We start from the raw sequence: 288,358 nt of genomic DNA, 5'->3' as shown, positions 1-288,358 counted from the left end.
CTTGCATCGCATGCCGTGCTTGTTAATGAAGACTAAGTTATAGATCATGTTATCTGTGCTTTAAAATTGCTATTCATGCTCTTCTAGTTTTCCTTCAAAATTTAGGGACTTATGCCTGAGAATACCAACAATGTCATTAAAAAATAATACAGCTTGCAACATCTTTGTGTTATTTACAACTTCGTGACATATCAGAGGGACACGTCTTGACCAATGACAGACATGGAGAGTGAATAAAGGTGACAGGACAGAGCAAGCTGCATGTGGTTTGGGGCTTGGTTGCTGGCAGCATGAATGTCTGATTGCTACTGAGTTATATATCAGACCTGGTATTGCATTAGGTCTGAATTCATTAGTTTCACACAGATGTGCATTGTGCACACACAAGCATTACTTTCCCCTCTGACTCAAAACCAGCACCTTTTATTTCAGGCTTTTTGGAATGAATAGGTGATTGCTCATGGGTAAAGAGTGGAGGTAAACTGAGCAGGATCATTAGCATTCTGTTCTTTGCAGACTTGAGAACAACTTAAAAACTGGGATTTAGCTCATCTAGATATTGCGTGGGACAGTGGTGCTGGGAGGACAAAATAATGCTGCAAAGATATTTGAGGTCTTTGGATTGATCATCACTCTGCAGGTGTATAATACTACTATTGATCCCATCTGAAATTATTTTAATAACTACAAATCTCTATAATATCACTTTGAAGAATAATCATAGGATTTACATGGCAGATACGATGAAAATAATGTCATTTTCTAACTAAACAGAACAAGCAGTACTTATTTTTCTTAAGCTTCTGGTGATGATTTACTCATCAGGAAGATTTTGTGTTATCAATACGTAGCTCACCTAAGCAACCGGTGCCACCATTAAAAAACCCAGTTCCTTCATCCTTGTAAATGATTCAGCTAGAGGTATATTGGACATGATTCAGATTGAATGAGGTCACAGAAAAACTAGAAATTAGAATAGTGCTTCTTGTTCTTAAAAACAAGAATTGCCCATGTGAATGTTAACTATGGTCCCAAGAAATGGGCCAGAAATGAATCTCCAGATTGTCACAGCAGTGCATGGTGTAACTTGGTCCACACCAAATATCCAGAGCCAGAGCCACAGCCCTTCTGAGGTCCTCTTTGTCCTGCTCCAGGAAGGAAAGAGAACTTAAAGCTGATGCCCAAAGGGACTTTTTCTGCAGAAAAATAAAGCAGATAAAGCAGAGTTCCTCAGCAGTGCATAGCTTTCCGTCATCCGCTTGCCCTTTCCTGCAAGGGCAGGGAGTTGTTGGGGGAGAAGCTGGAGCTCAGGTTGAGATCACGTGCAGAGCGCCCAGGGAAGAGAGCCGTCCTGGGGAGAAGACTCTGCTAGTGGATGCACAACAGGGAGAGAGGAAAAGGGCGCTACGTGAGGGAAGGGTTTGTGTCAGCCCCTGCCCAGGTGAGGGTTAGTGCAGGTATAAAGGCAGCCTTGTCTTCCCTTCTGGTCACAGCAACTGGACCAGACCACATTGGTACAGAGTACAGTCGCTTAGGCTTTTCGACAGTCTCCTAACTAATGCTCAGGCCTGTTTGAAGGACATGTTCTGGTCCTCATCAGTAACATGAATTGGGATAAAGAGAAATAAAGAGTTCACAGCCAGGGAAAAAAAAAATCCAGTCTTTTGACTTGTGTGCCTTAAAATCAAATCCACTAAATTTCATACCAACATTTTTTTAGCATGCCAGTGGAGCAGGCACCCAGATTCCAACTGTTTTATGTGGTGCTCATTATATCTGCCTGCTACAGCCTGACTTTATTGCTTTGAAAACATGTAAACCTCTTCTTGCTACATAGGTAAGCAAACCCTGGATGGCATTACCCAGGGTGAAGGGAAGGGAATGGCTTAGTGGCTAACCTTAGCATGAAACCAAAAGCCTGCGGTAGAGAGCAAACAAGCTCCGTGGTCAGGGCCCGTCAGTCAGATTGCTGGTGGACAAGCAACTCTTAAAATGTAATCCCTGTCTCAGAATAACCCTCACTTATACTCTTACGAGTTCATAAACTCCTGCGGCTGGGGAGCTGCGGCGAGGCGCGCAGCCGGCAGCGTTTGCGGTGGCGGCACCCCGGTGGCGCGGCGTGCGCTTCCTGCCACCTAGAGGAGTCCCAGCAGGTTCCCGATGGCTGGAAGATCCCTGCCGCCGGGATTTCTGCTCCGAATCCACCCGTGCCCCTTCTTCCCCGCTAAGGGCACCTCGGCAGCTGGTGCGAAAAATGGCCACTTCTGCCACCGCCAGCCCCAGACTCCCTGCGGACGGGACGCGAACCGCCGAGCAGAAGCTTTCCAGGCACCGAAGAATTTCCAGCCTCCACAGCGGTGCCAGGAAATAGACCCTAATCCCAGGCAATTAAGTTTAAAAGAAATACGCAGCCCATGGGGGGACATTTAAGTGCGGCCGGCAAGGTTTGTGTGGAGATTCATTCATGCTCCTCACCGCCCTGGCCCCCGAGAAGTCTGCAATGCAAAATGAGCTACATAACATCTAAATCTGGACGCCAGGTCAAACGCACCTGCTCTTTTCCTGTGCACCACCAGACTAAATCAGCTGTTCACAACAAGGAAAAAAAACAGGGCCGGTTTCACAAGGCACCTAGACGGATTTCTGGGGAGGAACCCAAGCTCATGGTTCGTGTTCAGCAGCAGTGGTGCAAGAAGCCATATAGAGGAGCTGGGTGGTAGATTTCCCGTTAGTTAATAGGGCCATTAGTTCCAGGGCCTCCACAATGTTTCTCTGACATGCACCCAGATCTACATGCAAATCCACCATGGTGGAAGATGTGTCAGGGCCTCCTCCCTCCTAGCTAGGAGGTGGTGACAAGAAGGATTTAAATCCATCCATCACTGCTTGCAGAAAACAGAGCCTCTGCAGAAAGGGTGTGCTCATCTGCAATTATAATGGCCAGCTGTAATTCATTGCTGCATGTAAATAAAAAACCAGCTGAGTCCTGGCACGTCAAGTGCATGGGTGTTTCAAATGAGATAACCAGGTGGCAGCTGGCACTGATGCTGCAAGACAGTGGGAAGTGGGTGGTGTTTGGCCATGTGGGCTGTGGCAGGACACAACCAGAGACCCGAAACAGACTGAGGGGACTCAGGAAGGCAGTGGGGGTGTGGAGCTAGAGCTATGCAGGCCTGGACACTGGGCATAAGGATTTTGGGAAGCCAGTGGGCTAGCTGGAATGGGGGCTGGGACTGAGACAGGGCCTGGCTGGGACAGGGGTGAGATGTGTGTGAGCAAAGGGGAACAGAAGACAACTAAGGAAAATAGAGCAGAAAACTAACTTGCGTACAGGGTGAGGGAAAGCCCCTCTCGGGAAGCCTCCCTTTCCCAAGCAGCAGGTCCCACTGGCTCCTCCAGCAGACTGAGGAGCTGCAGTGCCTGCTGCTGAACCTCCTCTGCTGGCAAACCTGCCGGGGAAAGGATGAGAGGGAATAAGGACAGTGTGAAGTCAAGGAGAGACCCACAGCTGCAGAGGGTGTGCACACTTGCTTCAGAGCCCAGAGAATAACCCCGTGTCTTCTTGTCCCTCTGTTCCTCTTCTCTCAGCTGGATTTCATCTTCCTCCAGCGTGGGCTCCACATGGGGGAGAACAACCTGACACTGCTATCAGTTACTTCATTAGCAAAATTGGCAGTGGTTTTCAAGCACTTAGAGGCATAGGCCTTTTAACTAGAAGGAGCTTTTCAGCTTCGTAACAGAGCTCCCTGGTCTGTCATTACAGTCTCCCCAAATGGCTCCAAAGGTAAACACCCGATTTCTTAACAGTCAAAGTATATGCTATTTGGAGAAGTTTTGAAGCAGAAGGTGAAGCTAGTTTTGATCTAGTCTTAAGTAACGTACAGGAGCTAATTCACCTAAGACGACGACTCATACCACTGACTAGCAGCAGCTGTTATAGTTAGGTTTGATACCCAGGAAAGGACTCAGAAAGGAGCAATATTTTATAAAGGGGAGACTTTACTAAAAGGTCTAGGTTAATTACAAAGGACTGATAGCTGAAAGCTTAAAACCCCCAAAACTAGATTAGATATGAAAGATGACAACTGAGACTCAGAAAATGTATGCACCACCAAATAAGAAAGGAACCCAGAGAGGCAAGAAACTTATAAATGTAACTAGATAGCAGTGGGGTCCTTTGAGGAAAGGACAAAGTCTTCAGAATTTAGAAATTGACACAGATGAAGTCAATGAACAAGAACATAAATTAGAGTAGGGTCTAGGAGAGAAAAGGATTAAGCTGGATTTTGCATGGCAAATAGCATAAGGCTTAAAAACAAACACTACCAGAACACTTAGGTGTACCTGAATCAGCGAACCTGTGAAAGAAATGGGAGAGGTCTGATGACTAGACAGGCTATAAAGAGTAATTAAGGGAGGTGAAGATATTGATGAGAAGCTATGCGATTTCTTTGCATTAATCTTCAGTGCTAAAGATATTGGCACAGCTCTCAACTAGTAATTACAATGAAATATCTGCAAAGATGGAGGTGTCAGAAGAAAACATGTAGAAGTAAATTTATCATCTGAACAGTTCTACGTGACAAACATCTGAGGTTTATGACAGAGATCAGGAATAAAGTAGTCAAACAGGTAACAAAAATAGCAGTTACTGTCCAAGAGGTTGAAGAGTACATAATGTATCTGTACTTAGGCCATAAATAATCAAGTATCTTAATCCTAGTCATAAACATTTGCATTATATCACTGCTAGCACACTTAGAGATGGTTTTCTTCTTTCTCTGTGCATTTAGAAGTCTGAGTCTGTATTTCTTCTCAGTGCAAGCATAATTCTGGTTTATGAGCGTGACGTGATGACTTTATGGAGGCAGCCCTTCCCAGAGGGGAGAAGGACCCTCCTCAGGCTGAACATTCCTAGAGCCCATCACCCTCTTTGTGACATTGATGGAGGCTCAACTTTTGAGTGTCCTCTTCCTCCTACTGAGAGAAAACAAAGGGTATTCTACCTCAAAATTGGCAGAGAGAAAACTTGTAAAAGTGTGTCTTCTACAGCTTTGGATTCCGTTATTTTTGTATTGAGCTTTTTCTCCCCTCTCACCACTCTTAGTTATTCTCTAAGTCCTAGGGGGTTTATTTATTATTTACTTAGTGTTTTATTTTCAATTTTTTGATCACTTCGTCCCCATTTTCCTCTTTCTGCCTTTTTTGATCTCCCCTGCCAGCCTAGGCAAAACACAATATGACCTAAAGTGTAAGGAGGTCTGTGTTTATTTTCATATGCCAGGGATTATATATTTAAAACCCTGGATATCAGCACAATCATGTATTTCCTGGAATCATATGCTACAGAACAGTTCTAAGATTAATAAAACTCTCAGGCATATAATTGTATCATAACAGATTCAGTTTTCTTTCTGTCTATACAGCAGTATTGCTCTAAATTTTTGTTTCTTTCACGTGTTTTATTTGAGGTTTTAAATCCAAAGTAATTTCTTTTACATCGTGAAAGAAAAAGCTGGAGAATTCTCTTTCCATAGGGCTAAGGAAGTGTTCAAAGGAAATATATTTCAGACCTAATACACAGCAGCCTGGTCCACTGCAACTGAATTCTACTCTCTTTCTGACTCACAGCATTTTTTCTTTCTTCTTTTGCAGACCTATAGTCTGTCTAATATTGACAGATGACAATCTCAGATGTGAAACTCCTCACTTGGTGAGTGAGTCTCACCCAAATCCCCTAGCTCACTTTTTGATGGTATTAAACTGAAGTTCAGTTGGAGCAGGAAATGTTTCCATAACTGAGACATGTCTTTTTTTCCTCTCTGCAAAGTCTGGTATAGTCATGAATAGGTAATTGATAAAACGTCCCACTCTTGCTGTCCTTCCCTGGACTCATGAAGTGCTCCAGCACGAACATCACCCAGGCAGCGGTCCGTGGCATCATGCTCGCCCTTCCTTGCCCTCTGCTGCACGACCCTCCCCAGGACAATGTTCCAAGCCAGGTTCTCAGACTTGTGATCTCCAAATCTGACCCCGATTCCTGGTTTGCTTTCTTCTCAACTAAACTATTATGTGTCTATCTAGTCTTGCAGTCTCCCCGCTCTCTCCGTCTCTCAAGTTGCCCGTGAAGCTGCATGCATAGCTTAATACTGCTGTCAGTATGGCTCATTCAAAACAAATCCTCCTGGCCCAGCGTTCCTAAGTGGTTTGGAGCCGATTTCCATTTATGCTACTGCTCAGCGCAAGCCAGAAGCAACGTGCTTTTGTGCAAACGGTAATGCAGTTGCACCGATACGAGCTGTGCTAATGTGCTTATCTGCGTGGGCCTCGAGCATCCTGTGGGAGGCTCTCAGCTGGGCAGCAGCCAGCAATGGCAGCGGCAGCGGACATCGGATGTAGGCAGGGGGGCAGCAGTGGCAGCCGGCTGAAGTGCTTCCCCCTCTGCCTTCACTTTGAGGGCGACCAGCTAGGGGGGCCTGGGCACGATTTAATCCTTCCAGCGCATACCAGCGCTTGCTCTCTGTTTCCCCGCAGCTGTGTTTCTGAGGAGAGATCCTTCTCTGGTAGCCTGCATGGAAACCCGTGACTTGGTTCTGTGGGCCTTAGGGGGATTTGTCATCACACCCACATAAAATCCCAAAATGTCAGAGGAACAAAAGGACACAAACAGCAAGAGCGTTCTCATGCCTCCGTTCCAAGCATGCAGTTCCCATTCACAGCTCTGGATCTGAAAGCTCCCTGGCAAACGTCCTTTTCACATTTTACACCCACTGATTATGGGTGTGGGCGTGTGTGTGTGTGTGTTACTGCTAATACCCAGCGAGAGCCCATTTTTGTTGGATGAGAGAAGTCTGCTGAACTGATATTTTGGAAGCCATCATGTGATGTTAGCCAAACGCTAACATTATTTTTCTTCACCCACATACTGCTGGGAGCCAGAAAATGAGGCAGCTGCCTGCTGCCGCTGTAACCTCGCCAGGCTGGCACTGCAGCGCTCGCAGCCTGCCATCAGCTCCGACCAGCTCACAGGTAGCAACAAGCACGCGTAATTCACATTTATGTCTCAAGAACAAATTGAGCCCCGCAGTTTTGAAGCCTTCAGCAAAATTCCCTTGCAGCCCTTGGTTTATTTGCTGAATTAGAAATATACTTGAAGAAAGAGCACCAACTTAGCATAAAAACTGTAAGAAACACCAAGGCCTTTATGTGTATTTCAGGGTAAAAGGTTTTCATCAAAATTGAAATATCACCAAATGACTCCAGTGGGATGACCTCGCTCTTTACCAACTGAATTTTTAATGTATTTTGCATTTCTACTTTTAGTTCAGCCAGGTATGTTTTGGATTGTGAGGGTTACATGGGATTTAGTGTCCTTGACACAGTAATGTTTCCAAAGTGAGTGATTTATTTGGAGCATCTAAAGATTCCAGCTATTGTTTTCTCTTCTTCTTACCTAAAAAAAATGTTTGAATAACAAACAAACTAAGCCATTTTCCTCACAATTGCTGATGCATGTCGCTCACCTGGTGTTTGTATTCCTGACGTGATTCTATTGTGTCACTTCTGAGCAGGGTATTTTCAGAAATTAGACAACAGGAAGTAATTTAGTGAGGTTTCTCCCAAGAGCTCAAAGATTGGAACACAGCTTTTTAATGGCTTTAAAAAGAGAATTTCTACATATCAATCATGCTGACATTTCTTTCTAGCAGAGAGTTTTAATAGTCCATAAGGTTCCAATTTGTTGTTAATTTTTTTTTAAATCCTTCTTTAGAAAACAAACTTACTTAATTTGGAAATAGTTGTGGGTAGTACTAAACAACATTTCCAAGAGAACATCTTACCTAGGACAACCAACTGAAACTGTGAATAGAAGAAGAAATTATTTCAGCCTTCAGTTCCTTAGTAGCACAATTTTGGAAAGCAGAAAAGCATAAGCCCCAACTGCTGTCACTAATAAATGGGGTATAAAACAGCTGGACAACATAATTTGGACAGATCTTTCTGCACACTTTTGCAGCCATGGGCCAAGCTCTGAGCAGACACAGTCAACCAGAGCCTCCACTCATATAAATCAGCCTGGTTGCAGTCAAATCACCAGAGCTGTCCCATGACACCCAAGAAGAGATCGGATACCTCATAAACATGTATTTCAAGTGTGAGATTATTGTGTGCTCTGAGTTCTGAAGGACAGGAAGAGACATTTAGGGGGAAAAAAAGAAGTTATTGTAGAACAGAATAAAAACATCTTCCAAATTCTCAATTTTAAGAGTCCTTCCTTCAGGTTGGACTTCCACGTCTCACCTCTGTCCCATGCAACTGCAGTGGAGACGGCTGTGTCGGTGCTTCCTTCCTTAGAAACCTTCTGCGGCCACCTTGCTGCCTCTGTATGATGGATTACGAGAAAGGGAGGAAGGGGCTAGCTGTTCCCTGCAGGACTGTCCTGTAGTTACAGCAACATAACTCCACTGACTTTCAAAGATCTACATCAGCTTTACACAGGCCTAGGGTGGCAGGCAGGGAAGAATTCAGAAAAAAGGTTTATTTTATTTAAATTAAGCCATTTCTGTACCGAGGGACTGCTCCAGGGCAAAGTATCTACAAACGTTATCGAGTCTATCTTCACAACGAGGCACATAGCGTGTGCAGGTTGGGAGCAGGAGGGAAGCCAAGCAGATCCCCAGACGCATTCACACAGATCTGAACCTGAGGACTATGTTTTCTTCCTGCACATTGCAGCCAGGAGCTGAAGGAGCACAGTGGCCTGCCAGATTTGTTCCCAGGGATTTAGAAATAAAGGTGAAACCTAGCAACCATGTTTCTTGCTGTAAGTGCCAAATGCTTTTTCATTGTTTTCCTTTAGCAAAATCAGCTTTTAAGCCATTTTTACGTTTCCATTTAGATATTGATCTATCATAGTCTCAAGCTCTGCAAAGGCTTCTGTTGGCTTGGCTAAGGATTGGATCATGCCTTTAACAATGCATCAGTGAGGAAAAATTTGGGGAAAAAAGAAAGCAGAGGCAGACACAGGAAATCATTTCAAGTTTTGTTGGGTTTTCCCTTGTAGCTTTGAATTTTAAAAAACAAACCTATCTTCAAGAGCAGATAATTTTTCCCTTTTCAAAGCTAGAGTTTGGCACAGGATCAGAGAAGGGAGCACTGGGGGATGGCAATGGCAATGGCAACACTGATGCCAGAGGTCCCATGCACATGGTGCTGCACTTCAGAATCCTTCTCCAGCCGACAGGACACTAAGGGACATTCTTGTATTTCTTGTTTGGGCAACCATTGGTAAAAACAGGATGTTGTGACTGGACAGTGATACACAGAGTCATAGAATCATTTAGGCTGGAAATGACCTTTAGGATCATCAAGTCCAACCATTAACCTAGCACTGCCAAGTTCGCCACTAAACCATGTCCCTAAGCACCACGTCTACACTTCTTTTAAATACCTCCAGGGATGGAGACTCAACCGCTTCCCTGGGCTGCCTGTTCCAGTGCTTGATAACCATTTCAGTGAAGAAATTTTTCCTAATATGCAATCTAAACCTCCCCTGGTGCACCCTGAGGCCATGCATATACATATATACATGAATCACATAGTGAGAAATGAAAACTAGTAATGGTAGAGGGGTGGAAGATGCTATTCACTTACCTGCACTACCCCTACACCACTCGCATGTTTAGTAGGGCACATTCTCCTTTCACAACAAGTCCAACAGAAGTTTGAAGAGGACCTGTTTTCTTTTCCCAGTGCAAGCAAAATATATGACTTCATGTATCCTTTATCCCAGATCTCAGAGAAATAGGATACTCTAGGGCAAGTTAGCTCCTTGATCTTCCCATCCTTTGGACAATGGTGTCACCTCTGGAGCAGTGTCTGTCCGCTAGCTGGAGCACCTCAATATAAACACAGCATGGGCTTTTAGATGGATGTGAATACTGCATCCACCCTTAACAAGGGAAACATGAAAAGCAGTCATATGGGCCTCAGACTCAGAAGCTATAGTTACTCACTGTTTTACAATAATATTTGTATTTACCGGATGAACAGGGGACCTGAGTGTCTGTGTCATTTATTGGTTACTGACCTATTAAATATCTGTTTGCTAGGGTATGTAGCCATTGTGATCTTCACAAAATGGAAGCGCCTTCATTCTAAATGCTGAAAAATAATCACCTTTGTACTATTTATAGTACAAGGAATGCCATAGTTTCTAAATCCACTTAACCACCTAAGTAATATTCTTTAACTTGAGAATCCAATTCATTTTCCACTTTAATAGGTACATGCAGTGAAAATTTGAGACATAGCAGCAGGCATTGCATTTGTAGCTAATTAAGGAAAACTGGATTGAGCCCAGATGTGGATTATGCAAAGTGATTACTGGTGTTCTTTAGAAGCTGATAATTTTGAAAGCATTTCCTTGTGCTTGTTCACTTTTTCCAGTAAACCAAGATAAAAAAGTTTCTGAAAGGAGGAAAATAGGATTTTTCAAAGTAAAACTGTCAATGACAATTATTTCCATCATTTCAAATTGACGTGTATGGTAGTTAACGATTGGGTCACAGCCATTCTTTCAATCAAAACTTGCTGTTTACTCGTAATCCAAAGTAAGCACTGCAAATAGTTTTCAAGCATGGAGTGACATTAAATGTGGAACTCCACAGAATAATTCCCACTGAAAAAAGTGTGTGAAATAGTGATATTTCGTTTTTGTTGGGGAAAAACAGGCAACATAGTAAGCACTAATTGCTAAAGGTAAGATTGTGCTATGTTTAATTCCACCGAGCTGCTGAAGTGGATAAAGCTGTTTGTCAAGTAAGAAGCCAGTCAACCTGAGGAAAGGAGACAGAATCAGGCTTCCTAGAAGCAAGAGAATGCCAGTGCTATGCCGGGACCTTTGATACAGCATCAAGAAATACAATATGATATGTTGCACAAACAAGCAACAAAATACCTTTAAATGTGCTTTTGAAAGAAAATTTATTTTAAGATTTTTTGATAGGTTATCAAATTGCCATCAGAATATTGGGGTGGAATCAGACAAAAAAATTTTAAGCAATTTGGAAAGGTATTTATGCTGATTTTGTGGTGGGCAACTTGCCCGTGTGCTTGATTACACAAAGCTGAGAAGTGGTTTGGCAGTATCCATAGCAGCTTCTGCTTTCTCTCTTTTTCTCTCTCTCTTTTTTTAAGGTCTACTGATCTTATTGTTAAATACTAGCAATTCAGCATAACTGAGCCCTAGAATTGAGTAAGAAACTTTCCAAACAGAAATATTGCCATTCTGCAATGCAATCATTACAAATTAATATGATTTTTTAAAACAATATGCCCCTCCTGGGTTTTTGTAATCACTTGTTGAATTACTCTTCTCTATTTGTTGTAATTATGTTGACAAATGTTGCAGCATAAGTATAAAATAAATTTTGGTGGTGAAACAGAACAGAAGGAATTTTCCATTTCCACTCTGCCATGGTAAACTAAATTGGACTCTCTTACATTTTCTGTTTCTGTTCCTAAAGACATTTAAGATGCTTACTGTCCTATGAGCAAAAGGGAGTTTTCACACTCTGCAACTTTCTCAGGCTACTGTCCCTGGTAGCAGAGCCCAGATGGGCGTTTGCAATTCTCATTCCCACCAGTCACCTCCACCCCATAAAAGCCTCAGGACACCCCTGCAGCACTTTTTATCTATGCCCACATTGTATCTGTGATCACCTGCTAACGGATGGCGTAACCAACCAACCAATGCTTGATTCAACAAGGCTCAGTGCTGGCTCCTGCACTTAGGTCACATGCAATGTTACAGGCTTGGGGAGGAGAGACTGCAGAGCTGCCCAGCAGAAAAGGACCTGGGGGTGTTGGTTGACAGCCGCCTGAACATGAGCCAGCAGTGTGCTCAGGTGGCCAAGAAGGCCAATGGCATCCTGGCTTGTATGAGGAATAGTGTGGCCAGCAGGACTAAGGAAATGATCGTCCCCCTGTACTCGGCACTGGTGAGGCAGCACCTCGAGTACCGTGTTCAGTTTTGGGCCCCTCACTACAAGAAGGACATCAAGGTGCTGGCCCATGTCCAAAGAAGGACAATGAAGTTGGTGAAGGGTCTAGAGAACAAGTCTTAAGAGGAGCAGCTGAGGGAGCTGGGGTTGTTTAGTCTGGAGAAGAGGAGGCTGAGGGGAGACCTTAGCGCTCTCTACAACTACCTGAAAGGAGGTTGTAGAGAGGTGGGGGTAGGTCTCTTCTCCCAAGTAACAAGTGATAGGACGAGAGGAAATGGCCTCAGGCTGCACCAGGGGAGGTTTAGGTTGGATATTAGGAAAAACTTCTTCACCGAAAGGGTGGTCAGGCACTGGAACAGGCTGCCCAGGGAAGTGGTTGAGTCTCCATCCCTGGAGGTATTTAAAAGATGGGTAGACATGGTGCTTGAGGACATGGTTTAGTGGTGGACTTGGCAGTGCTAGGTTAACAGTTGGACTCAATGATCTTAAGGGTCTTTGCCAACCTTAATGATTCTATGATTCTAACCAGACGTGCACCCAGTGGGTGCCCAGCACAGAACCAGCCCTGTGCACTAGGACAGTATGAAGATGAGTGAGACATTGGAGTGGGCCTCCATGAGGTAGTAGATGCTCCTTCACAGCTTGTTGCAGTGGGGACACCGTTGCCCAAGCAGCCTCTGCCTAAAAGAGTTTGCAACCAAGGAAAGAGTTCAGAAGCGGATGCAGACAGACCGTGAGTGCAGAGCAGCAATAACGTGCTAGCAGTCTCAACATCCCCAAAGCTCAACTGCTCTCTGCTTCTTGGAGACACCAGGGAAAAGGATGGTCTTAAAAGAAAACAAGGCTGTTTTGGGGGTGTTTCCCACAAGTTCTTTTTGAACAACAGAACAGCATCATGACAGAAATCACAAAGGCACTTGTTTGTCACTTGGGGAAGTGGTGAAAACCCAATTATCTGGGAGATTTTCAGCTAGTTCTGGACAAGATGAATGTGTGGTCGGACTGGATCTTGGGGAAGCAGGTTGGTGGATGATGATGCCTGCTTCCTTTAGTATTTTTAAGAAGAGGAACAAGAGAAGGGATGAATAATGAAAGTTGCACACTGTGGACATTTGTTAAGATTCAGAGCAGAATTATGCTGCGTTAGAAGATTTGTTAGCAAAAGAGACTTTATCATGTCATCATGTCATCTAAACACAGGCATCTGGGGAAAAAAAAAAAAGGAAAAAAAAAAAGAAAAAAAAAGTAGTGACAGGGTCATAAATAATTATCTGACTGACCTATGCTTAATCAAAGTGAGTGAGGATGGAAGAACTGGAGCTGTAATGAGCTATATTTCATCTGTGAGCATAACTATTGCCCTCACTGTGCTAAACTCACAGAACTGCACATACGAAATACCATTAGAGAAAACAGGGAAACTATACTCAGTATTCATTAGTCTGATATGGAGCTCTTATCTTATACACAGACATATGCTGTTTTTCCATGTACTCAGAAACCATCTGCTCTGTTCTTTGCTTAAATTTTGGTCTCAGAAAAAAACAGCTTTTATTTTCGCAGTTAAATATTCCCAAACATAGCAATATATGTGGGGGAATGTATTGGTATCTATGTGTATGAGATCAGGAAATAAACCTGTCTATAAAGGTAATACTCCATTCTAGACATATTATCAAAACCTTGATTATAAGTTTTCTAGCCTATTTTCACTGCTCGCAGTGACAGAGATTTTAAAAGCAATTAGCAGCAGAGACAGTTAAAGGTAAGGTTGATTTTAAAACCTTTCCGTTTCAGTACTTTACAGTAGTATTTGTAGCTCAACTAAAGATGTTTCTAGGAATACACAAGAAAAAATTCTGCTCTGATATCCATCCTTGCAACACCAGAATTTAGGTCATAATTTTTACTTTGATAGCATCTCTAGAGACTGAGGATGCAGCATCAGCAAGTGACTCTTTCCTATATACAGCTCTTAAAAAAGTGCGTACTTCCTGACAGTAATTTCCAGTGTGTGATTGCAGGACAGTGAAGCAAATATTCTTAACTGGAATTAGCTTTTCCAAAGATTTCTATGTGCATGGCTTCATCACAGGCGCTAAGTATTTCTTCACAGTCTTTCTTTTCCTTAGTCACAGAGATGTCTGTAAGTAAAATAAAGCTGTGTTTTCCCTGTGGCTGCAATGATATCCACATAAATCCTACAAAATGCAATGTAGTGGTGGATACAGTCCTGAAGTATTTGGGGTGTCCTAACCTTTATTCCCAGGCTTGTGCTGGGAGTACAGGAAAAAGCACCTCAAGGTGCCCTTTGAGGCATGTGCTGGAGCTCTCCAGGATCTCCCACACTGGATGTGAGCCATGCGACTTTCACACAATGGTTCTTGATTACAGTCCTCTACATCAGGAGATCCACCAGTGCTGTGCTTGTTTTCACAGCCCCAAAGCCCCAGATGATGCTCTTGCCCCCCTCCCACCATCTGGGCTCCACAGCCCTGCCATCCCCTCCACCCACCGCCCATCCACAGCAAGTCCCCCTTGAAGCATCAGCGGGATCAGGCCCCAAGACGACTTCTCAGACCTTGCCAAATTGCAAATTTTGGATGGTTTCAACTCGAAACCAGGAATCTGACCAGATTTACTTGAAAATGGGCCCAGTTTCGTTCAAACCGTGTTACAAACTTCAACAAACAGAGTCTGGGTTTTGACTTTCTTGTGAAACTTGAAACCACACGTGTTCCACATGGTTTAGGTTTTTGTTGTGAATATCTTCCACAGCTCTATGGGAATAGCCTTTTCTTGTGGGCTTTTAGCATTTCCTATCCCAGCCAGAACCATAAAAAGCAAAGGCTGGAAAATATGAAAACTACAATTATGTGGAAAAAAAGGGAACTTAACTTTTTAAACCTCAGACAACGTTTGTGTTCATTTAGAGCGTGGAGTGAAGTTTTGAATTAATTTGTGTTTTATTTTAACTGTTAGCCTTAATTAGGTGCACTCAGGAGAAATCACTTCCCCTCTAATATAAAATCATGGAGCTCGCGACACATGGAAATTATAAACACTTTGGAGTGACTTGAGAGATGGGTGTTGGCTTTGCAGCAGCAGAAGAGCAAATATTTACAGTACATTAGGCTTCGCTTCACTTCTAAATTATTATCTTCCCCTTTGGAATCATCTATTTTCCAAAGACAGATTGCTACTAATGCTAGTGCCCTCTTCATCCATTTTGTTGCAGGCAATTATTTTTCCTTCATTTCTATATTGAAATTTCTTGCTCTAGCTCTCCACAGAGTCAAATGAAAACTGAGGAAATCCTTAATTTGATGTGTCTTTTGTCCCTGAATCACACTGTGGCCTCTGGTGAATTATTACACTTCTCTGATCTACAGTCTTCTTTTTTTCAAAATAACAATACCAATATTTAACTTCCCAACAGAGGTGTTAATTAATTCATATCCATAAGATGACTTTAAAATAGAAAGTGATACATAATGTTAATTAGTGGTATTATAATTGCTTATTCCAAAAGCCCAAAGAAGCTGTTACTTTGCAGATTACTTAAACTAGTGCTAAAATATTCTTGTCTTTGGTCTCACGGGGCTCAGTTACGGGAAGTTAAATACAATGAAAGCAACACTATGACATAAGGGGGAAGAAATAATTATATATGCTGGTTTTATTCCCCTGATATAACTTCTGCAGTGCATGATGTGCTATTAGGTTTTGGAGTAAAACTACAGCAACCTGGCTTTGCGCTTACAATAGCTAAAACCATCTGCGTACGTGTAAAACCTTTGCTGGCAGGTTTCCATGTGTGGTTCATGCATTCCTTCGCCTGTGCAATTTGAAGCTGTCAAAAACTAATTAAATAATTATGTGGTTGTTACTGCAGCTGTGTGTATTCTTCATTACGTTATAAGGCTGCGGTTTGAGGCACTCTCCTGCTCTAGGTTTCAAAATATTAGTAATGGAAGGTGTGTTGTCGGTGCATGTTCAGCTGCTGCCAGAAAAAGCAGAGAGGGAAGGGAACCGTCTTTAATGTCAGTCTATCGCTGCACTTTATACTGTATATTCCCTGTATACAGCACAGAGGTGAAAATACAAATTGACTTCTCTCAGGCTTCTCGCATTGGGCAGAATTCAGCATGGCCTGTCCCAAGTGCAGGTCAGAGAAAAGTCCCTGCAGTACCTCTGCGGTGGATGCGTATCCGAAGCACCTATGTGGCTTTGTAGAGCCTCTCAGCCTGGGGAGGTGACTTGGAGGGTGACAGCAGAAGGGGAAGAGTGAGGCTGTGGAGAAGACCACCTTCTCTCCTCCCCGGCCAAGAAGGGGACTGCTCTCGGCCCTGCTTTTGACTCACTCCCTGACGCCAAGGAAATCACTCTCTGGGCCCACCTGCCCTATCAGTAAATCATGAATAACACTGTATTACCTCCTCCAAGAACACATCAGGTGGGTTTGTTAATGGTAGTAATTCAGCTTGATTTCAGACTGAGGGTTCTACCCAGATGCAGCACAGTATTACAGTATTCTGTCACTGGCAATGATGCCAAATTACCACATCACCACATGCTAGCATTAGATTTTCAATTGGAGAGCGAGGAGCTGTCACTGCAGTAAAATAATCCCTAGTCATCCCCCCCCACCTTCCTGGTGGAAATTACTCTTGTAAATAGAAAAACATAGCTGTTATTTACATTCACTAAGAGTATATATGGGCACCAGGAGTCAGCCCTATGGACATAACCCTGCCTCATGTCTCCTGACCACAGTGTAAGATAGAGAGAAGGGTAGCAGTCCCAAAGGAGAAGGCATCTGAGATCTCTTTGCTGAGGAAGACATTTCTCAGGATTACTTCATGAGGCCACTGAGGCAGCCTAAACCCAGGTAGTGCTGCTCTTTCCAGACCAAACCAGCCCACATCAAAGATGTTTTTCACTGCTGCAGAAGAGAGGCCTTGGTTGCACACACAGTGTACACTTTAGAGACAGCACAGCTGTTGGAGGAACAGTGAGTTACTGCAGCAGCAAAGCTGCATAATACAGTGTGTCTCTAATTTATTATATTTATGGAGCAACTTTACTTTTAATAAGGTTCTCCTCTGATTTATGGAACTGTCTTATCACATTGGCAGTTGTCTGCTTGGCTAAATGTTAAAAAATACTAATAAAAGGAAAATTCCAGATGCTAATTTTCTTTAATATTTTTCCTGTATGCAGACTATTTTCCTGTATGTATCCTACTCCTAATGTCTTCATATCATTTATGACTATCAGTCTAGATACCATACAGCCTTTCTCAGTGCACTAGGCAGCCACGACAAAGTTGTTTAAAATCATTTGTTAGCTAAAGCAGCCTTTTTTTGTAACAGCCTTTCTCAGACTTTCCCTCAGAAAGCTTATCAGTGAGTTGCAGTAAAATTCCTGAAAACTAAAACTGAAAGAAAATAAGCTACTTTCTGAAAACCCAAGTTGGAAGCTAACGATCCTTCGAGTTCACAGGGGCTCCTGGAAAGCAATGCGTGTCTTTGGGTCCCTCTTGTGGTCTGGCAGCAACGAGCTGCCATCATGAACATGCCCTTGCACGATCCCAAAGACACCAACACACGGGGAGACACGCGTGTTCCCAGGGTCACAGCCAGATCCGGCACAGACAAGGGAAGGGCAAAGATGCTGGTAATCTGCGTGAGAGCTGGTCGAAGTCCATTTCTCATTATTACTACAACTGTTGAAATTCCAGGGAAATACTACGCAGAGCCAAATAGCGCTACTCCATTTTCGTGTTGAAACCGACTTTACTCCACGGTATCACGTAAACATAATGGAACTACTGCAGATTACAATCCAACATGTATAAAGGGTATCAGGACATGGCTGTGTTTCACATAACTTCCAGATATATATCCAAGATTGTATATTCAAGATTTTGATTAGAGGTATACTCAAGATTTCGTATATTCAAAATTTGTATATCATATATTTGTATATTCAAGATTTTGAAGGCACTCTTCTTAAGCATAGCCTTTGGGATTACTACAAAGCAAAGTTTGTTTGGGGCAATATAAACTTGGGTTTGGGGTGAGTCTTGTTAATGATTGAAATATGATAAATAACCTTACCCACTCTCTCTGAGCTCCAGTTTGTTTACAAGCTAACAACCTCAGGAACAACTTCAGACAAGTATGCAGTAGCTTGACATTGCAAATTTGGGGAAGACAAGGGGAAGATGAAGGAGTGAGAAAATATCCTTAAAAATGAGTGGCCAAAGCAACAAGCTCCTTTTGGTACCTGTCTCCATCCAAGCACCAAGAGGTGACACAAGAAAGGCATGCAGCATCAGGTCCTGTGGGCAAGGTGTTTCAGAGGAGCCTAAGCAGTGTTGTCACCTCCCTCCAGCTGCTCCCACTACTTCTGCAGAGCCTCAGCAGGCATGAAAGAATCAAAGAGATATGAAGCAACAGCTGGGCAAAGAGACCAGTGCAACATCTGAAGCCATAAAGAACAGCAACGTCTGAGTTTGGAGAAGTGCATACTAACAAGGGAGGCTCACCCCAGTCAAAAAGGCTGCTTGTTGCAGCCCTGCCTTCACCATCACCCAGCTGCCTGCACCAGCCGCCACCACACTCACCTTTGCTAACTAAAGGGGAGTGTGACAACTTCATGTCCTTCCTACTGCCTGAGTGCCTGTCATCGCAGGGCCTCAGAGATCTCTTACCTCTCCCAGACATAACTCTGTGCAGCTTTGGCTATGTTCCTCAAAAAATTTTCTCCTTCCCCCTCCAACAGCTCCTCAAAACTGCCATGGACTCCTCTGAGCCCTTTTCTCCTACCTCCAACTAATCCCTCCCAACTTTCTTCCCTACCTTCATCCTCCCCAGCACCAGCTCTACCACTACCACAAAACCACACTTTTCTGCCCCCAAAGAGCTATCTTGCTCTCACCCATAGGGAAGCAAAATTCAATTTTGCCTATGCTACAGAGAAGCCTTAAATGACTCTGAGCTTATTTATAATGTTGGCTCACTGTTACTTGTCACAACGGAACTGTTAAAGGCAGAACTGATTTGCTCCAGACTAAGGGCAAATGTACTAGTACATATATCAAACAAACCGGCAGTGTTGTGTGTAACAACTTGCATCTCTGATTTTGGCAACCAAACTGCCTACACACTTTCTTGGAAACTAAAAATAACAATATATATCAATATGTCCAGGCAAAACCTCAATGTTTCTTTCCAAATGATCCTCTAATCCACATATCTAATGACCCAACATTGGAAAGGCAATCTTAAAGCTTTTGGCTTAAGACTGCCCACTTTCCTAGTTTCCCCATTTCAGAAATATTTACATCGTCCTACATTCCTCATATACTCAAGGGGCTTTTTAAACTTGTCTACATACAAATAACTTGATGCATGTGAAAAGATAATACAACATATTTCTAACACTGGATGTTCTGTGAGGTACATTTTGATAGGAATACAAAAAACACAGTAGAATTTGTTTGTCTTTTATGCATAATTGTTGTCCTGCTTCCTTTAGGAGGAAGGCAGACCTTTTCCACACAGAGAGAATGTGTCTCCACTGCTTGGAAAACCACCCCACAATGATGCTAACAATTCCCTAAATGCCAGCACTGCCTAGTTAAAGCTGACCGGAGCTAAACTCACATTTCCTCATGTCAGCTGCCTTCTTAAGAATACATGGGCTTGCAAGGGAAAATCAGTCCAAAAAAGTGACCTTATTCAATTTATTCACTTTATTCCTTTTTGTTACCTCCAAACAGAGCTGTTCTTTGATTTTCTCAGCTGTGTCCTCTTTTCCAGCCTGAAATCTTTTCTGGGGAGATTTTGGGGGCTTTGGATATTTACATTAGTTTTTCAGGCATCCGACAGCCTCTGCAGAGAGGCAGTGCTTATTCCCAATGGACACCCGAAAACCCTCCACATGCCCCTCAGGCACAAACAGGGCACGAGGCATCCGGCCTCCAACACACTTGCAGTGGAAAGCCCATCCTTCCCTGTTTATCCAGAGCGGCCAGAGACAGGAGCTGCAGCTGCAGGGGCACAGAGGACATGCTGAACCGCCGCAGGGGCCGGTGCCACCAAGACAGAGCGCAGGATGAAGCGCAGGTCCTCGCGTGAGCCCGTGGGGACCACTTCCAACACAGCTCTGTTCATCTACACCTGCGCTGTGCTGCTACATGACACACAAGTTACTGTTCAGAGCTGAACAATTTTCTGGGTCTTGTCCTGCTGTGTAACTGTAGATTGTTAGTGCTCCAAAATTGGGTTTTGGAGGAAAAACATGGGAAACTCTCCCAAAAATGAACAATATTACAAAGCCTTATTCCTCTGTAGCTTCTCACTTATAACAACCCATAGTACAAAAGCACAGCCATAACAAGAGTTTACTTTAAAACACAAGCAAATATTTTCAATTTAAATACCTAAAGATAACATGTGGGTCTTACATAGCCAGCCTGATTTTTAGAGATACTAAGCACCTCAACCTATTGCAGGAGGAACTGAATCGGAGGAAGATAAGTACTTCTGACTACATGCAGTGCACAACTTTGAATTTTACAGCCCAGATGCTATAGGCAATCATCTTGAGAAAATCTTGGCGTTGAGAGGATCTTTGGTCCATATTGTTGCCTGAATTGTGGTTATTTTCTATTTTTGAAGTCAATAGAAATACATCAGCTCAAATGAACTGAGTATCTGACCCCTCATATTTACTTATTCACATATGCACACATATGTGTACGTCCATCTGCATGTATGTAGACTGTATTTAATGAAAGTATTTAATTTAATGCTTTTTACAAAGTAATGCTTCTTATAAACAGTAAATTAGGGAAGTCAATACTATCTATATACATTTTACAAGAAATTCTCACAATGAGCAACTTGTCATGTTCCGTGCCTCTAATTTATTATAATGTTCAAAAAATCCGTTAACCTGGGAACTAAAAAACATGTCGGGGTTGTAAAACTATCCACTATAATAAAAGACTTACAACATTTTTAGCTAGCTGAGGAACTGGGAATTAGGTTGATGGAAGGGATTATTGCTTAATATTTTCCGTAACATCAGCAATCTTGTCAAAATCCCCTGGTTGCTCTGAGAGTAGGAGACATCTGTTTTATGGGGTGAGCACATATCCTGGAATGTCTGCCATGAGACGGCGTCGCAATCAGGATTCATTACCCCTTCACACATTAAGCCTGGCTTACACTTCTCAGTGCCATGGAAAAATCACACCTTCTGCTTATGCCAGCAAAAGCCTTGCTGTAGACACAGTCCTACAGATTAGAAAGTCCCCTTGCTAGTATCATTTCGTTCATGTGGGGAGTGACTGCAGGTTGTACCATCACGTGAAGCATTTTGCCATTTACATTGCACCACAGGTTTGCCATGTAAGCTTCTGCTAGGAGGATTTGCCTGCATAGCTGTCTCTCACTTTCTAGCTTTCGGGTTGCAATCGTGGCACAAACTCCAGCTAGAGGCCAGTTCCTAGTGGTGTGCCCCAAGGGCTGATACTGGGGCCACTACTGTTCAACATTGTCATGAATGACCTAGACGCTGGTACAGCAGGCACCCTCACCAACTCTGCGGACAGTACAAAACTGGGAGGAGAGGCTGATACTCCAGAGGGTCCTGGACAGGCTGTAGAAATTGGCCCAGAGGAACCTCATCAAGTTCAACAAACGGAAGTGCAAAGTCATGCCCCTGGGGAGGAACAACCCCAGGCATGAGTACATGCATTTCCATCCTTGAAGATACTCAAAACCCAGCTGGACATGGTCCTAGGTAACTTGCTCCAGGTGACCCTGCTTGAAAGAGGTGGATAGACTAGATGATCTCAAGAGGTCCCGTCCAACCTCAGCCATTCTGTGATTCTGTGACAATGGTATTGACAAACCTTTGGGAACTGGAATGAAGTTTACAGATCCACATCCCTAAACAGACATCTCTTCTAACTCCTTCTATTCCAGCAGAAGCTGTTACCCTTCCCATTTACGAATTTCTTCCTCAGGGCCTTTATTTCTCAGGTTATCAATTTTACACCATGTATAGGCATGTTGTATGTCTGAGGCAACTGAATCCATCCTCAAGAAAAGACCAGATATGGTGGTCATCTAGAGCTTTTTAAGATAATTATGATAGTTATTGAAATAAATATATTTCACTTGCCTCTCTCTACAGCCTCTGTGCTTCAGGACAAAGAAAGTATTCAGGTGAAAGTACGTTAGAATAAGAAAGTCTTTCACAGAATGGGAACCTATTCTAAAATATTCCCTTAGATGTTACTGACACAGAGGATGAATGCTTGGATGTGGCGTTCATCAGGGAGGCACAGGCACTCTGTCTTTAATCTATTGAGCCTGGGGAATGGCAGAAACCCCAGCCTGCAGGCAAAGCACAAGTTGTATGGAAACTGTGGCAGAAGACTCTACTTGCCAGACCAGGCTGAAGCTTGTACTGCCATTTCCCGCTCTCCCCCCCACCCCCCCGTTGTCCTTACCCAGACTAATTAAATTTTTAATCGCATTTTATTATCGCACCTTTTTTTTCACTGTATAAGCATGTCTTTAAACCCCGTTTTCATGGGCAGTGTGAGCTAGAGTTTTTCAGCAATTCTTTTGAATCTGCTGCCATCTAGTGAGCAGAAATCAAGCTGAAATGCATGGGTTTTGCGGCCAGCAGAGGTTTTTTAGCTTCTAAGACACGCAGGATTTTTTTCCAGTTTCCCTCCATGTCAAGGTGCAGCTTATGGTAGGGTTTGCATGCATTTCCTCAGCAGGCTCCCAAATGTAAAGATATAATTAATATAAGGCTTCCTCTGCCTTATACCTTATACTCTCTCTGGCTAATTCTAAATCACTTCATTTTTAGCACCTGGAGATTTTCATTAGAGTGCTCTCCAGTTATAAAACCATATTTGAACATCTCAATCAAAAAGTTGTGAGCATCCAGGATTTTGACTGGATGTACTGGTTTGGCTGGGATAGAGTTACATTTCTTGACAGTAGCTGGTATAGGGCTGTGTTTGGGATTTGTGCTGAAAACAGTGTTGCTAACACAGGCATGATTTAGTTACTGCTGAGCAGTGCTTACACAGAGTCAAGGCCTTTTCTGCTTCTTGCCCCACCGGCGAGTAGGCTGGGGGTGCACAAGAAGTTGGGAAGGGACTCAGCTGGGACAGCTGACCCACACTGGCCAAAGGGATATCCCATACCATATCGTAGAACCATAGAATCATAGAATGCTTTGGGATGGAAGAGACCTTTAAAGGTCATCTAGTCCATTCCTCCTGCAATTGGCAGGAGCATCTACAACCAGATCAGGTTGCTCAAAGCCCTGTCTGACCTGACCTTGAATGTTTTCAGGGATGGGGCATCTACCACCCCTCTGGGCAACCTGTTCCAGGGTTTCACCACCCTCATAGTGAAAATTTTTTCCTTATATCTAGTCTAAATCTACCCTCTTTTAGTTTGAAAACATTACCCCTTGTCCTATCGCACCAGGCCCTGCTAAAAAGTTTGCCCCCATCTCTCTTAAAAGCCCCCTTTAAGTACTGAAAGGCCGCAATAAGGTCTCCCCGCAGCCTTCTCTTCTCTTCTCCAGGCTGAATAACCCCAACTCTCTCAGCCTTTCTTCATAGGAGAGGTGCTCCAGCCCCTTGATCTTCTTTGTGGCCCTCCTCTGGACCGGCTCCAACAGGTCTATGTCCTTCCTGTGCTGAGGACCCCAGAGCTGGACGCAGTACTCCAGGTAGGGTCTCACCAGAGCAGAGCAGAGGGGCAGAATCACCTCCCTCGCCCTGCTGGCCACGCTTCTTTTGATGCAGCCCAGGATACAGTTGGCTTTCTGGGCTGCGAGAGCACATTGCCGGCTCATATCCAGCTTTTCATCTACCAGTACCCCCAAGTCCTTCTCCTCAGGGCTGCTCTCAGCCCCTTCATCCCCCAGCCTGTATTGATACCAGGGATTGCCCCAACCCAGGTGCAGGACCTTGCACTTGTCCTTGTTGAACCCCATGAGGTTCACACAGGCCCATTTCTCCAGCCTGTCCAGGTCCCTCTGGATGGCACCCTGTCCTTCAGGCGTGTCAACTGCACCACTCAGCTTGGTGTCATCTGCAAGCTTGCTGAGGGTGCACTTGATCCCGCTGTCTATGTCATTGATGAAGATATTGAACAGCACTGGCCCCAGTATGGACCCCTGAGGGACACACCTCATCACTGATCTCCATCTGGACATCGAGCCATTGACCACTACCCTCTGGATGCGACCAGCCAGCCAATTAGCTATCCACTGAACAGTCCACCCATCAAATCCATATCCTTCCAATTTAGAGAGGAGGATATTGTGACATATGATGTCATGCTCAGCAATAAAACTAGGGGGAAGGTTATTGGCGGGGGCACTGCTCAGGGACTGGCTGGGCATCAGTCAGTTGGTGGTGAGCAATTGTTTTCATTTGCATCACTTCTCTTTTCTTGGGTTTTATTTTTCTCTCTCTTAGGGTTTTTTCCCCTCTTTTCCTTACATCATCATCATCATCGTTGTCGTCGCCATCGTCATCGTTGTTGTTGTTGATGCTGTTGTTGTTGTTGTTATTATTTGTTTTTAATTGTTGAATTGTTTTTATCTCAACCCAGGAGTTTTCTCACTTTTACCCTTCTAATTCTCTCCACAATCCCACCAGGGGGGAGTGAGTGAGCAGCTGCATGGTGCTTAGTTGATGGTGGGGGTTAAACCATGACAGTGCTTTTTGGCACCCAGCGAGGGGCTGGAAGGGTTTGAGATAAGGACAGATTTTACCAGAACGTATTAGAAGGGATTTATATCTATTAACAGTTGCAGGTCATGATATTGATTCATCTGTTCTTGATATTAGTTTATCTGATCTGTGCCATGCTCATTTTTTTGCTGTACGTGGTGAAGGCTGATGTTGGCTTTTGCAGTTTGCTGTGTTCTGTAGTGCTTAGTGATGTTTTTGTCTGGGAGATTTATTATTAAACCACTGCCCTTGAGCTTAATCTGGTATTTGCGGTCTGTACCAAAGCTATTACTGTACTTCAGGTACCATCTCATGGAGACAATTAACAACTATACTTCTTCCTCTGAGAGGTTTTATGGAGGAAATACAGAATGGCACCTTCATCACCTTCTTCTCTGATGTTTTCTCCCTTTTTACAAAAACTTTTCAGTGTCTTGCACATCCTTGAGTGGTTAAAATACTTCTATTGGTATATCTTAGGAATATTGTTTCAGTTTTTTCTAAGGTTAGCAAGCTATTTAGGAATATGACGCAGGCCTCGTGGCAGTGTTGTCATGGGTGGCAAGGCATGTAGGAGAATATGGGCAGGTATCTAGAAAACTTCTCGCCTCCAATGGTCTAGAACTTCACTCCCGAAAAAGTGCAGGATCCTGATGAAGTTATACAACGTTTGAAAAAAAAAATGCCCTGGCTATACCAAAGAGGCACAACTTACAACACTGTGCTGGGGCCTGGGCAGCACCTACCAAACACTCCTCAATATTATGCAGCACCCTCAAAGAGAAGTGAGGGTCTCTGGATCTGAAAACATACCAACAGACGCTATGGCTAAACCAGTGACTATATCAGTTGCCCCTATAATTGAAAAGAAACAATGGAAGCAGAAGTGAACTCGTTTAGTAAGGGATGAAGAAACTTCTCCTAACAGGGAGCAGGAGAAAGAGTCAGAAGAGGCAGCCTGTTCTACAGCAGAGCAGTCACAAGAACAGGAGGAGGAAGAGACTGAGATCATAAATGAGACAGAAACCATCTGATCCTTATCCGTAAGTGAACTGCAAGATATGCGAAAAGATTTTAGCCATGAACAAGGTGAGCAAATTCTCAGCTGGTTACTCCGATGCTGGGATATTGGGGCCAATACTCAGGAATTGGAGGGTAAGGAAACCCAGCAGCTGGGATCCCTTGCTAAGGATAAGGCCATTGACAAAAGGATTGGAAAAAGGGCAGGAGTCCTCAGTCTTTGGCAGTGACTCCTGTCAAGTATGAAGGACTGGTATGCCTTCAAGGAAGAACTTGCAAACTCCCAAAGCAAATGGACCACCATTGAGGGCGGTATCCAGTATCTGAGGGAATTAGCCATGGTGGAGGTGATTTATAACAACCTGGATGATGACCAGGTATCCAAAGCCCCAGATGAAATCCGGTGCACATGGTCCATGTGGCGAAAGTTTATTCAAAGTGCACTGATGTCATACGCCAACGCCCTGGCGATAATAAGCTGGACAGACACAGAGGCACCAACTACAGATGGATTGGCTAGACAACTCCAAGAATACTCCAAGATAATCTCCAAGATAATCTCACTTCCTCCCTGCAGGCGTCTGCCTTGGCTGTGAAGGAACTGACCTGAAAATTGTCTGAGCAATCCAAGGATAGGCCTTCCTCACCCACACCAACCAATGTCTCAGCTATTAAGAGTCAGCCTTTTTCTGTTCAAGAGAGACGGTACCGGTGGTGCACACCATGTGCAACCCTGTGTTTTTTCCCACGTGACCAGGGGGAGGACATGAGGAAGTGGGATGGTGAACCTAGCTGGAGACTAGAAGCTTGGGTACAGGAACTGCAAGGAAAAAGAACAGCCAAAAGGCATCCAGCCAGGAAAATTACTTCTCCAGTGTCTGTTGAGCAGAGTAGAAGGGCTGATCATACTTTTGACCCTGATGAAGGGACTTCTGTTTTGCAGTTACAAAAATCAAGTAATGAAGACTCTGACCAGGAACAGAGGGCCTTGCCTTCAGCCAAGCGGAGGAAAGGGACAACCAAGTTTACTGGACTGTGTGGGTTTGATGGCCCGGCACCTCAAGCCCACAGGAGTATAAAGCTCTAGTGGACGCAGGTGCACAGTCTACTTTAATATCATCAGATTACAAGGGGGCAGAATCCATCTGTATTTCTGGAGTGATGGGAGGATCCCAAGAACTGTGCTGGAGCCTGAGGTAAGCCTACCTGGGAATAAGTGGCAAAAGCACCCCATCGTGGCTGGTCCAGAGGCTCCATGTATCCTTGGCATAGACTACCTCAGGAGAGGGTACTTCAAGGACTCAAAAGGGTACTGGTGGGCTTTTGATATAGCTGCCTTGAGTACAGAGAAGATTAAACAGCTGTCTAGCTTGCCTGGTCTCTCAGAGGATCCTTGTGTTGTGGGGTTTCTGTGGGTTAAAGAACAGCAGGTACCAATTGTTACTATGTCAGTGCATCAGTGACAATATTGCACCAATCGAGACTCCCTGGTTCCCATCCATAAGCTGATCCAGTGACTGGAGAGTTGAGGAGTGATCAGAAAGACTAATTCACCCTTTAATAGTCCCTTATAGGCAGTGCAAAAATCTACTGGGGAGTGGAGGCTAACAGTGGACTACAGTGGCCTGAACAACGTCACACCGCTGCTGAGTGCGGCCATGCCAGACATGCTAGAACCCCAACATGAACTGGAGTCAAAGGCCGCCAAGTGGTATGCAACCATCGATATCACTAATGTGTTTTTCTCTATCCCTTTAGCAGCAGAGTGCAGGCCATAGTTTGTTTTCACGTCGACGGGTATCCAGTACACTTAGAATCGACTGTCCCAGGGGTAGAAACACATCCCTTACCATTTGTCATGGGTTGATACAGACTGCACTGGAAAAAGGTGAAGCTCCTGAACACCTGCAGTATATTGATGACATCATTGTGTGGGGCAACACAGCAGGGGAAGTGTTTGAGAAGGTGAGAAGAATAATTCAGATTCTCTTGATAGCTGGTTTTGCTATAAAGCAAAGTAAGGTCAAAGGACCTGCACAGGAGATCCAGCTTTTAGGAATAAAATGGCAAGATGGGTGTCATCATATCCCAGTGGATGTGATCAATAAAATAACAGCTATGTCTCCACCAACTAGTAAAAAGGAAACACAAGCTTTCCTAGGTGTCATGGGTTTTTGGAGAATGCATATTTCAGGTTATAGTCTGATTGTAAGCCCTCTATCGAGTGACCCAGAAGAAGAATGACTTTGAATGGGGCCCTGAGCAGCAGCAAGCCTTTGAACAAATTAAACGGGAGATAGTTCACGCAGTAGCACTTGGGCCAGTCCAGGCAGGACAAGATGTGAAAAATGTGGTTTACACCTCAGCGAGGGATAACTGCCCCACCTGGAGCCTCTGGCAGAAAGCACCCGGAGAGACTTGACATCAACCCCTAGGGTTTCGGAGCCGGGCATATAGGGATCTGAAGCCTATTACACTCCAAGTGAAAAAGAAACATTAAGCAGCATGTGAAAGAATTCAAGTCACTCCAGAAGTGGTTGGTACTAAAGCACAGCTCCTTTTGGCACCTCAATTGCCTGTACTGGGCTGGATGTTCAAAAGGAGGGTACCCTCTACACATCATGCAGCTGATGCTACACGGAGTATGTGGGTCACACTGACAACACAATGGGCTCGAATAGGAAACTCTGACTGCCCAGGAATCTTGGAAGCGATCATGGACTGGCCAGAGGGCTGAAACTTTGGAGTGTCGCCAGAGGAGGTAACTTGTGCTGAAGAAGCTCCACTGTGTAATAAATTACCAGAAAATTAGAAGCAATACGCCCTGTTTACAGATGGATCCAGTCATCTTGTGGGAAAACATCGAAGGTGGAAAGCTGCTGTGTGGAGTCCTACACGTCAAGTTGCAGAAACTGCTGAAGGAAAAGGTGAATCAAGTCAGTTCGCAGAAGTGAAAGCCATCCAGCTGGCTTTAGATATTGATGAACGAGAAAAATGGCCAGTACTTTATCTCTGCCTTCGGCTGGGGCTGCACGGCTAGAAGGTGCGTCCCCTGGGTGGTGGATAGGGGATCCCTCTCTGGAGGGTGCACCGGATAAAATTGAAGAAGGTGCCGCGAACCAACGCAGCCTAAGGGAAGGCCACCCTGACAGAAAAACCACTGGCCCTCCAAGTCATGGGGGTTGGGCAGGAGGCCAACTACTTCCTCCTGGAAAAAAAAATAAAAAGTTGCAGAAACGACGAGCATCAGAAATGGCGGGGATGGAGAAAATCGGTAACGAAGTGAGGAGGAGGAGATGGAGCTGGATCGGTCGTGTCCTGAGGGGGAAACCGACGGAAGACTGCACTGTGGCCCTTGACTCCAGAGCACGCAGCCACAGACCGATCGAAGTGGAAGAACGATGTTCGCGCCTTGTGTGCCTCCTGGCACTGAGAGAATTCAGATTCAGACTTTATCTCTGTACTGACTCATGAATGGTGGCAAATGCCCTGTGGGGGTGGCTACAGCAATGGAAGGAGAGCAACCAGCAGTGCAGAGGTAAACCCATCTGGGCTGCTGAATTGTGGCAAGATATTGCTGCTCAGGTGGAGAACCTGGTTGTAAAAGTACGTCACGTATATGCTCACATACCCAAGAGTTGGGCCACTGAAGAACATTGAAACAACCAGCAGGGGGACCAGACTGTTAGAATTGAAGTGGCTCAGGTGGGTCTGGACTGGGAATATAAGGGTGAGCTATTTATAGCTCAATAGGCCCATGACACATCAAGACATCTATGAAGGGATGCAACATACAAATGGGCTCATGACCAAAGGGTGGACTTGACTATTGATGCTGTTGCACAGGTTATCCACGAATGTAAAATGTATGCCATAATCAAACAAGCCATCTGCTAAAGGCTTTTTGGTATAGAGAACGATGGCTGATATATCAATATGGGGAAGCCTGGCTACCACGCTACCACGAACCTGCCGTGGCAACCACAATGGTGGGAGCAACTACTGGATGGTTGGAAACATACCCTGTGACCCACGCCACTGCCCAGAATGCTATCTTGGGCCTTGAAAAGCAAGTTTTATGGTGACATGGCACCCCTGAAAGAATTGAATCAGACAAGAGGACTCATTTTTGAAGCAACCTCATAAACACCTGGGCCAAGGAGCGTGGTATGACTAGGTATATCGTACCGCCTACCATGCACCGGCCTCCAGGAAAGTTGAAAAATGACTGTTAAAAACTACTGAGAGCAATGGGTGGTGAGACATTCAATCATTGAGATACACGTTCATCATAAGCCACTTGGCTAGTTAACACTAGAGAATCTGCCAGTTGACCTGGCCCTGCCCAATCAAAACCCCTATGCACTGTGAAAGGAGATAACGTCCTCCTAGTACATATAAGAAACTGGCTGGGTAAACCAATGTGCGTTACTCCTTCCTCAGGAAAGGGCAAACCTCTTTGTGGGATTGTTTTTGCTCAAGGACCTGAGGGCACTTGGTGGGTAATGCTGAAGGGAAGTCCAATGTGTACCTCAAGGTGATTTAATCCTGGGTGAAAATAATCCATGGTATGAATTGTATGACAGCAGTGTTACATGATGCTGTATGTCACCACTACTGTGGCTGCCATATATCAAAGGTGTTACAGCAGGAATCTCTAGTTGCTAGCCAAGCTAGAGGCAAGACGAGGAATTCAGTGCAATGTTAAAAGTTATGGCCTAGTCCAAAGGGACCAGGGGTGGAAAAATGTAATGGACATACTTTTAAATTGTTGTAACCCATGATTTGAGTTGCATGTTACAAGAAGTACTACAGCAGAAACCTCCTGAACCAATGAAGGACGAACCTCACAAGAAGCAGTGCAAGTGCAGCAGTGACCCGACTTGAGCTGGTTTTGGCGCTCAGTGACTCCGTGCAACGCACCACCTCTCCTGTCCTGAGTGAATACCGTAACAGATGAAGCCCAAAGTCATAGACCAAATGAACTCAATGAACATTTTATAGATATTTACAGACATTTCACAAACGTTTTGCTGGGAAAGGGGTGGTTAATGAGAATGTATTGTGATAGGATGGGACCTGAACACGACATAAATGGTATGGAATAAGGGGTGAAAAATGTACTGGTTTTGTCTGGGATAGAGTTAAGTTTCTTCACAGTAGCTTGTACGGAGCTATGTTTTGGATTTGCACTGAGAAGAGTGTTGATAATGTTGTCCGAAAAGCAGATTCTTTGCCTGGTGTGCAATAGGCTAATAATCACACACTCAGGAGAGACATTGATTATTTATTTCAGGTTTGCACAAGCCTGGGTGCTCGGTGGTTTCCCACAAATCAAGCACACCATCGTACAAAACTACAGTATATTTATCAGGTTACATGATTAGTATAAACCAGCCTAAATTTACACTTATTGGTTGGTGATTAACATTTCATACACTATTGGTTTACTGTATTTAAATTAGCCTCACTTGCTATGTAAATTAGCAAGCATGCTCCTTTCAGGTGGGGGGGCAAGTCTTTCTGGTCCTGAATTGAGTCAGTGGTCGCAATCTCCCCTCAGCACATTTACCTGTCACCCAGTTTCTGCAATTTTATCAAACTTAACGCTTCTATGACCACCGTCCACTCTTTGGTGCCAAGATGTTCCCTTTTATTGTTCTGTTAGCTCTTATTCAAGGCTAGAGATGCTAGTTTTCCACAGTTTGTTACTTATACAAACACATTCTTGTCTTTTAGCTCCCTCCCAAATTCCTTTCCCAAGGCACAAGTGGTTAGTAGTTTTGCTAATTGGAAAATTAGGTTTCTGCAAGACATCAATAACACAGGGATGTTTTAGTTACTGCAGAGCAGTGCTTACACAGAGTCAAGGCCTTTTTTGCTTCTCACACCACCCCACCAGCGACTAGGCTGGCGCGCACAAGAAGCTGGGAGGGTACAGGACACTGGGCCAAGTTCTTTTCAGGTGTAAATGGGTCAGCTCCACTGTCTTCAGAAAAATTTTATAGTAAAATATCTGGCAGACAGGTTTTCTGACCTATCTGCAAGTGCCGCAATCTTGCACTGATGTAGACAAGCAGCAACATTTTCAATACTTCTTAGCAGCTTTTCAAGCTGGAGAGTGTTGCAACAGTGAAATGCTGAGGTGACAAAGACAGCAGATATGGGGTGAGGCTCCAAGAGATGGCTGAGTCACAGTCAAAACAGGCACTCCACCTCTGCTTCCTGCCACTCCATGCCTGGGCAATCCCATCCCCATCAGCACCAGTATGGCAGGTTTCTGATCCCTAATTGGCCCAGTTTATTGCACAAAAGCACAGAAAACCTCAATCTTCTTTTTTCTTGGTGGCCAAGCTTTCCTAAAGAAAAATAGTACCTGTTGCACCACACAAACAAAAAACCGTTTAAAAAATGTACCAAACACTTGTTTGAGCTAAGTAAACGTAGCTAGAGAGAAACTGGAAATGTAATGACTTGCTTAAGCTGGAGCAAAAAGTCTGTGACAGAGTCAAGATTAGTGCTCAAGAAATTCCAGAGATTACATCTCTTCAAAAATAAAATACGATCCTGTGATGACCAATACTGTGATTTGTTCTTTAAGTTCAGTCTTATAATTTATATGTATCTGACTCATCTTACTCGATTTAGTGAGTTCTACTCTTTTAATATTGATTTCTCTCTCTTGTTCTCTTTTATTCCAGGTAAATTTAGCAAGATCTGCTAATTTTCTTTCCCATTTCAGTATATTTGTATTCAGTATGCTGTTTATTTTTTCTTACAAAAGCGGGCTAATTGTCTCTTCATGCTACCTATTTAGAAAAAATCTCAGCTAATCAAAGTTTGGGTCTTCCAAGTATCATGTTTATTTAGGACATATGACCCTTCTAGCACACTTCATCTTGTATTTGTCTGATCATAGAAAATGCTAGTATTTGAGTATACAATTACCCATCTAATTGAAATCTAAACCAGAATCTGTGAGTTTCATAAAAACAACAGCAATTCTAGTTTCACAAAAACGACAGGACCTTGAGATAGTATTGCATGGGTGCACTAGTGAGGAGCTTCCATGGGACCAAACATTGTTTGACTCACCACAGTCGGTATGACATGAAATGCACTGATCCTGCAGCCACTCAAAGAATTTTATGGAAGAAGGAGGCAAGACAGGGCTCAGAAACATTTCTGTGTCTCGCACCCCAGCCACATCTGCTCACAGCAATGGTTTTGGTAAGTTAAGCTATCTTTCCATCCCAGGCCCTCTCCTGAGAGCATCTTGCCAGGAGACTTTTCTTATTTTGAAGGGGTCTATAGGGGAAGGAAAAAGTAGTTTCCAAGTGCTGATACAAAGCACTAGCCTATACAGCTATAATGTCCTGTCTTTGAAAGGTACCGTAAGTAATTCTGGGAAGACTCCACTACTTACCTCCCTTCAAAACCTGCATACTTGTACACATTTTGCAAAGGAAGTCTGGATTGGAACGGGAAGGCGGATTCTCACGAGGACCATCTCATGAGGTGAGTTAAGAGCACCTCTTTTCCATACATATGGATGGAAAAGAGCAGTAGGAAAACACCCTCCTGAACTAGGCGGTAATTAGGTGTTGAAAAGAGGAAGAGACTGAGTGAGTGCAAGCAATATTCACAAAACACGCGGGTCGCTTCAGGCAGCGAGAAGGGTAATTCAGTGATACGGCGGGGTGTCTTCCGCGGGGAAACGCGGCACCTGCCCACTCCCGCACCTGCCCCGGGTTTTCCCACTCCCTGCGATTCGTGCTTCTCTTTCTCCTGAGCCGTCTGCCCTGGGCATTAGCTACTTGGCCGGGGTGGTTAGTTTGACGACACACGCATCATATATATACATATGTATTTATATATATGCGGTCGGGTTTGGTACCCAGCAGCACGACAGCGTCTTCCGTTCCCCAACGGCCGCGCAGACGACGCTACACCCAGGGACCACTCTGCAGTCGCTGCGCGCATTGCGCCGTTCTCGTCGTTGCCCACGCCCGTCCACTTATTTACCGTTGCGGTTGCAGGCAGACGGCCGCAGTGCACGCGGGACACCCCCCTCACTGGGCAGGGTCCCACAGAACGCGGGCTGCCGTCCTGCCCCAGCTGGGGGGGAAGGGCTTTCCACGCCCACGCGTGGGTCCTGCGTCGGCAGGGCCGGCCGTGACATAACGCCTTCGCCGCCGGGAGCCTGCCTGGCGACCCGCCTCGGACGCCGCGGGAGGAGGCAGGCCCGGGCAGGCTGCGCCTCCGGCCCCGGGCCGAAACCGGGCCTCCCGTCACTGCCGCCGGCCCCGCCCCGCCCGGCCCGGCCCGGCCTCGGCCACGCCCCGGCGGGCGGCGGGGGGGCGGGGCCGGGCTGCCGGAAGACCCGCGCGGATCGGCCGCGCGGAGGGACCGGTGCCGTTTCCGCCGCGCCACAATGGCGGGGCGGCGGTAGGAGTCGGGCTGTCGGCGGCCGGTGAGTCCCCTTCCCTCGGCGGGTGGCGGCCGGTTGCCGGGCAGGGCCTTCCCCGGCAGCGGGCGGTGTCCCCCCGGTGCCCTCTCGCCCGCCCCTGCGCCTCCCTCTCCGCTCCCCACCCCTCCCGTGCCTGGGCCGCGGCCCGCCCGCCCCTCTCGCCGGCCCCTCCGCCCGCGGGCTGCCCGGCTGAGGCGGCGGGGCACGGCCGGGCCGGGCCGAGCGGGGTGGGGGGCTGCTGCGCCACAGTCCGCGCCGCTGCCCTGCGCCGGCCGGCCTGGCTGTCCCGCCGCCTCCGCCAGGCCGTTCCCCGGGCCTTCGGCTGTGCGGGGGGTGGAGGGGGAGGCAGGAGGGGGCCGGGGCCTTCGTCGGCCGGCGGGAGGACGGGAAGGAGGGGGCCGGGGGCTGCCGCGTGGGAGCAGGGGAGCCCCGGCACACGTAGCCTGTTTCCTGCGTGGCGGTGACGGAGGCCAGTATCGTAACACCACCGTCTGGGTCCCGTTGGAACCTTGGCCGGCGCTGCCTGCTGCTTCTGGCCCCGCGGGGAGCCGTGCAGGCTGCGTCGCCGGTGACCCTCCGGGGCAGCCCGCCCCCCGCCAGGCCGGCACCTCGCGTCGTGGCCGGGAGCCAGGGGCGAGTGTAAACTTTGACTCCCTGCTCCCTTCCAGCACAGGGAGTGTGTCATCATCCAGCCTGGCGGCTGGGTGTGGGCGTTGCTTCTGGGGATGGCTCTAAAACAAGCTGTTTTTAGGCTACTCTGAAATTCAGATTTGATGGCAGTTTCTCCCTTAAAAGAGAAAGCAAGTTCACTGTCTGTGTTTGAAACTTTTCTTTCAACTCTTAGCTGGAGTAGCTGCATCTCCACAGTCGTATGTACCTGGCTATGACTTCAGGTCTTTAGGACAGGAATCCTACTTGTTTTGTCACTCATATAAGAGCAGAAAGTCTCTTCTACTTAAGAGGAGGACAAACACTAAAAGTCTCAAGCCTATGGAAAGCAGACACTGAGATGTCGAAGGGTGTCCTTGGGGCCTGCAGAACTTACAAAAAACATTTAAGAAAATGAGGTACCCGACTCCCATATTAAAGGCAACAGAAGGGCATTTCCCGCTGTTTAGGTGCTTCTTGTAAATGCCTTCTCTGCATCCTTAAGCACATATGTGTCTTTTGACAGAGAAAACTTTGGTTGTATGTGTCTATATTTAAGTAATACACTATTCAGTGTTGATGTGTCTGCTGCTGCTGCTTACATGTATTTAGCCAGTCTCTTCCAGGTAACTCCGCCTTTCACAGTCCACACGGGTTTGTGCTAACATTGGAGTTAACAGCTCCCTGGAAATGTTTTGCAGTAAGAACATTGATGCGAACAAGTGGCAAGGGGAAGAGCAAATCAGTAGCCCGGATGTGTTAGAGAATACTAAAATCATGTGAAATATGAGTGCTTAATACCCAGTACTGTGAGACCTCAGAATGGTGGTCTAGGTAAAATGTGCAGAGTGCACTGGGCAGTGCAGCATTGTTTCTTAATCACCAGATCAGATTTGCCTGACAGATGGACTGCTACTCAACCTCTACATTTCTGCCTCCTCTGATCACAATTTTCATTCTTAACAAGGTAAACAGTGTCTACTGTGGGGAAAGGGGACTATTCAGGTGATGTAGAATGGCTTTGCGGCCATCCTTGTTATTGCCTCCTATATATTCTACATGCTACAAAGTTTCTTCAGTCATTCTTTCAAAGCTTTCCTGTACTGAGCTGAGACCCTGATGTGGACTTTTAAAAGTAGTTATCTGTCCTAGAGGTGTCTAGACCTTAATGCCCAGAAGAGCCATAGGCTGTCTCTGCATTTTGTGAATCAACCATAGGTGTTAGACATTTTAAGAGGAGAACCCTAGCTGAGTTTTGAATGGCCTTTTGTTTGGTTGGAGGAAATTTTGCTTACCAAGACTTGCTTGCCCTTATGGTATTACAGAGCCAGAGTTTTGATTTTTGAGTTTTCCATAACAAATAATAACCAGTGTCTATTGCTTGATTAATTTTAAAATACGACTTCTAACTTTTTAATTTCTAGGGAGGAATCACTAAATCGAAAGCAATAACCATGGGAGATGCTGCAAAACCTTGCTTTGCCAAAGAAAGTAAGGAACAGGAAATTTTACACCAAGAAGAATTAAAAGGAAGTCCTGTACAGAAAGACTACCGAGTCATGGATGAATATGGAAATGGCCATAGCAATAAAATAGATACCAGCCTCCAAAAGAAAAAGGGAACACCAGGTCATTATGGAAGCAGTCCCAGGCGAGGGCCACGTAGTGCTTTGAGTAGCCCACATTCTCTTAGAAACACAACTTACAGTCAAGGATCAAAGTTAAATGATACCCAAAGAGACCAGATGAAGAAGTGGGTATCTGATGACCACCGTGGTACTTCTGACAGCTGGAGAGAGTACAGATCTGTTGCCTGGATTCCTGTGCATAGCAGGACAAGAAAGGACTCTTTTCATGAGGTTGAAGGTGCTGGAAACAGAAATGTAAGACGACAACTTCAGGAAGACTTCATTAATGAAGACGTGACAGACATGCAGAAAGGAAGCTCTGGTAATCAACATGTTTGGTTTTACATCGCTACCCAGTAAAGTAGCCTTCTGTGTGTGTTACTGAAAAGTAAAATTCCAAGATTCACTGTTAAAGCAAAAAATCATTCTTGTTCTGTCATATACTGCAAACCATTGACTCTACTATACTGCAGCACTTTAAACAAATTGTTACAGTGAATGATACAGAACTTGTTTTAAAAATTGTTTTGTCTTTGTAAGTTAGTTTATAAGTAGTAGGAGTAAGTAGATTGCAACATCTGTGTAGTGTCGCTGTTTGCAGTTTTCCAGGTACAATTTGATTGAATCTGTCAAGGCTGATAAGGGATGTTTCAGTTAAGTTGATACAGGGTAAGATTTTTGGAGCTACTAATGAGGTCTGTAACAACATATCTTAATGAAGGTTGAAAACAATGCCTCGTAGGTATTGTGAGAACTTAATACTAACAACAGTAATATAGCAATGACACAAAAATAATTCTCCATGCATATTGAACTTCTCTATGGGTGATTGGTACTAATAATGAGAGTACAAGCCCTAAGTATTGAAAGGCAGGAAAGAACAGGCCAAGGGAGGTTAAAGTGATCAATATCATAAGATCTTCATTGAATGTGAGTACCAGAAGGAAGTGTAAGTAGATGAAAGCAGAAAGAGGAAGCTTTGAAGAGAATGTAATTAGATAAAATAAGAAAGACTAAGGCACATATGAGGTGCTGCTAACACGGAACAACTGTCTGTTAGGAAGAGATATGTCTTGGTTTAGTTAAGACTGTGGGCCAAAGGCAGTATTCATCTGCTGAGAAGGAAAGCTATTGCTGGTTGATACCAGGAAGTCCAGGAATTAAGTGTCCTTTCCCTTGATGTCAGCTGTCACTAAAAAAATAAACTGTGAGCAGGTGCCCAGTGTCTCTCATTGTTAGAAGTAAGTTGCACACTTAAGCTCAACCTCAGGTGAGAAGAGAGCAGAGTAGAATGCTTTTGCAAGTTTGTTCTCAAATTTTCTGAGTCTAATGAACTGCGTTCTGTGAAACTTCAGGAACTCACTGAAGTAGATTTTTTGGAACCACTGGCAATCATACCTGGAAACTTATTCAGGAGAAGTGAGCTACTGGCATATAGGAAAGGGCAGGCGTCTCTTAAAAGTGGAATTAAAAAAAATGGTACGCAACTTTAATCTTGGGAATCCATTCTGGAACAAATATTGTAACCTACTATAAGTATTTGAAAGGTAATAAAGAGGTGAGTAGCAGTAAACGTCGATTTGTCAAGAAAAAAGTAGTCCTTCTAATTTATTTCATTAAAATAGTGATCAGTCCCCTCTGGACGTGGCAGAAGGTATTACTAGTACTGTAGTACTTTAGACACTCTTAACATGGCAGTTCTGTAAGTAAACTAGAGGAAAATTCTCTAGATGGAATTAATACAAGAGACTTGCAGAACTAATTAGATAACTAGACTTAGAAAATACTTCCCAACGATTTTGTCAAAATGACAGGAAGCATTGAGGAAGCATCCACAGGGATTCTATTCTGTTCAATATTTATTACACTAATCTGATGATGAATGAAGACAGCGTGCTTATTAATTGCGTGCTTTTAAATTTGATTATGCTGTGGAGCTGGTAGGAACTGAATGCGGAAAAGCAGGAAGGTCAATTAAAATAACTTTGCACAATTGGAAAAATGACCTACATATAGGGTGAAATACAAAAGAAATATGTGCAAATGCCATTGTTTAAGTAGGAATGTCAACTGTACAAATAAAGGGGGAAAAGTTATTACAAAGTAGTATTTTTTTCAGAGAAGAATCTGAAATCGTAGTGAACCAGAAGATGATAATGAGTAGTGAGTGTCATGGTGTTGCGAGGCATGAAAACAGACTTGCAGCCTGAAGTGCTCCTTTTTCTGTAAGTCTTTGGTAAACTCAGTTGCAGTACTCTGTCCAGATTTGGCACCCCACTTGAATGAATAAAATGGAAACAGTCCAAAGAAGAGCAAGAAGAATGCCAGGACACAGAAAACGGAAACTACACGAACTGTAAACAATCCCCGATCTTTCTGCAAAAGGAAAGGGTAGGGAGGCATGATAACAGTCTTCAGCTGTCTAGAAAGGTATTAAGAAGCTGATGTAGGAATCTGGTTTGCGTCTTTCCCATAGGTGGGACACAAAGCAATGGGCCTAAAATTGAGCAAGAAAGGTTCAAATGAGGCCTAAAGGGAAAGTTCCTAATGGTAAAGCTAGTGAAGTACTAGAGAGGTTGTCTGGGCAGCTCATGGAGTATGTACCTGAAGGCCTTTAAGAACAGGTTAGGTGAGCATTGCTCAGGATTGACAAAGTTCATTTCATCCTGCTGCGAAGCACAGGCATGGCATAGCTCACCTCTTGAGGTCCCTTCAAAAGCTCTAATGCTATGTCAAGTAGCAAGCAATTACTAAAAATGTTTCTTGTAGCATTTCCTTTTATTTGAAGTCTTCTGTGCAGTTGTCCCTTTCCTTTACCTTTATGCCTTTTTACTGTAGCTCCTAAGGAAGGAGTTTACCAAGTCTGAGGCACTGATTTTTCTGCAAGACCTTTAACTTTAACTTGCCTTTAGTACTTTATGTAGTCATTAACCTATAATTAGATTGTCACTACTGTAACTACAAAATATTAGAAGTATTTATTTACTTCATATTTTTTTTAAGTTACTTAGTGGTTGCAGAAATACGTGGTAAGTAGGTAGTTATCACATGCTTTCCTGCAAATATGTTCATTTAATACACATTTTTCTCCAAGTTCTGTCTACACTGATTAGTAGAAATGTAGTCAAACACTGTGTCGCGTCTTAGGAGTTTGAGCAGGAGAGTCAGCATGGAAAATTGAAGGGATGTGTAAAGTTCAGTGACTCAGACTTCTGTTTCTGCTCCTTGGAGCTTCCTTTGGAGTACTGTCCCTGCAACCGATTAAGCCTTAGTTCTGTTTATTCCAGCATAAACTTGTGCTGCTGCTGAAAAAAATTATATTTGAAAAATTATATTTGAAATTATTCTTGTCCTGTTCCTGTTTACAACACTAGCATGTGCATGCTGCTTAGTGAACTGAATCAAACAACTGGTTGAAAATACACAACCAGGTTGTTTCCCTTTTGCCAATTATTAGAGACAAAAATTTTGGTCACAGGAAAGAAGCTTTGTAAATGTATTTGGTAGAGCAGTTGTAGTTTTGTTTGTTTGTTTTTTAATTATTACAAATTAAAACCTCATGCTATGATAAGGGTTTTGGAGTCTGAGGAAGTTGCATAAGCTTTCTCAGAAGCAGGGAACTTTAGAAATTCCATGCATCTGGACATCCTGTATAGCTGTTCATGTGAAAGGTAAGATGTGATCTGAAGTCATGTGTGAAAATCTGGCCTGTGTTTATGCATTCCTGAGTTGATTTTAACAGGTATTCTTTGGACCAGTAGCAATTCCTGCTTCAAAATGGTAACAAAGTTTGCTTAAAAGGAGAAGTGGTATTTACATTAATTTGTTCCAGAACTTTTGCTGTAAACATAACAAGCTTTCTAAGCGTGTTTATTCTGCCAGTTGTGTAGCTTTGTTAAGCAATGTATGCAAATACTTAGCAAGTTCATTATTTATTGACTTATGTAGCCCATAGGGGTTGTTATTTTTTTTTTTTCACTTGTCTGTTTAATAATGTGAAGGCAATACTGATCCATATGCTGGTTTAATTGAAAGGCAAGTGACATTAACAGGCAATTATTACTGGTGATAATAAATTGCTGTATGTCAGCTAAGCCATGGTGGTGCTATATCATAGTGCTGTTAGCTCTTAGAAATCATTCAGATTGACCTACGCTCACTAATTCTGTGATATTCATAGTGGTCTATGGGTCAGTCCACTTTGTAGCTTGTTCATCTACCTCAGCCTGACCAGGCATCCTGAAATCTTTAGATATATTCTGCCTTTTCATTATAATGACACACAGGTATGTCTCAACGAGGCGGTGAAATCTGTTGCATTTAGGTTTGGGGTTTTTTGCCAGTTTTAACAAAGCTATCTAAATAAGGTTGATCACTTCAATGGGACAAATTAGTGGGTTTTAGTAGTTTGGAACAAAGGTACTATAGGTTATGACATAAATATATACTCTTGCTATTATCAGACTTGCATAGAACAGATTATGATACCATGCAGGGTAGATTATTTGTATCTTCTTTGACTTGCACATAAGTAGAATGGTAATTAAAGAAAAAATAAACAAAATGCTGTGTGGTACTCTGAAGTTATTTGACATATTTGCTTTCATAACTCTTTATAAGAAATGAAGAAGCTTAGGAAACCAAGGAGATCAAGAAGAACTAGAAAAGATGAGTATGATCAAGATGAAGTGGATGGTCCAGTCATAGATGAATCTGTGCTGTCGGCAAAAGAACTTCTAGGGTTGCAACAAGCTGAAGAACGATTGAAGCGAGACTGCATTTATAGACTGAAGAAGGTGCCACTATCTTTACTTGTATGGTCGTCTCCTGTTTTTTTGTCTGTAAATACAATATAGAGGGAACACTTTGAGCAATTTCTCTGACACTAGCTAGAAAGTCTAGTTATAGAATTGATGTAGCGTACAAAATGGGTTGCTGTTAATGAATTGTCAAGAGAAGGCAGGTTATCCTTTGTTTTTTTCTATAATAATCTTGGTTTGGCAGCAATTTAAGCACAAAAACTGGCTGTTGCTTTAATTCATGAATTAACACCAGATCTCTAGATGCTGGGGCAGTGGACCAGAAAGGTTTTATTGTATGTTTGTTCAGTTAATGTATTCTTCCATGGGTGCTGGGTGTTTTCCACTGTAAAAGACAAGCTGTTGGGCTTGATTGACCCAGTACCACCATTCTTCTGGTATTATATTTCATATGCAAACTTTTTGACTGTAAAGATGGAGTTAGGAAAGCTAAAGTGAGTATTTCTGGACTTCAGAGGTACAGTCATTCAACTTAGCAAGGGTATTGAATGAAATGAAGGTAATATCTTTCTATATTTTAGGGGTTTTTACTATCTTTATTTTAGCAACCTCGAAGCTACCCATCAGCAAAATACACCTGCAAATTGTGTGATGTTTTGATTGAGTCGGTGGCTTTTGCTCATAAGCATATTAAAGAGAAAAGACACAAGAAAAGCCTAAAGGTGAGTTAAGGACAAGAAAAAGTATAAAATGCGGATTTATGAAACTGTCCTCACCCTACTAATGACAATGAAACTGCACTGCTAAAATTTTTCCCCATTTATTTTTTACTGTGTTTGAATCTTCTTAAAAACTCTTAGTGATACTGGTAAAAAGAGTAAACTTGGGATCTGGACTTTGCTTCTGCCCTCAACTTTGGAATTTAATTTGTACTTTTTCATGCCTATTGTTAGTATTAAAAGAAGTCCTCATTTAAAGTATCACTCACTAATATTTTGTTACTAGTGATTGAAGTATGACAAAACATCTGTATCAACTGACTCTTCTGTTTTGCTGTTCTATAATTCTTGTAGACTAGTTATATTCATTCTTCTTAGTGTATATTTTGTTGGCGTATTTCAGCAATGAAGAGTTCTGATCAAGTCCAGAGCAATGACGAGTAGCAATAAGCAAATATAGTTGGTATGGCAGAATTAGAATTTATAACCTGTGTGTTAGAGTGAAGACTTCAATTCAGAAATACCATAAATGAAATTAAGAACTTGTGGAGTGTTACAGACTTGTTTATATATAAAGGAAATAGGTTTGTTTTGAATGTAAACGTCAAAGTAACTTCCAGCATAATGTCAATTTTACTTTCTATTTTTTTAATTAAATGTCTTCTGTTCCTTCTACTTTCTCAGCTTGAAGTGGACAAAAATATTTGTCTTCTGCAGGTTTTCTCTTTCTTCCTCTTTAACTCCTACCCTTTCCCACTTCATAGGTGATGAAAGAATTGGTGACTTTTTTTTTTAATGTTCCAAATACATGTGTATATATACCTCTGAACATTACTGAAGCCTCCTGAAATATCTAATTCTTTATACTTGTTGCAGTTTCTCTCTTGATGTTCTTGCTTCCAATTACCTCCATTATCTGGAAAACCCGTGGTGGTGTTACTTGGGATGAGTTGCAGGCATTCTTTCTAGCACATTAAAACAACGGAAGAAAGTCATTACAATGTCAGTCTTACTATCTTTAAAGGAAAAGCAAGAAGAACAGCTGCTGACTGCTCTGCCTCCTCCAACGCCTTCCCAGATACAAGCTATTGGTGTTGCTATTGAAAATGTAGTGCAGGAGTTTGGCTTAAATAATGAAGATCTAGAAGAAAGGCTCCACATTAAAACAGTGATGGAAGACTTACTGCGTCAAAAATTGCCAGGTATTATTTGCAATTTGTTTTAAATTCTAGAAATTCCAACTTCAAAAAAAAAAAAGAAAAAAAAAAAAGAGAGAACAGCTCATAAAGTGAAAGCTTAATTAAAAACCTTGGCTAGCTAAATTGTAAGGCAATATATTTAGTTACTAGTCTGTTGAACAACATGATGTGGCAATACAGTCCTGTAGCAGAATTAAATTACAATGGTGCTTATGAGCCAAACAGACCTGTAGTAAAAAGTGAAGATGAACAGGACGTGAGGGGCATTTGACCTTCATGATAAACCTTTACTAGCAACAGCATGGAAGGCAGGAGTTACTAGCACAGTCCTGTGCTGTTGGAAGACCTTTCTTCATTTCCTGTTGTTATCAAAACTAGATGTAGGTTTAAGATCTACTGACAATGCTGTAAAGTAGCTGCAAACTTAGAATTATAATTCTTTTTGTTGCAGGGTGCTCGTTAAGATTGTATGGCTCCTCCTATAGCAGATTTGGTTTCAAAACTTCAGACATAAACATAGATATCCAGTTTCCTGCCAATGTAAGTAAGACCCTTTTATTGAGTATGTCTAAGTGGTTTTGAATGTTTGCACCTTTATGTAGATTGTAATTTAAATATAACTCACAGTGTGGTAGTAGTACTTTTTTATGAAAATGCATTGGGTAAAACAGCTACCACATAAAAATGGTCTTAAAAAATGTTCCTTGCTTCATACACCAGTAGTGGTCAGGCAATATAATACAGGTTTGTGTTTTATCAAATCTTCCTTCTGAAAAACCGAGAACACTTTAAACATCTGTACTCCTAGCAGTCCTATGAGACAGATCATTTTTTATCTTCACTTACAGCTGTTTTAAATGGCACTTCCATGATCTTGTTTCTGTACTGATATATGCACATCAGAGTTTTTGATTGCTGAGTTATTTTTGAGCCCTGAAACCATCTTACATGATTTATATGTGAAATATAGTCTTGATTTGTCATGCTGTTGTTTCTGTACATCTCTGTGCTTGAACATTGAAAAGAAATTCGGGACTGCAAAAAGCTTTTGATTCTATACTTAAACTTATTCCTGGGGTAGTTGATTTGGCAGCCTCGTAGTTAAAACTTAGGATTTCCTCTAAGAAACAAAGATGGAAATGTTGTAGGGACAAAAATGATCCAAGTTCATAAAGTGTATATAATTTAAAAAAGCTATGATTCCAGTCTTTGATGTGAGGTGGATCCACTATGTCAGAAGGCAATCATATTTAAGCACACTGAAATAGTATTTCTGTTGGTGTTTTTTTCCCACAACTAAGTCTTTGATAGAGGTAAAAATAGCTTTACTTACAATTACTCCAGGATTTTTTTTTCTTCAAAATAAGCAGAGTTTGTGTTTCTTTTAATACAATTTAGTGATAACCAAGGACTAAGAGCATTTTTTTCTCAGTTGCTGTTATTTTGTTTCCTTCTTTCTGCACTCTCTAGAAGAGTAACAGAAGTGGCCTAGGGGCGTTTAGTGTTTTAAAATTTTCGAGTTGTGGGAAATCACCTTTTTGAAAACAGCTTTATTACTTTTATTGACAGATGACTCAACCAGATGTTCTCTTACTTGTGCAAGAAAGTCTTCAGAACAGTGGTAAGAAAAAATTGCTGCCTTCTTAATTCTGTTAAACTATTACTGCTTAGTATTGTTGAATTCCACCTCTGTTGAACAGGTAAACCACATGCTATTCTATTTTTAGAAAGATATGAGACTGAAAAATACTGCAGGAAATAATGCATTGGCAGAACTAACTTTGGTTTGGTATTCAGTTTTATGACTACTGAAGTCCCATTATTTGTGTTGATATGAGAAATTCCTAGTGGGAGGTTTTCTTCTACGTTGTAAGTGAAGATGTCATTAAACTTAAGGTAGACTGTGCTCCCTTTCTTTCCCCAGGCTGCTGTATTAGGTGTGTATAGTACAGAAAGCAGCCTAAGCTCTTCTAACATGTGATCAGAAACTTGGCAACATACTTTCAGATTGTGATATCTTCCTATAATTATGTGCACGTGCCTGTAAGTGCAGTGAGGCCATGTACAAATGACTGCATACAAAAACATGTTTTTTTTCAGGTCATGAATACAACTCTATGCACTAATACAGGCAGGTAAAGTTTAAGATCTTAAAATAACGCAGTTACTCAAACCAATTTGAGCAGGCAAAAAATGAATATATGGGAAAGAAACTCTGTCCTTTTAAATGCAGATTGCAAAAAGGTGCTTTACTACTTTCTTGCCTTGCTTTATGCCCACAGTTGGGAAATCAGACCGTATAGTTCCAAACATGCATATTAAACATGAATATATTTACTGATCTAGATTTTTCTCATTGCCACCACTGTCCCTCATTATAAGTGCCTCTTGTCAAATGACCATTACAGTCTTTGAGAATGGGTTTATTGTTCAACCACACCAGAGGAATGATGACACAGATCCCAGAAGAAGTTAGGATCTCTAATGTGTTTTTAAAGCAGGGAATATTTGCATTAACATCTTGTGCAAAGCATTTTTCTGTGAGTCAGAAGGTACAGGGACTGAGCACTAGGCGTTTGAGGTACTCCAGTGGCAAAAGCAAGATGTTTTTCAAAGAAGTCAGGTTTCCAAATGGCTAGGTAGTATCAAGAAAACCTTGTAATTTCAGAATTTTTGAGTTGGGTATCTAAAATTGTTTCATAGTTTACTCTCTATCTGGTCCAGAGAAACAGTGAGGCATCAAAAGTAAGCCCAGTTTGGATCAATAAACCCCACTTGGAGAAAGGACTGCAGTGGCATCTGTGATTTTTTAGTGTTAAGGTAAAACTGTAGCTGAATTGTATTTGGAAACCTATAAAAAGAATAATAATAAGAAAAAAAATTAATCATAGGAAGAAGACATTACATCATGTCAGTGAGCCTGTTCTATACTTACATAGAGCATTTCTACATTGCCAGGGAAAATAAACTTGTATATTTGCTTTCTCTTTAGTACTGAGATAGTGCTCTGTTTTTTTTCATCTTTCACACTAGCATTGTTCTACAGATGTCATTGGTCTGTCTGTGTGCCTGGATTACTGAAGTCGGTACTTGACCAAAATATACCTGCTTAATTATACCTACTGTGTATATGAATTTTGAAAAGTTCCTTTTTTCTCGAGTGTTTTCTTAACAGTGCTTATCATAGAGTATAGACCATACTCTTCCCATCATATATGAAAAACTTGCTTTAAGAGAGTGACAGAATTAATCTATAAGGTATACTGAGTTATTTGTCTCAAAACTAGTCATTTTATTAAGAAGTTGAAGTTCTAGCTGTACTCGTCTAGTTGCATCCAGTTCAACATATTTTTTGTCAACACCGTGCTTAACATGGCTTCTTCTTTTTCTTTCTCCCCCCCCAGAATCTTTTACGGAAGTTGATGCAGATTTCCATGCTAGAATACCAGTGGTGGTGTGCAGAGAAAAGCAAAGGTCTCGGTTGTCACTTTGTGTGTTCTAATAGTATATAGCAATGTAAATTACATGTACCAACATCTGAAAAATGACGTTTCTGTACTAAATTATTACAGTTCCATGGATCTTGAAACACAAACTAACACTCATGGGCAAGTCATTCCTAGCCTAGAATAAGAGGGTAAGGGTTGTTCTGTCCTCAGCTGTGTATTTCCCAATCCCTTCAACCATTATGGCTTCCAGCATGTACCCTTACCCTTCCATTTGGGATAACTACTTAAGCAGAAACTTTCCTTCCTTATAGGTAATGTAGATACCATATTAAATTATAGATTTTTATAAGGGCAAGATCAGCTTGCTTAGCTTCACTAGTATTTTGAGAACAAGTGAAAGACATTTTATTTTGCCCATTTAATGGATATCACTTAAGATTCATGAAACATTCTATAAACAGCTACTGATATGGGAATATTACCAGTTGTTTGCTGCTACCTTGATCTTTCACTGTTTGAAAATGTTTCTTGTGCTGTGGAAACAGCATAGAAACTGTTTTCTGATGGGTGTGGTATGGGACAATGTTTTTGATTCATGAATGAAATTCGTACTGTAATTTTTTTTAGTTCAGTGAATTAATATCATTAGAAACAGATACTCAAATTTGAATTGTATTTGAAAACACTTTTAGAGAAAATTATAATGTGTATGTTTTCAACCTAACCATAAATCAAATTGGTTTTCCATGCTTCGTTTATTGCAGATACGGTGTCTCTGTGAGGCTTTTAAGTCTTTCCTTACAGCCTTCTGCTACACTGTTTTGTGAGATGTCACCTGACTTATGGCTGTTCTCACAAAACCTCCAAGATCTTTTACTTTGGTTTTTTTTGTTTGTTTGTTTTAGTGGCCTTATTTGTAAAGTGAGTGCAGGGAATGAGAATGCTTGTCTGACAACAAAACTTTTGGCTACACTTGGAAAACTGGAACCTACTGTAGTACCTTTAGTGATTGCCTTCAGGTACTGGGCAAAGGTAAGAGTCATTTGTATTCCCCCATCTGTGAATAAATATTGAATGAACATTGATATTATGCTGGTAAGACTGTAGGTATGGTTTAGAAAACAGTTGTTAAAACTGTCTTTAGAAAAAGAGTTGGCAAAAGGATATTTAATTTTTTTATAAATCGTAAATTTTATAAACGATATAACTATCATTTTTGTGTTATGTTCCACTAAATTTCAAAAGTGGAATTTTAAGCTTCAGCCAGTAGCATGCAGACTGTAAGTATCCTGCTCTGTTACCAAGCAAGTCAGAGGAATGTGTATGAAATGGATTACCAGTTTTCTCGTAAACATAATCCATCATGAAAAAGAATGAAAGAAAAAGCTGCTTGTTTCCATATGTACATGAAAACTTTCTTGTGAATTAAAATAACTTGTTCCAAAACTTGTGTGCCTTCAATTAAAATATGATTAAGAAAAACATTGAAAAACTTTTGGCTTTTACTATATGTATGTAAAATGAGTCATCATTTTTCCAAATGTGCTGCATGCTGTCTGTTTTGCCAGTCTGCATCCTATGGTTCTTACACTGAAAATATTACCGTAATAACATGACTCCAGTAAATATGCAGGCCTTGAGAACAAAGTCTGTCTCACAAGAGGTCAAAGATGTCTGAGTTTCTTCCAGTATTTAATGTGACAGACTTCTGAACAGTAATTAAAAGAATATTTTTCACAGTATCACTTGAAACTTTAATGACTGCACAATTTATTTTTACAGTTGTGCTGTGTTGATCGTCCTGAAGAGGGAGGCTTGTCACCTTATGTGTTCACTTTAATGGTTATTTTCTTTCTACAACAGAGGAAGGAGCCTTTTCTACCTGTCTATTTGGGATCATGGGTATGTGTATTAATACACTGAAGAGTATGAATGAGAGGACCAATCACTTCTGGTGGTGTGTAAGCTGTCAGCTTCTTGCTGTTCTGAGCAAGCCATAAACCAGCCATTTCTGCAGGAATTCAGAAAGAATGTGAATTCAGACAGACTACTCCTAACCTTTGTATACTTGGCTGTAAGGGTGCAATTCACAATCCTAGTCATTGAATTAAGTGCTCTGTTGCCCCTTTTGTGAATAAGGAGAGCTGGGCATTGAATAATGCTCTTCATAACAGCCTAGTTACTCACTTCTTCAGCCTTTGTTCCAGCCTCTTGAGAACTCTGAATTTACATAGCTACATCCCAAAACAATGTCTTGGATTTTGACACCTAGTTCTTCAAAATGTAGACCACAGTTGGGGAGCACACTGGTGTGATATCTGCCCGTGGGATCAGACTAGGGGTTTAGAAGCTGAAATGCGTCTTAATATCAGGAGTTGTATTATGAACACAAATCCAGAATCCAATTCTCCAGGACACCATTCAGGTGTTATATTCATGGTACGCATTTTTGTTCTTGTTTAGTGTGCATGTTCGAGTTTCCACAACCAATTACATGGGCCTTGCAGTTAACACATTCCCAAAGCCTCTCCACTCTTTGCACTGAATGAGAGAAACGTCCTACAGTGTATGGCCATATAATTAAAAAATAAATATTTATGCTTGTGTAATGTGCAAAGACAAGTTTCTATGACATGGATACCCTTCCAAAAGCACTGAACTCTTGAGAGCTTTTTGTAGAGCAGTATAGGGAGAAGAGGGAAGCAGATTGGGGCGTATTCTAGGCCTGGAACAGCTATTTTTAAACTTTGTTCTGTTTTAATTTGACTTACTACCATGGCAGAGGGAAGATTTAAAGTTCACATGATGTTTAGCAGTATGTTTCTTTTTCTGTTTCCTTTAGATTGGAGGATTCTCATTAAACAAATTAAGTAATTTTCATCTGAAAGAAGTCGAGAATGATGCTGTGGTTTGGGAGCATAACCCCACTGATGATTCTGATTTGCCACAAGAAACTTCCCCTAGAAAGGGCAAGGTCTGAACCATTTAATTTACTTCTATAGTAGTCTAGCAGTCATTGCTGTTCTCGAAAAAAGAACCATCTTCTATTTTTGTTTTATGTTGCAAAACCACGAGCTGAACTAAGATTGCATGACTGCTTGATACCATGCTTACCTCTTGGTGCTAAGAAGCTAGCAGGAAACTAGGTGTTATTTCAAACTCTTTAATAAGACCCCAGGGTTTAATCTGTCAGGGGAGAATAGAGTTTATAGAATTAAAGCAATTTTATCTCAGAGTTAGGTTAAGCAGTTGAAAAGTATTTCCTCTTAGCTTTGAACTATTCTTACAAGTTAGTTATTTTGTAACAACTTTGCAAGAAACAGTATCACTATATGATTGCATGTTATGACAGTTGACAATACAGCTTGGGCTTTGCTAAAAAAACAGGCTCTATAATCCAATCTGTCCAATTAGATTAGATGTGATATTTTCTTGCAAACTTATAAATTATGGCATAAACACTTAAGTAATTGTTATTAATCACGGATGCTATTCTTTACCATTGCTGCAGTCTTCCATGTTGAAGTTTTATGATCTGAGTTTATACTATCTCTTCCAATTTTTAACTGCAGTTTTTATTGCAATTGCAGGAGTACAGAAGCAACTATAAATTTTGTAATATTACATTACAAATTAAATGCAAGTATAACAGCTAAACACCTGTGCATTGAATATTATTTAAGATTTTCTTCTGTGATTGACAGGTTCCCTTAGTATTTGGTTCAGGACAGCAGTGTTCAGCACCTGCTGGTCAGCTCTGGGTAGAACTGCTTCGTTTCTATGCCTTGGAGTTCAATATGGCTGACTTGGTTATTAGCATACGACTCAAAGAAACAGTGTCTCGTGAATCAAAGGACTGGCCTAAAAAGCGCATTGCTGTGGAAGGTATATATATCAACACTCCAAAGACTGTTACTTTAATTTTCTAGGGTACTGTCTTGGCTATTGACATTGTGTGTAATAACTTAGAATTTTTCAATATTTGACTGTGATTTCCAATAATACAGTAGAATACATTTTGAAAAAAACTCAATTGAAGTAATATTTCTCTTGGGTATTTTTTCCAATGTTATCAGAAGTAATTAAGTGGACTTAAAAATTGTCTTCAGCACAATTTATAGATCTTATGTCCCTACACAATGTTTTAGAGTAACTAACAGTAGCATATTCAAATTTTGTAAGGATATAAGTGTATTCTTTTTCAAAAAAAAGTTAACTCCTACACTGCTGGCTCACTTCTTCTTTCTACTAGACCCATATTCAGTCAAAAGGAATGTGGCAAGAACTCTGAACAGCCAGCTAGTGTATGAGTATATTCTACACTGCCTGAGAGCAACTTACAAGTATTTTGCCTTGCCTCACAAAAAAAGTGCAAAATTGAGCAAAAAATCCTCTCCAAATGCCAGTGAAGAGAAATCACAAATACTGGACGATAGGAAAGATGCTATAAAGCATGAAAATTCTGAGTTGCAAAACTTGGATGGTAGAACAAACACATCCGTAGTGGAAGATCGCGTAACAGAGACTACAGGTACGCCCCAGGCACATAGAATTGATCCTTCAAAACTGTGTGATGGCTCAGAAAGCGTCACAGAAGAAGAAATGGCTGATGATATAAGTCATTTGGGAATTGCCCACGAAGATTCAGATTGTATAATCGAGGAAGTTATTTCTGGAGATAATGAGGATTTTAAACCAAGTTGTGAAGAGACAGAGAGTGGAAATGAAGAAGAGGAGGAGGAAGAGGAAGAACATGAACAACAAAAAAGGAGATGGAATAATATCTTGACTACTGAGCAGGGAATAGATGAAGACAGTGATAGTGGAGATCTCCCTGTTACAGTGAATGAACACGATATAGACACATGTAGTACTTCAGACTTAGAAGGTTTTCAAAATGCTGCACTTACAGAGAGTGATGAGTTTGGCTTAGAGTGCAGTGGTATAATGGATGACAAGATTGACATTGATGAGGAGAGCACTGAAGGTACTGATGAACTGGATGAATCCCCCCAAAAATTCGTATGTTCAGCACAGAGTCAAATATCCCAAATTATTAACTCGGATGATGAGGAGGAAGAGGAGGAAGAACCAAGTCATCTAAACCAGAGAGAGAGCGGTGTTATCCTAAGAGCTGGAGATGAACTAGATAACAGATACACTGGATCTGGAGACGACGATGCACTGTCAGAGGAAGAAGATGATTTTTCCATCCCCAATAAATATGAGGACAAACATTTTGAAGAAAATGTGGATGGAACTCTGAGGATCAATTTGAGTCAAGAGGATCTCACTGAGAAGGGGAGCCTTTTTGAAGAGAACACAGCAATAGAACAGTGTTTAGAATTTGAACTCTTTTATGAGTTCAGTAAACCAGCTTTTACAAAGGGCAAGGTAAGCAAGCTGTATCAGAACATAAACATATTGCTTATGTTCTATTATCAGTTATATGAAAGTGTTGCTCAAATTCATTAAAGCATTGTAGTTTTTAAAACCAATCTTGCTTTCTGTTCATGCAGTCTCCTACAGTAGTATGTAGCTTGTGCAAACGGGATGGTCATTTAAAGAAGGATTGTCCAGAAGACTTCAAGAAAATTGAGCTTGACCCACTGCCGGCGCTGACACCCAAATTTTCAGTTATTCTAGATCAAGTTTGTGTCCAGTGTTACCGTAAGTGTGTTTTTTTTTTTTTTTTTTCTTTGAATATTGTTGTGTGGTAGTAAAAGATTTGCAAAAAATAGTGAAATAACCACAGGCTAGTGGTGTTATAAAGGCGGCTGGTTTCTTTGCTACACTGCATCCAATTGTCTTACATAGAATTCTGAGATTTGTAAGGGCTTTAATAGGACCACTGAGTAGTTTGTATCTAGAAAAATACAAAATGTTTAGGTTTATCTTCCACACACTGGCTCTCTGATTACTCATTTAGGCATCTTAATATAATTTCCAAGAGTTTAATTTTGGGTGGGTTTTTGACGGATGCTTTTACATTTCTATCTACTTTGAATTTCATTACTGTACCTTAACTTGGGGTTTTTAGTAAACAAAGACTTCTAGAAAAAACAGAGACAAAGTACTGTTTTGTAACACTTCTCCACTTTTGTTCTTTTCAGAGTGACCCAACTTTCCTCCTTTCTCTTTCGCCATTTCTGACCAGACAAAATGCATTATTTGTCTAATTAATGTTTTTCTTTGAACAGGTATTTCTCTTCTACTTCATCCTTGCTTTCTTTCCTTCACATGTGAATCTTCTCTTGCTTTTTCTCTCCCCCCCTGCTGTAAACCCCTCACTTTTTTTCATTTGAATCTTTGCTGTTGACTCTTTCTACAGATCAGTTTGCCTGACTTGTTGTCTCTCTTCCTCCCTGCCCCCCCAGATGATTTTGCTCCAAATAATGTAGAGGATCAGGCTCGGGAACATATCAGACAGAACTTGGAAAACTTCATTCGACAGGATTTCCCAGGTAATTAGGCAGTTCTAGCTTTATATTTATACTTCGGTGTGTTTGTATTTTGAGTGTTTTCCAAGAAAACATATCAGCATAATAAACTCTTTAGTTCTGAACATTTAACCTGTATTGTTGCTCAGTATTGCTACACTTCATTACATTAATTTCTGTTTTAAGTCTTTAAGGCTTTGGTTTAAGTCTCTTGATTTAGTCATATATGCAACACATTAGTAGGAAGGAACAATGGCAAGTTAAGGAGAAAACAATCAAAGCAGTAGTGGAACAGTTTTATAATAGTTATTTTAGCCTCATTCACTAGCCAAACTTCTTGTTGCATCTGCTCTTACAAACAACATGCTTTTTTTGTAGTCTTCCCTAGTGAAACTTATTGGTTTTGGAATAATTTAAAATACAGGCACAACGTTTGACCTATCCGCAGAACTTAGCTATCTGATTTTTTGGGTTTTTTTTGTTTCTGGAGTTCTTACCTGCTACATGTGGACTTCAGTTCATAGTCTTTTAAAATTAGCAAAACATTTTTTTGGCTGGAGCCTGGTATGTGGACAGATGAGGCCCTTATCCTGAAAATCTCTGTAGAGAGCAGTCTTACATATTTTGTCAGATTTCAGCTCAGACCTGAATGCTGATGACTTAATTATTGGAAAACCTAACTAGTTTCTGGATCTGTCAGGGCTGCTCATTTGAGCCAATAAAAGTAGAGATTCTTTCCTCATCAGCAAAGTTGGTAAGAAAATAAGTTTTGATGTACCATAGAAAGATAGTAATGTTTTCATGCATGCATTAAAAGACATGGAGTGGTTTGAAGCTACACACAATTTGAGATTTTGCATCGATACGTTATAACCTATCATATCTCTTACAGGAACCAAGCTGAATTTGTTTGGCTCCTCAAAAAATGGCTTTGGCTTCAGACAAAGTGACCTTGATATCTGTATGACAATGGATGGGCTAGAAACTGCTGAGGTATTTTGAAAATATATTTTTTTAATAAATGCAAAATTTTACGGTTATGTTGTGCATATAGTGGAACAAATTTATTATTTTCTAAAAGCTTTTCAGATTAGAAGAAAACACAAATCGGTGCCACAAAGGCAGATTATTTTAGGGGATTTTGCTGTTGGTCTAGGCATGAGTTTAAGAACTATTCTCAGTAGTCAGTTTTCTTCTGAATTCTGTGCTACCATTACTTCTAGCATTAGCTATGCAAATAAATAACGTGATTTGTAGCATAAACAACTAGAATGGGAGACAGTGGGAAAAGACATCAATCCCCTTTCGTGCTTAATATAAACTTTTTATAAGCCTATGTTAAGATACTATCTAGTGTTGATTTTACAAGTGCTATTTTGAAATAATTTCTGGTATTCATGTAATTCTATATAATAGGAAACTCTCAATTATACAGCTTTAAGCTTAATGGCAAGTAATAAAAGGTTTGCCGAAAATCACAACTTTCAACTTTTTGTCTTAATGTCTCAGGGACTTGATTGCATCAGAATCATTGAAGATTTAGCAAAAGTTCTCAAGAAACAGTCAGGTAACTTTCTTGAAATTTAAAATAAGTGGTTCTGTTTATGTGACTTCAGTTGCTGTAGTGAGAACGTTCTGGGGCACTGCACGTGAAAACCATTAAGATAAAACTATATTGAAAAGCTTAATGTTAGTAAGAGTGAGGTTATATGTTATGAACATTTGGATTTATTTTTGTTTGCATATGTAGGTCTATGAGGTTATAATGTTATAGGACCACATCTGAATTGGACAAATAGTATATTTATAACCTACATGCACAGTAACAAACCGTAAGTTAAAGCTGGAGGCTTCGAGTTAGTGGTTACATTGTATTTGTATGTTCAGTGACTAATAAGTTAATAGTAAAAAGTGGGCTGATACAAGTTTTTAATGGGAGTTCTGTTCTTTATACAAGAAATCATTTTATAGTGCTTTTTTTAGTGTACCTCACATTAATATAATTGGAGTAAACTATCAATGATCTCTTAAGCTTATTTTTCTGTAACATTTAGACTGATCTTTTTTTTATTGGGTGGCTAAATGCATAAATATTATATTTAGCAGATTCATCATGTTTGACAAATGCCTAAAATCAATATTAAAATACAACGGAAATACAATTTTGGTATCAACTAAGATTTTATTTTGCAGCCTTTTACTACAGTTTGAAGTTATTTGTAGAGCATTTGATACTGTTACGACTGTATTGCTGTCATTCAGTAATTAAACATGTCATCCTAGGTTTACGAAATGTCTTGCCTATAACAACTGCTAAAGTCCCAATTGTCAAATTTTTCCATGTCAGAAGTGGTCTTGAAGTAGACATCAGCTTATATAATACTCTGGTAAGGTTATCTCCTTTTTTTATTTTTTTTTAACAGAAGAATGTGGGTCTGCTTCTTGAGATTGAAATGATTGTTTTGTTGAGGTTCAGTGATCATCTGTTTCCAATTACCTATTGCAGTTCTCGATTTCCAAACCTTTTTTTTTTTTAATTTGACTATGAGTGGAGTCAGTTGCCCACTTGCAACTTCAGAGTTGTCACTTTTCTAAGAAAATACATTAGTTCTTCTTCAGTAATAGTAAGAAATAGTGGGTTAGGTGTTTAAGTCTTTCTGTAAATGAGAGAGACAAAATAATAGAACTATACATTTCCTACACCCCACTTCCCATCATGGCTCTTGCTTAGCCTTGAGACCTGGAACACTGGTTTTGAACCCAGCTTGCCTGAATTGGAACATGTGTTAGAATTTACAAAAAAACACAAGTTCTTGGCCAAATATTTTAAACACAAGTTTTGGGGTTTTTTTTTTCAATTTCTCTGAATTTCAAAAGCCGGTCCCTTGAAACATCAAAGAAAAGTAAGTTTTAGAGCCAAGTATTAAACTTTCTGACGTTTTTGTATGAGCTCAAGGGGAGTCTTGAGGAAGATACCTCAACCACTAAATAAGTCTGAAATTTTTCTTCTGGAAGTTATGCGTCCCTATGGGTCAGTTGATAGCTTTCACATTTCTGGGCTCAAATCTCTTAGTTCATGAACTTACCTTCTACCAAATACTTTGAATGCAGTAGTAGATTAATGCTTCCCTTTCTGAAGTACTGTTCTGTGAATGCCGCTTTGTACCACTTCTGTGCAGATCAAGGATGTTGATCAGCTTCTTAACAGATTAGGTGATAACCTCACTGTTGAATGCTTCCTCTCTCAATATACATTTTACTACACAGGGCTTCACATGTGCATTTCTTGAGCACACAACTTAGAGTTTTTGGTTTTTTGTGTTTTCAGCTTATTCCTTCATTTCTTCAGAGCTCCTGTATTTTTTGTATGACTTTCTTATTTTTATAGGCCTTGCATAACACAAGACTCCTGTCATCATATGCAGCCATTGATCCTAGGGTAAAATATCTGTGTTACACAATGAAAGTCTTTACGAAGGTAAGTATATATCAGACATTCTAGAAGCAGTAGTGCCTGCAGCAAGAGGTGATAACCATAAAAGATAAAAATTGTGTTTCTTTTTCTAGATATGTGACATTGGAGATGCATCTCGAGGTAGCCTTTCTTCTTATGCATATACTCTTATGGTGCTTTATTTTCTTCAACAGAGAAAACCACCTGTCATCCCTGTTCTTCAAGAGGTACAGTATATCAAGAAAGAAACGAGTATCTGTACACAGTATTGACCAGAAGAATGTCAGTGCTGAATCTGAAGGGCTCTTCTAATGAGTTTAATATTATGCTTTCAGATCTACAAAGAACCAAAAAAGCCTGAAATTTTAGTTGATGGCTGGAACGTTTATTTCTTTGATAAGATAGAGGAGTTGGTGAGTAAATCAGAAAGGTTAATTTGAAATGGTGTTACCTGTAGCTTTGCAAATGAAAAGGAATTCTTTTTCAAGAAACATTGTCCTCAAATATGGTGGTTGAATACAGAAATGAAAGTGGAGTAGCTATTGCTTTGAAAATCCCAATCCCATGCTGTAAAGCTTTAAGAACGTTGTTAGTTGTAGTTCATCTGTGGAAAAGAAAAATCTGCAAAATCTGAAAAAACAACTAAAAAAATATTTTAAGGTGTTACTGATGATTAATTGCTCTGTGTGTCACATTACTGGGTGGAGATAACTCCTACAAATACCAGCTGCATATCTAGTCATAGCTGGTTAATCCTGTTGAATAATTTTGTATTAAACAGGTACATAAAGTGAATTAATAAATTCTTTTTTATAACAGGCAAAACCTAATGCTAGAAGTTTTATTAATTCTCCACTTATGTTGTTAAAATTTTTAAAAATACTTTAAAATAAATATTGGATTATTAATACCAATTATGAAAGGAAGGATTATGGTGTAACTCAATTGTGTTTCTTTATAAAATAAGACTTACATTGTTTGAGTTTCCAACTTATGAAAATTATTCTGCTTAATGTAAGTACTGGAAGTAAAAACATTTCTGTCATTTTCAGTCAGTTGTTTGGCCAGACTGTGGTAAAAACACTGAATCTGTTGGGCAACTGTGGCTGGGACTTCTCCGTTTCTACACAGAAGAATTTGATTTTAAAGAGCATGTCATCTGCATTAGGAGAAAAAATCTGCTTACAACTTTCAAGAAGCAGTGGACCTCCAAATACATTGTAATTGAAGGTAAAAGCACATGAATTACATGAATATGTAGAATTTCTTTAATGCCCACATGAAAAATTCGGTCTTTCCATAAGGCTTATTTGTTTTTCTGTTACTAGATTTTAAGTTGTTATTTGCTCATGTTTTGAAATCATCACAAAATTCCCATTGAGTTTCAGTAGTGCTCAAAATTATTCTTAGTTGTTTTTTTTCTCTTCTGAAAAGAAGCTGCAAAGCAGACCTCACACTTTTCATGATAACAGTAACTGACAGAAAAATAGATTTAACCAAGGCCTTTGGAAAAGAAATTAGCTGTAGTGCAGTGGAGGTTTTCTCACAAATACTAAGTTTAGCTGAGTCTATATTTACATGACCGATTTAAGCCTCTGGTTACACTGTTAAGTAATACCATGGTGTCTATCAAGAAAATGCAGTGACATGCTTTAGAACTGTTCCCTAAACCACTTTCTGGCCCATATGACTTCCATGGAAAGAATTTCTACTCTCTCACCTGCACATTCAACTTATGCTTTTATAATACTTAAGCCAGTTCAGAGCTGGATGGCTGTGATCCTTTGTCCATGGAGTTAATACCTTTTCAATAAATTTTCAAACAGTTCAATTTCAGTGTATTAATTCTGCATCGGGAATAGCTGCCTTGGGTTGTTCATGTGTATGTATACATTGCTGATCTTGTCCTGGACTTGAGTAATGCCTGTAATGCTTTTTGTACAGACCCCTTTGATTTGAACCACAACCTTGGAGCTGGATTGTCAAGAAAAAGTAAGTCTCCTGTTAAAAAATCAGGGTACAAAGTGAAGATCTTGTCTTGGATCTTATTTTACTGGCTTGTTTGATGATGTTTTCTCTTTTTTTTTTTTTTTTTTTTCTTTTCTTCCCCAGTGACAAATTTTATAATGAAGGCTTTTATCAATGGCAGAAGGGTATTTGGTACCCCTGTAAAAATATTTCCTAAAGAATATCCATCAAAAATGGTAAGTTGCTTCTAAGAGCAGTATGTGCATGCTCTTCGGTGTGTAACATACCACTTGCAGGAGTATGGTTACGCTCTCTTTAAGCTCTTCTCTCTTAAATTTCAACAGTACTCTTAAAATCTTGAGAGTTATTACTGAGTACTGTTTCCATGTTGTTTGCATTTAAAATGTGTTGGCATGCAGAATACTAATCAAGTCAAAGCTTCATTGTACAGGCTTACATATTTTAGTCCCTATCAAAACCAGCTTACCATTTCTTAAAACTGCCGTTTTAAAAAAGAGCTTGCAGACCTGGTGGTCAGCAGACTGCCTGTAAAGAAGAGGCCAGTGGCCAGTTAACCTCATCAGGTGTTTCAGGAGTTCAGCTACACACACAAGGTTTATTCTTCTCTGTGACTCTTTAACTGCTGTTTAACACTTGCTTATCCGTTTTGATTCCGAAGTGTATGGATTTTCATTTTAAATGCATGATTTCTTCCTCAGGAGTACTTTTTTGATCCAGAGGTACTAACGGAAGGAGAATTGGCACCAAATGATAGATGCTGCAGAATTTGTGGTAAAATTGGCCATTTCATGAAAGATTGTCCCATGAGAAGAAAGTGAGTATATTTTTGACATCTGTGTGGAACATTTCCTTAGGTTTGTTTAGAAGACAGATTAGGATAGTAGTGCTAAAGCAAAACTTGTACATGCCGCAGATTATTTCCTTTACTGTTGAAATGAAAATGTATCAATACCAGTTTTGGCAATGGTGGATGGTGGTGGTTTTTTGGTTTTTGTTTTTTTTTTTTTTTTTAAATTTTTGGTCTGTGAGTAACTACTGAACTTTTGCCAGCATCATCTGTAGTGTTTTTTTAACAGAATCTTTTCATAGAAGGCTGCAAAAAACTACTTAGCTTAAGGTAGTAATGCTGACTCTGCACTTCATTATGTAGGAAAGCAGTAGTCAAAGAGAATCTAAATGTAGAGCTGAATAGCTGTGTGCTGTGAAAAGCATTCACGAAAGCATTTTATATCTTTTCGTGTAATAGCTTCTACTTCTAGAATCCTGCTGCTCCCAGCAAGACACATTTTTGTCATGTTTGCAGAATCATGCAATTCATGTCAAAAAGCAAGGCAAGAATGTCACAGCATTCTTTTTCTTAAGCACACACATATTAGACCAATGTCCTGGTTTACATCCAAGAGAAAGTTGCCTGATCCTGAGTAACCAGATGTCCAAAATTCAGCAACTACCTTCTTGTAACAAATGAATGCTGAACTGATCTTCCTGCTCTTCATATTATGAACTGTCTAAACTTAAAACTGACCAACAGATTTTTTTTCCTAGTTAAGACAAAGCTCTTTAAAGACTTCATGTCTATAAAATAGCGAAAACCAGCAAATAAAATGTCAAGAGGATGAAATCTTGAAAGCCTTTGTGCCCACTTGTAAGGTGAATGGAAAAATCTAACCTTTGTTTAGAGTCTGTCTATGTTAAAAGCTATAGTTAAAAATCACCTGCACTTTTAGGTAAGTGGATAAAAAGCTACTTAGATCAGATTTGGGTGAAGTAGCCTTTCTGCTACACAACAGAGAACTGTGAACTTACACTGTTGAGACTGTTAATTTTGGAATGTATGCAACTTCAGCAAATGCAAGTACAGTAGCTGATGATAATTTGAAAATCAAGAAAGCTGAAGGTGGTGTGAAAATCTACTCAATGTCTAAACTGCTGTCTCAGATGCAATGGATTTTTAATCTTGTATTCTGGAGTGAAACCCCAGTTCATTGCACATACACAGCTATGTTCTATACAACATTAGAGCAAAAGTCAACGGGATTTTTCATCTAAGAACATAAATGCCTTATGGGGTAAGACAACTGACACATCCGAGCCCTCTGTCCAGCCATTGCAATAGGAGATGCTGTCTGTGGAGGGCACACTAGTTGGCTGTTTTCTGTAATCTCTCTCATGCATTCCCCCAGCATTTGCAGTTGCTGTGTAAGAGATGTTAGAGCACATACCTGCCCTGGTCTGGTGGTACTCATCTGTGTACTGGAGTTGTTTATCATGGAATAGTTTGGGTGGCAAGGGATCTTTAAAGGTCATCTAGTCCAACCCCTGCAATAAGCAGGGACACCTTCAGCTGCTCAGAGCCCCATCCAACCTGACCTTGAATGTTTCCAGGGATGGGGCATCTACCGCCTCTCTGGGCAACCTGTTCCAGGGTTTCACCACCCTCATTGTAAAAAATTTCGTCCTTATATCTAGTCTGAATCTACCCTCTTTTAGTTTAAAACCATTACCCCTCGTCCTATCGCACCAGGCCCTGCTAAAAAGTTTGTCCCCATCTCTCTTACAAGCCCCCTTTAAGTACTGAAAGGCTGCAATAAGGTCTCCCTGCAGCCTTCTCTTCTCCAGGCTGAATAACCCCAACTCTCTCAGCCTTTCTTCATAGGAGAGGTGCTCCAGCCCCTTGATCTTCTTTGTGGCCCTCCTCTGGACCTGCTCCAACAGGTCCATGTCCTTCTTATGTTGGGGGCCTCAGAGCCGGACACAGCGCTCCAGGTGGGGTCTCACGAGAGCAGAGTAGAGGGGCAGAATCACCTCCATCACCCTGCTGGCCACGCTGCTTTTGATGCAGCCCAGGATACGGTTGGCTTTCTGGGCTGTGAGCACACATTGCCAGATCATACTTCATTTTTCATCCATCAGTACCCCCAGGTCCCTTTCCTTTTCCATAGAGCTGCTCTCAATCCACTCATCACCCAGCCTGTATCAGTGTTTTTGAGATTGCCCCGACCCAGGTGGGGGCCTTGCACTTGGCCTTGTTGAACTTCATGAGGTTCACATGGGCCCACTTCTTTAGCCTGTCCAGGTCCCTCTGGATGGTATTAACTGCACCACTCAGCTTGGTGTCGTCCACAAACTTGCTGAGGGTGCACTCAATCCCACTGTCCATGTCCCCAGCAAAGATGTTAAATAATACTGGTCCCAGTACGGACCCCCGAGGGACACCACTTGTCACTGGTCTCCACACAGACATTGAGCCGTTGACCACAACTCTTTGAGTGCGATCATTCAGCCACTTCCTTATCCACTGAGTGATCCACCCATCAAATCCATGTCTCTCCATTTTAGAGACAAGGATGTTGTGCAGGACTGTATCAAATGCTACACACCAGTCCAGGTAGATTATGTCAGTCGCTCTTCCCTTGCAATGCAGTAACCCCTTCCCAATGCAGTAACCCTGTCGCAGGTGGCCATCAAATTTGTCAGGCATGATTTGCCCTTAGTGAAGCCATGTTGGCTGTCACCGATCACCTCTCTGTTTTCGATGCGCCGTAGTGTAGTTTCCAGGAGGATCTGCTCCATGATCTTGCCGGGCAGAGGTGAGACTGACTGGCCTGTAGTTCCCCAGGTCTTCCTTTTTTCTCTTTAAAAAAAGAGAAGCTCACCTTGAAGCTCGTCTGCCATTCTCTTGTAAATTCATCCAGTTTTGTGACGTATTTTCAAGTTGCTTGCCATTAGCACTGCATCTGACTGACAGAAGGAGCCTAGTATCATCTGTGGACTTGGAGGTTTCACTGACGTCTACTTCTCTAGGTCATGTATAAAGAAGTTAGATAAAACCAGTCCGGCAGTGGTAGCTGTTTCCCCACTGCTAGATCTTTAAGTCATGTAGAATGTTAAAAGCTTCTCCCAGTAGAAGAGACTTTTAGAGATACTGTGAATATACAGAGTTTCAGAAGGAAGTGATATTCCTGATTGAATTGTCCAAGAAGAAAAAAAATAGAACTATAGGCCTATTTTTTATACTTTGTTAGCATTTTGCTCAGTGTTTCTTTTTTTCCACTGTCTTTGAAACTCCACCACCCAGATTTTCTGCTGTGTTTGTATTTTTTGAGACATAATTATTAGAATTTAGGGCTGTATTGTGATCTAATTGTAAAGTTAAAGTATTAAATATAGGTTAGATCAGTGTAGCACTCTTTGGTGGACAGGGACATTAACCCTTTATGTAACCCACTGAAGAAATACATGAAATACATCTATTGTCTGTAGACAGCACTTGGTTTTGTGGTTCGGTGGTTTTTTTTTTCCCTTCCTCTGCTTATGTATGTAAGGCCTATGAACTCTGCAGCATTTTTCTGCTCCTGCAGGCTAAGACGGCGTCGTGATTACGAGGATATCAGAAACCAGAGGTACACAGAAAGCAAGGAAAAAAGAAGCAAAGAGGACAAAGAAACTCAGAATAAAACAACAGAGAAGGACAGCTCAATCAAGGAGGGAAAGTTGCACCTATGTACACCTCAGAAGAGGAAACTAGCAAGGGTAATAGTGGAAATGGGAAGAGAAAAGACTCCCAGGCAATCTGCAGAGAAGTGGAAGCGCCTGGAAGACAGAGACTTAAGAGAAAAACGTTGTTTTATCTGTGGAAGAGAAGGCCATATTAAAAAGGAATGCCCACATTATAAAGGAGCTGCAGGTATGAAACTGATCAAGCTGAGTAGTTTATTTTAAATAGAGCTCATGTTTTTTGGTATTTTTAACAGGGTTGACTAATGGGTAAGGTTTTTGCTTTGAATGGCATCACATAAATGCTATCTTTTTTTTTTTAAATGTAGTCACATTTAGTCAGTTTTCCCATAATCCTCACCTACCTTTTAGAACTTTGCCGTATCCCAAGAGATTTGACATGGTTTGTCTTAGCAGGTAAGATGCTTTTAATAGAAAGCCTATTAATAGTTATTAATAATTAATAATAAAATTTAATAGAAAGCCTAATATGTTGAAATTGCTTCCATTGTCCTTACTATATAAGAGTTTGCTGACGTTTCAGATTACAGCTTCTCTTTCAGTACATCATAATTGGAACAAAAGCTAGTCTTCTAGCTCTTCACATCACCTAAACCATAATTATTCCATAAAGACCCTGAAGTCACTGTGAAAGTGTACAGATTGCTCAGGTAGAATGTTGCGAATGAAATAAAGAATGTTCCTGCCAACTCAGCAGTTGGAGGGATACAGCAATCTGTCTTAATTTTTCACAGAGTCAGTTTGCAACTTTGGCCTAGAAAAGAAAAAAACATAACCTACAAAAATGCCCACAAATCCAGATCCTGACTGATAGACCTGAACATAATAACGAAATACTTGCTTACTAGTAGCTAAATCATCTTTCAGATAAGACAGATCTTTCATAATCTGTGTTGTAAAGGAAAATCATTCTAAGATAAAAATGAGACTCCTTAAGACAGCGAATGGTTCTTTTAGTTAGCTTGCAAAGGAACACAGTATTATTGTTTCCCTGTAAGTAAACTTAGGAGCAGTTAAATTCATGCTGGAAAAATATGCTCTACAGATTACTCTTGATTACCTCTTAAAGCAACAAATAGGAATCCTTTGTATAAACATAATTTCAAACCAGCTCTTATCTACTAGCAAAAATGTTCTGTCTGGCTTAGTTCAGGAGCCTCTTCTTAATCAGATATAACTGGTGGGAGAGGGCATAAGACTGTGCTAACAAAGTACTGGAAGCAGGAGGAAAATGATGCAAATATATTCAGCAATTTCAAGGTACTTAGAAGTGTTCTTAGTTTGACAGACCACTAGAAGTGTTGGTTGGACAGAAAAGATGTTTAAAAATTGAAGCCACATTTTATTCACCTTTATACACCTTTTGAAGGTGTACGTCAAGTCTAAATTTAACTTTTTAGCTTCTTTATCTTTGACCATGTCTCACTGAGCTCTCATTGTCTACCGTTCCATTTGCCATGATACTGAGTTTGCCAAGGTGAAGGGGAGTATGCCTGGCTCTTTTGTAGTCAGTGACATTGGTGTATTTCATAACATTCATTGTAGGAGAACTATCCTGAGGCTGTACAGTACATAAGTCTAAAATCATGAATTCTGGAGTAGGAGTTTTTTTCTATTATCTGTATTTTGGGAATTACTACATTTGAATTTGAAGAGAATTGCTGTAGGTTGGGCTTTGTCTTTTTTTGCTTGCTTAGCAAGCAAGTGTTCTTTCTAGGTAAATAGAGGACTGTGAACAACTGGACGTAAGAGATCAGACTTCGTTCTTTGCTCAGCTGCAAACGTTGTGTGAGACTGTGGACAATTCACTTAACACCATATCTGCATTCACTTTCTGAAGCTCCTGTCTCCCTGTGATTCTAGAGGAGGATACAGAGCTTAATTTATTGAAGGTTTCCTAACTGAGATGCTTAACTAGAGATGCATCTCACCTTATTGTGCCAGTTTTCCATGTTATAAAACTGAGGAAGGTAACAATGTTGTATCTTCTACATACTATGAAGGTAGATTGCAAATGTTCTGGTGTTTTTATATCTTACAATATGTGAAATGGAAGATAGTTTCAAATTAGTAAATCTTTGTTATATTTTGATCTTTTCAGGTGGTTCAAAACCAGAAGTGTTGTGTGGATCCCCTTCTTTACCCAGCACTGCCAAACATGCTGGTAGACTAAATCAGGTAAACACCAAGTGTCCCTTTTCTTAGCTCTTTTTCTCTTTAAATGTTCTAAAGTCCATATAAAGTAACTAAAAATAGGTTTACTTAAACTTTCAAGGAGAACCTTTTTTTTGTTTATTGTGGAATGCCGTAATTCAATTTTGTTGGTTCATCAATGTGTATATGTTGTTTATAGGGAGTGCTTATACATGAAGAAAAGAAGAAACAGAAAGGAAAAGTATTTTTGAGTCCCCAGTCAGGTTTGTATATCTTCATTTCAATTCAGAAATTCTTCATAAAAGCATGTATTTTTAACTTGCTTTCCCCGTCAGTCCTTATGGGAACTCTGCCTAATTTGCTGAACACAGCACCAGTCTGGACAGGTTGCTAGATAATTCTGAAGTGAAGCCCTGGTTTTTTTACTGGAAAAGTGTGCATTTTTTTCAGTTTTATTTTGTAAGCAGAACTTAGGCGTGTCAGTTCTGTGCATTTTTTCTTTAACTCTGGTAGATTTATTTCGCAGAAGGATATGGTGGGTTTTTATCAATCTCTATTCCTCTCCTGTTTTGGCATACATGGGGTTCTGTGTTTCTTCAGGGATGACATGTGGAGCGCTTTCTTGTGAGGCTTTCTCACAGTAATTGTCTAAACTTCCACATGATCAGCTAACTTAGGAGAGACTATCAAAGTACCTCCTTGGTCTGAGCTGCCAAAATGCAAGGAAGTTAAAATCGAACTTAAAAGTAGCAGTCAGATGATAATATAAAGGCCTTTATGTACTCTTTCTGGATCAGAGATGTTTTGTGTTCAATGCATCGTTACAAATGCAGCTTCCTTACAGTAATTTCACACACTTATTTACAGGTACAATGAAGAAGCAACTGCTTTTTTTAAATACTTTGAGTTTCTAGTGCAACTCTGCAAACCTTTTAGCAGCTGGATTTTTTTCAATAAAATATATAAATCTCTTCCGGGGCACCTGAAGGGGGACCTAAATAGTCTTTTCAAACTTTGGAAAACTAAACTGCAATTAAGTATCTCAAATTAAATTCTCAGTTTTGTTGGGAAGACACAGTATTTTCTGTTTTCACTGCAAGGCTTTTTCAAATATAAGTTCGGGGATTTTAAACACAAAGTGATTTGTCATTAGGTGTTTAGTTGAAAAAAAATGCTAGTTTTCAATTTTGTATTTTAATATTTCCTACCGTCCTCCAGCAGGTAATGATCTAAAGTTGATCTGTGTGTGCTTTCACTATAGTGTGACTTAACAGTAATTTTCTCGAGATTGTTTCAGTTGTTTTATGTCTTTTTTTCTTTTTTAAACCTTTAAAGTGTGATGCTTTCTTCCTCCCATCTTAGGCAGCCTTTCCAATAAATACATGACTCAGGGAAAAGCCTCACAGAAGAGGACCCAACAAGAATCATGAGGGATATTAAGCACTATTAAATTGCAATACAGGCCCTTCATTCATTTAAAAATTTTTCTTTGGCTAAAGCATCTGGATTCACAGGACAGCAGCACAGACAACCTTCAACTTAAGTTTAATGAAATATGGGTGTTTTATTTTTAGATTGCTAGTACAAGCAACTGTGGATTTTAATATGGACCCCTGCTCTTAAATAGATTGTTTGAGCATTTTAATAGAAAGCCATGATGTTTTGTATTTGTTTACTAGGTAAATCACATAGAAAGGGGCAGGTACTAAAAATGGACCGTTTTAAAGGTTTTGTTGTTCCACCTGACCATTTTAAAATGCACTAAAATTGTGTGCAAGCCAAATACATTATATTTTCTTCAAAAATTGATCTTTTTGAAGGAGCAAATAATATTTATTAATGTTGATTGTTTACTGAATCCTTGTGTAAAAGTGTTCTACATGTTTGTAGACTGCTACATTATTTTTCCTGTAGAGAACTGAAAACATAGACAGTAGTAAACATATGTTAAACAATCTCTGGACAAGCAGTGCCATTGAGATTTCTCGGGTTTTTTTTCTGTTCTGTGATTGTATGGGAGTTCATTTGCTGCTGTGCTTGTGTACAAGAAGAGAGAAAGACTAAGAAACAGGTCAGTCCTGTTTGATGCTGCTAAGAATCTTTTTCAAGGCCTTGGGGATACAAACAAAAATGCTTTAAAGAATAGAGGTATTATATTTGGCAACTAGGGAAAACACATGTCCATTTTTATAAAATATGAAGGGGATCCTTGTACCAGCCAAGAATTTAATTAGTAGTATGAACTTGAGCTTTACTTGAAGTCCTTCCAGAGCTGGTAATGTACTGTCTTATCTTGTTCAGGAAAGAATTAGTTACATGGTAAAATTGAAACCACTGTTATTTATGACTTTGAAATAAATTAAAAAAAAAAAAAAAAATTTAAAAAATCAGACTTATGTTTCTGTATTTCTTCTTTGGTTGTAGTTTTCAGTATTCCTGACTTAAATGTAGAATTAATGATAAGTTATTAAATTATCTGGTTTTAGAAATATCATGTTTAATTTTTTTCCTTACCTATCTATTTTTATTAAAGTTAAAAGCTAAAATTGCCAAAGTGGTCTTAGGGAACTGGGATCCTAACTCCTGTTTTGGTTTTCATCCATCTGTAGCCAGCTTTCTGTAAACTTCTAGATGTGCAACTTTCACAAAAAATTTCTTTTGTATTCTTTCCTCGGTATATTTTTCAAGCAAAATATTAGCCAGCAACAAACAGAAAATAATTCCAACTTTGTCTTCATCGTATGAAATTGTCAGTTTTTCCCTCAAAAATAAGTTTATTCTTATAGTTTTTCATTCATATCCCCCAAAAAAAGAAAGGCTCACATGCCTTCTGTATGCCTTATTTAGCCTTCTATTCAGAGTTACTTCCAGTTTTACTGATGGGGATGAAATTTGTAAGCCTCTAAGGGACTATGGCATGATCTCAAAGATAGAAGTTATTTTAAAAAAAAAAAAAAAATCAGATTTATGCATACTCGCCCTCTTCTGTTTGTGATACTTTGTCGTTTAGTGGTGAAGTTTTCAACTGCGAAATTTCTAAACTCACATCTGAATGAAAACTCATTCTGCAGGTGCAGCAGTCTTCTCACTTTGAAGCTGCTGCTTGCTTATGCAAGTACATATTCAATATAGTTATTTATCTCGTAGCCCTAAAATAAAGCCCCCAAACTTGGGTTATATATTACAAGCATTAAACCAGTGACTAATAAATCCTTCGTTTGCTTAAAGAGTAGTTAAAGAGCACAGTCATAACTTACGGAATGCTACATGACACAGAATAAACACAGTTGAGGAGGCATACGTATCTGCTGGATTAATTTGTAAAATTTAGTAAATGCACTGAAAATTAAAATTGAATAAAAGAAAGTTCTTCATAACCATTCTCGATATCCAAGATCCTGCTTGCCTTAGGGGAGCGTGTTCTCAGGGGAAGCAACTTTCCAGGTACGGCGAAAAACTCTGAAAGGAGACGCTACATTAATAAAAAGCTTCTGGAAAAAGAACAGCATCAGAACTAATAGTAATAAACTAGAATTCATGCATGGTAGGCCGTGAATGACGAAGAAGGCATTAGTTGCACGCACCCGTGAGCTTCCCCCCGTGCGCGAGCGCGTTCCTGACCCCAGCCGCAGGCCGACAGCGCGTTACGCTGTGTTTTAGTTGAGGGTGCGCGCCCAAGCCGCGCAGATTGCGTGAGAAAGACACGTTTTGTGTAGCTAAAGAAAATGCGACTTTTTCTTTTATACACTTTGTATTTGAGGTAGAAGTACTGTGCCTCATTAAGGACTAGCGGCATAATTATGTATCTAAAAAAGGAAAACATCCGCACGTTTACTGTCGTGCTGTTCAGAACAGCTGAGCCCAGGAGGAGGGACCAAAGCAGAGGTGGCGATGAGGCGCGGAAGCGTTGCTTGTGCTCGGACTTTGTAAATACGGGTTTAGAGCATTATCTGGCCCCGTCCCGTCTGGCAGAGCCGTCGTTCAGTGCAAGGCGGCGGGGTCGGTGCCCCTGGGCGCGGGCCGTCGGCCTTTCCCGGGAGCACCCACCCCTCCGAAGGGGACCAAGGCTGCCCGTTGAAGAGCCTCGGGCAGAGCGGCCTGTAAGCGCCGGCCGGTGCGGCCGCCAGTAACCGCTGTTCATGCCTCCCATCCCCGCTGCAGCTCCTGTTCCCTGCCTGTACTCCCCGCAGGCGGGGGCTCCGTACCCACCGGCAGCCGGCGGGGCGGGCCTCCTGCTGCGGCTGCCCGGGCCAAGCCCGCTGCTTATCTCTGCCAACAGCCCTCCGCCCGCCGCGCCCCGCCCGCCCGGGGCCGGGGCCCGCCGCAGGCCGCAGGCCGCAGGCGCCCGACCCGCTCCGCCCGGCCGCGCCGGGCAGCGGGGAAGGGGGCGGAGCCGCGCTGCCTGCCGATCACAGCCCGCTGCCCAATAGGGCCGGGCGCCGGAAGCGCGCCGTGCGCCGTGGCGTCAGGGCGTGACGTCGGCGGTGCCCATGGCAGAGGGCAGCGGTCGGGGCGGAGGGGGGCGATGGCCTCGTCGGTGGTGAGGGCCACGGTGCGCGCCGTCAGCAAGCGGAAGATCCAGGCTACGCGCGCCGCCCTCACCCTGGTCAGTGACCGCGCCGCCGCGGGCGGGGGGCGCTCGGCCCGACGGCCCCGGGCCCCCGGCCGCTGCCCCCGCCTCCTCCCGGCTGCGAGAACTGCGCCACGGCCCGGGCCGGGCGGCCGGGCCTCCCCCCCCGCCCCGCGGCAGGTGGCGCTGGGCCGCCGGTGACAGCGGGGCGGGAGGAGGACGGGCCGCCCGGCCTGTCTGCGGCGGCGGCGGCGCTGCCCGCCCGACCTGGCAGCAGCGGGCAGCGGGCGAGGCGCCGCCGCGTCGGGCCGTGCCGGGGGAGGCGGCGGCGGCGGCGGGGGTGGGTCTCGCCCGGGGCGGTGTCGCGGCCGAGGGCCGGCGCCGTTAACGCTTGGGGGTTGCCGGCTGCGCGCTGCGGCGGGGCCGTGCTCGGTCGGAAGGGGCTGCGGGGAGGGTGAAGGGGTCTCGTCCCCCTCCTGAGTGTCCTCGCCGGTCCCGCCGGGGGGGAGGCCCCGCGCCCCCCGGCTCCGTCCGCAGGCAGCGGGAGAAGGGGCAACATCAGTGCGGTCCCTTCGTGCAGGGGGGGCTTTTTGCACAGCCACCCGAAGAAGTGTATTTATTTAGGAGGGAGGAAGAAAAAAAGAAAAAAGGAAGTGCGTTATGTGCAGAAGCTGACGAGGAGGCTGTTTCCAAGGAGGCTTTGTACCTTTTTGTTAATGGAGGCAGCGCGTTTGCTACTCACGGCAGCACTGGGGAGGCTGTACTGTTGAGAGGGATTACTGCAGAGGAAAGTACAGTCAGCTCCCTGCAGGAACAGGGGCAGATTAAGTGCGTACAGTTCAGAGCAGGTGATTCCTGTTCAGTAGTGATTCTGTAACAAATGACAATTAATAGCGGGAATTAGAAAAAAGTTTTCTATTGTAAGTCTAACCTGTATTTTGCTTTGTGTGTTTAAGTCTGCTCATGGTAAGAACTTCATGTAAGAACTAATGCTTTTCCTTTTCTCAGTGTCTTAGAAATTTGTAAACATGTAATGGAAATATTTATGTTTGTTCTTGCATTTCTGCAATAGCTAGATCTGCAAGAACAGTGAATTTATCTGCTGTAAAGTCACAGTTCCCCTCTAGGTTAGTGGGAAGAGAGAAATAGGCCATAAACGCGTCTGTGCCTAATTGATTTTTGTCTGTAATGTGTATGTGACAAAAGTTTTACATGAGCAGAACTACTTAATTGGATTGCAGTAGTGATTGGGGGGGGAACAAACACCCTAATATTAAGGACTGAAGTTCTTGAGCTATCTGTTTGCTGGCAGCGTGGGTGAGGAGGGAAGCGAAGAGGTGTTGCGCTCTGCATGGATTAGATAGAACGATCATCTGTTTTACAGCAGAGGGCCTATGTTCAGATCAGGCATCAGTTTCAAGCAGAACACAGGCTAGTCAGTACTGACAGGTGGCTGATGCTGAAGGTGGACTTCACAGATAGGACACAAATGTAAACTAAGAAAATTTGAGTGCACAGAGTCGGAATAGAAATTATTTTGTAGTACAGCTAACTATGTTGCACACTTTAATATGTGCAAGCATTCACTGCAAATAAACAAAAAAAAAAATTTCAGACTGATGTATATGTTTTTGTTTTTCAGACCCCATCAGCTGTTCAGAAGATAAAACAACTTCTTAAAGATAAACCTGAGCATGTAAGTATAAACAGGGCCAGCCTGTAGATTGTGCTAAGGTTTTAGCACAGCTCACGATTGCAAAGCATTTCTGGTTAACTTGGAAGTTTGAAATAAACACTGGGGTGTTTATTGGAGATGTTGGCAGCTTTTTTTTGGAGGGGAATGCGTAAGCTTGTTTATGTATCAAGCTTTGTTTCGTTATAGAATGAAATGCAGGAAATATGACTGTAATGACATTTCACTGTACAGTTACTTTTGAGATGGATAAAGTTGAAAAATTTCTAAGCTTCAGAATATTTTTAGCTATATTTTAATTCAGTCTTTTAGTATGGCATAGTAGTGACTTCTGGTAGGGAAAGACATCTTCAGCTGTTGATATTAAGACATTATTAATAAAGTTCTTGTAGGAATTCTCTTTTTGAAGTATATAATAATAAAGTTAGATTCATATCCATTTGAAAATGTCTGATTCTTAGGAAACTTGCCAGACAGTGTATTTTTTTTAAGTAATCAGCATTTCTCCAAATGACTGATTGAGCTTGTCATCTTTTCTTCATGGGGGAAAAATACCCAGAGTCGTGCTTTCGAACCATTATAAAAACAAGCATTAGATTTTCTTCTTTACAGTGAGCATTTCAAGAAGAATATTTCTCTTCTAACTTTCATACAAGGCCCATTGTTTCTTTTGCTTCCTGCACATCTGTTACTAACTAGACTCTTTGTTCTAGTGTTTTAAACCATCCTAAGGAAGCCCTAAGCCTACAGCTTAGCTGGTCAGTCATCCTCTTGCTATAAATGGTGTTTGCGTTTTCCAGCCCATTATTTGTAGCAGTTCCTGTAGAGAAAGGTATTTAGTCTGAAAAGGTCAAATGTGGTTTGTCTGAGATCCCACTTGATGAGAAGTGATATGTTTTGATACATTTTCATCATAACATTGATTATAGAGATGGACAATATAATTTTCCTCTTCAGTTATGAAGCAGTGGTGTGTGGAAAGTGGTATTCAGATACTTTTGAAAGATGGTTGTGCACAAAGAGTTTTCTGTTTCTTTAAAACCTTTTCTCAGTTTTTTACTTACACAGATGCTCTCTTTCCCAGACTTGTTGGATACTGTGGATGTTACAAACACGTTGACTAGGTTGACTTTTAAGGTTGATTAGAACAGTAAGCAAATAAACATATTTGATTTAAGGAGGGGATTGTTTTTTAAGTAAGATTGGCAATGGAGATAATGAAGAAGTCAAAGTACATTTTTCAAAACTTTGGTTTGAAGTAAGTTTTCTGATGGTGTCATTACAAGAGTTCTGTGAAAATCTAGTCACTGCCCTTGCCTTGGCCTCACAGCTTCGTAATTGCATTACTGTCAATAATCTTAACATAGCACCTGAACTAGCATCTGATTAAACTTTAATTTGAAGTAAAAAAAAAAATCTGTCTTTGAAATTTGACTGTCTTTATGAGACCAAGCACCTAGAGGAGTGCCAACAGTTTATTAGCTCAAAACTTTAACATACTTTAGGTCTTGATCCACAGTAGCAAACATCTGATGTTTGCTTTTACCTTGGCAGTCAATTTTGTAAAAGGAAAAAAATGTTACCTCTTAATCCATTAAGCTAATTCACTTCTGGTTTGAGGCAGTGGAGAATAATAAATGTCAGCATTTTGTTGTTCTTTGTACTTTTTATCTTGGTATTCCAGAATAAGTTTTAAAAATGTCATAAATGTGGGTTGGTTTTTTGGTTTTGTTGTTTTTTTTTTTAGGTAGGCGTGAAAGTAGGTGTTCGTACAAGAGGATGCAATGGACTTTCATACACGTTAGAATATACAAAATCGAAAGGAGACTCTGATGAAGAAGTAGTTCAAGACGGTGAGTTTCTCATGCAGCAGAGCAAGCGTCTGTGGTGGTGGGGAAACTTACTACAGGTTTGCCAAGGTACAGGTTAGAACTTACTTGAAGTAACGAGTTATAGGAAGAGGTCCTACTGTTCTGTTATGGGAATTGTTGTCACCTTAGTTTCTGTTTTGAATTAACCAGCTAATTAAAATCTGCAGCTTTGCAGTCTCTGCGTAAGAGACTACTCCGCCAGAATAGTCTAGTCCATCATTCATGTCTTTGGAGGTGGCTAATAGCAGATATTTAGAGAAGAATATAGAAGCATGCATGTATAAAGGAATACTTTAACAGCATACCTAAACCAAGTCTTGGCCAAGTAAAGCTTTTATTTGTAAGGGATTTTCCCAATTATCTTCTCTAACTAGTCTTATTCTTCATTGATTTGTAGTTTGTTTTTAACCTCTTTATGCTTTTGACCTTTACATTGCTTTGTAACAACCATTTCTATGATTTTAATTTAAGAGTATTTTAAAAATTGTTTTCGTATGCTAGTATTTAAGCTTTCTGCCTGATAATTTCATTGAGCATCCCATGATAGGTCTATTGCTAAAGTTCCTGTCGTGGTTTAACCCCAGCCAGCAAGTAAGCCCCACAGAGCCGCTCACTCACTCCCCCACCATGTGATGGGGGGGAGAATCAGAACGGTAAAAGTGAGAAAACTCGTGGGCTGAGATAAAGACAGTTTAATAGGGAAAGCAAAAGCCACATGCACAAGCAAAGCAAGGAATTGATTCACTACTTCCTGTGGGCAGGCAGGTGTCAGCCATCCCCAGGACAGCAGGGCTCCATCAGGTGTAACGGTTACTTGGGAAGACAAACGCCATCACTCCGACTGTCCTCCCCTTCCTTCTTCTTCCCCCAGCTTTATATGCTGAGCATGATGTCATATGGTATGGAACAGCCCTTTGGTCAGTTGGGGTCAGCTGTCCCAGCTGTGCCCCCTCCCAGCTTCTTGTGCTCCCCCAGCCTGCTCGCTGGTGGAGTGGTGTGAGAAGCAGAAAAGGCCTTGACTCTGTGTAAGCACTGCTCAGCAATAACTAAAACATCCCTGAATTATCAACACTTTTTTCAGCACAAATCCAGAACATTGCCCCATACCAGATACTGTGAAGAAATGTAACTCTATCCCAGCCAAAACCAGCACAGTTCTATACATTCTTCCAGTTGTTACAAAAATTTCTATTAGTGTTTTTTCTGTCAAATATGGATTTTTACAGAAACATATTAGTGTTTGTTTTGGTTTGTGTTGTTTTTCTAAAAGTTCCTAAAATTCCTTTTGTCAGGGTGGTTTTGGGTTTTTTTTAGGCATTACTGAACTCAGTTATATTATCTTCAGGAATATTACTTTTAATTTGGTGGCAAAATAAGAGATTGGAATATAAGTGGGGTATCACAATTATTTTCTCACAGAAGCTATGCTGCTAGGCAGAGCCCGTCTTCCAGCTGTCTTCAAAATACCTGTGACCAACTCAGAAATTTTATTCTCTGAAACAGAGAATTAGTTGGAACTTCAGCAAATGATTAAATTGAACCAGAGTATGTGAGATAGGGACTGCCACCTAATTCTGCAGGTGCCTCTTGATTTCAAATTCAGCTGGCTTCTGGAGTTAACTCTTCTGCTCTAACTGCAGGGCTGAAAACACATTTTTCAGAAGGCATTTCCTGGTTTGGATCTTAAGGAAGGTAAAAGCAGTTTCCCTCAGTCAGGTCAGAGACCTTAAGTTGCAAAGCCAGACTGAGTTTCAGGTGTGCCTGTGTGCTTTCTGTTTTGGCTTGGTTGCTTCTAGACAGATTTCCAGTGGATTTCCAGTGGAGGCTCTGGCTTTTAATATAGCTCTGTGCTCAGTGAGCTGGTGGCTTTGGATCCCAGCTGACTACTTTGAGGATCCGGTCCATAAACTCTTTCATTAGGTTTAGCCTTCACTGTCAGTTACTGTCCAAATTGACCCCAAGACTGTGTAGATTCAACTCAGTTGCCTACAGACTTGAATTGTGTTAGTAATGTTTTGTCTTAATGTCGGCTATGATGAAACAACTTTCCAGCAGTCTCTCATATAACTTCATGAGTTCTTGTTGCTGTTTACTGATACTATTTTACATTTTTATTTTCAGTATTTCCTAGTCTGTGGACAGCTAAAGCAGTCCACTCACACCTTTATGTCAGATTTGCAGCTTTAAAGTTCAGTAACTTTCCAGAGGGGTGGATATTTTGTATACTTTAGAAAAGAGAGCTCTTTCTCTTTCCTAAGATGAACTACTAATTCTTAATCCTTAAAGGTTGCGATATCTTTGAAAGTTCACGCATTTGCCTTATTATATAGGATTCAGTATTGCTAATAGTTAATGTAGACCTAATGGTTTTGGCAGAATAAAAATAATCATTTTGAGAGAGGAACATTTGGTTTTTCACGGGTTTTGGGTATCTTGTTGGATGCACAGACTTTAACAATGGGAGGAAATGGGTTACTGACTGTAATGCTTGGGAGTTAAGTATTGAAGCTGAGATCTGTTCCCAAGCTTGTTTCCCTGGGTGTTGTGTTTTTAAAGCCCGCCCCCAAAAAGACATCCATCCATGTGTAGACACAAATAACAGTGCTAGACTGTTGCTGAGAGTTTTACAGGTAGAGTAAAAACAGTGATGAAAGTGCCCCAAGTTAGGCCAGGGAAACCAAGTTATACTGGTAGTCTTCATATATAGCTTCCATATTTTATCACTGGTTGAAAGAGAATTCTAAAGTGAATGATGATTTTGCTGTATGTAATTTTTTTTTTCCCTTTGTCTTCAAGGGGTTAGAGTGTTTATTGAGAAGAAGGCACAGCTGACGCTTCTAGGAACTGAAATGGACTATGTAGAAGACAAACTGTCCAGTGAATTTGTCTTCAATAATCCAAACATCAAAGGAACATGTGGCTGTGGAGAAAGCTTTAACATCTGAAATCTCAGGACTACTTCTTTGACTTTGAACACCCCAAAACACTTACTATTACAGCTTTTGGAAGCAAATCCATTTTCTTCAGGTTTGTAGGCTGCGAAAAGTGTGGATACCATTAAGAAAAATAAATCATTTTGAAAATGTAAACTGTGTGTTAAATTCCACCACTGATGTAGTTATGCTGTAATTTGTGATGAGTTGGGATCCAAAAGGTAAGAACAGTAAGTGCTGTAGTAACATCTCTGTAATTTCACATGCCAAGGAAATAAAATCTCACTGTTCTTTTCCTTTGCCATTTTCTTTGTCCACTCTACTCGCACGTCCCCATCCAAAACCCAATTGAAAGAATATAGTGCCTATGTGCTCTGCTTTGATTGGGGGGGGGGGGGGGGGGGGGACGACAGACACCAAACCAACCAGCCATATATGTGTTTGTTTATAAAGATCTATATACACAGGCACACAGCCCTCAGCTTCCGAGTTCACTACGATAAAGCAGATGCTTGCTTTGCTTTTGTAGTTTTCTGATGCTTTCATCTTTTTGTGTGGGGGTTTTCTGGTGGTTTATTTTCCTGTAAATCTGGGGAAGTGCAAAAAGAAGTTCATGTATTAATATAATGGTAGGCTACCATAGCACTGCTTGTAGAAATCCTTCAAAATGGGCTAATCCGATTTTAATTCTGTTCTGCTCCTTGTTGACTGCAGTCTCTGCTGTATTTAGAAAGTCATTTTCAGAAACATGAAATACATTCAGGCACTGGAGTACTAAAGCAGGATACACACAGCCCTTGTTTCTCACATTTCTGTCGTTTATCTTTCTTGACTTAAATTGCAAAGTTGGTAAAACTGCCTCTGGATTCTGATTCCCCATGTTCACAAAATGTGCTGTCTGTGCACTAAAAGCTATGACCACTTCTTTTGAGAGAGAAATCTTACGCTTTTCATTAGTCCTTTTTTGTAGTCATGTCCGCTACTAATTTTATTACAGCTTGAATTGGCCGTAATAAAGGCACTAGAGGCTTTCATCAAAACTTAAGGTAACTTCTATTTAACTCCTGTCTTGAGGTTAACTTGGTAACAGGAGAAAAAGTATTTATAATTTAAAAACCCCTGGTATTCCGTAATTGTTTTAAATGGCTCTAGACAGTAATTAAAGTGTTTATAGGAGGCCATTTTTTCTTTGGAATTTAAACTTACTTTCTCCTAATCAGAATTCTGTTTTTGTAAACTAGTGTTTTTCAAGCTTACAAAGTCTTCAGCACTTCTTCCCTGGTGCTCAGGCAGAAGTGTAATTGTCGCTCCAGGCCTTCCCAAAAGCTGGTATGAGAGAAGAACTGTTCCATCCTTTTATCTCCGTGTTTCCCCGATTGTCCAAAGATGACGTTGCGCAGCTAAGCTGCTCGCTTGTGCAGAAGAGAAGGTAACGTGTCTGCCTGGGCAACTGATGGGAACAGCCGGTGAAAAGGGTGCAAATAAAAAGCAGGGGACAGCAGGGACTGGGGTCTCGCCGTCAAGGAGAAGGAGGTGGGAGTGAACCGAGAGCATTAAGGCTGCGTGTTGAGAACCCAGAGAACAGTTGTACCCACGTGCCCGTCAACGGCTTTGCAATAGTAATGTGCTGAAGACATAGCGCTGCAGCGATGTTTTTATTCTTCCCTCGGCACCTCTCTCCAAGCCATTTGGGGAAAGGTGTAGAGGGAGGAAAAAAACTGAAAAAATAATTCTTGATCTGCTTTATGTGGTGCACAGGAACAGGTGGTCAGAATTTCCACACTTATAGTTCAATATTAAATACTTGAATTTTGGTTGTATACTATATCCTCTTTTGCTGTAAAAACACCATTTCCTTCAACAGTCAACTGTTGTACACAGTTACTTTACTTTATATAGTAGTTCAGGAATTACTGGTAATACACTGGCTAGGTGCATTTATAGTGCTGTAAGTCAGTCTTGCCAAACAAAAAAAGTGCAGTTAATGTGATACAGCTGCATTAATATGTCTAAAACTCCAAGCTAAGGGTGTTCCCTCCGATTGCGTTTCCCTGCTTCTTGCTAGAGGATAAGACTTTGAATGTGGTAGCACTGGTGGTTGCCAAGAGTGCTAGTACTTACTCATTTAACTTGTTTTGGTGTGTTTTGGGGTGGGGGGATTGGTTTGGGGTTTGTTTTTTTTTTTTTTAGACCTGTGGCATGTATAGCAATACTTTTCATGTATTTTGTGTATATGTCTTGAATGGAAGTTTGCACTTTCATACACCCATGAAATAATCTTCTAAACTGTCACTTTACTAAGACACCTAACGCACAATGTGTTAAACCTCTGTTAAAGTGCTATTTGCAGTTATGTAGGAACATGGCTTTGTTGATCGGTCCATTACAATTTTGTGCAATACTGTATGTAGAGTTCTCAGTCATAATAATAAATACTGCCTGTTGGTAAACATGAAATATTCCTATCTTGAATGATTCTGTTCACACTAATAAACAAGCACTGAGGAGGGGGCAAGAAGAGGTTTGTGTGTTGGGATTGCAATGTAGACACATTACTGTTAATGTTTCTCGGAAATACGAAATGTTTCCAAAGAGTAAGAGCATTGGAATAACATAGAAACATATGGCAAAAGAAATGAATTAACAACGTACAGACAGGTATTTACACGTACCGGAAGGGTGGGCTGCTAATGCGTAGACTTCTGTTAAACCTCACAACACACCGTTCTCAGGGTAAAAATTCTAACAGGCGAAATGCTCATTTTGAAGGCTTCTACATGCCAGTAAGTCATTGCGATATGCTTTAATGCAGGATGATGATTTGAATCAAAGTAACTGTTGACATAAAGGTGTTTAATTGGCTAGGCAATTTGAGGGTGAGAGACAACGGGCGGTCCTGGCCATTCCAGTTCAGTGCTGTGTAACAGCACTGATGCACCAGAGCGTGCCATGTTTATGACACATCTGGGGTTTTCTCTTAGATGTAGTCTTACCACCGCTAAAGCTAAGTTTCCTTTTCCTGTTACGTTTAGATTCTGAATGATGGGGAGTGAAGTAATAAATTTTGGAAAAACGCTAGAGATTGTTGGTACAGTTGCATATTCATGATGCTGGAGAGAGAGAACCAAATCCTTCATGCAGTCAGGAGCCTGGAATCGCAAGAGTTACCTTTCTGTTCGAGTTCTTACAGAACTTGTGAAAAAATGTTTGCACCAGCAAGTCAGCAATATTCCTGATCCACCTCTTTTTACAGCTCTCTTTGAATGGCTCAGGAAGAACAATTTATTTTAGGAAAATGTTGAACAGTTCAATATGCAAGTCATCCTGACAATAGGTGATGGGACAAAATGAATTTGAACTCCAAAATAAAAAATAAGATGCAGATAATGGGACTGTGAAATTTAATGTCAAGGAAACATACTTTTTTTTTAATGAGTTAAATCCTATCTGCCGTAGGTTGCTTCTATTGTTTGTTTTTTTAATTGTAATTATTATTCTCCCCATTTATTTAAATCGGCACCTTCACTAGTGGAAAAAATCTCCAACTATACAACTATTTGCTTATACTGGCTGCCTGGCCATTTTTTGTGATGCTAAAATTTTGCAGTCTCTTCTGACCGGAGAATTCGGTAGTTGTCTAATGTGGCCGAGTGTGCACCTCTGTGTTTGTCCCAAAAGACCTCAAAAGAGTACTTGGAAAAATTACTCATTGTCATGACCAGTACAGCTTTTTGTCTATGAGGTGATCTGCCAGACAGCGAGCAGTTTGGCCTGCTTTGTTCTTTATTGCCACTTTCCACATAGAGGAGATACGCTGCTTGAACACGGTGAGCAAAAATGCAAGCGCTTGGCACAATTCCACCTGCGTTTGGGTTTGAGGAGCATTTCAACAGCAGCTTTCGCTGGGCAGCAGGTCCCTACCGCCGCCGGGCGGCAGTGGGTTTCCCGTCCGCGCCTCTCAAAAGGCAGCCGGCCCCTTGCCCCGTACCCCTGTCCTGGCTTCCCCACCGCTTTTCCTGAACTCCCGAGTGCTTGGGCTTACGCTGGTGAAAACCATTGTCCAGCTCTGCTCCTTGTCCTTCTTGTACTCTCTTCTCTGCTTTTTACCTGCTCCCGAAGGATGGCAGGTGACTGCAGAAATGCAAAATGCCGAATCCCTTCAGAGCTCCCGGTGCAAAGGGAAGCAGAGGAGCGGAGCGGAGCTTTCTGACCAGCTTTGGCTATTGAAGCATGGTTTGCTTCACCATTCACCCCCTTGCTAGGGGTGTGCTAATGTACCTCGTTAATGTTGTGTCCAGCTCCAAATTATTGCAGATTTGTTTCTGATGGTTGGCTTTAATCTCTAGGGCAACAGAAGTACCTTGCTGGGATGGTACAGTCCAGCGGGACAAAGAACCTCACGAAACAGTATCATCTCCATTCAGAAATACTCTCATCCCCTACACCTTACTTATCTGGTTTTTTTACTGGTTGCGTAATAATTTTATTACATATGATTTTAATGAAAAATTCCTTCTGTAGCTTAGCGAAGCTAAGTCCAGACAGCAGGAAGAAGTTCCCCTTTCTATCTGACGAAATGAGAGGGCCTCCAAAAATTTGAAATAACCTGAGTAGCAAAATCCGATTCATACAGAGGATTTGCAGCCAGCCACTTCCTTTTTCAACCATGTGTTTTAATCTTTAATTTGTTCATGATGAGTCATTCACATAGATCTTTCATTCCTAATCACAGTAGTCCTGATTAAATACTAGTTGTATGGAGCGTGGCAAAACTATGTTTAAACTAGATTTCTTTCCTGTTAATTATATTATTTCCTTCCTTGTGCTTGTTTCACGTAAGAAGCTTAAATGCAAGCAAGTATTCAAATAAGGAGAAAAGGCAAGGTGCTAATGAACGTAATGTTGTGGGATCTTACAAAGCACATAGGTGGTGGAACAGGAACCAGTCTCTCCTGTCAACCTCCGTTTTCACAAGAGATTTGCAGAGTGCGGTCCTCCCATTTGCAAATAAGAGATAGCTGAAATGCCTAGTCAATGTTTATTTCTAGTGAATATCTAAAGAGTACTCCCCCAAAATCAATAAATAGAAAATCCAGTGCTTGGGTATAAAAAATGAAAATGTAGAACTGCTGTTTGGAAACTTTGTTGAGAAGAAAAATCACGTTGCTTCTCCTTGAGATACATCTTCTGCATTTTTGCCTTTACTATTTGCGTTGTGAACTGAGATTCAACCAAAGAAACACTGGCAAATCTTGCTGAAGTGGTTTTAGCAAGTTCCTGTATATTTGTCCCCTCTGTTTGAGGCTGCCGCTCTTATGGCAGATTTGTGAACCAAGTGCCTGAGCCTCAGCTGTTGAGGGTGAGTTTACGTTAATGTGTTGCACTGCGCACTTAGTTGCTCCAAGAAAGGAACCTGTTTACTCTTGCTGAAATGTGGGAAAACCCTAGGAAAGTGATAAATAGTTACACAGTGAGCGTAGTTTACTTAAACTACCCTGTCGAGAAGAACTAGGGATCGTCTGGGAGGAAGATGTCTTAGGGAGTCTGAATTACCTGATGAGTCTTAGGGAGATGTCTTAGGGAGCCTGAATTACCTGCTGCAAGGATATTGTAAGTTGCTTTCCACAATATCCTTTTCACAAAGAACCTCTGTTTTCTACAAATAATTTAGAACATTAAAATGCTCTTTCAACCCTTAAACCCAAAGCTTGTTAAATGTGTAACATGGATCTTTGCCATTCCCGTTTGATGGACATGGCCCACTGTGGAACTGTGAAGCAGTATGAAAAGACTCAGAAAAATGGTTTTGAACTCCAGGTTTGGATGCTTTCAAAGAAAACTATTCATTTTAGATCTGTGCATTTGCCATCTTACTGAAACTTGTGCTGCCAGGGCTGTACTTAAACTGGTTAAAGCAGCCCTGCATTATAATTGGGCCCACATGTTGCAATAAAGAAGCTTTTGCATGCGCGCAGTTCTAAAAATGGAAGCCTTGGTTTATTACGAATTGGAAAAATATTTCCTGGAAAACAGCACTCTGGTGGGAACCCGCCAGCACTGAGTTTTGCACGAGGCATGCTTTGGTGCACTGCGAAGGCTGTGGCTTTGTTTCTGCTCTGCTTGATACCTCTGGCCCTGCCTGCTCGAGAAGCTTCCCTCGTAGTCACCCACTGTTTAAAGCAAGTCCACCACAGACCATGGTACTTTTAATTCAAGAAAGTGGCCTTTCAGGTAGGAGGTGAGAGGTGAATGAAAATAGGCAGAAAACCAGGAATTTTTCACCCAAGGTAAAATATTTAGTAAAATATTTAGTAAAATATTTAGCCAAATATTTAGCCAAATAAATATGAAATTTCTGTTGAAATCATGAAGTATTGTATCTGTCCTCATGCCAACCTGAGCTGCCATTTACTGACCCTCGTTTTCGTGGCCCAGAGGCCCCAAGAGCTACCCCGTGACTGACACCAGCCTTCCCCCCCAGCTATACCCGCTAAACCAGAGCCAGGGACTGCAGCCCCACAGTGTGGGGCCTCCCCTCCCTTTTGGGTGCGAGGAAAGGACCAAGCCTCCCCCTTCCCTCCTGCTGGGGAGCCAAACAAAGAACATCAGGTGTGGGGCAGCCGAGGCTGGGTCCCCAAGGGGGTCTCCTCTGCTCCCCTCTGCCTTCCTGGGGTGCAGAAGATGAATTCGGGGGAGACTGTAGCAACAGCGGGAAGGCCGCTAGGGAAACCCAGAAAGCGAGCTCAGAAGGCACCGGTGTGCCTTGGCAAAATGTAAGCAAAGGAGAGAAAAATGCTGGTCTAGCAGGATGCATCAGCAGCAAGCAAGCAGGGGATTTGTCTACGGCAGGAAAAGGGAAACCAGGGGAAAACAGAATGGCACTAAGTAAGGAGAATTTAGTTATTTTAGGATGGGCTTGCTGTTGATATCTCTTGGCCTGGGAATCATCTCACAAGGAAAGTGAGAAATCCTGCCATCTTTGAGAAGGTTTTAAACTCCGGTGGGCAGAGTACTGCGATGCATAATACAGAAGCACCATGGTTAGCTCACCAGATGCTGGGGAACTGACCGGGACTGACTCCCTCTTGAGCATTTGTATTTTTCCTGTTCATCTTTTCTCCTTTTAATCCTGTTTCTCTATCATTTTCATGTCTTTTAATTACTAATTAAAATTCTTTTATTTTTTTCAGCACAGTGAAGGCACAATGGATCAAAATAGGAAAGATATACTGCCAGAAGATATGGAGCAGAACAGTCATTCTCTTTTGGTTTTAAAGTGAGTATTGTAACAGTGTAAAAGCAGTTTATAGGTTTTCTGAGTCATCTGCTTTCTTTTATCCTCATTTTTTTATGGACCAATTGGCTAGGTAGCTCTACAGTATTAAATTTTTATTTGTTCAATATCCTCTTTGGTGTGGATAGTGGAACCGTCAGAGTGCAAAGATATTCTAGGCTGAGAGTCACAAATACATTTGTACTGAATTGTTGTACTGGAAAAAGAATTGATACCAGAATTTATAGCAGTTTAACATTTCAAGTTCAGTATTTATGAGCACAGAATTTCAGTTGCTATCATTTGCCCCTATTCTGAAAAAAATAAGTATTCATCTTCATGGCATAAATCTAAAGATGATTTGTTTCTCACTGGTGTTGTATGTATCAACACACTTGGTCAGAAGATCAGTAAGAGGCAGGCATCTGATTCTGTTCTGTCCTTTGGATGGTGTGGCCTGAAATAGTCATTTATCTTAATCAAAACAGCTCACCTGCTTTCCTTCACAAACTTTGAGCACTCTTTGAATAAACCAAAGAGCCACTAGTTTCTAGTCTAAGCAATGCTGCTTACACCTATATAGAAATGGTCAGTTTCTCATGAGTTTTCAGTAAAATAGAATTATTTCTAATGCATAATATTTGGATCCAGTACTTAATAGTCTAGAAAAGCAAACAAGTAGCACATCCTTCTCATGGTTTGGTGCACCGTCTTCGCAACTTCCTAGTAAGAGATTGGCTGGCACTGGGTGCTAGACGTAAGCTGAGCAGAGGCAAACACAGTGTTACAGCTTCCTTAGGTTCTCTTTCTCCTTCCTAGTGATCTGTTTTATACATGTACCCTTACACATTGTTCCAGACAAATTACATTTTTAAACTGGTTTTTCCCAATTTTGTTAAGCAAGGCATGATATGGAAAATTAGAGATTTTTCTTCATGGAACAGTTGACATCTACAGTCTGTTATAAACATTATAAAAGACATGCATAATGTTACAAATCAATCCAAAGGGAACGTATTCTGCCACTATTGTGGAGTGCTGGCAACATGGTTCATTGTCTCTTACGTGATCATCTTGCTATATCTTCATCTTTTTATAACTTTTTTATCACTAATCCCTAGTTCTTGATTACTTTTTATACTATGTTTATATTGTAAGATTTTTGTGTCAAGGATGATTTGTTTGTATTGTGTGAAGATCAATGGCTACCAAACCGTGACTCTCAAAACTTCTAGTCTTTAAAATGCTTAAGTAATAATAAGAACATTAATAAAAGAAACCTTTGTAGTCATCCATAGAATTTATTTTTACAGTCCTGCACCATTAATATGAAAAATTTCCTATATTCTTTTCAGGTATCAGAATTGTTGCCATCCCTCACAAATATTAAAAATGAACAGCAAAAGTAGCCATCACTTCTGGAGCAAGCACACATCTCTCTTCTATAGTAGACAGTCAGCAGTAAGATCTAACAATTGGGATGCTGCAGCATGTAACAAACACAGCTTTCTTTCTAATGAGTCTATTGGTAGCAGTTGTTCACAAACAGATGTTGCAAAGGAAAATGCTGATTCACCAAGAACAGGAATGAGAATCCTGGACAGTTTCGTATCTGAAGACGTCAAACAGCTGTCTAAATCAAAGTCAAAAATATCTGTTGCTGGAGGGCACAAAAAAGCTGACGTTTGTGATGCAATGCAAAAACTTATACTCCCTTATAAGTTTTTGAACAAAAATTGCCTTCCTATACCAGTTTCTTTGATCCAAGACGAATGTTTCAGTGGAGAGATATTATGCAAGATAGATACAACATTTCAGGAAGGAGAAAAGGCTCCAGCCGGCATTTGAGACTTCCTCCATTTCTACATTACACACTTCTGATGGTGAGCAGTCTGTACAGATAATTATTTATGGATGTGTCAGAATAGCACAAATGGGATTCACCAGGAACAACATAACAAAAATTAAAAGAAGGAAAATAATTTAGCCTGAATTTCAAGAGACAGCTCCTGAATATAAGAACTCAGATATTACACTCTGAAATCATTTCCAAATAATCGAAGCATGAATATCTGGGACATGGAAAAAGATGTTTGTCAAAGCAAAAGTAGGCAAATGGTCCACTACATTTATTTACACCAAACATTTATTTTTCTAGAAAAGCTTTCAAGAAATATCAAAAACATACACAAAATCATGACAGGCATTTGGGAACTCTCTCAGATCCGTGATGTGTTACATTTGGCCCTTGTGCTCAGAGGTTATTAATTCTTACAGGTTTGTTAGTTGCTCCTGACATTGAATTCAGTGGGAGACTTGGCTTGGATTTCAGTGGGAGTTGGATTCATGTAAACAATTTTCTCCTCATTTGAGCAGAGCATTGGATTCTCAAATGAAGGACATCTTGTTTTTTTAACTCTACATCTGCTCTGAAGTGTATTGACAGTCTTTTTTATGGATCTGCTACAGCTAATGGCTTGCATCCACTGTGACCATTCTGCGTGGAGAGGCTACCACAACAGAGTATCTTTGATCCCACTCGAACAACAGAGGGGAGAATCTGTGCCAAAGGAACACTTTGGCATATTTCTCCCCTCCTCCCCACCTTCATGACTTTGAAGTACTTTACGGCTCAATTTTTCATGTTTTACTCTGTGTGGGGGTTGGTTTGTGTGCACACGCACACACACATCTAAGAAAAACACCAGTTAATGGCGCTGAGTGGCCTTCCTGTGTAACTAGGGAAAAATTAAACCATTCTTTATAGCTTCTGGATTCTCAGATATAACCTCAAATCTCCAAGGAATAATCTGGTGGAGACAGTATGTTTTCCACCATTACAATACTTTTGGGTAGGTGAGTCTGCACCTGAAGACTGCCATAACATCCACTTCCTCACGGCCCTCAAGAAGCTGACAACTGTTTGGACAGCTGAAATAGGATCTGTTTTTAACTTCAAATAGCAGATGCAACATAGCCAGCATCAGTCCAAACCTGTCTTCTCTGATTTGCCAGCAACTCACATCTGTGAGAGTGTGCAGTTAAGTGTTGACGTCTCGTTATTTTTTGGCGTAGTGACTGAGACTGGCAATATGAGTGCCAGTGATGGCGACATGTGAATTATTTTACCTCGTGACTTTGTAATCAGTAAAAATCTCTCTACTCATCTCAGTGGAAGCAGGACTAGACCTGTAATTTTTTTTTTCTAAAAACCATCCCCAACAAACAGTGTAGGCATTTATCAGTGTTGATACCTCACTGCAAGACTTGGTTCCTGAACATCAATTTAAATTATAGCATGCAGAGGTCAGTCTTCTGCCTTGTTACAGTGTACTCCCACTTATTTTAGAGAAAAAGTTATATTACATATGTGTTAACATAATACACAGTTTTTTGCCAGTGTCAGAAACACCATATCTGATCTTTCACAATCTGCGGGGACTGTAATGGAAATTGTATGAAGGCACTGTGAAGAGGAAAGAGCCGCTCCAAAATTTTTTGAGAGGAGCAAATTACAGACCTTTCAAGATACTAGAGGGAACAATTCAGAAGGCACACTATGTCCTCCCTTTGATTTTTAAGGATTCAACGATTTTCTCTGTTTATCCTGCGTATCCTGTTCTGCGGCATGAATTTAAATGGGAATGACTGCAGTCCAGCAGAGAAAGCAAATAAAACTGTAAGTGCTGCAGGCAATTAAAAAGTTATCATTATTTTTAATTATTCTTCAGACTGTAGTAGTAGCTTGAAATTGAGCCTGGAGCATCACCTGCTGATGCTGTACCAACACAGCAGAACAAAACTACTCTTTCTCCCAAATATTTTACTGTTCCTCAGATGTGGAACAGCTGGAGGGAAACAGAAGCCTTCAGACAAAGTACATGTATTTCTTTGTCTCTGCAGCAGCGTAGTAAGTTGCTGTTCATATAACAAGTAGTATGTCTTTTTCTGTTCAAGTTAATTCCCAGTCTAGAGAGCTTGGCTCAGTTCTCTGCTGTCTGAGATACCCCTGGGTCAGACGTGATCCTGAGTAGGCATGTTCTAGGTTAGTCAGCCCACTTACCTAACCAGGTTGTGCTCTGCCCAGACTAAGGAACTCAAGTCTGTCCTTCCTCCTTTCCCATCCTTTTATTTCTCTCTCTCCCTATTTTTGCATGTCTCTCTCTATGTATTTCTCCATTGTCTGCTACCCTCTTTCCAAACAATGCCTTGGGTTTTTTTAATCACCTTTTCTCTCAGAGTCTACTCTTGTCAATCATGAAGCAATCTTTGCTTTCAAATGCCCAGGGAACAGCCCCTCTTTCAGTTTGCTTTGTTTCAGGGATAAATTTCCCAGTTGTATTCCTCCCTCCTCTTCCATTTTCCTTTGAGCCATCAGACTCTCCTGTTTTATGACAGGATTCCCTCAGTCCTGATTACAAAGGAGATCTCCCTGCCAGACCCACAACCCTGTCTCCAAGTGTTAGCAAGATCTTTGGCTTGCCTGGTTGTCATTGCTAATCAGTTAGTCCAGTGGCGTTGCCTCACCAGAAAGACTCCCTTCTTTCCAGGTGCCCAGAACAGCCACAACCATTCTCTTCAAGCTACTCAGAGGTCTCCACTGCTGGCAGCTGCCTGGTAACTGTGCTGTTTTTCTGTCTTCACCATGCAGATAAGTCATTCCCTGGAGGCACATGTGACTGTTAAACACAGCAGGCGAAACCAGTAATTTCTTCAAGGATGAGATACCAAGCGTGGGTGCAGTCCTGCTGCACCAGATGGTGTTTATGAAGATACCTGAGGAAAGAGTGCCGAAGCTGCCTTTATCTACCCACCATTAGTTATTCTCTCAGAAATCCCGCTGGGTGAGAGCTATGTAACAATTTCAGATTTATTCTAAAGCTGTCAAGTATTCTTCTTGGATGCATAAGGGGTGTGGGAAAGAGCTGAGTGAAAACCTCAGCTGGGTTCTACTTTGCTCAGTTTTAATTGTATCCCTACCCAGAGGCTGGCAGCTAGGTGGTGAAGTACTATTTTGTGGGGTTTTTGTTTGGTTTGCTTGTTTGTTTGTTTGTTTTCAAATTATCTGATCTGAAACCCATCAAAATTAATGAAAACTCCCAGGCTTCAGTGAACTCTGGATTAGGACCATAAAGCATGAAATGGATTTCTTCTGACATAAGAAAGATAACCATTCAGTGAGTATCCTGGCTATTTTCTGATAATAGTTGTCCCTGCTTTAGAATTTGAGTTTGAAAGGACACGTAGCTTGATTCCCCAGACATGTACTGCTGGGAGAACGCACTGCCTCTGAACAACAGTGCGCAAAAGGGTTCTAGCTGAAGGAGGATAATATACATTTGCTATAGAAACAATTTCTTTAAAAAAGGAAAGTGTTTTAATGCTGCCTTAGCTCCCGGAGACTCTTGCGTCACAGCCTGGTAGTGGTGTCACACTGGAGAGTGTCCTTCCCTCGCAAAGTGATCCACAGAACGATAAAGCAAACTCTATACCTCTGATTCCTTCTGCACATACAAACACATGCAAAATGTAAATCTTACCTCTATATAGACGAATTCATACTGCTGGAGTAGAAAATCTAACACAAATTAAAGCTTGCGTAGATCATAGAACAGGTGCCTATAAAACAAAAGGAAAATAGTGCTTTTGTTTCATTTGTAGCACTGTCATAATTGTTCACTATTTGTAATTTGCAGGAAAGACAGATTTCCTAGTATAAAACAAAGATTGCACAATGTCCAGGAAGTCAGCTTAGGCTGTCTTTATTTATGATGCTTAAAATTCACAGACAACCTAAAACAGGAAAAATTGCTTAAGAGTCTTTGGAGAAGTCCCTGGAGGGAAAGCAAATGAGAAGGAGGCAGGCACTTTAACCCGTGTTTTGTATCACTGTTTCTGTTGATGTAGTAGTTTTCACAGTGAAGAATTTAATACAAACTATTCTAACATCATTGCTGAAACTGAGTAACTGAAAACTATGTAGGAGAAATATAGTCTATTTTTCCAAGCTTTCATTATCTGCAATGCCTTTTGAGGAGTAATTTGAGCTATTACCCTTCATCTGTAGTTAGCTTTATGAAAAGATGTGAGAGTCTAACTTTCAGTGACGGTTGTGATGTTGGATGTTTAATTCTGAAGTGCTTTATTCCACGCAGGGTGTTGGAGCTGGCTCACCGCACTCTGCCTGCGCGCTGCAGGGGAAGCCTCGCTGTCTAATGCGGATCTTTGAATTCTGCTGTGCAGCAAGATGATTAGAAGTTACATCTTTAAAGCAGGTCTTAAACCTCTCCCCTCTCTTCCCTCTTTCCCCTCAAGTCACTCTAGTCAAGTTTTGTTTCTCTCTCTGACATTTCAGGCTTACAAACATGATGTGGATTCTCATGCAACAAATAATAGAATATAAAAACCAGAAAGTTTTTCTTTTTCCTTTTAAGGCTGCCTCTGTCTCTGATCTAACTGTGTGGTAACACCAGTTTTCTTTGCTCCGTGATCGGTACTGTAACGGCTTGCATATTTAGGAATGGTTATGTCACAGTGGGTTGTTTCTTCTCACATATGAACCACAGCTTTACCATAGAATTATACCACAGGGGGAACAGCAGATCAGGCTCTTTTGTGAATTATATGTAAAACACAAAGAACCAGGGACATTTCCTACATTGGAAAGAAGTGGTCCACCCCACCAGAACTCTATAATCCTCACTGAAATCATGCTTTTTCATTATATGTTAAGAGTAACATGCGGTGGTGGCATGATGCAGCAGAAGTTTCCCTCTGTGATGCAGTGGTGTAGCTATTTGCCTTGTACAGATTTGCTATAATATCTAACAAGTTACAATATGCAACGTGTTCTAACATGTAACAAGTTTCCACTGCTTGTTAGTTTGTGTGATTGTTTTTTAAGTAATGCCTGACAGTGACGGTGTTCTCCAGCATTCATGCACCCACTTAGAAATCTCAGTGGGGATTTCACTGGCTGTCCCCCAGCTCTCAGAAACAGGCACTTGGTGACTCAAGCTGTGAGCATGAACAGGGCAGCGTAAGAGAAAGTTTCAAAAACTTCTACAAGGTAATATCCTTTTTTTGTTCTTTCCCAGTGTACAGGTAAATATTCCTCTCTTGTTAGTTTTAGCTTGTTAATGTACTTGTTTTGTTTTGTATAACATTGTAGCTTAACATTTCTGTTGTGTTATATGCAATGTGCACATACACACACTCGACAACTACTGACCTCACGGGCTAAAAAGCATTAGAGCCACTACAAGTAACAAACGCATGCATGGAAACTTAAATATAGAGCCTGATCTCCCAAGGTCACACGGACAAAGTGTCACAGCTGGAAATAATATTCAAGAGCTATATTGTCTTTAGTCTCTTTTATTATGCCTTGTAAATCACGTGCTGCCCCAAAGCAGATACAAATTGTGCTTCTCTTGATTGCAGAAGTCCCTGTGCATTGCCAGAGTAGCATGAACAGGGAGGGCTACGTGTAAATGACTGTCACAACTAACAGTTACAAATTCTATGTAACACAGGTGCAAGGCCCTGTCTGTGGTTTCTTGAGGGACTGCTGAGAACAGAGTAAGAGGCCGCAAGTTTTTGGAAAAAAAAAAAAAAAAAGCTAGAGCCTGAAGCATGGCAAGAGTTGGAGATGTGGCACAAATCACAGCAGATACACTGAGATTCGCAAAATAATAGCTGATGGGCTCTTCTTCCAATTGCTTCATGGGGTTGCCTTCTGTACAGAGAAGGGGGATGATTAAATTTGAGTGGAGACACCTAAAGACAGCCTGGATCCTCCTTCCTACCTGAAATGGTAATCACTCAGAAAGCAGACATAGGAAAGTATTATGGGTCTAGCTAGGAAACCTCCCTTCAATGTTTGGGGTTTTTCGGTTATTTTTTCCTGATAAGGTTGTTTTGTTATAAGGGAAGGTTTTGAAAAGTTCCTTCTTTGTGAGATGGGATAATAATATTATCAGGGTGAGTGGCACACAGATCATGCCCAACAGTAGGTCTGCAGACTTGGGGCACTGCTGAGCAGCCATTGCAAAAATAAGTGAGCACATGTTTGCACTCCCCCTGTGTCCTGGAGTATTCTGGGGCAGGCACAAGTCTGTTGGCAGCAATAGCAGTGAAACAGTTCTCAGGTCTGTAATTGCTTGTACTTGCAGCTGATTCCAGACTCTTAGAAATCATGTTCATATAATCAGGGAAGAGAAATGATCAATGCCATTAGTCCCCACTTACTGCTCCTCAGGCACCAAGAGAGACAGTCTGTGCTGAGCTATGCTCCGGTGGGCTGTCACGTTCTTCCTTTGAGTATATTATTTCAAATGCATTATTTTTAGAGCCTCCAAGTCTATAAAGGCCTATGGATGTTGGACCAGGGCCAGCTCTAAGTGCACTTCTAAAAGGGGTGGCCACGAAGAGCTATTCAGGGTAATGCAGTGGATGACATGCAGATCTGATGAGCTCCTGGACTATTTTGAGCCAGCTGTGCTTTTCTGTGCTGCAGGGCAGCTAGCTCATGAAAGGTGCTTATGTGCAGTTTATTGTTGGACCTAAGGCAGTCCACGGCTGTGCAGAGGAGTGTGAATTGACTTCAGGAGTTAGCCTTAGCATGCCATAAGCAGGCAAAAGGTAGCAGAGCCCCTACACATAGTTGTGTTTCAACTGTTGCGCTGCTTCCTCTTCTAAGATACAGCAGCAGGATCACATCTCTGTGCCACGCATGATATACTCATCACTGTTGCTCCAAACAGTCTTTTGTCAACTGTTTCCTGTACAAACTCAGTGACAGGATTAGCACTGCTGGCATTATAGTTTCCACCACTGCTTCTGTTTGTATCAGTAGGCCCCATGAAATAACCTGATCTTCTAGGGGAAAGATGGAACATAGTACTAAATGATACCTCTTTTTAATGGGAACTGTAGCCACTGGTGAGGAGGAGAAGACAGGTGCAGATGCGCCTTAATTTCTGTCATGACAAAGAAGGTGGCAGAAGCAGGAGCAATGGATTACCTATAATAACGTCCATCTCCTTACAACTTCCACTGCTATGATCATTGCTTAGAAAACAACAAAGCAACCCAGACAGAGCATTATTTAATGCCAAGGCTCTGATGGGATCTTGTCATGGAGGATGTATATTTCCACAACAGCTCTGCTGGCTGCCACTACTGTGTCAAGGGAAGAGGCAGAGAAGAGACCCAAAAGAGCATGAGGGGACAGCCAATTTACAGCAATTTACCCCTAAGTATAGAAACCAAAACTGTTGTCTCTATATACTTTAAAACCAAAGGATCCAAAATGAGATCTCAGGGTTCTGATGCAAAATATCAGCCTTTTAGAAGCATGGGTCACTTGGCAAGGAAAGCAGCAATGCCATCCTTTGTGAAGAGCTGTCACAGACTTCGTGAACCCTTCAGCATCTAGCATCTTCTTTCCTGTCAATATCTCAACTCTTAACCCAGGAAGCTCTAGAAACAAAATAACAGTAATACTTAGCATAGGATTCGAGTGCTGGCAAGACTTTTGGGGTTGGGGTTTTTTTTGCTACCTGATGGTGATAACCCATGCAGATTTAAGCTTTTGTGCTTCAACCAGAGACAAAGGGTGGAGGAAGCTGCCGGAAGGCCTGAGACACTCTCCCTTATACACACACTCAGTTTTGAAAAGCCTTGTTTCCTAAATGTTGCGTTGCTGTGATGTCCGAGGAGATTGTGACTACGGAAGACTGATGCAGTCCCTGTAGCTGTGTAAATTGGGGTCAGCAGAAATATAGCAAAGTACAGTATTTGATTAGGAGTTCTGTATTTATTTTTCTATGGGGCAGGGCAGATTTTTTTGTTTGCCTAGAACAGTCTAGAGGCCAGGGTCTCACTATTGCTTTGGTGAGCAGATGGTACTAGCATAGAGTAGTGGATGAATATCCTGAAAAAGGTTCTTCCACTGCACACTATTCACTTTTACAACCTTCATGCAGAAGCTATCAGGCAAAAGAGTTTAGTAAGCACCAGAGGTTTCTTGACTTTAGATTGAGAATCAAATTTGACAATGCAACAACCAGTTGACTGGACTACAGTCAACCATATTGCTGATTTTTGCAAGCATCCTGATTTTGTCTCACCTGTTTGTCAGAAGGAACATAAAGGATGTGATCTGCTAACAGGAGCAAAGTGACCATGGAGGGTGCTTCTTATTGGTGTTTTTTGATGTAGTAGAGTTTGAGCAGTTGTTCACAATTTATGTAGTATTTTTACAGATCAGCCTGTCAAGCTCACATGTATAAATGCTTACAAGAGTGTTCATGGTTTCAAGAAATCCAGTATAACTGAGAAAATTCAACAGATAGCCACCAGATGGTAGCAACTACATAGTGTGGGTATCTCCATACACTGCATTTTTATTTGCTAATTATTTCTGTCCCTTCAAATAACAGCAATGCAAAATTAATGGAATTTTTTTTTAAATGTGCCTGTTTTGCAGTATCAATTCCTGTGGGTTTGTAGAAGCAACAGACTGTCACGGAGGCTGTGTCTAACCCGAACCTTCAGACCTTGCTGTGGTACCCCTATTTTTATGGGTGCATATATTACCCAGTGCAGAAGCTGGAAATGCTGTTGACGTGACACATTCCAAAGGTGACGCATTCTTATTCCTGCTGCTATGTTGGAAGTGTAGAAACACCATTTGCTCAATTTCAGTGGCATCCTATAAATACGATCTTTGAACTGCTGATGGAAAAAGGAGATTTGACTCATGTAGCCACTGAGTTAATGTTGGCAGCAGTCTCAGCTCAAGTGTGGACAATTAGTTAGCAGCCCTTGTGGAAATGCTTTGCTTTGTCTCCGGGCTGAATCACAGGTAAGGCTGTGATTCTCTATCGGCTCCCTGTTGTCACCCATGAGATGGCAAATCAGGTTCACACACAGGCACCTGTGCCTCACAGGCACCAGTCCCAGAAAACACATCGTTGCCTTCACATAAACGAGTACCACTGCATGAAACTTGTGCCTTGAACCTCTGTAAATTCAACAGAAAATACTTTTTCTTTTGTCTTGCTCCTACTCCTGCATTTATAGATAGACTGCCTTGCTGGATAATCCTCAGTTTCCCACCTGCATTCCCAAAGTACTTCTTGCAGTTCCCATGTGACCTTTATCATTGTTTCCCTTTTTGCCCTATACCTGCGTATCCAGTACATGTATTGTGTACAAGGTAGTGCAGAATTCACGTAAAGAGGTGTAAATCAGCCTGTGCTTTATAGAGACCAGACCCCTGTACCAAGATGCACCATCAGAGCTAAATGCTGCGGCTGACAGGTAATTACACAGTCTATCATACGTTACCATATCCTGTTACCTAGTGTGAACCCTGCCATGAAGCAGTGATAAAATGATCCTTACATATTCTAGCTTCCTACAAGCTGAAGTGAGGCAAGTTAGCCAAAACTGTACTTTGTTACCGTATTAGTTACCACGGCCCTTCCCTCCAGAATTGCAGCTTTGTGTCACTGACAGTTTTTCTAGAAAATACAGACCAAGTGCATTGTTTCCTGGGAGGATATTCAAGACCTGGAGAGAGCTTTTGTAACCTTTAGCCTGGTTTATGTATTTATATTGGACTAGCCATGTGCTGTCCCTAATAAATTAAGCCTCTCAGTGCCCTTATTAGGTGGAAAAAGCATTATTGTTCTGACTTATTGAGGAATAGAGAAGATATTGACTTGTACTTTAACTGTGCACAGCAGAGGTCAGGCTAGAACCTGACTTTCTGAATTTCAGTCAAATAGGCCTAAGTTTTGCAAATGGCAGCCCATGTTCTAGGAAAACCAGGTTCAGCCTGTGACCTGTGCATGTGATTGTACCAGGTTGCAGCAAATGCTTGCAAATCTGGCATCCTTTATTGCATATGCAATTGGTATCACAGAAATCTGGCCATCAGTATAACATCCGTAGGAAAGAATGTGTTGCATTCTTCTTACTGGCTTACGTGTATGGAAGCTAAAAAGGTTGAAAATAAGGGACTCAGTCTTTTATATATTGTCTTGGAAAAGAAAAGCATGACTTAATTCTGGCTACATAGGTATCCAAGGTAAACCATTAAGAGTGAATGCAGCCATTGCCTGCAGGTAATACTTTTCCCGAGAAAATGTCAGCAATTGATACTGAAGAGTAACATTAATAAATGAACTTTCTAAAGCAACCTTCAGAGATAACCTATGAATGAAAAACGTATTTCCCAGAGCAGGACAAGGGAGCTGCCAACATATCAAAGGCACAGAAGTAAGGTGAACAGAAAGAAGTTACACAGTGAAGCTGACAGATAATCTGGTAAGGATCCTGAACAGAGATATCCAGGTCTCCAAGCTAACGTGTTCTTTCGTACTCTACTGCCTCTTCAGATGATAAGTAGATGTTGATTTTGTTCCAGCAAGACCAGCCTGCCTATTTGTAATTCTTAGTCTGGATTTCCCATGAAGCTGTATGTTCTCGTATCAGAGCACACTAGGCATTTTCTCTAAATGAGGCTGTGCAAATAAACAAGAGACCTGATACTTTGAGGCAAACTGCAGAGCTGAGGAAGCCAGAATGATGCTGCCATTTACAGAAGCTATGCCTAGGGCCAGCATCCAGGGCTACTCGGAGAGAGCATACAAAAGCTGGGAAAGGCAAAGAAAACCCCTTATCGTTAATCTGTGATAACGTGTCTGTGCTTCGGTAGTGCAAGACTGCAGCCAGATTTCAGCTGACAGTTCTTCTGAGAACCGTTGTAGAGGCAAATGAACTCTTCCCTGCTTCCTATTTATTGCTTGCTTGGTTTGTGAATGCCTTGTTTTGATTTAACATGACAAAGTGATTACCTAAATAGAAGGTTTCTATCTCTGCAAACGCACAGATGAAGCTCTCAGAAGGATTTCTATTAAAATGGAAGCAGAAAATACCACCTGATACTAATTCCTATCTAAGCGCATAATTACTCCCATTTCCAATTAGCAACTGAATTCCAGCTCAATACAAAGCACTGTACATAAATCCAGTCCTAAAGAGTAAGAGAATTAAAACATGCATAACACTAGGCATGCTGCTTGACCTAAGTAGTGAATAGTAATGTCAATTTTTGCAGTACATATACTAGAAAATTCTCACTTCATAAGTGAATTTCAAAGCTTATGTAGATTCATTGGTTTGTGAAAGGGTTTGTTTTTATTCAGTGTTTCAGCCTGTTTCAATGTGTCAACCCATTTTAGTTGAAAATTCATTGGATATACAATTTTCAAGTCCAAATGACACCATTAAGGTGTACATCCTGTAAAATGCAGGCCATAGCATGACATCCAGTGACTGGACAGCCCATAAGCTTTTTTGCTAAAAGATCAGACCCTGAATGTGCCTGTAAGTCAGTATGCACTTACGAAAAATATATGCATACGTATTGTGCAGAAGAAAAGAAATAGTTCATGTGATTTTTTTCTGCTATTGAGGAATGTGTTGCACATGTGCTCTTGCATATCCTGTAATATGCTCAGCACCTCTGAAGCACATAACATGGATTTAAGGTGCCCTCCCTTGAGAACAGGAGACAGGAGGCAGGGGAGATCATCCATCTCCCAGCAGCTGCCTTTAGCATCCCAGCCCTCTCAGGTTTTGGTGTATAGCCCTGACTTAATGAAATAAAACAAAAAATGAGACTCTGTTGTGCTTTCATGTTAACTCTTTTTGGTAATTTTATAATTTTTTTGGATGCTTAGACTACAAAACTTCCTTTCTTCAGGTTAGAGCAGATATTCAAGAGAATCATACCTTCAAAAGTAGAATCCTCAAACTCCACAATGCATGGCATAAGAGTAGAGAGAGACGTCTGGCAATTTAAGTTAATGGTATATGGAAAAAAGGGAATGTGTTAAACCTTTAACTTCACTGGATGCTGTGGGGAGTTAGACTCCTGTTGCTTGGGATCTTCAGGAGTAACAGTACAGTAAAGCAGTTGACCTTTTACTCTCACCAATACAAGGCTAATGTCTTCCTCAAGCAGTCTGAATTTTTGTGCCTCTGCTGGCTAATAATGATCTTCTGATGTTACTTTAGCTATGGGTGTCCAGAGGGTGATCTCGTAACTGGTTTTGACCGTCTTGTTCTACCAGAAAGTTTTCAGTAGCTTTGAGGAAGCAGAATGATATTTTGGATTTTTCTGGTTTGATTATTTCTTCTAGTGAAAGGGTAATGAGAGTTGGATTGTTTCAGCTTATCATTTAGCAGAAAAAAGCATGTTAGGAAATAAAAAATGGTTCAAGATAATCTATTTCTCCGCAAAGTTTTGAGAGTTGCTCCTTTTCTGTCTTGTGATAGGAAAGGTAAAAAACATACAAAACCCAAAAGATCCTCGAGGATCAAACAGAAAAGAGTCTGGGATGTAGGACTGATAAGGAAGTGTGAAGAAGTTACATCTATTTCAGTTGCTATTAGACGGTAGTACACTTTTAGGTAGGACATATATGTGTGTAGTTTGTTTTATTGATGTAAAATTCCTCTTTCTCAGTTTGCTTTGGAGAGGAAGAACTGAAGAGCACAGCAACAAGTCTGCTGGTGTCAAAAAAAGTGTAATCAGCACCTTTAACACAGTGAAGCACTGGTTTTTATGCTTGGTCTCTTAGGACCTTTTTCCCACTGATCCTGAAAAGATGTTCTGACAAGAAAAGACACAAGATAAAACTTCGGCCTTTAACAAGTGAGTGAGTACACTTTTTTGGCTTTGGGAGGGACAGGATTTTACTGAAGGAAAGGTAAGCCCATCTAACATCATAGTTTTGGTTAAACTTCAGCATGAGTGTAGGGTCTAAAGAAGAGGACCTACTTCAACACAATTGCCCTTACATTTGCTTCCTCCGTAACATAATCCTTTTTGTTTGTTTGTTTTTTTGGAGGGGTGGAGGGATGGGGAGAGGAGCAGGAGGAGGGCAGAGCCTAAGATGCATTCAGCCTGGACAGTCAGAACAAGTCTATGGTTATAATGCTACTCTGTGTGACCAAAAAGGTGAGTTAAAAATAATGCCCTAAATCTTGCTTCATCTAGGCCAGAAGCTGGAGTTATACTTACAGTTCTTCAGCATTTAAAAATCACTGTACCTGTAAGGCTCGCCTTTTCTCATCAGCTGATCTTTTTATATGTATATAGTGTTTTCATGACGAGCAGAAAGAATAAAAAGTTTCAATTACTAGTGCTGTGAAAGCTTCCATAAAAAAATAAATCCTTGTAAATCTTTTTGTTCCAGTACAGATGTGAAATATCATCTGAAATGATACCAGTTCAAGGAGTTTTACAAGGTAGGACACACATGAACCACATGGTAGTAAGGGAAATAAATAGTTAATATGGTATGTAAGTGTTTGGTTTTTAATTTCAGTCTAAAAATACCCAGGGGTACTAGTAATATATATAAAAAAGCGAAAAGTGATTGCCAAAACTCACTCTACACCATCTCTGTATCATTTCCCTGGCTATGAGACAGATAGATACTCATTTTCAAACCCAGGATTTAAAATGACTTGCCCAGGGCTGCACGGAAACCATTGGCAGGGACAGGATTCTAATCGAAGTTCTTAAAATCTGTTGTCTCTCTGCTGGACTGGTGCTTTCTTGCCTGACGAATGCGGCTAGAACAAAACTTTTAGTATCTTTTAAAGACGAAGAGGCAGTGTTTCTGTAGTACTAGAAAGGTGCCAAGAGAGGGGGAGCTCACATCTAACAATCTGTGGGAGTATATGTATTCAAACAGGAATGGTCTAGCGTACATGGGGAAGTTTGGTCACAGCAGTTCTGCACTACCTGTGCATTTGTGTGTATGTACAAATGACCATAGAGAAGTTCAGGAAAAAAACCCAAACAATTTGTGAGTGAACTCCTCAGGATCAAGATCATTAAACTGCTAGTTTTGCAAGGAACAGCAAGACATTTATTTTTCTCTTCTGACTGCAAGTCAATTAAAAAATGCACTTCCTCACAAGCAGGCAGAAAACCATGGAATTTGAAGGAAAGGCTACATCCACATCTCTCACACGTGCTTGACCAGTGCAGATCAAAGAAGGGATCAGATGCTTGCATGATGAACAGATCTTATGATTACAGTTACAATCCATTTTAAAGGCACTCGGGAATTCTAGTAACATACAAGACAGCATGAAATCATGAAAAAGAAAACACTTTTTGTGTTTGAGATGTACTCTACGTTCAAGCCATGGAGGTAATACATCTCCATTAACTAACAAACTTTCAGAAGGGCCTGAACTAATCAAGCAGGGCTTATTCAGCAGGGCCTGACCTATCCCTTCTTAATAGTCACAACATGGCACTTAAAAATGCTATAACTCTTTCCCCGTATGTTAGAAAGGTAAATAATGAGCATCCTTGTACTTCAGTTAATGAAAAAAGCACAGTGCAAAATTAGAAGATATTTTCTAGAATAGAAAAGAGAAAGAGGTTTTGTTCATTTATGGAGATACCAGAAGCACCACATAAAGGACAGACACATAACACTGGGCTGGAAATATCTGAAAACTGTAGATTGCACATGTCAAGCAATTGTATGTCAGTCACCCCCTGAAAACATAGTACGCCTACACTTCAGAATGATCTTGCACATGAATTAACGCTCCTGATTTATTTGTCCAGGAGTTCAAGAAAAAACAGATGTACTATTTCCATAGCATCAACTGCAAAGTACTTTGTACCTCAGGTGTTTTCTTTTTAGGGACATTTTAACTTCTGTCAAAACCTACTGCTTATAATGAAGTTTCTGTGCAGAGTCCTAGTAACATGACAAAACTTGTATAATAAAAGCATCTGCTGAACACTGTTATCTTTCATGGGAGAGCTCTCAATGTTAAAAAAATGTGCACCACCATCAGTTTTAATGTTTCTGACATAGATAATATGACACTTTAACTGATTTGCTGACTTTCAATTTTTGCATGTGAATGCATCCTGGTTGCAGTGCCATGCCAGCTATATATATGTATACATCAATGGTCACACACCTACTGCTGCATTTCCAAATAATCTAATGATAAATAACCATTATTATACAGATCTGGGCGCTTTTAATCCCTCTTTCTCCAAGCACATTGAATTCTCTTACTTCCGTTTAAACAGCAGTTTTGATTTTCACAAATACCTCTGGAACAGATACAAAGTATGCAGGCGATCCACCTCCCGCAGCCCTCTGCAAATTGCTTTACTTCTAGCTCACGCTCTTCAGACACAGTATTTTGGCAGCAGTAAGTCACTAACACTCAGCCCTGGTATGTAATGTTTCCAAGTACAAACCTGGCTTCCTTCTCAAGGCCAGCTCCGTCCTGGGTTGAGGGCCACGCTGTCTTGTGAAGCCCATATAAACAACCCCTTATCAAGTGTATTGCTTCTAGTACTGGTCCCAAGAGGTCTTGCTGAGATCCTCAGCCTCTCTGCAGTTGAACGTATGGAGATGTGTGTTCCTATCGGCTTCAAAGCAGTGTTAGAATACAGTTCTGAAAGACCATGGTAGGATGGTGAATACGTAGCACGCAGGAAACCATGCTGAGTGGTCTGGCTGCTATGTGCCATCCGTTTTGTTCTTCCAAACCAAAATGAGCGGTTTTCTTTCAAGACTTCTTTGCTTTACCACGTTTACGTTTAAAGATGAAACTTGTATTTTTGTTAGTTCTCTGTTAAAATACATGGGTATTAATTTTTTAAATAAAGATACATTTCTATTAATGTCGCATATTCTACTAACTTTTGTGCAAGATTGGTTATAGTTGTAGTTTAAAGTATTTATTAATAGGGAAAGAAATGATGGCTATGAAGATTAAATAGACCAGTTGTTTTTTTTTACGTAAGAACGATTTCTCTGCAGCAACTGAGCTTTTCACAACTTCCTCCCTGCCAGTATCAGTTACCAATATTTTCTGAAACACTGGCAAGTGATGACTGCTGACAAAGATTTTGAACTAGTTCTGTCACTGTCAACGTGTTTCAATGTTCTTCAAATCACTTTTTGCGAACTGCATAGTGCTGTAATTTTTTAACTCAATTAAGTTAATTTCTTCTCATTGGATCCATACTGCAGACAGTGCAGGACTTAATAAAACCTTTATTCCCTATTAAAGATAGGCTTTACAGTCAATAAGGTTTTGAGACTTGTCAGTCATTTCTATATCTAAATGACTTTTTTCCTTCCTCCCCCCCCCCCCCAATCTTCTGGACAGAACTGCCTCTCCTCGAGACAACCTCATGAAACAGGGAAAATAATGGGGTTATGTCTCCAATTTTTTAGCTGCCTGTAAGCAAGCAAGGCAAAATTAGTCAGCAGTGGTCCCAGCTGCAGACAGTCCTCATTTTTTTCTGCTTGCACAGTTACTCCTAATGAATATTTTTATTGGTATTTATTTTTAACATCTTCTTGTCTTACTGACAAAGACGAATGAGCTGTTTTCTGAGTCTCATTGCACTTTTATGAATCTCAACAAACAGTTCAGTTCCCTAAACATTTGAAAGCCTGTTTTTAGTCAAATTATAACTCTAGACTTTGGCTGTGCTGGGCTGCTGAAGAAGGATCAGCTTTTCCTTAAAAACTGAAAAAGAAGGGAAAAAAGCTCTCTCTTGGGAAGTCACTTCTCTCCCTAACTAGAGGGATGTGATCCAACATGGCTTTGAACTCGTAAGAAAAATTTCTGTTTCTGAGCTAGACAAAGCTATTTCATGTATTATTAAAAAAAAAAAAAGTCTGTTCTCTCCCATGAAAAAGCTAAAATGCAGGTCTTACACTGATCAGTTTTTAAATGGTCTTCAAGGACTGGAAGAAAGGTTCATATTTGGCATTATCTTCCGACACGTGGAAAATAATTTTTGTTAACTTCGTGCTCTTTGTTCAGTTAGAAACTTCAATTTTTTGTTAAACCTACCACGCCATTAAGGAAATCGATCTCGAAATAATAACTTCTATCACAGACACATAAATTCTTTCGCGTTGCTCATCGCCTACGACGGCTGTCGCCGCAATTTTTATGCTCTGCTGTCACCCAGATTGTTCGTCTTCCACTTGCAAGAGCCAACAGGCAGCAACAGCACGCAGATCGAGACGGCGGAACGCCTCCGGCTGAGTCAATAACCGCGGCAGAAGGACGTTGCCTAACCTTATTGTGCTTTGAAATTTTTGAAGAAAGAAAGTGCCCGCTTCATCCATTTCGCTGTCAAAAACGAGTATTAGAACAGGGCCCCCCCCCCCCCCCCCCGAGTTTTATTTCACTCCTCTCTGATTCCGGAGATTCAGCTTTTCCCACACGTCGCTTTCCAGAAGCTGAAGCGCCTGCGGTCAGGACTGGAGGTCTGGGCGGCAGCTGAAGCGCTGCAGAAGGGCTCTGCCCGAGCTGCCCGGGGAGCCGCGGGCTGGCGGGCGGTGCCGCCGCTGCCCGGCCCTGCCGCAGCCCCGACCCCCGCCGCAGAGCCCGGGCGCTCCGGGGCCGAGGCGGCGGCGGGACGGGGGGCGGGCGGCAGCGGCCGCCGGCAGGTCCCCTCCGGAGCCGCGGGGCCGCCCCGGCCCCGGCTCCGCGCCGCCGCCGGCGGGGGGTGGCGGGCCGGGGCGGGGCTGGGCGGGGGCTGCCCAGGAGCAGCCGCTGCCCCTGCGGCCGCCAGGCTTCCTCCGCGCCCCGCACTTCCTGCCCGGCCCGGCCCTCCCGCCGCTGCCCGGCCCGGCCCGGCCCTCCCTGCCCAGCCGCCCTCCTGCCGCCGCTCTTCCTCGCAGCGGGAGCCGAGGGCTGCGGGAGGCGCGGCAGCGGCCGCCGCCTTCCTGCTCAGCGGGGGGCGCCGCCAGCGGCACGGCGAGGTGAGCGGAGGGGAGGGGAGCGGCCGCGGCCCCCGCCGCTGCCCGCGGGGCACGGCGGGGCTGGGGGCCGGGGCCGGTGCGGCCGGGCCTGCCGGGAGTCCCGTCCCCCCGCGCGGCGGCCTCCGCGGCGGCTGGGGCAGGCGGCCGGCGGAGGCGGGCCGGCCCGGGCCGGGCGGGGCTGGGCGGCGCGGCGTGGGGGACCCCGGGCCGCGGCCTGTCGCCCCGCGGCTGGCTCTGCCCCGCCGGGCTCGTCCCGCCCGGCTCCGGCAGCCGGTGGCCGGCGAGGGGAGGCGAGCGGCGTCTCCGGCGCCGGGGCTGTGTGTGGGGGGCGGCAGCCGCTGGTCGCGGGGGGAGGCGGGCGGTGAGGCCGGCGGAGCGGGCGGCACGGCGCGGCCCGGGGCGGGCTCCGTCCCCCGGGAGCTGGGCGGGGGGCGCCAGCGGCGGTGCCGCGGCGGTTCGTCTGGGCTCGGCCTGAGCGCGTACCTGGCACCGATAGCGTTTTATTGTATTGCTTTTTTCTTCGGTCGGTCTTCCCTCTCGGGGCGCTTCGCACAGGGCGTTGAGCCCCGAACAACTCGGGATATTCACAGCGGAGGTGGAAGCAGTGATGCTATTAGAAAGAGCCATAGCAAGAGGTAATCTCCTCCAGGCTCCCCGTCCCGGGAACGGTCGGACCAGGCGCTCTTTGGAGGCCCCTTCCAGCCAGGGCTGTGCCCTGAAACTGTTCACCCTCCTCCATCTCCTGAGCCAGCCCTGCTGCCGCCGGCGCCCAGCTTTCCCTCCCCGGGACAGAGCTGCGGAGGTCTCTACCCTCGCCGGGGTGGCTGATGGCTTTTCCCAGGTTCCTGCCTCCGGAGGCCTTCCCGCTTCTGCCTGGCAAAGCCCGTGCCCCACCTCCTCAGAAATTTCGGTTCAGCCGTTGGGTGCACAATAAACACTGGGTTTATTTCCTGCACCCGGGAGGTTTACCTTGCTTCGCTCTGTTGGATTCCCCTGTCAGCTTGAGGACGGGAGTAGTTGATCAGGTTTTTAATTAACCTTGCTCTTGGGCCAAGTCTTTTTAAATGGCTCTTCATCTTACATCTTAACAGCACTTTGTTTATAAAGAATTATTTGCAATGCTGGTTTTTATTTATTTTTTTCCTAGGGGGAGGTTTGCGTGCTTTACAGCAAAACCATACGTGTAGTGTTGCAGGGGTGAGGAGATGGTAGCAATTCTGTGGTTTTCTCACTGCATATCTGAACTTAACAGTACTCTGTTTCCTATTGTCTTTTTTTAAGATCAAGTGGGTGTCCTATTAATTGTGATCCTAACAAGATAGCTCATGTTGTATCGGAAAAATACCACAACAAACTATTTTCCTAAAAAGAAATCAACAGTCTGACTAACTGTTGAGATCCTTCCGGTGTATAAGTTTGTGTGTTTCATTTTGTTTTCATGCACAGTATTTTCAGGTACTAGTAATATTGTCTACAAGTACACCTAGACAGCATGTCTGGCAATTCTGTGCAGGTGTTTCAGAAGATTTTGTCTGATTACCTTTGGTTACCTAACTTCCTTCATCAGAACGGATACCTGCCTTAACTTCTGGCATCTTTTTAGCTATGCACATATTTGGGATTTCTCTTTAATCAGATAAAGGGCAGGACATTGTGGGTGATAGGTTATTAGCTTGTTGTAAAGTAGTCATTTGAAAGAAGAGAGACTTCCTGATTGGAAAAATAGTGGAGTGGTAACAGTCGCCCTCCCCCTGAACAGATAATGCTTTTTCAGTATTTTCATACTCTTCTGATCTGTTACTTGTAGTTTAAAATGCATTAGAAAAGAAAGACCTAAGATCTGAATCGAGTGTCAAATGATGGTTATACCTGAGCAGGATGAGAGTGCAGTTGCTGAACGTGTTGTGCCGTAAATGCTTCTCCCCTTCCTGTTCCTGTGAAAAGTGTAACTTGGGCAAATAGTGACTCAGTGACACCCTGAGGCATCGATGTTTGCATTTCATTGTTTTTTTGGGTGGTTGCCACTTTGAAGTGAGGCAGTCGTCCAAAGTACATAAGTTTGAAAAGCATCTGTTCCTGAATGTTTCAGGAGGGTTTTTTTTGTTGGTTTTGTTTGTTTGTTTGTTTTGTTTTTTTTTTTCTTTTTCTTTTCTTTCAGCATGCAGTTTGAGGATTCCTGTGAAAGGTATTTAGAAAGTTTGCGGTCAGCAGGCTTGAGTTCATTGTACAAACTTTAAGTCTCCTTTGGAAAAACGTTTGTTTGACCTCTTTTGACTTGCAAGCTTGAAAAAATCCACCCCCAAACAGTGTTGCTGCAGAGGATGGTAAGAAATGTGTGTGCCGTGTTTTGTGACAGTGTGTTAGACCCAGCTTCTGACCCCTGTAGGCAGTCAGTGCACCCTTGAAAGCGTAAAGATTGCTGCTGGCTGTGGTTCTCACCATACGACTGTGAATGGTGGTACTTCTGGGTAACATCCAGTCCTGAGTGAGAACCAACAATTGGATTTCTCTTTCAAGGATGATCACTACTGTGTGTTAACCGTGTATAAAACTAAAACTGAAAGGTTTTGACTCATTTTTATCACCTCTCCATTCACACCTGTCCCCAAACCATCACGTTTTTTTGGAAGACTGGGCACACAAGTGTTTGGTCTCTGAGTCACTTTTTTAAGAATTACTTTTTTTAAAGTCTGGTGCGTTTTTTTGTGTGTTTTGTTTTTGTTTTTTTTTTAATAAAACACAGTTTCTAGTACCTTTTAGTCTGATTTGGTCATGTCTGGGTATAACTAACTAGCTCTTGTCAATGAAGACTTCTTGATTAGCTTGCTTTGTTAAGCTGGTATATTTTTATTTAAGCAGTCAGACATAGGAATTTCATGGCAATATCTGAAAAAACAAGTAATTTCTTCCAGAATCTCACTGAGAAACTGGGGAGGAATCTGCAAAAGGTGGGGATAGCATCATTGTCTGTCTGTGGGAATCCCTCAGTGGGAGGAGGTTTCCCCAGCCTGGGCAGAGCTGTTGGTATGGCTGTGGTGGGGTTGTGTGTCCTCTCAGCGCTGTCCGGTAGCCCTCGGGTCCTTGTCGATTTTTTTTTTTTCCTCCTTTTTGTCTCTGGTTATGACCCTGCCTTTCCAAAGGAGTTTTCCTAAGGCTCTGTCCTTACTTGGAGGCGCAGACCTCCAAGTAAGATGTGCCTTTCCTTTTCAGTGGTTGCTCCAGCTGCACGTGGTCTTTACGTGCTGCTCTGGCTTAGTACCATACGGTGGCTGGGTGGTGGAGGAGGCAGGTAGGCAGGCAGGGGATAAGGGACCCCTTTTGCTTTCTGCCGACTGTTTGCTGCTTTTATTGAATTCTTCATCTGTTCTGCTTGTTCCCAGTCAGCAGGTCTCATGCAAATACACAGAGCTGGACCTCGTGAGCAGAGACACTTGGCTTTCCTTCTGGGAGTCTGAAATGCGCAAATGGTCTTGCTCTGTCTTTGCCTCTAATGTCGCAGTCTTGAGACTTAGTCGGCGCCGTTGTTAATTATCTGTAGTGGAAGATTGCTGGATACCAGCTGTCCTGGTTTCAGCTGGGATAGAGTTAATTTTCATCTTGGTAGCCGGTATGGGGCTGTGTTTTGGGTTTAGGATGAGAACAATGTCGAGGATACACTGACGTTTTGTTCTTGCTAAGTAGTTGCTAAGTGGCGCTCACAGTGGTAAAGGACTTTTCAACTGCCCATGCTCTGCCGGGTGCACAAGAAGCTGGGAGGGGGCACAGCCAGGGGGAGTGCTGACCCAGACTGGCCCAAGGGCTATTCCATACCATATGACATCATGCTCAGTATATATAAGCTGGGGGAAGAAGAAGGAAGAGGGGGACATTGGGCATGATGGCATTTGTCTTCCCAAGTAACCGTTACGCGTGATGGAGCCCTGCTTTCCTGGCGATGGCTGAACACCTGCCTGCCGATGGGAAGTAGTGAATGAATTCCTTGTTCTGTTTTGTTTGCGTGCACGGTTTTTGCTTTGCCTATTTAACTGTTCTAATTTATTTTACTTCAATTATTAAACTGTTCTTATCTCAACCCACGAGTTTTCTCCCTTTTACCCTTCTGATTCTCTCCCCCATCCCACTGGGGGGGAGTGAGCGAGCGGCTGCGTGGTGCTTAGTTGCTGGCTGGGGTTAAACCACGACACCAGCTATTCTACTTCAGCTGAGTACAGTAAAAGAAGGAGTTGCTCAGACTCATAGTATATTAATATGGGGAAAAAAAGCATACTATATGTTAATTTGCTTGAATATCTCAGACTCTGAAACATCTCTGTCAATGAAGCACTGCTAGGTTGGCAAAGCAGAAGGACGATATCTGCTGTTCAGAAGTCAGGGATTTTAGGCTCTACCAAGTGTAGAGCATTATGCACGTGATAACAGCATCTCATTTTCACATCTGTAGTAAACATTCATGAAAGATGGATTCCTTCATGTCCAATAAAATCACTTTCTTACCCATAAAAAATTTTCAACTCAAATAACTGTGCCAAACCAGACGTTTCCTGGAAAACAGCACATACAAATACATTTCTATGTAAATGTGCTTACTGAGCTGATTTGCTTCTCTCTCCTCCAAAATGCATGTGTGTGTGTATCTATGACAGAAAGTTAAACAGTTTTTATTTTTAAACTGATGAGAGAGGGAATATCAATATTGCAACTGAGGTAATGTTTTGGGTCTGCACTATTCAGATGGAAGATCCTTCTCTGTGTTTCATCCCTTTCCTCTTCCTTTGCCTTTCCTTCTGTTAAGTATAAAAATATATTCCCAATTAACATAAATTATTTAACGGCAAACAACACTGGATTTTCTGGAGAGAACAATGTATTGAAGTCAAACATGCTTTAGTGAAATCAACACTTTCTTGCCTGCTTGTTTTAACAGCTGAGAACAGCAGAAGAGTTGCTAAGGCTGCTGGATTTGTGTACTCAGTAGGTGTACTGTCATTCATTTAACATGGTTTTGCACCTGTGCTTTAAGCTGCATGATGAACTAATCATTCTTCCTTTGAACAATATAGTTGGTTCACCTCTGAAAATTTTAAACTAGTCCTATGTATTTATCCAGTATTTAAATTCCAGTGCAAGTTGTTACTGCTGATAACATGGACTAATCTCTCTATTTCTGACTGCTAGGAGGAAAATACCAATTATTTTATTCAGGTAACACTTGGAATGATGCACTATGTCTTGCAGTGCTATGTTTAGTAATTTTTCCGTGTTTTCAAGTGTACCAACTAATACTCTTACAGCGAAGAACAGGATATGAATGAGTTCATGACAGGTTCTGATACACGTTTTTCGAAATGCAGTATTTTACTCCAGTAAGCGGAAGTAAATGAATTATCTTTTTCTTAGCTAATGTGGTGGTGCTGATCATCCCCATTTTCCACCTCTCATTTTTGCCACCCTGGAGATCTGTGGTTCTTGGTTTTCAGGGAATCTGTGTAAGGCGAGGTGGCTCTGTGCTTCTCGGGCGCTCCTCTTAGGATGGGACAGCAGGGGAATAGTCTGTGCAAGATATACGTGTTTCTGCAATATTTAGCTTTGTATTGGAAAGTCGTGCATCTCTATATGTGTGTTTTAGTCTACTGCATCTTGATTTTTTTTGCGTTACAATAAAAATGCATGGCTCCTCCCATGCCTTTGCTTTTTCTGTTGGCCTTCCCTCAGCTCTGCGTGGCCCCGTGGGTGTCCACTGGAGCTGTGCTGCATGTGTTGGTTTGCTCCATAGTTGAGGTTTCCTTAGGCGAGAAACTCGGGCCTCGAGTGTCGGACCTGTGCAGCTATGCATGCTTTTTTTCGTTTTCTTTTTTTTTTGTGTGTGTGTACACGAAGAGACAGCATTTTCAGGAAGCCACGTTTTAGGGTCCATGTATATCCCGTCCCCAAATGTAAACAAATTCACAAACTTTTCAAATTAACAAATAGATTTGAAACCTTCACCAGTCTGGCAGTATTGTACACTCCCTGCTTAGAAAAATTGAATGCAAAGAAGGGATTTTGCAGAGGGTGTGTGCACACTTAGGTGTAGGTGAGCTGTTGAAGGACTTACGTGCTGGACATACAGTAGAATCAGCATTTCTGGTACCTGCTAACTGCTGGCATCGCCTTCTTCCCCTGTGATTACAGTGTATGTTCACATGTAAACCCTTTGAGAGTTGCTACCATTTATTAATTTTTAAATACATCACAACCTGTGAATCGTACCCATGGGCAAGAAGTTGGTTTATTTAAGAGCACGCACCTTGAGAGACTGTACAATGTATTAATAGTAAATTTACCCTTTTCAGATATAGTTAGTGTCTTGTGATGCATCCGTGTTTGCTGTCTGTTTGATCCTTCTGTGCTCATTTTTGCTGGCTTTTGTCTGCAGGAGCGCAAAAAGACAAAAAGCTGATCTCAGTTTACAAGAGAGCAATCTGTTACAAACTGTGTCCAAGATTCCCAGTGGAGTATGAGGATTCATTGAGCTGGGTGCTATTGCACTCATTAAGACCAGACTTTATCATCTCATAGGATGAATATGGGCTAGTTCATACAGAATTGCAACTGCCCTTTGCCCCCGCTTTTCTGTTAAGATGGAAACATCTTTCCACAGAAACAACCCAAGTCTCATTAGCAACCAGTAGTACGCTTGGTACTGCTCATTCATTAAAGCAAGGGTTTTTATTTTCTGTTAGGATCAGAGAAGGCCGCTGAGGATCAAATCAAACATCACTTAATACAATTTACCATTGAAATCAACAGAGTGTCTGCTAATTTTTTTTATTATTTTTTAGATTATCCTTACAGTAATTTGGTTCAATCTTAGTTATTTATTTATTTATAAGCTTGGAACTGAAAAGCTGAAATAGTATTATGAGAGGGAATAAGTTGAAACTACGCAAGTTTGGGAAGCAAAGTGCAAATTACTCCTGAAACAGTGAGACTAAGTTATTTTCTGAGTAGATAAGATAACAAGGAATCTATCCTCTGTCTGTAGACCAGTGCTGTCTAATTAGCTTTTTGGGTGGAATATATGATAAAAGGATGGCTGGTTTGTTCTTTTTATTGCAGATTTTCATTATATTGTTAGGAATATCCAACACTTCCCCCCTCAATAAGCTTTATGTACAAGCTAATAGTATGACATGGCCTTTCTTCGTCCTTCAAATGGAAGTACCTAGACAGCATGCCTTCCTTGCTCAGTGTAGTCCCTTCAGCTGAGAGCTGTTGTGTTATTGCAGTAAAAGTTTCATTTTGTGTAGAAAATAGCTGTAGCAGAGGATGCAATATAACCTGTCTATTTTAATTTGCAGGTTTCCACGCTGTTGTGGTTCTTCGAGTTTGTTTTTTTTCTTGAAATGGTAGGGCTAGGAAACAGCTGCCGAGGGATGAAGTCTCCACCTCTCCTCGTGGCTGCGCTCGTGGCGTGCATCATTGTTTTGGGTTTCAATTACTGGATTGCAAGTTCTCGCAGTGTGGATCTGCAGGTAACTTCCTATTGCTCTGCCTGCCCTCTTGTATTTATGTGTTTAATAAACATCGTCCACAACAAGAAGGATGCTTCCCTTGTATGTGATGGGCCAGGAGCTTCAGCTTGTTGTAGGAATTTTCACAAATATTATAGTTTTTGCTTATCAGTACTGGGAGGTGGGGGTAGTGGGAGGAATGCCTGTTTGTAGGTGAGGGGGACCCAAAACTTGGAAGACCTGCTTGTATGGTACTTGTTACTTCTGCTCACACAAAGTGTTCAGCTATCTTATGCTGTTTCATTTTACAGATATGGCAGATGCCATCCTCTTGTTTTTCTTCCTAAATGTGCATTGAGACTGGCACTCCATTTTTAACCTGAATGGGCATCTGCAGTTCGCTCATCTCCCTAGATTTTTTTCTTACATGACCCATAAGGATGTATGCATGCTTTCCCACCAAGTAGAAGGAAATCTAGCTTGTTCAGAAACAGTGTCTAAAAATCTGAATTTGTGTTTCTTAGAAACCTTTCCTAAAAAGGGCATGCAACTCACATGGAAAAATTACCTTGTCTGCTATTTTTCTAATGGTAACTCTGTTTTCTGTGACTGTTCAGCTTGGGTTTTAATCCTTTCTGGAGCATGCGTTCTGAAGTTGAGAAGTACGTGAATAAAGTTTCTGGTTTGTGACAATGTGTGCAGGATGGTTCTTTTTTTTTCCTTTTTCTTTTTTTTTTTTTTTGTTTTTAACAAGCAAAACGAAAAACTAACAACCTGGTGATTAAACATGGTTGATGAGAGCTCCTCCGAAGTTTTTCCACTGAATTTGTATCATCTTTGTAGTTGAGCTGAATTTTAGTACTGAATTTACAGCTGTAGGAATTGAACTCCTGTTTCAGCTCAGAGTGGGCACTATTCAAACAGGTCTATGGCCATGCAATTAAGGGTGTGTCTTACCTTTCCTTTGATGGAGGGTATGATGCCCTGTCTTCTGAGACTCTGATCATCCCTTGTTTTCCCTTTAGTCAGTGGCCTCAGGGTGGTGGCTACCAGCAGGTAGTAACTCTGTCAGTATTGCTGAAGCTTTGCTGCATGGCCCTGAGGCAGCTTATAGCGAGGAAAATAAGCTACCATGCTAGCTTATTCTTGATCTCCATAACCTAGAGACATAAGATCTTCTTTACTGTTATTGATTTACTGTATCATCTTGAACATTTCTCCGAAAGTTAGTGTGAAAATTGTTTCACTTCTGCGTAGTCGTGCACTCTGAATGAAATAAAAGCATAGCCGAAGGCACGGATGGAGCTTCTAAAGCACTCTGTCAGCCCATTTGTTTGTTGGCAAGACTTGGCAGCTGTTATGACTGAAATGGAATAAGTGCTTTTCTTTGTTCTTGCACCTAAATTGCAAGTATTTTTCCTCCCCCCTTGCCCCTCCCCCCCCCCCTTTTGTGTTCTGCAATAATACAGAATCATAGACTGATTAAGGTTGGAAGAGACCCTTAAGATCATTGAGTCCAACCATTAACCTAACTGCCAGGTTCACCGCTAAACCATGTCCGTAAGCACCACATCCACATGTTTTTTTGAACACTTCCAGGGACTGTGATTGCACCACTTCCCTGGGCAGGCTGTTCCAATGCCTAACCACTCTCTCCGTGAAGAAATTTTTCCTAATATCCAATCTAAACCTCCCCTGGTGCAACTTGAGGCCATTTCCTCTCGTCCTATCGCTTGTTACCTGGGAGAAGAGACCGACCCCCACCTCGCTACAACCTCCTTTCAGGCAGCTGTAGAGAGCAATAAGGTCTCCCCTCAGCCTCCTCTTCTCCAGGCTAAACAACCCCAGCTCCCTCAGCCGCTCCTCATAAGACTTGTGCTCCAGACCCTTCACCAGCTTTGTTGCCCTCCTCTGGACACGCTCCAGCACCTCAATGTCCTTCTTGTAGTGAGGGGCCCAAAACTGAACACAGGACTCGAGGTGCGGCCTCACCAGTGCCGAGTACAGGGGCACTATCACCTCCCTGGTCCTGCTGGCCACACTGTTCCTGATACAAGCCAGGATGCCATTGGCCCTCTTGGCCCCCTGAGCACACTGCTGGCTCGTGTTCAGCTGGCTTTCTGCCAGCACCCCCAGGTCCTTTTCTGCCAGGCAGCTCTCCAGCCACTCCTCCCCCAGCCTGTAGCATTGCACGGGGTTGCTGTGACCCAGGTGCAGGACCCGGCACTGAGCCTTGTTGAACCTCATGCAGTTGGCCTTGGCCCAACGATCCAGCCTGTCCAGGTCCCTCTGTAGGGCCTTCCTACCCTCCAGCACATCAACACTCCTGGCCAACCTGGTGGCATCTGCAGACTTACTGAGGGTGCAGCATACTGTGGTGTAAGAAGATTTGGTCCATTTTCTTGGAGTCTTGGAAGATGCACAGTTTTTATTATATCTGTTTTTTAATCCACCTGGAATCCCCAGGTCTTTCTACATGGGTAAATTCTGTTGAAATTCCCCCACCCCCCACGTGTCTTTGTACTCTTCCTTGCTGCCGAAGAGTGATTTTAACCCAAAATGTTTAGAAACAATGTCCTGCAAAACAAATTCGTACTTTTTAAAAAAAAGGAAAAAAAAAAGCTGTGATAGTATCAAGCTTGATTCTTTACATTATGTTTCTGTGTTTGTATGTGCAGTATGTGATGGTGTTGAATTTTCCTCTGATTGTCAGTGCTCTTTGAGCAATCAAGAAGAACAATGATTTTCTGCTTATAAATGAGTTTTTCTCATATGTGACTGTGTAACAGCCATATGTCAGTTGTTTATGTAAAAGTTGTGCGGTGTTGTCCTCCCTCCACTCTTTCCCAGGTCTCCCAGGAAAGCGTATTGATTTGAGAGATGAGTTTCCCCTCTGAGTTAGTTTAGGATCAACACTGGGACATGCAGTGATGCCAGAATTGTCTGGATTAGGTTTAAAAAATAATTTGATGTTATACTTCATAAAGATTGTAGACTGCAATCTTTTTTTTATGGTTTTTTTTGTGGGAGTGTTTTGGGTGTTTTTAAGCTCAAGTACTGAGGCAGCTTTGCATTTCTCTTTAACTGAAATTTTGATAGTCTCTACAGAATATGCTGTATTGGTAATTTATGTAAAATTGGGGGGGCGGTGTCTGTGTGTGTGTGTCTGGCAGGTATCACTGGCTGACACAATGCTTTGATGACATTAGCATTGTTAGTTCTGTGAAATTTGGTATTCCTTGAATGTATCAGACAAGAGTCCGGCAAGGGGGAAGCATTTCTGTTTGCTTTGGCTAATTTCCTCTTCCTCAGGGTCGGATCATGGATCTGGAAGGCAAAGTCCGCAGGGCGGCAGCGGAGAGGGGCGCCGTGGAGCTCAAAAAGAATGAATTCCAAGGGGAGCTAGAGAAGCAGCGACAGCAGATTGACAAAATCCAGTCCTTGCACAGCTTTCAGATGGAAAATGCCAACAGAGTACATCAGGAAGAGAAGGTAGGGCCTTTTCTAGCCAGTTTTCTATGAGACTGTGGTTCACCAAGACACTCTGTGCCACAGAATGCAGTTGCTCAAATGTTCCAGCTGATGGGCACGCAGTCAATGTTGGTGTGGCAGAACATTTAATTTATGTATCATTGTGTAATATTTAGAAAATGGACATTGAATGCACATTATAGCATTCATTGTATAATGTGTGAAATATTAGAAGCTGCAAGTAACAGCCCTTCTGAATAAAACTTCTACCCCATCTATAAATCATTGTTACCAACCTTGCATTGGCCTCTGGCTTTCTTTCCTGTATGCTAGTGTTTTAAAACTTAAGAAAAAGAAGAAGATGCACCAACAGATATATTTGTATTCCCAAATATATTTGTGTACATTTGTAGGCATAAAATAGTTGACGTTTATTCCTAAATGCATTACAAATTTTGTGGCAACTTGGCCTTCTGCCTCCAAAACCCAATGGCACTGGGAAACTTCAGAAGGTTAGACTAGCCTTTTGTGGCAGTGCTCCTGACAGTGCAGCATTGCCAGAGGGATGGAAGTCCTTTGTGAAGAATGTGAATGTACCTACTGAAATAGCAGTGTGTATGATTATTGCTGTGTAGTATCTTGCAAACAGTTTTGTTTTGTACTTTCCTCATGTTGCTGGTACTGCCTTGGATGTGGCTGTTAGCCATTAATATCACTTTTCTCACTGTTGCCAGAACTATTTAGCTGGCCGTATTCATTCTGGGTTTATTGGTTCTCCTGTAGAGCCTCTTGACTGAAGTCTATAGATGAGCTTTCCAGGATTATTATTTTCAGCAGACTGAACAGACACAGATAATGGTAACAGGTACTCTTCAGGTAAAGGGTTCACCATTAGGTGACAGTTCGGTGCTCAAAATGTGCGGTACATGAACAAAATATCACCAGAATAATCTTTGAAGGACTTAGAGTAAGAAAAATTGGATAAAACGGAAGGTGGAATTGTTTCATTGATATGCACATCAGTGGCATATATTTTTAATTTATTTTGAAATAATTTTTATCCAAGGTCTTCAAAGAAGTAATAAAACAATTCTTTTTACCTCTTTTGAGACAAACATGTTTCTCTGATAATTTCTCTCTTCTCTTTGGCTTCAGTCTTTGTGTATGCTTTAAAAAAGGTGAGGTATAGTTTGTCTATTTTTCTTTAATTTATGTATTTATTAAAAAGGTACCCCAGGATAATTGGACAGCATTCGAGCGAGTAGTCAGTCTTCTTGTCACTTCTGCCTCCTGATAGTGGGCATTGCTACTGAGTGCTGTGGGAATTGTTTAAATTTACCACCCTCTGGGAACGTACCCCAGTTTACATTTTGCTGAAACCCATCATTCTGTTTTGACATCTTTTTGCATTCCAATTCTGTCCTGCAAGGAGTGAAAGCACATGCATGAGTTAAAAAAAAGAAAAAAAAAGGTAAGAAAAGGGCAAACAGAACTGTGTATTTGCTTAATTTACTCTACAGTCTTTTTTACAAGGGAAATACATTTTATGCTTCCTTTTCATAAACAGATTTTCCTTTAGCCAGAATTATTGAAAGTCACTGGAACTAAAAGTGCTGGCCACGGAGTTTACAGCACAGGCTGGCCAGATGGGTGGATGTCGAGAGCTGGTGACAGGAAGCTCGGTGGATGAAATGTTGCTTCTGCCAAGCACGGTGTACAACCTTTCTGCTTCAAATTACTGTGGTACCAGACAAATGTAGCTGGCACCACACAATCCACCTTTCTTCTGGTGGTGGTGTTCTTGAGTCTAGAGGACATGTAGGAGCTGTCACCCATTAAATCTGGCATCTGTGCCAGGAAAAGTGGTGGGAAGTCTTGTACAAAAACAGAACAGCTGTTGGACGTGGGGGTGAATGTGGTAGTCTGGGGAAGAGTCAAAGCGGCTTCTGGAAGAGGAAATCTTGTTTCTGAAGTCTCTTGTAGTTCCCTTCTGAAGAGTCAGTGACCAGGATGAGGGAGACTAATGAATGCATTCACACCTGGAATTGCAAAAGGCTACGCGTGCATGGCTTGTAGAGAAATCGGGCAGCCGCATGATAAGACAGTGTTATCACAGGGATGAATGATAAGGCAGAAGTTACAAAGCAGCTTAGAAATAAACTGGGTTAGTTGTTATACTTTCGGGAGGTCACCGGTGGAGTTCTGGAGTGCTGGGAAAGGCACGCATAGGAGAACGAGGAGGATAACCAAAGCTGTGCAGTATTTTATCTATGGGAATCCACAGTGTGGGTTACAGGCTGGACAACAGCCAGCTGACGAGAGCCATCGTGGGCATCTCTAGGATCCAGAATGGTGCAGAGAGTGCTCGTGGCTCGGAGAGACAAGGCATGGCTGTTCTCCATCCACTGATGGGCTTCAAATGCAGTCAGCAACTTGTAGTTCAGAATAAGCAGAAGTGCTCTTCACGCAGTAGATTGTGAAGCTGCAAGTGTGTGACATCCATAATGCCCAGTTTCAGTGGGTCTGTGTGGGTTAAAAAGCAACTGAATAACCTTGGACAAACACCTGCCCCACCACCCAATACAAAGGTGTTCGTTCTGGCTCCAAACGTTCCTCAGTCAGAAGTAGCTGCTGCTTGGAAAATACTGTGCTTTATGGCTGCCTTGGTGTTCATTTGGCATTCAGTGTTAGAGACAGGTGGGGGCAAGGCGGGTTTTGGGGCTGATCTAGTATAGCTGTTACTTCCTCTTAAGTGCTTTTCCCTCCATCGTCCTAAAATGTAGTTGTTCAGTCATGGAATAGTCTATGAAGCTTGCTATTGAAACCCCAGGAGCTGATGCTGTAGGAAGCATTAGATAGAAGTGGTGCAATGGACTCACTTCCTGTCTTCTGCTTTTTGTGACTGGAGAAGAGCATGTATCAGGAGCCTGAGGTGGTAGGATGAGCGTGTATGTGCCTGCGCACCACTTGTGGCAAATTCAAAATTTGCTCTTGTTGCGACACGCAAGCAAATATCTTGCAGAGATGTTGGTTTTTTTCCAACTCTGTGATTTATGAGTAGGGAGAGTTGTTTTACTGGGAACCCGTGTGTTTGTTGAAAGACGCCATCAGCCACGTTGGCACGGGTTCATCCACTCTAATTTAGGAATGCCCCTGATATGGTGGCAGGGGAGAGAGGGAAAGCTTAGTTCCTCTCACTAAGGCCCTTGATCTGAAGAAGCTGTCCAAGATCAGAGGTTATTTAACAATGCGATGTGGAATATAAGAAAAGACTATTTCGGAGTGCTTTTCTTCTGGTGTGTGTATGTATATCCATGTGTGAGTGTGTGTTGTATATTCACATGTGCATACGTACGTATTTGTATACACACACAGCCACACACGTATCCTTGTTTCTTGGCTCCATGGATTGGTATCCAGGATTCCTGGGAGGCAAGTAATGAATTCATCCTTTCTGGTTGCAGGAAACTTGGTCCTTGAACTGAACTTTATTTACCCCATGGGGATTAACAGCAAATATTTATCTGGTCCAGGAAGGATGAATGCAAATCCAAACCCCAAGTCTCTCAATTGGCTTTAAAAGTAATACAAACTGTCTAACTAACTAGACAGATCTTTGTGTGATAAAAGGGGTTTTGTTTAGTTCTTCTTGTTGTTCTTAAAGGAAAATGAAAATGCTTTCAGCTGATGTATAGGAGTGAATGGTCTGTCTCAAAACCTCCTCTTTTTTCAGGGAGAAATTATGGTTCTTCTGGTTATAGAAGAAATCTATATGGGAACAAACTTTCACAATCTGGACTCCTTACCAAAAGCAACTCTCAAGTAACATTCGAGACCCATCTTAATTGCAGTTCATCTCTGCTCACTGTGTCTTATTAGTCTGATGATAAAATACAGAATAATTATGCCACTGATTTAGTTTCATACCAAACTCATACACGAATAAGATACTTGCCATGTTAAAGTTATTGTTGGCGGCAGTGCGGTAACCACTTTGAGTTAAATCTGCCTTGTTTTCTATTAGAACTGTGTCTGTGCTACTTCAAAGACAAGGGCATAGAAGGTAGGAGGTAGTCAGAGCCTGAAATACCCCATGGGGTCACCATTCACTGAGGCAATGTAATCCTAGGAAATTGCTGTCGTAATTATTCTCTTAGGTCTGTGTATGTATAAAACACTTCTATCACCAGTCTGCTTTTAAAAAATCTGCTTGAATTTTTAAGGATTAATGTAGATTTAGCAAATGGCTTCTGGAAATCCACACAGAAATAGACTGAAGAGATCAAGAGAGCTTACACGAACTCTTAGTTAACAACAGATGAGGAATCAGGAGTGCAAAAGGGCTGTTTCTAATCCGTAAGCAATTTTCTAAAGAACAATATTCTGTATGGTTGTTATTCAGGACTCGTAGCTTCTGGGATGTGCACAGCCACGATAGTCTTTTTGAAGAGGGTAACAGGAGAACAATACGTGTAATCTCTCGTATTTTTAACTGCTACATGCTTTTGCCATTTGTCATTTTCTTTGGATTTATGTAATTCTTCCCCAGCCTGCATCTTGTTTTACTGAGGGGCCAAGCTTTGAACATTATATGTGAAGCACGTCACTGTCATGTTGCTCAGTGTCTTTTAACGCTGGCCACAGCTGCTCTTGGATCCCCTCCCTCAGGGAAAATTTCAATTCCCAGCACAGCCTTCTGAGACAAAATACCTATCCGTATGCGGAGAGTCGGCTCTGCTCAAAAGGAATGACAGCTGGTGGGGGGAGGAGAGAGAAGAAAGCCTGCTGGGAAAAAGAAAAGGTGCCTATGGGTGTTTTGCTTTTGTTTTTTAAACCACGCAATGTTGCATCTTCTACTTTTGAAAAGGCTTTAAGGAAAAGCAAGCACTACCTCATGCCCCACTCTCCTTGCCATAGCGTGATGTTACTAAATTAGCAAGAGAAATCAGTCTGCTTGCTCATAACTGGTACAGCAGAGGTCTAGAAGACTATCTCTGTTTAAAATATATTTTTACATGGTGGAGAAAAAAAATGGATGGTCTGGGACTAGCTGAACTGTAGGCACCCAAAGAGTGGAAATTTAGAGTATGTGTAGCTTAGGAGTTAACTACTAGAATATTTCTACCTCTTCATAGCAAAATGAATGGACAAAAAAGAAAGCGGAAAGTACATTCTATATACCTGTACAGGTTTTGCATTAAGATTCTCACATCATAGGATTCTGTTTTGTTTATACTGCCTACTGTTTGCGTTTTAATTAAATATAACAATGTCATGAAAGTCCTGTAGCTGCACAGGGCTTATTTTCTCCAATTGACTTGCTGTTGCCCTGCAACTGTAAAAGTAATTTCTTATTCATACGTGTCAACTTCCTCTCTCTTCTCCTGAGAGTGTAAGAAATCGTTAACTTCACAATTTTGATGGTTTCTGCAGTTTTGAGGGCTGAACTGCACCATGTCATGGTGCATGTGTCCTTCAGCACAAAAAAAGAGAGTCTAGATTGCTTTTAGCAGAGGATGTGAAACAAGATTGACTCCCTGATCTTTACCAGGATCACTCTTTGGGAATAGAGCTGGTTTTCGGTTTTGGTTTGTTTTTTTCCACTTCATTGGTTGGGTTTTTTTTCCTTTTATTGAGGATGGGAAAAAGTCTGTAATTTCTGAATGGAATTCAGTTCAGTGAGACATAGGTTTAAATTAAAACGTGTCCTCCATTTTGGGCTTGACATTTGTTTTAGACTTGCTTCAATTGGTGCTCCTCCACTGAAGTATACATGAGTGTGCAGCACACAGACCAACCCATAAGATAAATACTTTCTTAGGGATCTTATTTATGAACTTTTTCCCCACTTACTAATATGTAGCTAGCCATTAATCTCATGTCCTAGAATGAAAAAGCCTTTTTGTGGCTAGTAGAAATGGTTTCTTTACTCCTGAAGATGATTTCAAAGTGGTGAAGAAGAAGAGTACCAAGAAAGAAAAGAATTGATGATGCATGTTACTAGGAGAGTGTGTATGTGGGGAGGTGTGTTTGCAAAAATAGGGAAGGGGGGTGAGAATTTCCAAATATAATTAAGACATGAACAACAGCTAATCAAAATACGGCTTGTGCTGTGCTGCCAGCATGGCGGTGGGGAGCAGTATGAGCGTGCAAGGCAGAACTGCTCCTTTTCTTTGTGGTGAGGACTTGGATCAGTTTGAGTTAATCATGAAATAGGTGCCCTTCTTCTCCCTGATTAATTATAAATGCTTGTTTCTGCTGTTTTTTGCATGTATAAATCTTACCCTCCCAGCTTGCTTTGTTCCCAGCTCGTTTTGTTCTTACCAGCTGATTTACTGGTGCTGTGGCTCATTTTTTTCCTCCTTGTGAGAGCTATGCTTGTGAATGCAAAGCCCCTTTTTTCTTAGGTTTTAGTTCTGAAACCAGTGTTTACTCTCATCAAGTTCTTTGCCATTTTATTCGTTTTTCCTGTTGCAATATCTCATTATGCTTTTATATACACCATGTACAGTCAATGTTAGCACATACGTCAGTTCATTGTGCTTGAGTTAGCTTGATTTATGACAGTAGCAAGTGATAAAGGAGTTATTGTAGCAATGCCTCCAAGGAATATGTTTATGGAGACTACTCTATAAGGCATTAATTGGATCAAATGCATGTACGTAATTCAGAGTATGTGCTCATAACATATGCTTTGAAATAATTTATCTCAGTGCTTCCTTGCACATATTTCTGCATTATGTTTTGGGTTTTTTAAACAATAACTTTAAATTTTGTGTTTCTTAAGCGGAGGATGGCTTATGTAGACATGTTCTGTGGTGAATAAAAAAATAAATATATCTTTGGCAGTTGTCATTAAAAAAATTGCTGTCCAGCTGGAGCAAGGTTTTTCCATCACTGTTAGTGGCAGTGTAGCTTTTGATTTTTGGTTTCTGAAGACCTGCTGTCCGCAGCACTGACTCCAGTCAGGAGTCTGACTTTTCCTCTGTGTTAGTCGCAAGGACTTCTGTGCAAGACATGTTTGCAAATATAATGAGTTGATTTTATGTTACATTTACTCTGTCACAGAAAATCAGATTTTGATATGGTGATACAGTAAGTCTCCAAAAGCTGGATTCTCACTCCTAGGGATCATAGCTATTCTTTTGTGGGCTGAATGAGATTTAAAATGTGAGTTTCTTCCTAGAACTGATTTTTGGCATGTGTTGGCTGGGTGCTTCCCAGCAGTTTGCTTTCTTGACCTGCATACCCCCCCCCCAATGATGTCTGCCTAATTCACAACCATGAGGTGAAGATTAGTTAACGCTTGGATGACAGGAGGAGGAACAGAAAGCCTGGCATTACTGATGCAGTCGGATTGGAAGTTGGCAGTTGGAGCACTGCCCTGTAAATTATTAAACAGTATTTCCTGCTCCAGTTAAACAGCTAACTAGATTTTCGTCATTTTTTTCCTGGACTCTTACCCACAAATTCAGGGCTGTAGGTGTGGCGTTGCCAAAAGGAAGTTTTATATGCAATCCACAAAGACCAATGCTCGCCTTTTTTTTTTTTTCTCCTGATATGATTTAAGGAGGCTTTTTCACATGGCAGATCATTTTATTCGCTTCATCTAATCGTAGTTATTATTGTCCTAATGTACAAAACATTTATCACGTCTGTTTTACCGTCAAATAAGTGGTCCTGGTATTTGGGAGTTTCATTTTAAGAAAAAAAAAAACCCACACAACACAACAAACTCTGGGAACATAAAATTGCCATGTCATACTGATTTTTCTAATCTATTGACGGGTTCTGATAATGGCCAGTGCTGGAAACCCTGAAGGTGATAATCATGGAACAACCCGATTCCAGTGCTCACACATTAGCAAAAGTTGGCATTTCCATCTTAACATTAACTTCCTTTCCCTGATAAACCAGTGAAAACAAATACCGAGTCTTTTTTTTTACCTGTCCTATGAGAAAGGAGAGGGAGAGGTATTAAACGATCCTAAGTATATGTTGTTATTCATGGTGGTAGTGTTTTTTTTTTTTCTTTTTCACAAAGGAGCAAGGCCTTTGCTCTTATGGTTTCACAGTGGTGTTCACGGACTGGCTCTATGTATAGAATGGTGTAGGAATATTTCTTTTATTGAGCGGAAAATGGCTGCCTCTTCATCAACATGTGAATGACTGCCTGTTCGAACTGGGACTCTTTAAAGGGTCAACAAAAGACAAATTACCCCCCTGCTATGTGCTGTCCCACTCAGATTGATTCAATGCTTCACTTTTCCTAATCAACTGGCACTTATTACTGTAGTCTTTGTGAAAAAAAGGCACTGACAACGTTGTCGGTGTTTCAGGGTGACTTGGGCAGGCAGAATGGATGCAGGTATTTCTTTGCATTAAAGTGCTGTGGACATACATCAGTACTTCAGCAGAAACTTCGGGAAACTGGGGACTTGATGTATCCTGTTCTGGGACCCCTGCAGAACACTGGGGTTTCCTAGGAGAATGATAACGAGGAAATTGGCAGTGAAGCATAAGAAATATGCTCCTAAGACTGGACTGGATTGTTTCTGAAGGGTCAGTGGATCTCATTTTTTTTGTAGTCTTAAGAAGACTCTTCTGCACCAGACTTTCTAAATGTTAGATATTAATCTGAGTTGTCCTGACATCTGGCTCACAGCAATTAATTTCATTTAGACTCTCCTTAGTTCCGTCAGTATTCAGGTGTTTTGGGGCATGTGTATGTATGGGTTGGTAGAGGAGGATTGATGAAAGAATGGACAAAACATGTTCCTATGTTGACTGCCTCTTCAGAATGAGAGAGAGCAAAGTGAGGGAATGGAAGAAGGTCACTCCAGCACTTTCTTATCAAAGTGAGGGAGAGGATAGTAAAAAAAGTGGTACAATGCAAGGGCTTCACGTTGCTTTCATACAGTTTCTTTATGCTCTGACTAATGCTTTGATAGCTCATTCTTGCATGCCTGGATGCAGGTGTATTGATTTCCTGGTGAGAGGGTAGTTGGTAGCAAGCTGTGCTACGCTGTATTCTTCCGTCAAGGGATAAATACAGTAAATCTGACTGTGACTGCAATTGTGAGATTAAACCAGAATAATGCAGCAAGCAATTTTAGTAGCGGACTCTTTAAATTCTGCCCCTTTTTATTTAAGTGCAGTGATCTCTTACCCACTCCCCACCCTGTTTACTGGGAAACCTGGGTTAAAGCGAGTGTTTGTTGTTTGCAATAGTAAATCTGCAGAGCAGCTAAAATTTTTTGTGTTTGACTGTAACCCAGCACTTCGCAAAGAAAAGATCTTGTTACAAGTGCTTTGGTTGGTGTTGTTTATAATATTGATGGTAACACAGGTCCTTTGCAATTAAAACATTGTTTTCTGTTTTGGTCCTTCCAGGCAGTGCTGATGAGTAACATCACAGTAAATGAACGATTGATCCAGAGTCTACGAGGTACGTCATAATACCCCTACCCATCTCTCTCATATCGCTTTTTAAGACTTCCATTTTTCTGGTGTCTTCTGAGAATGCTGCCTTTCTTCATTCATGTCATGGGGACGGTGCAGGAGCTGTGGTGACTTAGACCATGCATCTGCATAGTTCCAGTTCAGTGAAGTGTCAGACTAATCTGCCTCAATGGTAGAAGGATTTGTCCATGTAGTGTTTGATATAGGACTTCTGACCCTTATGATATAAAATAATATAGAATAAAACTAGCTTCTGTGTGTACTGTTAATATATTTATTCTTCATTCTACCTTTTGCAGTGTATTCTTGCATTCCTCCCTGAGGTGTTTGGGTTGTGCATTTTAACACCAGGGGAATTCACAAACTCCTATATTAAATAAGAAAACTTGGTCTAATTAATTTCTGTTCATGTTGGTGCTTCAAAATCGTGTTAGCAATTTATTCCTCAGGAGGTCTGGGGAATGGATCCTAAGTTCTATAAACAGGTAAATATGTTGTGGTGCCTTCTTCTGGTGCCCTCACACAGAGCTTTCTATGAGGAAGAAAGTTCTAAATCATAGATGCCTCTATTTTTGAGGAACATAACTGTAAATTGCATATTATTCAGGGAAGCATTGTAAGCTTGTCTTTAGATGGCTAATAAACATGAACGCCATTTCATACTATGTTCTGATTAATATTTCATAGACCTGAAGATTTCCTGGGCTGAAACCTAGCAGAGCAAGGGTTCGCAAACAAGTTCAGAGTATTCCTTCTGAGGGAAGGGCAGTCAGATATCTGTTACACTGGTTTTGTTAGTATGTTAGGCTGAAAGGCTATTCTTACCCAATCATGTGCATCTTTGATGAATAAATTCAACAATTATTTATGCATTTGTATACAAAATGTAGTGAGCACGACATAGGGATGGAGTTAGTGTGCTTACTATCAATCTGTTGTTTGATACTCCTATTGTAATATAGGTAGGTATGTATGTGTATGTGTATTTTAATATATATTTTAATGCTGTTTTGGTCAGAACACTTGAAAGAGTTACAGGTAGAATATGGAAAGCTACAGCTGGATGTTTACAGGTTTCAGAAGAACCAGACTAACCTTCAGAGGAAGTTCTCCTATGACCTGTAAGTATGTTTCTTCTAAAAGATGACTTCTCGAGTTGAAGGTGACTTGGTTATAACCCAGAGTATTCTTGTGATAGCTATAGCACTGTTAGTAAATGTACAGGCCAAACTTGGAATAGCTTTTTTCTTTTTTTCCCCTGCTTAAGAATGAAGGATTAGTATTAGTGCTTTTGGGATACTTCCTGATTACCAGTTGGTTGTGTACTCTTTTTTTTTTTAGGGCATTATTACTCATTTAATAATGATGACCCAGATGGATTGTATTAGTGGATTTCTAATAATTTAGGACTTCTAACAGAAAAGTAGAAGGAAGTTGGACACTTAAGTTTGTACCAACCTTTTATTAAGCCACATTGCACTTAAGTGTCTGTTAAGGTACTTTTTCCCTCCAAGTTTGTTGTGTATCATGGTTGTTAAGCACGATCTCTTTGCTGTTATGTGAAATGACAGAGCTGGGACTCCTGGACCGCTGTTGATAGTTCTTTGCTAGTTAGAGTATCTGTTTGCCAGCATCTTCCTTGTAAGGCTGAGATCAGCAAGAATAAACGGATCTGTAGGTGTATGTATGTGCTGTACAGTCATACTCTGCATGAGAGGTGCATCCCTGAAGCACTGGTTTGATACACATGTGCGGGGAAGTGATACAAGGCAAATGTAGTGAGTTGGGTTTCTGAAAACAGGTTTATTGCCCCTGTCTGGTGAAATGTTTTCAAGTACAGCTCCGTTGAGGAAATCACTGACAGAGCATCCCTGCTTGTGGGAGTGTACTGTAAAGAATCCCTCTTTGTGTAACAGAAGCAGCTTGGCTCTGGAGGGTACAGCTCCAGGGTCAAGGCTGGCTCAAGGTGAAGAGCTGAACAAGTTACAGTGGGGAAGATGGGTTAGCTTGTGTCAGGATAGGTGTAGAGATGGGTGCGATAATTCAGCCACGTGCTAGCTGAACAGGGACTCAGGTAGCTGGTCTGCCTCCAGTTGGTCCTGAGGCAGGTGTGCTGTTCCCTGCAGTCTCTCAACTGGAGTCCGTAAAAGCAGTTATCTCAGTCAAGGAGCTATGCTTTCTTCACTAGCTTTGCTGAATAACATTTAAGTGTTAATTTTCTAATTCCTGGATTTTTTTGTAGCTATATAAGTGAGGAAAACAAACTTTGCACTCAAATTTTCATGGAATGCTTTATAGCCTGGGCACCCTGTAGCATTCACACAATTCTAGCAGGAACATATATAAATGTATTTTTTAAATGTTGCTTGTTGTGTACCTTTTGGGGGGGGGGTGTTGGAACATTAATATTTCACTGTCGTAAGTTATAAGTTAGTTATATTACTGACTTTGCATTGTATTCTGGTAGTTGTAGAAACATATATCTGATTGCACATACAGTCCTCTCTGCTGTTACTAAATGCTTGCTTAATACTGTCATTTTAAATGCGTACAAACAACCTTTTTCCAACGTGATTATGGGCCTAGAAAAACAAGTAGTATTAGAAAGACTCAAAATGTTACTTTTAATCTGTCTTCCTTCCTTCCCTCAATATTACGAGTAAACCAACATGTTGCCTCTCTGCTCATCTGTAGTAGGCCTTGGCAGGAGGGGGCATTAGACCTGCTTTTGTGCTATGCCAGTGTTTCTTCCTTTGACTTGGAGTTGTGTGAATGAAGGATTTGCACCTTATGTATTGAGTACACTTTGCCCAGTGGAAAAATGATGAGACAGTATTATTGTATAATTGAAAATGTTATAAAAAGATGACAGAAGTCAAATGCCTTTTTTTTAACTGCACACATTGTAAATCACTCTGTCTAAACAATCGGATGTTATACTGTAGAAGACAGTGATGAAATCGGTTGTGCATGTGGAAGGCATAAGAACAAAATTTCTGAACTTAGAAGGCACAAAAATAATTGTTTTTTCTCATGCCCAAGTCTTGAAGTTTCATCTTAGCATTTTTGTTTTGAGCAAGCTTAGTGTTTTCCATACAGAAGTCAACAGGAGTTGTGTGAGCTTACTGGTGGTGTGTGCAAAAGGAGCGCACGTTCCTCAGCAGCGGACTTACTGAGACACCCTTGGTGCACACTGCGCCCAGCGCTGTCTGCTTGCGGTAGAGCTCGCTCAGCAAAGGCTGACTGGCAGCACTGACCCTTCTCCCCTGCAGCAGCCAGAGAGAAACGGAAGCCTCTGGACTGAGAAAGGAGCTGATGGTACATGCTCCTGGAGGACAAAGGTGCTCTGTTTCTCACGGTGGGGGCATGAATCCAGCAGCCGGGGAGGGGAGAGGCTGCACGTGCATTCCCATGCGTGCAGAGCACGCCTGTTCATGACCAGGTACGCAGGTTAGCGTGGCCACACGAAGCACACGAGCACGCACACCACCAGTAGCCTCATCCCGCTCCCCTGGGGGGGGACGTCCACTAATGCAAAACGTGCTTGTGTGCATACGTACCGGCTGGCACCAGTCCCCGCACCACCCACGCGCAGCCCTCCCACTCCGGTCTGACTCCAGCCGCTGCACTCGCACCCCTGCACGCACACGTACACAGACTGACGGGAGAGTCCGTCACCCAGGAAAGAGGCATTTAATAAGAAATGGGACAGACTGTGCTGATCCAAGTGCAGGGCAAGGCCAGACAAGCGCACCGACCAGCAACGTGTTTACATGCGACCAATTTTGTTTGTCCCCTTATCTCTCTTTTCTCATGCTTATTCCTACCAGAGATCCATCCCTTTCCCTGCCTTCCGTCCTGTAATAAGGCTTGTGCAATCCTGACATGTTCTACCCCTGCATCCCATAATGTGTCCCCTACCCTGGGGCAGGAGACACCTTGTTCCTGTTGATTCGTCATGATGGGTTTCACGCTGGGACATGAGGGCTGAGGATGACCTGTGACAGCCCTGGGGCTGTGGGGTGGTCTGGACAGGGCGTCCCTTGTTCTGTCTGTAATTTAGGCTCCCTGCTGCCCTTGTGTGTCTGTGCTCCTTTGGGCTCATGGAGGTGGGCTTCGGATGGGCTGATGGCTCCTGTGATGGACCCGGGAGCAGCTGGGGGGGGGATTACTTGGGCTCCTTTGTGTGTGCGCAGGTGAGCCTCTTTATCACAGAAATGAAGTCTTTAATCTTGTGAGAGAGAAGACGTGCTACAGAGACTGAATTTAAGAGCACTGGTTCTGCACGTTTGAAATATGTCATGTCGATGGGATGAGGCGGAGAAACTAGTGCTGTTCTTATGCATACAACAACTTCTGAAGCATGAGTATTCAAATCCCCAGAAATCCCTTTTACAAGAAGGGAATTCCTTCACAGATAATAAATTAAAAATTATGAGGATTTGTCACAGATGTTAAATGAACTTTATTTTCATGTGCAGTGTGGGATGGGAGAGCGTTTACGAAAGGTTGCTCTGTCTCCAACTTCAGGTTGTCTGTATACTGCATCTTTCTCAGGCTTGCAAACTGAGGTGCAGACAATTCTGATGTCCTTCTGTTTCCTAGAAATTAGTGAATGTGTGCATAACTCAAGCCTATGTTGTTTTATTGTCTCTGATGTTCACTGACTTATGAAGCCCTGCTTACTTTGATGACTCTTCCATGTATTACCATTAGCAAAATCAGACATTAGAATAATGCCTAGTCAAGACGAAACGGTAATAAAGGTAATTAATTTATCAGTTCATAAAGGTAATTAATTTGACAGCTCATAGCATATCTATCACTCCTCTTCCTTTCTGGGTGTGAACTACAGAACAGATTTTTTGCTTTTAAAAAGGGGTGTGTGTGTGTGGAGAGGGACGAAAGTGCAATAAAAACGAGTGACTTGGTGTTGTAGAGGGCACATGCCCTGAGAATTCCTCTGGATTAGATAGTAGCTTAATTGCAGCTTGAGGAAGTGGAACATGCCTGTCTGAACCAGCTGCTGTTACACTGGAGATAGCAACACTCTGACAGAGCCGGGCTCAGAGTTTCATCCCCCATCTGTCTTAGCGAGGGGGAGGTAAAACTTGCGCTGTGTTGACCGTGTTGTTGTGCACAGGATGCTGAGTGAGGTTTCGCATGCAGAAAGATGTGTTTGCAGGGTCTGTAGCTGATGGTATACATTGAACTCAAAGTTACCTTAGAGTGGAAAAAAACAAAAGAAGAAGAGAGAAAGATAAAAAGGGTTAAAAAACCGCAACAAACTCCTTTGCCACTGGGGCCAGCAGGGAAGAGAAGCCATGTGGTCCCCAGCCAAGCCCCTTTCTTGGGCACGCTCTCCAGTGCAGTGGGTGCTGACAGTGATTTTTCACCACATTTTCCACTAGCATGATGTACTTCTCCTCAGGAACCGCTCAAACCCACTATTGCTTGTTCCTGTTCACAGTGGGATCAAAGCATACATCAAAGATCGTCTGATGACTGGTTTCTAAGTCTTCTGCATGTGCGTTACAGGGTAATGCTTATCTGCGTTGTTACTCCCTAGGTCTTGTTCTTCCTCTAATATAAACCAAAAGTTACAAAACAGGTTATGAAGAGAGTGGGGGAGAACGGGTGATCTTGCCCCGATGGCAGTCACTTCCCATGAGAAACCCAGCTTGACAACCCTCCTGGGGTTTGCACAGGATCCTCAGCACAGCCACAAAAGGGGAAAACGTTGCCCTGGCAGCTTCAGGAAAAATACTGCCACAACAGCCTAGGGCTTACCTAGAGGTTATGGAGCCGTGAAGGAAAGGCAGGCTACAGAACTGCAAACAGAAGACCCCTGGTGTCATGAAGGTTTAGGCACTGATTGCACTGTGTAACTATTAAAAGTATATAAAAGATATACAACACTTGCATCTTTAGGAAATATTCCTTTTGGAACGTATAATAGCTACTGATGAACTCCATTTCTGTAACATATGTTTTGTAATGTCTTGCAGCACTGCACTTTGGTGAAACACTGAGAAAGGCTGTTCAGTTTGCTAGCAGTAGCTTACACCTGTTTTTTATTTCAACTGGTACTTTGCTGTTTCCTCTTCCTAGCTAATATCCAAATATGCATTTCTGTTATCATACTAGAAGTGCTTCAGAGACCAAGATTGATTTTGACTTAACTGAAATTGACTGGTTAGCGAAAGACAAGAAAATTCATGTAGCTTGTAGACCTGGTCTAACGAGCAGTTTAAATTAATTTCTTCCAATAGAACTTGGACTGCCTGCACCACGAGTTTGTCCTTACGACTTAGGTTGACACCCCATTTTTTCCTGCTGACTTCTTAAATGTAAGCACAGATAATGGAACTAAGAAAATAATAAAATGAAAAAAAAAAAAAAGAAATACATCATTTTACAAAAGAACATTTTAGAAGAGTGTGGATGAAAGTTTACAACTGCTCACTTGTTCATGTTTTCTCCAGGTCACAGTGCATCAACCAGATGAAAGAATTAAAAGAACAATGTGAAGAAAGGATAGATGAGCTTACAAAAAAAGGTGGTGATGTACCACAAATCAAAGAAAACAAAGACTTCTCAGAAGATTCAAAAAAAAATATCCAGGTATGGTTTGGGTAATTTCTTAAAAAATCTCTTTGTAGTTCTTAAGGGGTTTTCCACCTTTCTGTTCTCTCCAGCTAACATTAGCCCATCTCATTAAGTTTTGCACTGCTTTCCTTCACATCTCTTGAATGTTTCTGATCTATGGGAAATGGAGTGATTCCAAGGACAGAACAAGACAGAGGTCCTGCAGGAGACTCCACATCACTGTGTTTCTGAGACGGGCAGAGTTTGAGAGGTGATGCGGGGAGTGGTGTGGAGCCCATTAAAGAATATTTACACTGCTGCGCTTTGGTTCACAACTCCTTTTGACTTTGTTGAAGTTGCCTTTAGTGTTGAAGATGTGTGTTGAGGATAAATTGTGAATCACTTCAGAGTAGCAGCATGCCTTCAATATCTTGTTGTAGTCCGAGGGTCTTTGAGGTCCATCAGCTATGAATTTTCACATAAATCCTAATTTCAGCCTTTTACAGTGGGAATGAGGGGAAGATCAAGTGTTTTACCTGATTGCTTTTGGATATTCTGAGTCAAAGAACCACAAAAGGCATGGCTGTACCTGACATGAGAAGACTCGCTAGGATAGGGCAGGCTTGCCGCATAGGGTGGCTGCATGCCAGCTGACTCTTCTTGGGGTACAGAGGGAGTGAGGAAATCCTGAGAAAAGGAAAAATTTCAGGTCATCCTGTTGTCTTGGCATGTGAATTATTGGTGCTTCTTCAGTGAAGCAGGATTTGGTCAGGAGTAGGACTTGATTGGTTAAGCTTGATACAGATGGCCCTGGAAACACGCAATGAAGCTCCTGGGCGAGAAGGCAACTAATATATTTCTATGTACCGAAGTAGCCCTTCCTTCACAAGCACCAGTTACAGAAGTTACATTTTTTTACCTCTGATTGCAATAGGGCCCTTCCCCCATACCTGGGTGACCAGCTCTCATTGCAAAGCCAGTGGGTGTTTGGTGATACACGCCCTTTTCTCTTCGGCTAGGGAAAGGCTACTAGAAGAAACAATTTGATGAGTTCAGAAGTGGAAAGCATAAAGCAACGAGGGTTGAAGCTGGGTTTTGCAAACAGCTGGAAATGGGTGGGAGAAAATGGCTGAAGCATCTGCCCAGAGACCCCTAGGTATTCAGGTAATGGTTGCAGTCTGTGTCCAGTCCTTCATGTGAAATGGTGGGAGAGAGAACTGCCAAAGTTTGTGACCTTTTATCCTGGCAACCTTCATTGTCATGAATGAAGCATTAGAGACTGGAAATGCTAGCCAATTATCCCTTCAAAAAAAAAAGTGAAAGCTCTTGTTTGTCAGTAACTTTTATCAACAGTGTCACATAAATAAAAAGTAATAATAGTAATAGTAAATATATAGTAATAACTAAGTAAAAAGCCCATCATTTGCAGGTGATACGTTGGTTTGACAAACAAATGTATCTTGTTTAATGTCAAGATGTAAAATACTAACTATTTGGAAAGTTGACATGGGGAAGACCATGCTAGAGAGGTGGTCAGTTTAATTTCTAATGTTGCTTTGCAGCAGATTTTCATTTACATTACTTGTACCAGATGCTTTTTTTTTGTTTGTTTTGGGGTTTGTTTTGTTGTTTTTTTTTTTTTTAACCATTTCCAGTTTGGAAGGGAAATCATTCCAGAAGGAACCTGAGGAGTTTGGCTGAAGCCCCTCTGCAGGACAATTTCAGTCTCCTGCAACAAGTCCCATAGCTGGAGGCAATCTTTGCTCAAAGCAGGCAGCAGGTTAGGCATGGCAGGTTATCTGTTCTCCTTTAATCTATAGATGGGATGGTCCCAGATGAGATAACCACTAATATAGCTACAGCCTAAATAAATTTTGTCTGCTTGTGTTCCCTAGTATCTGTGACAGTGTTTCTTATGTCAAGCTGTAACCTTCTCCGTTGTTTGTTTGCCCAAGGATTGCAACTCTTTGCTTGTACAAAAGCTGAGTTATTTATCATTAGTGGAAGGTGAACTGAGGAAATCTATGTACCTTTTTAGCCAGTGTTTTAAGCAGGTCAATGGATCAGATGCTGACAGCAGTCTAGTACCAGTATTTAATACATTCTTAAGTGAGCTCCATCACGTGTAAACAGATACTGTTATCTAGTTGGTGGATGTATGTTTTTCTTCTCTTAATCCTGCATTCAACATAGTTTTAGACCAGTTCTGTACAGGCTTGCTTAATTGAAGTCTTATTATGCCCAAACTCAGTTTACCTGTCCCTGTAGATTACTAACAGTAGTTAATGCCATCTGTTTTTTCGCTCTGCCGACCCTGACACGGTAGCAGGGCAACAGTGGAGAAATGTGTGGCGTTATGGTTCTGTGACCCTTAGAGAATAACAGGTAGTGTTTCTTGTGAAACACGAAGAACAGTAACCTCACAGTTAGCTGCAATAGAAACATTGCATTTTCAAGATTGTATGGTACGTCCATCAACGTAAAAATTTCAGTCCAGGTATTTCTGAGTGCCTTAGGAATTCTTTTTCCCTACTGAATTCTTATCTAACGTCCACTCCTCTTTCCAAATCCAGGAGTAGTTATATAGACGGATGCTTATCTGTGTACATTCACTTTGTAGGTTAATATTCAACTGCCAGCCTCGATGCAAGCTGAGTTCAAGCAGGCTGACTTGGAACAGCAGAAACAAAATGAAGATGTACCTAAAGCAGTACCTACAGTAAAAAAGATAGACCTGCTGCAGGCTAAAGGTGAGCTGGAAATCACTATCTTAACTAGCAACTCATTAACAACGTTTGTAATTTAATTGAACATTTAAAAAACATTTTTGTACACAAGATTAAGATGGAAAAAGTAACACCAGTACACTGAACTACAATCAGTTTTCCAGCTGTGGAGAGGTATAATATCTATTCAAGCAATTTTATTACTAGCTTTTCTACTGTTTCAGTTTTGTTGTAATTGACATGTTGTGTGTAAAGGAAAATACAAATATTTACAATTCTGAAGTCCTGTTCCTCATTTAATATGGAGGAAAATATCCTGCTTTCAGAAGCAATGATTTTCAAGCACATTTAAAATTTGCTTTTTTTAGTAAGTTTGACACATCTAGCCTGCTACCCCACCCTACGGAGTAGCTGAAAGTTAGGCTTTAAACAAAGACCCATCCATGCTTCTCATGTATTGTCACTGAGCAAAACGCAAGTAAGGGAACTGATATGCAGGAGATCAGGTCAGTTAACCTAATGGTTGCTTTTGGCATTAAACTCTCAGAAACTATTAATGTGAATGGATGTATCCTAGCGTGTCAGTCTCGCATAGTACTGGGTGTGATAGAAATTCAATTTCCTATTTAATTATTCTTACATGCTATCTCAAATTACAATCTTATGAGTATGCAACTCTCATTTTAGAGAGCTAGCAATTGAAGACAACACCTATATATAGTTTATTCAGGCAAATTTTATCGTAACTTTTTTAGTTAAAAATACAGATACACAGGAAAAAAGATATGGTAATGTCTGCTAAAAGTAATAGCCCTCCTGCACTTCCTCTTCATATTTAAAAATAAGAACAGCCTTGCTTTACTTTCAAATCTCCTCATGTGACTGCTTTCTCCTGAGCTACTTTTGAAAACCAAATCAGTTTTATTGTTAGTAATGAAATATTACTACACAGAAACCTGATGCTTATACAGCACACTGCAATTTTTATTCAAAATGCTGTTTCACGTGCCCAATTTATTAACTGCACATGCCCAAATTTTAAGTAGGTAAAAGCGTGAATCTGTTGACAGTAAACAATGCCACAGTAGACTCTACAAGTCTCATCCTTTAGCTGTTCCCAGTAGGAAAAACATGGGTTGTTGTCTTTGTCTTTCTCTTTGGAACTGATGTGGCTGAAAGATGTTCTTTCAGAAGAAAAACAAGAATTGAATGAGAAAAATAAAGAAGTATTTATAAAAGGTTTTTAACTTGTGCCACCACTGAAAGGCATTATGTTTTTTACTCAGACTCATTTTTATTGTTTACAGAAAGAATAAACGACCTAGCTGACATCAGAAAACAGGAGCCTAAGGCAGAAGAAGAGAAGCTTTCCAGTGAACTGAAAAACCCACAGGATGCACTCAAGGCCGCTGCAGGTCATAAGGAGGTGCTGCCTGAGTCAGAGAAGGAGCTGAATCCATCCGAAGATGAAAAACGTGTAGTAGGGCAAGATGCGTTACAGCCGGCACCGGAGCAAGCTGCCAGTGAGGAAATTGAGAGGGAGCAGCTCCTAAATTACGATGCTAAGCAGGACGACTCGCCCCCCGGAAAGGCTGGTTGGTAGCAGGTCACGTATTGTTAAGAACAGTGGAGAAATGGAAGTGTGGAATAGGGCATGATTTCTGCAACAGTGGTGGCAGCTGGCCAGACTTGGTATAAAGTTTCCTACAGGTTAGTGTGAGGTGTAAAAGGTTAGTCAGTCCCCGGCAGTCTTCTACAGTCAGTGGGTAAAGATGGAGGCTTCTGTTTGTGCAACATGGAGCTACCAGGCTGGGTTCGTCTGCATCACCATAGCAGCCTTCCTGGCTCTCTCTCCATTGGCCCTACAAGGCATTTGGGGAAATTAGCCCCAAAACTTTTTGGTATTGAGGCTATAGAAGAATATGATGCATTTGAAAAGGATGAGACGTTAGCCATCCAAAGCATTGATGTGTAGAGAGGTACTACCTATTGACGTTTTGCAGATACTCCTTTTTGTAGTGTCAATATGTAAATGCTAGCTATCCCTATTTCAGAATGAGCTAGCATGAATAAAACTTGACCTAAGACTTCAGGTATCTAAAGTTCATTATTGTGAGTCTGCAAAACTGCAGATCAGATGTTGCAAAGGTGCCCGTTCGTGGCATCTGCCACCTGTGACCCTGAACCATGTGTCTCCAGAGCACCGAGCAGCAGAATGTTCATGTTGTGCCTGAACCTGACCAGAATCTAGACGTCCCTCTGTCTGTCTTGAGGAACTCAGTCTCTGGTGGACCCAGTAGCCCAGACAGAGTAATCAAGAGGAAGCCTTGTGGCAGTCAGAGAGGGAATCGATGCCCACAAAAAATGCTGTTTATGCTTTTCTAGAAAACACGTTCATAGAATCATGAGTAATGGTGTTAACACTGTTGATAACTTGGCAGGGATAAATAATCTTATCTGCATTGCTAAAGTAGTATTTTTCCAACTGCTCCAAAAAGATGCTGGCCAGAGCAGGCTGTCCCCCAAAGAGACGTGAACACATAAGTTACCTAAACTGTTTCTGTTTTAACAGAAATAAAGAGCAGAAAGATTAGGTAAAAAAAAATCATCCAACACTTAGTGCAAGAAAAAAACTCTGCCATGTAGCCTGTGAAAGGCCAGAGTTTCTGTGAGCACTAGCAGGATGTTCTTCAGGCTTCATCGTTCCAACAAAAATACCATACCTTACTGCATACGTTCCTTGTAGCCAAAGGAACCTCGGGTAGAAAAACGTTTCTGCTGCATTCTCTGAGCATTCTCTCTCTTTCAATAAGAGCTTCTTTTAAAAGTTAGGGACCTTTAGGTCTATAACTGTAAGAATCTATTTGATGTGGTGGTCTGAACGTGGACAACATAAGGCTAAAAGTTTTCAAGCCTGTTTCTAAGCCAGTTACTAATTAGAGGGCTTGGCTTGAGAATGTTCAGAACCAGAGACTCCGATCTCTCTTAACTGGAGTATGCTTATACCTCTATGCCATGTTTTTTTTCTTGCTGGTTAACTGAAAAATAAGGGTAGTAATTTGCCAATCAGAAATTCCATTTACTTCTGAGCTGTCTATACAAAGAAATCTTAAGATAGTCAATAAAAGTTGCTCGAGATGAATTAATGACTGGGTGAGGAAAATATCTTATGGAAAAACACTTTTGTGCCAAGTTAGCACATCATAAAATACTCTTTTTTCTTTATGCTATATTCACAGCTTTCTGCTTGGTGGGCAAAATAAAACCAGAAGGGGGGAAGCTGAGATACGTTTTAGCGGTGGTGGTAACACATTTAAAAGCAACACCACAGTCCAATTTTCAGCATTGGCTTGGGGTTCTACTCTTCCTTAGCCTGTCCTTCAGTGTAGTCTGAAATTGTTTAATGCTCTTCCTTTCTGTCCATCTGAGTGCTGACTGAATTTTATTACACTTTCCAAATCCCAAAAGATTGTCTTTTATCTTGTCTTTAGACAAGATTTACAGCAAAAGCTGCTCTGAAATTTAACAGTTCAAAAGGAAAAATAATATGAAAACCTACTCTAAACAGCAATTCATTCAGCAGCAAAGTAAATTCTGTGGAAGATTGTTACAGTAACTGTTTCTTGTGCAGATGATCTTATGGTATAGCATAAAACTAATTAATTTTAACATTTTTCCAGACAAACAGGAACATGAAGCACTGAACCAGGACAAGGATGTTGATTACAATTTAGATGAGAATGAAGCTGAATCAGAAACGGACAAGCAAGCAGCACTTGCAGGGATTGAAAATGGTAAAAAAGAAAAAAAAAGTTTTCACCTAAGTACCGCATGCTGAAAATTTTAAGATGCTATTTTGAATGGTCTCCTGGAGCAGATACAGCTAGCTAATTTCTGTTCTTTGAGCTTTCCCTCATGGTGACAGCGTGACCTATTTTCTGTGTAGCATCACTGAGGGTACTGTTTAACATGTGAGGGGGTGGGGACAGTATCTGTAGCTTTACTATACAGTATTTCGCAGTCCTTTCAAAGTTTCTCCTGCTGTGTTCTAGATTGTTTTCTAGATGAAGAGCTGTCACTTCTGCCTCTTAAGGAGATTTCTGTACCTTTTTCTTTTTTCCTAATTAGTTCAAAACCCTGAAGATGCAAAGAACCACTTGTCTGAGCAAGGTGAAGAACGACAGAGGTTGTGAACAAAGGAGGTTCATGATGCAACTTCGTCACCTCTTCATATAAATGCAACAATGATGAGAGCAAAGTGATCTGAGAATGTTTTGATTATCTTCTCAAGGTTTCAGTAAGGGCCCAAATGAAGTAGTATTTTCTTGTGAAGTTTTAGTACTGTTTCAGTGGTGAAAAAAATAGTATTAAATCTCTGGAGACTTGTTTTAAAGAGGCTTGACCTCTGCAATGACTCTCTCCTTCCTACCAATTATAAACTTGAAATCAGGTAGCAGTAAGATTAGTAACTCTGAAGTCAGCTAACTTGTACGGTCATATTGCAATAACCATATGTGTGGATTGGTGCTGGATGAGAAAGATCCATCCTTGGCAGAGGACTCTCTCCCCTGAGCAATGCAGTAGAGAAATCCTCAGCCTAGTTTTAAGAGGAGCTTAAGAGGAGCTAACTTACTCACTGTGACAAAACATTGGAAGGATGAAAAATCCTAGGCCGCCGCCTACCCTGGTGCCTGTTCTGGTACCTTTTTATTGCAATGTCGATAGAGTCAGCAAGCGTGATCATAGTCCTCAGATATTACGCAGCATGATACATTTTCCTGGGCCTCCTCAATGAAATTGCTAGCTTACAGTACTGTAACCAGGCTGAAACACCGTCCTGGTTGTGTTCTTGGCTTTTAGGTTAAAGAAAAGGATTCTGACAGTAATGTCTTCTCATTAAGAGATACGCAGGAATATTTTTCTGAAAGCTTTGTTGGACTCCTGTTCACAAGATCAGTACTACAATATGGTTCAGTTACCACTAACTTGCACAAGTTCAGAGTGTAAAAATTCAAACTCCTGAACTTTTCATGACAGAAGCCATCTGAAATGGTGTGCTATGACTACCCTCTACTCCACCCAGCCACTGTCTTCTGCTAAAAAGTAGAAAAACAAATGCTTGCCTTGTAGAACAGCACCTCAACTGTTCAAAGTGACTAATCTTCTCTGCCGGACTTTTGAAGAAGGTAAACCAGACTATGCATTTACCAGACATCTCAAATGTCTCCCACAGGGGAAGCTGTAGTTGTTGTGAAGTCCTATGTTACGCATAATGTTCTTAATGTTCTGTAGTCTTTGTCTTTTCTGTAACTTGTTGAATGTAAACTAGAAACTAGTTTACTTGCGATAACCTAGAAATACCCTCTACTACCACTAAGGCACCCTTAACTGCAATACAACCTGCGTTGTGTGTTGCCAGCTGTTTTGAAGATTGTATTTGTGTCCGTTCTCAGGACCGACACCTGCATTTGAAACAATCATCATCTTTGTGAGTACAAACCAACCGCTGTTGAGACAGCATGGGAGCAGACAGACATGACTGACTTCCCAACCAGCAATTCCATTTAAGAAATAACACATTTGTCTTGACTTTCTCTTAATGCATTTCATTTTTTAACTACTTCTGTGGAGTGTCATTCTTCAGTGTACTAGTTTACAACTCCTATACCTTGAGATGCCTAAATATGCAAGTGGAAGGTTGGTTCTTCTGTGTATGAAGAGAGTATCAGCTGTCATCAAGTGAAAGGCAGAGCTCAAGTCAAATGGTGCCTGTTAAGCCTCCGTACGTAAACAGCTCACTGATTGATAGATTTGCCATGTCTGACTTGAATTCTTCCAAGAAAAGCACTGACCTCCATTACTGAGTTCTTGGTTACTCTTTTGTTTTCACCATTTAAGTCAGACTTAACTGGTCTGGGCTAATACAGTCAGTATAGCAGGGAAAACAAATGCTTGTAAGCAGGCGAGAAAAGGAGGTATGAGCATCTCTTCTAACTAACAAGTATTGGGAAACTTGTGCTATTAAGTTATGTTATGTATGTTTTGCAAATAATGGCATGTTTTACTATCAAAATGTTTACACATTCTGAGTAAAAGGGGCATTTTCTTAGGACTTACTCTGTAAACAGTTATATAGCTGAGATGCAATTAATCAGGCATTAATAGTGATAGTTAAACAGCATATATTCTAACAGTACAAAATGTACAGTGAAACACTATATTCAGGTTGAATGAGTGGCTTTAACTTGAAACTGGTAAAATCCCAAACAAACAAACACAGTCCTTACGGTAATGAATATATTGCCAGGGAATTCTTCTAAAACAAATTGTTTTGGCTGCATTTCTGTACAGTACCCAAACTTGACTGGGCTTGTCGCTAGCCAGCTAGATGATGTTCTCTCCGTAAACAAGACCACCTTTGTACAAAGCACACTTGTTACACCTCTGGCAGCAGTAGGGGGGCTAAAAGCCTGTTTAAGAGCAATGTTCCAAAACATAAAGGAATACAGTGTCAGTCTCAATGGCTTCAAGTGCTAAAGGAATGTAATGAGGGTGGTAGATTTCTAGTAAACAAGGGGCCTGTATGTCTACTATATAGAATTTTAAAATTAAAGGACTTTCAGTTGAACCAAACAAGAGATTAACTTGGAACTGTGGTTTATGTAGTGTTGTCTATCACTAAAATTTTTAGTTGCATGAGGCAGGGAAAGCTTCTTTGCTGTAATCATCTTGGGGTTAAATTAATACTTGTCCTTGATGTTGTTTTTTAAAAACTAAGCCTGATCCATTTTAGATAAGCATTTTAAAATAAAAATAATCTTCTCTACTATGTATTCATCTTATTCTGTTAATGTTAATGAAAATGGGAAAGACGATCATTCCTGTTTCCTTAGTTCTATAAATGATGTGGAACTTTGCTTCCTTTGGAGAAATACTGAAGGCTGTCCTTGAGCTGCTGTCATTTAGTTCATGATTTTTAAGACAGTAAGGATTTTTGTGATGATTGTTTATAAGAAGGCAGCAAAAGCCAGATGAATTCTCGGTGCTCTGCACTAGGACCAGTTTGCCATCTTTACAACTACAGTTTCCAGGAGTTTCATTCACTTGGCAATGATAGAGAAGCATTCAAGTATATTAATCATGATGATAAGAAAACAGGTAAAATGGTCCGTAACCTCCTTAGCAGAGAAATCAGGAAAAGCATGTCTTCAGGGCAGTACTCCAGCTTCTTTCAAGAAGGTGCAAATTGCTAGCAGACAAGCGGGTGTGCCGCTTCAGAGTTTCTTCATTGTTTTCCAGCTCTGGCTCAGCAGTGCTGCTGCTTAGGTGATGGAGTTAAAAGTGGTATTACTCCACAGTAAAACTGTGTGTTAGGAGAAACACAAACTAATGTCTTGCATGGTCAAGAGGGAGTTAAAAGATCATCACTATGGAGGAAGCCACTTTGTACCACAATGAAGAACTGTCCTGTTCAACACAGTCAAACCTGGAGGATGTGCTTTTATGGCCCAGGTAAGACTTAGCAGTATGGTTTATCAAAGAGCAAGTCAGCTCTTTTAACTTTTTTTTTCCTCTTGTAGCAGAAGGTTGGTCAGCACAAGAACTTTGCTCTATTATTTCATATCTGGAAGCACAGGATGAACAACTGCTCCAAGAAGGAAGGGGTAGGTTTGGGGCTCCTCCTGTTTGGGATTTCTACCTATATCAACCATTACAGAAGGCAGTAGGATCCAGCAGCAGCATTACAGTCAAAGCAAGAGAATGAAGGTCATGCACGAGCTGATAGAGCAATGGAAGAAATTAGCAATCCCTCCTTTGCAATGGCAAAGTAACAAAAGGATTGAAATAAAGTTGCAGAGTACTTAAAATACATTCCTTGTGTCTTGTGTTCCTGTGTGACTATTTAGCGTTAGCTATGCAGATTCTCCAGTACCATGAGGAATAAAGGCAAAGGAACAAACTGCAACTAGAAATAACTTACTCCATTTCTCGCTGTCGGGACTTCTCCTGCATTTGAGACAAAATACCTCCTAGACAAGTGACTTCAGTAAAACAAAAAATCACTGAATTCAGTGCAGTAGGAGCTAAATGACTAGTTTTCATCTGCTCTTTATTTCTATAAAGATTGTTTTTAGCTTGCAGGTCTTGGCAAGAAAAGAACCCCATCTCTCTACTTACAAAGTGAGCAAATTTGATGCAATTTAGGCAAAAATATGGAAACTCAATCTCCCAAAGTGGCTCTGTCCAAAGCAGAATTTCAGTAGCTTAGCTGTGCCTATCAGACATGAAGCTCTACTGCATTATTTTTATTCAGTCAAAAATGTTACTAAAAGCCTAAACCACCATTTTCTGTCAGAGCTCATTCATAAAAATGGTTTATGATTACATCTTTAATAAAATCAATTAAGGTAAAACATTCTTCAACAATACAGTTGATTAAAATCAGCTTCATCCATAAAACTTTGTACAAACCACTTTAAAACAGCAGTTGTCATTCAGATCACATGAAGGCGGCAGACACTAGATATTCCATGTAACAGTACTCTTATCCTGGAGATCCCTCTCAGTCTGGGTACAACACTAGATATTCCATCCTACAGCTGGTATCTGATGCACACATAGATTATGTTTCAGGCATCCTAACAATAATCCCTTGTCTTTCAAACAAGCTTCACAACTGGAAAATATTTATGAGGGGAGAAGTCAAATTCTGGAGGAACCTAGAAAGAAAAGATTTAAAACATTACACAGCAGTACTACTGAATTTAATAATCAAATTGAGGGATACCCGGCAGAGAGAAGAAAAACTTTTAAACAGCAAAAGATTGAAAAAAATAATCCTAGCTCTTTATATTAATATCTGAAAAATATTCCAACCCAGTTCTGGATATGCCAGTTGTCCAGCAGCGATGGGCACAAAGCTGTAGAGTGCTGGTGTGCCTCTTCAGTGTGCTCCTTCACTCTTCTGTGCCTAGCCTTCGGAGGGAAGCCTGAAGGCCCTCTCCTCCCTCCGACCTACATGGCACCCACTCATCCTGACAGCCAGCACTCTCCCAACTGTGTTCACACAAGCTGGTGATACACTGCTACTGATTTCTTCTGCTGGCTCTGGAAGAACACCCATATTTGTACATGTCTTCCCACATGCACTTCCCAATTTTTTTTCCAAAACATTTAGAAATGAGAGTTTTCCACATTTAAATAACTACAAAAAACTATTTCCAAAGGAAAAATGTTACTTTCCCAGTTACTTTCCCAGTTCTTTTAAGAGTTAGAGTAACTATGGCCTGAATCTGCTCATTCAGCTGTAAGAGATGGGTGGTAGCATTGTGTATAATACTACATTTCACATTGAATTCAACTGGCATTTTCTTACCTTGGAATCTTTTTTGTGGCCTCCTGCCAGCAGCTTCATGACCACAATATTGGGTTTAGCAACTTTTAGAATTCGATTGACCTAAATATGAAACAGCAAGAAGTTTTCAAGTGAAAGCATATGACCTCAAAATTATTTCAAAGATAATACTCAAATGTTTACATACTCTAACAATACAGCAGTCCTCTTACAGCATCAGTTTAACAGAGATCAGGGCATTTTGGATTTGCTTTGAAGTACAAGAGCTGGATTAATGAAATTTAATGAAGGGGGTATTTATTTTAAGAGTCACTTTTCTTGTTCAACAGACCATAGAAACCACTGCTTTCCATGCTTATGTTCAAAAATTGTTAAACTATGGCAAGTTCTGAGGCACTTATCCAAATAACGGCTTAGACAGACTCTAGGCATCTACCCCCAACACTGTGATCCAAACACGATTGGAAGCAGAAACTCAAGTATCAAACTGGTGGCTTTTTGCATGGAAGTGCTCTGGGCACACTCAAACGACCTCTAACTAGCCTCAATCAGACAGCTCATGTGTGAGTACCACGAGGATCCAGAGAACAGGCAGGGATTCCTAAATTCTCAGGAGAACCTAACCCCATAACTGTTCTTAACCCGCTCAGATGTGACAGAATAAGCATCCTCCTTGCTCCACGATACAGTCACAGGCACTTAGTTTTTAGGCTATGGACAATGAGGAAGGAATTCCTACCCGTGTTTACAGCCCAGTGCTGAGAAAACTGCTCCAGGAAACAAGTGCTAGACTCAATCCTCTTCTCAGCCTCACGACATTCAAACCTACTTTTCCCACCTCTCAGGAGAACACATGAATTACCACGTTCCAGGTGAGGCAGGCATGTGCCACCTTCTTGTTAAAACTGATATACTTTTAGAATGGGGCCAGAAGGCAACTGATTACGTTAATCTAATGTATTGAAACAAACCACTGTGTAAGATGCCACCACCCTCCTCTGTCCACTTCTTAATCAAAGCACTCAGCTTTGCTCAGCGTTTTGGCAAAGTACGCTCCAGATCTCAAGCAGATCCAGCTGAAAACAAACACTCTATTATGAGCAAATACTCCTTTTTCCAGTATTTCAGTCTTACCTCGTAGTCTGGATTAGGAATATTCTCAAGAATCATTTTAGCTTGCTGGAAGTGTTTGCTAGCTGCCATGTAGAGATCTGATGACTGAGGAGGTGGGCTGTACTTATTTAAATCAGACATTTCCTAGTGTGTTACAGAAATATATAAATACATATTAAAATTAGTTACCAACAAATTGTATTTTTATCACCTTAAATAAAAATAAATTACTACATACAAGAAAAAAATTATGTCAACTAAATATTTTAAGAATACTAAAGTTGAAAACATTTATTTAAAATGGCAAATATGAAGCAGCAATACACTGCTTAACGATTATTTTATAGTGCCACAAAATGCAATGAACTTCTCATACTCTTTATAAAACAATCCCTCTCCTGAACAACTTGTCATTCATTTGCTTTAATAGTGCCATGAAGCAGGGGGAGAAATTACAGGAAAAAATAGAAGGAAAAAAAGTATATGATATTGTTTACTCAAATCAAGTTTACAGCAAATGAGATATTGAAACTGTTCAAAACTTCATTTTATATATTTTTAATATAATTTTGAAACTTCCAACTTTTTTTTTCCCCAGATTACGGATAAAAAAAAAGCTTCAGTGATGAGGAGGAAGCCATGATAGTCTTAATTTCCACTACAACGGTTCATAACGCTAAATTAGGGAGAGTGACTGGCATACAAAATAGTACAGTTTCAGTTCAGACAGACCTTTAGAAACTTCAAGTCTGGCCACCAGAAATCTAAATTCAACAAGAAATGTCCAAATTTCTGCAACTGAGGCAGAATAACCCCACAAATCAGTAAAGGCTAATAACCAGCTGGATGAGTAGCGGGGTTACTGTGAACACCAAGCTGAATACAAGCCAACAAGGTGCTCTTATTACAAATCAGACAAGCCTCATATGGGACTATACAAGCAGGAGTATGGCCAGCAGATCAAGGAAGGTTATCATCCTAAACTAAGTATCTGTGCTGTAACATCTGAAATATTGCATCCAGTGTTGGACTCACTCAGTTCAAGTAAGATGCCAAGACGGGGAGATGGCTGGTGCCTAGAGCACACGACCCACAAGGAGAGGTCCATGGACCTTGACTTTTCCAGTTAGACAAGGAGGATGTCAATGGGTAATCTTAATAGCAGCCTACAACTACTTGAAAGGCAGTTACAAAGTTGTCAGAAAACAAACACTCCTTGCTAATGGCAGACAATATAACTTGGGGTGAGAGGCTACCAGTTGTGGCTTGGGTAATTCACACCCGACTTAGGAAAAGAGGTGAATAGTGTAGCCCTCAATCAGGTTATCCAAAGACTAACTGGACCAGAAAAAGTAACTGGATCAGGTTAACCAAAGAGGTTGGAAAACCTCCATCCTTTGATTTTTTTCAGACTTGGCTAGACAACAACACAGCTGATGTGATCTATTAACACTACTCTGGGGAGGAGACAGGACAAGACAAGCCTCCACTGGTCCCTTCTAACCAACACTTCTGTGATTTAACACTCAAAATTACTTTCGTTTCATTTTCCTGTTTGCTTGTTGCAGAAATAAAAAACAATTTTTAAATGTCTAAGAGTCTAATTTTAGTAAGAATTCAAAGCCATATATTTTCTTTGCACACAACTAAAGCTAGAACTCCTTGGCATTTTGACTTGGCTTCAATAAGAACTTTGAGATATTAACGGCTTTTTTTACAATGACAACAATGACTAAAGCAGGTGAGCAAATGACTTTTACAAAAGCATGAGTGGCATCAAGTTTTAAGATTACTCACTTTAAACTGCAAGTAGTGCACTGGGGGCGGTGTGATAACACTGTTGAATGGAGCAAACCTGTGCTCATATCGAACTTGTTCGCTATCCAGTTCAAACTTAGGTTTTCTTACTTTGCCATCCATGTCAAATGCGATCATTGTCTAAACAGGAAAGGGTAAATATAGTGAAAGTGTTAGCTTTATGTCATATTTTGCTGTCAGCAAGATGGAAGTTATGATTTAGCTATAACTGGAAGGACAGAAAAATAGTAGAGAATTTACCATATCACATTATACACCTGAACTTAATTTCCAGTCCCACTAAAAACAAAGAAGGCATGCACTGTATGCTTGGTTCCTGTAGGAATAAATGAGATTGTGTTTTACTTTGACGAGATGCAGCTGTGGCCTTGAGGCTTGTTACAGGTTCGCAGGAATGCAGCTGTGGCCTTGAGGCTTGTTACAAACAAGTTTGTGAAACTCAGAGGCAGAAAAATAAGGATGAGATTGGATACATCCCTGAAAGAGGAATTCGCGTGCACCAGCTTGAAGAACAAATGAGTAACGCTGAAGAGACGCGTGGACGAAAGACAGTAGCCAATTAAATGGGTTTTGCTTGCTCGTGAACACTAGATCACATCATAAAAGGGATAGATTGTAAAAATAAAGGGTCTTCGCTTGTCTTCGCCTGAACTCATATGCAGAGTCCGTGTCTCATTCTCTTCAAATGGTGACCCCAACGTGATCCGGAGGAGGCAGTGCTGCAAGTAGCGTCCGGAGGGAACCCCAGCTGAACGACTCAAGCTGACGGCAGGACCGCGACTTTAATCCCGGGACATCACCTTAAGAAACAGGTGAGCAGCTGGGCAGTAATCATGGGAGCTAACATATCAGCTGAAGAAGAAGCTATAGTTAAACTTTTAATGCAGCTATTAGCGAAACGAGGAGTGAAGTATGACGCATATAAAATAAAATTATTACTGAAGTTCTTGCAAAAGCAAGGGGCTCCCTCTACAGTCTCTGCAGTATTTGATGTGAAAACTTGGGAACAGGCAGGGGAGACGATTTGGGAGGCGGCGTCCAGAGGGGACACCACCACCACCGAAGTCATGACCACTTGGCAATTAGTGACTGAGACCTTGCGCTCATGGCAAGCTGGAAAAAAAAAAAAAAACAGAAAAAAAAAAAAGAAAAAAAACAAAAGAAAAAAAAAGAAAAAAGAAAAAAAAAAGAAAAAAAAAAAAGGTACAAAACGCAGTCGCTCAAGCGGCGCAGATAGGGAATGATGAACTGAGTGAAAGCAAGCCCCAAGACAAGGAAGCTCCTACAGATTTGCGGGAAAATGAAAAGAATGAGAACTTGGGTGAAACAAACAAGGGAACAGGACTCAGACCGCCTCCCCCAAGTTCCATTCCAATGAAATCCACTCCGTCCTGTCCCCTGTGTCCGATGCAGCCACCCGTGCCGCAGGCTGTACCACAGCCTGAGCGAGCCTTCGACCCCCGGGATCGGTGGGAGCAGCTCCGTAGGGGAGCGCTGAAAGATGGAGAAACCACGGGGTTTGCGTTTCCGGTGCGGGTACAAGATAATAGACCAAACGAATAGATCCCCTTTCAATGGGATCTGATTAAGGAATTAAGGAAAACCGTCACTGTGTACAGTTTAAACGTGCCGTTTTCTTCTTCACCTGCTCCTATGGCTTCAACACCTCTGCTAGACCTTCCGATCCCTGCAATCAGTACCCCTCCACTTCCCCGCCCGCCCACCCCCGGCCCCTGCTGCGTCGGCACTCTTACCATCTTTCTCTACCGCTCCTGATACCAATACTCCACAAACCCATAATCAATTGCCGCCCGAGGAATGGGGGGCGTCAGCCCCTGCTACAAGGTGGCAAAAGATTAGACACCAAGCATTGCAAGCGGGAGATACAGCTTTTGGTTCAGCGATAGCATGTGCCGTCATACACAGCAACGCAAATGTCCCCGATGAGCATGAACCTTTTGGCTATAATGTTTTAAAAGATCTACGACAAACAGTTGCCATGCATGGACTGGGTTCTCCTTTTACACAATCCCTACGGGGAATATTTACAAATGAAATAGTACCATTTGATATATGCACGCTTACTAATCTTATATTGACCCCAATGCAAAAGGTGATCTTTGAAAGCACCTGGCGTACCGCCTGCCAAAATGCTACAATTGTTAATATGCAGCGACAAGGCGGCGACCCTTTACAAGGGGCAGGACTCCCACAGCTTATGGGGGATCCGCCGTTAAATCATCCAACATCACAGGCATGATTATGACCAGAGATATTAGCACAAGGCAGAGACCTTGCTTTACAGGCATTACTAAAAGTGCCGGATGCCAGAAGAGCGACAAAATCATTTACATTAATAAAGCAAGGGAGAGGAGAGGGATATATCTCATTCTTAGATCGTCTTAAAGAGGCTTTGGAAAAACAAGTCAAAAACGCAGAAGCAAGAGAGGTCCTACTCTTAAAATTAGCCTTTGAAAATGCGAATATGGACTGTACAAAAAGTGCTTTTGCCTCTAACAAATCCCTTCTTAATGGATATGATAGAAGCTACCCAAAAGGTGGGGTCAATGTCCCATAATATGGAAACATTAGCTACAGCTTTTGCCACTGCAATGAAAGTACAGCAATGATGTTTCTCCTGTGGTAAAACGGGACATTTTAAAAGAGATTGCCCACAACTAAGAAAAAGAGATACAATGAGCTCTAAACAGATAAGTACTTGAAATAGCCCCTGAAAAAGTGCAAAAAACTGAGCCTTGGAAATATCTGGGCTGGAAAATCTTGCAACAAACAATTGAACCTGCAAAAACAAAAAGGGGGAATGCCAGGAGCCACTCCAGCAGACAGACTAAGTAAAGCCGTGTATGTGTTAAACTACCTGAATATGTCTGAAAATAATATTCCTGTTACTATCTCTCATTTTCTGTCTCTTCAATCAAAAGATTTAATAGCCACCCCCACAGAGGGCTTGACTGGAGTCAGCGACCTTTCTCAAACCTTTCAAAGTACCCACCTGCTCAATATCAATACCCCAGAAGGGTCTACATTTACTGTACGGCCATATGTGACAAATTTGCCCATGAGCCTGTTGGGGCGAGACATAATGTCCCAATGCGGCTTCACCTTAAATTGCCCTGAAAATTTTCAGTAGCGGCCATTGATGAGCAACCGACAATGAAACTTATTTGGAAAAAAGAAACACCCATTTGGATAGATCAATGGCCGCTCCCCGAAGAAAAGGTCGCTGCCCTTCAAGAACTGGTCAAAGAACAACTTCAACAAGGACGTATCACTCCTACAACCAGCCCCTGGAATTCTCCTGTATTTGTTATAAAAAAGAAGAGTGGAAAATGGCAACTGCTACATGACTTGAGACAAATAAACGAAGCTATGGAAGAAATGGGAGCGCTCCAACCCGGCTTGCCCTTGCCAACAATGATACCCCGAAATTGGGACATAATCATAGTAGACTTAAAAGACTGCTTCTTTACTATCCCCCTACATCCTACGGATGCACTGCGTTTTGCGTTTTCGGTACCAAAAATTAACTGAGGCGAGCCAATGGATAGACACCTCTGGACTGTCCTGCCTCAAGGAATGAAGAATTCTCCAATGATCTGTCAAACGTATGTGGCTAAAGCCATATGTCCTGTATGACTAAAATTCCCGGAAGTGTATATCTATCACTATATGGACGACATTTTACTAGCAGGCCCCACAAGCACCATGGTGCGTGAAGCACTACCTGTTTTAAAATATGCATTGCAAAGCAAAGGACTGCAAATCGCACCAGAAAAAATTCAAATGGAAGCACCATGGAAATATCTTGGGTGGAAGATCTTACAACAAAGTATCCAACCTCAAAATGTGATCATTTCAGCAGACATAAAAACCTTGAATGATGTGCAAAAACTATTGGGAAACATAAATTGGATTAGAGCGCAGTGTGGTATTGATAACTACACATTAACACCCTTATTTGAGCTACTTAAAGCAGATACCGATATTAACATACCACGCCAATGGACGACCGAAGCAAAAAACACACTGAGAATCATAAATGAAAAACTCTCACTGCAACAATGTCACCGACGACTTGAAAATTTACCCATACAATTATATATCTGCAACCAAAACCAACAGCCTCTAGCAATCATCGGACAATGGGAGAACAAAGGAACAGACCCTCTCATAATGTTGGAATGGGTGTTTTTGCCACATCAACCTGCGAAAACCCTGGCTACTCGTATCGAAATGTTCGCCGCCTTGATAAAAAAGGGCAGAGAACAAATTGTAAAAATGGCTGGAGAAGAGCCTCATCTCATTGTCCTTCCTGTCGTAAAAGACTACTTAGATTGGTGCTTACAAAATAGTCTAGAACTTCAAATGGCCTTAGCAGGGTTTAGTCGAAGAATTGATACTCATCACCCCCCCCCAAATTTTACAATAATGTGAAAATTGAAGAGGCGCCACTCTACCAGTGGCAACCAGTTAAGGGTCAAACGGTGTTCACCGATGGCTCAGGGAAAACAGGAAAAGCAGTCATCACCTGGCAAAAAGAAGGTCAATGGCAAGACAAAATAGAACAAATTGAGGGTTCACCTCAATTAGTCAAGTTGCACGCCATTACCATGGCTTTTAGAGAATGGCCTCTAACTCCACTAAATATTGTATCAGACTCACTATATGCTGTAGGAATTGTGCAACGCATTGAAAGGGCACAACTAAAACACATACTGAAAGAAGACTTGTTTTTGAAGTTTAACGAGCTATTATTCTTAATAGAACAACGAAAATATCCCTATTGTGTAATCCACATTAGAAGCCATACAAACTTACCCGGGTTCTTTACAGAAGGAAATGCACGAGCAGATTACTTAACAAACATTACATTACATACCCCAGTACCAAACACACTTTCTCAAGCTCAATTATCGTATCAATTTTTCCACCAATCTGCCAAAGCTTTTGTGAAACAATTTGCAATCTCTATGGGGGATGCAAAACTCGTTGTGCAAACATGTCCAGACTGTCAACAACCATCCTGCCCATTGTTTGTGACAAACCCTAGGGGACTCTCTTCCCTTCAGCTCTGGCAAACTGACGTGACTCATGTACCCGACTTTGGTCGGCAGAGATATGTCCATGTTTCCAGAGATACCTACTCCCATGCAATCTGGGCCACCGCAATGACAGGTGAAACTAGCTGGCATGTACAAAGCCATTTCCGAGCTGCCTTTGCAGTGCTTGGTATTCCAAAAGAAATAAAAACAGATAATGGCCCTGCATATGTCAGCCATGCGACACAAAAATTTTTCCACACATGGGGTATCACTCATAAGACAGGGATACCCCATTCCCCCACAGGGTAAGCTATTATAGAACGTGCACACAGAACCTTAAAAACTCTATTGCAAAAATAAAAAGAGGGGGAAGCTCAGGAATCTCCCCAAAACAGGTTAGGAAAAGCTATATATGTACTAAACCATTTATCGCTGCCTTTTCAACATGAAGATGTCACACCCACAGTCAAACATTTTAAAGCTATGGAGTCGGGAATGGCACATATATCACAGGAGAAGGAGATGGTAATGATGAAAAATTTAAATACTGGGTGTTGGGAAGGGCCATATCGGCTACTAACTTGGGGTTGAGGGTATGCTTGTGTCTCAACAGATGTAGGACCTAAGTGGGTACCTGCAAGGTGCATAAGACCGGCTCTTGCATCGGATAACAAGAATGAACAGCAGAAGACACTGAACTCCGAGAAGACTGATGAGGAATGACTTATTAGATAACTCCAAATTAATCCATAAAGCAATCAAAGATTTGAAGTTAGCAAATTACAAGTCAGTGATGGATTTGATTGGCTGAATCACCTACTAACAAATTGGGGAATTGGCGGGTGGATAATGTCTCTAATCAAAATAGGTTTTTTCTTGTTACTAATATTTTGCACTGTAATAATGATAGTTTCTTGTCTAGTGTCTTGGGTACAGAAAATGCTATAGAATATGATTAAACAAGCTTTTGTGATAGAAAAACAAAAAGGGGGATTTGTAGGAATAAATGAGATTGTGTTTTACTTTGACGAGATGCAGCTGTGCCCTTGAGGTTTGTTACAAACAAGTTTGTGAAACTTAGAGGCAGAAAAATAAGGATGAGATTGGATACATCCCTGAAAGAGGAATTCGCGTGCACCAGATTGAAGAACCAATGAATAACGCTGAAGAGACGCGTGGATGAAAGACAGCCAATGAAATGGGTTTTGCTTGCTGAGTGAACACTAGATCATATTATAAAAGGGATAGATTGTAAAAATAAAGGGTCTTCGCTTGTCTTTGCCTGAACTCATATGCGGAGTCCGTGTCTCATTCCCTTCAGATTCCCATTGCAAAAAAATGAAGCATTGTTCAGCAAGCACAAATAAATTACCTTGTACATCCCAGCACACATATTTTGGTATGCTTGACTCATGGTGATCTCTCTGCTGAGAGGGCGAACTGCAAATTTCACATAAAAATATTTTTTTTATTCAATGTAAGTACACGTATCAATTTCAGATCAAAACAGTTCTTTCAAATTCTCAGAAAGTGAGAATTATCTCAATTATATTTTAAAATAATGACAGAAAACTGAAGCATAAAAAGCATGGACATGCATTTCTGCTCACCTGGCTCCTGATTACACAAAATATCTCGACATACTTAACAGTCACATGAACACCATACTGCCTTCAATGAAATAAAGTGGTCCAAACAGTCAATGGTACTGGCATGTCATGATACAACACTACACAATAGTCTAGAATTTAAAGCTTATAGTTGTGAAGCCTGTTTGCTTAGTTCATGGATTTTTTTAAACTTTTAAGACTAAAAGGTTAAAGCATTTTTATCCTAATAAGAAAGATTTTTATCCTGATAATATTCCTTTAGGCTCCTCTTTAGCTTCCAGTGTTTAACTACTGCCAAATTGCCCCACACTTGACATCTTTTTAAAAAGTATGAAATACAGTATTAATTTTCTGAATTTCTAGAGACAAGGGAATTTAGTTGATATGACCTAGAGTTGTTCATATCTAATTGTTCGTTCCACTTGAAAAGATAACAAGGATAAACACACAAAAAAGAAGGAATAGCAAAGAATAAAAGCGAGCTTCTGCATGGTGTTTATTAGCAATGTTAATGCTAAGATAACTTCAACATACCACAATCTTAGTACCACTTAGACATGGCAAATCTGTATCAAATGATATTTAGACACTGGTTTTGGATGCCTTTTTGGTAGCAGGCTTATATCTCTGACCACAAAGCCAGACCGCTATGATATAGGAAGGGAAATTCTCCTTTTCTCTCATGCATATACACCACAGGAAGCATGAGTTTCTAAAGGGGCTTTTGCACAACAGTACTACCACTGAATTGAAACAGGGCAACTCACCATTGTAAAATTAAGAAACACACTTGAACACTTTCTGAAGCCAAAGAGAAATTACAGAAATACACTGAAAGTTTAGTCTTTGAATCTAGCTACAGTCACAAAAAATGTTAATTCTGCACGAATTAACTGTAAAAAGGTAGTATTATTAACTGTAAAAAGGTAGTATTTTTCAAAGGTAATTGCTCTGGACCTGTTAGTTACATCTCACAGGATCCAACACATAACACAATTGGTGAAGCTGTGAATACAAATGAGTTTGGGTTTTTCCGAAAGACCTATTTAAAAGTAAGTAAATAAATAAATGGGAAATTCTTACATAGTGACTGACTTTTTTCATTAAAAAGTTTTACATTCAGGCTTCATAAACGTCAGGACATTTCTCCTACCCACATCAGTGTTGACTCTATAAATTATGAATTTTAATTCTACATGGCTGCATGGAGGGCGGGGGGAAAAAAGTCTGAATTGAGTATACTCTACACCTAAATACCTTTTTTCTTTTTCTTTGTTTTCTTACTACTACGGCCTTTCTGTTGTTCCTCCATTATTCTCTCCTCTGCCATTTGAGAGCTGTCAGCGCGGCTCAGTGTTGACATCAACCAGGCATAGAGGAACTCTGATAGATACCTATAATAAAAACAGTATGTAGCTGTTATATACTACAGTGCAAAATGCATTCGTAATGCGCACAGCCTCACTGAATGCGAAGTTGTTTACTCAAAGAACTAATAGCAAAGGACAACTTTTAGGGCAGTTAAAGCTCTTCATTTTGCATGGCTGAAATCAACGGATTAGTCTGTGTTCTGTTTTGGATGTTTTTTAAGTAAGACTCTGTACAGATTCAACCACAGACATCTCAAGGTATGCAAGTTTCTTATATGTCTACTAAGTGAAGTCTAAGCTGCTTATTATTTCAAACCCTATATAAGATCAAATTTTTCTATCATTCTTCTTTCCCCAGCAGATGAAGCATTTTTAAAAAAGATATCATGTTAATGTCTTTTCTACTTTTGTTAGGAATTACTGTTTTGAGAAACAAGGTTACTGCTGATTTGTTTCAAGCATTAAAAAGACATGAATTATTAAATAAAAGGGCCAAGCCCACAGGAACAAGAGATCCATCTGCAATTCTTTAAGAGAATTTAAGACAAATCTTTGAGAATTCTTTAAGAGCTCTTTCTTAGTAAGTGGAAGTGGGTTCAATAAATCTCTAGACTGACTTCAAGTCAAAAGGAACAGGGAAAAAAAGAGTAGAAATTACAGATCTGGAGCACATGAAGAAGAAATAATACTTCATAAGAAGTCATAATTCCGAAGAAAAATTACCGAGAAATAATTATGAGTTTAATTTGCACATTTCCCCTCAGAAATTTCCTTTTTTGTTCTTCACTTACAGTAAAGAGATAAAGCAGTTGATAGCACAGTTCCAATTAAGTGATTTTATTAAAATGGGGGGGGGGGGGAAATAGGGGCAGGTAAAAAGTACTGTCTTAGAGAAAGCTGGGTATACTTATTGAGGTATTACTTAAAGAATATTGCCATCTTCTGGTAACTATCTGGAGTATTAATTTTCTCACTTAATGCTTAATCAACTAATGAAACAGCATAGAAACATAACGAGATGCACTGAAATTCAAGTCATTTGAACTGGTCTAATCTCTCAGAAAGAAGGCTTACAGCTTACCTAGTAAGAGTTGATCGGTAGCTTCACAGGGGAAAAAACAAACAAACAAACAAAAACAAAAAAAAAAACCAACAACCAACACAAATCACCAAAGTACAGAAGCACTTTAACACAGGAAGGTTCAACATCAGATTTTTAATGCTGAATCAAAAATGAACCATCTAAAATCATTTATCGTTCGGACCAAGTCATCAACTATGAAAAAAAATTTAATGTGAATGAAAGTGGAAAAATAAAAAGCATTTTGACTCCATATAGTGCAATCATTTTCACTAAAGGCAGATGCCTCTTCAAATATGCTCACAGAATAAGAGGTTATTTTTACCTAGTCAACTTTCAGATTACAGTCACAGCTTAAAAACTTCTTAAAAATACTAGAGATCAACAAGAATATTGATCTTGGTACTACGAAGACAGGAAAGAATAAAGGAAATTGCTTTCCTCCTGCATTCTCTTGCCTGCCAAAATTGGGATATTTTTCATTCATTGTCATTAGAAGACACTGTTTCAAAAAGCTAAATCGGGAATGAATTACTATTTAAAAAAAAAAATACACTATTTAGTAAGTCTAGAAAAGAGGCAAACAGATTTTTTTTCTCTAATTGTAATTTTATGAATAGGTAAACAAAGTGCTATGCTGAGCAAGCTTAAGATTAAAAAAAATCATAGTTGAAGGCCTTCCTTTAAATATTTGCAATTATGGCTCTGTGGGAGCATCCCTCCTCGAACAGCTGTCAGTAAAGAATCATCTTACCAATATATGTAGTAATATTCATGCATACTGTAAAGTTCCAACTCAAAGCCACTCAGAAGATACTGTATCATAATACGAAGGTTATGATATAGGACCCAGGTGCCCAAGCAAGCCAAATGTTGCCTTTGTGGTTCCTGCTTCAGCAACATACTATGAAGTGCTGCATCTACTTTCTCTGCCTATTAAAAAAGAGAACAAAGTAACACACGGGAGGAAGAACATTTGACTGAAACAGCATCCAAGTTCTGCCAGAAATAAAATCTTCACAAAATCTGATTACAAACTGGGTCAGTAAAGCCATGCTCCAGATTAAAAGACAGAAATATGTTTTTACAGATACTGCCACCTTTATAGTCTAGAACTGTCAGAAAACTGGAAAGTTATCCACATAACTATAAGTAAATTCTGCTGCAGAGAGAAAAAAGATATTCTATACAGTAATACAGCAATAACATTAGATTTTTTTAAATTTAAAATTTTAAAAAGTATTTATATAGAGATTGTTAGCAGTCATGCAAGCACTGAAACTCAGAACCCATTACAAGCTTTTATTCATTTTGCTATATTGGCAGTAATTATTTTTCTTTTTTTTAAAAAAAAAAAAAAAACCCAAACAAACTAGCTGCATTGAAAAATTAAACTTACAAGCTTAACATGCAAGAAACACAGTGTGGCCCACAAGAGAAACTCATATATTGCTCAGACAAATTCTTAAAAAGTAATTGTATGGAAGACATGAAGTATCCCACAGTTGGAATATTATCAGTAGTCCTGAATAAATGAATCCATAAAACCTGTTACAAAGTGAAAAAACCAGTATGTCTCAGCTGCAGTACTGCAACAAACTCTCAACCAAACCATGTTGAGAGAAGCTGGAGCACACAAAATCTGCCCCCCAACTCCAAGTTCCTCGACTGTTCTCCTTAGCATGCACTCTTGGAAAATATTTTATTATTTCATGCCTCTCACTGCTGAAGAAATACATTTTCAGCAAGTGAAAATATACCTTTCCCTGTCATCTTTCACTCCCCATTCTTGAGAAATGTTCAAAACCAGCTGGAGCACATATTTTTAAGAGTTATTATTTAATTTACATATATTTTTTAAAACCATTATAAAATTTTGCAGTTTACATCTTACATAGCTGTAAGACTGAATTTTCAAAAGTGCCTTGCAAACATGGCTCATCCATCTCTCCCTGGTTACATCTTGCAGACTGACAGTTACAAGCAGGATAGAGACTACAAGCAGTGGAATTACCATTAAATTCCAGGCATCACAGCAGGTTTCCCTGAAGTCTACTTACTAGACAAAGTTAATCTTAAAAAATGCAATACCTTTTTGTTCAACAGGTCTAACAAAGTCTTTGGGTGCATCCTACAGACTTCCTGGGCTGCATTTTAGTAATCCTCATCCTAAAGATTTTAGGACAGAGGAGTTGCTTCATTCATCTAGAATCTAATACCTCATGCTCCACTCTGATAGGAATATACCTGGAAAGAAAAGTTTCCTGGCCTGCTGCCTAGGACATTACCTCATCCTGGAGGGTGGCAAATTCCTCAAGAATGTGACCCAGTTTATCTCTCTGACGAGCTCTATTGTGTCCATGGATTTGAATCAGACTACAGAATGGCTGAAAGAAACAAAGTGTAGGTTTAAATTTTCAACACAACTTTGAAACTACAGGAGGAGTACTATGATGTCTATTTAGGCACCTGTTTTATACATCTATATTAGGAGGTGGGTTCCTTAAGGCTCCCCAGAAAGTGTAGGCTAGCAGGCAAGCAAGCTCTCTGGAGTGATGCAAGAGCCTATTTCTCTGTACACAAGTCAACACGAGACTGAGTAAGCATCCTTTAGGAATCTGATCAGAACAGAATGCTTGGGGTAAGAGAGATGTTTCTTATGCCTAAATCCATGTGCTCAGGTGGCCAAGAAGGCCAATGGCATCCTGGCCTGTACCAAGAACAGTGTGGCCAGCAGGACCAGGGAGGTGATCGTCCCCGTGTACTCGGCACTGGTGAGGCCGCACCTTGAGTCCTGTGTTCAGTTTTGGGCCCCTCACTACAAGAAGGACATTGAGGTGTTGGAGTGTGTTCAAAGAAGGGCAGCGAGGCTGCTGAAGGGTCTAGAGCACAAGTCTTACAAGGAGCAGCTGAGGGAGCTGGGGTTGTTTAGTTTGGAGAAGAGGAGGCTGAGGGGAGACCTTATTGCTCTCTACAACTACCTGTAAGGAGGTTGTAGCAACACGGGTGTTGGTCTCTTCTCCCTAGTAACAAGTGATAGGACAAGAGGAAATGGCCTCAAGTTGCGCCAGTGGAGGTTTATGTTGGATATTACAAAAAACTTCTTCACCAAAAGAGCTGTCAAGCACTGGAAGAGGCTGCCCAGGGAAGTGGTTGAGTCCCCATCCCTAGAGGTATTTACAAGACTTGTAGATGTGGTGCTTAGGGACACGGTTCAGTGGTGGACTTGGCAGTGTTAGGTTAACAGTTGAACTTGATGATCTTAAAGGTCTTTTCCAACCTAAATGATTCTATGATTTTCTTAGATTTTCATTGTGCCATATTCAATAACTGAATCTTTTAAAATAATTTTTAAAATTTTTATACTGGGGATAATGTAAAAATAGTTTTGTTTTTACTAGTGCTATGCATTTGTTTTGTGACATGAAATTACCCTGTAAAGAAGTAGTAGGTGCAGATTTCTAATAAAGTGAAACGTTAGTGAAAAATCTGGAAGCATAACACAGGAAACAAACAACAATTATACTGGCTTTTTAAAAAGTGTTACCATTTTAAGATGGCCAACTTCTGCAATTTTGCCTTCATGTCAGACGTCTAAAAAAACTGGTCTCATCTTCAAGCATAAGCAAATCTTGAAAGTGCTCATATACACATTAACATGCTGTAATTGGAATGAACACTTACCCGAACACAATGTGTCACAAAGGAATCAATGTAGTCCTTCGCCTGGTGATTATTATAAAGACAACACCTAAAAGGGAAATATCGACATACATACATTTATAAATGTCACCAATCTATGTAACATAAAATTAAAAAAGAAACATGAGTGCAGCAACAGCAACTGACTCCTTCATACATAAGCACTAGTAAGTACAAAATGTATATGTTCTTTATATGTCTGTCCTTGCTTTTGTAAGCAGAAATATTTTTTCATCAAACATGTGAACACATGCAAGTAAACTCAAGATCCACTTACTTTGGAGAAAGTACTGGAGGACTGACAAAAGACCTTAAAGCATCTTTTACCATGTCTTGCATGAGGTGAGTGCCAAACACCTTCTTGTTATCTACCAGGAAAGTTGTCTGAAAGTGAAAATGTGCTTTTAGAAAGACGTTTTAAGTTAAAATTAATGCTTTAGAAATTACTAATAGAAAGCTCTTACAGTACCTATATTACATCAGAAACTTGTAAGATTGCTTTAAGAATTAAAACGGTTCAGCTAGGTACAAGGTTACAGACTAAAAAATAGAGGCATATTGAGATCTGTCGCTTCTGTCATATTCCCATGACACAAGATACAGCTCTATTACTTGCATAAGACAATGCCTGCAAAATGATTTTATTTCTTGGACTTTAAAGGTGATGAATTAAGACCAATGCTTCTAAAGATTAACATAAGTTATGCGGTTTCCCTGGACGCAGATAAAGGTAAATCTTCAGACTAACGCAGACTTTTTTCTACAGCTACAGATACTACTGCTTTCATTGGTCACATCTGATGCTCATTCCACTTCCCTCCACAAGTGCTGTGTCCCTTTCTTACATGGTTCTTCAGCAGCTGGAGAAAAAGTTCTGCTGTCAGGCACCCACAGGGATTGCACAAACCCGTGTAGTGGAAAGTCAGAACACACACCCCATGAAAATATTTTACTTGCCAGTAGTTATGCCCCATTGGCTCTATACGTGGTTTAATCGGGATCAAAAGAAAAAAAGTTCTGACATCCAGGGACACCCCATTCAAATCAAAACCTCCTATAAGGAAGTATATTTTACTCTGAGTTAAGGAATATACGATATACTTTCAAGGTAAGTGAAGTAGTGAGAAGAAAAGTAGTAGCCTGTTGTTCCCCAGTCATCAGTTTTACTGTTGTAGCAATAGAGGCAGTCTACACATGAAATCCAGTCCAAACAGGGAGGATGAATAGAAACACCAGCCTCAAACTGAGACAGCACATGGAGAACAGCATAAAAATGCATGTATAGGCCCAGCTTTATGGCAGGGAAAAAATTTTAACACTTTGTGTTTTAATTAGCATGCACTAACATGATCTAAACAACAGTATTTTAAAATGTTTTAAAAAATTAGATCAGAAGATAAGCCTCCATATACCTAATACTTAAGTATCTCCAAACAATTTTTACCACTTCTATATTATTAAGTGGTATGCAAATAATTTAAATATTTTAAAACAAGACAATGAATCCCTACTTATAATGAATGCAGAAATATTTTATTCAAAGACATAGATTGGGACTTACCTGTAACAGGGATCTTGAAAGCACACATGGAGATTGCTCACTAAATTCACAGAAAAAATCCTAATTTACATTTAAGGAAAGAAAAAGACAATTCAGGTTAACATGCCAATTTTTATACACACACATTTACATTTTTATACAGATACACCCATTTGCATTTTTGTATATACACGTATATATACAATTGTGGAAATACACCTATATTTTGTATACACAAACACTCAGACATGCACACAGTGTAGCTCATACAAATTGTAAGAAAGTAAGCATAAATAATTTGAACGAAACAGAACACATCATGACGCTAAAATCTATTTTTTCTGCAATTACTTGCATTTAACAGAACAAAAGTTTTCTGAACTTTCTTCTTCAGATGCAACAATTAGAAGGATGATAATACAGAAAAAAGATACTGTGAAACTGTTAAGATCACAGCATAACTGAACCACGTATGTAACAAAACTGCAGTGTTTAACTGGTACCAGATGCTTCATCCAAACACTGCTTTAATTAACAGGAAATGGGAAGACAAAAGATTTTTGCTTGATCTTCGAACTGATGTAACTGTAGCTCTTTTCTCAGTCAGTGAACATATGTATGGTAAAAAGTATTTCAAGCATTTAAATATCTTCTAATAAACATAGGCAGTAACTGAGAATAACATCACTTATTCAGGAAAGAACATAAGCAGGTGCTTAACTTTATGCCTGTTCAGGCAATTACATGCTTAAACAAACAGGTATTAAGTGCTCTCTTGTGTTATAGGCACATGTGCAGAATACTGCTTACTGAATCTGAGAAAATCAGGAATATAGCAAGGAATTATGTCCTGCTACTGCTGATGCAGCCCTTCAACCAAAGAGTTACAAGGAAATCAACTTTCTTGTGCTCCACCACTAACAAGCATAATTACTTAACAGATTATGGGAAAAATGGGAGGTTTGAGAGGAGAAAAGGTCTTTGTCAAAAAAAGAAAAATATTAAGTATCAGGAAAGACAGCAAATTTTGAAATTGTACATAACAGTGGGAAACAACAGAAGATTTATACATACAGCTCAGTTTTTTCTCCAGTGATCAATAACATGTATATATGGAATGATTTTTTACAAGTTACATTTTAACATCTTATCTTTGGCTATAAATAAGAAATATTCATGCTTACCAGTATACAGTGCAAATTAGTTAAGTTGACTACTTCACATACAGTTTTTATTCGGTCTATTAGTTTGGAAAAATAATTGACCATTTCTTCCCTTTTAATTATCTTTGCATATCGAGGGAAAGTTGGTGGCAGCAATCTCTGATTAACAAGGGGCTCAAAGCCCATCATAATAGGATGATCTGACGAAGGAGAAGGGGAGAGAGAAAAAGAGAGAGAGAGAGAAAAAAGCTGCATATAAGCTGTGTTTTCAGAACTCACTTCAAACCTGAACATATAATACAAATTATTCAATTAGCCAACATTAACTTTTTAACTGTTAACTTCCAGAAACACTAACTACCCAACTGAGACAATGATTACTATTTAAAAAAACCCAACCCTCAACACCTCAGCATATACCTGTCCAGAAAGTGAGGTGGTGTTCCCTTTTTTAAAATGGCATATATACTGATTCGAAGCGCAATGTATTTAGTCAAAAGTTCACATCATCTCTGTCTTTGAAGTGACAGTATTGCTTTCAGAAGAACCATCATTTAGTGGAATAAAATTAAGATCAAACAATGCAAATCTGTAACAGTTTACACAATGAGTATTATTAGTTCAGAGTATATAGCGATTTTTAAAAAAATACACATAGATATTAAAGTTTATCAAGACAGTATATTTATGAAAGGAAAAAAATGGAAAAATTTGATACATACCTCCTTTAGTGGTATCATTCTGTGCCTGGATACCATGATGCAACGAATTGTGGATGGCAGAAAGCAAATCAGCTGCCTGAGTCATTAGTTTCTGAGCTTCTGCAACTGCACTTGTCTGAAAGGCAGGTAATAGTTATTCACATTACGAACCAACATATTTTGACTATAGAATTAATTCCAGTATCAGAAAAAATAATGATATTAGGATTCTAATGTCTGTACACAACCAGTTCTGAAAAAAAGAAAAAAAAACCCAGACGATTTTTGTGCAATAAAGCGTTCTTTGTATTTTACATATCTATACATATATTTAGTATTGTATTTTTTGCAGCATAAGACAAGCCTTAACAATAATTACAACTGAAAGTCTACACTACATGCAAGTCCTCTACTTTTGATTTTGAAGAACTGGGGCGGGGAGTGGCCAAAAACCACCAGAAAACTCTTCCGCCAAATGAGGCAGAGGACTGCAAAGACAAAAAAAATCTCCTATCATTAGAAAATGCAGAATTTTTGAGAATATAGACAAAACTCAACCTATCAAATGAAATGATATCACTACATAACATCAGAAGATACCAGATGTCCATTAGAAATCTTATCTGCTGACATGCTGAATTTTCTGATGTCCTAGGAATCCAAACCTGTTAGCAAACTGTATCATTTAAAAGAGCTCTCTGTAAAATCTAAAATCTTGTTTTAAAAATACTGGACTAACAGTCCCTGATGGAACTTCAAATATTTGAAATCTCATGCCAAATTGAAACTTGACTTCTTTTAGAAAAAAAGTTGTTTAAAACCCCCTGAAGATCTAATAGAAGCTGAACAAGATCCGTAGATCTGCATAATATATGCTCATGTATTACAGCATCCACAAAACTACTAAAAGAATAAGCTGCTAAGCAGATCTAATTCAAATCAGTCGCTAATGTAAATAACTTATACTTTAAGTAATCAGACTTTAGCAACACTAAGATAATCTGATTTTGCACAGATCATTAACTTGTAGCAGTTAACACAGACAGAATTTGGTTGTACATCAGTGTACATCACTTTTATGTCAGTTTGATTTCTGATATAATGAATGGTTATACTCAGAACGCAAATGTTCTCAGCCACTCAATCACTTTTTCCTCCACACTGGTATCTATGATGATGATACCTGCACCTGACTTTCAATTTAATCAAAGTCTTCTAAACTGTACAGTATGCAGCTGCTCCAAGAGCAAAATATGTGTGAGAGACTCCATGCCACTTAAGCAAGAAACTTGTTTATTTCTTTACGAAAATGGAACTGACAATAAGCAACAGAAAGATATTTATTCTTGTGTAAAGAAAAAGTTCTTTACACAGAAAGCTTTGTCTTACGTGACGTGTGATTCTACCCCTTTGCCCTAAAACATGCAGTTCCTTCCCCCCCGTCAACAACTAGGAAATCTTATATTCAAAAAAAGCAGGCAAATTGCATGGACGGCTGTTATATTCCTCTTCTCAGACCAAAGAAGTCTAGCTACAAATTCAACACCACATGTAAGGAAAAGCTAACAACTCTCTAGAGATGGATAAAACACTGATCAAGTCAGGTAACTCCACAGAAGGGGACTGAACTAGAGAAAGAAAAGTGTTGCTCATCTCTGTGAAAAGAGTAATCCAAACCCTGTAAATATTTTTAAGTGTTCTAGAATGAATATTCTTTCTCTCTACAAGGCCATAATAATGTCAGCTACTAGTTTTCCCTCTATTTTCTTTAAAAATGAACAAAAGCTGAATGGTTGCCACTGTAAGACTCTATCCAACCCTTTACCTTCAGCAACACCAATTCAAATCTACAGAATCGACAGAATAATTGCTTGACCTTAGAGAATGAAAAAAATGAGTATTTCACAGGATGTCCTGGTTTCAGCTGGGATAGAGTTAATTTTCTTCTTGGTAGCCGGTATGGGGCTGTGTTTTGGGTTTAGGATGAGAACAATGTCGATGATACACTGATGCTTTGGTTCTTGCTAACTAGTGCTAAGCTGTCTCTAAATAGGTGCTAAGTGGCGCTCACACTGGTCAAGGACTTTTCAGCTTCCCCTGCTCTGCCGGGTGCACAAGAAGCTGGGAAGGGGCACAGCCGGGGGGGTGGGGGTGGGTGTGTGGGGTGGTGTAGGGGGCTGCTGACCCAGACTGGCCAAGGGGCTATTCCATACCATATGACGTCATGCTCAGTATATATAAGCTGGGGGAAGAAGAAGGAAGGGGAGACGTTGGGTATGATGGCGTTTGTCTTCCCGAGTAACCGTTAGGTGTGATGGAGCCCTGCTTTCCTGGGGATGGCTGAACACCTGCCTGCCCATGGGAAGGAGTGAATGAATTCCTTGTTTTGCTTTGTTCACGTGCACGGTTTTTGCTTTGCCTATTTAACTGTTCCAATTTATTTTACTTCAATTATTAAACTGTTCTTATCTCAACCCACGAGTTTTCTCCCATTTACCCTTCTGATTCTCTCCCCCATCCCACTGGGGGGGAGTGAGCGAGCGGCTGCGTGGTGCTTAGTTGCTGCCTGGGGTTAAACCACGACAGTCCTTTTTGGCGCCCAACATGGGGCTTGAAGGGTTCGAGATAATGACAGATTTGATTGGAATGTGCTAGATCAAATTTATAGCTGTTATTGCTGTTTAGCTGTTAATCAGCAGGCTTCTGTGCTTGCCATGGGGCTTGCTCGCCTTACTGTATGTTAGAGTCTAGTGCTCGTTAGTGGCTGCTTTTTGCTTTTGCTGCTTGCGGTACTGCTTATCATCTTACTGTGCTGTGCCTGGAACATTTTGATAACAGCAATGGCCACGCGCCTGGGCTGGCAGATGGCCAGGGCATCGCTGCTGTTTCTGTGCTGCTGTACTGGACAGGCTGGAACTCCAGTGTGAACTCGAGTCGAACGGACTGTGACCTGTGGACGAGTCCCTGTGGGAGCACAACACCCCAAAGTGTCTGTGGACGTGGATAATCCCATGTCAGAGCAGCCCATGGAAGTTAAGAGTGGAGCAGAGATCCACCTGCAGCCCATGGAGGACCCCATGCTGGAGCAGGTGGATGCCCGAAGGAGGCTGTGACCCCATGGGAAGCCTGCGCTGGAGCAGGCTCCTGGCAGGACCTGTGGACCCGTGGAGAGAGGAGCCCACGCTGGAGCAGGTTTGCTGGCAGGACTTGTGACCCTGTGGGGGACCCACACTGGAGCAGTTATTGAAGAACTGCAGCCCGTGGGAAGGACTCACATTAGAGAAGTTCATGGAGGACTGTGCCATGGGAGGGACCCCACGCCGGAGCAGGGGCAAGGGGAGGACTCCATTGCAGTGTTAAACCCTATAACCTGGCCCAAAGGGGCCAAGGGTGGAGACTGTAATGGAAATACCTTTAAATTGTTGTGACCTGGGATTTGAGTTGCATGTTATGGGAATTACTATAGTAGGAACCCCTTGTTGCTAGCCAGGCTAGGAGTAAGGGGAGGAGTTCATTGCAATGTTAAACCTGGCCCAAAGGGGCCAGGGGTGAAGACTGTGATGGAAATACCTTTAAATTGTTGTAACCCATGATCTGAGTTGCATGTTATAGGAACTACCATAGCAGGAACCACCTGAACCAATGGAGGAGAAGCCTTACAAGAAGCAGTGCAAGTGCAGCGGTGACCTGACCTGAGCTGGCTTTGGTGCCCAATAACTCCACGCAACACACCACCTCTCCTGTCCTGAGCAACCACTATCACAGATGGAGCCCAAAGTCATGGACTAAAGGAGCTCAATGGACATTTTTGGGAGAACAGGGGTGGTGGTTAAAGAGGACGTATTGGATAGTGTGGGACCTGAGCATGATGTAAATGGTATGGAATAAGGGGTGGATGCTGTCCTGGTTTCAGCTGGGATAGAGTTAATTTTCTTCTTGGTAGCCGGTATGGGGCTGTGTTTTGGGTTTAGGATGAGAACAATGTCGATGATACACTGATGCTTTGGTTCTTGCTAAGTAGTGCTAAGCAGTTGCTAAATAGGTGCTAAGTGGCGCTCACACTGGTCAAGGACTTTTCAGCTTCCCCTGCTCTGTAGGGTGCACAAGAAGCTGGGAAGGGGCACAGCCGGGGGGGGGGGGTGGGGTGGGGGGGTGGGGGGGTGGGGGTGGTGGGGGGGTGGGGGTGGTGTAGGGGGCTGCTGACCCAGACTGGCCAAAGGGCTATTCCATACCATGTGACATCATGCTCAGTATATAAGCTGGGGGAAGAAGAAGGAAGGAGAGACGTTGGGTATGATGGCGTTTGTCTTCCCGAGTAACCGTTAGGTGTGATGGAGCCCTGCTGTCCTGGGGATGGCTGAACACCTGCCTGCCCATGGGAAGTAGTGAACGAATTCCTTGTTTTGCTTTGCTTGCGTGCACGGTTTTTGCTTTGCCCATTTAACTGTTCTAATTTATTTTACTTCAATTATTAAACTGTTCTTATCTCAACCCACGAGTTTTCTCCCGTTTACCCTTCTGATTCTCTCCCCCATCCCACTGGGGGAGTGAGCAAGCGGCTGCGTGGTGCTTAGTTGCTGGCTGGGGTTAAACCACGACACAGAATCACAATGCAAACACACAAACACCAAATGAACATACCTCTTTCTTGGTAAATGCTATTAGAACAGTCAGTAGTACCCGAGTAAACTTTACTCTGCTGAACACAGCTAAACACTGTTGATGCTGTAATAAAAAAATACTGCAAATTACTAAGCAATATGCATTAAATCCTGAAACTTATTAAAAAAAAAAAGAAGAGATTTATTGGAGTATGCTCTCTAGTCTGAAAAATATGGTATCTAGTATGATTCTGAAGAAAAGCCATAGAATTTATAGAAGAAATCTGTACTGCAGTCAGAAAAGCACTAACACACTTCGGGTAAAGCACAGCCACTGGCTGTATAGCTATCTCCTATGCAAATGCCATTCAAATCTCAGCTTAAGTGAACAACCACAAAGTATTAAACTGATTTGCTCTCCTTTTTGCTGAAGATCTGTGTTAAAAGTAATTTCTGAAGAAAATAACATTACTGGGAAAGGAAACCCATACCATTCTAAGTCAACCACATCAAGTACAGCAATCATCACTTTTTCTGGAAGGAGCTACACTGCTTTCATCTCCTCTTCCTACTTTCTCCCTTGATAGTGAGGCTGCCAGCAGCAGTAAAAGCTGCTGGGAAGGAACTGACGGAAGAAGGTACAGGATAGATAAGATCACCTACTTTGCTGATGGCTTTTTCTTGAGAGGTAGGTGCGTAAACAGCAGCACTGCAGCAGCATCACTATTCTGCCGTTGGGATCGATCCAGAACTCTAGCCCTTCAGAGCATAAAAGCCTACCTGCTAGCCTGGGATTTGCTCAGGGCCATGTTTAGAGCAGCTCAGATATAACAGCAGTGGCAACACTGGTGACACGTTTTTCACAAGCTGGTAACTACTGATTAAAGTAACACTGTACTAATCCATGAAATCCAGAAAAAAAGTAAACAATTCATTACTTCAAGTTCAACTTCTGGATCTCTCTCTTCTCCTTGTCGACTTCGAGTGCTCTAGAAGGCAAAGGAATTTCAAATTATTTATTAAAAATTGCAAAGGAAAGCTACTGATAAAATCCCTTTACCCTCTCCAGAACACCTACCTGTTAAATAACCCTAAAAATCAGTTCTCAAGTTCAAAAGCTCTTAATATATAGTCTAGGTACTTGAATAATCCAAGACTCTCCTATACTAATGAAACCTATCCCAGTCCACTCTGCAAATAGACAAGGAAATTTACATTTAATATTGTAAACTGTGGTAAAGGAAGATCAAGTGACTTCTTTAACATCACATAGTACATCCGCGTAAGAGCCAGAAGTTAAATACATACTTTCTGTGTCCAGTGTTATCTTCTACATCATGATTCCACCTATTACTAGTGAAGCAACTATTACAGAGTTTAGAAAAGTCTGAAGACTTCACCGTCTAGCTAGAAGGCAAACTACCAGCATCTTACACAAGCCATTAAGGCAGTTCTTCAAAAAAACCCACCATTTAATGACACAAAACTGCCGCATTCTTCATAATCCAACTCCCTCCTCCAAACCTATGTTAAGTACATTTGAAGTACAATTGACAAAGCAAATGTGTGAAAAATACCTTCACTCGTCTTTGCATGTCATCTTCTACATCTTTTAGCATACCTGGAAAAGTCACAGTACAATTAAAATCTGGGAAGCATTCCTAGGTATACCTACGCCATTCAGGGGAAAAATGTTTTGAGGGGAAATCAAGTTTTGAAGTGCTTTACATACTCATTAGCCAAAGACTAGACAAAAAACAATCTTGTGAGGAATGGTGGTGATGTCTTGCAACAATAGATAAATCAGAGTACAGACTGAGTGATCCAAAGCTAAAGTGTTTACAACTTTGCCCAAAATAAATCAATAGAAAGCTCAAGTATGTAACAAAAATAATGCATCAAAAGGCTAACATACATACTTACGTATGTACCTAATAACATACGTATTTCATAGCTTCAGAACTACCAGATTGCTTTTTCCTCAAAAGCAATCTGCTTAGATCACAACAAATTGTGAGGCAAAGAAGGAGAATTCAAGCAGTGCACATTCCAGTGGTTTGTATCTGTCTCAGACCTGCATGAGCTCATGCCTAGGCACTTGGCTGTCACATCTAAAAGCACTTCTTCTGTTTCTCAGGCATTTAACAAATAAACAGCTGAATGTTTTCTTCAAGGAAAAATAATTTGATCTCTCTTTTTACCAAACCACCAGTTTTCACAAGACTAATAAAAACACTTAACATCTGAGATTCCTACCAATTCATTAGGTTTGGTTGAGAGTAACCAACATGCTCAAAAGAAAAAGAGACTGATGGACAGATACTCAGCACAAACTGTACCTGTAACTCTAAGATCTGTCACACTGTTGGCCATTTTAAATCCGTAAGTCATTGACTGAAAATCTTCCTAAAAAGTAAAAATCAAAGAAACAATACGTAGTGAAATATAAACAGTAGTAGTTACACTTTCAAGTTGGGGCTTGGGGTTTTCTTTTTGTTTATTTGGGGGTTTTGGGGTTGTTCTCTTGGTGTGTTTTGTTGTTGGTTTTTTTTGTTTGTTTGTTTTGAGTGTTTTTGTTTAACTACACCAACTATAATAGTCCAGTTTTGTTCTGCACAACTGAATACATCTGTGGTTTGGGTGACTTTCCAGCCCAAATCCAGCTTGGGGTAATTATTTTCTGCATAAATCCTTAATACCATTATGCCCTTCATAATTTTCATCAAGTGTCACCCCATCAAAATGTTACCAGAACTATGGATCCAAAGTACTATTTAATCAATTTTAGATATAGACAGTAAAAAAAGTGATTTGTCCAAGCTCAGAGCAAACAAAAATTGCTCTGAACACAGAAAACCAGACTCTTGATTCCATTGCTAGATGGACATTTCGGGCAAAAGACAACCATGGTTATGTAAAGTAGAAAAATAAAAAATTAAACAGGAAGAAAACCAGAAGTAAAACTGATTTAAAATGGTTAGCCATAAGACTTCCATTGCTATTTGAGTAAAATATTCATGTGATTCCAATACTCACGCAAAATACAGAAAAAAGCATGCAACATCTTCACTGAAGAAAACTGCATTTTAAAGACATCAAGTCTAATACTTTTAGGAGGATGAACTGCTGCTCCTACAGTATCCTCAAATTAAACAGTAATAAATTTCACTAATATACTGTTTTATTTGCATTACAGAGCCTACATACAATGGTACATATTTAATCATAGGAGATACAGAAACACATACCTCCTCAAAAACAGCTGCTTTGTTGACCTTTTCTCTGGCAATGTCACAGATTTTTAGGATCCCTAGAGCAAAAGCCTTCATAGCAGGATCTTCTATGAAGTCTGGATTATGAATATAAAGGCAAGTGAATACCGTCTGTGCCAAGGAATGTCCCTCTAACCACGTTATCTAGGGAAAAGAAAATTAAATGTTTTATTCATGACAGCCAAGGCCTCATTTTTGTATCTCCATCCTTTTTCCATCTTACTGTGCTTCAGTGACTCATTAAGGAAGTACCTATCATGACAACCTTCCATCTAGCAAAAAGGGTAAGAGAAGGTCTGTCAACCTTTGACCTTTGTCCATCTACTGGCTGTGGCAGGCAGTCCGTTACTAAACCCTAAAAACTATCAAATTCTGGTGTTGGATAAACCTCTTCCACAAAGTTCAGCTCTCATCTCCGTGAGTTAGACATGACATTAAGTTAAGAGAACATTAGATTTATAAGCTTCCTCCATATAAATACGAATGAAAAACACAGTCAAACACTAATATACAGCAGGCAGTCAGATACCGTATATTTAAAAAACATAAATTATAAAACCATTTTAACATTATTCAAAGTGCTACCAGTTCTCTTCCATAGTGATTTCTTACAATAAAAAACCCCAAAATCGAAGTTATGCCTCTTATAATAGCCAATGCAAATATCTAAATGGAAATTAAAATACTAGAGTATGTACTTTCTACTTGGTTGATTTTTTTCTTGAGTTCTACTGTTTTTTTCTTTTTCGAAACTAAGATTAAAGGATTATATTTTGAAAGCAAAACCACCTAATATTAAGAGCAGAGAAATGCTTACCAAACAACAAAAACATGTATCCATTATTCCTACCAGCTCGGGCGAAGTGAGATCCTTTATTTTAATGGTGCCATCCTTAGAAAACAAAGAAAGAAAAAAACCTAAAGACTATGGAAGCCTATAGGTCAAATACAACTTATTATTTGTACAGCTGGAAAGGAAATTGCAATTTGGTTAAGACTTCAGAATATTTGTATACCACTAGCTTTATTGATCAGCTTCATAATGTACCTCAAATTCCGAAAAACTTTGCTTTCCCATCATTGTGTTGAACACTGACCAAACATAAAGCTATTCATAGAGAAAGCTAAAATAAAACTTCTGATTTATGAGTAGCCAATAGAAGTTTAAAACCAGATAACTGTCAACACTGAAATCACAGAACAATTAATAATGACTGAACAAGGAATAATATGCAGGACCCATTCTTTGAAGACTGCTTTTTACACTGCAGATACTTGTACAGAGTTTTACTGCCTTCAAGGCCAAGGCGGCAGCAATCCTACTTCTTTCATTTTATTTGTTCAATGTATGCAATTCTGCACATATTCTACATGACTTAGATGGCCAATATTTTACAGAGTTCTCTTAGTCCATTCAAAACAAGGTCCATGGTAAAAATTATTTTTTTCTTTTGTGAGTGCATTATTTTTTCCAAAATAACAGAAAGCCTTTCAACCTCCCTCCACCAATTTATCTTCACCATGCATCAAAAGTCAATCATCACTGTCAGTTTTGTTAAATTAGCTTCTCTTCAATGCTAATGAACTGATTAGTTGTCTAAAATACTTACATTGTCTGTCTCATAAAGTGTTAATTTCCAGCTTTTGTAAGGAAACTGGTTTCCATTCAGCTTAAAGAGTGACTAACCAATACATGTTCATATAAAAGACACATTTTGGGGAAGCACAGGGTGACTTGCAAAAACATTTCTGACATTTATTTATTTGAGGTATCAATACCCAACAATTTCACAGTACTTTTCACCGGAAGAGTTAGCATCATTGTAATAACGTAGGTAACAAAAACGATAAACATCACAAGCTCTTTCTTACTTAACTATCCAAAACAAAAAATAAAAAAACAATTTTAAGTAAAGATTGAAACCATTAATTATGTTGAATTGTGCTTAACTGCAGTTTGATAAAACTATACCATACTTTTACAGACAGGGTAGGCAAAAACAGGAAAGTCACACGAACCTTAATAGCTTGCTCAAAGTTAAGAACCTTTCTATTAACTTGGTTTCCAATCATACCAGCATCCATCTTGGGATCCATCATTTCAATGGCAGACATGGCTTCAAAAAGACCAAAACTAAGAACACCAATAAAAAAAAAATGTTCTGAATGTAATTATTTTATTTTCTACAAAACAGTCTTCACAAACCAATGTAAAAGAACATAGGATGACAAACTGAGTACACTGTATTCTGACTACAGACAATTAGGTTAGGTATGCGAACATTACTGCACTGATCTTTAGAGACCACGGTTTTCCTCTCAACAATTAAGAAAGACAACAGAAGTAAACAGAAGTAAAAGAAAACTCTTAGCCTTCTTTTAAAGCTGAAGAACACTCCTGAGCCAAATATCCCATTACTAAATCTATGCACACTTGTTTCTAAACACCTCATAATGACATCGTGTCTTTTTAAAGATCACACAACATAATAAACTGATATTAACTGAATAAGCTCATTTTTATTATGCTACATCCAAAAACCCAAGTAAGATATGTTGCCCACAAACTAATGACAATATACATGACACAGACAATAATATACACTGAATATACCAACTTAGTTTAAAATGGGCATGTTAAAAAAACTGATACAAAACACCCCCAGCACGTGACAATGGATCTCTTGTAGTCATGGCACAAAAGCTTGCAGGAGACCCACGCCAAAAGAAGACTGGCCTACAGAAGAAGGGAAATAGTGCCTCACCTTTGGTACATATGATATTCATCAGAACTGCTGCACAAGCCTTTATTATATAAAAAAGGTTATTGTGTGTGGCACGTTCTAATTCTGGAAAGCATATTTGCTCTGAAATGCTCTTATGTATAAAATTATACCTCAAAAATGTGCTTCAATTCTACTGAGTAACTAGTTGGTGACATTCTTGCACACGTTTTTAAGCAGGTTTGCATTTAACGGTGTGCTTCTGTTTTCTGAGCTATTAAACAAGCACTTTTTGCTTTATGCAAGTGAACAGACTTGTGTGGCTACTTTAATTGTTAAAATATTTTAATCTCACATCATTCTTTAATGAATTCAGCAAGATTTTAGCACATGCTTTTTTCTGAAATACATTTTCTTCTTAATCTGTAGAGCTCTCAGTTTCCGTTTTAGCATGTCATTTAGGAGTTATGTTAAAGCACATGGATTGTTTACCCTAAACTTGTTAGTGACATTTGAGGCAACCAAATTTAAATGCTTGAAGTCTTTCTGGCAATTTTTTAGAAAAGTGTGTCCATATAAAATAGTTCAGTAGGCTTAGTAGTGTCAACAACAGTGATCATAAGATGTGCTATAAACTTCTAAACTACATTGATTAACTGAAAATGTAACGTTATACTGGCACCATGAGAAATGTTCAGCATTCATACAGGTCCATCATATACTGCTGAGGACAAATGATATTCTGAATACTTCAACTATTTTATTAAGTTTAAAAAAGCTTAGTTGATACTGCATGACTTGCTTTTTAGTAAGCATTAACATATTTGCACTAATCCTGTCTGAAAACCAGAACTATCCCACAGGCATACTTACAGCTTGTCATGAAGCAGTTCTCCTAACTTCAGTTCTACAAAGGAACAGAACAGGATAAATAATTACAATCATCCTTGTAGTGCAACTTTTCCAGGATAGCCTTGTCACTCACCAAACTGTGTTATGCTCAGAGAGAACAAGGTGTGGGAAGAAGACCAGACATTTCTACTCCACCTTCATTTGCTGTTACTTACAGAGCACTTTCAAGACTGAAAGGCTAAAAAAACCCAGTTGTTCACAGTCTTTCCTCATCCCGCTGTTACTCCAACAGTTAAAGGGGTTTTAAAATTACCAAACAGTAGCATCTGAATAGCTGGAACACAGGACAGCAGTTTTCTGTGCTCCTTTATGCAGATGTCTAATTTTTTCCAGGGGAGTTTACTGAAAGGCTTGCTTTTCCTCATTATTTTTAATGAAGCCTCTATATGTATTTGATGGGTACACAAACAGTGTATCACTAACATACAGGAATTATTTAACGGCATAAAGAAATTGTGTTTATCATTATGCAATATTGCGGGTGGTAAGTTGCAGTTTTATATTTATTTTTCCCTCATGTCATCATAAAATCAGTTGAAAAAATAAAGTCGCTGTCATGGTAAACTAGCACTAATATCTAATAACAGTAAAGGCACTGTTTAAATGGAAGCAACTGCATCCCCATGACTGGGATACATTGCATCTCCTCAGAAGCTCAGCCTTGTTTCAAAGATGAAAACTGATGCCCTGACCAATTAAATGAATAAATCATTGGACCCTACAGATCCAAAAATGTACAGGAAAAAACAGTGTTGATTCTGCATGGATGAATGAGGTTTTCATTTGGCAGAAAAGATAGGAAGAAATCTTTGCAAAGAAAAAAAAAAAATAGGTGCAAAAATGCGTAAGACGGAAGAACACGACTTAAAAAAGATATTTATGTAATCTCGAAGAGGAAGCAAGGTGAGGTTCTTCTGATATTTCCAGCTTCACAGTAAGTTGAACACAGGGAAACACAGAATCAGCGTAGTCCATTTATCTGGAGCTTGAACCTGGATCAAACTATTGCTTAAAACACCTCAAAGAACTATGCTTAGTCCTGCAAAGGATTCCAAGTTTTCTCAGAACACAAACAGTACAACTCACCTCTGCAAGCCTCTTCAAAATCCTGGGTTATATCTATCCAGCTTGTATTACTCTTTTCCATCTTGTCAGGCATACCGAGTTCCCATCCTGAATCATCATCTTCTACTGAAGCTTTCATAACCATGATACTGCACCTTTAAATCCGTATCAGAGACACTGCACATTATGCACAAATTAGGGAAAGTGCTTCATGGGAGTAATTTTTTTTTTTCTTTTCAAGAATCAGGTGAGAAAGGGAGACTAACTGACCTGATTTCATTTAAACAGCTACCGTTACATAAAACTAGCCCAAAAAACTTATTAATAAATATTCTTTTAAATAAATGTTTTCTTATTCACTGTTTCTCTACAACTAGCTTGTAGGCTATGAAGCCTCAAAAACTAAGGACATGAAAATTTTAGGAGTACAGAGCCATAATGAGGTGTGTGCTGTCAAACTGGAAATAAAACAAAACAATGTCAAGAAATCCTCTCTTACAACAGATGCAGATATCGCAATTTCGTGTTGTTGTTTTACGCTATTAGAAATACACATGTCCTCCCACTGGTCTGTGAAAGGAATTAAAAAGAGGGAACTGTAAAACCGACCACACACAAATCTGTTATTCATACAAAGCGTATCCAAACAAATTTGTGAAAGTAGGCCTATTTCCTATTTCCTGATGACTTCTTCAGCAGAAAGTAATATCAAGATTAACGCAGCAATGTTAAGCAACTTCGGATGGGAATATAACTTCTAAACTTCACCGACTAGTTATTTCAAACTGCTTTTGTGCTTTCACAACCTCGTGAAACGCAGGGCAGCCCTGAAGAATTTTACGTTTTGCCTGTCAGTCTGCCTCTGAGCTATCAGCAATGCTAAACCTCCCCTTATCTCGTCGGAGATCTTGCAACAGACACCTACCAGTCCGGCAAGCTCTGAACAGCTTAATCAAAGTCGCCAGGGAAGCTTTAAGCAAGGGCCCCGGTGACAGGAGACCTCACAGCCATCAGCAATTAACACAAGTAAGGGGGGGCGGGGGATCAAACGCATTTTGAAAACTAGCCCAGGAGCCCCTTCGCCCCCCGATGCTCAGCCTCCCCTCGCCCCCTGCCAGTGCGTCACCGGTTCTCAAGCGACCGCAGGGAGTGACAGGCTCAGCGGGCTGCGATGAGAAAATACGTGGGAAATTAATTACAATAAATGGAAATCACGCTTGAGTTTCAGGCGTTAACGCCAGCGCAGCCAGAGCCTCCCGGGCTCTCCGCTTTCGGCAGGCCACCCGTCCCCCAACCCGCCGCTGCCCCGGGCCGGGCCGCCCGGCGACTCACCGGGCCCTGCTAAGGCGCGGGGCCGGCGGGCAGCCCAACTGCCGCCGGGCACGGCCAACGGCCGCCCGCTGACAGGCCCGGCGGGCCCTCCGCCCCGCCGCAGGGGAGGGGCCAGCGCGCCGCCCGCCCGCCCCGCCGCTGGGCACCGGTGCCGAGGCCGCCCGCCCGCCCGCCGCCGAAGACCCCCTCTCCGCGGGGAAGGCTCCGCCCGGCGCCCCGGCGAGGCGGTCGGCGGTCGCGCTGCCCCCGGCGGCGGCGGCGGCACGCCACCCCCCTCCTCGCACCCTCCCCTGCGCGGGGCAGAGGCCCTCACCCGCCGCGCCCTGCGCCGCCGGCCCGCTCGCTCCGTCCCGCCGAGCCCGCCCGGGCCTAGGGCCGCCGCCGCCGCCGCCAGCACGGGAACGCGCCCAGCGTCGCGGCGCAGGCGCACAGGCGCTGCGGGGCCCCCGCGCCCCGCCCTCTCCGCAGGGGCGCATGCGGGGGGCGGGGTAAGGGGGGGGTGGGAACCAGCGCCGCGCGGGCAGGCGGGCGGCCGCGCCGCGGCCGGAGGGAGGGGCGGGCGGGGCGGCGGCCGGGGCCGGCAGCGAGGGCTCCCCGGAGCCAGGGCTCCCCGGAGCCAGGGGCCCGAGTAACGCCTGGCTGCGGGCTGGGAGGAAGGAGCCTGTGGAGGCCGTGGCGCCGTGGGCGGGCGGGACCCTGCCGCTCGCCGAGGGCCGGGTCTCCCTCGCTAGGTCCGCGCGGAGGGATGCCGGTGGACCGCTGCTCGCTGTGGCCCGGCACCGCCCCTGCAGGCACCTGCGGTGCCCACTCTCAGTCCAGCCCCGGGGGCCCTCCGCTGCGCGCCGGCTGCCCGCCGCCCGGCGCCGTGGCGACCGCTGGGTGTTGGGGGCGGCGGGCTGAGGGGGCAGCGCGGTGGCCGCGGTGGCCGGCGGGCTGAGGGGGCAGCGCGGTGGCCGGCGGGCTGAGGGGGCAGCGCGGTAGCCACGATGGCCGGCGGGCTGAGGGGGCAGCGCGGTGGCCGGGGTGGCCGGCGGGCTGAGGGGGCAGCGCGGTGCAGCCGTGCGGGTCGCTCTGGCAGTTTGCCGGATTCCGGTTGCGGAATCGAAATCAAACTTGAGGCGATTTTTTTTTTTTTTCTTCTTTTCTGTGTCAACTGTTTCCTCCCGTTCCTTCTGCCCTCTCCGTTTTAATGAAGCATATCTGCAAGAGATAACCTAACAGTGTTTCTCTGCAGAGTTTACTCAGTTACTGTGCTGATTATCTCTTTTGTCGGGGAGAAACCAGCTGGCGTAAGATGCCTAAGGGAACTACGTTTTTAGAGACATTTGCAGTGGATTTGATCTTTATTATTTTTTTTCAAAATGCACAAACCGAATGCTTCCAGTGTTTCTGGCGAAGATCACCAATGTAAGACAGCGGCTAATGTGCTTTACTAATCCACTAGAGGCTAGCTTAAGTAGATTTTGCCTCCAAGGTTATGAGGAAGTAGTTAGATTTTAAAATGAAAATAAATGCCAGCTTCACCCATCCCCCTTTCTATTCATAGTGCTCAAAGTACAGAGCATTTGTAGTTGGGAGGAAAGCAAGAGGAGAAAACGCAGTGTGAGCTCCTGTTAAACCAATGACAGCGCCTACTTTATCGGCAAGAATTGTCTTTAGTTCAATGGCTGTTGAAATGCCTGGTGGTTCACAGCTGCACTGTACTTACACTTAACTCCTGGGGTGATATGCAACTTTATATAATAGCCATCTTGTAACAAGCTTAAGGTCATGGTGGCAAAGAGCAGATCGTTATTCTTGAACCTGATGGTGGTTAAAACATCCATAAATGAAAGCTGGTTGTATCTTCTTTAATACAGAAAACAGAGATACCTGGAGCAGCACTCTGCTCTGTAGGAAGACTGTCGATTTTCTGGGGAATTCCATTTTTAAGAGAGAGGGGCTGTAGCCCATATTACAATCTGTAATAATAACTATGAAATTAACAAAAACCCCCAATGTTTAATGAAAATTAGTTTCTGAAAAGGTAGTATGTTTGAAGTTTGTCACTGATGCTTCTGTTAGCAAACACCTATTTGTGTTTCTGTGCAGGCTTAATGGTAGCAATTATGAGCTGGCTTTTGTGAAGTAATCGTGATGCTCTTAGTCCAGTTCTCAGTAGACCAACGGATGCATCGTAACGAACTGTAAGCAATTATCACGTCTCTTGGCAAAAATACCAGGCATGAAAAATGAACAGCATGCTGGTTATGTGTGTGTGAAATTACCATAGCGGTTTAAAATGTTGACACATGCTCACTGCAGCAAGCCCTAAGCCAAGATGCTTTGTTTCGAGAACATCAAAGCGTACTTTCACCTGACATGATACAATGAAGTGCATTGATAGAGCGCTGTGAAGGACTGATCTAACTTCTGGTACATGCAATACTTGTGTGGGAACATCCAGAGAAATAAAATCACTTTTTACTTATTTTTAGGTTACACACACACACACAATTATCTGGGTGTGGGGTGGTGTAGATTACAAAAGTTACTAGTATTTAAAATGCCTTGGTGTTTAATACAAAAGTATCTCTCTTTTTTTTAGTCAAGCGCGTATGTGTAGGATCCGCAAGGTAGTCCTCAATGTTAAGCAAAACAGAAAAGACGAGCAACCTCCAGATAATTCTTGGTGGTTGTGTCCAGAACATGTTGTGTGCTTCCTTCTTGGTGAAGTGGGGGTAGATCAAATGTAAGAATTATGAGGAACTTGCTTCAATGTTAATTATGGAGTACCTTTGTTCCTGTAATACAGTAAGAACACGTCATTATATACTTGACTTAAATAGGCTGCTTTGTTTAAGAAACCTTCAGGTAACCGTGTAGCAGTTTAGGGTGTAGTCAGTTGACTGCCTGCTATTTTTGTCTTTCCAAAATGATGTTACATTAATTTTGAAGGTACTGATGTATTTTGTATGAGTTTGTAATACAAAGTGTCTATTTTTACACTGCAGAAACTCATATGAAAGCATTATGAATTTTTTAAGGATACTTAAGAGGAGAAATGAGCAAACTTGTCATCTACTGTTCAGCTTAAAAAAAAAAAAAAAAAAAATCCTGTAAAAGAAATTTTGACCAGCATAAGCAAAAAGCCATCTGCAGTCTCTGAAGTACTGTGTGCACAAAGGTCAATTAAATCAAATGGAAAAACATAATTTACCAATAAGTTTTGCCTGTTTGTAATGTATTCTCCTCATACTCTGGGTGCTATTCTTAAAATGCGCTAAATAAATGGAAGCAGATTTAAGAGAGAAGTCTCCTTTGTTTGCTCTAAGGATCAAGAATCTTAAGTGTGTAGAGTTACATATTGACCTGTTTGTATAAAATTACATCATTTGTTTATCATTTTCTGAATAACACAGAGAACCCTCCTCTCCCTGAAGAAGTGTCTTGAGTCCATCGTGGGAAGAGAGGTTACCTGCTCCAAGTTACTTTCAGTTACCCTTCCCTCAAGACGTAGGTATCTCATAGTCACTTTTGAAGATTATTCTTTACCTTTTGCTCTGCTTGAAGTATGGCTGATTTTTCAGGAACTTACCATTGCTTTGGATCCCCTTGTTAATGGAAGCAGTTGTTGCGGGGAGAAAAGGGAAATGGACATATGTGAAAGTATGCAAATAAATAGAAAGAAGGTGACCTTCAGCTGGGCCAAAGTCTATGTTAATTCTTGCTGTTCTTTAATGTGCCTGTATATGAAGGAATTTACCAGAGGCTATTCCAGATTAAGGGCCTGTTTAAAAACAAAACAAAACAACATGACAAACTGCCCCAGTTTGCAGCTTCATAGTACTTAGCTGACAGCTTTGTCCTAATATAAACTGTCAAAATCTGGTGCACTGATGTAACTAAAAATACCTCTGATAGTAGTCAGGATAGGAAGAAGTAGCAACCTATTGCCCTCAGTGCACAAATTAAATGGTATGCATATTTTTTTTTTTTTTTTAAAACTGTGAGTATGGAGGTTCTTGTTTGACTGAAACACATGAGATTTACTCTTGGTTTTGGTTTTTTTTTTTGCGTGTGTGTTAATATCCTGCATGTATAAATTAAATGTGCTTGTCAGTAGACATATGGAAAAAAGTGGCTGACTTGGTATGAGCCTTTGAAACGTAGTGCATCACTTTAGAAATTTGTCCCCTTCCTGCCCTGAAAAACAACACCCACTCCTTCCCACCCCCAATGCCTAGAACACTTAGATGAAAATATCCACCAGGGTACAAATCTATATGTTCTGAATTATGCTGTGCAAAGACTATTGATGGGTTATTTCATTTGTAGTATTACAAAAGCAAGAGTAGCTGAATGAACCACAGATGTGAAGTTGAACTGAAATGCTTTTGTATGCATTGAGATACACGCTAACAGAGCACAAAAGATCTCCTCAAAGGTGAAAAAGAACAGAGGCTATGTTGGAAAAGTACCAAGTGTTCTAATGGTTAGGGAGGAATGACATAGCTAGAGATAAAGAGTGAACAACAAATTCTTCAGTGTGTATGTAGGAGGCAAGTGTTGGCTTTCAAAGGAGGGAGTGATTGTTTTTCAGAGTTAAGGAGAGCTGGTGGCTGTGTTCATTATCTGGAACTGACTAGATATGTTCAGTACATAGGAGTACAGAATCAGGCAAGGAAGATTTAATTAGTACAGGTTAAGATTTAACAGGAAACAATGAGTAGCCAGGTGATAATTACAAAGGAAGAGGATAGGATCTAATAATGCTTACACATTGCTACCCATTAAAGTATTTTGAAGAGCTTTTTCTTCTTGCTTTTCCTGCTTCCAGAGGGGATAACCATTAACTTTTAAAATTACTTGTGATTATTTTAGCTGTATGGTCTGCTCCTGGAAGTCATACTGTACTGCTTACATAGTAGTAAATGTTGATTTAACAGACTATAAACGCGCAGTTGTGAGTGGGGCGCCTGTCTTTAAAAACTTGTGCCTCTGCATAAAGGTCAGCAATCTGTTGCTCGATTCCTTGCTTGTATTGCCTTGTCAAAAATACTAAATGAATGCAATGTGATTTGTGTAAACACGTAAGCTGCCTTTTTAGCTTATGATGCTGGACACCTCTGATGTCCTTGCCTTTCCACATTGTGTATAGATTGACATATATTTGTTACTTTTTTTCTAAGTGCTTGGACTGTCCCATTAAGAAGTATGTTCCTATGACTGAATTCCCTACAAATACCAAAACCAGAGACTTAATTTTGTGTGGAACCTGTTCTTCTCCACAAGGCAGCATTACTGTTGCTGCTATTTTCAGAGAAGAGTGCCTGGCTCCCCATCAAGCTGTCACTTAATGGCAATATAATTTGCCACCACCTTATTTTCAAAACACCACAGATTTATGATTTTCTCTGGCTAAACAAAATGTTAATTGTTTGCAAGAGTCTTGTGTGCCTGTTAAAGATTTTACTTGAAGTGTTGTAAAATTTTGTGAAATCAAAAGAACAATGAACCATTATATTAAATTCATAGCATCAGATAAATTGTTTAGAATTGTATTCCGTTTAACGTGATTTTTAAGTATATCTTTACAAAAGATTCAATGGATAAGCTACTTACTTTTGCACACAGTAATGTCTTTAAAAACAAACAAAGCTAGGGCAGATTCCTGCAGTCACATAAAAGTAAACTGCATCTGAATCTGTGAGAATTATTATGTAAATAAGAACAGCAGAGGCCTGCTCCTCCATTTGTACACCAGAATCAAGTTTTCTAAAGGTAAACTTGTTCTCTGTAGAAATAAATCCTAAACTTGGAATCACTTTATCTGCTAAAAAAAAAAAAAAAAAAAAAATCTAGGTTCAGTAAATCAATGACCTTTAACTTCCCATAAACAGACGTTTTGCCAGTAAAAATAGGAGTTCTGCACAGAACAATCTTTTGGGTGAAATAATTAAGATAAATGCAGCCCCAAAAAAAGAAAACTTTTATCTTCTGCATTCTTTGTTTACATTAGCAGTGAGAAAAGTTAATGGGTTTCAGTAACCAATACAAGTATTTGTATTAGGCACGTTACTATCACTTGTTTTTTCTTAAACGAAATGACACTTCTTGCCAATCTTAAATGAATTATATCTGCTGTGTCCTCTTTCTTCAGTAGAGAATTATCATATTTTTAACTGACTTATTTTTGTTGTATGCCAGGACACATACAGAGCTGTTTAAAAATACTCTTTTCTTAACTAACTTAAGTAAACCGACTTTGACTTCAGCTTTAAAAAACTTGAGAGATTTTTATCTACAACTCCCCTTATTTGCTCTTTACTTGCCAGAGCCTGCCTGACACTATTTTTGTCTTTGCCTGAGTCACACTTGAGCTTATTCCACGTCTTCTGCTTTGCTGTAGACAAAGTTACGCATTTAAAATAATCCCATGAATAGAACTTCACAGAAAACTTGTAGCTCTACTGTTTGCTGTTTTAAAGTATTCTCTCTTAATCGTCGTCCAGTGTGACCGCTGTTATGGAACAATTGAGACTGTTCCTACCCATTGCCAATGTGCTGGTAAATTCCCGCGTTCTCATTCTCTGCATTCTTCTCGTTCACGCTAGATGACTGGAGAAACCTGTAAGGTAGGAGAGGGAGGAATCTCCTTCCAAATACATGTGTACTTTCCGATCGTAACCCATAGGTTTACAAGTTCTAGGAAGCATAATTAATGCTGAACTATTTGCTGGAGAAAGACCAAGTGAATAATAAAATCAAGGACAACTGGTTATATGCCTTCATCACTCCTATCCATTCGTGTCAATATGGTGGTAAGGAGACTTTAAGAAAATAATCAAGCATTTATGCAGAATTTGTATGATAATGGACTAAAGAATTTGTTATACCACTTTAAACTTGAATTTCAACTCCACCAAAACTCTTGACTTTCCTGATTTAATGGGTAGAAATTGGCTGATGCTAGTTAGCTAAGCACACTGTATTTAACCAGATCCAGACAGGAGGACTTGTATCGCCCATCTCTCACAGCTACGCAAAAGTAGTCCCCTACACCTAACTGTTGCCGTTTCGGCTGCCTGGCCAGTAAAGCAGCTTTGTTCTGTGTGCGGAAGGTACAGATGCATACATTCTGCGCGCAGATCATCTGCGGGCCGTTGCATGGATGATAAGCAGCTCGTACCTTTCTAACGCTGTAACACCATCTGAGTTAAAGGGGTAACAAGCAGTAACTGTAAACAATTCTTCAGGTGAATCAGCCCTAAGGAAGTCTTGCCAATGGTCACCCAAAACACACAGCTACTTCCTAGGCAGTAGAAAAGTCTCGGGTCTTTGGGACTGGAATAAGCTATGGTGTGTAAGACAGTAGCTGCAAGTGCTGTAGCCAGGTCTATGTAGTTTGAAAGGCAAGATGAATAGAAGTGTGTACCATTTAAAGGACCCAAGATCTGCTTTTTACTGAGTAAGAATTGGAATGGGTAACTCTGCTTTGTTACACAATGTTATTGGGAAATTAACCTTGCGTATTTCTATGAGGGACTGTGCCTTTATCATAAGCTATTATTGGTAGAAATGAGATCTGAACTGGATTGCAATTCATTGGCCTTCACTAAAGGGCTGCTTCTCCTTTGTAAGTTTTGTAAACTATCGGTATAAAGATGTGACCTCAGAATTGTTAGCAGTTTCTTCATTTGAGGAACTTCATGACAAAGGAAATGTCACTTCTTGGTTGCTAGAGCTGAAAAAGCGTCAGGAAGGGAGATTAAATTGCCCACTTTCAGAAGTCATCAGTGATACTGAGTGGCTCAAAAGCAGGCACATAGAGGTTAATTTGCCATAAAATGTAATGGTTTTCAAGTGTATGAAGTAGTATTTCCCTTTTGCAAAGATTTGGAGGGGAAGGGGGGGGGGGGGCGGAGGGAGAAGAGAACGAAGCCTTTGACTTGTACAGATCACTAATCTGAGTCGTCTCACTTGGGTCAGTGCTTCCTCGGTGCCCGAGGCAGCGGGGACCCACGGCCGCCCTGCGGCGGTCGGCACTTACCTGCCGTGCAGGCCGGCTGCGGAGGCCGCGCGGGGCAGCAGGGGCTGGGGATCCCGATTCCTCCCGAAGCGCCCCAGGAGAACAAGGACGGCTCCGCCGCCACCGGCGAGGCAGACCCACGCGGCTCGTCACGCTGGCCCCGCAGCCGCGGTTCCCGGGTCGTGCAGCCGCTGCCGCAGGCGGCCCGCGCCCTCCCTCGCCACCCGGTCCTGGCCACCGGCCAGGCGCCTCGGTGGCCGCGGGGAAGGCCCGCAGCAGCGCGGCACCCGAGGCGGGCCGGGAGAAGGCAGCCCGCGGCCAGGCGAAGGCCGTCGCGGCTTCCCCTCGCGGCCGCCGCCTCTTCCGCCGCCGCCGCCTCCGCTCCTCGGCCTCCGGGCGGCGGCAGGGGCGGCCCGGCGCTGCACCGCGGGCCTGGCGGCGGCGGCGGCGGCTGCGCGGGGCGCCTGCGCGAGGCCGGGGCGCGGCGGGGCGGGGGGGCGGTGACGCCCGGCGCTGCGGTGCGGTGCGGTGCGGGCGGGCTCCTGCTGCCGCCGCTCGCATGAAGACGGCGGGGGCGCAGCGCGGAGCCGCCGCCCCGGCGCGGCCCGGCGCCGCCGGGTGAGGGGCGCCCCTCCTGCCGCCTCGCCGCTCCCTCGCGGAGGCTGCCGGGCCGCCCCGGCTCTCGGGACGGCGGCTGCCGCAAAGGTGAAGCCCCGCGGGCGGGCATCGCCCTCGGCAGCGCGGGCCGGGCCGGGCCGCAGCGGGGGCGGGGCCGGGGCCGGCGCTGGGGCGGGGCGGGGCGGGGCGGGGCGCGGCCGCCGGGTCTCCCCCGTGCCGGCTGCCGCGTGCCGGGCGGCGGGCCCATCCCTGTCGGGGAGCGGCGGGCGGGCGCGGGGACGCGGGGCTGCGGCAGCTCGCGCCGGCAGCCGCGCCCTGCGCGTTCCCACCTGCGGAGGCGGTGACGGGCCCCACGGTAGGAGCGGCGCCTGGTTCCGGGGCCTGGCCGGCGGGTCGCGTCCGCCCGCGGCCGCGGCTGGAGCCGCCGGTGGCCGCCGGCTCTGCGTCTTCGTCCGTGCGGCGCGGTGCGCGGCCCGTTCAGGCAGGCTTCCCGCCTCTGCCAGGCGGCCTCACGGCAAAACTTTTACGCTCCGCGAAGCGGGAAGGCTGTGGGCGACCCCCCGTCCTGCTGGGCTCGGAACGCCGTGGCCTGGTGGCCGCCGCCCGGCCCGGCGGGATAACCGAGTACGGGTGTTGCGTGGGCAGCGCGGCGGCTGCAGTAACGCTTGCTTAACGTGCCGCGCGGCACGGCCTGCCGGGCCGGCGTTTGGCTTAACGCGCTTGGTTAGGAGTTCGTTCGTATTTTGGTTTGGTTTTTTTTTTTTTTTTTTTTCTTTTCCTGGCTCCTCTTACGGTTGTGGAAGTGTAGCACAGCCGGTATGTCTCTAGGTGTCGGTGCAAGTGCTTGACAGAGAATCTGAGAAATAGGCTGCGTATCGGAGGCGTGGGGTGGGGTGGTGTTTTTCTTCAGCATAAACTGTTTTCAGACAGTGGGCTTTGTCAGATGTTCAGGGTTCCTGACCTGGATGAACTTTTATTGTGTACACTTTCAGCTGTAAGCTGTAAGCTATAAGCTTTCCGTGGTATGTTACAGGCAGAGATGGCATTCTTCTGTGTACCCGTACGGTGTAAAAACACGATGAAACTTCCGTATGGCCTTGTGGTATGAATGTTGATCTTTGTGTGTTTATTTTTCTGTCATGAGGGAATTAGCTCTCCAACGAGTGTATTCCCACTAATGATGTTCTTTCAGAGAAATGCGTGTGTGAACTACCTTTATAGGTTGTATTTAATGCAGGTAGCATTCAGTGTGTGTTTTGCTGCTGCATATAATGATGGGTGACATTGGGGTAGCCCTACCTTCTGGTTAAGCCTTCAGTGAAATCATACTTGTGACCTAAGAGTTTTTCTGGAAATTATACCTCACGATGTGCATTGTGAGTGCAAGTGCAAGTCTGTGTTGGAATATCTTTTTATTTTTTGGGCTGGGGAGTGACAAGATAATCTCCTTTTCTGGAGACCTTCCTATTTAATGTCAAGGTAATTTTATCACATGCCCCTATTTCAGCAGAACAAATTTTTATTGGTAGCTTCTGATGTCTCAATTCACTACTGTGATTTTTCTTTTTTATGCCAGCATAAATTAGGTAAGTACTTTTTTTTTTTTTTTAAAAGCTTCATAAAAATAAATTTTTTGGTTTTTTCCTTTTTTCCAAAAAGGGAGGAAAGGATCCCAAACCAAGGAGTAGTCTTAGAGTGTGAAGTGATACCTGATCTGTGTTTGTGTGGAGTGATACCTGATCTGAGGCTTAGCTTTCAGTTCAGGTTTTGCAGATGGCAGTGCTCACGCTGAAGTTTTCGTATTCAAGAAATTCACAAATTGTCTTCCAAATGGAAACTTTTGAGCTTGAAAAGTATTCGGTTGTCTTGGTAGTATATGGTAACACACAATTGGCTGATTTGTATTAGTTAGCTTACTGCTGCCAGGAGCAACTTCCTTGAAATTATGCGTGAGAAGCTACAGTCAGAGAGGAAAAACTCAGGAGAAGGCTCTCTGAAATCCTCTTGGCTTACAGAAGCAGCTTGCTATTTCACCTCACGTTTAGGTTTTAGTCTAGGGAGGACATTCAGCTTGCCATTCAGCAACTTGTCAGCAATGTATCTCATGATTAGAGACTTTGCAGTCTTTAAAATTCATGGTCATACTCTGCTGGACATATCTGGGAATCACCTGTTTTTTGGCTCTCGATGTGTTAGTTGAAACTTCTCCTTGAATTCCAGTATCTGTGAGTTGCTTGCTCTTAGGAGATTGCTCCTGTGATATGAATTGCTAATGTCCAAAAGAGCCGAATGCTGCTCAAGTCACCCTGGCCCTGGAATATAGCTGCAGTAATTGGAGTGTTTAGATTCCTTAAACAGCTTAGAGGGGAAGTCAGGTTTCTTGGAGTGACTGTGAGAGTGCTGCCTGGATGAGTGCTTAGAAGGGATTTGTAATGGCAGTGTGTCTCTGGGTATGTTTTCAAGCCCTGCCACTATCCACAGCTTAGCTGCCCAGTATCCTGTGCTAAGCATCAAGAAGATTATGAGCTGTTCAGCGTGTGTCCTGAATACATGGACGATTCAGCGTTGTTTACATTTGGAAATACGGTTTTGTAACAGTTAAACATAGAAAGACTGGAAGTAGGGGGGGAGGAGGGGAGCACCCAAACATCCTTCCTTTCTTTTGCAACAGCTGCAAAGATGACAGTCCTGAAACTGTCATTCTAAAAGCTTAATACCTTAAAAGGCACATATAAATTTTCACTGCGTATTTGAAAAACCTTACAATTTATGAGAAGCAGGATGTCTAGGGTTTTGCGTACTGGAGGTAGGTAATACTGTTTTAATTGCTTCAAGTGTAATTCATAAGCTAAATGGTACAAATCAAGGTTTTGAAAGTGAGAATGGTTGCTGAGAGTTCTATGGATTGTGAGATGCTTGTGTTTCTGTGTACTAATAATGAGTCTGAAGGGCTGGAAGTATATTTGAATAGATAAATCTGTGCCATGGAGCCACAGTTTTGTTGGTTTAGTTGTTTTGTTTTGTTTTGTTTGGGGGGGGTGTTTTGTTTTTTGTTGGTGGTGGTGTTGTTTTGGGTTTTTTTGTTTTGTTTTTTCTTCTGGATTAAAACCAGGCTTGAGAGTTTGCTTTCACTCAGCTGGTGAACTAGCAAGTTTAGATGTTTGGATTGATTTCTTTACAGACTGTCCTTAGCCATCAAGACAGTGTAGGCCAAAGGAGCAGTCACTGGGTGAGGTGCTGGAAAGCACCTCTGACATTTAGCACTGTGTCAATGAAGTATTTCCAAGAGCTGGGGAAAGTTACTGGGTTTCCAGTTCTTGTTCAGTTTTTGGTGTAGGGAAATGCTTAGTTTCTACTATGATTGTGCTTTCCCTCCTGGCTATTTTTGTTGCCCCCCTCTCCCTCCCTGTGCCATTCACCTTCTACCTGATGGAAGGGTTATGCTAGCTGGGCAAGAAGTAGCTGACTTTTGCAATGCTTCTGTCAACTTAAATCATGCAAGCTTTGAATGTGATACTCTTGTGAGCCTGGTGATAGCAAGTTTGTCGTGTCTTGAGGAGTAACCTTATGCTTGCCGTGCCGATAACTTTCTAGGAGCTTTTTTCCAGGCAAGAAATGAAGTACAACTTTCTTATTTTGCTCTTTTCCCAATAAATGCTTTTTTTTGCCCTTTTTTTTTTTTTTTTAAAGGAATCACTATTAGATATTTGCAGGTTTTTTTTGGTTACATGTATCAAACTTTGTTTTTACACTTAAGTGGACTGGTGGTAATCAGCTGTATGACATAGTTGGCAAGCTGCTGTGCAGGGCTTTGGTGCTTCAGTCTTCTGTGAAGCTTTATGTATGTCATTTTCAGTGTCTGATTATATACTGCAGTTTATCTAGTCACATCAAAAAGTCAGCACTTTGCTATAATGCAGCAAGGGGTAAACTAATCAGCTGACTTTTTTGTTTCCTATTATAAATATTTATAGCAAAGGGTACAAGGAAAAGGCAGTAGCTGATTCTCAAAAATATTTTTTCTTTGACTAGTAAAGGCTGTTAGCCTTTTAATTTTATTCTGAATCTGAAAATTAGACTTTTTTCTAAGGAAAACTTAACATTTTTTTTGCTGCTTACAGGGTTTGGTTAGCTTTAGTCATTAGATAAAGGATTTTTTTCTGCCATTTCCAAGTGAAGTCTTACAATTACATCTGGAAGAAAAGAATCTCTAGTTTTTCTAGTACCTTGAACAAGCTTTTTCTCATGGAAAAAATGCTTTTGATGTACCCTTAGGTACATTGTCATTTTTTGATGACACTAAAAGCTTTTTGTACTGCTGCATAATTAAAGTATTAGGAAGAGATAACTGTTTAGTGTGTACTCGACGTCATTCTGTCCTAATTTACAATTTTATTTAACTTAAAAAAACAGGTGGTCCTGGGCTATTGACTAGGACTTAAATTCCTATGAGAATTCCACAAAGTAAGACTGGGGCTGGGGGTCTTAAGTTTTTGTTTCCCAGTGCTTTATAGAAGAAGGTTCAGGCACTGAGCTAGGAATAGGCAACTTCAGAAAACAGATTTTCACTGCCATGTTAGTTATGGCTCTTTATGTATATGGGTTCTGTTTACTAGATTGTGGTTGAATACAGTGTAGGATTTGCCAGCTTGAAACTTAGTTGTGAAGCTTGAAGGATTTCCCTAGGTTTTCAATCACTAGAGTTTGAAGTCGGATTATAGATAACCAAAACCTTTATGTATTGTACTGTGGATTGAGCTTTCAGGATACGAAGCAGTTTGTACAAATAACTGTGGCATCTCAAAATAGTCTGTGAGAGTTTTAATCCAACATTAGGTCTCATGTTTTTATTAAGGAAATTGTTCACATCCAGTAACTTCGCTAGTTTGTATGACTTTAGAATAGAAGTGTTTTCTGGCAAAAAAAGTTTTTCAGAAAAATACTTGTGGAAGTTGTCACTTGGGGTACTGAATTAGGAAACAATATGTCATGTGTGAATAAGTAAATGATTAAATGGCCAGAGGGGTTATTTAAGGTATAATTTCTAAGCCCTTTGCAAAGGTACAGTCCTCCTTGCGGTACGAGAGGATGAGACAGTGGAGGTAGCACCACTGTATTAATAGCAGTGGCCAGTTCTTACCCGCTGCCAAAGGAAGAGCACTGTGCTGTCCTGGTGAATGTTTCTTGTGTAATCTCAAGTAACATACTGCTGTTTTCCATATTGCGCAAGGATATTTGTGGGGTTTTGCCATATTTAGGATGCTGGTTATCACAGTGTTGACCTGCTCTCTACAAGTATTCTAGGTAGTTTGCTTTTTGGTACTGAGATGGTAACTCTTGCTGTCACATGTTGCTACTCATCCTAAATTTTGAACACAGGGCTTATTCCTACAAGTGTAAATTTACTTAGGTAAATAGTCTGTTCCTGCAAACAGTTTATTTCTGTGTTTAAAAGACTAAACCACAAGTAGTATTTTGGAATTAAGATTGCCTAGAGCACAAAGAATGCAGTAGTCTTTTTATATGGTTGTGTTTAAATAGACTTTGTTTCAGTGTCTTGAATATTTCAACCTATGAACAGCCTCTGAGATTCGGGGTATGTGAAATGACATACTATCAAAGGCCAGTTTGCTTCTGGTTTAATCTGCACTGGGACTGGGGGGACCCACATGTACTTCTGTGAGAGGCAGAAGTGTCTTTTGGAAGCATACCTCAGAATGCAATCACCTGATCTGGTGGAGGGTTTTGATTTAGCCTTTTTTCTGCCTAGCATTGATGAAATTTCAAATCATTAAATGTTTTCTCAGTTCATAACTAGGGTTTCTCTATTTATTTTTTTAATTCATTGCTTTTTGACACAATTCTGTCCTCTCCACTTTTGTATTCCTTCCTTTTTTGCATACTAGGTTGTGTTTTTTTTTTTTTTTTTTTTTTTTTTTTTTTTTTTAATACTGTAGTATTTACAAAGATTTTGCTCAGCTCCTTGCTTCGGCTATCTTATAAATAAGTACACCGCAAAGAAACGACTTATTTGCTGTGCCCTTGTTCATGGTTACTTTTTTTAGCCTTTCAAATCAATAACTACATGATGAGCATAAGTGAAGTCTGAGCTCTGGCTTTGAAAGTACTTTGGGATGCACCTAGCTTTGAATACAAAGCAAAACATGGAAATATAGATAGATGAACAATCTTACAGGTTTTGCAGGTTTATTATGCTAGCTATACACAATAAAACTGAAGCTTTGTTCTGTCTCTCCATGAATAGGATTTGATATGTGGTTTTTGCAACTCATTTATTTATGATAATAAAATATCTTCTTTTAATATACAGTGAACAGACTTGAAAAATAGGCCTTTTTTTCTATATAAAGTATGTTATTTAAGAAAATGAGATTCCAGAAAATAAAACCACAGAAAATAGAATATACTGCAAGTAGAACAGATTTAATAGTATCAATAAACTGTGCATATCCATACTTGGTTTTGATTTTTCTAGTTTCATTTGATGAAAAGAACTGTCTTCTTTGGAATGTAGTTAACAAAATACTTTGCAGGAATGTCCTAGTACTAACCAGGGTAAACTACAGAGGTCTCTGGCTTTTTTAAGTAGTCTATTTTCTGGGGTTTTTTGTTTTGATTTTCTTGTGTGTGGTTCTGTGTGTTGTGTGGGTTTTGGTTGGGTTTTTTGGTTTTTTTTTTGTGAGAGGGTGTTTTAAGAAAAGAAAATACGAAGATACTTAAGATTTTTTTTAGTTACACTTATCCTTTCAAGACAGGCATGTTCCATGTTAAAGTATTTTGGTCAATTGAAGCATGTGAATTCTGTTTATGTAAACTCAGAATGTCTTTCAACTTCAGTAGCAGACAGGTTATCTTTGTTTTCCTTAAGAGAGTCCTAATAGTAGGATTTTAGCATGAAAACGTTTTTGTTTTTTCCAGCCTCCATCATCTCAAGAGGTAGGCTTTATCTGGTATGCTCTGTACATGTTACTTCTGAACACATCTGTTTTTGTGGCAGGGTCATTTTGCCCTGTCTGACTAGTACTGCTCCATTTGCTTACCATTAGCTTGCTGAATACTGGTAGATTTGTCTTCCATGGCAGTTGTTTGAAAACATACTTTTTGGCGAGATTTTTCCATTGCAAGAAAATGGGCCTGATGACAAGACAGCCCGGTATAATTCCCAAATATAGATATATATTTTAAATGCTGTATATAAAAAACTTCCAGTTTCAGTGAAAAAGAAAAAAGGAGGAAAAAAAAAAAGCAACCACGAAAGCAGAGCTGCTGTTGGTTAAAATAAAAGTTTTGAGCCTTAGATGTGAGGTTACTGTGTGTTTAACATATGAGAATTTCTTTTAGATGCGACATTACCAAAATGATAATTAAAGTGCTCAGCACTGGCATATTGTAATCGTGACTATGCATTTTTTCTTATTATGATTATAAGTTAAAGTAAGGATTGGAGTTTGGTTTTGTGTCTGCCGCCTTTACTGTCCATTAGCAATTAATGAGAGATAAAAGGGAAAACACGTTACAGTGAATACACTTAACTGCAGGTTCTGGTGCCGTTGAGCCATGCATTACTGTACCAAGTTTAGTTTGATTTCTTCAGTTTTATTTAACGATGGCTGTTCAGAACATGTAGAAATTCCACGTGGATGGCTTGCAATAAATAAGGGATATACTTACTTTCCCCTGAAATACACACATCAGTTTAGGAATCCTAAAGAGGATGCAAGAATATGCTATGTGACAGCGCATACAAAGTATTTGGTTAGTAGCATTTACTTTTCTTTAATACCCTCTTTCCATTATTAGGTAGAGGATGGAGAGTAAATTCGATGATGAGGTGTCTTTCTACTGTGGTATGAAGTTCCTGATATTTGCATGAAAATGAAAAAGGATTCCTCTAAGAGAGAAGACAAACAAGGGAAGTGGGACAGGCACTGGCCTGATTTTAGTGAAGGGGATTTTTATTTATTTGCTTATTTTTTGAAACAGATGGAATTTTAGGTTTCTCTTCCCCCAAAGCAGTGGATTTAGGGTCACAAAAGTACTTGAATGCCTAAAATGGGAATGAGACACTCCTTTCTGGAAGAATCAGGAGCCAGTTTTGATTGTGCATCAGATACAGATAGGTGAGATCAAGGAAAAAAAGAGAGCTTTGTTCGGTGTCCCTAGTGAAGAGTTTGGACTGGAAACATCATGAGTACTTGATGTGCGATCTTCACGGGTTGCAGTAAGGGAGGAAACCTCAAACCCGGCAGTTGGCAAAGAGAAGCCCAAATCTAGAAGTTTCTTCACCCTCATGAGAAGAACCGGGGCTGAGGCTATTTATAAAAGAGGACAGCAACATCTGGATTCTGTGACCCTGGTCATGATCCCTTTATGGTTTCTTGCAGAAGCCCTGAGGTCCAGTCACCTGTGCTAGCAGGATGGTATTAGTATCAAGCATTAAGAGCACAGCACCAGAATTACTAATTCCCCTTTTCACCCACCGTGCAGGTTGCTACCTAACTTGTGTCAGTAAAATTTCCTCTGAATTCTGTTACAAGGTCTGACTAGAATTATTGCTGGCTTGGAGAGGCTGAGCATCTTGGTGGTGTTCTAATGCACATAAATCAACTTACTATCAGGAAGATGGTGTCCTTACGAGTCCTGTGTAGTCTAACAGGCACTTCCAGTAATGCCTAATAGGCATGCCTGAATGTGAGGTCTGATTGAAATGGTGCCAGTTTGTTTCTTTAGCCATTGTTTTGAGCAAAAGAAAATAGCTTTGTGATAGTGCTCACAATTTTGTGCAGTAGCTTTGTGGTTAGAGTATTTATCCAAGAAGTAGGAGTCTGGGTTGCCAGTGAGTGGCAAAGTTCCATAGTGCTGAAAAGGAGGATCAGCGGAGAAGGTGAATCAGTGGCTCAGTGACAAAGAATTCACCTAGGAGGGAGGCAAATACATGTCACATAAGGCATGTCTTTGGGAAAAGGTTAAAATTATATATAACTTCTTGCAGTCCTTTTAATTTATCTTGGTGTGGGTAGCATATTTGCAGTGAGTGCAGGTTTCTGATTTGGAACTTTACGTGTCTGGGGAAATTTCCTATGAAGAAGCTGCCTGTTTCCCCTGTGCAGGTGGGAGAATGGAGGGGATAACATTCCACAGACAATGTGAAAAGGCAGAGGGAGATTGCACAGAATCCAGCGTATATCAACTTGAAGTTTAGCTAGTCAACACTCCCTGCTCTCCTCTGTTCCCCCCAACTTGAGGCTTTTTTTCTTTTTAATTGTTGTTATTGGTCTTCTAAATGCAGAACTGATGCTAATTTACCCTCTGTTCTGCTACCACTGGCAGGCAAGTGGCATTATATGTGTTTAAAAGGTATGTTTAAATTGAGACTCGTGCACCTTCTGCCTTTACTTTTCTATCAGTCCTTTATTCAAAATAAGCATAATACTAAAAGTTTTTAAAATCGCTCAGAAGTGGCTTTTTTGTGTCACCCAGTAAAATGTTGAAGAGAGATTTTGTTACTTTACTATGCATAAATGTTCCACAACTCTCTGGATTGCTGATACATGCATTTCTCTCTCTTCTTTTTCTCCCTGCTCCTTCTCACTTTTTTTTTGCAGAGGCTCCTGTGCTTTTTCATATCTGCTTGTCTTTTCCCCTTGACCTGGAGCATTTGCACATCAGTGCTTACTATGATGTTTTGTGGTGAATTTAGAGCAAACAAATTAAAACCTTGCAGTTCAAGATAGTTCAGCTCTGTAGCTGGCTCCACTTGTACAGCAGATCAGTACATTATAATATGTAGACACTATTGGCACTGGCAGACTGTTCATCATCTGTCTGACAGCGGGTCAACGCTGCAAGCAAAACGGCACTTGGCTACTTGCATTCAAGAATCTAATATTTTTCCCCCAGTAAGACCTGCAATGTGGTTTGAATAATCCAGACCTTATGATTTGTGAAATTGTCTGCATTGTGGTGGACACAGCTATTCTCTTGTTCATTTTCTTTAAAGGAAGTCAAGATAGTTTACACTTGAAGGGTACTTGGACAAATCTAGGACACCTGTTAACTTGTGTCAAGCTGGAATTCTTGTGAAAAGCTGAGCATTTGCTTCCTGGCTTCTGGGACAAAATTCTGCTTTCAGGTAAGTCTGCAAATAAGCTTGCTTCATACTTCATCTGCTTTAGGCTTTTAGCAATTGCAGAGTGGAATTTACCAGTAATAAAAACCTGATTATTATATGTGCTGTACAACAAGGGTTTTTGAGAAGTCTTACAAATTTCTCTTGGGGGGGGGGGGGGGGAGGGTGCGCTGTGTGTGTGTGCTTGACTGAATTTCTTGCCTGCATTTCCCAAGAGAACAAGTGCCTTATCTTCTTCATTCTCACCACCCATATCTTTGAACATCCTTTTCTTCCTTTAGTCTGTCTTCTGCCTCAAAACTAACCACTACCCCCTTTGAGGACACTGGGTATTTTTCACAGTGGGAATATTTGGCATTCACATTAGATCTCAAATGGAAGTACTGAGGTTCAGATAATGGTCCTGTAGGCTACAACCTTAATGCCTTGGAGGCACCGTTTGAGGAAGCAGTGTACCCTGAGGACACTATGTCCTTAAAAGGATAGGAAAATCGAGTCCTTAGCACGATATGGTTTCTGTCCAAGAAATGTATTCAGGTCTTCCTTAAATAAGAACACCAAACACTCCATGTTTCTCACTGTGCCTCTAGTCCTACTTATCCTCTAGATACATGAAATGGCAGTCAGAAATAAGTATGTTGTGGCATCTCACAACATTGTCAAGTAAGTTTAAAGAAGTGTATTTACTGGCTTCAGCAAAAGCTTTGTTCGATAAAATTCTGTCATGGCCATGAAAATATTGTCTGTTAAGTAACAGATATAAATTTCTGTTTTATTGTAATTGGACTCTTTGAGCTTGGTAGGACTGAATTACAATGCAGAACCATACTCCATACTTATATTGCAATAGTTTATTTTAAAAGCTGGATGGAATTTGTTGAAGAGAGAAGAGCTTGTGACAGTGTGGAGAAATGCAATCAATGCGAATTAACTTGTTTAACATTTCTAGTGTAGAGACATCCAATATGGTCGTGGCATTTCATCATTAAAGAACAAAAAATGTTGATAATTTGTAGTTGTTTAATATCTTCCAGGTTATCAGAGATGGTGATTTGAAGAATAAGGTTTCCGATATGAACAAAGTAAAAACATCATCTGAAAAAAGGTAAATTTAAAACTATAGTGATTTCTCAACACCAAGCTATTTGAGATTTGTGGAAGAGCAGTCTTTATCTTAATAATAAGATAAATATACATTATGAGTCCCTAGTGAGAATGTGTAAGTTGATGTCCTGAAAGACTGAGGGAGTCAATATTGGTTAGCATAAAGTAGCTTCACATTTAATAAATAACTTTTTTAAATTTAAAATTTTCAGATAGTGTTAGACATGTTCAAATACAAAATATACATTAAATTTCATTGAAACAGTTATCAATTAATTTAATAATTTCATGCAAATATTGGCAAAACATAAAATGATTTCTACTGAAGAAATTAAAGGACAAGCTTATAACACTGTATAGGAAGCCATGAATTTGTTGTAAGATGTATATTGTTCTCCCTACAATCCTACAATCCAACACACAGCTAGGAAAAACAAGAGTGAGATTACAGAAGATTTCAAGAGTTGAAAAGTTATGTTTGTTATTTTGATGGTAATTTGTTTTAGCAAATACTTGAAAAAGTTATGAGATTATCTGTGGAAGGCCACATGTCTGTTAAGCATCAGGAAGCTATTGAAAGGCTTTAAGTCTTACTCTTTTCTTAAGCTAGCACAGGTTAAACCCCTGTGTCAAATCAAACCATCTAATCAGATTTAAAAAAAAAAAAAACTTAAAGGTGGCAAAACAGGGAATTTTGGCTTCAGTCTTAGTTCTCTGAAATACCCATTATTTTCTAAATGAGTAGATCAATTTGCGTGAAGGACATGCTCTACTGTGGATTAATTTTATATCTTGGGATGGATTTAAAATTTGAATTTAAATGCTTACAGGTAGAATCATCTTTGCTTTTGCTGACTTTAGCAGTGGAAAGGCTTGATATCAGACTGGTTGTTCCTATTTGCGTGAGAGATGCATCAAAAGAAATAATAAAGAAACTATTACGTTTTCTACTTAGGGTAGATTAGTTCCTTGGGCATTATGATAAGCAAAATCAAACTCTCCGTAAGCAATGGGTATTCTTGGAAATACTAGTAATTATGACACATGAAGTGTACTATCACAAAGAATATTATGTTTTTGCACAGTAGCTACTTAAGTGCCATTTGTTCTTCTTTAGTTATTGAGTTAAAATGAAAGTTTCCATCCCTGCAATTCAAAACAGTTGTTCCCTAAGTCATCAATAAATTACGGTGAATTTATTGTACAAAGAGCGCTGTGAACTGATCAGAAGTATCAGCTCTCTAAAGATTATTTGGTAACTGTGGAGGTGGTTGAGAAAAAAAAGTGGAAATAGTTTGCATTGGAATAAAAAGAAAACAAACTCATGAGAAGCCTGCATACTTTAAAATAGTTTTTTAAAGGCTCACTCTAACATGCTGAAACACAAAAGACCTGTTGGCTGTGCGGGAAGAAGACACTGCCCGATACAGCAGTGTGCTGGCTGACTGCAAACAGCAGTTTCAGAGGAAGTAGGTCCATTTGGGAAACCGAAGATTTCTGATGACTTCCTTCATTTTGCTGTTATCTTTTGGAAGGCTTCTTGCAAGATGAATAGCCAAAAAATGTTCTAAGATAACTGAATTTTTATAAGCTGCCATGACAGCCATTAGAGTTATCTTTCTCATGATAAGCAGACACTTAGAAAGGTGTAATGATGTGTTTTTCGCATTTGCATAGCAAAGGTAGTGTACAGTGAGTAACGGAGAGTTCTGAATCTAGCACTTCTTCATAATCAGAGTAAGAATGCTTAAACCTTTTGGAAGTTGGTGGGACTGAAAGAAATTGCAGTGAGGGAACTTTCTTTGACAAAATGTTTTCTTCTTGAGGGAGTTCTCTTTCAAATGTGAACCCCTGAAGTCCTCTGTTCCTCACTGTCTGGGCAGTTGCTTCCTCTATGTCTACTCATAGCTTTCCTAACCAGAGAAGGAGGAAATCCACAAAGCTCTCTGGTTAGCTAGAGTCACGCTGTACGCTTTGGCAGCAGTTGAGATGACGACAAGCTTGTTCATGCTTGCTTTCTGCAAGTAAGATAGTGATGTGAGGGGTGTTTTGAGCTGCAGCGTTTGATGGAGAAGGGATTTCCTGCCTGTGGAGACATGCACTGTACCAGATCAAGTAAGCCTGGTAAACTTCACCTCAGGATGCTTAAAGAAAGTCTAAATCCATCCCAGAATAATAATTGTTGGTTGTCTTCAGAACTCCTAAGATTTGGGTTAAGTAGTGAAAGACAGAGATGGCAAACTGGGTGGTTGTGTCTCTGGGAGTCAAGGAGCAGAAGCCAGGTAGCTGTGGATCAGCCACCTTCTCTTCTTTACACAGAAGGATCCTGGAAGAACTAGCCAAATGGGTGAGGCTGCGAACAGCGAAAGGTGGTTTGAGTTGTTCTTGAAAATACATCTGATTTTTCATGTGTGAGAGAGTAACAGGTCCCATGAACAGGAACGTGGCATTAAAATACCACATACGTGTTTAAAACTTTACTAAAATAACCATTGCATATGATTGCCATCAGGAAGCTAAGGCAAGTGCTCCATCCAAGTGCTCTGGTGTAAAGCACCAACTGGATACCAGAGCAGCAGTAGTTAATTGCTGTCAGAAGGAAACAGTACACAGTTTGTTTCTGGATGTGCTCTTTCTTTTCCTGGTAACAGTTAATGACTGAAAATATTTTGAGCTTCAACTAATGATCTGAAAAAGAAGAAAGAGTTCTTGTTAAAATTGCAGACAACTTGAAGCTGGAAAGATCTGCGTAAACATTGGAGGACCAAATGATTTCAAAATAGTCTTGTGAAATGCAGAAAATGATTAAGAGTATTTGATGGAAATATGTGCAAGGTACTGTGCTTAGAGAGGTATACCACTGGAATGGATAAAGGACAGTCATGTTTGTAGTGAGGAGAGCCAGAAATAGTAAGATTAAAGTGCAGGGAGAAAAACTTACAAATTAAGGGATGCAAAGTGTTAGAACGAAGTTGCCTTTTGTTATTGGATCACCATTTTTGCAGGCCATTAAGGACTGGTTGGGCATATGTCTGTCAGGAAGAGCAGCTGTGGTGTTCATCCAACTCTGAAGAGAATAGTTTAGATGACCTTATGAAGTTTCTTCTGGTGCTCCTTAGTCATGATTTTTATAACTAAAGATAGTAGAGACCCTGTGTAACACTCAGTGACTACAGAGCGCTCTTGTGAGAAGGCTTTAGAATGTGTGGGGTGAAAAATGTCTTTTAGTAAGAAGAAGGGTTCTTCACTTGGTGGAAAAACAAGTCTTGGATGAAAGGCTGGCCACACTGTTTAGGGTATTCATGTGCGGTTCTGCAATGTTAGCAGCTTAAGAGGAAATGCAGCCCTGACAGGACACAGTTTTTATTGTGCCATTTTGACTATTTCCTTGGTTTACCTAGCTGTTGGATTAAAAATAACGAATTCTGTGGTGCCTCTCTGTTTTGGAGAGCTATCTTCTAGATTTGGATCCTGAATGGTTTGCTGGTCTAAATGTGTGTATTTGCATTACAAATATCAGAAAGAGTCCCATTGGAAATTGGGCTTGCATTTTGTTCTTAGGTCAAATGTGTTGCCACAGCAGTATTATGTACAGGAGCAGAGTCAGTTAGGCTGGCTGCCGTAATGCCTGTCCTACAGCTGTTTTGATTTACCATGCAGACATTGAAAGCTGTCACAGTATTATAACCACTATGTATGTGAGTGTACAATATTAATAAATAAGAGTACAATTCTTGCTTTAAGAAGAAAACTCAGTCATAGCTAAGAGAAAATCAGGGTTTTAAATTATATTTCAGCATAGATTCTGGGCTGGTGTTATTTTCAAGAACACTTTATTGGGTGTGCTGAAGATGTGGAGTTTATTTGGCTGTATTTCTGTTGGAAGACTTCTTGCAAGATGAATTGCCTAAAACCATTCTAAAGATATCTCTTTAACTGCTACAATGAGCGCTCATTGCTCTTGATAGAAACTCTGGCCCCAGGAGGAGGTTATACCTCTAAATCTTAGGTCTTAAATTGCTATACCACCCAGTAGTGAGAATGACTTACCCTTCCTAAACCTTTTAAAGCTTTTAGTAAGTATGGAGAAATTGTGTTAGATGCAAACTTTCTGTACATGGTATATTACTTCCATGTGCCAGTGTTGCTTGTATTTTGCAGGCTGCAGCAGTCAAAAATCAGGTTTGCTCTGTAATTTTAATACCTGTAAATGAGTTTTGTCTTTATGAAAACTTGTATCTTCTTTTTTTGTTTGTTCCTAAGGATCATTTTTGCTTTCGGTTGTTTCCAGCTTTCAAACTACGTTTATTTCATTGTGAGACCAGTGATAGACCACAATGGAAATTATACACAGAGACACACACGCACACACACATGGAGGCAGCAGTTCTCTTACGCATTGGCTTACATGTGGGTTGGCTGGACTCCGACTTGTTTTGATTGTGGAGCTGGTGAAGATAACATTCTTTGCAAGTTTGTCAGTTTGTATACCAGATCAACAGAGCTTGTGGATTTCATTAAAATCTTGGGTTTATTTTGGAGTATTTCAGGTTCAGTGGATAAATGGAGGAGTAGAAATAAACAAAACAAAGCTTATGCAAATAATAACGGCTTTATATTATTGAGCCTGGTTTTGGATGATGAGAAAGGATTGGAGGGATTATGCTTTACTTATACAAGGAAGAGAATATTTCAGCAACCACAACAGATTTATTTTGGATCAAAAAATATTTTTAAATCAAAGTCTAGCAAATAACTGAGGAGGTGATATGCTTACTTAACAATATAAAGTTATTTTGATTTAAGCTCTATAATTAGTATAACCATTTCTTATTACTGATGTTAACAGCTTGTAAGTATCATCTGTAATCTGAAATTGTTTTTTGGTTATACTTCTCATTTAGATGTCAGTGTGGAAAAGTGAAAGTGGTGGAAGCATTTTCCTCAGCAGTTGTTATATAAAGTTGCTTTCACAGCAGTACAACCTTTGCCGTCAGCTACCTTTTTTCCTTGATTTTAACATTTTTGTCCACATATAAACTAATTATTTTAGCAAAGTTAACTGTGTGAAACCTTTTCACAGATGTAAAATACAAATCAAGGAGTAATAATTCCTCATTGTTATAAACAAAACTGACAATATTTATAAAGCTAACATTACATACTTTAGTTCTATTGCAGATGGTCAGAACAGTATGTGTGTAAAATGAATTACTGTTGATTATTGCAGGACTCTAATGTTACAGAAGTGAAAAGTGAAGGTAGTTAATCCTTGGAAGTGATAATTTCCTGATAATTACATTACTATAATTCCAATGTTAAACATTTGTCTAAAAATTATTTTCAGGTGGGAATATAAATCTCAAAACTATTCTGAATAATTGTTATGATCTAAAACTGGAGAGCAAATAAAACAATTTCTAGACTGACTCTATTTTGAATACTCTATGTACATTCATTCTTTCTATGTAATCTACCTGTCTATGAATGCCTGGTTTGAAGTTGTTTCTTATATTAAAATGTATTTTGAAGGAAATTTTGTGATGTCAGGCCAAAATACCCTTGTGTGCAAAATGAATCCAAACTCTGATGATAGCTTTGGATACCTTCCAAAATTTTTTCTTCAAAATGCTGTTCTTTTTCTTCAGCTGGTAGGGGCTGGTTTGCTCACTTCATGAATGATAATCTTTTCCTTCACTTCTGAAACACCAGCCTGTAAGACAAACAGTCTTTGGGACTGTTTGTAGCCAGTTTTTCCTTGAACGGTAGGTTTGATACAGTATCCTGGCACTTAACATAAACTATATTAAATATGTTACTCTAATTTGCATAGAAAAACAACATTTGTACTTATATCTGGATTTTATTTGCTGCAACCAATTTCCCTGTTCACAGTTGCTCTTGGAGATGCTGTTATATATAATTAGTCTGCTGCAATGCAGGCTTTGCAAAACCTGTGAATTTGCCAGAATTAAGGAGAATTAAGACTGTTTTCCAATTGAGATAAAATATGAAGGTATATTAGCCTCTCCCCTTGCTCTGACATGGGATTTCTGTTGTTAGTCGTTTTTTTTCCTGATCTAGATGGAAAGATTAATGTAAAAAATCTTTCTTATAGTGTTTCTACCAGTTCTCGGACTATGTCTCTGCTGTCACAGCTGGAGAAAATCAATTTGGACTCTGTATTAGGAGAAGCAGACAATGCCAGATATGTTACCTCAAAGATCCTTCATCTGGTTCAGAGTCAAGGTAAATATCTAAGTTTTATGGATTTAGTAGTTTTCCTCTTGAGCCGTCCTCCTTGTCTTTCTTCCTTGCTGGACTTTTCTTTAATTTTTGTTTCTGTTTGGTGAACTTGATTATCCATCCATCCATCCATCCATCCATCCATCCATCCATCCATCCATCCATTTTTGTCACTGATTGTTGAAAGCACCTGTTTAAGGCCATGTTTAATACTACCTGGTATAGTATTGGCTACACTGAGTGCATTTTGTATTGTCAAACAGCTATTATTTAAGTAATAATTCACAGTATATATAGGTATGTGTTGTGTGCATATCTATATGTATGTATATATTAGAAGTATCTGGAAGAGAGCTTTCTTACAGATTTTCTTCTTTAGAGCTTTTTTTCTGGGGCGTGACAAGGTTGTTGAACAAGTCAAAGCAAAAATGAGTTTTAAGATCATTTGAGTCTTTTACTTATTTTAGTTAGTTTTGTATACCTATATGCAGCTTTTAATAGATGTTATTATTTGCAGTGTAGATTTTCTTATAAATCTGTATATAATCACATTTTCTTTTCTGCAAGCTAGTATATTAAAAATAAAATGGTCTTTTTCTCACTGGCAGAAAAAACCAGGAAGGAGATGACTTCTAAGGGCTCCACTGGAATAGAAGTTATCCTGTCAACCCTAGAGGTAAAACCTTTTAATCTGTGTGGTTATGGGTACATAGCAAGTTTTTATTTTATCATTGGTCTTCGTATTATTAAATATATTGTTATCCTAGCTAGTCTCCAAAAATTGTGTAGGACTGTAATGATTAGATATGGTCTTTAAGAATCATAACCTACTTCAGAATTTCTCTCCCTTATTTTTAAATATTTTAAGAAATTATTAGTCAACTGTCACTTCTAATTGATATGCTATATTACAAACTAGATTTTAATTGGTTTTGTTGGTTAGTTCAGGCTGCATAGTGAGATGGTTAGTTGGGTGATTACATCTTAAGTTCTGTTTGATTTTAGCGGTGGTAATTTCTCCAAGCTTTAAGAATCTAAATCACTGTATTAGACTTCTACATTAAGCAAATGAATCTCTCTATTTTTTATTGCAGAATACAAAAGATCCTCAAACTATTCTTAATATATTGAATATTCTCATTGAGGTAGTCTCAGTTGGTAAGTTTCCATTAAGGAGCAATTTGTGTTTATATTCCTGTATTCTTCTGCAGACTGTTGGTGGTGGTGGTTTTTTCTTTTTTTTTCCTGATGTTTGCTAAAGCTGAATTATATGCAGAATAAAAAGAACATGAAGACTGAAGTCACCTTTCAAATAATCATACACAAATAATTTATGTTGCTATAAGTCTAAGTCCAGCATGTTCTTGCACAGTGCAGTCATATATGAAGAAAATACTGCTGTTCTGAAGACTTTCTTTATGATAACTGTAGCTTAGATACTTAATTGTTCTTTGGCTTCTGAGATATCAGTTAAGTTTTAATTTCTAGGTGGCGGTCGGAGAGCAAGCGTCTTAGTCACTAAAGGAGGGACACAGATCTTATTGCAGCTGCTTTTGACTGCCAGCAAAGACTCTCCACCAAATGAAGAATTAATGGTGCTTCTTCATACACTTCTTGCAAAAATTGGTCCAAAAGGTGATAATGATATACCTAAGTAGTATGGCTTAATACTTTACAGTTTTATAATTGAAACTTGAGAAAAATTTTCTTTCTCATTATTGTATAAGCATCCACGTACTCAGAATTGGTAGAGGGAACAAAAGGAAGAGTAAAATAGAGGGAAGGAAAGAATGGTGAAAAATAGGCATGCAGAGTTGACATCAGTAGAAAGAATTCACAGTTCATTTAACTTTTATTTTTGATAATAATTGCAAATTTAGTGTGATTGATCTTGTATTTCTTTGATGTCAGACAAAAAGATTGGCATGAAAGCAAGAATTAATGGTGCCCTAAACATATCATTGAATTTAGTGAAGCAGAATTTGCAGAACCACAGGCTAATATTGCCATGTCTTCAAGTATTAAGAGTTTACTCAACCAACTGTAAGTATTGCAGATAATTCTTTTCTTTCCCATTTAATATAATTTTTTTACCTAGATATGGTTAAAATGTCAGATCTAAATGCTTGGTTAATGTTAGATGTTTAAAATAATTACTTTTATCTGAGAATTTGCTTTTTATATTGTCAAATTGCTTAAATTCTAAGAAAAGCAGTGAAGCATGTTTGTACTTTTTTGTGTATCTTTGTTTTTTGTTCAGAGTGCATGTGTGAGTGTGTGAATATATATATAGTTGGGGGGCTTTAACCAATGCTATTGGATGTGTGGAATTTTGAGTCATGTAATTTGCAGAAATGTTGATGCTTTAAGATCTAAACCAGAAATGCTAACATTGTGCTTGCAGAAGTGCTTCAAATTAAATAATTATTCTCTTTTATTATACATGCTCATGGTTTTTTTGCTTTTTATTATTTTATTTCATTCATGATTTTTAATTTAAAACTTGGTTCACACAGGAAATATTTCTTTATTTAACCTTTCCCTTATTCCTTGTGTTGAAGTGCCCTACTATTGGACTAATATTCTTCCACAAGAGCCTAATTCATTGTTTGGGCAGGCAGTAGGAAGTTGATGAAAATAGTGTGGTTCTTGCTGTATCTCTACTGTCAGTTAGATGATCTTAAGTTTTTCCGTTGAGCTCAAAATGGCAGTTAAACCTCTTAAATAAGTGTGAGAGTTGAAAACAGCCACATTCCTCCAAGAGAATTAATGTGATGTTCTATAAGATTATGTTTTCAGGACATTCACATGAGCACGTATAATTGATAAAAGTCCCTATACTTTTAAAATGTGGAAGCTTTATTTTTGTTGAGCTGTCCGATAATGAGGTAAAATGCTTTTGAATGGAAGAGTCTAATATAGGTAGTTTCATAGCTTAGCTGAAAACTTGCTTCATCCTGAAAATGGGAAGCTGAACTGAGTCTCTAATTTGGATTCTGCTTAGATCCGTTCTATCTTTCTGTGTTTCCCACTACTTATAAACAGAAATAGTAGTAGTTTATTACATTCCGATGGGTAGTACTATTTAAAGTTTGTGTACAGTTGCTACCAGAATAGAGTCCTAATTTTTTGTAGATTCTAGTGGTGTAATGTTGCTGCTAATGATGATGACGTTGCAACTTGGGTTCAAGTACTAAATTCTGCACTAATAACAGCGTTCGTTATGGTGAAGTCAATTCTTAATTGCTCTTTTCCTACTTTGTTAGGAGTGCATATTGCTAAACTCAGTCAGGAATTGAATTTCTGTGCCTGTTTCAGCAGTTTGTGTTTTCAGGGGGCATTGGGCTTTAGCCGTATATACATCCAATGTGAATTTCTTGAATGCAGGTCTTAGCATCATTTCTTTTAATTTGCTCCCTTTCAAATAGATTTTTTTTTTTGAAAAAATTTTTTTTTTTTTTCTGAGAACAACTATGCATAACATGTAGCTCAGGAAAGCTTATACCAATTGGCGTTTCTAAATTTTACAGTGAACACTTGGCTTTCAAATCCTGGTGTCCATGCCTGTCTGTCTTGATGCTGAAGGATAATAGCAAGTCATAGAACTTGTTAGACTTGAAATTTTAGAAACCCTGCTGTCTTGATAAACTGTGAGGTTTTTTGGAAGAAAATTATTTTTATGAGGTATCTTAAAGAAAGCAGAAGCATGCATTGGAAGTAGTACATGATTTTATTTGTAAAGTAATAACTAATTTTTTTCTTCATTTCCAAGTTTTATCAGGATTGGATTATCATACTAATTATGTGCAGAGTAGTGTCTGCTTGTCATTGTATGTCTTAAAGCACAAACATGTCTAACGTACTTTTTGTACTTCAAAATTAACTTGCTTGGATTTTAGTTTGAGTGTATTGATTTTTTTCTTTTGCCTTTCTTATTACATTATCTTAAAATGGATTGTTTCTAACAATTCCAGCTGTAAATGCAGTGTCTTTGGGAAAGAATGGAGTCGTAGAACTGATGTTTAAGATCATCGGCCCTTTTAGTAAAAAGAACACTAGCCTGATGAAGTAAGTAATGTCTCTTTAATATAGTATATGGAAAAACCTCAGATACATTTCAAAACTTAGTTGTAAAGGAAAAACAGTATTAGAGAAATCAAACATAACTCATATTTGAAAGTTAAAGTGAAGGGAGGTGGGAAGGAGAACCACAAATCTGACAGTTCAATTTTACCCAGTAGAGTAACACAAAATATTTGAAAGTCTAGTTACAGTACTGGTAAAAGAATATAAATGTTACTTTTTTGTCTCTAATATTCCTGCATGGAAACTGTACGATGGTTATCCCCAAATCAGGACAAACAGATCAAGACAATCTCATAATTTTTCAATTTGTTGAATTGACTCCGACATCTCCTTTGTGTCTTTAGAGTGACACTATCTGTTTTATTTTGTAATAGAATTTTCTTTCTGGTTTACTTCGAAGCAATTATAGACTCTCAGAGCAAAAACATAAAACAGAGTAGGAAGCACCAGCAATATCTGTCTAGTGGGCTATTGTGTTTAAAAAAAAAAAAAATAAAATTCACTGCATACCTTAAAGTGGTGACTTCAGACTCCTCCCCTGCCCCGTGTATTTTTCTTTCTCTTTTTTTTTTTTTTTTTTTTTTAAATTAAGTTAGGGTAAAAAGAAATAAGTGGACGTAACTGGAGATAGCCCTTTCTTTATACACTACCACCTTTTTGAAGTACATACCTGTGAAAAACTGAATTTTTCATATGCTTAGTAAAATAATAATCTCATGTTGTTCATATTCTAACTTCAGTACAAAACAAATAGTGTTATGTTATGTAAATCTGGTACTTGTGGTCACTGGAATATGTTTTTAAAAAAATGCCCTGCCCCTTTAAGCCCCAGCTAAAATTAGACATATGAACTTACTAGTCCATGATGTGAGTAATCATGATATCCTTGTTTATGGTCCAAGATTAGACATGTGAAGTCTATCTTTACAAAGAGGATAAAAATAAGTATGTACATTTTCTAGTTGTACATCTTGAGTTAATTGAGACAAGACCTTTGTGTACAAGAAGAATCTTACACTGACAATCTTGTATTGTAGTACAAATTGATGAACATTACTCCTCAATGTATTCATACACTGCCAGTTTTGACCTACAGTTTTCTATATTAGCATCCTTTGCTTTGGGGAAGTACTTGTTCTGCTGCTAATGTAACACCACGAGTTTCAGAAGTATCTCATCCATTGAGTATGGTTCATAAACATTATGTTGTCACTTACAGTGTTTTTTTGCAAAGGCTAAAAGTTTGTATAGCCATTGCATTGATATTTTTAAATGTCGCCATCAGACTTCAGATATAGCAAAGATGCATCATGTTTTAGTAAAATCAAATTTTAAAAGCAAAGTGTGTGATGCAGTGCAACCAGGAAAACATGAGGATAGATGCTAAATAAATCTGTTAGCAGTAAATATTTTGTGTAGCTTTACAGTGTTGTAGATTAAGCTTTCTGGTTGGTTGTTGTTTTGACTTTTCTTGTTATGTTGACAGGGTTGCTTTAGACACACTTGCTGCATTGCTAAAATCAAGTAAGTGTTTGACTACAAGAAACTTTATCTAGTTGAGAGATATATATATGTGTGTGTGTATATATATATATATATATATATACACAGAGTAAAACTAATATTAAGTCTGTGGTCAAAAGAAAATCAAGGCTAGGAAATTTAGAAATAAGGCTACAGTTTTATCTGCAGTCTTTAGTATTTTAATATATGTGTGGTATATACATATGTGTTTAATAATTAGTTACTGTCTCTTCAGTTATGCAGCAGAAATCTGGATCCAAGGTGGAGAAATAGCCTTTTACAGTCACTCACCTCAGGCCTTCAGTAATGGATATATATAGCTTAACTCCTATGCATCTTCTTTATACATACATCTGAAAATCTCTGTTCAATGGTAGGGGAGAATACAGGGCTTCTTTAGGTACCTTTCTGATTAATTAGGTCTTGGGTCCTAATGACAAGTCTGTCGGTGATGCTCATGAAGTGGAACCAAGGGTAATGAAACGGTGGTCTGTTCCCCGACGTTGGCTGTCTCGGCCAGCAGAGTGGACCCTGAGAAATGTCATCTCTGCAGATTTTGCACCAGGATTGTAACTGACAAGGACTTAAAACCTCAGTCTCTCCAAATATTTGTATAAAAACTACAGCATTCCTAGTAGTTGGATAAGAACTGAGGCATGATTAGATTTGCAGAAAACCATTTCAGACAAATGATAGGAAACTTTTGTACTGATTATTACAGGGTGCTGAGTTTTCTCATGTTTAATCAGCGTAATACCTTGGTCTTACAGATCTGTGTAATTCCATATTTTGGAATTTCTCCTTGGGAAATTTAGGGGAAAAAATATTTCTGGATTACTGTCAGTATTCTGTTCTGTAAATTGGCAGTTAAACTTTAATGTTGGGGAAAGAAACTAAATGTTGAAAAGGTGTGCCTTTAAAACAGGAGGTCATGTGCATTTATTTTGAGAAGCCTTATTTAGTCCTGAGGGGTTTTGACATTGTAACTTCCTATACTTCACTGTTTTTATTAAAAGATTTACTTACATAATGTCTGGTGTGTAGAGTCCAGATGTCATACTGATTACCCAGTATTTTGGGTTAGAGGTATTTTGAGTTTATCAAATTTGAGTGACAGTTGTTGCAAAATTGTATGGATTACAAGCAGTAAGAAGTTTGTTTCAAATCTTGTATCTACACAGTGTGTGTGGATAGAGATAGATATGCTTTATAGAAATGTCTTTTTTTAATTTCCTACCTGACAGTATCTTATGTTATTAATGTTATTCTAAAAAATGAAGGGTAGACTACTGGCCTCAGTTATTCAGTCATTTCTGTTTAGGTTGATGTACAACTCTGCTAAGCAGGCTAAAATACTACTTTAAATGAAACAATTCAGTTACTTGGGTAAAAAGAATAATTTTAACATTGATTTGAAAATAATATTGAAGTCATTGGGCAATTTTTAATTTTCTTTCCTAACTTTTTTTATAAAGAAACAAATGCCAGGAGAGCAGTAGACAGAGGATATGTGCAGGTGCTTTTAACGATTTATGTTGATTGGCACCGTCATGATAGTCGACACAGATACATGCTGATACGTAAAGGAGTTTTGCAGTGCATTAAAAGTGTTACAAACATCAAATTAGGAAGAAAAGCATTCATTGATGCCAATGGGATGAAAATTCTTTACAATACTTCACAAGTAAGTTTATCTCAGTTGGTTTTTTTTGTTGTTGTTGCTGCTGTTGTTTTTGTCTCTTAGTCTTTAAAAACACATCCTGACCTCAAATTTGTCATAGTTCTTTTATGATATTCATGGTCATTCCTGATTAAGGGGGTAAGGATTATTTTCTGTACTTGATTAAAGCAGAATGAAATAGTACAGAATTAAATTCATATTTGCTATTATTTGGCTGTGACTATCTCTGGAACAGGCTGTTGAACTTAATTTAAAAAAAGGTGGGGAAAGTCTTTCATTTTGAAGTTTAGGTTTTTAAAAAAGGTGAATTTGATTTGGTAGAAGTCCTTTTGATGTTCAAAGGAGACATTAGCAAAATTTATTGTGAACAAAATACTTTGCTATTAGTGAATTCTAGAAATCTGTAAAACAAATGTAGTTTGACTGTTAGTTTGAGAGTTTTCTCTTGTCTTCATTGTTTTCCTGTTAATAGGAGTGCCTTGCAGTAAGAACTCTTGATCCTCTTGTCAACACATCCAGCCTAATAATGAGAAAATGTTTTCCTAAAAATCGCCTCCCTTTACCAACTATTAAAAGTGCTTTCCATTTCCAACTCCCAGTTATTCCTGCCAGTGGTCCTGTGGCTCAGCTGTACAATTTGCCTCCTGATGGTATGGTAATTTTGTAATATTTTGTCTTTGAGTATGTCTAACATTGCTTTATATAAGGTGGAATCAATTGCAGTTATTTGTGTTCTTCACTAAAACTTGGACTCTGAGACTCTTCTCAGCTAGCAAAGGGTCTGTGACTGATAGTGTGGAGCACCAGTTTCTAATGTTGAGTTTTAACTCATTAGAATTTTGTCTGTACATATGTGGCTATGTTTCTGAGATATAAAAAAATAAAACAGGAACTAAAATGTGATGTTCATCAAACTCTGAAGTGTAAAGCATAGGCTGTACGTACTAGTCTACAGACTTAAATAGGCTCTCTTTTTAACTCATCGTATGTGTTCTATGTGAAATGTAATGTAGTGTACATCCTGTTTTACGGGAGTGTATATTCCTTGATTTCTTTCTATTACTCTGATAAACTGAATGTAGTGAATTTAGATTAACATGTGCCATTTGAAGCATTGTTTTTTAAATTATTGTGGTTATTCCTTAATTTGCACAATGAGAAAAGTAGAGCTGCTTTCTTGGACTGTTGCAGTCTCTTAGGCAACACTTGTCTGCAAAGCATTTCTATGGTGCTTTGTAAGAAATAGATTCATGCCATTGTGAACACCTTTCATTATTTTTGGATAATTAATGTTTAATGCATTTTCAGATATGGTGAAACAGCGTGGTACCTGGGTAAGCAACTGATGAAGTTGCTGTCAGAAAGTTACTCTAAAATGACAAGGCAAAGTCAGACTTTTTAATATCTTCTTATTCACAATATCTCCTGAGACAAAATGTGGTCACAGTCTGAAAGAAGACAGCTATCAGATTGGGGTTCGTATGGGTCAGACTCAAACTGCAGGAGTTTAGAGTATGATTTGTCTTCAAAGTAGAAAATACATTTAGAAGTGTGTTCCAAAATCCACAGAAATTAAACCTCTGCTTAATACAGTATTTTTGGTACTCCATAATACCTATTTAGAAACTTCCTATTCTGTTGAAGTAGACTACTGTAGTTTTTTTAATAGGTTTGTTATCTGTTAAAAAAAGAAGTGAAAACCTGAAGGAAATAGGATACATAGGATTTTCTTTTTAAGGAGAACCTTCTGTATTAAAAGATACATAGAATGTTGGGGTGGGTGTTGGAACTACAGCTCTGAGTTTATTAAAAGTATAATCTTGTATAGTAAGCATTGTAAAAGCAATACAGGTAATCATTCTGAATACACTAGAAAAACAGTATAATTTGTAAACCTCTGAGAGCCTTTTACTGACAATCAGCAAATTTCCTGTATGTAAAACAATCTTTCAGAAAACATAAAAAAACCCCCAAGCACTCAAACTGCATGAGATTTCTAGAAAAAGATCAGATTTGCCACTAGTAAGCAGAACATCTGCCAGAATAACCAGTTAATGCCCACTTCCATATATTGGGGAGTTAGCCCAATTCTCGTTAGTCATGTGTAAACAATTAGTTTCCTTTCCCTTGTTTTTCTTTGTTAAAAAAAGAGGAAGTCCTAGAGACCCTTCAATGTACTGGGTCTCTAACTCAAACAGAAATTAGTCATTATTGTCCAAATAGTTCCACATGTCTAAAAAATAACATCTTGCTGTATGTTTTAGGGATAAAATTTAGTTCTCAATCTGCATATTCTAAGCAGCTGAAGTGACCACTTTCCTTGAGTATTTTCCTGACTGGTTGAATCTCCAGTGATGTTTCTGGCTTTTTTTTTTTTTTTTTTTTTTTAATTGTTGGGCTCCATTTAAGCAAGACAAAGAAGGTGAAGAGGGTGCTTTGTCCCACTTTTCCCTGATAATGGGTCAATACTAGCTGACATGACTTAAAGCTGCTGAGACCTCAATTTTTTTTGGGTGTGGTCATTATTACGTACTTTAGGAAAAGCTGTCAGAGCCACCTCATTGTGTGCTGACTTCAAGCGGTGCTGAGATGTTCTTGGCACATCACCATTAAAGTATTTCTAATGGCCATCTGCTGTCTTGCCGTTTTGTTTGTTTGTTTGGTTGGGGGTTTTTTTTGGTTTTTTTGTTTGTTTGTTTGTTGTTTTTTTTTGCAGGGGGGGGAGATGTTGGGTGTGTTTTGGTTTTGTTTTGCTTTGTTTAAATCAGAGATCTTCATTTTGTCTTAAAACTGGATGGAATAAATTGTGTCTGCAGTATTGTCAAACAAGCATTTTGTTTTGTAAATCTGGTAATAGTAATTAAAGTTTACTAGTTGGTTTTCACAATTTTTTCAAGTGGTAATTAAAAAAGAAAATAAAACCAGAACATGGAAATTTTTTTTGAGCATATGTATTGGATTAAATGTGTAATCTGCCTTACAAAACTTTTTTGTATCATAGTGGATGATGTAGTAGATGAAAGTGATGATAACGATGATGCTGAAACAGAATCAGAAATTGAAACTGAAAATGATGATGACAAGGACCAACTTTTTAAGGTTGGTATGAGACAAAAATAACAAGTAAAAATCAGACATAACAGTTTTTATTTTTTTTAAGTTGCTTGAATCATGTATACAGACATATGTTTTAAGTGTTAAAAGGACTTTGAGGAGGTTTTCAGGGCAACTTCTAAAATTAAAAAAGCTCCTGAAGCTTAAGGAAGGTGGGTGCTGCTTGAAGATATCAACCTTAGTTGTTCAGATTGCTTCAAGATTTTTATCAAAACCTGTTTGCTTCACGCTTGATGTGTCTGAAGTACAGTGGGACAGAACTGCAAACTCTTTTAGCAGTGTTCTGTTCCCAACTTGTATTTCTCTCAGCCCTCTCTTCGCAGCTGCGCTGCTCAGTATGTAGGAGCTGCTCTAACTTATTCCATCATTCTGGACGGGGATTGACTAGGTCAGTGTTTCAGCAAGGTAACTTCTGAAGTTTTGCCAACTGTAGAGGTAGAGATCGGACCTCTTACTGTTGTGTCACCTTGTGAAGGTCTTGTTGTGTTCCGCAGCTGCCAGTCAGGACATGAAAGGACATTTAGTGGGAACTGCCTTATTCTATGTTTTTATGTTACATCTATTCAGGAGTTAATTGAATTGTCTGTCCACGGACTAGAATGACAAATTTTATTCCAGGCTCTCATGAGCCCTGATGAAGGGAGCATCTGCCATAGCAGCAGTTACTTCTTTGTCATTGCGGTCAGATGAAATCGCCACGTTCCAGGTTGCGATAGTTGGATTATACACAGATCTCATGTAAAGTCTGATGTCTGTGCATAATACATTTGGATGGAAGCAAGAAAACTGAGATGTTTCCAATATTTCTGTTGAAATGGAAGCTTTGGCATACTAATAAAACTGAGCTGCTTAAACCTTCATGGTGAAAGGTGCAGTTCAGCTAATTTTACAATAGTGATATTCAGCTTTTAAAGCATGGCCATGTCAGAAATAAAAGGTGAATGCAACTATTTTAGAAGTTTATTAATTCTGGATGCAAGATTAATTTGCTCTGGTGCTCTTTCAGAATGATGATATTGAGACTGATATTGATAAACTGAAACCTAGACAGGAATTGGGAAGACCCATAGAAGAACTGAAAATGTATGAGCGATTTTTCCCAGAACTTTCAGAAAACTTTCAGGTAAAGTATGTGATTCCCAGTGCGTTCCTTGTCATGACGGGTTGACTCTGGAACACACTTTGACATTCTTTTTTGGGTGAATAGTTCCTCTAGCCAAAAAAATGATCCATAGTTCTAGAGCTACATATGTGACTGCTATATAGTGAGCTATTTAGCTAAATGTTATGGGTTACTTTAATCTGACTGAGAAGGGGGCTATGGGCAGATATAAAGGAAAACTGTTTTCTGATGTCTGATTATTGCACACAGCAGAAAGTAAAATAGCAAGAAAGGACAGGAGATTTCTGACAAAGGTTCATTGTATTAGGTATTTCCTTAAATGCTGTGCACCTCTTTAAAGTAGTTCATTAAAATACCTGGGGAATTGCATTGACTTGATAATTTGTTATTGATGAACTACTTGTGTATTGCTTTGACACTATGTTGTAAAAGCTGAAACTTCATTGCTATGTTTATGTAAGTTTAAAACCTAATAACTGTCATCTTTTAAATTACACTTGTTTTGGATTATTGCAAAACATACCTCAGGAACAATGAGAGTGAAAGATTTGTAATATAAATGAAACTTTAGGAACTGTTTACTTTTTTTAGATAAATGTTTGTACTAATTTTTTTTCTCTTTTAAGGAATGTGACTTAGTTTCCAAGGAACCAAAGCCTTTTATACCTGATGCAAATCTGGGTGGACCTATTGTTGTTCCTACAGCAGGAGAGGAGCACTCTGCTGAAGCAAACCAGTCAACAAAAGGAGTTGCTCTGAAGGAGAGCAATCCTTTATTGACAGAGGAATACAATAGAAGGCCAGCCTTTCTGGAACTACCAAAGAAAGATAGTATCAAAGACAGTAGTTTACATCAGCAAAATGATCAAAGAAACCTGCTTCCATCATGCCAGTGTCTAAGCCAAGAAATTGTGAAAGGCTTGGACAGAATCAGTCTGCAGAACAGTGCAAAAAATGATCAGCATTATGGTACAGGGTCTATAATAAAGAAGGAAAGCAAAACTAGCCTTACCGCACTTGCTTGTAGTAAACCTTGTGAACATGTTTCACCCTGTGGAAGTAGCCTCTTTGAAGGATCATCTGTCCAGCTGGGAAAACTCTGCTGTACTGGAGTGGATTCGGAGGAAGAGGATTCCAGATCTAGTTCATCAGGGGAACAAGTCATGCTTGAGGTTTCTGATGTATCACCAGTTCATGACTGTGATCTTTATATTGAAATGGTAAAAACCACAAAATCTATTCCTGAATATTCAGAAGTGGCCTATCCAGATTATTTTGGCCATATTCCACCCCCATTTAAGGAACCTATTCTGGAAAGGCCATATGGGGTACAGAGGTGAGTTACCATACTCCTTTTTTGTTGTTTTTGTTGCCTTGAGAAACAATCTTTAGGATGAGATTAACAGGCACATATACAATGTTTGCTTTGGCATCTAGAACTACTTTCAGTGAAAAGCAGTTTGAAGGTGAGTGAGTGGGCATTGATCGGTGCAGAGCCATAAACAAGAACACAATCTGATTCTGTAATTGCTAATTCTAATTCTGTACTTCAGTTTCTGAATACTAAGTTTAATTTATAGTCTTCCTTTCTGTCTTTGCACCATCCCCCATCTAAATTTTGTAGTTTGTTTAAAAAAAAAACCCAAACAAACCAAAAACCAAAAAACCAAAACAAACCAAAACACAAAAAAACCAAAACCAAACAAACAAAAAAACCACAAAAACCCAAACCAAAATAAAACAACCCACGAAAAACCCCAACGAACAAAACAAAAAACCTCACTGATTGTTCCCTTCAGGACTTAGCAAAGATAGGACAGTTAATAGTTTAAAGATACTTCAGCTGTTCTCTTTGCTGTGCTAACAAAGCTATCTTTCAGGAAAATGTGGTGGGGAAAAATTAGAAAATTAATACACTTAAGTGTTTGTTTTTAGTGTTTGCAGTATAACAGAATTTAGAGTTAAACAAATGCTGAGGATGTAGTTTGTGTTAGGTCCTGCAGAATGACACATGGTAAACACAGAATGAAAAATCAAACAAACAAACAAGAAACAACACCTGAACACATCCATTTATTTCTTCATTGAGAGATACTAGAAGATGATGAAGGGTGATGTGACTCAAGAATAATTTGCAGAGGTGGTGTGAAGAGCTGGCTTATGTACATAGTGGGTTACTCTAAAGACAAATGAGTGTGTTAGCAGAACATGTAATAGTAGGTATGAGGCCTTGCCACTTGGCTTAATTATTAGATTGAATGCTTTCAGCTTTATACTTAAACTTCAACCAGTTTCATGAGATTCTTCACATTTACATTTAGTTATTAAGATGATTAAGAGATTAAGTGTCTTTAGGTTGTATAATTAAAATCCTTCAGCTGTTTCACGTGTTATAAAAAAGTGATCTTTCTAGTGAAATGACCAAGTGTTGAAACACTAATGACGTAATGAATATACTGTTACTAGAAAGCACTGTTCAGTGTTGAAGGAGAAGAATCTTCCCTGTAAGTTTATTTTTTAGGTAGATTCAGCTGATTTAGAAGGGAGATAGTCTTGGGTCAGGAATCACATAAGAACTGCATTTTAAGAAAATCTTGCAAATCTACATTTATGTTTTTGCAGTACTTAATAATTCTGAATTTTCCTGAGTAAAATTGATGAAAGTCAGCTAAAATTTGTCATTCCAATGCTTATTCTTCTTAGATATAAAGCACTGTATTAACTCTAACTTTTAACCAACGAACCTACTTGCGTGGTTATACACAAAGCTGATTTCTAAACCGTGAAGGTAATTGTTGTGGTTTAACCCCAGCTGGCAACTAAGCACCACACAGACGCTTGCTCACCCTCCCTGCCACCCAGTGGAATGGGGGAGAGAATCGGGGGGGGGGGGGGAGTAAACCCCATAGATTGAGATAAAGACAGTTTAATAGGACAGCAGAGGAAGAGGAAATAATAATAATGGTAATCATGATAAAACAATATACAAAAGAAGTGATGCACAATGTAATTGCTCACCACCCGCCGACCAATGCCCAGCCCGTCCCCAAGCAGCGATCACTGCCCCCCGGCCAACTCCCCCCAGTTTATATACTGAGCATGCCGTCATACAGTATGGCATAGCCCTTTGGCCAGCCTGGGTCAGCTGTCCTGGCTGTGCCCCCTCCCAGCTTCTTGTGCACCTGGCAGAGCATGGGAAGCTGAAAAGTCCTTGAGTAGTGTAAGCACTGCTTAGCAACACCTAAAACATCAGTGTGTTATCAATGTTATTCTCATCCTAAATCCAAGCCACAGCACTATACCAGCTACTGTGAAGAAAATTAACTCTATTCCAGCTGAAACCAGGGCAGTAATTCTAGAGTATGTTTTATTTTAACTTTAAAATGTTTTATTTTTGTTGTATTTTCTATGTTGAAAGTAATTTTATTAGGTCTTGTGTGAAACAAGAATGAAATATCAGATAATAGTGCTAAACTTAAAAAATCTGGCATCACCTTTTTAAGGTACACTGTTCTAAGAATTCAGTTTTCTGCAAATGACTCAGTCTTGTTACTGCAATGTAACAAGTTTCTGAGAAGGGAACCTGTTTAAAAAGGGCTTAATCCTTTTAGGATTTGGTAGTTTATAGGAAGGTGGTGAAAATGAGTTTGGTAGGGGACATGGAGAAGCTTTTAAGTCTTCTACAAAGCTGTGTCCAAACTCTTCTGGCATTCAGTGGAATTTATGCTCTTCTTAATGTAAGCAGTTAGTTACTGCTCATCAGCTAAGTCTTCTTTAGAAAACAAATGGTTGCCTTAATCCATCCTTGTAATTTAACAACATGTTGCGGGGGGCTGAGGAGTTAGTGGGTTTTCTTTTACTAGACATATGCGGTGTGGGGTTTTTGAGGGGTTTCTTTAGTCTCGCAACATGCTAGGAGATGGATTGTTTTTGTGTTTTCCTCCATCCCGTCAGTAGCCGGGAGGCATAGGGAAAGGAACAGGAAGACCCATGTCATTGACACGTGGCTCAGAGGCTGGTGCCAGAGGTGGAATTTTGGGTTTTTCAATCATGGGGCAGTTTACATGGCACCAGGCCTGCTGGAGACAGATAAGGTTCACCTGTTGCAAAGCGGAGAAAGGATTCTGGCTCAGGAGTTAGCAGGCCTCATTGAGAGAGCTTTAAACTAGATGTGAAGGGAGAAGGGGATAAAACCAGGCTTGCTAGGGATGAACCTAGGGGTGGCATGCCTATGTTGGAGAAGAGATCAATAGCCCAGCTGAAGTGCATTTACACCAACGCACGCAGCATGGGCAATAAGCAGGAGGAGCTGGAAGCCATTGTGCAGCAGGAAAACTATGATGTGGTCGCCATCACGGAAATGTGGTGGGATGACTCACACAGCTGGAGCACTGCAATGGATGGCTACAAGCTCTTTAGAAGGGACAGGCAAGGAAGGAGAGGTGGTGGGGTAGCCTTGTACGTTAGAGAGTGTTTTGATTGTCTAGAGCTCAACAAAGGTAATGATAAGGTTGAGTGCTTATGGGTAAAGATCAGAGGGAAGGCTAATAAAGCAGATATCATGGTGGGAGTCTGTTACAGACCACCCAACCAGGATGAGGAAACAGACAAAGTATTCTACAAGCGGTTGGCTGGAGTCTCACAATCTCTAGCCCTTGTTCTCGTGGGAGGCTTCAACTTACCAGATCTCTGCTGGAAATACAACACAGCGAGAGAAAGCAGTCTCGGAGGTTCCTGGAGGGTGTGGGAGATAACTTCCCGACGCAGCTGGTAAGCGAGCCAGCCAGGGGAGGTGCCCCGCTGGACATGCTGTTTACAAACAGAGAAGGCCTGGTGGGCGATGTGGTGGTCGGAGGCTGTCTTGGGCTCAGCGACTATGAAATGATAGAGTTTTCAGTTCTTGGAGAAGTAAGGAGGGGGGTCAGCAAAACCGCTACCCTGAACTTTAGAAGGGCAGACTTTGGATTGCTTAGGAGTCTGGTGAACAGAGTCCCTTGGGAGGCAGTCCTGAAGGGCAAAGGAGTACAGGAAGGCTGGATGTTAGTCAAGAAGGAAGTCTCAAAGGCGCAGGAGCAGGCTGTCCCCATGTGCCATAAGATGAGCAAGCGGGGAGGAAGACCGTCCTGGCTGAACAGAGAGCTTTGGCTGGAACTCGGAAAAAAAAGGAGAGCCTACTGCCTTTGGAAGAAGGGGCAGGTGACTCAGGAGGCCTACAAGGATGTTGTGAGGTTATGCAGGGAGAAGACTAGAAAGGTGATGGCCCAGCTAGAACTTAAACTGGCCACTGCCTTTAAAGATAGCAAAAAATGTTTTTACAAATATATCGGTGACAAAAGGAGGGCCAGGGAGAATCTCTCTCCTTTGTTGGATGCGGAGGGAAACATTGCCATGAAGGATGAGGAGAAGGCTGAGGTGCTTAATGCCTTCTTTACCTCAGTCTTTAATAGTCAGACTGGTCATCCTCGGGGTTTTCAGGCCCCTGAGCTGGGAGATGGAGATAGGATGCAGAATGAAGCCCTGGTTGTCGAAGAGGTGGCAGTCACCGACCTGCTCCTCTACCTGGATGCTCACAAGTCCATGGGGCCAGATGGGATCCACCCGAGGATACTGAGGGAGCTGGCGGAGGAGCTGGCCATGCCACTCTCCATCATTTATCAGCAGTGCTGGTCAACTGGGGAGGTCCCAGATGACTGGACGTTAGCAAATGTGATGCCCCTCTACAAGAAGGGTTGGAAGGAGGATCCGGGGAACTACAGGCCTGTCAGCCTGACCTCGGTGCCGGGAAAGGTCAAGGAGCAGATCATCTTGAGTGCCATTACGCGGCACGTGCGGGACAACTGGGGGTCAGGCTCAGCCAGCATGGGTTTATGAAAGGGAGGTCCCACTTGACTAACCTGGTCTCTTTCTATGACAAGGTGACCCGCTTAGTGGATGAGGGGAAGGCTGTGGATGTTGTCTACTTGGACTTCAGTAAGGCCTTTGACACTGTCGCCCACAGCATCCTCCTGGAGAAGCTGGCTGCTCACGGCTTGGATAAGGGCACTCTGCGCTGGGTTAAAAACTGGCTGGACGGCCGAGCCCAGAGAGTGGTGGTGAATGGAGTCAAATCCAGTTGGCGGCCGGTCACGAGTGGTGTTCCCCAGGGCTCAGTACTGGGGCTGGTCCTGTTCAATATCTTCACTGATGATCTGGATGAGGGGATTGAGTGCACCCTCAGTAAGTTTGCAGATGACAACAAGTTGGGTGGAAGTGTCGATCTGCTGGAGGGTAGGAAGGCCCTGCAGAGGGACCTGGACAGGCTGGATCATTGGGCCGAGGCCAGCTGTATGAGGTTCAACAAGGCTTAGTGCTGGGTTCTGCACCTGGGTCACAACAACCCCATGCAACGCTACAGGCTGGGGGAGGAGTGGCTGGAGAGCTGCCTGGCGGAAAAGGACCTGGGGGTGTTGGTTGACAGCCGCCTGAACATGAGCCAGCAGTGTGCTCAGGTGGCCAAGAGGGCCAATGGCATCCTGGCCTGTATCAAGAACAGTGTGGCCAGCAGGACCAGGGAGGTGATAGTGCCCCTGTACTCGGCACTGGTGAGGCCGCACCTCGAGTCCTGTGTTCAGTTTTGGGCCCCTCACTACAAGGAGGACATTGAGGTGCTGGAGCGTGTCCAGAGAAGGGCAACAAAGTTGGTGAGGGGTCTAGAGAACAACTCTTAGGAGGAGCAGCTGAGGGAGCTGGGGTTGTTTAGTCTGGAGAAGAGGAGGCTGAGGGGAGACCTTATTGCTCTCTACAACTACCTGAAAGGAGGTTGTAGTGAGGTGGGGGTCGGTCTCTTCTCCCTAGTAACGAGTGATAGGACGAGAGGAAATGGCCTCAAGTTGCACCAGGGGAAGTTTAGGTTGGATATTAGGAAAAACTTCTTCACCGAAAGGGTGGTCAGGCACTGGAACAGGCTGCCCAGGGAAGTGGTTGAGTCTCCATTCCTGGAGGTATTTAAAGGACGGGTAGACGTGGTGCTTGAGGACATGGTTTAGTGGTGGACTTGGCAGTGACAGGTTAATGGTTGGACTCGATGATCTTAAGGGTCTTTTCCAACCTTAACGACTCTATGATTCTATGAATTTGTGCTTTGGAGTGCTTTTGCTTTTTTGTTTACGTTTAGTAACATGTAGTTTTCACCAAATATCTCACCAAACTATTATTATTTGGAAAAACATTACTGAGAATAACTGAAGTGTTTTATATTATTGTACCTTTTAGGGAAGAAGATTATATAATTCAATAATCTATAAATTTGGGTTTAAATTCCTACTTTCATCCATTCTTTAAAATTTTAGGTTGTTTTTTGCTGTACACTTTAGTAGTTTCTAATGTCTCTAGTATTTTCTAGTCATCTGACGCTTAGAAGTCATCATCAGGTAAATCAGGATATACAAAGAACTGACTTATAAACACAGAGCTCCCCACCAACAGTGTTATTTTTTTATATTTTTCCTTTAATTATCTTAAAATAGCTTCTCTTTTCTCTTGATTTTTCAGAACCTGAAAATGTCCACTACTACTTCTCCTTTTTGTGTGCATCTTGAATAGCATTTCTTATTTCCTTTTATCTACATTGGTTGTTACTATGTTATTTGAATGCCTGGTATTCATTAAGGGATTTTGTCTTGGCAAAACTCCTGTGATGATAGGAAGTGTTATGACCCTCTAGAGCTGAGGCACACTGAGATCTAAGGAGTTGTGTAAGATCAAGTGCAAGATGAAAAATCTGTAGCTCTGCCCTGATCAGATAGATTGTGGTGAAGTCAGCCTTTTTACAATTTTGTCAGTACACTAGACTTGTGTCTTGTTTTATTTTCCAGTTAGTTTTAATTTAATAAGAGGCACTAGAGTTGTGCACTTACCTTCTTTTTCTCATTTGTTAACAATATTTATTTTAATTAAGTGGAGAATTTCCAACCTGAACGTACTTGACCTCTCTGTTCCTGTATTCTTCATTGTTAATCTGCCTCCTTTTCTTCTTATTGCAGGTGCTGTGCAAGCTTTTCCACACAGCTCTGCCACTATATTTCATTCTTGAACTGCAACACATTCTTACTTTTCCAAACCAGGACCTAGATACTGCCAGTTGTGCAATGGTTTTATGATCTGGATAAGCATACACCTGACATTTGGCTGACATCACCAAATTCATTCTTATTTGTTACCTAGTCGATAAATGAACCTAGATCTCCAGAGGTGAAAAGCTAGTGCACTAACACACTCACTGCACGACCTACTCTCTAAAACTCTTTAATTTTAGTTATGGTAGGACTCATGTAAATTACTAATGTTATCAAGTGCTGTCCTGGATTAAAGCATTAACATAAGTAATGTTTGAGTAATTCCTGCTTCTATTATAAAGTATGAAATGGTGCATTTTTTTCCATAAGATAAAACCCAGTGGGCTGTGTGCATGAAAACTCAGTTCCCTCACATACAACTATTGCACTCAGTCAGCTGTGAATGCAGGTGTTTAAACTTGAGTACACTTACAGTTTGTGCACATAAGTGGGGGTGACGCTGAGGTCTCTCTGAAAATCTGTCCCACTGTCTTCATGTCAACTTTGTTAGTTTTCGTTGTTGTATGAGGTAATTCCTCTTTTGTAACTGGAAACAGTATGCAACAATCTAAATGAGAACTCTGCTCTTTGTTTTAGGACAAAAATCTCTCAAGATATTGAAAGACTGATTCATCAAAATGACATTATAGACAGAGTTGTGTATGACCTTGATAATTTGAGGTAAGTTTTTACTCTTCTGAAAACAATATTCAGAGAATACTCAGTCTGTTCTTCTTTTCTCTGTGATATGATTTGTAATATTTAAATAGGTACTATTATGACAGGCTTCAATGAAATTTTCATCTCATGTAACACTGTTTCTGCTATCCAGGCTGTATTTAGAGGAAGGTTCAAAATAATTTCTGAGTTACCAAGTGAGGGCTAAAATAAACTTAATGAGTTTGTTTTAGTTAAGCTTGTTTTATTCCTTTTGGTCCTTTTCTTTTTCTATTCATAGTTGTTCAGTGCCAGAGGAAGCAGATGTTTTGAAGTTTAATTCCAAATTTGAATCTGGAAACCTGCGCAAAGTTATTCAAATCAGAAAGTAAGATATTTCAACTCTTCTTTTCACACATAAGGCCTTTTATTTATGCTTCTTAACAAAAGATTAATTTGTTTTTGTTAATCTTTAGAAATGAGTATGATCTAATTCTGAACTCGGATATAAATAGCAATCATTATCATCAATGGTTTTACTTCGAAGTCAGTGGAATGAAAACTGGCATTGGTTACCGGTTTAACATCATCAACTGTGAAAAGTCAAACAGTCAGTTCAACTACGGTAAGATACATTCTCCATGCTTTGAGGAGAAATACATAGAGAAATACCTGTTCTAGGCAGCTCAACTGTTTCCTTCACTCCTCCCTGGGATCAGTAGTATATTCATGTTGTCAGATCAGGTTCTTTTTTAATAGTAGTAGTAGAAAACGTTTTGACAAGTTTCAGTTAAAAAGAAAAAAAAGTGTCTTAAAACACTGGCTCTCAGTTTTTAAAATGAAGTTTTGTTGTAAGTGAGACCAAAGCAGAAGAAATTTACTGGTGGCTGCAGCTAAAATTTGTCCTAAGAGCATTGTGGGGGGGATGACACCAAAGCCTGTTGATCCACACAAGTGTAAGAAGAATGACAGATGTCATCATGAATCCCTTTCTGAATAGAGGTGTATTTTCAGATGTGAAAGTAAGCAGACATTCTTAAACAGTTTTGTCTTATTGTTGGGAAGAGAGGCACATTATTTGAGAAGGAAAAGTAGGTTTCCTTTGAAATGTCCGGGCTTCATAGGTGACCCTTGCACTCTCCAGCAAGTAGTGTTTTCTGCTTGTACCTCATCCAAAAGTACTGGCTTGCTGAATATGCCTTTCTTCCATTTGTCCTGGGAGGGGGGCGGGGCAGGGAGAAGGGTGTCATTCAGCTTAAAACCATTTGTTTTGTGAGGGTTTTTTTTCCTGCTGGATTTTCTGAAATTTGTCCTTTAAGAAGGAGGAGGAGAAGCTCCCCTCTTCCCCTCCCCCAACCCAACCTCAAACTCTTGGGACAGAGTAACGTTGTATTCTTCTTTGTCATAATTGTACAATTCACATTGATAAAGTCCAATAACACCAGGTAGTGTGACCAGTAATAAGATCCTTTTAAATTATTTACTAATCTTCATCAGTTACCTTAGATCTTCATTCATATGTTGCATATACTTACATGATAGTTACTTTTGGTTTTTTAAGTACACTGACTGATTCAGTCAATGTATTTGGCTAATTATCTAACTAGTGAATAATGTTCAATTAATATGTCTTATTTTCTACTCAACTTCATATTAAGTATTCAACTTAAGTATACTCTCCAAAAAATATAAACTTTAAAGAATTACTATTTAAAAAAAAATTGTCCTGAAACATCAGTTATTTTCCAGCTATCCGGGTAAATGGATGATATCAATTTTTTGTATTCTCTTCGAAGCCTTTTTGTAATGGTGAATTGGATGGAGTGGGACCCAAGATTTCTTGTAGATTACCACTCATGCTAACCACAGCTTTCATTTAAACATTTCATTTTGGTCTTCTGTAGGTCTGATTCTTTTTTTTTTTTTTTTTCTTTAATTTGTTATTTTCTGAAAATTAGGATGTGATGAAGGGAGAGAGGGAACAATCTTTAGTCGCCTGGTTGAAAGATTGTACAATACCCAAGCATTCATGAAAATACACTCTATGGTAGTGAGTAAATGAGTATAGGTAGTTTGAAGACTTGCATATAAGCGTTCGTGTGGTCCATTACTGCTAAGATCTTGATGTTTAATGTTAAGCATTAAAGTGAGATGCATTTTTGTCTTTAAGGTATGCAGCCGCTCATGTATTCTGTTCAAGAAGCATTAAATTCTCGACCGTGTTGGACTCGTGTTGGGACAGATATTTGTTACTATAAGTAAGTATACCAATCAAACATACAGCAGATTTTAAGGAGAAATGTTTGCTTCTGAGTTTGATAATTCTATTTTAGGAGTTCTGTTGTGAACAGAGTTTTCTTCCTGAGTTACTATGGAGGGTAACAGCAGTGATCGAAATATAGAGTCTTATTTTGTTAGCACACTGCTGCTGTTTAAGCTGTTCATCTTTTATACTTTTGTCAGAAATTGCATACTGTTCCAGAGAATCTTTTAAGGGAATGTATATATATATATATATATGCTTACTTGAAATCTTAATAATGGCTTCCAGTAATACTGATCACATGGTGCTTGTGATTAGGCTCCTGTATTCTATGGTGCCATCATTGTAGAGCAGTCCTGGAACACAGGATGAGGTGGTACTGCATATCCATGTGTTACCCTTCTTGGTCGACAATTGTTTGCTTTCTTGTTTTGTTTTGTTATTTGTTTACTCACCTTTTCCCAGTGTGAATGAATGTGTATCACTGCTATAGTAAAGTATCTTTGCAGATGGTGGGAACCAGTGTATTTAACCTGGATGTACGCAGAAGAGAAATACAATCATTAAAAATCTTCCTGGCTCTTAGAATGTGTGTTCATGAATAATCAATGATACGAAAAAAATATTCTGATGTGTTTATTACCTTCATTTTACTCTTAGGAATCACTTTTCAAGAAGTTCAATTGCTGCTGGAGGTCAGAAAGGAAAATCTTATTACACAATTACATTCACAGTGACTTTCCAACATAAAGATGATGTCTGCTACTTTGCTTACCATTATCCATATACATACTCAACTTTAAAGGTGAGAAGATTATGATCTGTAATATAGATAAATATTTCTAATTTTGTCCAATGTGAAACGTAAGCATTCATGAGGGAATTCTTTTTAGTTCTTTTTATAAGAAGTTCAAAATGCTCCTTAAAATGGAGAATTTTCATAAAATATTAGTGTTTAGACTGGTGAAGAGCGTAGGTTGTTCTAAAGAACAGTCCCTGGAAAAATAAAATTGATACTTTATTGCAGGCTAAATGGGTTTTCTGGGAATCATAATTCGTAATTGACTGGAAACATGCTAATTGGATGATGTATTTGTTTGAGTCAAATGACTCATATCCTGCAGTTCTACATATACCTCTTCATAACTGACCTATTCAAGTTACCGTTTTTAAGATAAGTAGATACCTTTTTAGGATAATGTATTGGCTAAGAAGTGTTGTGAAGCTTTTAGTACTAAGCAAAACTCTTGGCTAGAATGTCTGTTGGTTGTTTCTGTCACACCGGTAAAAGCAAACTTGGGGACTCAGTGGCTAGTGTGTAACAGCATTGAATGAAGCTTTTTACTAAGCCATACTTGCTCTTGGAAGAAGTACCTGTTAAGGGATATTACAAGCAGCTGCTGCCTCCAGTAGCTCTGGGGACTGTCAGTTCCTCCTGCCCGGCTGCTGGAGCCAGCTAAGGGACAGGGGGGTCTCTTTCCCAGGCTGATGGACGTGGCTGCTGCTTTCCTGTTTGCTTGTAGGTTCAACTGCTAATGAGTGTGAGTGTGTATCCCAAAGAGACAGAGACTCACGCACACACACTTGCACATCCCCCCTCCCCAGCATGGTTGGCTACACAGACTGGCACAGACAAGGTGCTGCCTTCAACAGCACCTGTGTGTAAACACTACCAGGACTTGCTCAAAAGGTAACTGCAGGCACCAAAGTCCCCTTCTTCCTCTCCAGCTGGTAAGGACTGCTGTTCACTAGTAGAAGTACACACCTGCCCACTCTCTAGAATCACAAGCACATGCACATATGTGGACAACTGGCACGGCCCACCCATGCAATACCCCTGCCTGGATCCTGGTCTCCCTTACCCGCTGTGCAGGCCTCCAACTTGCAGGCTAGTCCAGCCTGATGCTCACTAGCTAAATGGATGCATGCACTCACACACTCGTCTCGCAGGTACTCTGCACTTGTGGTTCCCCCCAGGTGCCAGCATGGACTCTCTGCCCATCTGATACCCCTGCCTCGACCTGGGGCCTCATGCTCGCTGAACAGTCCACCTTGAAGTTTGCTAGCAAATTGCACATGCACCGCCCCCACCCTGGTGCGCACACTAGCTTCAGGGAAGATGCGTATGCTTGCCCCCCGCCCCCAGCAGCTGGTACCAGGCACATGGGCTCATAACCCGTGTTCCTACTCTAGGTGCAGGCACTGAGAGTCTCCTTTGCTTCGCTCACCCGTATCACCCCACTAGTTGGTTTTTGGGACACACACTGTTCTTGCCCCAGTGGCTGGGCACCAAGACCCTTACCCATTCCAGTAGCTGGCACTGAGACCCCCTCTTGCTTCCGTTGCTGACACCACAGACTGAAGGGTGCCTACACTGCCTACAGCTCCGGCTGCTGGCACCAAGTCCGCTCACTTTGATCCCAACAGTAGCTGGCACTTTGGACACAAAGTCTGTGGTGCCCACCGAGGTGCTCCAAAGAGGTGTGGCCTTTCCAACTACTGATGCTGAGATCCTTGCTCATGCCAGTTGCTGACCCCAAATCCACTCAAACCTGTCTTGTTAGTTGCACCTAGTCCACGCAGCACTTGCGTGCACGGGCTAGAGAGGGAGGCTACACAGAGAGATAGCTATGGGCAGACTGTAGGGATCAGGTGCATAAGTTTTGTATAGTCCCACATACCATCCTTGAATATCCCAGTCCGCATGTTCCTCTTGTTTCCTCCTTGTGCATCAGGTGGCCCTCTCCAGAGCTTTGCTGTAGATTCTTAATGGCCCATCAGTTAGAGACTGCAGACTTTGGTCTTTGCTGCTGTTTCTGTTACATCTCATCTACCAGGATTGTTTCTCTCTGTGTTTATTGCTTCTCTCTTTACTTGTTATCCCCTTTTGCACTGAAAAGGTCCCTGATCAGATAACCTTAATGAAGCAGACGTTCTTACCTTCCACATACCCTTACAGTATCATCTGGTAGAAAAGAATGTACCCTCTGTGCCTTCATTTTCCTCAAAGCAGTTGGAAAAACAGGCTCTATAAAGAGAAGTAGTCAGTCAGTCAGAGATGTAGAAAATGATATTTCATGGTCGAAATTATGATAGAAACTTGAACATTGTTTAGAACAACAAAAAGAAACATCGGTTAAATAGTACCTGTGGAATACACTGTGATATATGACTGCAAAAGATTTGAAGTATTTTTTCATTATTTTTGGGGTGAAGATGCATCTTCAGAAGCTGGAATCTATGCACAACCCTCAACAGATATATTTTCGACAAGATGTCCTTTGTGAGACCCTGGCTGGCAACAGTTGTCCTTTAGTCACTATTACAGCCATGCCAGAGTCCAATTACTATGAACATATCTGTCAGTTCAGTAAGTACGACTTTTCTTTCTCATCATCTGAAAATAACGTAAAACTAGCTCTTTATGAAAAAGTTTAGTATTAACTGTTGTGCATTGTAAAAATAGCAATGTAAAATAAGGTTAACGAATTTCATGAAGTTAAGAGGTATCGATATTCAGGATTTGCTTTGTATTTAATAGTATTTATTTGCGGTAGTCAAATAAGGATATTCATATCTGGATATATAAAAGTATATGTATTCATATATTTTTAAATCAGTTGCTAGATTTTTTTTATGTTACGTTTTGCAGACAACACTTCTTGGAAAAGAATACCTGACTTCTGAATAACTTTTTTCTCTAAATGCTCAGGTTATTCGCTTGTGAAAAAATCTTTCATAAAGCCAATATCTAAGCTACTGCAATCTGAAGTGAGCTTTAGTTATGACAGCATTCCTGGTTTGTTCCTCCAACCTGGTATTTTTCTTAGCTATTGGAAAAAAAGCCATCAAAGTCATCATATCATAATTGCCAGCTCAAACGGGTTGTGACTGTATAATTGTCTGATTGAATTTAAAGCTCCATTGTGAGAGTTCTGTAATTAGCTGTCCTTATAACAATATTCTGGCAAACTCTATCAATAATGCTGATACTCAATAGTACTCAACTCCCAAATACTATATTTTGCATTGTAATAAATGAAGCTGGCTATTGCTTCTTTTTTCAATTAACAAACTGTTACTTAGCTTGAATCATACTTTGCGACTTCTATGCATACTTCTTTTAGGGAATCGTCCTTATGTTTTCCTGTCTGCTCGTGTACATCCTGGAGAGACTAATGCAAGCTGGGTTATGAAGGGAACGCTGGAATACCTTATGAGCAATAATCCAAGTGCCCAATGTTTACGAGAATCTTACATTTTCAAAATTATTCCCATGCTTAATCCAGATGGTGTCATCAGCGGCAAGTAAGCATGAGTTTACTCACAAATATGTAACCTGTACTACTAAGTCTTTGCATCTGTTATTTTAAAAAAAAAAAATCTGAACTAATCCTGGAAACATACGAAGGCAATACTTAATATGAAAAAGAACCACTTAAAAAATTGCTAGGACTTTTCCATTTTTTGGCTTTTTAAAGGCAGATGCATTGTTCCATGAATTTCAGTTTTATAAAAAGTATTTTCAGTTGTTCATGGATGATAATCATTCCTATGTGATTTGACATAGCATTTTAATTGTCTCTCTGAACTACAGTCTTGGATAGGTGTAGAGTGTTACATGAGAGCACAGCTGCTTTTAGGAAAAGCTAAACAAGTTCATGGTTCTCATAAAAAAAAAACAGTCCTTGTATCTGAGAAAGCTTTTTACGTAATTTTTCTCCTTTTTTTTATTATTGTTTTTAGAAGGATGTTATGGAAATGGCTGTTGTCAAATTATTAAAAGGGGGAAGGTTAATAGGTGTGCAAGAGAAAGGGTAAGGTAACCTGATTTAATTAGTTATTAATGGTAATTCTTTCACTTACTACCACTTTTCTTAATAAATTTAAGGGATATTTCAGAACCTTTTGACACTGCTATGAGTAAGCATTCAGCAGTCTATATTTACTTGGTTACAGGGAATTCATATGAAATGGAAATTTTGGTATGGTGAATCTACAGTTCCTTCTTACGTAGTTGTTAGTAGAATTTTAAAAGGTTTTGTGAACAAAATAATAACAATCAAACCAATTGTGGGAGTAGAACCTGGTCTTTATATGTGTAAAAGGATGTATGTAATTAAACACTTGGAAATAAAACATTCAGAATACAAATCAAAGTTTAATACAGGGGCAATTAAGAAATCTGTCCCAGCAGACACAATCTAGAGTCAAATGTACTACAGATGACTGCAGGAACATGAATTTCTGCAAGTTTAAAAGTTCTTGCTGATAGTTGACTGAATACAGAGATGATTCTTATTTGTTTACTGGGGTTTTGGTTTGGTTTTTTTTTTTTCCTTCCTTGTTTTTCTCACAGCTACTTGTCTCCTAACAACTTCATGTTTCCAATCTTAGATTTCTGGCTGACATTAGTCTTTATATTACAGAAGTCAAGACACCAAAACTGTAAAGATACCATATATTCGAAATTACTGATTTTGAACTAGCATTTGAATAGAATTGCAAGCCTTCAGTTTCAACAGCAAATAAGCAAGATTACAATTGACTAAGAAGATACTTTAATTTATTTTTAGGTTTTCTGTAACATAACTTAAAAAACCCCAAACGCTTCTATTATTTGGCATGTTAGAAAACTGAAGTTTGTTTCTTACCATACTCCTTCCAAAGAAGCAGTGGTGACGAGGAAAACTCGAGGTGGGGGGGGAGGCTTATTTAAAAGTATGATAATACAGACTACATCATGCGTTTTTCCACCCCCCCACAATAGCCACCGTTGCTCTTTAAGTGGAGAAGATTTAAACAGACAGTGGCAAAATCCAAATCCAGATCTGCATCCCACTATTTACCATGCTAAAGGGTTACTGCAATATCTGGCTGCTATAAAACGTTTACCTTTGGTGAGTATGTGTGTGTAAGCAATTCTGAATCTTTTTAACCTTGTCTATGTAGCTAGTCTGTAAAATAAACATTTTAATATAGTCTTGTAAACTGTCTCACACTTAAATTTGATTTGGAGAACTGGTCTTCTGCAAACCTTTAGATCTAAATCTGTTTCTTTTGCCAGGGTAGAAGGTTAAACTTTCCTTAGATGAATCCTAGGTTTTTTTATCTTAATGCACAAGTTAATTATATAAGGAGTTGTGTTTCCTAATTCTTTGGAACTTTCAACAGTACAAATAAAAATTTTTATTTGTCCTTCTGTTACTTTTATAAAATTTTAATTCCATATGCCTTGGCTTTTTTTTGCCAAATGATTTATTGTAGGTCTACTGTGATTATCATGGTCACTCTCGTAAAAAGAATGTATTTATGTATGGCTGCAGCATCAAAGAAACAATGTGGCACACAAATGTTAATGCTGCCTCTTGTGACCTGATGGAAGACCCTGGTTACAGGGTAAGTTTGACATTTGTACCTTTTTCACTTGGCATGAATTTGGAATATACTTTTTAAATAACTTCCCAGTAGTATTCCATGCACATAGTGAATTTATAGCATAAGCAGACTTATTTGGAATGATCTGGTTTTAGTTCATGAGTGTACTTCAAAGTATTTTGAGAGCTTTAAGCATTGTACACTAATACAGCTAAAGATTTAATGTTAGTAGAGTGCTTTATTTTTTTGGGTCGTTGTACCAATATGTACTTTTTTGTATTCAACGTTACCATTATAGTGTATACATGGAAAATATGCTTCTGTGCATTTATAATTACTGGATGAAAAAAGAGTCATTTAAGCATGGCAAACATTCTAGCAACAAAAAAATACTGAATTGCTCTGAGAAATACTCATTTTTGTGTATAGAAATAGGCAACGTTCCTCTTATAAAGATGTGTAGTTAAGGCCTGTGTCCCTAATACATTCACATAATAAACTACACAAAAACCTTCCACTGCATTGTATAAGCTTTCAACGATTCCAAAAGATCTAAAGAATTACGTGTTACCTGTTTCTTCTGTGTAACTCCACTGCCGCCTTGTGGCAACTGAAAATCTGTGCAACCTAATGCGTCCAAACCCCGTGTTTTTTTGAGGAGATGCAGAGTTAAGCTTGAAAAGCATGTGAATGCATGTTAAAATGCTTCTTATACATCCGGGAGTGTAAATGACTATAGATGCTTTCAGATTTTTTTTCCTCAAATCTCCCTCACTTTTAAAAAAAATTCTATTGCTCCTTGATTTTCTTGTGTGATTTCCTGGATGCTGCGTCTGATGCCATTCACATCTGCTGCCCAACGCGTTTATATGGGATTTTGTCACTTCAGCCTGCCTTACCGTAGCACACAACAGACAATATTTAATAAGAGTTGTGGGAAGAGGCCTTTTCGTTTCAAAAAGGTGGACTGAAATGTTTGGGCAAGCTTACACTAATAATGGTATACGTACTACTGATTCAAAGTGGTCATGTGTTTTGGCTTAACTGATCTAAATAAAAGCTGGAAAGAATGTAGTCATTTAGCATTAGTCAAATACACATATTTGCATAACTGTTTCTTGTCTTTTTCCAAAGCTGTCATGTAAACAGTTATATTGAAGTTTGATTCACGTTCTTGAAGTTAAATATACACCTAGTGCTTTGCTGAATATGAATGAATTTTATGTATTAATAAAATACTGCGTATGTTAGGTCTGCAAATTGGATTGCTGAAAAAGTCTGAAACAGAATTAAATTAATTAATTATATGGGGTATGTAGTACACTTAATTTGAGCAAAGTTAATTCAGTGAATTAGGAGGCAGTGGCGATCACCTGAAGGATTCTTTTGTATCCTGATTCTTACCCACACGACTAACATTTAATTTTAGTGACTGAGTCTGAAAAAGACGATTTTAATAAGTAGAAAATGGCAAACGTGTTGTCACTTGAACACACTGGGTTTTGAAAACTCAAGATGGAGAAATGCTTTCGTTCTTGTTCTCTTAATTCAAACTGCAGCAAAATTTTCTGATGACAGTTTGTGATTGAATATTCCCCTCCCCCCTGCTTCCATAAGTGAAATAAAAGAATAACCGTATTTTTCAAATTGCTGTCCTGCAGGCACTCCCCAAGATCCTGAGTCAGACTGCCCCAGCATTCTGCATGGGCAGCTGCAGCTTTGTAGTGGAAAAGTCCAAGGAATCAACAGCGCGAGTTGTTGTCTGGAGAGAGATAGGAGTACAAAGGAGCTACACAATGGAAAGCACGTTATGTGGATGTGACCAGGGGAAATATAAGGTAAGAAAATATATCAGTTAAACTGTTACTGCTTTATAATTTTTTCAATTTGCATTGGTATCTTGTTCTATAACACCACTTGCTTGCTTGCTTGAAACTTCTAAAGCTCTTCTAAAATCTCTGTGTATGCTAATGTTAGAGTGAAATTACATAATTTACAATATTACAGGTTGCATAACAGTCTTCATCTGTCACTTAACACGCCACCCCCCCACCCCCCCACCCCCCAGTGTGTTATTCTTATTGGCTGTTTTAACAAGATTGATACTAATTATTGCTTGTAACACATATGTATGCATGTAGTTAAAAAAATCAGAACTGTTCTTTCCAGTAGATTATTAAAATTGGGTAGTAATAAATTCCAATACTAGAATAAAAATTTCCTTTACACACAGCAACTTCAGACTTCACCATGGCAGTTCACGGTTCTTCAGCAGATATTTAGTAGTGTCCCTTACAGAATTTTCCTGTGTAGCTGAAGAAACAGGATTATAAATCAAAACACTTTCATATCAGGTTACCAGAACTACAAATTACACGTCTCTGAACTCATCATAGTTGTTTGACTTCTTGACTCAAAACTTGTTTTCAATTTGTCTCCTTCAAAAGTGTTAACGGGGCTGGATATTTGAAAACAAAAGGTGACCCTGTTCGTAGTTTCTCACTAGTAGAAAACTTGCTTCATAGAAAATGTTTGTAGGAAAAAAAAAAAGGAGAACCACCACCCTAACATCTGATCTTCAACTTCTGTCACTGGGTTAAATTTAGCTACAAATTGAAGCGAGTTTTTAAAATGAACATTTATGGAAGAAGTCACAGTTTCCTCTGCTTGAAAATAGAGTTTAGGAATGCTAATCAAGAAAATGACCACAGGCCTGAAATAAGGTGCTTGACAAAAAGAGGATCAGAAGGCTGAGATCAAGGACAGTGACAGGGACAAAAAAAAAAGTTGGAAAAAGGTATATTTAATATATTAATGTATGCTCCAACACCCATGCTTATCTCCCTAGGCAGAAGGAAGACCGATATTTTGGCAGGAATTTCAATACGTCTGTAACTACTAAATGAATGACTTAATTTTGTCAACTGACAATAGAAGCATTCCTGCTATTGTCAGAATATTCTGTTATTCCTCAGATGACATCGTTATGGAGCTTTAAAAAATGGTAACTCATCCAACTTGCTTATTTTGAAACTTCCAAAATATTCTTACAAGTGTGAGCCTTCATGGCTTTGGCAGTGTTGCTACAGAAAGTTCTTAAGAAAGGGGAATTGAAGATGCTTTGTGGACAAACTTTCAAGATGCTTAACCTGCAAAGCCATTCTTCAGTAAGGAAGGAAAAAATGGCTGAATTCTGTGGAAAAATCATTTACTCAAAAGGGAAGACCATTCTTGTATGTGATATAAACTAGCTGATGAGATCAAATTGCTGTTCTGTCATTCGTTTTATGTGGAGTAAAACAGTTGTGAGGTCTTAGTCATACTCTGAACATACAGGAAGATTCTTCGTGTCTTCTTCACTATGATAATGCTCAGACTTACTAAGAAAATGTATCTAAAAGGCCAAGGTGACCAGACAGAACAAGAAAAGAGCAACATTTCTCCAGTAAGAAGGTCAAAGAGATGAAAAGGCTCAGTCTTTTTTTTTTTTTTTTTTATTTATTTCTTGTGGAGGGAGTGGGGCCAGCAACTCTGTGAATAAACTTGTCGTATAAATTAGGTTACATATTTGATAATATGTTATTTCAAAACACAGAGAGGAGTTAAACTGTAGAAATTCCCTCTCCTCCTATTTCCCACCCCAAAGGACGTGACAGTTCAGATCTGAGAAACTGTGTATCATGTAAAGGTCTGAAGCACTTTTCCAGTCATCTTCTGGTTTGGCATCATCACTGAATTTTGTTCAAAGCATGAAGAGGATTACTCAACAGTTCTGTTCTTTACGGGAGAAATGCTGAGTCTTTGCCAAAGCTGGATAATATCAGAACATCAGTTTTTATTATTTTTTATTTTACTCAGACAATGGTGATGCTAGTCTGTTTCCAGCCAGGAAGCTGTTGAACTGATGTTAGCAATTCTTACCTGAATTTAGGATCCCTGGTGACAGTTGTCTCCGGAAGCAATCTTGTTTTAACTGCTTGTGTGGGGTCTTCGTAGTGCATTGAGAATTAGTGCTGCAAATATTGCTCAGTCATTTGTGATTCAAGATACTGAAAAGCAAATGTTCAGGTGAAAAGATGCTCCAAGATCTCCTATGGAGGATAATTAAGATGCCAGACAAAAGAACAATTTCTTCAATAATTCAAACCACATGAAAACTGAGATCAATCCCTTTCCTGATTGGAGACAAATAAGTTTGGGAGTGTTCCTTAATTTTTAAGTTAATCAAATATTAATCTTTATGATGCACATAAAAAGACAACTTTAGGAGACAAGGATTCAGTCAACAAACTTTGTCAGTTACCATGATCCTTCAGTTTCTAGGTTTTGAGTTCTCAAAAATGATCACATCTTTGTAGCCTCTGCTGAATAAGAAAGCAGAAAAACAAGATGATGTTTTACTGTCCAGCTGACTTCTTCAAATCTTAGTATGGCTGTTTTCAATTTATTAAGTACATATTACAGGAATATTCTTCTCAACTTGAGTTCGCAGTCTGTTGTGCCTTCATTTTGCATCTTTGCTTTTGGGTAGCAAAGTTCATCACTGAGACACTCTAGTCATGTAAAGGCATTTTCATGACGTGCTTGGTAAGGAAGACTTTAACCAGCCATCTAAAATGTTACTGTCTCGAAGAAAGACAATTATATAAAATGTAAAGAAAAAAAGGAATGAAATTTGGTGCATGTTTAAAAAAACAAACAAACAAACCCCAGCTACTTCCAGGTGACTTGTGCTTAAAAGCAATGCTTGCAAAAACTTAAGGAACTTTAACAGGCCACAGTTAAAGGTACTAGAACAACAGTTGAAGTGATTTGAAGATCAAGAAGAGGAGTGTAATCAAGGCTTCAGTGAAAGTGGACTTCACCTCAGTTCACTTTGTTAAGGCAACTATTTATTATTATTTCCTGAAACAGACCTTGAGTCTCTTGTTTCATGGAAGTTAAGAGATTTGGCTGATGGGAGAATAACAATGGATTAAGAAATTTGGTATTTGGCGGCTCTGTGGTATTGCATTCTCCATTATGATTTAAAGAAATGACAGAAGCAAATCTAGACTTTGGCATGGGCTTTTACCACAAGTATGTAGACCCTGCAGTATAGTAAGTTCAAACTTTATCATCCAGGCATTTCACAGTTGTTCACCTCCAATCTGATCCATTTAGGTCTCTCTTTAGTTAGATCCTCTTTCTGCTCTGCTGAAAATAGCAGCCACGGAACATGCACACGCTATTTATCTTTCTAACAACTGTCTTTGCACTTTCTTTCATACTGTACTCTTGTCCTTTTTCGACTTAGAGCCACTCCTATTATACTGTCTTTAAGGAATCTGCCAACTAACGATAACTTCTTCAGCAACAGATGTAGACAATGATTGGAAAAGTTTCTGAACCATCAAGTTGTGCACATTAGTAATCTGTGTAACAGTGAGATTACTGTTACCCTTCTCCTTCCTCTTCTGCATACGTGTTGCCTCTTGTCCTTAATGTTATTTTAATCTCTTTGGGGCAGGGACTGTGTCTTCCTGTGATTAGCGTAGTGGAGCCCCAGCTATGATTGGGGTCTTCGAATGTTACTGACGTGCAAACAAATACAAAACAAAAACAAAAAATTGGCCTCTGTGGATAAGGTACTGCACTGGGAGTGAGGAGAACTGATTTCTGTTCCCAGCGGGGTCAGTGACATGCTGTGAGACACTGTGCAAATGGCTTCAACCCTCTCTGCCTCCATTTCTCCATCAGTAAAGTGAGGATAATTCTTCCTTTATTAATAAAGTGCTTTGAAACCTACAGCACAAAAGCATTATAAAAGAGGTAAGTAGTATTACTATTAACAATAATACTCAAATACCCAACTCTTGTTCACTGCTAACAGGTTTCTGTACCATTTGGCTGGAGGATGCATTGTTTAGAATAGGGGATATAGCTTTAGCTTTCTTGTTACTAAAAAACACCTTGTTTATGGAGACTACCGAGGGAAGAAAAAAAAAAAAAGAACTAACAAGCAAAATAAAATCAAACTTTCCATTTCTTAAGTGTGCATATGTTCAAAACAGAAGTACATGAAGAATGTGCGGACTGTACCATTTCTGGAGCAACATGACACTTTCCTTTAAACCTTGCATTTTAAAATACAGCATCAGTGTGGCAACGTATACAAAGCTTGTGTGTGTGATTTTTAGCTTTTAGTAAAAAAATTCCTACTCCATTCTTTTTGCTTCATGTATTTTCCTACTTGATGACTTAGCTTACCACCAGTTCCTGGTTCTTCTGCTTCCCTGCTTGTTTTGTCAAAGCTCCTTTTTAACTACCTTTTACCTCAAGAGGCTCAGAAGATTCAGACTAAAATCTTTTTAAATTCTCCTGAGATACAAAAGTTGCAAAGAGGGAGATTGAGTTGGGTTGTGACATTGAATTTGTTAGTGTATACACAGTCAGTACTAGCCAATTCCATAATTGTTGAGGGTCACTCTGGAATATCATTCTCTTCTCATAAAGTAGTTGAGGTCAGAGGTTCTGTCCCTATATACTGCACTGCTGGCTAGATTAAAAGTGTAGAATTATCTGATGGGGGGCTTTATCACGTATGTAAACTTGGAGAATATTGCCTAAGTTCTACCTCCTAAATACTCTATGCAGAGGAAAATGCCTTGGTATATCATTCGAGTTAGAAAACAGCTATGGCTCTTGATACTTTATGTTTGTTGGTTTTAATTACTAAACCTATGAATAAATGCTTTCAGAATTAACACGGGTAGCCTCTAATTTACAGGAGGGAAACAGATGTTTGTGTCAAGGAGTAACTTTGTTGCCTTAAGTAGTCTTATTTATGTGTCAGAACATAGCAATGAACTTGATCACAGCTACAATATGAATTAATTCATTTTTTTCATTCTGATGGAACTTCTGTTGAAGAATCTTGTATTTGAAATCCTAGTATTTGAAATTCCTTTTTATAAATTTTGTCTCAGGTTTTAAAAATAATTTGTACTTATAAACTGGGATATGATCTCTGTTCTCTCTTCCAATGCCACTGGTTAAAGTGCTGTTAATACTGATGTACTAGAAGCGTAGACTTTAGGAAGCTCCAAAGAAATGTGGATGTGTCCAGAAATGTGTGTTCAGCCTTAGAGGAATCATGTAGTTACTCTCTGAGTTTTCTCTGATACTCTTGCTAAGTGTTTACTCTACAGTTCTTATTTGTTCTGTGTTTAGAGCAAGAGAGTGTGTTAAATAAAATAACTAAATGTGTTTTAAATAGTAATTCTGCAGTATGTGTGGGTCCGTCTGCATGTACCTATTTTGTATTTTTAAATCTTATTTTTAAATTAGGGGTTGCAAATAGGGACAAGAGAACTGGAGGAGATGGGAGCAAAGTTCTGTGTTGGCTTACTGCGTTTAAAAAGAATGGCCTCACCTTTGGAATACAATCTGCCTTCTAATCTGTTGGATATTGAAAATGAACTGATTGAGTCAAGCTGTAAAGTGACAAGGTAGTACACATTTATTGTATTTTTTTTTTTCGCCCCCCCCCCGGAAAATTTTCAGTTTCTCAAGTGAGGTAAAGATTCTCCCAAGAATTTTCTTCCACTCATCAGAAATAATGTTGATGTGTTGTGACCTGTTAGTGTAACAATAATCTGAATATATCAGAAATCTGTTGTGTTAATTCAATTGCTTCAAACTTCTAAAGAAAACAATAAATACAGAGTTAGACTATATGTCATATTTGTTGCTGGGATAAACACTGGCAATTCTAATGTCATTAGGGACTTCTATGCAGTAAAACTCAGTAGGTCTTAGGTCTCAGTTGTCTCTTGGAGAGCACTTTTTTTTTATTACTGGCTACAGTATTAAAAATGTATCTAGACAGACTTAAAGTATGTCAGTGAAAGCACTGTAAAAACTGTAAGCTTTTCTTCCAAACTTTCTTTTTTCTTTTTTCCCCTCTGGTAGAGATACGTAACAGTATTTAAAGAATTTAAAACATGTGAAATGAGGTTTGGGTCACAAAAGAAATGTATTTGCTCAGTAACTACCTTATTAAGTTGCCAATTCTTAAAGCTCTAGATAGGCTTGCACAAGTATGCATACTATTGCATATTTCCATTCATGTAATTCATCACTGAAGTATCCACATATACACGGTAATTGGGGATACACAGCAAACAAGTGATTTCAAATGTACAAGCATATCTTTCTGAAAATCTGGTTAAGAGATTAAATAAAGCAGAGTTCCAGACTTCAGAAAAGCATTAAATCAGAAAAAGAGTAGGATGTATACACCATAATATGTTACCACTTGGCACACTTAGAGCCGAAAACATTTTTATAGTGGCCTTGGCTGTGGCTTCAACTTAGCTAAAGCAGTACTGTGCAACTTTGGGGAAAAAATGAAATTTATTATTGGTTTTGTGCAACTGAAACAAGGAGGTGCTTGAGACTAAGAATTTAATCAGATGCTAGACTAATGAGCAATTTGTCTGTAGACCATGCAGAACTAGCAGAGATATGGGAAGGCATCTGCAGTGCCCTACGGAAGGCGGAGATGATGTTTAGTTCCAGTATTTAAACACATAAGTGTTATCAGAATGTGGAATACGGAGAAAGACTGGAGCTTGCGTTCGTGCTTAGCATTACAGATAGTAATGAAAAGTGAAGTATAAGCTAAAAGGTGGTAAGAACAATAGGAGTAACAATAGGAGAGAGTCTTGAGGAAGTGGTTAAAAGTGTATGAAGAGTAGCTGTGATATCTAGGTATCTGTCACTCCACTGATGGCTGGATCCCTCAGTATCCTTTGCTCACTAGTACAGCATTAGCATGCTTGTAAGGGACGGATTTTTACTGTCAGATGAAGTTTTGTGCATGGGTAAGGCTGAGTTAGTGATTCGTGGAAGAGAGAGGATCAGAAAAAGTCTTTGGGAGTAACGCAGCCCCACCAGTGTGTAAGCGTCACTGAAGTGTAGGTAGGCTTACTGGGAGAGAGCCATATGGCAGATGCTGAAAAAAGCAGAAAGTGTTCTACAGCTGTTGGAACAGCATTAGCATGGTGTCTCCAGTGCAGGCGAAACACAGCATTTTAATCCCTAAGAATGCTTTGGTGGTGTTTACTGTGCTAACGTAACATTGATAGCAAAACAATGGTAGCAGCAGAGAGCAGCGCTTAGCATTTGTAATATTATTGTGAAGTGTATCACTCTAAATTTTCATTTGATGTTGTATGAATTACCGTCAGCCTGATAAGACAGGGTTTGAAAGCGTAAAAAAAATACCAGTGTCCTTGGTTTTGCAAGTGTAGAACCATATTCCACTGTCTCTATAGTATGTTTAAAAAAAGGTGAGGGGGGATAAACTGTGAATGGTCTTGAATTCTTTTTCTTTTATTTATTTATTTTATTTATGGCTGGTACAATGAATTAAAGTAATTATCTGCTTTGCTCTAAGAAGTCTCTTGCTTGTCCATTTGTGTAGCATAGTAGTTTAATGAGCAATACTACAGAGAAATTAGCACAGAAAATCTGCTTCCACTGCTGTTAATCCAGGGGATGAGACAGTTGATCATCAGGTAACTATGGAAAGCAGCAATCTTGTCCTAAGGTTTTGGATTAGGAAAAAGCAGATTCAGTGGGTTTTGTCTCATGGACAGGGATTAGCCTAAGGAGAAAAAAAATTGAATTGCTTATGTATTGTTTTATATGTATTGCCAGGGATTCAGGTTATGTATCGTCTGAAGGCAATCTTTTTAGGATTCTTCTTAAATATATGAGGAGCTTACTGTCTGATAGACATTTCAGTTGTTCTTTGGGATGAAATATAAGTGTTGACAAAAGAGACGAAAACTTGAGAAGTCAAAAATGTTAACTGCTAAGGAAGTGTGTAGATGCTTGAAAAAAGTTCTGTAGTGTACCTCAGATAGATATATTCCTTGACATGAAGGTGGGGAGCAAGGAGCAATGTTTTATACTGTAAAACTCTTGAGAGAAATCGCCAGATGGAATTCCATCTTTATGATACAGGAAGTCTTACTACAGCAAATATAATTAATTGTTTTGATTACAGTTTTCCTCACAAGACCTTTATCAAAATGAAAAGGAAAACTAGGAGATGGAGAAGGAGGAAAGAACACGACAGCTGCCTTCAAATACACGAAGACAGATCCAAAGAGTCTGTTCTCTCTAGGGCAGACAAGACCAGGAATAATGCCCCTAAATTACAAGGAAAAGTCAGTCTAAACTTTAGGTAAGAATTCCATATGGCAAGCAAAAATGAAGTTCTGGAATAGTCATCTGGGGAAGTTGCAGAGTCCACAGGAGAGTAAGAATAGCACAGACAGGCTTCAGTCTAGAATGGCAGTGGGAACAGCTGAATTAGCCTTCATGTACAGAGGTACACAAAGGGGCTGTGGGAAACTTCTTCACTGAGTATTGTACTTAAAGTAAATGACTTATTCGTAAATATGAGGTAGTTAAGAGTCACTTTGACTCTCTTCTTTAAAACATTGCTTTACAGTGTTCTCTCAAGCATTTGCATGAGAGCAAGGAAGGGCCTGTGAGGGACCATACGGAAAAAACCCAGACCCCTTCTGGGAAACCAGCATGCTGGGGTGCCTCTTTGAAGTGCCTGCACACTAACGCATGCAGCATGGGGAATAAATACAAGGAATTAAAGATCCCTGTGCAGTTGCAAGGCTATGATCTTGTTGGGATCATGGAGATGTGAGGGGATGCCTCACACAACTGGAGTGCTGCAGTGGAGGGATACAGGCTCACTAAGCAAGGACAGGCTGGGAAGATGAAGAGAGGGAGTTGCCCTTTATGTGAGAGAGTAGCTGGAATGCATGGAGGGCTGCCTGGGGATGAATGATGAGCCAACTGAGAGCTTATGGGTGACTACTAAAGAGCAGATCACTCTGCGTAACATAGTAGTGGGTGTCTGCTGTAGGCTGCCTGACCAGGAAGAACAAACAGATCAGGCCTTCTACAGACAGCTAGAAGCACCCTCAAGTTTGCAAGCCCTGGTCCTTGTGGGGGACTTCAACCACCCCGATATCTGCTGGAGAAACAACACAGCAGGGCACAAGCAATCCAGGAGCTTCCTGGAGAGCATTGATAACTTCTGGACCCAAGTGATAAGAGAACCAAGAAGGAGAGGTGCTCTGCTGGATCTGGTACTCACAAACAAGGATGTGCTGGCTGGGATGTGAACATTGAAGGCAGCCTTGGCTGCAGTGACCATGAAATGATGGAGCTCAGGTTCCTAAGAGGAGGGAGCAGGGCAAAAGGCAAGATCACAACCCTGGACTTGAGGAGAGCACACTTTCGTCTCTTCAGGGATCTGCTTTGAAGAGTCCCATGGAATAAGACCCTGGAGGGAAAGGGGGCCCAAGAAAGCTGGTGGATATTCAAGGGCCACAGCCTCCAAGCTCAAGAGCAGTCCATCCCCATGAGCAGGAACTTAAGCAAAAATGCTAGGAAGCCTGCATGGATGAATGAGGAGCTCCTGGCAAAACTCAAACATATAAAGAAAATACACAGAAGGTGGAAGCAGAGGCAGGTAACCTGGGAGGAATATAGAGGCACTGTCGGAGTATGCAGAGACATGGTAAGGAAAGACAAAGTCCACCTGGAGTTGAATGTGGCATAGGATGTCAAAGGCAAGAAGAAAGGCTTCTATAAGTATGTAAGTAGTAAAAGGAAGACTAGGGAAAACGTGGGCCCACTGCTGAATGGGGCAGGAGCCCTATTGACACACAACACGGAAAAGGCCGAGGTACTGAATGCCTTCTTCACCTTAGTCTTTACTAGCAAGACCAGCTTTCAGTAATCTAAGGACCAGAGACTGGGGAAAGTCTGGAGCAAGGAAGACTTACCCTTGGTGGAAGAGGAACAGGTTGGAGAATACTTAAGCAAACTGGACTTACCTAAGTCCATAAGTCCTGATGAGATGCACCCACAAGTGCTTAGGGAGCTGGCTGATGTCACTGCGAGGCCACTCTCAGTAATCTTTGAATGATCATGGTGATTGGGAGAGGTGCCTGAAGACTGGAGGAAAGCAACTGTCATTCCTATCTTCAAGAAGAGCAAGAAGGAGGACCCAGGGAACGACAGGCTGGCCACCCTCACCTTGATCCCTGGGAAGGTGATGAAACAACTAATCCTGCAAAGCATTTCCAGCCACATGAAGAAGGAGGAGATTATGAATAATCAAAATGGATTCACTAAGGGAAGTTATGCTTGACCAACCTGATAACGTTCTACAATGAAATGAGTGGCTTGGTAGACGAGGGGAATGAAGTGGATATTGTCTGCCTTGGCTTCAGTAAGATTTTTGACACCGTCTGCCGTAGGATCCTTATAGAGAAGCTGATAAGTATGGGCTGGATGGGCAGACAGCGAGGTGGATTGAAAACTGGCTGAACAACTGGGCCCAGCGGGTGATGATCAGAGGCACAAAGTCTAGTTGGAGGCCAGTAACTAGTGGTGAACCCCAGGGCACAATAGTGGATCCACTCCTGTTTAACGTCTGCATTAATGATCTGGATGATGGGTCAGAGTGTGCCCTCAGCAAGTTTCCAGACAACACCAAACTGGGAGCGGCTGATCCAGAGGGACCTTGACAGGCCGTAGAAATGGGCTGACAGGAATCTCATGAAGTTCAGCAAGAAGTGTGAAGTCCTGCACCTGGGGAGGAACAGCCCCATGTACCAGTACATGCTGGGGGCTGACCATCTGGAAAGCAGCTTTGCAGAAAATGCTGTGGGGGTCATATTGGACACCAAGTTGAACATGAGCCAGCAATGTGTCCTCGCTGCAAAGAAGGCTAATGGTATCCTGGGCTTCATTAGGAGCGTAGGCAGCAGGTCGAGTGACGTTATTTTTCCCGTCTCCTCAGCACTGGTGAGGCCACACCTAGAGTACTGTGTCCAGTTCTGGGTTCCCCAGTACAAGAGAGACGTGGACATACTGGAGAGTCCAGTGATGGGCCCCTAAGATGATGAAGGGACTGAAGCATCTCCCATAGGAGGAAAGGCTGGCAGAGCAGGGACTGTTAGTCTGGAGAAGAGAAGGCTCAGGGGGCATCTTATCAAGGTGTACAAATAGCTGAAGGGAGGCTGTAAAGAAGATAGAGCCAGGCTCTTTCCAGTGGTGTCTGGTGATAGGATAAGAGGCAATGAGCACAAACTATAGAGGAAATTCCATTTAAGCATTATATGTATAGTGGTTTTATATATATATTTGTTGTGAGGGTGCTCAAACACTGGAACAAGTTTCCCGTGGAGGATATGGAGTCTTCATCCCTGGAGATATTCAAAAGCTGTCTGGACATGGTCCTCGGCAGCCTGCTGTAGGTGGCCCTGCTTGAGCAGGGGGTTTGGACAAGATGACCTCCAAAGGTCCCTTCCAACCTCAGCCGTTCTGTGGTTCTGTGAGAAGGGGGAAGTGTCTTTAAGTCTGTCCTCAAAAGACAACTGAGTGGTGGTGGTGTGAGCAGCTTCAAATTCGAGTGCTAATACAGGTAGGTAGAATACAAGGTTCTAAAATAACAATCTAGATGCATTTCTCTCCCTCAGAACTTTCACAGCCAAGCTCCTGATGCCTTGGCATTTCTGCCATGTACACTTTAATAATTCTGTAAATACAAATTCTTCCCTAAATATAGGCTGGCTGTAAGGCATTTCACTTGGCAGCTATTGTGGATGATAGTCTTTCAGCAAGGGCACATGTTTGTTTCTTGAGTTCCTTGTGTGCATTGGTGCAGCATGTTGAACTTATACTGACATGTTACACCTGTTTATCATACTTTCCAGTTTTTAAAAGTTTTACTTTTTTTTTCCATTAGCAGCTACTATTATATGTTAATGAGACTATATTTTTCCCATCCATAAGTGTTATATCATTGTCAATTTTATTAGAACTAAGCTTCAGTATAAATGTATCTCTTTGAAATATTAAACCTCAGTTATGGCATTTCAAATCAAGATGTAGTTGTGAGTAATTAGTTATTAGGGTGGCATTAAAAAACAGCCCCAGATTTCCACATAACTTTACATTAATAGCTGCCTCAGATACAGAATCTGTATTTTATATTGTCTCTCTGGAGAAAGTTAGCATCCCAGTTCACAGGTAGTTTGTGGCTGTGCTTTGGGAAAAAATGATGTGCTGGGTTTCTCAGTTTGTTAATGTTACTTATGATGGAGTGGCCTTAGAAGAGCACCTCTTGAATTGAGGAATGCCATACATGAGTCACTCCCCATAGTATCTACTGGAGAGCTAAAGACACATCAGAAACACTTTAGTATAAGGATGGGATAAAAAAGGGTGAGGAGTCATGTACCATAACTTCTAACATACTGCTTTGCATGAACACGTGCACAAAAAATCCAGCTCTAAAGATAATTGAAGGAAGTGAATAAAAAAAGTAACTATACTTCTTGACCTTCTTTCCAGGGTTGTGGGGGGAGAAGCAATTGGTTATGCTTTACCACTCTGGTTAAGGTTTTAACTGATCTGCAGTAGACAGTTAGATGCAATTGTGGTAAAGAAGTAGAAAACTGTTGTCTGGATTAAATGTTGGTGCTAGATGTTATCTTAAACTAAGAACAGGATTACTGCTTTCTAATATTTCTGAAAATTGCAATAGATCAGCACAATCATTTATTGAGAGAGATTTTCTTGTTTCAGTGAAACTAAACTTTACAGTAAAGGTAATGGTTATGGTCCTGATTCTGGACTAGGATTTCCATAGTTAGTCTGTACACAAGGTGATCACCTTCTTTGGAAGTATGTACAAGCATAAACATAAACATTCGGACTTAATGGTTCTTCTATATTGAACTTTTAAAGCACATTGTTTATAATGGGTATGAAAGTGCCTCCAGTGAGTAAAAGGTTGTTACTGCTTTCTGTTTGATAGGAAACTTGAGTAATGCTAGATGAGAAAAGGAACAAATGGGATGGTGGGTTGTTTTGATGTTACAAAATAAAGCAAATCCTGGAGAGAGGAGTATGAATAGACACTCACAGTTTGAACTTCCTTCTCCAGCTAAAATAATTAATCCAGCTAGCTCTAAAAAAACTATTATGTACCCAAATGAATTGCATGTAAAGTACAACCATGCTGGGTGCAAGGGGAAAACTGCCTCTGACTTGATTTATATTTTGTTGGTGGGAGCAAGGGGCATGGGGACTGTTTTATACTGGATTTTCTGAAAGGACTAATATAAGACTTTACTACTGCAAAAACGCCAATGTAGTTGGCTTGGCACATGTGAGCATAGATGAAAAATAACATGAGGCTCATAATAAGGTTGATATTATTGAGACTGTAAATGGAAATGTTTATAATCCTTTTGTGTGAGGAAGGTAGCTGGTACTCAGGAACTTCAAAAAACAGGAAGGTTCAGTGTCCATCCCAAAAGACCAGGTCATGAAAATCACAAAAGTAATTGTATGGCAAGACACAATCTTAAGTTGAAGAGAGATCACTGAATAACTTCATTCCATGTTTTGAAGCTGAATTTGTATATAGAAAAAGTAAAAAAAAAAAAAAAAAAAAAAAAAATTTCCCCTAATCCTGACCTTTGGGTGTTACACAGATACAGATGGTGAAAGGTAATAACCAAATGCTTCTGCGCTAAATAAATTACGATAGTGGGAAAAAAACAGATTCTGTACATGTTAGAGTTACAATTTTTATCAGATAAGGAACATTGACATAAGCAGTACTGAACTTTATTGGAGAAATCTGTTAACTGTTTAGATTTTTCTAATATCCCATGGCTTTGTTTCTTAGATTTATTAAATGTAAATCTATTACTTTAACACTAAAATAGAAGAATATGTAGCATGAAGTGAGAAAATAGGTACCTTGCTCTCAGTGCTCATTTAGCAATACTGTATATCTATGTGAGAATCTGTGATGGAAAAAGTAAATGTGTAAATTCCAACAACTTATCTTTAAAATGTGGCATTAAGACTGAAATATGTTGCGTATTTGTGAATCTGAATCTCTGTATGTTCTGACCCAATCTTAAAAGTTATTTGATAATCATAATTATTTATACAGAGACTTATTTCATTGAATTCAGTGGAAATGCTTTTTATTTAAAAGGTGGGAGTGAAATCAGGCACTTAACAGAGAATGTTTTTCAGAGAAAGGTGCGAACAGTACTGCTGTCTGTGTCACTACTTGAATATTGACCCAATATCACACTGTCCCTTTTTTTCAAGTGTGAATTTTCTTAAACTTTATGTGTAACCACAACAGCATTATGTACAGCCACTGATTTGTCTGTACCTGCTGATGCATCATCAGATAGATTTGTTTAACCAAAGTTACCCGAGCAATCATCTCTAATTAAAAACATTGAAAAATATTTAAGTACACAATACTTGGCCTGGCAAAATGCTCCTCTAGTAAATCTAGAAAAATATGACTAGACTTTTTTTAATTATAATTCTAGTGTCCTTCTGAGATGGGAATGACCCATCTCTATGCATGATAATAGGAATTTGCTATCTGGATAACTAGGTTGACTCCTTTTTATTTTGATAGCTGTGCTGTGTGTCATAGAAGCCATGTACATACATCGTTTTTGCATAAGCAAGAAACTATAATCTTGTTTCCAGTACCCCTCCACTACTAGCAATAAAAGTGCCTTATAATAATTTTTGTTTGCACAGTATCTTATTTAATTCTTTGCTGAAGGGATTAATACTGCCGTAGGTGGAATTAAGAGATGGTCCGATTTTTGTTTCCCAGAGGCTCAGAAGCCAAGTTCTACCATATACCTTAAGCCGTCAGACTTTTTGCCTCAATTACTTGGAAAAGTCTGTCTAGAGAAGAGCAGTTTTATACTGCTCCCCAACAAATATGCTTATATAATAACTGGGCCAAATATTCTTGGGGTCCAACTTTTCTATCTTTGGTAGCACTCACTGCATGTCTCAGCAGAAAGTTGAAAAACCTGTACTGTTTATCGATGATGATACTCAAGGGGGAAGTCTCAGGTTATTTATTTTTAGGGACTGGCTTATATTCAGAACTGAAACACATACTGTAAAACAGGTTGTAGTTAAAGGTCAGCTCTTTTATGGGATAATGGAAATATCATGTTGCCCTATTCTGGATATTACTTAAAATTAATATAATAGACTTTTAATTCTATTGAAATACACTTTGTACTGTCTCAAGAAGTACTAGATGAGGACATGGTAGATAGGTATTATGAGATCTTTCCTCCTCAAAAAAAAAAAGAAAGGATGAGGAATATTCAGATTTTAACAGCCAAAGAAAAGTGTGGTTCAGCATGGATTACCCCTGATCTTTCATAGTTTGGGTTTGCTTTTTTTTTTTTTTCTTTGGGGGAGGGAGGTTCTATTTAAGCAGTATTTTTGTATGATCACTGAACGAGTTTTCAAGGCTACGCTGTATTTCCCTTGTACAGTGAAAAAGAAGACCAGAGACTGCCTCAAGGTGTTGCAGTTCATTCAGAGTCCATAATCATAATTTTTCTTGTCATCTTGGGGGTGTGAAAGGCGCTCCAGAATGTCTTGCTAGAAGGCTACAACTAATTTCCATAGATACAATGAGTACCAGGTCCTAGTGACACCTCTAGTAAGGCTCAGCAGACTTTTGAGCTCTCCTTTTCCCACTTCCCAGTCCAATGATAATGAAACATAGAGAAGCCTGTGGCTGGTATTTCTGGGTATTCTTACAGGGAGTTGGGCTCCCTAGCTGTATGAGACCTCACTGCTGTTTGGAAGAAAAGTTTGCTTGGTAGGGTTTTCTTTCCCCCCCCAACCAGTAAGGATCTGGCTACTTTTCTGTGCAGCAGAAGTCCCTCTCTTTGTAATTAACAGGAAATAGATTTTCAATTACTTTTTTTTCTATTTCTTAGTGCTTTAAAAAACAGATATTTATTAACACCTCTTGAAACCTGTATGCCAAATCTGTGAAATAAGCTGTCCATTCCCTTTGATTCAATACTTGTATCCAAAGTGCTGAAGTTTTAGTGTTTCTGTAGGGTTCTGGACAAGATACTAAAAATGTCCGTCAGCTGAGGTATCTATTTATTACGTATCTATTCACTTGAGTGCTGGAAATATACAAAGAGCCTCTATTGAGTAAAATTTATAAAGCTTATTTCTGTTCCTCTTCAGAGGCAGTCATAGGTCAGAAGATAGTTACACAATTCCTTGCTTTACATGCCCAGACTTCCATTCCCATTATTCTATTATAATAAAACTACTGCTTATACTTTCCTCACACTTATATGATTCACTACTTACTTACATTCATTACTTACCATTAGACATGAATGATAAGCTACCTACAGAAAATGCAGGTAAAAAATTCATGAGTAAGAAGTATTAAAGAGAGTAGTTTTTACACAGCTGTAATGTCCCTGTAATGCTAGAGTAGAGCAATGAATAAGATACTAGTTATTTCCTTTATAGTTTGGACGTTACTGGCGTTAGTTTTTACAAAAACAGAATTTTAATGCTTTAGAGGATAAGCAGGTGAGTTTAAACATTCAAGTCTATACACAAAGAAGCACTGTTTTTATTTTTTGCAAATTATTTTGAGGGTTTCTCAAATTCTTTTTGGTTTTACTGGTTGTACTTAAAATGATCAAGTAGATGTTAATATTTTAAAATATACATCCAGTATTTCATTACACATATTCTCAGTTTCCATGAGTTCATTTTGAACCATGTCTGAAACATATTTGACTTAAGAAAAACAAAGCAATAAGTAGATTTATTTCCCTCTGGCAGTGCACTTTAACATTTTAAGTGATGAATTAAACACTTTATTTTTCTTTAATTATTTCAAACCTGTTTGCCAATGTTTTCCCCCCAGTTCCAAATGGAAAAGATTAGACTAAATGTAATACTGATCTTGTAGTAAGAATTATAGTTGTTATGCTGACAGATTTGATAGGGTCTGTATGCAATGAAACAAAAACACATGGCTGCAGTCCTGACTGTTAGGACTTACTGGAATTATCTTTTGCGCAATAACTTGACCTCTTTTTGGAAATTCTAGTCGTTTCATTGATTGTTTTGAGGCTCATTGGTGTGTTCTAGAACATGGTGTATTTTTGTTTGTTAATTTGATTTAATCATAGAAGAGAAGCAGACTGAGCTTTTGGGACCTAGCATGTCTAGAAAATGGTAGAAAAAGTAGACTGCCAAAAGGAGCTTTGGGAAGAAAAAAACTGATGCAAAATCCATTTCCTGCACTTAGTCTTACACTTGAGAAGACATCAGACTGGTGAGTCAAGGAGTTAGGGGTACATGCAGTGAGAAGGTGTCCAGGATCTTCTTCCAAAGGGTCTTTCTAGCTGCCAGAAGGAAACTGGATTTGTCCTACTTTATTTCCCTTCCCCTTAATAACTCTTAAACTTTGCCCAGAGATTTGCATAATTCTAATCTCCTTCACCTGGGAGTAAAAATTTTTTTCCGTCCCACTCCTGCAGCATCTGAGCTTCTCTTGGCATTTCTTCCAGTACCTTAGGAGTACAACTTAGTTATAAAGAAGTCATCTTATGCTGCAACTTTTGTCCTTTCTGTCCCTTTCAGAAGGTTGGAAGAAAAAGCTATCAAAGATGAGACCTAGAATTTCTCCTCTGGCCTAAGTGAAAGGGATTGCTTTTAATTCTGTGTAGACTGTAGTATCAGAGTACTGTTTCTCTTCTCTACGGCAAAATAAGGAAACTAGTAATCTGAGGGGAAGAGGGGAATGGACCCCCAAATAGGAGGGGGAAAAAAAAAAAAAGGTGTGATGAACAGGTTATATGTTCTTCATACCATTTTTCAAGCTTTTCTTCCACTCCTGGTAGTATGATCCAAATATTAGCGTGGGCTACAGTCAATGATTGTTGAATCCAACTAATTTAATCCAGTTTTGACTTTCACAAAACGTATTTCAGAGTGACAGCACAGAGACAGTGTTGAGATCACTTTTTATTAAGCTGTGGAGTGGAATTTTGTAACTCTAAAAGTGGGGATATTTAAAAGCAAGACTTAAATGGGATTTGGATACCCAGCTTCTTATGGCTTAGAAAAGAGTTGGACATGTTGTCCTCTTTAGCCTTGGAAATTCCTTTGAGGAAATATCATTACTACTTGGGAAAAACATATAGGTGAAGAGCTCCTGAAGGGGACAGCACATGTAGCTACATGTGGGACATTGCCTAGTGTAGCAGCTTTGCTGATCCCTAGAAGAGAATATAGACCCTAAAGGGAAATGAAAAGGAAAACTAGGGAGAAACAATTCCTTTGTGATACTTCCCGACTCTTATTGCTCTAAAATTTTCCTTCCCCTGGCAATGCAGTTTTAAAAGGAATCATTAGTTCTTCAGATTTTTCTCTCCTTCCTTTCCCAACTCCCCAAGTAGCTGCAACTCTTCATAGTTTGGCAGGGAATATTTCTTGATTTTTTTCTTTCAAAGTTTTAAAATGTATGCACTTCCCTTGTAGTCTCAGAAAACTGCTGATCTCCATGGGGTTGAAATTGGTAATGGTTGTGTCTGGCATGTAGATTAATTTCTCTGTAATTGAGTCATATGGATAATGAAAAATCCAAGTGCCCCTTTTGAGGGACAAATAAAATTTTAGTTTGAAAAAATACACCATGTTAGTGAGTAAGTTTATTTTTTAATATGTTTGGAGCATTAATGTAAGTAAGAAAAAACACAGTAAGGTAGTGTCATTAAAAAATAATAATTAAAATATGTTTTAGAAAAAAGTTGTATTCATTCCTAAATTCAGTGTATTCAATGGCAGGTGATGAAGAAAATACTCTTTTTTAAAGGAAAGGAGTATTCTTAAAGTTCTTCATAAACATGAAGACCACAGTATTGTATTGGGTATATTAATCAGGTATTTAAGAGTTTATCTTTTTACCCATAAAATGTTGTTCAAGTAAAATCTGCAAAACTTCAGGTTTTCATATAGTATTCTCTTTTAACTGCCATGACTTCAAAGAAAATACACAGATTATGGCATCCCTTACATTACAGAATTGTAGTTGTGTGATAAACAGCCTCTTCTAACCTGAGAAAAATAATGGTTTCCTTTTAAAACGAAAAGCGGGAGGTGTAGGGGTAAAGGAAGAGGGATTATTGAGCAAGTTAATTAGAAACAGCCCAAGGGAAAAGTTAGGAAATTAAAACCCATAGAATCAGCATGATGGCAGCTAAAAATATATTATCACAAGATATGCTGAGGGTGGGGAGCGGCAGGGAGGCAAATAAAGAATTTGATTAAACAGCAAGAAATTTTTTCAGGTGTTTTGATTTCTACATTTCTTGTGACCCAGCCTCAGTAAAACAGTGGAGTTATAATTACACTTTGTAGATTCATGCTAACCTGTAGAATAAAGATTGCTGGAAAGTTAAATATCCGAGGTTAACGTTCACTACATCAGAAGAAAATGTGCTATGGGAAAGCAAATGTATGTGAGTGGTATGCAACACAGGTTTTTCCTTTGAATGTAGAAAGTACTGTGATACCATTTTGTGAGGAGTGAAGGCACAAGAAAGGGAAAGTGAAAAAATAGTCTTGATAAAGATAATCCTAATATTTATTTTCAGTAATAAGTGATTGAGAAGTTGTGGTGCATTGTCCTGGATGGTAGTAGAAAGATTATTATGAGGCAGATTTCAGAGTCAGTTTTTACATTAAAGCTTTATGTAGCTTTGAAAATAAGATCTGTTTGTCTATTCTAGTGGTACTTTTCTTGAATAGAGGAAGTAATTTATAATGTTGATTTTTATTTTATTAAATGGAAAATGTAACAAAAAGCATCCCTCAGTTTCAGATGAGGATTTTGAACGTACACATGCAGAGCAAATGTCTAAAAAGTGTTATATCAGACACATTGACTTTAAGACTGTGCAGTGGCTGAATTTCTAGAAGTTAGGAGCATGCCTACATGCTTACATGTATGTGAATAAGTAAAAAATTATACAAATATATCAAATATATATTGGATACATATACCTGTGTTTTTTTCAAGACAATATTTAATAGGACATATTAAATGAATTGACAAGCCACTTCAAAGAGGTCAACTGTGTCATTTGCTTGTGTCATGGCTTAACCCCAGCCGGCAACTAAGCCCCACACAGCTGCTTGCTTACTCCCCCTGGGGGAATCGAAAGGGTAAAAGTGAGAAAACTCGTGGGTTGGGATAAAGACAGTTTAATAGGTAAAGCGAAAGCTGTGCGTGCAAGCAAAGCAAGGAATTAATTCGCTGCTTCCCATGAGCAGGCAGGTGTTCAGCCATCCCCAGGAAAGCAGGGCTCCATTACGCGTAACGGTTATTTGGGAAGACAAACGCCATCACTCCGAACGTCCCCCCCCCCCCTTCCTTCTTCTTCCCCCAATTTCTATACTGAGCATGATGCCATAGGGTATGGCATAGCCTTTTGGTCAGTTGGGGTCAGCTGTCCTGGCTGTGCCCCCTCCCAGCTTCTTGTGCAGCTGGCAGAGCATGGGAAGCTGGAAAGTCCTTGACTGGTGTAAGCGCTACTTAGCAGCAACTAAAACATCAGTGTGTTATCAATGTTATTCTCATACTAAACCCAAAACACAGCACTATACCAGCTCCTGTGAAGAAAATTAACTCTATCCCAGCTGAAACCAGGACAGCTTGTGTGTCCGGTTCTCTGTTTTCTCCTTAAAATAGGTTTTGTTGGTTGCTTTTTTTTGACTGGATCAACTATGTGAGCTTAGTTTCCAAATAATGACACTTATTAAAAAGAGTGTATAGCATTTTTAAGAGCTTTACTATTCTATATTATACCTCATTAACATGAATTTTTGTAAGTGCCTACTGTAATGCATTAACATCCCATTGTCAGTGGGTAATAAAATAGTTGTCATTGACACAGCTCATGGTAGTTTTCCATTTCAGTATTCAGAATTATTAGTTAATATTGGTCCAACATTCAGATTTAATGGCTCTGTTTCCTGTGAATTAAATTACACAGTCTATCCTGCAATTGCAGTGTGGATTCCTTGCATATGAAAGCTAGCAAATCAATATCTATGTTAAGTGATTAGAAGCAGAAGTTGCAAAAAACCTATGCACTTGTTGGAATGTGATACATTTGGTTAAGTTTCTTTCGTTTTGTTCTTCAAATAAATCAAATATTTAAACTTTTTTCCCCTCCCTCACTTTTTTTTTTCCTTAGAAGAAGTGTTGGTAGGTAGTGACTTCCTAGGACAGAAAGCATCACAGGATGAAAGCACAGAAAAATTGTATTCCTTTGCTGTTCTACCACAGGTTCTTCATGCAAAGCACGTATCCTTATGGTGTGTTGGGTTCCCCACCTGTAAAATGAATTTTGTTTTAAACACCCAGTTTATTAACCTACATAGTGGGTTGTTGCCCTAGTTGCAGGTTAAATAACCTTTAAAAGAATTTATTTTTGTGGAGCGTTCCTTTTTGCATGGCTTAATGAGTATGAGCTTGTTTAGTGAACCATGATACAGATTGTTTTAGATGTAAGTCCAGAGACCTTGACTGAATTGAATTTTTGATAATTTATTTTCTTACTATTCTAGGTCTTCTGTCTTTTTTTTTTTTTTTTTTTTCCCCCTAAGCTAGGACTAATAATTCTTCTCATTTGTTCTTTGGCAGTGCTAGGTTAATGGTTGGACTCGATGATCTTAAGGGTCTTTTCCAACCTTGACGATTCTATGATTCTATGATTCTTCTCCTAATATTTGAATTAACTGTCAACAGCACAAAACATTACAGTGCAGCATGTCATTGAGGCTACAGGTAGAGGAAGAATATTGTGAAATTTATTTATATTGAATAGAGATTGCATTGCAGGTTTCAGGTGGTCCACTTAAGGTCCTAAAAGACCTTTAGAAAGAAGCAGTGATTAATCCTTTTAATTATAAAGCCACAGCCAAGCTAGGCTGTCTTGTGCCTTGAGAGAAAATGAATCAAAATTAATATATAAACATTTCTACAAGTACCCTGGGGTCTTTCTCAATAAGAACCTTCTCACTGTTTTGCATGAGTTCTGTATGATATGATTATTAGGTAAAATGCATTACAAAACCTTCTTAGGACTTCATCTGAATATAAAATTACTTATGAAATATTTAGGAATACTTAGTGCTTTTAAGCAGATAGCATTTTATGTCCCAAGGGAGGTTAGTAAAACTGGGTCTGGGAAACAATTGTTTGGTTTTCTTTTTTTTTCCCTTTTTCTCTCCTCTGCCCTAGGGAAGTGAGAGGATCAGAAAGTTATATATTAACCTTTCTCCAGTTAACACTAAAGGTGTTAGTCCTCTTATTCTTGGAGGCCATTAGTTAAGGGCATAGATCATTCTGTGGGCAGTGTCTCAGTTCCCGAAATCCACTGCCTCTGAGCTGCAAGGCTTAACATACAAATTTTAAGTTTTAACTGCGTGCAAGTATGTGAGGACCTGGTATGAGTCAAGTGATTCTTATGGGAACTTAATCTTAGTTGTAGGCGTAAATGTGACTCCTTGTTTTGTCATCTCTGATATGTACAGTGTAATTGCTGACAATGCTTTTCAGTAAAATGTGTGTTTTAATAAGATGCAGAGGTTTCCCCACTGAATTTTTAGACTCTCATCTGTTTTTTAGTTTGTTTATACCTTATAGCAACTGCTGTTTCTTTATGTAGTTGTATCCTTGTGGTGGGTTGACCCTGGCTGGATGCCAGGTGCCTACTAAAGCTGCTCTATCACTCCCCTCCTCAGTTGGACAGGGGAGAGAAAATATAACGAAAGGCTCATGGGTCAAGATAAGGACAGGGAGAGATCACTCACCAATTACCGTCATGGGCAAAACAGACTCAACTTGGGGAAATTGGCTTAATTTATTACCAATCAAATCAGAGTAAGGTAATGACAAAATGAAAACTAAATCTTAAAATACCTTCTGCTCACCCCTCCCTTCTTCCTGGGCTCAACTTCACTCCCAAATTCTCTTCCTCCTCCCCCTGAGTGGTGGAGGGGGACAGGGAACAGGGGTTGCGGTCAGTTCGTCACACGTTGTTTCTGCCACTCCTTCCTCCTCAGGGGGAGGACTCCTCACACTCTTCCCCTGCTCCAGCCTGGGGTCCCTCCCATAGGAGACAGTCCTCCATGAACTTCTCCAACATGAGTGCTTCCCATGGGCTGCAATTCCTCACAAACTGCTCCAGTGTGGGTCCTTTCTACGGGGTGCAGTCCTTCGGGATCAGACTGCTCCAGCGTGGGTACCCCGTGGGGTCACAAGTCCTGCCAGCAAACCTGCTCCGGTGTGGGCTCCTCTCTCCACAGGGCCGCAGGTCCTGCCAGGAGCCTGCTCCAGCATCTGCTTCCCATGGGGTCACAGCCTCCTTCAGGCATCCACCTGCTCTGGCGTGGGGCCCTCCACAGGCTGCAGGTGGATCTCTGCTCTACCATGGACCCCAATGGGCTGCAGGGGGACAGCCTGCCTCACCATGGCCTTCACCATGGGCTGCAGGGGAATCTCTGCTCCAGCGCCTGGAGCACCTCCTCCCCTCCTTCTTCACTGACTTTGGTGTCTGCGGAGTTGTTCCTCTCACATATTCTCGCTCCTCTGTCTGGCTACAGTTGCGCAGTTTTTTATTTCCCCCCTTCTTAAATATGTTATCACAGAGGCGCTGCCACCATCGCTGATTGTCTCGGCCTTCGCCAGCAGCAGGTCATCTGGGAGCCAGATGGCATTGGCTGTATTGGACATTGGGGAAGCTTCTAGGAGCTTCTCACAGAAGCCACCCTTCTACCCCTCCCCTGCCCCCAAAACCTTGCCACACAAACCCAATACAGTTCTTCTGCAACAGCTTCTGATACTGCTATAATTATGTGAAGTTCTTACAGGCCATTAGTGTAGGTCTATAATGTGTAGCTAATTTGTCATGGCACATTTGGATGATGAGTTATGTATGACTGACTAATTAGTTCAGGGTCTTACAAATGCGGTTTTGGCTCCCAGTTGTTTTACGTGCAATTAAAAAATTGATACTATTTCAGGTAAACTGCCCCTTTCCTGAGGTAATTTTTGGATTATTGTATGTCAGGATAGGGACAGGGCATGATCTGAATGTATTGTTCCAAGTAAAACTTTTAACATGATTTATGCAACTTCTTGTTCATTATAGCCCCACTACGTATGTTTTGGATGAAGATGAGCCTCGCTTCCTTGAAGAAGTTGATTACAGCGCAGAGAGTAATGACGATCAAGACGCTGAATTAGCTGATAATGTGGGTGATTATGAGGCACCTAATCAAGAAGATGGCCTTTCAGACTCAGATTCAACAAGGATACTCCTTTCTTGAACCATCTTTACAGCCAGTAATAGGAAATAAAGTATCCTGGATTTTCATAGTCAAATACTTATTCTTTCTTGTCTACAAAGGGGATAGGCTTAAGGAATCACAAATAGCTGGGACCTGCCCAGCCCAAGGACAATAAATATTTGTGATTTCTGATAAATTGGCATTTGTTTTATTTAAGGAGTTCTGTGTTTTCTTTTAGCACTAAATAGATAAATTTATTCACCGGTTCATTTTCTACTAAATAGCACTGCATGGCATTTTGTGTCCTTAAACCCTGTCTTCAGAAAAATGGATTATACTTTGTGGTGTGTCAGAGTACAGAAGCTAATTCTTTGTGGTATGGTTCTTTGAGTTGCTTCCTGAAAAATACATATGTACAGATTTTCTAAATTAATTTGTGTATGTGTGTGTATATGCGCGTGTGTATACTGGGGTGAAGAGGTTATTTTTCAACTTTATTTCAAAGATACTTGACTGTGTTTGAAGTAATGTAGTGCCTGCTCTGGAACCATTCAATAATTAACAAAATTAAAAATGAAAAAGTGATGTATGAACTGTTGCACTTGTTTCTTGCTTCTGAGGATTATATGATTTTGCCACAGTACTAGGTGAAAATATATAACGTCTGTTCACAGTTCAGGAATTTTGCACAGTGACCAATGCAGCCTGTGCTTACAAGAACTATACACTTGTATAAAACTCTTTCCCATAGAATAGGTGTGGTATAATATGAGGAGTTTCTTTTTAAGTGTACATGGCTACAAGAAGTGGTTAGGTATGTACACTGTATGTATGTTCAGCTATCCAGTTGCTCCATTTTTCTTGTTCAACATGCACATAGTTAAAAAGAGTTCACTTTACTGGGGGCACATTAACTGTATACCCAGTTCAAATGCTTTAAGAGGGAAGGTGCATATTGGTTTAAACACCTTTTGCCTGGTCTCAATCCAATATTAACCCTGCTCTCAGAAGGAGATTAGACTGTAACTTCCTGAGGTCTCTTCCAGCCAGAATAATTATTCTGTGATTCTATATTCTTCATGTTTAAAGTCAAGCTGTCAGGCATGGGATTTACACTTCTTTATCTTCTTCTGTCATCTACTAATTCTTACTGCCTCTTGCCTCTGCTTAGAGTAAGATCTAATAGAGAAATGAAGTTGTACCCTGTTGTTTAGAGAACTGACATGTTTCGCAATGAAAAATATTTTTGCAAAATGATTTTTACTTGATGTGACCCAATTGTGGCATTCATTTTCTGCTGCATGTGCAAGGGCTTCAAGAGCATGAAGAATAACACTTCTAAGTTACAGCAGGTTTTTAACTGATGAGAACTTTGTGTGTGTTTACTGTTGCAAATAAAACTGTATTTTGGAGGGGAAGGGTGCCTTTGGTAGAAGGATAAAAAAAAAATTGAAGAGAATTAACTGTATCAATGATTCTTAGTCAGGAGATGGATTTTTACTAGGATCTGCTGTTTCAAATGCATCATTGTTTGGTGATGCCTGTCCATACCACCCTGATTCTGAAACTGGGGAAGGGTTTTTGATCCCTCGTGATATGGTCCTGTATTTTTGTTTAAAGGCTTAAATTTATATTAATGATTACACAGTTTTGAGATGTAAGGGTATAATGGAAACATTTACGTTCTTGTCCCTTTATAAATTTCTCTCTCTAGCAAAAATTATCATTCCTTGTGTTCTGTGAACTACATACTGTAAATAGGAAAGTTTATTTAGTACCCTGTTGAAGAGAAGCCCTCCGCATTGAAACTGTAGAGGAATTTGGGAATCTGCCAGATGGAAGGGTTAACCTTGCCACAGAATTTGAACTACCTTTAAGTCAATGAGAGCAGTGCACGGTGCTCATATTGCTGTGTCAGTTTTGTACTAGTCATCTGCATAAATAGATTTTCATCTTTAAGGACTTGTACTCCAGTACCTTACATAAACAATTTTGACTTAAATTCCAGGGGTGCACGATGCCCACGTGTTAGGTGACCCCACTGTGCATTTCTCCTTAGTTTTCATATGAATCTGTACTAATCCTGGAACACTATTTTCATACTACAGGCAAGACTGGAAACATACTTCATCGATTTAGGAAGAATTGTGGCTTAGTAGTACAAAATCATCCTTTCATCCTGAGTAAATATGCATATATGTTCTTCTCGTGTCTGCTACAGCTTTTAGTCTGTGCAAAGGAGTTATGAATGACTGACTGACATCATGGCTCAGGATAACAGGCACTTTCCTAAAACCATAATGTTGCGTTTATACATTAGATTCTAATGCACTTAGATTAGATGTATGCGTTTGATTAGATGAGATGTCAGTCTGGCAGTTGTGGGTCTGAACTTCTGCCAGTGCAGTTCCAATGCAAGAGTGAAACTTTGTCCTTATCTTACACAGTATTGAAAATACAAAGGCTGTTACCTCTGACATGTTTTGCAGCACTTCTTAAGGTGCTTTCTGAAGGGCAGAGTCTCCATTCGTGCTCACAGGCTGCCTGTTCATGGGAAGAACTGCTGCAGGGGTAGCTGCTTCACAGTGCTTACCCCTTCTCTACTGCATGTTGCCATTATTGCAGCAGTGTTGGCAGAGACATGCTGGTATCGACTTTTATCTGTTTCGGTGGGAAGTCTGGTATTTAGCTGAAAATGGAATAGCTGAGGCTTGAGCACAGGCTCTATTCTGTCACTAGGGCATTCACCCCAAAGAAATGGGCAGAATGGATAGCAAAGAATGGCAGCTTCTTGAACTGTCACAAATCAGTCGTCTAGCATGGCCTGTCCCAGACAATTGACTGTCTATATTTTATGCCTTGGCATTCCAGTGTGTTTCTGGTTTTAAATGATGCTCTTTACTGTAAGCATGACTGATTCTGTACAGGAAAAGAAGATATTCTTATATCTTTTTCCAGTAATAACAACAAATAAGGTTATAAACAATAATTATATCTGTGTTATTTACTGTCTTGCTTCTAAATAATTGCTGGATGATGAATTACTTTATTCCCTTTCCAGGTATAATTCAAGTTGCAGCACAGATTTTCGTATTGTGTCTTCACTGGTGACGTCCCCTGGTGTAATGTAACTTACAGCGAAGGCTGCAGTTTGTGCCAAAATCTTGCCTGGTTGTTTTGGGAGGTGGATTGCTTTATCAGCCTGACTTATCAGGGAGAACTGGTTAGAATCTCAAATAAGACTGCAGTAGCAGTAAACACTGTTCACAAAATGCAAAAATTCAAGGTTTCAGATAGTTTCTATTGTAATGCTGTGATAGATATAATTGTTGCAGTGTTATTATGCATGCCCCAAATAACAATACTTATTAATAAAAATACATAATAAAGAATGAATTACAATCACTTTGCTTCCCTATTATTGGTTAGAAACGTTTAAAGGATTTCTCATAATATTTGCAACAATGTACCTACCTATAAGAATTGGGGTGTGCTTAGCATTTAAAAAAGGAGTATATTTTTGTTTTGTCAAGTTACAGTCAGTGTGCAGCAGGCTTAAGTACCATTTGCATATTAATAGATTGAATTATAACTCTCTTGAAAAGCTTAATATTCATCAATGTATGTAAAACTTATGAAGACTTTGGATGAACCACAATGAAGGCCATTGCAGAGCACACAGAAGAGGAGAGTCTTCTGGTGAGAGTCTTTCCCTCCTACACAGCTAACAGACTTTTCATCTGATCTAGGAAAGGCACAAGTTTATTCCTCAGTAAGTCATCCCTTTACAATTCAGCTCAGACTGCAGTTGAGGACTAACTTATTTTTACTGTTTATATTTTTGCAGTAGCAATTTTAACACTTGAGATGTTTTTTTGAGGGAAAGTTTAAGATAAAAGCAGATCTTCTAGTTGTATGGACCTGTCTGAAAAGAGCAAGTGGTTACTAGGAATCATCAATGTCGCTTTTGCAAAATACATATGCAGTTTACTTAACTACATCTGTTGTGTTAGTTGAACAATTTCCTTCACAAGCTCTGTTGTCCAAACTGTTGTAGGGTGTAGAAGAGTCATAGTGACTCTTAAATTAGTCTAAGGCTATCTTTCTTTGATCTTAATGTTTCTAAGGTCGTCAAGATGTAAAGCATCTTGAGATGTGACCTTGCATCTTGTTTGCTTAAATAAACTAACTGTAGATATTGCTTTGAAAGAAGGGCTTCAAAATATGAAATGCTAAACAGCTTTGACACCTAGTAAAGAATACATTATCTTAAATTATGGATGGCTTCTCTATTTTTAATAGTATCATATAGAGAATTTGTTTAGTCCTTGTAAAATACTTCATAACTATGAAACACACCCCTTTAATTCTTCTGTTATTAGAAAAAGTTAGGTGCAATTATCTTTTTTTTTTTTTTTGTAAAAAGCGTAATATTGTTAGTGCAGTTTTTGAAGCAGTTCAAAAAGAATCATCACTGAAAATTACGGGTTTAGCACAAAGGAAACAGCAAACCATAGGATTTGTTGATCCAAATTATGTGGTTACCAAATGCCAACCAGCTGCTGCTTTTTGCTGCCTATGCAGCATTCTTACCACGAGATGTTTGTGCTTAGTGTGTGCCCTTCTTTCTCGGAACAGGGTTATTTAGCATGCATGATTTTGCATGGTAGACTGGAAGAAAACATACTTAAACTAGCAGCACCACATAGCACTACTGTAAATTTTCACTGGGCTGAATGCTAAGTAATAAAAGAACCCAACTAACAAAATTCCACAATAGTACTTCCATACATGAACCACTTCTGTTAACATGGAGTGGGGAGATCGACTTATAATGACCTGAAATAGGACTCTTCTTTGTACTGTCCCTCCAGACTTACAAATGTAAGATAATAAATGTGCAGAAGGATCTCCACAAGCTAGTACAAAGAACTTTTTTTCCCAGACTGCCCTTACCTATCTTTTGTCCTGCTCACTTCAAAACAAAAAGGTCTAGATTTGCTTGTGTATTTAGAAAATAACTGACTCTATTACTCAGTTTTTTGTTTGTTTTTTTTTTTTTTTTCCCCTTGAAAAAGGCAACTGGAGTCTAAAAATGATCTAATAGTATTGTAGAATTCTTCATACAGCTTAATCTGCATAAGGTGTCTCAATTTAAGGTAAGTTCTAAGCTTACTAGAAAAGCTGTCGAGATCATGCTGAGGTTTACCCCAGAACCCAGGAATGGCTGGGACAAGGGGTTAGCTTTTACAGAACAACAATCTTACTTCCCCTCAAACTTGAAAATAAAACAGAGGTTATTTGCCTTCCAGGCAGCTGGGAAAGGTGATGCAGGCTGAAGCCAAAACCCAGGTCACCCAGCCCATGTTTTATTTACAGCTTGCAGTCTTCTTGCATTTAACCCCAGCACCTGAAACAGCTCTGGGAGGCTACTGGCTTTCGGAGTTGAATTGCTTTGCACTGGGGTGGTCTTTCATCACACGATTGGTTGTGGACCACTCTGCTTAGCAAGCCTCATTTAGCCTTCCAGGGTTAAATCAGAACGGTTGCCTTCTCTGGCTAATGATTAAGGTGACATAAACCACTCTCAGATGGCAGCATTGCATTCGTGCTCACTTCATTCCCAAAAGAAAATGAAAATATTTCAGCATAAACAAGACATGAAGCACAGTAAGGAAGACAGATGATGTTTAATATTTTGTATAATATTTGCTTAATTGTACCATATTTACATATCTTATGAATGATACAAGCAGTCCAGCTGACCCCACAGATTAAAATGGCTCAGTTGCACATTTTGTGAAGACAGACTGGAATGAGGTGTTTTGCACAAACCCTCAGCCAACAGTCTGCCTTAATACTTGGCTTTGATCCAGCATCCCACTTAATTTAATTTAGTACAATACACTGCCAAATGAAAAGTCCTAAACTGGGTCAGACAGTATTCCAAAATAACGTATGCCTCTTTTCTTTTTTTTTTTTTGTCCTGTAAAGACTGTTGCAAAATTTGCAGATTCTCTGCAACAGTCATCCTGCTGTTACAGCTCGTGTATAATCACAAAAGGGACAAGTTCAATTTACATAGATCTTGTGCTTGTGTACACTTGTACACGAGTTCAATTTAATCCACATCTGCTCTAGGTTACTTTGTTCTTCTAAAGCATCCAGTCTGGTCAAGCCAGTCCTCCAGCTTAAGTGATTAGCCAGTGACATTTCCCTCTTTCTTCGGGTTTGACCTCACTGTTGACAAAAGCTTTCCGTTATGAATCACATCAGTCAGGATTGCTTGAAAACTCTGCTGTTATGTACACCATTAGTGTGTTCCAGAATGAAAGAAGGAGCCCTGAATCATCTGTTTAACTACAGTAGCTCATTACTCAGTATGTCAGGTACTTGTTCCTGTTGTCCAAAGACTGAATGTCTAGAACAGAAGTAGAGTATATTTCGAAAGAACAATTTTTCAGATCTATGTTACTGGAATGAGTGAATTCAGGAAGATATTAACTATACAATGCCTTTATGCTAAGCACCTGGACCCAAGTTTTAGTAGGGAAGTAGATCAAATCTGATGTACTCAAGCAGGGGGGTGGCTCCTGCTCAGCTAATTCTATCAGGAAGCCGAGTCGATTGACGTTCCCTCTCACACAGCTTCCCGTCTTCAGGAGAAAATGCTGTCAGCCACAGCAGAAGTAGTCTTCACCTTAATATCGTTCCCCTTGCTGCGACTGCCTCACAGACCTTAGAGATTTGTGGGAAGATTTTCCTCTGCCTTTGAGCTGTGCTCTGTGGTATGGGGAGAGGGAGAGAAGGATAAATTACAACTTGCCAGCCTTAAGGGTCACATAGGTTTGTGCTTAAGAGTGACCGCCCTCATCCGTGACTTGTCCACCAGGGCAAGGTGGCTATGGGCAAGGCACCTATTTGCAGTGAAAGAAAATGGAAGAAGATGGACAGAGGTAATACCTCCTTTGTTTCTAGTCGTGGATAGCAGAGGCAAATGGGGCCTGAGGAACTCGCCGGCCACCTGTCAAACTCCCTCTCTGCAATCCCTGCCGTGAGCTTCCCCCCACGCCATGGCGAGGGCTGGCCGGGTGCTGGGGGCCCTGATGGAGCACCACTGCCTGACCTGTGGCCGGGCTACTGGCACAGCTGTAAGAGCATCCACACAGCATTACAAAAGGTAATGCTGGAGGCAGGAGCAGGCTTGTTGAGGTGGGATCATTGATGGGTCAAGGATTCAAGGAAGAAAACACCAGCCTAGAAATCTTAGGGCAAAATTAGAGGGCAGCTAGGTGGGAGTCACTGGGCTGAGCCGCTGGTGCCAGTGTGTGGATGGCAGGCACCCCTGTGGGGCTCGGCATCCCACAGGAGCCCACCTTGCCTGTGGGACCAATGCCCACCTGGCCCCCAAAGCCTTGTTGGGGTGGTCAGCACACTGGCATTTTGCCTAGCAACTCACTAAATCCCAGCTGCCTTTTGTGCATCCCAGCCAGTGAGTAATTGCTTTATGCTTTTATGTTGTGTATATCCTGCTTGCAGCATCTCTTTGCACCCAGAATAAGATGTGTGAACAAACAGACCCAAAAGAAGGGTCCTAACATGTCTTACAATCACTGATCAACCCATTTGGGTGAATCATACAAAGTTTTGGCCCTTCAGGAACAGAACCGCCAGTCCGTGGAAGCAGGATCCTTGAGCATATGGTTCTGTGAGCAGGGATCCCAAGTAATTGCATATTTCTAGGTTATGGCTTGCATGTTTTGTTTCTACCATTTTCCCTCCTATATTCATACAGATCTTTAATTATTGCCAGCTGTGTAATTAATATCACAATCATCTGAGAAAATATTTTTGTTCTACAGAAACGGGACATAAGCATTCCCTTATAACTTAAAATCATCACCTTAAAACCAGGATCCACCTACAAAGTTATCCCTGTTAAATTTAGTGATTTACATCACAAGGATTTATGTTCATCCTTAGCAGGTGCTCATGTGAATGGCATAATATAAATGGAATACTTCAACAAAACTTTAGAAGTATTTGTCAAATTTGAGGGTGGAAAGAATGTGTCTGAGACCCCAGCCTTATGTGCGGGAAGCCTTATGTATTGGTTGAGCTCTGGGGTTTGCAGGAAGAGACATTTAAGCCAAATGTGTCTGGCTGGAAGCTGAATAACACTCAGGAAATTTGGAAAGGCATTTTTTCATTCCCAACTGAAAGGCTCTATATGCCTCTAAGTGCTAAGGATTTAAACTATGCCAAAAGAGGAAAAGATGAGATTATGGTATTGCAAATTAAGGAGATCGCAAAGAGGTTTCAAATAGCTTAAATGTACTTATTTTCACTGCCTGAAAAAAAAAAAAAAGGGAGAGGGGGACATGACATAGTTTAGGTACAACAAATTCACTATTATTTCTGAAGTCACTAAAACTCTGAATTTCTAAAATTCAAGTTGTCAAATTAATTCATCTTTAAGCTAATTAAATTTCAGTATTGTCTTGATAGGAAAGAAATTTTTCCTGGTACACTGACAGAAGAAGTGGTACTGTTTCCTACAAAAGACTACCTGCCACTTCAAGACTACAGCCATGTGTAGCACAAACCCACGCCCATTCTTTCTTCTTTTTAGTGATGTCCTTTAGAGCTTTATTCATAATGTAGGTCAATACTGTGGAAGAAACACACCATTTTCCAGCCCAAGGTTTGTAAATTGGGAAGGGCAGTTATATTACATCATGTAAGGATATAAAATATTGATTGCTATAATAAAAGCTTATGATGACTGGTAGTACACTTAGAATGCATTGCCCGATAGTATTACATATGTAAAAGATTCACATCCCCACATGATGCCAGTTATTAGAATAATCCCTTGAGAAAGCTTGTAAAGAAGTGAAAAAGCAGTCCAGATGGCATTCAGCAGAGTGTAGCATGTTTCAAAGCTGCAAGACTGTTCTGAGGAGAAGTTCTATCTTATTTTTACACAGAGTTCCTGTTTATGCATCTCAAATTGCATTATTTTCACTGTACACATCTGGCTGCCAGTTAATATCTTACAACCAAATAAACAGCAGAAGATTGCACACCCTATCCGTGGAAGTGTTGGAAGACAAAAGCAAATGTTGCTCCTTGTTTGCAGGCAGGAGCCTTTCCAGGCAGCCCTGCGAGTGGCAACTGAAGGTCGTATTTATACTGTGTTTTCCTGATGACTGCTCTTTTTGAATGGGTGCCTCTAATGATGAGGCAGGCCTTGGCCTAATGAAGTGGCGAAGGACATGTCCTTCAATAGGTATTGACCATTAACTGCTACCAGGAATCATTAAAATAATGTTTTCCTGTATCTTCTTCCTCTGTTTTGTTTTAATTTATGCTATTGTGTTTTATTTTTTGAATAGTCAGTGATTAACCTATGAACGAGGCAATACTAGAGGTATCTATATTATAGAAAAAATATCTGGTATGTTTCTATGCAGTAAATTTTCAAAAGAGCTGATTTTGAAACTACTTTTAAATATAATTCATATGATTTGCTTGCAAATTAGCAGAGACTTTATAGATTTTCAGGACAAGAGGCACCATTACACCTTACTTTCATTAATGCTGCTTAAAGGATCATCAAGCAGCTCCTGTCTCAAGCTGGTCAGTGGTGGCTGACAGCAGTATTTGTAGTTCAGCTCTGAATTAGACTTTTAGAACTGCTGAATCCCAAGGAAACTTCTTAAATTGCTAATTACTTCTGATGATTGATGAGAAAAAAAATCCCATTTTCTAGTTTTAGTGTATCTAGCTGTTGATATCTAGTACTTGATCTCACTTTTTCTTTGCCTGCTTACAGTTCAGAAATCACTACAAGGAAATCATCCTTCAATCTTTTCTTTGCTGAAGCGAGTGGACTGCATTTCTTCAGCCTGTTTTGCTGTAAAGTATCTTCCTAAACTTGGATTCAGTCTCACAGCTTCTTCTGAGTGGTCCCTGGGCCAACAGCTCCTGTTCAGCAGTGGCCATCAGAGACCGTACGGTAGCCCTGCACTGTACCCACAGATGCCCTGATGCTGTGGGCAGTGGTATACCAGTTTTTTCGCTTCTACTAAGCCTTCTCCTGGCCAAGTCTATCACGGTCTCTGTGCTGAGACGTCACATAGTTTATCTGCCTTGACTCTAACCTCTTTGCCTACGTTATTGTTCTTCAAATCTATAGTCACTATTCCAGAACAGTTTTTTATTTTTCAGATGTCTGACCTTGAACTTCTGTGCAGGAAAACTTGTGAGCTCAGCTAATCTTGCAATTTACTCTGTGTTCAGCAGGTAAGCATGCTCATTTTGGAGAGTATGCTCTGTATTCTTGCAAAAAGTAGAGACTTAGATGCAGATTTTTAATTTAAATGAACCTTACAAAATTCACTGAGCATAATTTTCCATTTCAAAATATGCCTGTTTCAAATTCAGTGTAAACTTATGACAATCTAGATTTAAGCAGATTGTAGAAGCAATTTAAAAATTTGATTCAAACTTATTTTAATATTTAATGCCTGTGAAACCTATGGAGTAGTGATGTGGAAAAGTGAGCGTCATAAGTGAGCCCAATGTAGGTAGGAAGGACTCCTCTCTATTGACCACAGGAGTTGTGTGGCAAATAAAGCACAGATCAATCACCAAAAAAGCCCCAGTTATTAATGCCAGCCTGAAGACCTAGATTTGGTGTCCACTGCTGCCTCTGTCTCCAGGAGTTAGCCAGGTCCCTGGTCCTGGCTTCTCTGGCTGGTGAGTATCAGTTTCTGAATGCCTGACTTGAGACCACCGGAACACCTGCTGAAACTGGTGGGAGCTGGTTCTGAATATATTAAGTGGAGTGTAATGCTTCACATTTCTTATAGGGCACTAAGCATTTGTAGTTATTTTGCATCTTAAATTCTCAACAGTCCAGGTCCTAGCTAAAAAAATGGAGCAAAACCCCCATTCTCTTACTTAACATTTTGAATTTGCTAAATAGAAATACAGTCATGAGCACCACTGTATTTTAAAAAAATCTGTTTCTAAGCGTTCTGTGAGGAACTTGAGGATTTTGGTTTCAGAGTAGTGCCAGGTTAATAAGCCAGGAGGTCCTGCACTGAACAATAGGGATGAAACAGCATATTGAGTAGTTGCTCATTAAGGGTGCGGAGTCTCCTTCATGCAGTGAACGAGGCACAGATGCAAAGAAAAAACAAGGTTTATACCTTAAGATTGCATCATAATTTATAAGCATATGAGGGCTGGACAGAGTCTGTACAGGCGACTTTGGTGTCACTGCAGCTTTATTACTACATTAATACAATTTTATATGGAGCATACAGTTAGGTCTTTCACTGCACTCCAGAAACCAGTAAATGCTGCTTTAATCTCACTGTCTTCAAATGATTCCATCAAGATATACGTGTTGAAAAAAGAACAAAAAATCTGACAAGAACTTTTTCATCTTTGTATTAACATATGTAGAGCACATAGATGTTTTGACAGGGTAACTGTAAAATATTATTAGTTTATTTACATAATAAAAAAGCTCAAAGTTCCCTAAAATATCCCCATGCAAGAATTCAAACATCTGTTTTTATCTTGTGCTTATTTTCAAAGGAAAGTATGCGCAATAATTATGTATAAAGCAGAATAAAAAATAGTAACTTGCCAAAAGCAAACTGAGGTCATTCAGGACCTCATTAGCCTAGAAATGGACCACAGAAAGAATTAAGCTTGGGAGACTTGTAATGTGAACATGCAAAATGAAATTCTAATATTCCATCTGTTTTTTCCCTACAGAAATTACTAAAAATACCAGAGAAATATAGAAGATAGACAAATATGAAACAGAGCTTTTTTGGTGATTCAGCATGTCTAAAAACGAAGACTGGGATCATCTGTGGCTTTGTAACAAAAACCCACAACAATTGCTGTCCTCAAATTTTCCCAGTTTTGCAGAGGAAACAACATCTTCTTAATGGTATTCTCAGTTGAGGAAGAATAAGCTGTTTGCCCTGAATTTAGATCCTGGCCAGAACTTTTGAAATTCTGTTTTAAGAAATAGCTCTTGCTTTACTTATGAGGTCTTCTGAGACATAATGGATTATAACATAAACTACCCATTATAGAAGGTGAGAATTGAAGTAATAGAATTTATAAAGTGCTCAGCCTTTTTCACAGGGTAGATGTTCCCTTCACCAAGTTCCCTCCTTTAAGATAGTTGATTTAGTACTCTCTTTATATGAAGAAGAAAAGAAAACAAAAGAGGAAGAAAGCATATTCTCCTGAATGAGGGATGTCAATCACGCTGTGAGCTGGTTTTCACAGTGCAAAGCCACCTTCTTTGTCCTCTCACCCTGAGGATGCCCCAACAGAACACGTCCAGCACCTTGGGGGGGCCGTGCTGAGCCCAGTGCCGTGATCCCGCTGGCCTGGCTCTCCAGGCAGACGGCATCCATCTCGGGAGAGGACATGGCGGCTGTGGGGCCGTGAGGGGCAGGGCCCGGCATGGAGGGCAAATGCTGCCCGCCCACACTCAGGTCCTATGCACAGCAAGCTGGGCGCATGGAGAGAGAGAGAAGCGTTGGGAAAATGCGTCCTGGGCAGCTGGGAGAGGGACTGCGGAGATGGCGAGGCCCCGGTGCCAGGGCCGCAGGTGATCCCGCATGCCTCAGAGGCGGAGCGGGGTGAGGCTCTGCGGGCAGGCGGGCAGGCAGAAAGCAGCGCGAGCAGGCCCGGCCGCAGCGCCCTGGGGCTGCAGAGAGGGCCAGAGCTCTGCCCTGGGAGGAGAACCCAGCTGCAAGGCACGGGCTCTCTCTGGAGACCGCCCGACGCGTGAGAGCAGCCCCCTTCAGGGGGGATCTCATGGGATCTCCCTGCGCTCCGCAGGCTCAGGAAGAATTCAGAGCTGCTTTCAGGCAATCTGCTTCAGCAGCCTGATGCAAATCAATGCCTTGGTTTTGAGGGGGGGAGGGTGTGTGTCTCCCCTTTTCTTTTCCTCTGCTTTGGGGTTTTTTGGGTTGGGTTGGGTTTTGTTCACCAGTTTGTTTCCCTCTCAGTTTTGTGGGAAAGAGCAAGTTAATCCCAGCCAGCTACCAAATGACGGCAGAATTCAACCTGAACTGCTTCTGTGACTCTTAGCACCTTTCCTCTGTTAGGTCTAAGCAGTCCACCAAACGTGTATGTCCCTTCTGGCTGCAGGAATTGGTTTTGAAAGCAAAACAGAACAAGCAAATAGCCGGATCGAAACTACAGAAATTATGCCAGAGTCACAAAAATCACAGGGCACCTTTCAAATTATTTTTAATACAGCTGTTGCCTAATACATTTCTGGATAGGGGAAACAGAATTTTTATGGCACCTAACCCCTTTGTAAGAGCTTCCAAATATACGGAGGCTCGTTGCACTACGATAACTTTTTCAGCTTGCCCTACAGCATCCTGCCTAGAGCTTTACAGAATCACAGAATCCTAGAATATCCCGAGTTGGAAGGGACCCACAAGGATCACTGAGCCCAACTTGTGTCCCTGCATAGGACAACCCCCAAATTCACACCATATGTCTAAGGGAGTTGTCCAAATGCTTCTCAAATGTTGTCAGGCTTGGCGCCGTGACCACCTCCCAGAGGAGCTTGTTCCAGTGCTCCACCACCCTTTGGGTCAAGAACCTTTTCCTAATATCCAACCTAAAGCTCCCCTGGCATATCTTCCTGCTGTTCCCTTGGGTCCTATCATTGGTCCCCAGGGAGAAGGGATCAGCGCCTGCCCCTCATTTTTCCCCTGTGAGGAAGCTGTAGGACCACGATGAGGTCTCGCCTCAGTCTCCTCTTCTCCAGGCTGAACAGAGCAAGTGACTTCAGCCGCTCCTCGTACTAGAGGACGTTTGATAGCTCGAACGTTTGATAACTTTTCTGCCTAAGCACCATTAATGGACGATATGCTGTATGCTCCATCCTTCTTCTGATGTGAGTGGCCTCCATTGCATTTTCTCCAGTTTGCCAAACTCTCTCTTGTGTGGAAGGGTCAAAGCTGATCACAGTACTCCAGATACAGCCTTCCCGGTGTAGAGCAGAGGGCAGCAATCGCTTCCCTCGACTTGTTGACAGTCTGACCAAGGCAGCCCAATATGTGGGTAGCTGTCGCTGCTGCCAGGATGCACCGCAGACAGTGTCATGTCAGTAGAACATCTTACGTTCTGCTTAAATACCCATCTGGCGGAGAACATACGAGACCTAGTTTTGGATACGCGTAAGTATATGTGCCGACATAGACACATCTTTCTGGTGGATTTTTGAACGGAAGCCATTTTGGGTACAGGTGTACTAGGCAGGTGGGGTTTATTCTGTATTCAGCACCCTTGAGCTACAGAACACAAGGTATTTATTTCTGCAGTTCCTTACTACAAGACAAATTTCCAGAGAACACCTGAATCCCTTTGAATATAGTATAGTATATTGTCAGGGAATGTAACTCTCCTTAATGGATAATACACACCAGAAACAGTTTCTTCACTTAACTCATGAGATCGTCCTTAAAAAGGGCATCGTTATTGGATTTTGTTTTCTTCTGTGTTGCTTGTAACAAGTCAAACCTCTTTATGGGAGTTTCTTACGGGGACTGACGTGGGTGGGCATCTTCGTTCCTGGCCCATTGAAGACACTGGCAGTAGTTCCTGTCCATGAGCTCCCAGAACAAACAGAGACTTGACCAGGAAAAAGCCTGGGCTGCATCCTCTCCCCAAATCCTGCTCTGATTGCGCACGGCAGGCAGAGACCCCGGGGGCTCTTTGGCACTGTGTCACCCCATCACCCTGCAGACACCGACCGGCGGACACTGGTCCCCATTCAGCCCCACATCTCAGCAGAGGCGTGAGTGTGACGCCCGCCCCAGGCCAAGCAACCTGCAGGAACCAAGCACCAAGCTCCAGACGGAAAAGTGACGGTTGCCTGTGGTGTCTCTGTGGGGGGTGCCGCGTGCAATCCCCTTCAGCAAGTGGAGACCCAGCGCTTGGGGCGGGCGGCAGCCATAGGGTTTGATTGCCCTGCAAGCAGGAGAAACTCCCCAAGAGCAAACCAAGTGCTGCTTTCGACGTCCGTGGCAGGGACCAGGGGAGCCCGGAGGGCTGGCCAGCAGCGTTGGACTGTGGGCAGAGCCCACAGGACTTTGTCCCGCTGCCTCAAAGGGAGGCACGAGGTGTTATCAAATGAACCCTCTTGCCGTATTTGCCTGGAGATGTGTGCCATGGCCAGAGTGACCCGACGGGGCCCTGGGAAGTCGTGGCCGAGTCCTCGGTGAGTGGCGTGAAACGGTGATGACGAGCACAAGGCAAAAGACGTGGGGGATGGGGTGGACAGTGGCATTGCGGTAGCCAGAGACTTGTGCTGGGGCGGGAGCGCTGCCGGGGCGAGCGCCACAGTGAGGATGGCCCATTGTGATGGCCTCGAGAAGTGGTCTGTGACATCGCCAAGCGATGGACTGTGACCACGCAGCCCTCGCTGCTTATATCTGTGTGGCCGCAGCGTCTCGCGCCTTCACTCCAGCTGAGCGTGTCTGCGAGGCCTGGAGGGTAGAGCAAGGCTTTGGCTTGGTGCTGGGGTAGTGCCCTGGGAGCTGCTGACAGCAGGTTTCAGTGCCCATCCTCGAAGCCGTCATAGGATTTGCCCCAGCCCTGCCCGGTTCAGGCAGCCGGGGCGCCCAGGAGGTGCGCTCGCAGCAGCAGAGGTGAGCTGTGCAGGGCCACCTCACCCCGGGGTGGCTGTGGGGTGGGCACTGGGGCTTGGGGAGCTGCCTGCAGCATGGCCAAAGCCTGGCCCTTTCCTCAGGGGAACATGACAAGCCCGAGCCACGGAGGACCCCGGCGGGTTTCCTTCCACCCTCCCTGGGCCAGCAAATGACCGTGGCCTCTCTTCCTTTTGCAGTGAGACACCCGCCGCTGCAGCGCCAGCGAGGGGGAGCAGCTCCTCAGCCCCAGCTCTCCCCAGCCCGCCTCGGTGTACCGCGAGCATGGACGCGGAGTTGGATAGCCGCTGCCCCATTTGCCTTGACACCTGGGACAACGTCGCCTACGTAATGCCGTGCCTCCACCAGTTCTGTTTCGGCTGCATCCGGCACTGGGTGGAGAGCAAAGCTGACTGCCCCCTCTGCAAGAGGTGTGTCAGCTCCATCGTGCACTCGGTGCGAGCAGACGACAAGTTCTCAGAGGTCGTCATCACACCCACCGCAGAGCCATCGGGCGTCGTCCAGCAGGCAGGGAGAGCTCACGGAGGCCCGGACGCCCGCATGCCCCATCGCCCCGCGGCCTCCCCACCACGGGCTGTGCAGCCGGTGCCCAGGGCTGCTGTGGGCGGCCTCCAGCCCAACGTCTGGGCATCCCTGTTCCGGGACCACCCGGAGATCCTCGAGCCCGCGCTGCCCTGGCTGCGCCGGCAGCTGGAGCTGCTCTTTGGGGCCGAGCGCTGGGAGACGGCTGTGGCAGAGGACCTCATCGTGTCCAGCCTGCGCATCTTTGGGCTGAACGAGGGGGCCCTGGTCCGGCTGCTGCAGCACTGCCTGCAGGCCTACACAGACTTGTTTGTCTGCTGGCTCATCTCCTACGTCGCGCTTCGGTGCAGCGAGGAGGCCCAGCGGTGGTTGGACCTGGAGGACTCGCGCGCTGCCGGTGGGCAGGAGGGACGCCCTGCTGCCGCCCCTGGCCCTGCTGCGGCCCCTGGCCCTGCTGCCTCCCCAGGGAGTGCTGCCGTCTCCAGCCTGGTCCCCTCTGGCAGCCCTCCTGGTCCCACCGTGGGTGAGCTCCCCAGCACCTCGGTCACTGCCCTTCGGGGTGACCCCCGTGAGGAGCCCCACAGGGATCTGGGGGAGAGGGCTGCAGGTCCTGCCTCTTACAGCCGGGGCAGGGACTGCTCGCGCAGGGGGTCCCGGCGTGCCCCGAAGAGGAGGGCCGGCAGCCCCCAGGCCTCTTCACCGCCACGCAAGAAGTCACCCGAGCAGCGGCACTAGGAGGGCACCCCAGGAGCTGGCAAAAGCAAGGCCAGGCCAGCAACTGGGGCACGTGTCGATCCCCAAGCAGGCCTGGAGGCTCTCAGCCGTAATTTAATTATTTCAGAAGAAAATAAAACTGTGAAAACTACAGACCGACTCCTAGTCTGTCATTGCTAGCAATGCAGTGGTGTTGCTGCTGGAGAGGCTGGAGGTGGGCATGCAGAGGAGGAGGAAGGTGGCTCCAGGGCACAGGCTGGTGCTGCTACAGCCGGGTGTTCTGGCAGGGGGAGGCACAGAGGTCCCGCGTCCTCCTGGACAGGCGCAGCAACTTGGGGCAGAGCCCTGGGAGAGACACCAGCTCCTGGGCCTGCCCTGGGGGTCTGCTTGCTGCTTCTTCAGCCTAATGAGCTTCAGACGTGTTTTCTGCCAGGCCTGTGCTCCTTACCACGTCCCTGGGGCTGAAATCTGCCAGCTGCTTCCTGCAGTGAGACAGCTGGAGGTGATCAATACTCTCAACCGGCAGGGCTGGAGGGCAGCATCCATGGCTGTTTGTGCAGACCTTTTTCCTGGTGGAGATGGAGGAGCCCAAGTCCCAGCAGGTAGGAACTGGCAGGGCCCCTTGCCTCATGCCAGCAGGCAACCCCCTGGGGATAGCGAGTAGGCAATGGCTCCAGGTTGCTCTTCTTCTCTTGTTCCCCCAAGGAGGAAGACGAGGGACAACCAAAGGGGTTGGGGACCCAGGGATGCCCCTGCCCCTGCCAAGGCACTTCCTCTTGCCCGGAGGGAAAGTCCGAGAGGGGCAAGCATGGAGGAGCTGGGGAAAGCCACGACAGCCCTAGCAGAGGAGCTGCTTCATTCATTGGCATCTACTCTTCCCCTCGTTGCGCTCATTGGTGGGAGTGGCGGGGAGCCGGCAGCCCAGCAGAGCTGGTCAGGAGCCTGGCCCTGACCCAGCTCTGAGGCAGAGAGGTCTGGCTTTTGACAGCAAGGGTAAGCAGCAGCTGGTGGCTCTTGATAGCTGCTGCATGGGAAAGGAGGGAAATGATGGAAGCAGGCTATCAGAGGCTGTCCACTTTCCCCCCCTCTCCCAGGGAGACATGTCCATCAGCAACCAGTGCTGGGCAGAGCAACGCAGTGCAGGGCAGAAGGGCTTGCAATAAAAAGAGAAGAGAGCCGAGGGCCTGCAGGTGTTTTCTTTTGCCGCAGACCCATAGCCCCCATAGCAGGACAGGATGAGTGCTGACGCAGGAGGCCAAGCCCCAGGGAGCCAGGTGCCCTGATGAAAGCACCATTGGGCTTGGCCCACTGGTCCTGGAAGGCTTCCTTCCCTGCACTGCAGTGCCATGGGTCTTGGCCCTACTGACTTGTAGGCGCTGATTTGAGTGCCATTGGGTTGCAGTCTCTGGACATTTTACCGGACCTCTTTCCCCTCATTCACGTGCTATGGGACTTGGTCCTCAGCTCTTGCGAGGCCTCTTTCCACACAGCAGAGCACTGTGGCGCCTGGGCCTCGGCTCCTGCAGGGAACATTCCCTTCATTCGAGTGCTGCCATGGGTCCTGGCACCACAGGTCTGCAGGGCCTCCTTTCCCTGACTTGAATACCATGGTGCCCTCTGCTCTTGGAGGGCTTCTGAGCCCCGATTCATGTCGCATGGGGCCTGGCACACTGGTCTTCGAAGGCCTCTTCCCACTCCTTTGAGCGCTGTGCTGCCTGGCCCGGTGGACTTGCTGGACCTCTTTCTCCTGACTGGAGTGCTGTGGGGCCTGGCCCTCTGCCACGGCAGGGCCCCTTGGCTCTGACTTGGCTGCCGTGGAGACGGGCCTCTGATCTGTCAGAGTGCTCCCTTCTCCAGCATGGCCCCCTCCGGCAGCCCTCCTGGTCCCACTGTGGGTGAGCTCCCCAGCACCTCGGTCACTGCCCTTCGGGGCGACCCCCGTGAGGAGCCCAACAAGGAGCTGTGGGAGAGGGCTCAATCACGCTCTGAGCTGGTTTTCACAGTGCAAAGCCACCTTCTTTGTCCTCTCACCCTGAGGATGCCCCAACAGAACACGTCCAGCGCCTTGGGGGGGCCGTGCTGAGCCCAGTGCCGTGATCCCGCTGGCCTGGCTCTCCAGGCAGACGGCATCCATCTCGGGAGAGGACATGGCGGCTGTGGGGCCGTGAGGGGCAGGGCCCGGCATGGAGGGCAAATGCTGCCCGCCCACACTCAGGTCCTATGCACAGCAAGCTGGGCGCATGGAGAGAGAGAGAAGCGTTGGGAAAATGCGTCCTGGGCAGCTGGGAGAGGGACTGCGGAGATGGCGAGGCCCCGGTGCCAGGGCCGCAGGTGATCCCGCATGCCTCAGAGGCGGAGCGGGGTGAGGCTCTGCGGGCAGGCGGGCAGGCAGAAAGCAGCGCGAGCAGGCCCGGCCGCAGCGCCCTGGGGCTGCAGAGAGGGCCAGAGCTCTGCCCTGGGAGGAGAACCCAGCTGCAAGGCACGGGCTCTCTCTGGAGACCGCCCGACGCGTGAGAGCAGCCCCCTTCAGGGGGGATCTCATGGGATCTCCCTGCGCTCCGCAGGCTCAGGAAGAATTCAGAGCTGCTTTCAGGCAATCTGCTTCAGCAGCCTGATGCAAATCAATGCCTTGGTTTTGAGGGGGGGAGGGTGTGTGTCTCCCCTTTTCTTTTCCTCTGCTTTGGGGTTTTTTGGGTTGGGTTGGGTTTTGTTCACCAGTTTGTTTCCCTCTCAGTTTTGTGGGAAAGAGCAAGTTATCCCAGCCAGCTACCAAATGACGGCAGAATTCAACCTGAACTGCTTCTGTGACTCTTAGCACCTTTCCTCTGTTAGGTCTAAGCAGTCCACCAAACGTGTATGTCCCTTCTGGCTGCAGGAATTGGTTTTGAAAGCAAAACAGAACAAGCAAATAGCCGGATCGAAACTACAGAAATTATGCCAGAGTCACAAAAATCACAGGGCACCTTTCAAATTATTTTTAATACAGCTGTTGCCTAATACATTTCTGGATAGGGGAAACAGAATTTTTATGGCACCTAACCCCTTTGTAAGAGCTTCCAAATATACGGAGGCTCGTTGCACTACGATAACTTTTTCAGCTTGCCCTACAGCATCCTGCCTAGAGCTTTACAGAATCACAGAATCCTAGAATATCCCGAGTTGGAAGGGACCCACAAGGATCATTGAGCCCAACTTGTGTCCCTGCATAGGACAACCCCCAAATTCACACCATATGTCTAAGGGAGTTGTCCAAATGCTTCTCAAATGTTGTCAGGCTTGGCGCCGTGACCACCTCCCAGAGGAGCTTGTTCCAGTGCTCCACCACCCTTTGGGTCAAGAACCTTTTCCTAATATCCAACCTAAAGCTCCCCTGGCATATCTTCCTGCTGTTCCCTTGGGTCCTATCATTGGTCCCCAGGGAGAAGGGATCAGCGCCTGCCCCTCATTTTTCCCCTGTGAGGAAGCTGTAGGACCACGATGAGGTCTCGCCTCAGTCTCCTCTTCTCCAGGCTGAACAGAGCAAGTGACTTCAGCCGCTCCTCGTACTAGAGGACGTTTGATAGCTCGAACGTTTGATAACTTTTCTGCCTAAGCACCATTAATGGACGATATGCTGTATGCTCCATCCTTCTTCTGATGTGAGTGGCCTCCATTGCATTTTCTCCAGTTTGCCAAACTCTCTCTTGTGTGGAAGGGTCAAAGCTGATCACAGTACTCCAGATACAGCCTTCCCGGTGTAGAGCAGAGGGCAGCAATTGCTTCCCTCGACTTGTTGACAGTCTGACCAAGGCAGCCCAATATGTGGGTAGCTGTCGCTGCTGCCAGGATGCACCGCAGACAGTGTCATGTCAGTAGAACATCTTACGTTCTGCTTAAATACCCATCTGGCGGAGAACATACGAGACCTAGTTTTGGATACGCGTAAGTATATGTGCCGACATAGACACATCTTTCTGGTGGATTTTTGAACGGAAGCCATTTTGGGTACAGGTGTACTAGGCAGGTGGGGTTTATTCTGTATTCAGCACCCTTGAGCTACAGAACACAAGGTATTTATTTCTGCAGTTCCTTACTACAAGACAAATTTCCAGAGAACACCTGAATCCCTTTGAATATAGTATAGTATATTGTCAGGGAATGTAACTCTCCTTAATGGATAATACACACCAGAAACAGTTTCTTCACTTAACTCATGAGATCGTCCTTAAAAAGGGCATCGTTATTGGATTTTGTTTTCTTCTGTGTTGCTTGTAACAAGTCAAACCTCTTTATGGGAGTTTCTTACGGGGACTGACGTGGGTGGGCATCTTCGTTCCTGGCCCATTGAAGACACTGGCAGTAGTTCCTGTCCATGAGCTCCCAGAACAAACAGAGACTTGACCAGGAAAAAGCCTGGGCTGCATCCTCTCCCCAAATCCTGCTCTGATTGCGCACGGCAGGCAGAGACCCCGGGGGCTCTTTGGCACTGTGTCACCCCATCACCCTGCAGACACCGACCGGCGGACACTGGTCCCCATTCAGCCCCACATCTCAGCAGAGGCGTGAGTGTGACGCCCGCCCCAGGCCAAGCAACCTGCAGGAACCAAGCACCAAGCTCCAGACGGAAAAGTGACGGTTGCCTGTGGTGTCTCTGTGGGGGGTGCCGCGTGCAATCCCCTTCAGCAAGTGGAGACCCAGCGCTTGGGGCGGGCGGCAGCCATAGGGTTTGATTGCCCTGCAAGCAGGAGAAACTCCCCAAGAGCAAACCAAGTGCTGCTTTCGACGTCCGTGGCAGGGACCAGGGGAGCCCGGAGGGCTGGCCAGCAGCGTTGGACTGTGGGCAGAGCCCACAGGACTTTGTCCCGCTGCCTCAAAGGGAGGCACGAGGTGTTATCAAATGAACCCTCTTGCCGTATTTGCCTGGAGATGTGTGCCATGGCCAGAGTGACCCGACGGGGCCCTGGGAAGTCGTGGCCGAGTCCTCGGTGAGTGGCGTGAAACGGTGATGACGAGCACAAGGCAAAAGACGTGGGGGATGGGGTGGACAGTGGCATTGCGGTAGCCAGAGACTTGTGCTGGGGCGGGAGCGCTGCCGGGGCGAGCGCCACAGTGAGGATGGCCCATTGTGATGGCCTCGAGAAGTGGTCTGTGACATCGCCAAGCGATGGACTGTGACCACGCAGCCCTCGCTGCTTATATCTGTGTGGCCGCAGCGTCTCGCGCCTTCACTCCAGCTGAGCGTGTCTGCGAGGCCTGGAGGGTAGAGCAAGGCTTTGGCTTGGTGCTGGGGTAGTGCCCTGGGAGCTGCTGACAGCAGGTTTCAGTGCCCATCCTCGAAGCCGTCATAGGATTTGCCCCAGCCCTGCCCGGTTCAGGCAGCCGGGGCGCCCAGGAGGTGCGCTCGCAGCAGCAGAGGTGAGCTGTGCAGGGCCACCTCACCCCGGGGTGGCTGTGGGGTGGGCACTGGGGCTTGGGGAGCTGCCTGCAGCATGGCCAAAGCCTGGCCCTTTCCTCAGGGGAACATGACAAGCCCGAGCCACGGAGGACCCCGGCGGGTTTCCTTCCACCCTCCCTGGGCCAGCAAATGACCGTGGCCTCTCTTCCTTTTGCAGTGAGACACCCGCCGCTGCAGCGCCAGCGAGGGGGAGCAGCTCCTCAGCCCCAGCTCTCCCCAGCCCGCCTCGGTGTACCGCGAGCATGGACGCGGAGTTGGATAGCCGCTGCCCCATTTGCCTTGACACCTGGGACAACGTCGCCTACGTAATGCCGTGCCTCCACCAGTTCTGTTTCGGCTGCATCCGGCACTGGGTGGAGAGCAAAGCTGACTGCCCCCTCTGCAAGAGGTGTGTCAGCTCCATCGTGCACTCGGTGCGAGCAGACGACAAGTTCTCAGAGGTCGTCATCACACCCACCGCAGAGCCATCGGGCGTCGTCCAGCAGGCAGGGAGAGCTCACGGAGGCCCGGACGCCCGCATGCCCCATCGCCCCGCGGCCTCCCCACCACGGGCTGTGCAGCCGGTGCCCAGGGCTGCTGTGGGCGGCCTCCAGCCCGACGTCTGGGCGTCCCTGTTCCGGGACCACCCGGAGATCCTCGAGCCCGCGCTGCCCTGGCTGCGCCGGCAGCTGGAGCTGCTCTTTGGGGCCGAGCGCTGGGAGACGGCTGTGGCAGAGGACCTCATCGTGTCCAGCCTGCGCATCTTTGGGCTGAACGAGGGGGCCCTGGTCCGGCTGCTGCAGCACTGCCTGCAGGCCTACACAGACTTGTTTGTCTGCTGGCTCATCTCCTACGTCGCGCTTCGGTGCAGCGAGGAGGCCCAGCGGTGGTTGGACCTGGAGGACTCGCGCGCTGCCGGTGGGCAGGAGGGACGCCCTGCTGCCGCCCCTGGCCCTGCTGCGGCCCCTGGCCCTGCTGCCTCCCCAGGGAGTGCTGCCGTCTCCAGCCTGGTCCCCTCTGGCAGCCCTCCTGGTCCCACCGTGGGTGAGCTCCCCAGCACCTCGGTCACTGCCCTTCGGGGTGACCCCCGTGAGGAGCCCCACAGGGATCTGGGGGAGAGGGCTGCAGGTCCTGCCTCTTACAGCCGGGGCAGGGACTGCTCGCGCAGGGGGTCCCGGCGTGCCCCGAAGAGGAGGGCCGGCAGCCCCCAGGCTTCTTCACCGCCACGCAAGAAGTCACCTGAGCAGCGGCACTAGGAGGGCACCCCAGGAGCTGGCAAAAGCAAGGCCAGGCCAGCAACTGGGGCACGTGTCGATCCCCAAGCAGGCCTGGAGGCTCTCAGCCGTAATTTAATTATTTCAGAAGAAAATAAAACTGTGAAAACTACAGACCGACTCCTAGTCTGTCATTGCTAGCAATGCAGTGGTGTTGCTGCTGGAGAGGCTGGAGGTGGGCATGCAGAGGAGGAGGAAGGTGGCTCCAGGGCACAGGCTGGTGCTGCTACAGCCGGGTGTTCTGGCAGGGGGAGGCACAGAGGTCCCGCGTCCTCCTGGACAGGCGCAGCAACTGAGGGCCCTGACTTGGAAAAGGCCCCTCTTCAGCAGACGGGCTCTATCATTTCCCCAGCACCCCCCAGCACTATTACCACCTCCCCATTGCATGGTCTCTGCAGGACTTTCCCCAGCAGAGCTCCTCTGTGCTGTGAGTGAACCCTACAGAAATGGCAGCGAAGTGCAGATGTGTTTTTCATTTGTATGGAGTATACTAGGATCCAAGAATCCCACTTTTAAGCCTGGGGAGTTACACATTAGCTGATGATCCTTTTAGGGAAGGCATATTCAGAGAGCGATGTTTCATTGCTGTTCATCACTCCTTTCAAAGGATTTCCTTTCAGGGGGAGGTCTCTCCTGGAGATCTGCCTCCTTGGTCTCTCTCCGGTTGTGCAGGGGTGTGTCCGGTGCCTAGAGGGCAGCCTCAGGCCATGATTGCTCATCATCAGCAATAGCTGGTGTCCCCAGGAAAAGTCAAGGTCTGCAGCCAGCTCTGTGTGTTATGGAATTGTTCATGCTTGGCTGAAAAGGCGTGTCCTAATGTTGCAGGAAATGCTGAGAGCAAAGATCAGGCATGTCGGAGTAACAGGAGGAGCACTAAGTCTCCTCCTAGTCTATTTTGGGATATGCAGCTGAATAATCCTCACCATTTACAGCAGTCTATGAACCAGCTCTAAGTTCTCCTTGCAAATACGAAGCATTTTAAAGTCAGCTGTCCTTGCAAGAGACCACAAGCAGGCAGTCAGAATGGTATCAGTCTGATCCTGTACTGTAAATCATGACTTTATGATGCAGATTCAGGTTTTCTGTTCAAGTGCCACATTCTCTCACTTCCCGTAAGTCTCACCAACTTCTTTAGATTTTTATGTTGTCAGCTCAGAGCCATGCATTCTCAACACCCATTGAGTGTTTCTTTTCTTATACTAGCTTTCAATTATTTTAATTATTTTTCAGTTTACACCCTAGTAAATACTTGGTTCACTTCTTGAAATACTCTCGTTTATTCATTTTTGGACTTATCATTGTAATGGGGAGAACAGGACAGTGAAACCTGTGCACAGCTAATGTGTGAACAGTACCATGACCTGAGACAACAGCAGGTGATAAGAATTTCAGAGTGTCTGATTGACTAGAAAGGACATTGCAGAAATACTTTCGTTAATCTAGTAAACTGCCAGATCTGCTATCTGAGAAATAAACCCAATTGCAAATGCTTAATAGTAATGCATGTGAAGAAATTTCGGCGTTTTGGGGATGATTATGTTGCATAATGTAATATGCCCTGGGCCTGAGCAATATCCTGTAACCCTACCGTGTTACATTAAGCTTTCTCATGAGAGCAGAATTTATTTTACTATCAGTTAGCAGACATTGTACCATCTGAGTCATAATTCATAAAACAACTGCATACAGCAAGGAAAACAGCATTGGTTATTTGCAACGTACTGCAAAATGAGAATTGCTTCAGTTTGCTCTAGACTCACTAAGAAAATATTTTTCAGGACTTGCTGAAAGTATTTGTATTTTGAAAAGGATTATCAAGGTTACCACAGCTTTTGTAGGTCTCTGCAATCTGATTTTCTCTATTACACACAGCTCCATAAACCATGCATATATACTTTCAAACACTTAGGACATGTATATCCTCATTAATTTCCCTGTCTTTTCTTTCTTATCATTCCTGCTGCATGTGTTTAATATTCTCTTTTATAATGTTTTTTTCTCCTGACTGACTGATGCAGAATGGCTGTTCTAATTTAATAGTAAATATAGGAAAGTCACAGATGCTGGTTATGACATTGCAGCTGTAAGCATTTGGAAGAGCAATGGAAAAGAAAAACCTTATTCATGTACAGACAACATTGTAATTATCTGTGATGGATAACGTGAGTGGATGGAAAGGCTCTGTCCCTCATTTAGCAGCTACTTTAATATCGCCCTTGGGACAGGGGATTCCAGAGAAAACCATATCTAATACCAGGAAGGAAGGACTCACAAACAGGTTTTGAAGCAGAGACTGGCTGTTCCACCTGACCGTTTGCAGGATTTCAGTACAGATGTGCAATCCGGTGAAGTACGTGATCCAGTCAGTCTAAAACTGACAACACAGTTACAGTCTTGATTACCATCTGACATTTAGGTAAATCGCTATCCCTTTTTGATGTTTCCCTGTCAGCTCATGAACTGAACCCAGTGAGTCACTCTTCTTAGCTATGTAAACGCAACTGGAAAAACTGCAAGGCTGAGTTTGTTAGGGAGGGTTAAAATTTGTGTGGCAGTAGATGTAGCCTACTGTGAGTAAAAAATTCTCCCTAGAATTATTTTGTCAGTTTTATGGTAAATGGAAGCCAAACATTGCCTCAAATACTTGGGAAAAAATGACAGAATTACCTATTGCTTACGTGTATGTGATGGTAAGCTACCTCTGCAGAGACCAACGGGAACTGTGGCTGCTCCCTGTGTTCACAAAGGCAAATTCAAGAGACTGTAGCCTTTAAATTTTCCTAAGAGCACCACATTGGTCTGTCTATAGCTTACGCTGGTCCACCCGAGGTCAAACTATGTCTGTTACGGGTTGCTTTCTCATTCTGTTGGGCTTTTTGATAACCAGGGGATGGAGAGCATTACTTGGTAAATGTACACTGCAGTTCATTAATCTTCTGCTCTGATTACTATTCTGTACTGAGAATGTCCCCCAAACTAAAGGATTATTAGTGGTGCTTATTGTTGGATTCAGATACCAATACCATCCTTGCTCTGTCTCAGGACTGTAGATCCTGACGATCAGGAAAGGCTTCAGAAACGCCTACAACCTCATTTTTGGGTGGGTGAAGTTGAACATCTGTGCAGGTGTGAGGAGAGAAAATAAAAAGAGTGTCTGGCCACTAAAACAAATTTGGAAGTTTGAGATCCCAGGTGCAGCTGGCTAGCAAGCTACCTGACACATTCACTAGCGCGAAATCACATGTAGCACTTGTCATAGAACCTCCTTTTTCTGTCAGATGTTCGTCTTTTTTTTCTCTTTTTAGTTAATATCGTGCATTCATCACTGACTATTTGAAGTAAATAGAAGGAAGTAGTGGAGTATGTATTTATTTATCAAAGCAAATCTGGCTAGTTTTAAGACTGACCACTGTATATGCAAGAGAAACCAGAAAGAAAATGAAGCCATAACTGCAAACAGAAGCTGACGCCCTTTGTACTGCAGCTGTGTAACTTTCATCACCATCTCCTTCTGAGATGATTTAGTCTGTTTTACCAAATCAATGAATAAAAAACATCCTTCTGTGCAAATACGGTGCTTTTAAATGTTGCTGAGAAGTATTTTAAGATGTGCCTACCAGTACCTTTCTTTGACTTTGAGGTTTTTATGGACATCAAGTTTCCCTGCAGGTTCCTATTACTCTGTTCTTCAAGAATGTTCACAGAAGCAGCATCATTTTAGCTCGCTGATGACTCACAAGCTAACATACTAATTTGATGCAACGAGATATAGCCACAAATAACATCTTTGCACAACTTTATTAATAAAGGGGAAAAAATTAAAATCACAGGAGCTTGCATCTAACGTGAAAGTAATCACATTATCATGTGAATACGATGTTTGTAGAATATTTATGTTACTTAATCTTTGTGTTTCCTAGCCATGGATTGACATTCAGTTCAGTCCTTCATGAGACAGATTCCTTGAACAACAGAAAATAGACTCAGTGACAGTGACTGTACAGGAACCAGACTTTCTATTTGGCGGCAAATTTTACAAGTTTAACAGAAAGTTTTGAAAATAACTCTCATGAAAAAAAGCCCTTTGTGGCAATCAAAACAAGATGTCAACACTCTGCAAATAAATTTTTAAAGTGAGGCTAATACAAAAGTTCTTTTCAAAATGAAAAACCAAATTACTCCATTCTGCAGTTGTCCAAAAGAATGTTAATGGAAATTCTTTCCCCTTCTTTTCTTATGAGGACTGGTGTCAGAACTTAATATTCCTGTAAAATGTTGCAGGTTTAAGCAATTGGTAACTTCTGATGGGGAAAAACACTGCAGGTAAATTCCCGATCATCTCTGAACAGCAGCATCTGCAAATAAGAAGTGGCAACTTGTGGGATGCCATGTATTTCTCAGCTGAAGGAAGAAGTTTGATTCAGGTGTTGTTTGGAGAGCAGATTTTGTCTAGCTTTTATTTCACTAATTATTTTACTTAATTGCTAGTTAATTCATGTTGATTGTCTCACTGCTAGCCTTCTCCAATGTAATACTGAGTAGCTCTGTAGGCCAAGAAAAGTTCTGCTTGTCAATGCAGCAAACCGGCTACTGTTTTTCTTATGTGAATGAGCTGTATGCATCTATGCAGGCCAGAATTACAACATCCTTCATTACAAATCAACAATATCCCACTGTTCTGTGATCTGTGCCGCCTTTCCATTGGCTCAGGCATACCAAAAGAAGCTGTCTGGGTAGTTCAGGGAATTGTTAATAGACTAAAAACCCTTTTTATGTAGTTCATTGGTTTGGACAGCTGGCTGTTTTCAGCAATTATGAAGAGTTGATATGACCCGTTGTCTTGTTTGTAATCCCTTGCTGGGAAGCAAATTGATAGTCTCAAGCCAAATGCCGGTGAGAAGGGCTGCAGTAACAAAATCCACCAGACAAGCTGCAATACCCTGGCACCTTCAGCCAGGAGAGCTACAAGCTGGCCAGGATACCCACCTGTTGGATGAGGGGACTTCCAAAAAAACTGGCTTGTTGGTGCCCTGTTTCCTGGGGAGCTGCTACCAACAGGGCTGCCCTTGGAGTTGCACGTGCTGCATGGCAGCACTAGCAAAAGAGAGCTGTCTAGGAAAGAAAAACAAAGTGGGACCTGAGTAAGGCCAAGAGTCCTCTGGCAAGGTGCTGTGGTGGCTGTCCCCTGGGACAGCAAGGGAGAGCCACAGGTGAAGTGCCCCTGGGGCCAGCTGGGGCCGTGTGGGGAGCTGAAGGAGCTGGGATCTGCTCTGCCTTGCTCCCCTGAGGTATGATAGAGGAAGCAGGGATACATCTTATGCCCGAAATATGGTGCTCCAGAGGAAGTCTGAGTGTTTGTTTTTTCCATAAAACTAAACATGTTTTTTCCATAAAACTAAACATGTTCACCCAATGTTCAAATGCGTGGTACCATTTATTTAACTTCCCCCCTGCTAAATGTTGACTTTTGTCCTTTGAGAATTTTTTGGTTTTCTCTTCTTTTGTTTTTTTTACCTTCTCAGGAGTTGTGTAATATGAATCCATGACTGTTGCATGTGATTGAGGCAAGTGCATGGTTTTCTACTTCCCTTTTGTTCCAAAGTATGTCGGAGGATTTTGGTTTATTCACTTTCTAAGCACGTAGTACTAAGCCAAAAGGCAAGCCTGGAAAATTTCTGACTGAAAGGTAAAAACTGTAGAAAGTTTGGTATAACTGAAAGCAAAGGTTTATAACAAAAGCAGTTTAATAAATTTAATTCTGTTTGTTGTGGTCATTGCAGGTTCAGCAATAATGCAGTCCTCGTATACTACTACATCACATTCCTGGGGAACTCAGAGAATATAAGACTATAGATAACTGCATATCTCACTTAGAATGACCACAAAGGAATCCCTTGGAATATGATTTGGAACTAAATGACATAATTAGTTCTCATCTCCATCTCTGCTCGAAGTTGCATGTTCTTAAGCACTTGCGTTATCCTCCTGTTTCTGATCCCAGATATTATTATCCACTCTGAGCAGTGTGTGGATGTTATCCTCACATCCCAGAAGGATGAAGGGATCCTTGTGTCTGCCACAGAAACCTGTGGACCACCCCTCTCATTTATGGGCTAGGTGTATGCAAGAGAATTTGCAGCCTGGTTTCAGATGCCTTAAGGGGAAGCCTGAGATTTGAATCTGAAGCATCCATTCAGGAAAAGTGCATCTTAAGGGTCTTGTTGCCAGGCAAAACTATTTGGTTTAAAAGTTGGACCTCTAATGCAGTTTTCAACAGGATACTCAATGAACTAGCCTTCACAAAATAGGCAATAAACTTCTTAGCCTTCTTAACAGTAATATCTCTGGTGAACCAATTGCTCCAACTTTTTCTACCCTTTATTAACCTGGAGGTGAGTGATGAGTTTTCAGTGGGTTCTGTGGCTGCTTTTCCCCAAAAAGCAGAATAAAATAACTTTTCTTTACCAAATGTTTGACACCTTTCCTATGTCATGAGAACATTATTTAAATTGTTCCAGCCACAAATGGAAATGCTGAAAATAAAACCCCTTTCACTGAAAATTGTCCATCAAAGCAAATCCTGCATCCTTATCCATTCACCCTCTGGTTCGTATTGACTAATGGGAGATAATTGGGCCCAAATTCCCTAATGCAACTGGTATATCTCTGGGCTTTTTGAAAAAGTGGTTATTTGCAGCCTAATACTTCAAGTTATATTTCTACAGTGCTACACACACACGAACCTTCTATTTTGTGTGAATGCTAATTGTGTGGCTAATTTTCTACGAGAAATATGGCAATAACTGTAGCACACACTTGATTTTTGTTTTCCTGCTAATAGTATTGCAGTAAAAATCCCTGTGTACATGTCGGAAGAAGGAATGTGGGGAAACCGTGCTTGCGTTTTACTCTGTTGACACCACCTTTGCAATGACTTGATGGTTCTAGAATGCAGCCTGAGCAGGCTGGACCTGCTTTAGGACAAATATTTCTTTAAATTGACCTTTGCTTTGTTTTCTTGCACCCCTAATTCAAAAGGAGAGTTTCCAAGTTAATATGCAGAAGGAATATACCCACATGTTTCTTGTCAAAATAGTTTTTTGAAGGAAGGGTTTCTTCAGCTGTTGCAATCTCAATGCCACCCAAGGAGGGAAGTAAAATCATTGTGAAAGAAAGCAGTGCTGAGTTAGAGAGAAAGGTCCTAGAAAGAAAAGACAATGTAAGCATCTACTGCAAAGTGCCACTAGCTCCTTTGCCTTCAAAGGAAAATATCTTGCAAAGATGTTTTCTTTGCTTTCTGCTTATAACAAATGATTAAAAAAGCAAAGAAAAAATAAAGAAGCACAATTAGCAAACCACACAAAAATTAATCCAAGCCCTGGAGAACAAAAGATTTTTAGGCTGATGGATTCAGCATCTGATGATTTGTATGAAAAACAATAAGAAACATGGCTTTCATTACTCCATTGTGCCTTTGATTTCTCTCCTTGACTGTTGTTTATTTGTTCAACCTATCATGACTCTGAGTCACTTGCGATGTGTGGAGCAGCACACCTCTGAGCTGGCTGGCAATAGTTCATAAGTGGTTCCTCCTAAACGAAATCAGAATTTAACTCTCCTGACCACTGTGTTCCTTGTGTAAGATCAGCAGAAAACCTGCATTTTAGGGTCCGCGTGTCTTGTACCATGCCCATCCCTGCAGCGATCCAGTTATTCAATACACAGATTGGAGTA

The 288,358-nt window shown here is 41.2% G+C and overlaps 5 protein-coding genes and 1 long non-coding RNA gene across 33 annotated transcripts; 4 read left to right on the top strand and 2 right to left on the bottom strand.

The window, feature by feature from the left end:
- Positions 1–34,193: 34,193 nt before the first annotated feature.
- On the top strand, positions 34,194–67,614 carry TUT7 (terminal uridylyl transferase 7). 8 transcript variants are annotated; one of them, XM_082337175.1, is made up of 30 exons: positions 34,194–34,294; positions 35,826–35,906; positions 36,364–36,889; positions 41,188–41,363; positions 41,933–42,049; positions 43,071–43,248; positions 43,697–43,785; positions 44,815–44,866; positions 46,650–46,719; positions 47,600–47,726; positions 48,477–48,596; positions 49,537–49,668; positions 50,399–50,579; positions 50,947–52,088; positions 52,214–52,364; positions 53,072–53,158; positions 54,027–54,127; positions 54,644–54,701; positions 55,418–55,521; positions 56,523–56,612; positions 56,702–56,815; positions 56,924–57,001; positions 57,641–57,818; positions 58,533–58,580; positions 58,701–58,792; positions 59,276–59,391; positions 62,939–63,264; positions 65,197–65,273; positions 65,449–65,512; positions 66,117–67,611. In XM_082337175.1, the coding sequence occupies exons 2-30, from the start codon at positions 35,844–35,846 to the stop codon at positions 66,161–66,163; spliced, it is 4,704 nt and encodes a 1,567-aa protein (XP_082193301.1). In that variant the 5' UTR covers positions 34,194–34,294; positions 35,826–35,843; the 3' UTR covers positions 66,164–67,611. The 8 variants fall into 8 exon arrangements, with proteins under 8 accessions (XP_082193301.1, XP_082193299.1, XP_082193303.1 ...); XM_082337173.1 differs by having other exon boundaries at positions 66,612–67,608; XM_082337177.1 differs by having other exon boundaries at positions 66,585–66,627.
- Positions 67,615–69,688: 2,074 nt separating this feature from the next.
- On the top strand, positions 69,689–78,764 carry ISCA1 (iron-sulfur cluster assembly 1). Of its 3 annotated transcripts, none has more exons than XR_014230717.1 (5): positions 69,689–69,855; positions 71,462–71,515; positions 73,260–73,365; positions 76,180–76,410; positions 77,558–78,764. XR_014230717.1 is itself a non-coding variant. In XM_082336768.1 (4 exons), the coding sequence occupies exons 1-4, from the start codon at positions 69,775–69,777 to the stop codon at positions 76,326–76,328; spliced, it is 390 nt and encodes a 129-aa protein (XP_082192894.1). In that variant the 5' UTR covers positions 69,689–69,774; the 3' UTR covers positions 76,329–76,618. The 3 variants fall into 3 exon arrangements, 1 of the variants encoding a protein (XP_082192894.1); XR_014230718.1 differs by having other exon boundaries at positions 76,180–76,537; XM_082336768.1 differs by lacking the exon at positions 77,558–78,764 and having other exon boundaries at positions 76,180–76,618.
- A 32,067-nt stretch (positions 78,765–110,831) lies between these two features.
- On the top strand, positions 110,832–137,444 carry GOLM1 (golgi membrane protein 1). The gene is made up of 9 exons (XM_082336449.1): positions 110,832–110,968; positions 114,260–114,439; positions 123,812–123,866; positions 124,899–125,001; positions 130,366–130,504; positions 133,089–133,218; positions 134,502–134,789; positions 136,875–136,988; positions 137,323–137,444. Exons 1-9 carry the CDS (start codon positions 110,840–110,842, stop codon positions 137,385–137,387), a joined length of 1,203 nt encoding a protein of 400 aa, XP_082192575.1. The 5' UTR covers positions 110,832–110,839; the 3' UTR covers positions 137,388–137,444.
- Positions 137,219–176,020, bottom strand: NAA35 (N-alpha-acetyltransferase 35, NatC auxiliary subunit). 10 transcript variants are annotated; one of them, XM_082336440.1, is made up of 23 exons: positions 175,929–176,020; positions 174,305–174,438; positions 173,180–173,213; positions 171,603–171,717; positions 170,401–170,475; positions 169,560–169,727; positions 168,651–168,717; positions 167,889–167,932; positions 167,250–167,300; positions 166,352–166,435; positions 161,732–161,846; positions 161,031–161,209; positions 159,868–159,927; positions 158,584–158,690; positions 158,289–158,355; positions 156,893–156,991; positions 155,359–155,537; positions 153,411–153,547; positions 151,916–151,983; positions 145,460–145,600; positions 143,684–143,806; positions 142,571–142,651; positions 137,219–141,914 (listed from the first exon to the last, which is right to left on the bottom strand). In XM_082336440.1, exons 2-23 carry the CDS (start codon positions 174,426–174,428, stop codon positions 141,855–141,857), a joined length of 2,178 nt encoding a protein of 725 aa, XP_082192566.1. In that variant the 5' UTR covers positions 174,429–174,438; positions 175,929–176,020; the 3' UTR covers positions 137,219–141,854. The 10 variants fall into 10 exon arrangements, 8 of the variants coding, with proteins under 8 accessions (XP_082192566.1, XP_082192568.1, XP_082192570.1 ...); XM_082336442.1 differs by having other exon boundaries at positions 174,305–174,460; positions 175,929–176,006; XM_082336444.1 differs by lacking the exon at positions 175,929–176,020 and adding an exon at positions 175,616–175,687.
- Positions 176,021–177,523: 1,503 nt separating this feature from the next.
- On the bottom strand, positions 177,524–183,912 carry LOC309602678. The gene is made up of 3 exons (XR_014230693.1): positions 183,648–183,912; positions 182,148–182,225; positions 177,524–178,398 (listed from the first exon to the last, which is right to left on the bottom strand). It is a non-coding gene; the product is annotated as an uncharacterized lncRNA (long non-coding RNA).
- Positions 183,913–184,275: 363 nt separating this feature from the next.
- On the top strand, positions 184,276–257,507 carry AGTPBP1 (ATP/GTP binding carboxypeptidase 1). Of its 10 annotated transcripts, none has more exons than XM_082335937.1 (28): positions 184,276–184,331; positions 194,266–194,397; positions 195,429–195,499; positions 201,617–201,747; positions 202,353–202,420; positions 202,839–202,902; positions 203,233–203,379; positions 203,656–203,787; positions 205,719–205,812; positions 207,317–207,354; positions 208,983–209,038; positions 209,508–209,685; positions 212,037–212,134; positions 213,156–213,272; positions 213,899–214,608; positions 221,963–222,046; positions 222,324–222,410; positions 222,499–222,647; positions 224,193–224,280; positions 224,946–225,090; positions 227,502–227,655; positions 228,413–228,593; positions 230,056–230,185; positions 230,553–230,684; positions 232,325–232,501; positions 237,993–238,153; positions 240,721–240,900; positions 256,829–257,507. In XM_082335937.1, the coding sequence occupies exons 3-28, from the start codon at positions 195,468–195,470 to the stop codon at positions 257,004–257,006; spliced, it is 3,711 nt and encodes a 1,236-aa protein (XP_082192063.1). In that variant the 5' UTR covers positions 184,276–184,331; positions 194,266–194,397; positions 195,429–195,467; the 3' UTR covers positions 257,007–257,507. The 10 variants fall into 10 exon arrangements, with proteins under 10 accessions (XP_082192063.1, XP_082192060.1, XP_082192062.1 ...); XM_082335934.1 differs by having other exon boundaries at positions 208,830–209,038; XM_082335936.1 differs by having other exon boundaries at positions 195,411–195,499; positions 208,830–209,038.
- Positions 257,508–288,358: the final 30,851 nt, after the last annotated feature.

This window comes from Platalea leucorodia, assembly GCF_965183815.1.
Source record: "Platalea leucorodia genome assembly, chromosome: Z".
NCBI lineage: Eukaryota > Metazoa > Chordata > Aves > Pelecaniformes > Threskiornithidae > Platalea > Platalea leucorodia.
Note: the sequence above shows the minus strand (reverse complement) of the source record. Positions and strands in the feature narration are given on the sequence as shown.

Coding starts and splice junctions, on each gene's coding strand:
- GOLM1 (XM_082336449.1), top strand. CDS start 110,840: ATGGTAGGGCTAGGAAACAGCTGCCGAGGGATGAAGTCTCCACCTCTC. Junction 110,969..114,259: donor CTCGCAGTGTGGATCTGCAG/GTAACTTCCTAT, acceptor CCTCTTCCTCAG/GGTCGGATCATGGATCTGGA. Junction 134,790..136,874: donor CTCGCCCCCCGGAAAGGCTG/GTTGGTAGCAGG, acceptor ACATTTTTCCAG/ACAAACAGGAACATGAAGCA.
- TUT7 (XM_082337171.1), top strand. CDS start 35,844: ATGGACTGCTACTCAACCTCTACATTTCTGCCTCCTCTGATCACAATT. Junction 47,727..48,476: donor CCTTCAGGTACTGGGCAAAG/GTAAGAGTCATT, acceptor TTATTTTTACAG/TTGTGCTGTGTTGATCGTCC. Junction 56,816..56,923: donor TCATCCCTGTTCTTCAAGAG/GTACAGTATATC, acceptor TTATGCTTTCAG/ATCTACAAAGAACCAAAAAA.
- AGTPBP1 (XM_082335934.1), top strand. CDS start 195,468: ATGAACAAAGTAAAAACATCATCTGAAAAAAG. Junction 209,039..209,507: donor TTCTTTACAATACTTCACAA/GTAAGTTTATCT, acceptor TCCTGTTAATAG/GAGTGCCTTGCAGTAAGAAC. Junction 240,901..256,828: donor AAAGTCAGTCTAAACTTTAG/GTAAGAATTCCA, acceptor TGTTCATTATAG/CCCCACTACGTATGTTTTGG.
- ISCA1 (XM_082336768.1), top strand. CDS start 69,775: ATGGCCTCGTCGGTGGTGAGGGCCACGGTGCGCGCCGTCAGCAAGCGG. Junction 71,516..73,259: donor TTAAAGATAAACCTGAGCAT/GTAAGTATAAAC, acceptor TTTTTTTTTTAG/GTAGGCGTGAAAGTAGGTGT. Junction 73,366..76,179: donor TGAAGAAGTAGTTCAAGACG/GTGAGTTTCTCA, acceptor TTTGTCTTCAAG/GGGTTAGAGTGTTTATTGAG.
- NAA35 (XM_082336440.1), bottom strand. CDS start 174,428: ATGGTTATGAAAGCTTCAGTAGAAGATGATGATTCAGGATGGGAACTC. Junction 167,933..168,650: donor GACAGATCTTAGAGTTACAG/GTACAGTTTGTG, acceptor TGACTTTTCCAG/GTATGCTAAAAGATGTAGAA. Junction 167,301..167,888: donor ACATGCAAAGACGAGTGAAG/GTATTTTTCACA, acceptor TTTGCCTTCTAG/AGCACTCGAAGTCGACAAGG.